The following is a 288358-nucleotide window of genomic DNA, read 5'->3' as shown; positions in this document are numbered from 1 at the left end:
TACGAGCTTGCAAAGCAAAATTTAAGAGTTTTTCCGCCTTCTAATTTATATTTCTTTCATCCGCACATGTAGTCATCACTTTATGTGCTATATTCATTGTCTTTATTATTATTATTATTTCTTTCTTTTCTCAGCCGTTATGTCTGGTCAAAAATGGAAAGTGACGCGGACCTTGATCAAACGTGACTTCCTTTTAACTGTACGGTATATGTTATATTGCATTTAGGAACTTTCGTGTAATTGAACATGTATCAATAATTACGGATTACTGTAGTTGTATATATAAGTTTGGATGTAGCTGTATTGCATTGATGTACTGGTGGATGTTGTGTGGTATGACTCCTGTAGTTGATAGTATAATTGGTATAAGGTCAACTTTATACTGATGCCACATGTCCTTGACGTCCTCAGCCAATTGGATGTATTTTTCAATTTTTTCTTCTGTTCTCTTTTGTATATTTGTTGTATTGGGTATGGATATTTCGATTAGTTGTGTTAATTTCTTCTTTTTATTGGTGAGTATGATGTCAGGTTTGTTATGTGGTGTTGTTTTATCTGTTATAATGGTTCTGTTCCAGTATAATTTGTATTCATCATTCTCCAGTACATTTTGTGGTGCATACTTGTATGTGGGAACGTGTTGTTTTATAAGTTTATGTTGTGAGGCAAGCAGTTGATGTATTATTTTTGCTACATTGTCATGTATTCTGGGGTATTCTGTATTTGCTAGTATTGTACACCCGCTTGTGATGTGATCTACTGTTTCTATTTGTTGTTTGCAAAGTCTGCATTTATCTGTTGTGGTATTGGGATCTTTAATAATATGCTTACTGTAATATCTGGTGTTTATTGTTTGATCCTGTATTGCAATCATGAATCCTTCCGTCTAACTGTATAATATATTGCCTTTTCTTAGCCATGTGTTGGATGCGTCTTGATCGATATGTGGTTGTGTTAGATGATACGGGTGCTTGCCATGTAGTGTTTTCTTACTCCAATTTACTTTCTTTGCATCTGTTGATGTTATGTGATCTAAAGGGTTGTAGAAGTGGTTATGAAATTGCATTGGCGTAGCCGATGTATTTATATGAGTGATTGCTTTGTGTATTTTGCTAGTTTCTGCTCGTTCTAGAAAGAATTTTCTTTTGTATAATGTAGGTTTTTTATGTCGATAAATCCCCTTCCTCCTTCCTTTCTGCTTAATGTGAATCTTTCTGTTGCTGAATGTATGTGATGTATTCTATATTTGTGGGATTGTGATCGTGTAAGTGTATTGAGTGCTTCTAGGCCTGTGTTACTCCATTTCACTACTCCAAATGAGTAGGTCAATATTGGTATAGCATAAGTATTTATAGCTTTTGTCTTGTTTCTTGCTGACAATTCTGTTTTCAGTATTTTTGTTAGTCTTTGTCTATATTTTTCTTTTAGTTCTTCTTTAATATTTGTATTATCTATTCCTATTTTTTGTCTGTATCCTAGATATTTATAGGCATCTGTTTTTTGCATCGCTTCTATGCAGTCGCTGTGGTTATCCAATATGTAATCTTCTTGTTTAGTGTGTTTTCCCTTGACTATGCTATTTTTCTTCTTCTTCTTCTTCTTCTTCTTATTATTATTATTATTGCACCGCACATAAAGGTGGTAGTTACTTTGTATTCGCAATGTCACGTATAACAAATTTCATACAGCTTGTTATAGATTTATAGAGGTGTCGTCTTCTTTCTCATTTTACTACTCGTGTTGAGAAAGACACTTATTATGTTCACCATTTTTGTTTTAACTATTAAACATGAATTTTACTTCATTTTAATAAGAAAACAAAAGCTTCTGCCGTCACCTCAACATTTTAAAAGTTATTACCCTGAAATTAAACAACATTTTCATGAAAAGGAAGTCTGTCACTAGATACCTATTACTCTTCTTGGACGAATGATATAATTCAGCGCGCACATGGAAGAAGCGCTCAAACAAAAAAAGTAAACAAAAATAACATATCGTGACGCTGTTATAACTGTGATAGTAGCACATTGTGAGAGTGGTTGGGCTCACAGGCTCCTGAACATAACATCAAACCTGGTAGTTAACATAGTGCAATGATAAATACCCGCTCGGTTTCCTGAGGTGCTATCATCTGAGGCGTTGGAGGTAACACTTGTAATATGACCACTCATTCTGTAGATACGAAAGAAAGCAGCGATGTGTTGGCTGACAGTAGAAGACTGTTAAGTGGACAATGTCATAGGAATACGGGCCAGAAGCAAACAGATTTGCAATCATATCGTCCTTCTGAGATGGAAACGACTCGATCATGCCCAAGAAGCGAGGCTCAAGTACATCACTCACTAGGATTAACACACTTAATGACTGGTCATGGCCCTTACGTCACTCAGTGGCATCAAATTTGGAGTAGAGGAACATCAGAAATTGCCTATGTGAAGAAGGCAAGCCAGAATACACTATCTCGGGATGTCTACTATATTCAGATGCCGTAGATGCTGGCCACCAGCAACTGAACCGGAATGGAAGACCTGATGTCAAGGAGATTCTATGCTACCAGACAACATAGGACTTTTCAGAGCCGGCCGGAGTGGCCGTGCGGTTCTAGGCACTGCAGTCTGGAGCCGAACGACCGCTACGGACGCAGGTTCGAATCCTGCCTCGGGCGTGGATGTGTGTAACGTCCTTAGGTTAGTTAGGTTTAATTAGTTCTAAGTTCTAGGCGACTGATGACCTCAGAAGATAAGTCGCATAGTGCTCAGAGCCATTTGAGCCACTTTTCAGATTTGCCAATCTTCCCAAGTATCGATATGAAGAGAGGGTCAGAGATCCTTGAGCTTCGTGCCACGGCAGCAGCTTGCTTCCGCAGAGGGCGCCGAAGCATGTTGTCACAGCGTCCGCTATTCTCAGAAGCCTTCGATACGTTCCATTGATATTAGAGTGACTCACGTAGCCTGTGTTTACGTTTTCCTATTCGCATCGCCACCTGGACAGCTGGCGAACACTTAACAGCAACTTTCGCTAAACTCCGGAATTAGCTTTTGGCTAGCAATTCACTTCCGCCGTCGTCGACCATCGGAACTGCCTGTTTGTTCCTCTAGTTTCTGCGACACCGCCAGAGCGAGTGATCATAAACTACACACATCAAAAAAATTTTGCATCACCCCGGTTCCCAGAACTCCTGAAGATAGACGTTGACTGTTGATATTGTATCAACCATGCCTAGACGCTCAGTACCGCGGTTCGATCGCGTCCGCATTGTTGCTTTGTGCCAGGAAGGGCTCTCAACAAGGGAACTGTCCAGGCGTCTCGGAGTGAACCAAAGCGATGTTGTTCGGACATGGAGGCGATACAGCTATACAGGAACTGTCAATGCCATGCCTCGCTCAGGCCGCCCAAGGGCTACTACTGCAGTGGATGACCGCTACCTGTGGATTATGGCTCGGAGAAACCCTGACAGCAATGCCACCATGTTGAATAATGCTTTTCGTGCAGCAACAGGGCGTCGTGTTAGGACTCAAATTGTGCGCAATAGACTGCATGATGCGCAACTTCACTCTCGTCGTCCATGGCGAGGTCCATCTTTGCAACCACGAGACACTGCAGCGCGGTACAGATGGGCCCAACAACATGCCGAATGGACCGCTCAGGACTAGCATCACGTTCTTTTCACTGATTAGTGTCGCATATACCATCAACCAGACAATCGTTGGAGACGTGTTTGGAGGCAACCCGACCAGGCTGAACGCCTTAGACACACTTTCCAGCGAGTGCAGCAAGGTGGAGGTTCCCCCCTGTTTTGGGGTGGCATTATGTGGGGCCGACGTACGCCGCTACTGGTAATGGAAGGCGCCGCAACGACTGTACGATACGTGAATGCCATCCCCCGACCGATTGTGCAACCACATCGGCAGTGTATTGGCGAGGCATTCGTCTTCATGCATCGTGCACATCTTGTGAATGACTTCCTTCATGATAACGACATCGCTCGACTAGAGTGGCCAGCATGATCTCCAAACACGAACCCTGGTGAACATGCATGGGATGGATTGAAAATGGTTGTTTATGGACGATGTGACCCACCAACCACTCTGAGGGATCTACGCCGAATCGCCGTTGAGGTTGGTTGGTTTGTGGGATTAAAGGGACCAGACTGCTACGGTCATCGGTCCCCGCCGTTGAGGGGTGGACAATCTGGACCAACAGTGCTTTGATGAACCTGTGAATAGTGTGCCACGACGAACTCAGTCAGGCATGCATCAAAGCAGGAGGACGTGCTACTGGGTATTAGAGATACCGATGTATACAGCAATCTGGACCACCACCTCTGAAGGTCTCACTGTATGGTGGTACAACATACAATGCGTGGTTTTCATGAGCAATAAAATGGGCAGTAATGATGTTTATGTTGATCTCTATTCCAATTTTCTGTACAGGTTCCGGAACTCGCGGAACTGAGGTGATTCTAAACTTATTTTTTTAATGTGTGTATGTTCTGTCTCGCGAGGTAGGACAGAAAAGTAGATCTCGGATAATATCCTCGACGCCACTTGAAGAAAGGTTTGGATAATTTAACAAGTTATCAGTCAACAGTCCACCCTTTGAAATGTGGGAGTTTGGGATGGAATACCGAGAAGCAACGTATGTAAGACTGTTGAGATCAACAGCTGCAACACACAGACACCCAACAGTGCGGATTTAGAGCACATAATTGCAGAATCAAAGAGGAAGTTCAACATTAGGTCCATCCGTCACCACCCAAGGAACCACAACCAGGTAGGCGAAGGCCGGCATGTGGTGGCGTCCCTCACCAGCAACTAAGATACTCTCTCCAACATGGGACTCGTCCACTGCAACTTGACAGACAGGAGAGAACGGCAGAGGCAGATACCACCACAGCGCCCTTCGTAGCACCCAAGATGTTGGCCGAGTGCAGCTACGGATTGGGAAGCGATGGAATGCCTCGTAGAATCCAGCACTCAAACACTCTTACTGTTACTGTTTATAAAATATTTCAGCTAGATGTGACGCACACTAGTGGTAGCCAATAGTAAACCATGTTTTGGTGTATTAGTAGCGATAGGGATAAAATTAGTTAGTCATGGAAGTGGGTCCACTCCTAATTAATAATAGAAATAGCAATGATTATAGCAAGTAGTATTATATCAGCTATGCTAATATACTATGTTTCATTTGTTGCCATCGTACAGAAAATAATACTAAATGTTAACAGTAGAACTGCACTTTCACAGGCAAAGTACACTCCTGGAAATTGAAATAAGAACACCGTGAATTCATTGTCCCAGGAAGGGGAAACTTTATTGACACATTCCTGGGGTCAGATACATCACATGATCACACTGACAGAACCACAGGCACATAGACACAGGCAACAGAGCATGCACAATGTCGGCACTAGTACAGTGTATATCCACCTTTCGCAGCAATGCAGGCTGGTATTCTCCCATGGAGACGATCGTAGAGATGCTGGATGTAGTCCTGTGGAACGGCTTGCCATGCCATTTCCACCTGGCGCCTCAGTTGGACCAGCGTTCGTGCTGGACGTGCAGACCGCGTGAGACGACGCTTCATCCAGTCCCAAACATGCTCAATGGGGGACAGATCCGGAGATCTTGCTGGCCAGGGTAGTTGACTTACACTTTCTAGAGCACGTTGGGTGGCACGGGATACACGCGGACGTGCATTGTCCTGTTGGAACAGCAAGTTCCCTTGCCGGTCTAGGAATGGTAGAACGATGGGTTCGATGACGGTTTGGATGTACCGTGCACTATTCAGTGTCCCCTCGACGATCACCAGTGGTGTACGGCCAGTGTAGGAGATCGCTCCCCACACCATGATGCCGGGTGTTGGCCCTGTGTGCCTCGGTCGTATGCAGTCCTGATTGTGGCGCTCATCTGCAAGGCGCCAAACACGCATACGACCATCATTGGCGCCAAGGCAGAAGCGACTCTCATCGCTGAAGACGACAGGTCTCCATTCGTCCCTCCATTCACGCCTGTCGCGACACCACTGGAGGCGGGCTGCACGATGTTGGGGCGTGAGTGGAATACGGCCTAACGGTGTGAGGGACCGTAGCCCAGCTGCATGGAGACGGTTGCGAATGGTCCTCGCCGATACCCCAGGAGCAACAGTGTCCCTAATTTGCTGGGAAGTGGCGGTGCGGTCCCCTACGGCACTGCGTAGGATCCTACGGTCTTGGCGTGCATCCGTGCGTCGCTGCGGTCCGGTCCCAGGTCGACGGGCACGTGCACCTTCCGCCGACCACTGGCGACAACATCGATGTACTGTGGAGACCTCACGCCCCACGTGTTGAGCAATTCGGCGGTACGTCCACCCGGCCTCCCGCATGCCCACTATACGCCCTCGCTCAAAGTCCGTCAACTGCACATACGGTTCACGTCCACGCTGTCGCGGCATGCTACCAGTGTTAAAGACTGCGATGGAGCTCCGTATGCCACGGCAAACTGGCTGACACTGCCGGCGGCGGTGCACAAATGCTGCGCAGCTAGCGCCATTCGACAGCCAACACCGCGGTTCCTGGTGTCTCCGCTGTGCCGTGCGTGTGATCATTGCTCGTACAGCCCTCTCGCAGTGTCCGGAGCAAGTATGGTGGGTCTGACACACCGGTGTCAATGTGTTCTTTTTTCCATTTCCAGGAGTGTATTTTAAGCATCCAAAAGGAAAGAAGGGAGTGAAAATATTCTTTATGCGTTGACAAGTTATGTGGTTGTATTTCAGTGATTACAAAATCAAGTTAAATAAACGACGAAATTGTCAGTACGAGCGCACTGCTAGTCCCTTGTCAGTAAGGTGCTGCATGCTCTTAAGCCTTGATGCGTGCACTTATTTGATTAGAAAAGGTGTCACACAGGCATTGCATCGGCTCACAACTATACCTATATAACTTCGATATCCTCGATATTGGCTCTGGAATGGAGTTGAGGTTCGAGCTGATCCAATACAAGTTGTTTTGAGCACAGCTTGAGGGACCTTTCTGGCTAAAATAGTACCTCAACATCAAGTAGGCAGTTCATTGAGACACTTGATGTGAACGTAGATGGTACCGGGATACTACCTCGTGAGAGGTAATACATGAGGAAGCAGTATGTCTGTGACGCAGTGCTAAACCGCCCGAGTTCCAAACACGGATGTGTCTTCCCAAAATACTGGGTGAATATGTCCTCTTCCCTCAGCTCCTTTACAATCGTTGTTGATGGTCGTCCCAGAAAGTGCAGAACGGAGATCCATCGCTGAAAATGATGCGACACAGCCAGTCAGCAGTCCACGCTTCTAGGTACAACACCACTCCAAAGTAAGCCGTTTTTGTTGTGGCGTTCATGGCAGCTTACTCATTAGCCAGCAATTCAAAAGCCCGAGTTGTCCTTGTCTCCTATCAGTGCTGCGCTATGTCATGGGGTTCTGTAGTTAGCCCGTTACCTTTGCCCTGATGACAGGCCTAAATCTGAAGGGATTCCAACTGCTTGGAGCACAATACGACGATCCTCCCTTGGTGTTGTCAAATTTTATCGATCTAAACCTCGGCGACGCGTGTGGTTTCCCTCGCTTTTCATTCCGTCCAACATTCGGCCACTATAGCTTATAAACGCCTCACATCCCTGTGTGTTGCACAGCTGGACCAACTGGCCACATGCAGACATGCAGTTTTGCCATTTCATACTCTGTCAAGGGCTTCTAACGTTGTTCATGTAACAGGTTACAACCTAAGAAATAAATAAATGTCCGTAAATAGCTAAAGGCAAATGCTGGAATGGTTCCTCCGGAAAAAAACAAGGCTTGTTTCCTTCCCCATTCTTCCCCAAACCGAAGTTGAGCTGCGTCTCTTGTTCCATTTCCCTCGACGGAACGTTAAACCCTTCCTTCCTGAGATTACTTGGTTACCACAAATCGCTTCATCGAGCATGGGTAAGGGACCGATTAAATTAGGTAACATTAAACTTGGGAGATTCATACCATTCGCTTACTGATGTTTGTGTTAATTACACCGACAGTTTCCTCCAATTTCTTGCAGCGCCTTCATATATTCTCTTCTGATCCCATGAATATCGTAGGAGCATTGACAACCAGTTCACGCACCTTTGAGACAGTGTTCAAAGTTTGTTATTGAACGGAAAGTTATAAATAGTATCTTGCGCAGTTCGCTATTTGAAACAACTGTTGATCGTATTATACAGTTCTCGGGTTTCCAGTTGGGTGAGTTTGACGAAATGGGGCCATTTCGAAGAACTTACCTTGCTAGAAACCAGGGAACTTCATGGTATCTCAGCACACCGGGAAAGACAAACATTAAATTATTGAACGTGTTTAATGGTTCCAGCACTTTCCGTTTTTTACAGGTGATTACTGCAGCTACGATTCTGTTGCAGACGGCACAGGTTCCAGAGCCGTATTCTTCGGCTCACAGTTGGTTCTGCGGACGTCCTTCCAATTCTGCAAGCGTCACGCACGCGTGCCGACACGGCAGAGCTGATGAACGCGAAAGGGGCGCGACAAGACTTACGATGCCCGTCTCTCAGACCCGTGTAGAGTATCCCAGTAGACAACTGTCGTGCCACTGCAGCACTTAGTTTCATTTCCCGAACGTTGCACTCATTACTTGACAGAGTTCAAAATTTTCTACCCTCAACAACAAAACTGTTCACAGTCATTGTCGTCGCTCTAGCTCGACTAACGTACGTGCCAGATTCGGACAATAATTTTTTGATATCATGGTATCCAGTTACCCTATGAAAAAAGAGTGAAAGATCTCCGCATAACCTTGGACGAGAATCTAAACTGGGAAGAACAGACTAAAGCTCTCTCTCTTTTCAACATATAATTTATAAATTTAGAAAAATGTTTCTACCTAAGACTTTAAAAAATATCGTGTCCAGTCATTAGTCCTTCCGAGTTTATTCTACTGTGACTTAATTTGAAACGGCAAAAATATCAAAAACGCTGAATGGCTCCTTCAATAGGCGAAGATTGAATTAATTCCCAGTTATTGTCCAAATGTGCAATTACTTCGTCTCAAATGGCCTCGACAATACTGGGACGCTAGATTCCAATCCCCCTTTTATGCGGAAAGTGAAGGAAATATGAGACAACAGCGACCTGTAGGAAACAAGAATTGGCGACACTCACTCCTTATACAGAATATCTTATGACCTGTGATTGATCATATCGTCACAGTTGTCATTCTTACTGTCGCTAATTGTAATCACCTGTTCGTCTATATTCTAAAGTGTTCACCAAATGTTAATTCTGCGCCAGGAGCAAACGTATCCAATTCCATGCGTTAATGACTCCAATTAACTGAGCACGTTAAGTTAGCTACCCCTTTTAGTACTCGTCCTGACTGTCACACTCATCGTTGCTGCCGTATAATGATTCTCACTGACCCTGATCTCACAACAAATACAATTGAAGTGTACGACTTTTCCGTCGTCAACGGAGTTCTACTTCTCATCACTTGCGTGCGTATTTAACCTCCCTCGGAGGGCAACAGGCTGTAATACACTAGTGAGACAACAGGCAGATAGCCAAAACAAAAAAATTCTGCATTTTAAGATGCATCACGCATCTGAATTCCATTACGGTACCATCGTTTGACTGCCCCAAAATTTACAAGTGGATGGTACTGGAATTAGTACTTCCGATATAGAGTAACATTTAAAACTCGAGTGACAGAAATGGAAAATATTAACACCTTCACCGAACGCTATCAAACTGACAGTCCAGTATTTCCATGTTTGTAGGCTATGTTACCTAACATTTCATCTTTATGCTAGATTATTTTCAGGACGAAAAATAAAATTCGTCAGACGAAGAATAGTCTAAGCATATGAAGGCTGCTGAGGGTTTCTAAAGTTACTGGAGTTCAATGTAGTCGACAAATTCTGCTAACTCGATTCGCTAGTATCAGAAGATCTTTTTCTAGACGACGAAATAAACGGCAGAACTGGCAAAGCGGCGAATACTTTCGGGAAGCTCCGCAAAAGAGTATGGAACAACAAACACCACAGAAATGCTCCTCTATCAAACATGCGTGCTGAGTACTCACCCTCTTGTATGGTGCTGAGAGTTGGGCATCATACACCAGACAAGAACGTAAGTTCAACACCTTTCATCTGCGGTTCTTACGAAACATTATAAGCATAATGTAGAGGGACAATATGGCAAATGGAATGGTCCTAAATGTTGCGAATCTACAGAGGATCACCGCCACTCTCACTCAGGGAACGTGGCCTGTGGTGGCTAGGACACTTACGTCGTATGGACCACTCCTGTCTATCCTGACGCACAGTACTTAGTGAGATAGCACATGCTAAGTGACCCCCCAGAACGCTTGCTTTAAGATTTAATAAAAATTAAAACATTAAAACTAAAGTCGCTCGCGCACGTAGTTAGTTACATGTTCCATAGATCATCTGAACGATTCTTTTGTCTAAATGATGTAGAACGAGTCAGTTTACATGATACGTAGAAGTGATTAGTGTTAACATTTATGAACACATTATCATTTTAGTCCTACTCATGCAGCTACACTTTAAAAAGTGATTTTTTTTTACTGGCTACCATAGTTTAAGTAGAAATTCGTTAATTGAATAGAAAGAGTTGTGCAGGAGAAATTTTTGTAAATTAGATTTAAAACTTGCTTTGCTACCTGTCAAACATTTTGTTTTATTGGGAAAATGACCAAAGATTTTTGTTACTGCATATTTAACTTCATTTTGAAGCACTGACAGCTATTTATAATGGGTAATACTGGTCATTTTCTCCACTAGTGTTGAGGGTATGGACATCACTGCTCTCAAATTATGTTGGATTATTTATGGCGAATTTCATTAGCGAATATATGTATTATGACGGCGCAGTTAAAATGCCTAGCTCGTTGAAGGGGTATCTGCATGACGTCTATGGGTGAACACCACATATTATCCTTACTGCTCGCTTTCGTTCTTCCTAAGTGATGAGTTACCCCAGAAAATGACTCCATAAGACATTATTGAGTGGAAATACGCAAAGCATGTCAGGAGGTTGATTTATTTGTTTCCAAGATTATCAGTTATTAGAAGAACAAAAGTAGCTGAACTTGCTTGCTTGAGGAGCTCAATAATACGCTTCTTCCAGTTCAAGTTTTCATTAATATATACAATAGGGAGCATTGTACTCTATTTACTGACTCCTGCTCATGTGCTTCGTCAATTGTTGGTATGACTGTTCGTTGTACAGAACTGAATATAGTGTGGGTTTTTTTTCAAAATTTAGGGAGAGTCCATTTTCTGAGAACCACTTTACATTCTTTGGAATATATATTTAATACTGACTGCGACAAATGGGAGGACCTCGCTGAAGGCCACAGCTAATGGAGGAAACTCATCAAGGATGGCAGCAAGTTGCACGACGGCGCCTGGCTCAATAACTCAGCTGCGAAACGAGCATGTAGACAAGCGCCTCCGTCGAACCCCTGTTTTGGTGTGGGACACACTTGCACCATCTGTGGGCGCCAAGTGGGCTGTCGCACTGGACTCCTGAGTCACCAAAGAAAACCCGTTAGGAAGTATAGGCTGTGGTGTCACCGCTAGACACCACACTTGCTAGGTGGTAGCCTTTAAATCGGCCGCGGTCCGTTAGTATACGTCGGACCCGCGTGTCGCCACTATCAGTGAATGCAGACCGAGCGCCGCCACACGGCAGGTCTAGAGAGACTTCCTAGCACTCGCCCCAGTTGTACAACCGACTTTGCTAGCGGTGGTTCACTGACAAAATACGCTCTCATTTGCCGAGACGATAATTAGCATAGCCTTCAGCTACGTCGTTTCCTACGACCTAGCAAGGCGCCATTACCAGTTACTATTGATACTGAATCATGTACAGTCAAGAGCGACGTTCACCATTTATGGATTAAAGTTAAGTATGCCACCAGCTACGTCCGTTTTTCTACATTCTAATTTCCTTGTCCTGTTCCAGACCTCACGCCAGCCTGCGTGAGCTAAAACGCGTGCCTTTCGGCTTCCTCTAGTAGCCCGGTGTTGGCTCTCCTGCCAACCCACAACATCCACCCCTGCACGTAGTTCGTTTTTCTTCGCCATGATGACATCTACCAGCAGGACGTTGTAACGTGTCATACGACTCTCAGTGTACGTATGTGGTGCAAAGAGCACCAAGATGAGTTTATCATACTCGCCTGGCCACCAAACTCCCCTGATTTAAACCCCTCGAGAGAATGTGAGACACCTCAATCGGGCTGTTCGCGCCATGGAGCCTCCTCCGAGAAACATAGTACAGCTGGACACGACGGTCGGAATTGCTCCACATCTTCCGGAAACTCAGTGACTCTCTTCCTGCACGTCTCGCAGTGGTCCGAGCAGCAAAAGGTGGTTGTTCAAGCTTCTGAGAGGTGGTCACATTACCGTGAATGGACAGTATGCTATGCAAAGATATGAAATGAACCGAATATGTGAAATCAGCAGTAAGGAAGCAGGACGTGAGTCTTAGATTCGTGGGGTGCTATCTCGGAACGTGCGATGTTTCTATAAAGGAGACTGCTTACATGAAGTACGTGTCACCAATTCTAGACCAACGGTCTTTCAGAAAGATTCATCCTATTCGGAATAACTTGATGATGCGCAGACGAATTTAAAATAAAGTCAACAATATACGTGTCGAAACTAAGAGTTTCGGTTGATGCCAGTTGCAAGTTGGTGGTACATGTAATTGCCGCTAGGAGTCTCCCTGGTGCAGCTAGACCACTCGTACCTGTTCATTCTGAAGGTCAGGTTCCTTCCGCAATCCAGAAGACATGCCGCAAAATTTCATTTTTCGACAGGACGGGCCACCATCGCACTGGCATCTGCCTGTGAGAGTTTATCTTAGAAGTGAGCTCCCTCAATTATGGGTCGGACGTAAGAGGCATACGGATCCCGTATTGAACCATTGGACTCTAAGGTCACCTCAGCTCACAGTATGCGTTCTTTTTATTTTGTGGGGGTTTGTGAGCACTCCGTCTGTGTTTTTGCACTACCAACAACTCTGGATCAAAACGACGCCGTACAACAACAGAATTGAATGCAGTAGCTCCAGACAGGCTCTCAAAACTATGGGATGAGTTGGACTATTGTCTTAAAATTTTTCGTGCGTCCGTTGGAGGGCACATTGAGCATTAATGGGAGTTAGATGAAAACTTTGACCTTATTGGGTTGGAGTAAAATATGGAAATATCGCGAAATGTGCTTGCTTGAACATAAGTGCAGATGTTAGCCGAGTCCGCAGGCGGCGCTGTTGTATATGACTACGAACGGCACCAGTGCAATGGCCTCAATACGTTGCAAGCGTTAGTCATGAGCAGAACTGTCTTCCTGCGTAGTTGTGAGTGCATTATGTCGGGGGGTAAGTGAATTTGAACATGTGCAAATTGTCGATGCACGTATGGTGAACAAAGTAGCCGGAGTGTTTGGTGTTTCGATACGCATTATTGAAGATTTACACCTCGTACAGGGAAAGCAGAAAAACATCAGCCACTAAGTCACAACGCGCACCAAAGTATGTGTTGAGCGATCGTGACAGACGGTCGTTGAAGAGGACGACAACTGAAAAAGACACTGCAGTACTGAATGTCTTACTCGTGAACCCTCACAGCACCAAAGCAGCGCGAAGGGAGCTCTAGAAGCTGGGAATTGCGGCGCAAGCTGGAACTCCAAAACCACACTTCAGTGAGGCAATTGCACGCAACAGGAAACCATGGTGCCGAAGCCATGAAACCTGGACAATGGAATTACGGAAGAAAGTCATTTGGTCAGATGAGTCTTTTTCACGCTGTTTCCATCTCCTGGCTGAGTTTACGTCTGGCATATGTCGTTCCAAGTCTACGACGGAGACTGCTTGTTACCAAGAGAGAAAGATGGCGGAGTCTGTAGAGGATTTGGGCAGCCAAATCGCGGTACTGCATGAGCCCATGGTTACTCTGCAAGGGCGCATTACTGGCAAAGATTATGTGAACATTTCGGCTGATCAGGTCTACCGCAAGGTACAATGTTTGTTTTCTCAATGGCGATGTTGCGTTCCAAAATGACAAGGTCCTTGTTCACCCAGCTCGCGTTGTCCAGGACTAGTTTCATGAGCACAGGAATGAATTGTCGCATCTCCGCAGGCCACCACAATCACCAGGGTCTCAATGTTATTGAGCCTTTGTGGTCTCCTTTGGAGAGAAGAGTGCTTGATCGGTATCCATTTCCACCATCGTTATCTGAATTTGCCACTATTTTGCAGGAAAAAACCACAAAAGATTCCCTTGAAAACCGTACAGGACCTGTATTTATCCATTGAAAGATGTTCTGAATGCCAACGATTTTCCTACACCGTGTTAGTCATAGTAATGTGTTGTGTTTTTGGTGTTCCACCCCCTGTATGTGTATGGATGTGAAACATATCCCCTATAAAACGCTATACTTCTTCTGAAAAAGAAAATAATTTACAGCCCTTTTCGTAAGTTAAAAGTTTAGACCAAGTACCTATCTTCATTCGTGTTGACGATGTATACTGCACATAACAATTAAAGGATCACTTTTTCTAACGCCATAGTTGTCTCCCATTGCGAGGCAGAAGTTAGAAATTTGGCTCAAAGGTGCCTACAACCTTCTTCTGTAAGGATGCAAAAGCATGGCGCCCTGTGATTAGATTAGATTAGTACTTGTTCCATAGATCATGAATACGACACTTCGTAATGATGTGGAACGTGTCAGGTTAATAAAAGGTGTCTATACAAGATATTACATTAGACAAAATATTACATGACACTCAATAATTTTTGATTTATTTATTTATTTATTTATTTATTTATTTATTTTATTTATTTATTTATTTATTTATTTATTTATTTTTTTTGAGGTTGGGAAATTACCCACTTACTATATCCAAAAATTCATCTAATGAGTAGAAGGAGTTGCCATTAAGAAATTCTTTTAATTTCCTTTTAAATGCTATATGGCTATATGTCAGACTTTTGATGCTATTAGGTAAGTGACCAAAGACACTTGTGGCAGCATAATTTACCCCCTTCTTAGCCAAAGTTAGATTTAACCTTGAGTAGTGAAGATCATCCTTTCTCCTAGTGTTGTAGCTATGTACACTGCTATTACTTTTGAATTCGTTCGGATTGTTATTAATAAATTTCATAAGAGAATATATATATTGTGAGGCTACAGTGAAGATTTCTACCTCTTTAAATAAGTGTCTGCAAGATGATCTTGGATGATCTCCAGCAATTATTCTGATTACACGCTTTTGTGCAATGAACACTCTTTTACTCAATGATGAATCACCCCAGAATATGATGCCATACGAAAGCAGAGAATGAAAATAGGCGTGGTAAGCTAATTTACTCAGATGTATATCGCCAAAATTTGCAATGACCCTAATAGCATAAGTAGCTGAACTCAAACGTTTCTGCAGATCCTCAGTGTGTTTGTTCCAGTTCAACCCCTCATCAATGCATACACCTAGAAATTTTGAATATTCTATCTTAGCTACCGATTTCTGATCGAAGTCTATATTTACTAATGGGGTCATTCCATTTACTGTGTGGAACTGTATATACTGTGTTTTGTCAAAGTTTAATGAGAGCCAATTTGCAGAGAACCACTTAATGATTTTCTGAAAAACATCGTTTACAATTTCACCAGTTAATTCTTGTCTGTTGGGTGTGATAGCTTTACTTGTATCATCGGCGAAAAGTACCAGCTTTGCATCTTCGTGAATATAGAATGGCAAGTCATTAATATATATTAAGAACAGCAGCGGACCCAAGACCGAACCTTGCGGCACCCCATTCTTGATTGTTCTCCAGATTGAGAAATCACCAGTTTTTTTGCATATTATGTGAACTGTTTATTTCAACTTTCTGCACTCTTCCAGTTAGGTATGATTTAAACCATTTGAGCACTGTCCCATTCATACCACAATACTTGAGAAGTATTCCATGATATACACAATCAAAAGCCTTTGATAGATCACAAAAAATCCCAACGGGGGACTTCCGGTTACTTAGAGCATTTAATATTTCATTAGTGAAAGTATATATAGCATTTTCCGTTGAAAAACCCTTCTGGAAACCAAACTGACATTTTGTTAAAACTTTATTTTTACAAAGGTGTGAAGCTACTCTACAATACATTACCTTTTCAAGAACTTTGGATAAGGCAGTCAGAAGAGAGATTGGGCGGTAGTTGTTGACATCAGACGTATCCCCTTTTTTATGCAGTGGTATAACAATGGCATACTTCAGTCTATCTAGGAAAATACCTTACTTCAGAGAGCTATTACATATGTGGCTAAGAATTTCACTTATTTCTTGGGAACAAGCTTTTATTACCCTGCTGGAAATGCCATCAATCCCAAGTGAGCTTTTATTCTTGAGAGAGTTTATTATCTTCCTAATTTCAGATGGAGAGGTGGGTGGAATTTGAGCTCCACGACGTTTCAAACAGCAAACGTGCGAAAAAAGGCCAGAGCTCAGAAGTTCATGTGACGCGTAAGGTGGGTTAATGGTGTCCCACTGGCACCAAATTTGACCACAATTCTGCCAAGTCCCACCGTGGACGTATCGTACGATGGCAAGGGCATTTCACCCCGTGTTACACACGTTTCGCCCCTCCTTTCGATGCCCCTGCGATGGAGGTCAGAACCGCGACACTCAGCGTTGAAATCACGTGGTTTTCTTACGGGTAGCCAAGGAAAACATTTTAGAAACACCACCACTCGGAACTGACATGAAAATGTCTCAAGGGGTGGCATAAATGGCGTCAACAAAACCACCCCTTTCTATGGGGCGTTGATTCCCACACATTTCGAAGCCGAAAACGACGTTTTACAGTGTAATGAGCAAACAAGAAAACATTCTTGACAACCTCTGACACTGTTTACACCCCTAGACGTTTCAGCGCGCCTCTGAGGACATTATGGGACTACATACGAATTGAACTTGACAGTATCCCTTTGGAATGCAGCTCGGGTGTGATTTTTGCTCTCCTGTACAGGTTTGAACCACTAGGGACCGTTGAAAACCATTCGACGAAATTTGAACGTGATCCAAAGCAGCAATGGGTGCTTACGCATTTTCAGCCCTCCTGTGGCGTGATCACGGGACGGACGAGGGGGGGGGGGGGGGGGGGGGAGTGGCGGGAGGTGCGGTGCGACATTGACACGGGGAACCAGGACGTGCGACAATGACACATGTGTGAATAAAATGGCGTAAAAAATAAAGGTAGCTGTACAGATGAAACCTGTGAAGTTGTCCTCGGATCCTGGAGGCAAGCAACCCATTGACGCCTCTCCGATTCCAGCACATTTTTAAAATTCTCCATAAAAGTGGGCAGGTGCTACCGAGAGTGCTGCCGAACTGGGAGATCTTAGAGGAACCCTTCGCCGTTTTATTCATGCACGTGTCAATGTCACACCATGACGTTATCACACCAAGGAGGGCTCGAAACAGGTGGGCTGAAAATCCATCGCATCACGTTCAGATCTCGTCGAATGGTTTTGAACGGACCCTAGTGGTTCTAACCTGTACACAAATGCAAAAACTGTGGTCGCGCTACACTCCAAAGAGGTACAGTCATGATCAACGGGGATGCAGCCCCACAATGTCCTTAGAGAACGGTTGAAACTTTGGGGGATGTCAACAGTGTCACACGTTGTCAAGCAAGTCGTCCCGTTGTTCACCGCACTACGTAACGTCGTTTTCGACCGCGACATGTGTGGGGATCAACGTCACAAGGAAAGGGGTGGTTGCATTGACGCACTTTTATGTCACCTCCTGAGGCCTTTTTGCGTCGATTCTAAGCGATGGTGTTTATGAAATGTTTTCCTCGACCACTCATAACAAAACCACGTGTTTTCAACGCCAGGCGTCGCAGTTCTGACCTCTATCGCAGGGGTGTCAAAAGAAGGGATGAAATGTGGGTAAGAGCGCGTGTAACTATTTTGCCATCGTGTGACACATCCACGGTGGTGCCAGGCAAAATTGTTGTGAATTTGATGCCAGTGTGACATCATTAACCCAACTATGCGTCACATGAACTTCTGAACTCTGGCCTTTTTTCGCACGTGGTGACACGTTGCTGTTTGAAGCGCCGTGAAGTTCAAGGGTAACGTCACAGGTCACCACGCTTTTCCACCATTGCAGAGGAAGGTTGTAGGCACCTTTGAGAGAAATTTCTAACTGCTGCTTCGCAAAGGGAATCTATTACGGGGTTTTGGAAAAAAATGGACCTTTAATTTTGTTGCGTAGTGTAGTATTGAGAAACCGGATGAATCGTTTTTAGCACCCTAATATTTGGGGTCCTTACCAACTAGACCTAACAGACGCTGAAGGAACGCATGTACTAGAGACGTATGTGTCACACTGACTGGAATGGTTGAGTACATGGAAAACTTCATGTGGTTTATTGTGCCAATTATGGAATACGTTTTATCCTGGTAGAGAATTTCTCTCCACACAAAACTGAACGAGCTCTTCGCACTAATTAGCACATAGGAAATTAAAATGTTGCTTCAGCTTTAGCATACTTACAATATTGGCTTGTTCATCTCTCTATACATAATCTCTTAATAATAACTTCGCAGTATTGTCTCAATCTGTCGCAATGGCCCTAATTTATCGATAACTGTGGCAGTGACCCTGCTCCTGTTTCCTCAGCGTTTCGGAGGGTACCAGTTGGCTATTCTGCCAAAAGCACCAAGTACGTCATGCACCAACGTATCCGATTAATGATCGAATCGACGGTAAGTAAATCCAATTTCTTTTAATTTATATTTTCCTTGATATCCATGAATTAGTCTAGAACAATGAGTAGATAGTTCCTTTAAATATGGTCACAACTTGATTAGCGCTTTCCACCAATCTATTTATTGGACTTTGAATCCCAAAATCAGATAAACTTTACAACTGACAAACGATGCTTACGAAGGAAAGAAAGAATAAATAAATAAATAAATAGAAGAGAAATGTCATCGCTGTCTGGAAAGACATCAAGCATGAAGGGATGCGGGTGGTCTACAGTAATGCTCACGTAGTTCACAGCTACCAGGGCGCCTTCGATTATTACCGCGGGACCTACAGAAGTCCAGTATAATACCGTCCCACCAACTTGTGTCCGAAGTGGGGTGCATGTACCGAGCAGCCGCTCGACTCGATGATGTATCCGTACACGACCATCGACCTCGTGCAAGACGAAACATGATTCATCCGACCAGGTGACATGTGTCCATTAATTCAGGGTCCAATTTCGATGATCCAGTGCCCACTGTAATCGTAACTTACGATGTAACTGGGTCAACATGGGAACACGTAGGAGTCGTCTGCTGTGAAGCCCCACGTTTAACAGTGTGCGCTGAACGGCGTGCCTCTAAACACCAGTACAGTACTCTGTCGCACATCTGCCACAGTTTGCTGCCTATTCTGTTTTACAGGTTGGTCAACCGTCTGACCTCCACATTCTGTGATGAGGCATGGACGTCCAACACCTTGTCGGCTACTCGTGGTTTCGCCGTTCTTCAACTATTTTCCCACAACAGTAGCAAGCGAGCCGCTCAACATCTTCGCCGTTTCCGAGATGCTCGCTCTTAGACGTCGGGCCATGACAAACCGTCCTTCAACAAATTCGCTTATGTCAGTGGATTTCCCCACCTGCGGCCCGTATCGGCACTAGAATGATTCCCAAACCGTCTTTCTTCCGCTTATGTACGTCCCTTACCTCAACATACGTACCTTACCTCATCATACGCCCGCAACGCCACCAGCTAGAATTTATTCTGATGGTGAGGAATCGTCATTATGTTTTGATACAGTAATGTACAACCCTGTATGGAATTATAGATAGTATAGGTAGTATCGTCCAGAGATCGCGGTGACACAGCAAAATAACCAAAGCGAATCGATACCACAGACATTACCGAGGAGTTGCTGCAATCAGCAACGACGTATTGGAGGCGCTCCACAAGACCACACCTCCCTCTTAGCTATAACAGCTCCCTCATGCTGAAGTCAATATAGTGTTGAGCATGCAAGAGCTCAACCCAGTTAGCGATCTCATAACATAGGACCAGCGAGTAGTTAATACGAGAAAGGTGTTCGCAGTTGCAAATATGGACAACCATCAACATTAACTACACCACAAGTTCATCTGAAACTTTAACTACTCATTATATACGATACTGTAGTGCCTGTGTTATTCTTCATTACAATGACATGTTCCTTCGGACATGAATGCATGCCCGAAGGAATATTACATCGTAATTTGGAATAATACAGGCACTGCGATATCGTACACTGAAGCGCCAAAGAAACTGGCATAGGCACGCGTATTCAAATACAGATATATATAAATTGTTAGATCGGTTACGTCTGGTACAATGGCAGGTTATCAAGATTCAAGTGAGTTTGAACGCGGTGTTATAGTCGGCGCACGAGCGATGGGACACAGCATCTCCGAGGTTGCGCTGAAGTGTGGATTTTCCAGTACGACCATTTCGCGGGTGTACCGTGAATATAAGGAATCCGGTAAAACATCAAATCTCCGACATCGCTGCGGCCGGAAAACGATCCTGCAAGAAAGGGACCAATGATGACTGAAGAGAATCGTTCAACGTGACAGAAGTGTAACCCTTCTATGAAAATTCTGCAGATTTCAATGCTGAGCCGCCAACAAGTGTCAGCGTGGGAAGCATTCAATGAAGCTTCATCGATATGGGCTTTCGGAGCCGAAGGTCCACTCGTATACCCATGATGACTGCACGACACGAGGCTTTACACCTCGCCTGGGCCTGTCAACACCGACATTGGACTGTTGATGAGTGGAAACATGTTGCCTGGTCGGACGTGTCCCTTTGCAGATTGTATCGAGCGTGTACGAGTATGGAGACAACCTCATGAATCCATGGACCCTGTATGCCAGCAGGGGACTGTTCAAACTGGTGTGGTGCGTATGCGGTTGGAGTGATAAGGGACCCTTGATACGTCTAGATACGAATCTGACAGGTGACATGTACGTAAGCATCCTGTCTGATGACCTGCATCCATTCATGTCCATTGTGTATTCCGACGGACTTGGGCAATTCCAGCAGGACAATGCGACACAATACACGTCCAGAACTGCTACAGAGCAGCTCCAGCAACATTCTTCCGAGTTTAAACACTTTGGCTGCCCACCAAACTCCCCAGACATGAACATATTGAGCATATCTGGGATGCCTTGCAACATGCTGTTCAGGAGAGATCTCCACCCCCTCGTACTCTTGCGGATTTATGGACAGCCCTTCAGGATTCATGGTGTCAGTTCCCTCCATCACCACTTATTAGTCTAGTCCATGCCACGTTGTGTTGCGGCACTTCTGCGTGCTCGCGGGGGCCCTACATGATATTAGGTAGGCGCACCAGTTTCTTTGGCTCTTCAGTGTATATAACGAGTAGTTAAAGTTTCAGATGAACTTGTAGTGTCGTTAATGTTGAACATTGTACCTCAAGATAACAGTTAGTTAAACAGTGTATAAGTCATGCTTTACTAGTCCATGACAGTTATAAATTACCCAGTACTTCTGTGGCAAAGAAGTGTGTCAAAGTAAATCTTTTATTCATTTATGTAATAAAGTGAACTAACATTTAAATATTTCACGTGCTTAGTTTGATGAGGCTTCTCAACAAGCAGTCAAGAAACCCACAGTTGTGGCCGGAGGAAAATAGTTGTATGCAAGGAGCTTTTCGCGGAGGCAGTCGGTATCGTTTTTTTTTTTTCTTTTTTTTTTTTGATCGGTCATCAAATAAAACTGTTCAACAATATCAAACAATACGAACGATATCCTGCGTGAGTGTAGCGTGGTGTGTTTCTCACACACAGCACTATACAAGTGCGAGAAGTAAAACAAATAAACAAAACACTGACTTGGTGCTTCATTGAGGTGTGGTACAGGAATTCGTGTACGAATCACAAGCACAATAAATCAGGTACAACCGTAACCGTCCTTAAACGACATTGAAGAAGAAGGAAGGCTGATGACCTCTCAGTCGATAAACCATTTGTACAGTACATGCATTCGTCTGGAGCATCAATCATAATCCCAGAAAGATGGACAGGAGTTTGGGAAACTGAAAGATTTATAGAAGCTAATTAGCGAAGCTGTTTGTTTAGGTTCTCATTCCTACAAAATAAACGGTTGTTATGACTCTTATGAGTTCTACTGAGACCTCCAAGTACACAATTGAGAAGAAGGATAGATTGCAGAAGAAGTTCAAGTTTACGAAAGGTAAGGCTGGCAACGTTAGATGCTATTTTAGAAAGTAGCAACTGTAACTGCAATTTAAGTTGTTTTCTTTTGCAAACTTGTGTTGAACAATTATGATGTACAAAGAAAAGGGGACGAAGAACGTGTTATATATACAACTCATACAAAAGTTGATTATCATGCCACGAATGCCTCTAATTTATTTCTTTTAACGTGAATTTTATTTCTGGCAACGCCTTGTACACATAAAAAATGTAAAGCTACACCATTATTCGGATTCGTGTCAACAGATTGGAGATCTGAGGAAAGCAAGGATACACATCCCCTTTAATAAAACACTTCTAGTATAGCTCTAGGGCATTCAAACAAATCTTCGCGCCAATAATTGATTACATTTAATGGATTACATTTAAATGTGGACACGTATTAGGTAAACTACTTGATCGTGTGTGGTGGAGGAAAGAAAGTATAGTAATACCACATTTCACTTCCCAGTCCCTTGCCGTTGGTACGCCGTTGGTACACCTCCATATAACCCCAAATGTTTCTAGTTTTCGGGTTATGATCACTACAAGATATACACGGTCGACAGCGTAATATCTCTTCTTGGAACTTACACCATCAGAATTGCACGGAAAGCTTTTCTCCGAAGCTCAACATCTTTTCTGTAATATCGCCTACTGGAGAATTTTGGAATTTCTCTGCGTCGCTCTGTCTCTAACTGAATAAGACAATGACGATTCGTACAGCTCTTCCTCCAGTCTTCTCGCTCTGTTCTGTCAACACAACATCCTATGGTACCTCAAATAGGTGAACAATATATAAGAATTTATGGGACAAGAGTTTTGCAAAACATCTCATAGAAAGATGAACCACATTTCGAAGGACTCTTGAAAATAATCTCAGTCTAACATTTGTCTTTCCCAAAAATACGTTTTTATTATTATTCTATCCTAAATCGTCCAGTATTACTCTGCAGATGACGACACGGAGAATTCAGTTCGTGTCAGCCATTGAGTTGTCGAAGCTGTCGCTTTCCTGTCACTAAGTTGTACCAACAGAGAGGAACTTTTTTTAAAAAATAAGCAATGGAAATGATTAACCTGCATGTATTTGTTTCTTTTTTATTCTCTTCATTTCGTTATCATTTTCGAACTACACACTTGGCTAACATATACAGAGTGTATAGAAGAAACACCAACAACACAGAGTGTGTTGTACATGGCGGCCAAATTGTCATTCTTAAAGAGGGAACACGTGTCTGATAGTTCATAGTGTGGACTCTGTGGGGCATCGATGTCCGGGAACGATTGCATCAAAGTTTCTTCAGGCTGTATTTGGTATCTTAATCAGTTATGCAACCCATTAGCCATAAGTGTAAGGTGGATGCACGGACTGCGCCTAATAGATTTCTGTGCATACGCTACATCTTTACATAGCCCTTTGTTCTCTTCATGATGGATAGGTGTATTGTGTACCAGTGCAGTAACGTTCTTCACAGCTGTATGACATAACAAGAAACGGAACAACTGACATGCTTCTTGCATATAGCAAAGTTAATGGCAACGGTAGAGCTACTGCATGATTGTATGAGGAAAGATTTCCAGATAGGTACACACCACATCATTTGACGTCCGGAGCAACTGACCAGGCAGTTACAAGTAGGTATAGTATTTATCGCTTACGGTTTCCAAAATTGTGCCGCGTATATACACCAAACTGCGTTTCTATGTTTGTTATACAGGGTGTAAATTTTAAGTTGACAAACCAGAATAACTCGAAAAATAAGCTTCACACGAAAAAATGTGTAGAATCCAAAGTTGATTATTTTCGAGGGGGACATCTGCTGGTGCTAAAATTAGCCCGCCACTCCAGCACCCTGGGGGTGGGGCGGGAGGCAACTTAAAAATTTCAAATGGGAACCCACATTTTTTTATTTCAGAAGCAGATTCTACATAAAAACTACGTACATTTTGTCTTAAACATTTGTTTTGATTCTTGGTAGTTGGCGCTGTAATTCAAGAAAATTCATGTCCTCATTTTTGCGTGGAAAATGGTTACGGATAAATAAAAAATACTTATTAGGAGTTAATAACAGATGCCGGATGTCCACACTCGGTTAGAGGTGACTTTGAGGACGACGTTTTGAGCCACTTTGAAGAGGAACAATCAAGCAGCATTTGCCAAGCGGTGCAAGGGTTGGGTACATGTTATGCTAGCGTCTGGGGTGTTTTTCGTAAACAATAGCTACATCCATACCATCTGCAGAAAGTCCAGGCTATAGTAATGAAGGAATATCCACGACGAATCCAATTTTCGGAACAACATTTACGTCGCTGCACACTCCACCTGACGTTTCTGCTACGTACCAATTACTGCACGTTCACTCGAGACGACATTGTTAACTCGCATAACGTTCATAAATGTTCAGAAGAAGGCGACGAGTGCGAGTAATTAAAAGTAACCAGCACAGGTGCAGTATGAAACAATGGGCATGGATAATTTGTGATCACATCAGGGGGTCGTGTTTAATGCCAACGTACTAACAGAATCGATCTATCTCATTTTGCATACGACTACTGGCTCGTCAGGTAAAGTGGTTGCAATACTGTGATGACAGTTTGTTCCCCACATCCAAATCAATGGATTGATAGGGGGGGGGGGGGCTGTCTATGGCTACCACGTTCGCCAGATCTTACACTCGACTATTTTCTGTGTTACTGTAAAGACTTTGGTTGCGTTACTCTTGTCATCAGAGAAAGACCTTATCGCACGAATTCCTGTTGCGACTGAAATATTGTGCACACACCCACAGTTATTTCGTCATGAGTGCCAGAATCTACATCATCGATGTACATTCTACAATCAAGTTCGAAGACAAAATTTTGAACTCCCTATATAACTTACTCCAGGGTCTGAATCCCTTACTAGGTTCATTACAAATTGTAGAACGCACATCCATCACCATATACGTATCATTCACAAAACATGATATCTTACAGTGCACAAACAATTAATTTCCGAACATGGGTACCTCACTAAAAAAAAAAGGATCAGTTTAGCGTTCCGCGCAACATGCTAAGCGGTTCGTGCGCCCACTTTACACTGATAGCTAAAGGGTTGCATAATTAACTACGATACGAAACACAATGGAAAGAAACTTTAACGCTACCATAGAGCCCAAAGTCTGCATTCCTGCACAATGGTAACCTACTGAAAAATGATAAGTTTATAGTCCCACACAACATACTATGCGTCGTTGTTATCTTTTTGTATACACTCTACGAATGCAATTAAACTATCTCATTTCAACGTTCGTAACTACTCGTACTACACTTCCTAACAAAAGAAGAGAAGCACCAGAAGACATGGTCAGATGTCAATGTAACTTTGTAAACATATACACCATCGGTGGGTATGTAAATGATCAGAGTTGCAATTCTCTATGACAGTTAGAACGGCCAACAGAGAGCGTTACTGCTGTAAGTGTTTAGTGTTGTTACCAGGCACGACCAGCCTCAGATGTTGAGTGTTCACTGTGATCGACACGGAGATGCCGGGTACTCGTGTGAGACAGTATTATCATCATCTTAAAGAGTTGGACAGTGACGTCATTGTGGTCTACGTTAGGCCATCTGGTCGAATCGTGTAATGTCCAGATCTGGGGGCATTCGGACGTGTCTGTGGCGCGATTTTGGACAGCATGGGAACGTGAGGGCAGGCATACTCGTCATCAAGTTTCCGGTTAACCAGTTCTGACTACCACAAGAGAGGGTCACCATATTATGCACTAAGCACATCCTAATCCCTTCACATCTGCGCCTGCCGTCTAAGAACAAGTATTGGACTCCACGCATCATCCCGCACCATTGATCGGGGACTAACAGCAGCTGGACTATGAGATTATCCTACAATCTGTAGGCTGCCGTTAACACCACAACACAAATGGCTGCATTTGGAGGGGTGCCGTCAACAGGATAGACGGACTGTGGATGAATGGTGTCGCACTGTGTTCAGCAATGCATCGCGGATCTGCACTACACACGATGACCATCAGAGAGTATGGCGGCAACCAGGGAAGACGTCCCATTCTTGTAATGTTTTGAAGAGGCACAGCAGTGTTGCTCCTGCCATCATGGTGTGGGGAGCGCAAATGGGTACGACTTTACATCATTGCTGCTAGTGGCTGAGGGAAATATGATGGTACAATGGTACGTCACAGGTGTTTCGTATCCGCTTGTGTCACCTCTCATACGACAGTACCGTTGCCATTTTTTCAACAGAAGACTGTTTGTTTACACATGGCATGTGTCTCTCTGAACAGCCTGCGTGATATTGAGATACTACCGAACTCAACAAGATCCCCGAATATGTCCCCGATAGTGCACGTGTGGGACCAGCTCGGATGTCAACTCTGTCTCACTGGCAGTATTCAAGATATCAAAGGTCAGTTACAGACGTTGTGGGCCAGCTTGCCTCAGGAAAGAATACAATGGCTTTATGGCGCTGTGGTTAGCACACTGGACTCAGCAAATGCTGAGATGGTTTCTTTGAAGGGCACGGCCAACTTCCTTCCCTAATCCGAAGGGACCGATGACCCCTCTGTTTGGTTCCTTCCCCCAAATCAACCAACCAACCAACAACGGCTTTATGACAACCTTTCCGACCGAAAGGCCGTAGGAGGTTGACCTATTGATCAGCGGGCTCATGCTGTCAAGTTCCTTATAAATTTGATTCGACTTTGTAATCACTGAAATAACATTATATAACCTCTCAACCCGTGAAGTCTCATTTCGTTTCCTCATCCCCCTCTGTGTTCTTCCCTTTTTCTGTCAAGGAGTGTATAATGCAATTTGTCAGTCATAAATAACATTTTCTATTAGTTATAATCACTTGAGGTACACAGCAGATAAGAAATTTCGAGGATGATCACATTCTTGGGTGTGTTCAGGAAGGCCAAGAAAATAGTTGACCTGCCGTACCAATAGATGAAATACAATATGCAATTCTGGGCTGGCATCAAGGTCGACCCATAGTCCCATATTGGTTTACACAGTCACGGACTAACAGAAGAGTTCAAAGTACAATGATTGTGAAATACAGCTATGTGTATAGCACACAAGCATGTCAGGGACCATAGACAGTAAAAAATACCACAAATCATAACTTAGGCTACCTAACATCGTATCATATATACACAGTCTATGCAGATCAGTTACTTATATTATTAACATAATTCCATTACTGTTTCATACGTCATATGTAATTTTGGAAACAGCAATTTTAAAACTAATACTTTCTATTTTCTGACCTAAAATAATGTTTATCCCTGATTACATGTTTTTCAGAATGTAATTCCTCGTCTTGATTGTGTGTTGGGGTTTGAAAAAATAATGTGAGCGCCCTGGCGTAAACAACTCTTTTTCTGGAACTAGTTTGGTTCAAATGGCTCTGAGCACTATGGGACTTAACATCTGAGTTCATCAGTCCCCTACAACTTAGAACTACTTAAACCTAACTAACCTAAGGACATCACACACATCCGTGCCCGAGGCAGGATTCGAACCTGCGACCGTAGCAGTCGCGCGATTCCGGACTGAAGCGCCTAGAACCGCTTGGCCACCGCGGCCAGCGGAACTAGTTTCTTAACCTGTATATAGTGCACTGAAATTGTGTTGTCTTTTCCCAAGTATTATAATATCTCTCAAAGTGTTCGGAGTCTTCAATCCTTCTGTAATTGTGAAGGTGTTGGGTTGACCTACTGTCGTATCGAACTCAGGATTCAAATGAGGGCAAATCCCCTGTAATCGCATAGATGGTGCACCTGTGTCTACAGCTACAGGAGTCATGTAGACCGTATGTAAAATTCACAGAATTTTTGTATTCACTTCAATACAACAATGAAAGAGATAGTAAGATGTTAATGAAAACTGATCCATTCTTAGCGTTTATAGGTAATTACTTTAATTACTGTCAGATTCTGTGACAGATGCAGATGGATGAGATTCACTAGCCTCCACGTTCTCCATAACAGCGGTATTCTCTTATTTCAAAAAATGGTTCAAATGGCTCTGGGCACTATGGGACTTAACTGCTGTGGTCATCAGTCCCCTAGAACTTAGAACTACTTAAACCTAACTAACCTAAGGACATCACACACATCCATGCCCGAGGCAGTATTCGAACCTGAGACCGTAGCGGTCACGCGGCTCCAGACTGTAGCGCCTAGGACCGCACGGCCATTCCGGCCGGCTTATCATACTTCTCTGGGGCCCTCCTGACGATACTCTTGCCTGTGATTATTACTCTCTGTCGAGGGCAAAGTATTAGGTTCTTTTACCTAAGAAGTCTTCGAGCCTCTCGCATATCTAGGAACCTATTCCGTATGCTCGTTCCTTTGTTAACAGTCCGCAGTGGGGCTTTGTGTCAAATGATTTTCGGGAATCCAGGAATATGGAATCTGCTTGTTGCTCTTCATCTATATCTCGTGGGATATCATGTAAGAAAAGGGCAAGCTGAGTTTCACACTAGCGATACTTACTAAAACCATGCTGATTGGTAGGCAGACGATTTTCAATCTCAAGGAAATTTATTATATGTTTCCAGAATGACGACCACTGATTCTCGTGGTGGAGTTTTTCCACAACAGTTAAAAGTCAAGACTTTTACAGCAAATGTCTCCGCCCAGTCATCCATTGTTGGGAAAAGTGTATTGCATTGAACGGTGAACGTGTAGGGAAGGTCTAACACCGTTACCTTGTCTCATGGCCGCAGCTTTCTTTTCTATTTTTGTTTAGATGGGGTGATTAAAACATTATGACTATTTCTCGTATCATTCTTCCTGCGGATCATATGCGAGTGGAATGGAAAGAAACCATAACATATGGTAAAATGGGAGGTACTCTCTACCATACCCTTCACAGTGGATTGCAGAGCTCAGATGTACACTATCTTATCAGAAGTATTCAAACATCCTTCTGTAATGCGGAACTGTCCACGACATGTCACGAAAGGTGGACCCGCCAGTTGAAAAGCAGGCAGAGCGTATTCTCTAGTCAGCAGAGAGGCAATAACAGCAGAATGGCACTGTCAGGGAAGCTCATGACTTCGAACGTTGGATGGTCATCGGATGTCATCTCATATACTGGTGGACAGGGACCGACAAGCAGTACGGTGGGCGGTTGTAAAAAATCGCCTGAAATCAGCGGAAACAATCACTTGTGAGTTCCAAAGTGCTGCCAGTAATGACTGTCCGTAGCGAGTTCAAAAGAATTGAATACAATGTTCAAGCAGTTTCTCATAAGCCGCACATTTCTGTAGTAAATATAAGCGACGCTTGAGGTTGCATAGAGAATGAGACCAGTAGATGACTGAGAACGAGTGATTTGGGGTGATGATTCACGCTGTAGCCAGTGGCGACCCGATGAAAGTGTTTGGGTGTGGCGAATGCCTGGAGAACGTCACCTGCCAACATGTATAGCGCCAACAGTGAAGTACAGAGGAGGTGGTGTTACGGTATGGATAAGTATTTCGTGGCTACGTTGTGGTCCCCTTATTGCGACTAAGAAAACGCTAATTTCGGAAGAATATGAACACGTTTTGCAGCATTGTGTACTGCGTTCAATAGAGCAACAGTTCGAAGAAGACTGTATCGGCTTCAGAATGCACCCTATTACAAAGCAGGATCTACATCTACATCTACATACATACTCCGCAATCCACCATACGGTGCGTGGCGGAGGGTACCTCGTACCACAACTAGCATCTTCTCTCCCTGTTCCACTTCCAAACAGAACGAGGGAAAAATGACTGCCTATATGCCTCTGTACGAGCCCTAATCTCTCTTATCTTATCTTTGCGGTCTTTCTGCGAAATGTAAGTTGGCGGCAGTAAAATTGTACTGCAGTCAGCCTCAAATGCTGGTTCTCAAAATTTCCTCAGTAGCGATTCACGAAAAGAGCGCCTCCTTCCTCTAGAGACTCCCACCCGAGTTCCTGAAGCATTTCCGTAACACTCGCTTGATGATGAAACCTACCAGTAACAAATCTAGCAGCCCGCCTCTGAATTGCTTCTATGTCCTCCCTCAATCCGACCTGATAGGGATTCCAAACGCTCGAGCAGTACTCAAGAATAGGTCGTATTAGTGTTTTATAAGCGGTCTCCTTTACAGATGAACCACATCTTCCCAAAATTCTACCAATGGACCGAAGACGACTATCCGCCCTCCCCACAACTGCCATTACATGTTTGTGCCACTTCATATCGCTCTGCAATGTTACGCCCAAATATTTAATCGACGTGACTGTGTCGAGCACTACACTACTAATGGAGTATTCAAACATTACAGGATTCTTTTTCCTATTCATTTGCATTAATTTACGTTTATCTATATTTAGAGTTAGCTGTGATTCTTTACACCAATCACAAACCCGGTACAGTCACTCAACGACGACACCTTCCCGTACACCACAGCATCATCAGCAAACAGCCGCACGTTGCTATCCACCCTTTCCTAAAGATCATTTATGTAGATAGAAAACAACAGTGGACCTACCACACTTCCCTGGGGCACTCCAGATGATACCCTCACCTCCGATGAACACTCACCATCGAGGACAACGTACTGGATTCTATTACTTAAGAAGTCTTTGAGCCACTCACATACTTGGGAACCAATCCCATATGCTCGTACCTTAGGAGTCTGCAGTGGGGCACCGAGTCAAACGCTTTCCGGAAGTCAAGGAATACGGCATCCGTCTGTTACCCTTCATCCATGGTTCGCAAGATATCATGTGAAAAAAGGGCGAGTTGCGTTTCGCAGGAGCGATGCTTTCTAAAGCTGTGCTGATGCATGGACAACAACTTCTCTGTCTCAAGGAAATTCATTATATTCGAACTGAGAATATGTTCGAGAATCCTGCAACAAACCGATGTTAATGATATTGGTCTGTAATTTTGAGGATCCGTCCTTCTACCCTTATTATATACAGGCGTCACCTGCGCTTTTTTCCAGTCGCCCTGGACTTCACGTTGGGCAAGAGATTCTGTGGGGCAGTGGTCGGTGAACAATAACATTCCTGCAATGGACTGGCGTCCCCGGAGTCCCGAACACCTTTGAGATGAGCTAGAACGTAGACTCCGCTCCAGACCCCACCGTCGAACGTCGCTACCTTCTTTGCTTTCCACTCTTGAGCGCGAATAGGCTGCCGTACTTTTAGACATTCACACACTTTATTGACACTGTCCCCAACAGATTCTAAGTCTATGCTAAGATGGTACCTGTTCTTTCGGACATGTCCGAAAGAACAGATACCATCGGTGACCATGCTGCTCGTTAGAATAAAATTACAATGAAATGAACACCCTTAGCTGCTTACAGGCGTTGACACACGTCAACGGGGAGAGATGAAAGTGTGTGCCCCGACCGGGACTCGAACACGGGATCTTCTGCTCACATGGTAGACGCTCTATCCATCTGAGCCACCGGGTACACAGAGGATGGCGCGACTACAGGGATGGTATCTATTCTTTCGGACATCTTGGTATATATATAGTTAAGGCTCACCGACCACTTGACCATCTTCTTCTTCTGTGCGAATGCACAAACAGTGCCCGAACTCTTACGGGAATCGGCAACGCGCCGCGAGTAAAGAGTATAATGGGCGACGGCACTACGAATGTAGTCCGGGACAATACGTTGAAAATGTGGGTTTCGCGGGAGGCGTACCAGAGATAAATCCCTGCAGTCGCGCTATCATCTGCGTCCTCGGTGGCTCAGATGGATAGAGCGTCTGCCAAGTAAGCAGGAGATCCCGGGTTCGAGTCCCGGTCGGGGCACACATTTTCACCTGTCCCCGTTGACGTATGTCAACGTCTGTAAGCAGCTAAGGGTGTTCATTTCATTGTAATTAGATTCTAAGTCGTCATAAAGGAGAAGGGTGGACACATCTCATAATAATGTTCACTAACAGGTTCCGAATACATTTGGTCAGATAGTGGTGCCGTCGGTAATAACACAGTTTCCCGTGATGAGCGCGTATCGAAGATACGGGAAATGCAAGGGCGTTCACGTTTTCGCGGCCTTCCTGAGCTCGGCTGCGGCGGAACCCGTCGCCGTCAGTGGTTCAGCAGCGCGCCCGGCCCTGACGACGGTGACGTAGACGGGCGAGGGCGCGCGTCCCGCTGGCGGGAGCCATCTGACAGGGGGATGCTACCTGGGCCTCCCCCAGCGTCGGCACCGCCACCGCCACGCCGAAGGTTACTCGGATAAAAACGCGCCGGCCGGAACGGAAGATTGGTGTGAAAGTGTCGCGCGTCAGAGTAGGTCACGCGCCGGGGTATAAAGCGGGCTGCGCGCCGCCGCAGCCTTTAGTAAGCCAGTGTGCCGCCAGCCCTCAGCATCAGCATGCTCCGCCTGTGCGTCTTAGTGCTCGCCGCCGCCGCCGCGGGTACGTACCAGTGCTTCCTGCGGATCGTCTCTGTCGCTCTCGTGTTCCGGCCTGCCTACACTACCAATCACCCTACCAGACACAGCTAGACACAGCGACAAGTTCTCGGACGTTTTATAAACCTTTAAGCTATTAGCTTCGATGTTGTATTTCAAAATTTCGTTAGAATTTCGGGTGTTGTCGCTACATTCTTTGTCTAGCAAGAAAATACTAATTTCGTTTGATCTACGTCCTATGGACGAAAATCTATCAAGTTCTATTCAAATTCGCCAGTCTGTTATGGAAAAAATGGAAAAAATGTCGGCTGTACAATTTTTGTGGCCTTCCACAGATCTCTGGATGGTAATATGGGCCAATGTAGATCTGTTTATCTACTCCTCTTCCCGTACCTCCCAGATATCGTGGCTCGCCTACTCTAGTACAAAGTACAACAGGTGTCAGAGTTGTCTTCCATCTGTCGAAAGTAGCTTCTAACTAGTATCTAATGTATCTTACTAAAATTTAAAGGGCTGCCTTGGAAATGTTTTGAGACCATGGGAGCCCGGATACTGAAAGTAAAACCGATAAAAGTCATTTCTGAGGGACAGAAAGTAGCTTTTCAAAAAATGCACACAGTAACTATTGATTTAAATTTTATGTTTACTCCAAAGTGTTTACTCTCTATGCCTTTAATTCCTAAGATACCTGTGATTCTTAGTCCTCTCGTTCTAATACGTGATTTTGAACATAACTGATATGCTCTGTGCTTCAAGATGTTAGTAGATTATCTCCATTTAATTTACGCAATGATGCAGCATTGTAAGATCGAGTAAACGTCATTTGCAGAGAATATCTGCAGTCTGCAGCGATCTTGCTAGCCTCAACAGCTTAATTACCATCTCCCCTCGACGAGTGTCCAAAACCGTTCCAGCCCAACAACTGAAGTGGAACACTGTGTCTACTTTCACCCAGAGATAAAAATGAACGTTTTGTGCAAGCGTGACAGAGAAATAGGCGTGGAAGTGTTTGAAAAAGTATCGCTGGAACGGTCCGCCGGAATGTAGATCACTGGCAGCACACTTTATTGTCCGGGGAAAGTGTGAGACGAAAGCGGCGTGTTTTGCAACACACCCAGGCTTCCGTCGACTCCTGATGAGAGAAAGAGAGCCTTCGGTGCAACTTAAATAAGACAAACGACAGCTTCCGCGTCAGATCATTTCAACCCAGTAGGCTAACGCCTTTCCTTTGGCTACTGCTAAGCGAATTTTTTTAGATCAGTTACGTTAAGCTCTAAATGAGAAGTCGAATCGTGGCAGTTACGTACTACGTTTATGTCCACCCAGTAATCGTCGCCGGAAGCCTTTCTCTCTACTGTGTTCTTACTACAACACTAAGCAAGCCCGACTTCTAGAAAACTACGCAGTTCTTGCTTTGACTGAAGAAAAGAGGGCGTTGTCTGCAAAGGGTTCGCAGTTTGCTTGGGTGTAATAAGTGAGTTGAAGTCTTCTTACTGCTTGCTTGTGGATAAGTTGGAACAGAATCAGTAAGAGGCGGGTCCAGAAAAGTGTTTTCTAAAACAATTACGGCTAGAATTGTAAGTTTATTTTTATTTCTGTTGGACTGTACACTAACTCCATGATATTTTTCTCACGACGCAAAATAAGTTCTAGATTACTGTATAAGACTAGAATGTGATCGCTTTTTTCGTTGTCCAGGTGAGTATTTGGCCATGTCTCAACTGGATGCAGGTGTTAGAACTGAATACTGGAGCAGGTGACACAACATATGCACACACTGAGCGTTTCTACACAGAAATTTTGGCTTAGGGCCGCTAAGGATAGTTCACTTTCTTTCTTAGAAATGAAGGGAAAGAGTCTGTTGTAGATACAGTCTCCAGTGACACGCAACGGAAAAATTAACTTGCTTGCCTTAGCAAACAGACTAAGCTCAAAATAGGGCATCATTGTAGACCGTCTTTATTGAATAGTTATTGGTGCTGCCCCATTATGGTTATCTATTTGCAATTATGAGATAGATATATACTAACAGTCGTGGCTTCACATCTGCTTAGCTGCATTATTGCCGTACGTTATAACAAATAGCAACCTTCAAGTTTAAGCTTAGAGAGCATGCGAATCTGATTTTGTAGCGCTGGTTTGACAGGGAGTGGCTAATCCTGTTGTCTTGATTTGAAACCCAAGCGAAGGCGTGCCGTTCCTCATCTGTCCCTTCACTGCCCCACACGCTGGAACAACTCTCGCTGTTAAATTTCTCCCACATGCGGGTCACAGAAATTCAGGTCGTGTTTCTCTTCCAGCTCCGCTGTTAGTGCGTATCTAGGTAGCACAACACCCTAGCAGCTGTCTGTCTGATGTGCAAAGAACTTCATTCATTTAATTTTTTTGTTATGTATAAGCAAGTGTGCCTTCGGCAACAGGTTTGACAATTGCCACACCATGTAGTACCAATTCGGAGCACCATGTCGTTTTAACACCTTTCTGAACCGAAAATTCAGCAGCTGTAGCCTTTAAAAACCTGATTGCTGTACCTGAAGGACTTAAGCGTATGATACTCGAACGCTTCAAGAACTACGCTACAGAAACGACTAATTTTCGCAATCGCTCCGGTTCAGACAAATATGAGCGACGATTTATCCCAGTTCATTCTCCGCAGATCCGCAGAAGCTGCCTGCAGTGGTGCAGCAGGCCTGGTACGTGACTCTCTCGAATTCTTTCCGATGACAGAAGAGCTCGTTTTGTCGGCACTTTGTGCTTGTCACTTGACAGGCGGGCACGAGCCGTGGCAGCTTGTTGCATCAGAGGGAGTGACTGGATGACCTTTACAAACGGTCCATGTAACGATTCGGTGAAAGTATTGCCCTGCCCAACACGGAAGAAAGTCGAACACCGGTTTCACTTCGTGATGAAATTTCGTGTGTTGTTGGAACTACTCGAAGCTGTGCCCCGGCTGCGGAGCGAGGGCGATCGAGTCAGCCAGTCTTACTGCAATATAGGCGTTAGTATCTGACCTAAGCGTTGGGGCTATGTGACAGAGAACACAGTTTATCTCCTGTTATCTTTAGTCTTCAGATTGTCATCTACAGCCTTTTCATTTTTACATTTTATTTATGGGAAATATTTCTTCTTAGCGAATACTATTATTTCAGACTGACTGTCTGGAGTTTACAGCATACTTTCGACGATTTAGAAAGCACCACCTTTTTCGCGCATGAGCAGAGACTGTGTGAGAAATTGTTACGCTCGCTCCGACAAGAGCCTATACGTATTTCTGAGGAAGAACTGCTTGTAGGAGAGGATATGCACAGACACGGATGCAAATTGCCGCTTAGTGTAGCACGAGGCGTCCACCATACCATCCGCGTACCTACCGCGTTTCTTTCTACATCTATACTCTGCCTATCATCGTGAAGTGTGTCGCAGAGGGTGCTTTATTGTACCATATATTAGAGCCTCGTCCGTTCCAGTCGCTGAAGAATGATTGCTCGTACGCCAAATCGTAAGCTGTTACTTGCCTTATTTTATCTGTGCGTTATCTACGCTACAGGTAAGTAGGAGGCTAAAGGATGTTCGTAGTTCCAGCCCTGATAGACGGTTCTTGAAGTTTCCTGAGATGGTTCTCGCGAGATGCACGGCGCCCGTTATCGAGTTTCGTTAGTTAACATTTTCTGACATTTCTGTTACACACTCTATACGATCGTTGTCACCCTCAAGTCTTACCTGATACAGCTCCCATATTTTGAGGTGTAATAGACGGACTGCAGATCGCAGCCAACCATTTGTTTTACCCACATCTGAGCGTATATAGTCGATCCATTTCATACCCTTACACCATGTTCAGACATTTACGTTCCATTAAACAGCGAATCTGATATTTTTGGAGTGCCGCTTCAAAGATATAACTAACTACCATCTGCTCAAAACAAAATCGTAAGCATTGCATTTGTTACCCAATACAATGACATAATAAGGTACCGACAAGTTTGTACGTATTCGTTGTGAGTACGCTGTCTTGCGACACGTGTGCCGTGCCAACAATGCTCGTGCGTAGTAGCTTATGAAACGTTTAGGGCGTGTAAATGACAGTAGAAGTGGAGAATAAACATGGCGGGGAATGCGGAAAGTGAAAGCCTGCAGCTTTCTCGACAGGGTGTGGTCCCAGAGCAGCTTTCGTTCGTGCATTCAGCCCTTACACCAGCACCGATCTGCACCCGCTCTGACGGCATGAATGTCGACACAGCCCTGCCCTAGTCCCATCCATATACATCGCCCGCTCACTTATGAACGCTGCATACACTTCGGGCTTCAAACCAGATACTTACGGAGTGTTCACCAGCATCTGTAGGCCTACCACTATTACACAACACGCGGATGCAGTCACAATGGACTGGATCGCAGCTAAAGGACTTGTAAACTGAGTGACAAATTATCAGACTACTCAAGAAATCGGCGTGACCACCGAATAATTTTCGCGCTTAATACAGTATTTACCTACAGTTCAATCTGAGAGTCGAGCTATAATGTTGAAGATTCTACTACTTGCTGTTAAGATTCGAACCAAATGGTGCAGGAGAGACGCTTCGCTCTTCGCTTCGCCATAGCAACTGTTTACCAGTGTAGTGAAAGAATGAAACAGTCACACAAAAATTTGTTTTAAGATCAACCAAATCGCTATGCCAAACCGTGAAAAAAGTTGTAAGGAAAATACCGTAAGACAATGATGTCCTTCTCTCAAAAAAGCATAGCAGACATTAGCTATGATTCGAGGGAGCACTGGTAAGTTTTGCGACGTGATTCAAGTAAATCTATCGCTGTATCCTTCGCTTTACTCGAACTAAAGCCTCTGCCCTTGTTAATACATTTATCCGCAACTGTAATCTCGATTGCCTCCCATATTACACTGTCCCAAAAGTTCGGTGCCTGCACCAAGATACTACCATCGTCGCATTTCGTTTTAGCTCTCAGTCTTCGGCGATATCGGACTTAGTTGGCTGCTTGGGAGGAAAGTAATACTTGTGTTCTTCACGTCGTTGTTTAACAATTCTTATGATCTGTCCAACGTATTCCATGCTACATGCGCACAATTTGCAGCTTACATTTTTCTTACGTATAACGTATTTACTGTTTGGCGTGGCCTTTTGGTTGGTCTTCAGTTTCTGTATGATTTTTTTTTTTTTAATTCTTTGAGATCGTGTTGTCTAATGCCCGGTTCGGCAGATGAGGTACGGTATTGTATTTGCTATGTCGACTGACATGGACAGAAAAACGTTTGGATCGTTTTCGGGGAAAACTGCAAAGCATTAGTTCCTGAGCTGCGAGGTTCTTTTAGTAGATGGAAGGAACGGAGCGCAGATACGTGGCGGTTTGGGGCGTGGCTGCCTTATGGACTGCGGCAGCCACGTAGGCACATCGCGGAGGAGGAGCGCCGTTGGCCGCGTGTTCTTGACCAATGGCGTGAGCTGCCTGCACAAGGCCACGCATTCCAAACCGGGTTGCGAACGGCTGTCGCCGCCATCCCAGAGCTCAGCTCGCGCCGTGGATCTCTGGTCGTGTGCTGCTCTGCTCTGAAACCGGTCTGGCCCAGTTAAGACGAGAAAGACATGGAATAACTGGACTGTCTCTCTTTTGGTAACCTCATCACGACCTTCCCCAGCCGGTAGCTCTGCCGAGAGGAAAAGTAGATACTCCCATTACCTCTGAACTGGTCAACCTGGTCTCTCCAAAGACCTGATCTTTTCTCCTGCGGAATGAAATAATTGCGCACGGTATCCACTGTGTAAGAATTCATGAAATGCTCTGAGAAAATGGGGCAAAGGGATGCTTTACTATTCACGATCCTGTTGGAGGTGCTATGCCGTTGTCTTCCTCCAGCCTTTGAACTGACTTAGCCAGCCAGTTACAGGAGAACCTATAGTTTAACATGAGTAGTGAACCATGGTGCACTGAGCCAGAGTGTGAATTCATATTGTCCCAGCTTGACTGAGCCTTCCTGATAATCATTTCACGACCATTGCCAACACGTAATTCTTTTAAAAGGATTAGCAGATACACCTGTTTCCTCCGAACAGGACAATCTGAGCTCGATTAATTTATTTTTAGACATGTGGGCGTTAGAAGAGAGAGACTTACTCCGTATCTTTCCGTGTACAGTATCCTATACATATCTGTAAGCATTCATGTAATGGTCTGCCGAAGTGAAATCCTCATTCATATTGTGATAGGACACATCCTGAGGCTTCAAAGAATAATGGATTTGGAACTGGAGGGAAGTGTAAGGAGTAAAAATAGTGTGACCATGGCTTGAATACAATAAACAGGTTCAGATGGACTTAGGTTGCAGGAGTTATGCAGACCAGCGTCTTAAGACTGAGGCTACAACAGCATCATCGTAGCTGGGCTGAGCCTTTACTGCCAATCTTTTCGTGATCTTCCCCAGCCACCAACAGCATCGAGAGGAAAGACAAATATATCCGTTAGCTCTGAACGGGTCAATCTGAGCTCCATTGATTTCCTTCCACAGATGTGCGCAGAGGCAGGTGCTTCTCACCTGTAGAAAGAAATTTAATGAGAAGATAGAGACAGAGTGTGTCTCATTCGAAGAATAATATCCTACAAAACTGGGAGGATTCAGGTAAAGACTTGAGAAGAGGCAAAAGCGTGAAATTTGTATTCACTTCGTCGTCATGATAGTCTAGACCCTATTGTCCAGTTTCTGGTGGGAGAAGGTAGAAAGGCAGATTTGAGTCCAGCGTCCTGTCGACGCCAACATCAGGGGCTGAGCGCGAGAACGGATAAGCCAGGGATGGAAAACCTAGCCGGCCGCGGTGGCCGTGCGGTTCTGGCGCTGCAGCCCGGAACCGCGGGACTGCTACGGTCGCAGGTTCGAATCCTGCCTCGGGCATGGGTGTGTGTGATGTCCTTAAATTAGTTAGGTTTAAGTGGTTCTAAGGGACTTATGACCTAAGATGTTGAGTCCCATAGTGCTCAGAGCCATTTGAACCATTTTGAACCATTTGGAAAACCAAATCGGCCGTTTCCTTGCAAAAGGAAGCATTCCGCCAATCGCCTTGCTCGATTCAGGGAAACCACAGAAAACCTGCACCGCGATGGCCGAACAGGAATTTGATACCCGCTCTTTCCGAGTGACCAGGCAAGGTGATGCAGCGGTAACGCACAGGACTCGTATGCGGGAGGGCCGCGGCTCAAATCGCCTTCCTGCTGACCAGAGTTAGGTTTTCCGTGATTTCTCTCAGTCGCTTAAGACAAATGCTGGGATGGTTCCTTTGAAAGCACAACGCCAATATCCTTCCCTATCCTTTCTCTTTCCGGGCTTGCGCTCTGCTCTGTCTCCAATAACCTCGACATCGACGAGACGTTAAACCCCTGTCTCCCCTCCTTTCTCCTTCCGAATGAGACTCCAGTGCCTTAACCACTACGTCAACTCGCTTAGTACACGCTAAAGAGTTATACACGCCTCTAAATTTTATTCTCAAATTAGGAACGTCTCGCGAAAGATGTAGCTGTATTAATCACCACTCTACTAGGTCTGAAATAATTTACGCAACTGATAAGTAACTGTTGGATGCTGGTGCAAAAATTTCTTTTTATTCTGCTAATGGGCGAGCACATGTTACTTGCAGCCCCACGTTTTCACAATGACTAGCTGCTGCTTTTTAAAAATTTAACTCAAGAAGAAAATTATAGATCTCAGATACTAGCTAGCTGCTGTGCCTTTTTGCTTTTTGTTGGGTTCTCAATTTCGTTTCCCTCGGATTTGACGTTCCATCATCGACATCGTAGTTCACTCAAGACGGGTGTTGTCTCAGGTGTATAAGTTTGGGAACATTGTCACACAGCACCTTGTCTCAGTAACAGCCCCAGTATTCCTTGAAATGTTGTAGGGGAAGAATACAGATTTTTAAATCTGTTTTTGCCCAGTACGACTCCAGTTTCTCCAATAGAGTGTCATGTCACCAAACCTCTGTATTTATTCGAAGTTTCCAGTATCTAAAACTGAGCTAACAAGCAGGAGAAATACATGTTGTGGATCGTGTTGTTGGAACACTGCTATCCTCAACCTGAAGGTGGATTTGAATACCAAATTGCTTTACTAGCCATGGTCCTAGTGGAGATATTATGCCTTCCTATGGGCTAGAACCGGTTCATACAGCTAGCTGTAATGGAGTCTACAGCATAATGTGGAATATAAACCACGACATGTTATCTGACATAGATTTAACGCTTTTGGAAGCCAGCGTATTAATTATCGAAAAATATTCTACGTCTAACTGAGAGTCGAACCCTGGACGTTTGCTTGTATAGCCTGAAACTTAGTCGCTATGCCAGTTAGTATCAGAGTTTAGAAGGCGAATAAGCACCGGCTTCCTCGTGATTTTTTTTAGATCTGTACCATAGCGCCGAGGAAAAGGGTGTGGAAGGCTACGAATGTGAGTGAAACCGGAAACAGTCGGCGGCCTTGGCTAGGCCGAAGGTCAACCCCTTCACGAGACGCACTCCCTCGTTCTCGCTCGCCGGCAGCCGCCGGCTCCACACAGACTGCCTCCGTGGTCAAGTGACCAGCGTTCTTGGCTACTAACATAGAGGTCGTCGGTTCGATTCCTGGTATCCATCTAAGGTTTTTCGCTATGGGAAAGATCTCGAATCAGGGTGTACTCGTCCTCATCAGGCCAAATGATAAGATGCTTGATAAAACAAACTGTAAAAGTGACAGCTGAAAAAGCGTCAAATACAAAAGTTTGCCCCCAGCTGTTAATCGCATAACTTCCATGCAACTACTTTCCTGCTTCGCTTCCGAGAGCATGGAAACGCAATAAATAAAATTATTTTATTTTGTTGCATACACAGAACTGATATATCGCTAAACTCTTACAGAAGTGAATCATCGATAAAACTTCTCACTCGCTGTTTCACACTTCCTGTTTTGGGGCTTTCACTCGACAACGAAAGAAGATAAATATTTAACGCCCAGCCGAGGACGTGGCCATCATAGGTGGAACACAAGCTCGGTTTGGGAAAGGATGACGAGGGAAAATCGGCCGCACCGTTTCCAAAGGAATCGTCCCGTAAGCGAATTAGGGGAACCGTGGAAACCTAAATAAGAATAGCCCGATGGAGATTTGAACCTCCATCCTCCAGAATGCGGGTCCAGTCTCTCACCACTAGCCAACCAAAGGAGATGTGCATTTAAGATGCGCAGAAAAAAATTAAACAGTTTACGAAAGTTCATTCGCACGTAGGAGAAGACTATAGCGTTTCCACGACCCTGCGATAACGCTAGAACTTATTTTATTTTTTTTTTATTTTTTATTTTTTTTACCACCGCATTCAGAAATAAAGATCTTCCTTCCCTTCGACCGCCACAACGCTCGTGTTCTACACCACGGATTTGCTTCGCTAAATTTTCGTGGAAAAAACGTAGGATAACATTTCAGGAAGAAATCAGTGATCGGGTAACGTCACGAAGGATTCACAGTCATAGATTAGTAGCAACCGAGTTTCATTAAGAGTATTCTCTGATCAAATTAACCTTCAAAACACGAATACCTTCTTTACACTATAAAATGTAGTAAAGCGTCACAAAAGTTCTGCAAGGTCTGCAGAAGAGCTTCTGCCAAGTTTGGACGGTAGGAAAAGAGCTACTGGCGGAATTAAGGCTGTGAGGAAGGGTCGTTCGTCGTGCTTGGGTAGTTCAGATGGTAGAGCACTTATCCGCGAAAGCAAAGGTCCCGAGTTCGAGTCTTCGTCCGTCATACAAATTTGATCTGCCAGGAAATCCGTATCACAAAAGTTAATTACATCAACAAAGTTATGTGACCAACAGTTAGTGGTATAAGTAACTGGCTTAGGGCGATTAGCTTACAATGAAATTTGAGGAACATCACTGACTAGAAACGTGGTAAAACGCTAGATACTTCAGCTCCGCTTATAATGTGCTGCAACATCTCTGAGCATCTGTGTTGTTCGGGTCCGAGAATATGTATCGTCTGCCTGCAAGTGGCATTTTAATTTATTCGCTTTTACTTCTCAGTTTACACGGTTCCTAGTCTTCAAACTGAGAGATTATTTCCACTATACTCGAAATTCATATTCAGAGTCTGTGAAGCAAACTGTACCTTTCGATCATTCCATTCGGAAAAAGTATAATTTTCAGTGAAAGAATGATGTCAAAAGCTCATTAACACGAATTTCGTTCCGACACATCCGTATCGGTGGCTGAGAAGGACATGCTTTGTATATGCAAAACATTTTCAAAAAAGCATAGAAAATGTGAAATTAAAACTAGCTGTATTGCAATCGTCTCTTACAAATATACCAAATTGTAACGCACAGTAACAAATCTTGAAACTTTTGATACTGAAAAAGCTTTAGATTCCGCTGACGAAGTTCCTGAAACGCGTAGATTAAACATCTACACTCGTGGTGTTCTGCGTAATTTGCCGAAGCAGTCTACGACTGTAACGCTGGTGTGACGTGGCTAAAACACCCTTCAATGCTCCTAATGATGTTGGAGCTAGAATTGTGGAACTTCATTGCACATGACCATCAGCTGTTTATTTTTATGCTCAGTGCTAACGGTTTCGATCATTAGAGAATTATCAAGTCGAAGCAAAGCCTAACCAGATTGTCACAACAACATTTGGAGTGAACAACTTCGATGTAGGTAGAATATCATTGCGACACAGGTATGTAGGAGATAGGATTCTTGGCATGAAATGCTTGTGACTGTTAGTTTGAACACTGTTGGATCGGGACTTCCTTACGCTCCTAAAGCAGACACCAACATTGTCGCGGTTGTTCCGATCGCACCTAGAAAAGTTTAAGCAGTTTCAAGTAAGCCCTATCTTGAACAGTATGCGATAGAAATGTTCCATTTTTGCGCCTAAACAAACCTTTCGACCCTATGAGCCACAAGTACCACAACTGCACCCGATCAGCCTTTCACCATCACTCTCAAGGCTCCTTTCAACAGCAACTCAACTCAGGAAAGGATTTTCCTGAAAATTATGGAAGCTACAGCGCCATACTTTTCACTCTTAAATTAGGTGTTAAATTCAGATAGTTGGCGCTTCCAAGTTTAAAAATAAAATACCTCATGTAATCCGTGTAACAGAAAGAAATTAGTACCAAAACACTATCTTCAGTCATTTTCAATCGACAGCGAAATGTAATCATGGAACGAGCGTCACACCTCAGTACTTCCGACAGTTCAAATCCTCGCCTGAAATCCAGATTTATTTTTTGTGTGGATTCGTTAAATATCGTGAGGCAAATGCGGCATGATTCCTTGGTCGATTTCTTCATTTCGAGCTTGTGCTTTGTCAGTAACGGCGCCGTCGTCGACGGGGCGTTAAACCCTATTGCTACCTCCTTCATACTTTCAATGCACAAAACCTCGTCTAATACCTCGTCGACTACCACCAGGTTACGAAGCACCTAGTTTTGAAGTATTCCTAGTCATCCACATAGAGAAATGTGCAACAGAGGCCCATTCTTCGTATAACAGAAAGCTTAATCTTTACAAATACCCTTTCTTGACTGCGATTGCAGTCTGTAACAGCATTCTTCTTATGATTACAGTTACCGCCCAGGAGAGCTTCAAGTGTCCGGACGACTACGGATTCTACCCACACAGTCGGTCGTGCGACAAATACTGGAAATGTGACAACGGCGTCGCGGAGCTGAAGACGTGCGGCAACGGACTGGCTTTCGACGCTACCGACTCGAAGTTCCTTACCGAGAACTGCGACTATATCCACAACGTCGAGTGTAACGAGCGCACGCAACTCGGTGAGTAATGCAGTGACACTTCTTACATTGTTTAGAACTATTAGAGGAATAAAAAGTAGTTTTGTCGCTTGAGACAATCGCAAAAGTAAGACAGTTCAACACAAAAAACGACCATGATAACGTTTCTTAATTCTTCTCGTTCTCCTATCGAATCTTCTAGATTGTCAGGCTACGTCATACTAGCAAATTCCTAGATTTTCGCCGTATTTAAGCACCAAAATTGTCACTTAAGTAACGTGACTCGATGTGACGAAACTGAAACGTTTGAATACCGCAATTAATATTATACGTTGAATAACAATTATATCCATTATAGACTAAGGTGCGAGGACCGCGACTGTTGACTAAAATGAAAGAAGTATAATTCTGCGACAGTCACAAAGCTGATTGACGCAGGACTATATATTATATTTTCCCTATATGTTGAACTTAAATTCTCCTGGATGATAGGACCACCTCATATTCCTCTTCAACTTCTTCTCCAAACTCGGCGTTTCAACCCCTCTCCAGGGATCTTCGTCAATAATCTTCAGACGTCCGCAGGTGGTTGATCACTCGGTTCAGTGTTCAGTCATCTGGGGATACCAGAAGACTTTCGACGAAAATTACAGCTGAACGACGAATCTCAAGAAGTTGAAGATGAATATGACGCGACCCAGTCACTGAGAAGACATTACTTTCAGTGACAACGGCCAAGAAAACTTGCTGAATTTTGTTATACTATGCGTATCAGGCTCTAAGTTTTTAAGTTTATCTGGAGCACCTTTTGTATCGATGTTCTTAGAACCACCAATCAGCGCACCTCACTGCCCGCGCCTGTACGGAATCTTCCCCGACGAGGCCAAATGCGACGTCTTCTGGAACTGCTGGAACGGAGAAGCAAGCCGCTACCAGTGCTCACCGGGACTCGCATACGACCGTGATGCGCGTGTCTGCATGTGGGCCGACCAAGTGCCAGAATGCAAGATCGAAGGTCAGTGCTACCGTGCAATTCTAACATAACCTCACAACAAACTCACTGCGAACGCCGCTCAGCTATAATGGTCCACACAATGAAGCACTCTCACTTTGTAACAGATGTTCGCAGAGGATCGAGGTAACACGTTTTCAAGGACTTATTTATAATATTGCCTCCCCATATTGTTATCACTTTGTCATACTGGCTTCGAGTGAGCTCTTAACCACGGCATTACCAAATGTCGTGCTACCTCACACTTTGCAGACACCGGATACAAACAGGAACGAAAGGAAATCTGTTGGACTCTTTACGTATCTCAAATGTTTTTTCCTTGTTATAACTTCATTTGAACACTGAATCTCCCCTCTCTGCTTTAAGTACTGAATAGTTAAATACATCGTAGTAGCTAACAGTCGTGCTCCACCTCAACACATTTCACTCGTATGTGTTAAATGCAACAATTTTTCAAACGGGAAGAGTACGGGAAGATTCTTTATCGGTGACTTGTCCTTTCTTTTCGGTAAACTGGGACAGACTCTGTGAAACTCACTACTATACACATACAACAGAGCATAATACTGATCATCTGTTTCATTTCATGAACGAAAATTCCTCCTACAATCCCATTAGACACATCTATGTGCATTGCCAGCCTGGCGTACGAGTTAATGTATTCTGGTGGATGTTAATAAAATGTCAGCATATTCTGCAACATAATGTTACCACTGCACAGGTGCCACGTATTGAGGAGTACACTGAGAATGACTTCTGGAGGTCGGTGATCTCCGGCAACCGTGCATAAAAAATGGTTGTTGGGGAGAAGGGAGAGGAGAGAATTGGAGTTTAGAGCCTATCGAAGCCAGTAAACATGATTTTAAAGTTCCACGACAACTTACGTCCCACACAGTTTAACTCATCTTGAAAGGAGGAAAGCCATGTACCCACCTACTTGGCAACGTTTAAATTCTGTCGCGAGGGCGGCGGTTGAAAACCCCGTCTAGCCATCCAGATTCAAATTCTTCGTGATTTCCCTACATCGCTTATAGGGCGAATGCCAGTACGGCTCCTTTGGAAGGACATGACCGATTTCGTTTCCCATCCTTCCCAAACCCGAGACCGGGCTCCATCTCTAATGACCTCTCCGTCGACGGTACGTTAAATCCTCAGAGTTTGTTGATATCATTTTTCGTGCACAGACTGTAGAATAACAACATCCATCAGCTCCACCTCAGATGATAATATCAAAATATTGTCTTTTTATTCTTGAAAACCGAGCGAGGTGGCGCAGTGGCTAGCACACTGGACTCGCATTCGGGAGGACGGCGGTTTAATCCCGCGTCCGGCCATCCTGATTTAGATTTTCCATGATTTCCCTAAATCGGTCCAGGCAAATGCCGGGATGGTTCCTCTGAAAGGGCACGGCCGACTTCCTTCCCCGTCCGTCCCTAATCCGAGAGACCGATGACCTCGCTGTCTGGTCTCCTTCCCCAAAACAACCCAACCCAACCCTATTCTTGGAAAGCCAAGTTCGATTACGTGACCTGAAATTCTTGATCTCTGTGTTTGTTCAGAGTGGCAATAAGTTAAAATATGTATGGTGTGTCTTGACCGACTGTCACTTGATCCAGTGTCAACGACACAGAAGCAAGGAGTATGTCGATGAAGTCCAGGAAGCATATGACGCGCTACGCGTTGCCTGTTGCAGGGAGGGTAAGAAACTGAGATGTGTGTGTTGCAGAAGTGGCAAACGGATTCAACTGCCCGGCGCCAGGAGAACTTGCGAACGCGGGATCTTTCTCGAGGCACGCTCATCCCGAAGACTGCCGAAAATACTACGTCTGCTTGGAGGGCGTGGCCCGTGAGTACGGATGTCCCATCGGCACTGTCTTCAAGATCGGAGACTCCGACGGCTCGGGCAACTGTGAGGACCCTGAAGATGTTCCCGGATGGTGAGTAACCTAAAAAGGTTTAGTAAAAGATAAATATATCTCTGCCAGATTTCGACATGTTGTTACAACTTACCAAGGATAAGAGCACAGGCGAATGCAAAGTGATAACGAAACGCGTCATTTAGCTGAAGTATTTCTGCACATAGTACTTGCAGAATGACACTTCTCTCTGCACGGAACGCCATATTTTTATACTTCGTATTTGAAAGGAGTCATTTCGGTAAAAAAAAAGCCGAATTATTACTAAGTTCAAATATTTAAGCTGGACCGAAACACTTATTTTAAACAGAAAGAGAGACGAAAGAGGAAACGAAGAGTAATCAGGAATATTTTAGGCCGTAACTACAGTGAATAAGGAGCAAACCGACTAAGCAGAGATAAGGAAATTAAAAGTATACCAATATGTTTTCGCATATAAAAATTCAGGTTAAAATGCTATGTGCGTATTAAGAAAATGACACCAACCAGATTAACTAGACAGTTTTTAGACTTCTACAAAACTCGCAGTAAATTTAAAATTGATCGCAGTAGTGAAAGAACTTTCACAGGACTTCAGTGTGGATGCTACATTATGTGAATCAAAAGATTATCCATGTTGAAGGTGTCTAGCATCAGCCGTAAGATTCTCTGGAGTAAGCACTTAGGCCATACATTGCGAAGTTCATTTGCCTAGTGTTTCAGAATGGTGTCTGGTACGAAAAATAAATACTACAAAAGCATTTGATAGCTACGAGAGCAGGTGAAACTTTCATATGCATCATTAAAGAAAATGGGGTACATTTAACATGACCGTACAAAGTCAGCCACGTTATAGAAAAATAGAAAGAAAATTATAGTGCACGCAGAGGACAGTGTATATAGTGGGACAAAGGATTCAATTATTGAAGAAATCATTAACAATTTGGCACATGGAAATTGTAAACTGAAAGTGTCAAAACTTGTGACTCCTTTGGAGAGAAAAAAAATCTATAAGCAGCAAAGATAACTGCCTCTGTCTTTAAATTTAAGAAATTATTATTAATAATGTTGACTAATAAGATTCCGGTAACTTGTACAGCAAAGAAATGCAAACTTATAGATCAAGTGAAACAGACAAATGGTAAAAAGAGCGCCGAACTTCTCGTGAAGTTTTTCTTTTTTCTGACTATGCATCACTCTGCAAAACTGTTATTTCCACGGTAATAGTAGCTAAATTAATGACTTGTTGCTTGACTTATCGTAACCATATCCACAGAAATTACTGTTGTATACTAACGGAAATTCTTCCTGAAACTTGTTTCACCCTCATAGCCAGTAGCAGCACGCAATTCTGTTGACAACTTTCAAGCAACTGCGCTGAGGTAGAATAAATTCAGTAGGGCATCCTCCAAAGAGATTTTTTTCTTCAACAAATATAACCTCTTTTTAAGAAAAAACACCATTTCGCCCTGATTACTATAATTTTCAAGCGTGTCTGACACCTTAAAATAATGTATTTTTAGAGCTATTAGAAGTTAACAGTTTAATTATTTGTGTCAAGGATACCGTTATTAGAGCAACTAGGAACTTGATAAACTAGCCTCAAGAAACAACATTTTTTCTATGCCGCGCATTATGGCATATACTTTGGACACCGAAGAAGTTTTTGTATTTTACGATACAAGTAGTAGAAGACAGGTATCATCAACGGTTTCGGATACAAACAGAAAAAATTAACAAAAATGCCTTTTTATTGGTCTCAGGGCCCATTAAAACTTTATTTAACTAATGAGATAACTTTTATGAGAATGTTATTGTTGATCATATTCGTTACAAAAAAGTAGGTCCTATTTCATCTATTAATTTTATTAGCAAAAAACTTTTATTGTTCCACAACTCTAGTATTAAGATTCCAATCTTAAAAAGTGGAAAGAAAATTCATTTTACTGCAATCTGCTGAGTTGAATTTTTAACTCTTATATTTTTATACTATTTTGTGTTAAAATGTTACTATAATGCAACCTGTCCATCTCTGTTTGTATTTTGTATAGTTGTGTCTTCAATCTATTTTTAAATTACACTTTAAGGTAACTTTCGCACTTTCTAAAACTGATCACACTTCTTCGTTAACTTTCAGAAGTAAAACCTACCAAGTAACATGGTACTTTTATATCCTGCTAATATTTCACTACAAAAAGGGCAAAAACTATTAAACACATTCATTAAAAACATGAGATGAACAATGTATAAAGTAGCATGCTGTCTTTTCTTTGCACATCTATGAATTCACAGCTCTTGAAGCAAATACTAGCATTAAAATGTGTGATTTATTAATAATTCTCTCACTCGAACTAAATTTGTAAATGTGTGTTCCTACTAACAAATACGCTAGCGTGCGGCTCACAATTTGTGGTGAAATACAATTCGTTCGTAGTACATAACGGAAACTTCTAAGACGGAATTGGTTCGCTGCATTTTCTGACGAATTCAGATAAGAGTAAAAGATGTTCCAATTTGTTGACTCAGAGACGCAATCGATGCCTTATTATAAAGAGAACCGGTAGTGTGAGAGTGCCAGTATTGTTTAGTGCTATATTGTAATAAAGACTTAAGAGTTACTTTCTCCCACAAAATTTTCACAGATGACGCTGTTATCAATGAGAAGGCGTTATACTCTAAAAAAGCTGTAGTAAAGTCTGATCAGAGTTCGGAAACGTATCAGCCTGGTGGAAAGATTTGCAAATCACTCTTAGTATAGAGAAATGTGAAGTTGTGAATTTCACGAAACGTATTTATGAGTTAACCTTAGAGTATACGATCGAGGAATCATAACTGTAGTTAGTCATGTCTGAAAATATATAGGAAGTAAGGATGATTAGGATTTAACGCGAGATTTTATTTGACACGGAACACAAGCTCAGACTGGGGAGGAAATCGCTAGTACACTAGCCAAAGAAATAATCCCGGCGATATACCTGGAAGTAACTATGTGGGAATACGAAACACAGCTTGCATGGTAGTAGCAAATTTCAGTTTTCATGAAAGATATTGCTAGTATAATTCTTCTGCGACCTATAGTGGAATAATCTGCAAGTGTGAGGTATGCCAAAGAAGGGTAACGCGAAGAGCCACAGGCTTAATTGACTCTCGCTCGGACACTTAAGGAAAATATCTAACGAAAACTAGTGTATAAAATTGTAAGAACCTGTATGTAAATCGGAATTTACGAATATTCTGCAGTCCCATAGATATATCACCTGTACAGAAATTAGATTAGTGGTAACTCTCACACCTATCACCCTTCCCACATTCCGTCTGCGATTAGAACGGATTATAATGCCACGATAAAAAAAAATTCCCTCTGCTATGCACTTTCCAGCGATTTGCGCCGCCTGCATCAGTGAAAAATTCCCTTCGGAAAATATCCGAACATTAGCTGTGATGTATGTTACACTTCAGGTTACGATGATAAACGCAGCGTCAGCTCTCGCGATTGAAAGGTATCTGAGTAAAGCCTTCCTCACATGGGACGTGGATGCAAATGATATTTTCATCGCAGTCGGTGAACACTCAGAAACTTATCACACTGGATGTGTTCGCCAGTTGTGGTCCGCGACGTAGCACTCTCCAGCAGTTACGGCTACATCTTATGTACCAAGACACACATCTCTTGCTTCCGAAAATGGACACGCCTCAAGTAATTGCGTTAACTTTATTACCGGAGAATATCTCGAAGAATACTACGGAGGCATCAGTAGATTTAAAAGCGCTCACCAGGTTCAAACGGACTCTTGACTTAGCGCCTATACGTCGCTGCTGTAATTTTTAGATCTGACGATAAATGTAAACCTGAAAACGACAGTCAATTTTAATAAAGTAGCATGCGACGAAGAGATTGACTTCCGTAATATTCCATTTCCTCCTTGACAAAACATCATTGATCGCATATTGGGAAAGCAAACCACGTTTAGAACATTCGAGGCAAGTTAAAATAATACATCCAACCAGGAACTGAACGTAGTGAATGATTTGAAAAAATCGGCCAACCAGTTGCAGGTATAAAGGTTTAATACCAACACTTGGCCATGGTTTCAATATTTGTAAAATTGTCTTCTTTAGAAGTACATGGACACGTAGAATTACATATTGGCGACGATAAATTTCAGATCAAAGCAGCTCATGCGAAGTAACATAGTACGTGTGACCACCAGTAAAACCAAATAAAATACATTAAAAAACATTCCCATTGGAGCTGGGCCAATCGTAAAAGTCTTCACATTAAAATATACGTGGAATTAAAGGCAGTGCAACAACCCGTATGTGGCTGTTGTCATGCGATGGTTACACATACCATGTAACTTGACGTTTCTTTTCTCTGAAATGTGTCGTCGCCAATATGTGATTTTACGCGTCCATGTACTTCGAAATGGTTCAAATGGTCTGAGCACTATGGGACTCAACATCTGAGGTCAGAAGTCCCCTAGAACTTAGAACTACTTAAACCTAACCAACCTAAGGGTATCACACACATCCAAACCCGAGGCAGGATTCGAACCTGCGACCGTAGTAGTCGCGCGGTTCCGGACTGAAGAGCCTAGAACCGCTCGGCCACCGCGGCCGGCATGTACTTCTGAAGAAGACAGTTTTACAGTCGTTGAAACCATGGTCAAGGGCTCTTAATAAACCCTTATACCTGCAACTGATTGGCTGATTTTCTCAGATCATTCATTCTCATTCGCTGTTGCTGAACAGCAGCTATATTCAAAATTTTAAAATGAAACATAGGTTCTGAAATGGAGAAACCGACACACTGACAGCTATGCTGCGTGTGAACGGGACACAGTGTCATCAAAATTCGTTTTTCTAAGTTGATAGTCTCCACATGTTCCAAGTTCGTCTCTACATCAGCTGCGGAGACGAACACAGAAATTGCTCGAGCAAGACACCTTGAGATTTTTTTTGTTCCCGACCTTTAGCTATAACGAATCTTGCCAGAAATGACGCGTTTTTATACATCTGCGATGTGCCGATGCTTTCAAGTAGAACATTTTCATAGTTTGCAAGATTTTATACAAAAACCGCAAAATAGGCCACTTTAACTTTGATGAGCTGCATTCGTGTTGGGTAGAGACCGATCCAGAAGTTTATTGGTTGATATTTCGACAAAATCCGATGGGACTTACTGTGTTGTTCACGCACGTGAATGCTACACAGCGTGAAATGTCACCGGGGCCCACGAGAAACACAGGCCCCGCAACGAACTCGTGACATCACACTAGTCGACTCGTCCGCTACACATCGCGAACACTGGCCTCGTGCAGGGACTAGGGAAATCAGTATGTGATTGAAGAGGTGAATGTCCTAACTTTGTCGTTGTGTTATCGAGGGCTCGCGTGCCTTTAAACGCGCAGTCAACTCGTCTGAAATAGTTTTTTGCTCCCCGCCGGAGACGGCTGCTGGCACTCGTAAGACCTGCATTGTCACGTGCTATGACGTACGCGCCACGGCCTTTTTCACGGGCCTCGAATTCGATGTTATGACGTCATAAAACTCGTGCTCCTCCGACTTGACAGAAAATCCTAGGAAATTCTGGTCTTACGTTAAATCAGTAAGTGGCTCGAAACAGCATATCCAGACACTCCGGGATGATGATGGCATTGAAACGGAGAATGACACGCGTAAAGCTGAAATACTAAACACCTTTTTCCAAAGCTGTTTCACAGAGAAAGACTGCACTGCAGTTCCTTCTCTAAATCCTCGCACAAAAGAAAAAATGGCTGACATCGAAATAAGTGTCCAAGGAATAGAAAAGCAACTGGAATCACTCAACAGAGGAAAGTCCACTGGACATGATGGGATACCAATTCGATTTTACACAGAGTACGCGAAAGAACTTCCTTCCTTCTAACAGCCGTGTACCGCAAGTCTCTAGAGGAACGGAAGGTTCCAAATGACTGGAAAAGAGCACAGGTAGTCCCAGTCTTCAAGAAGGGTCGTCGAGCAGATGCGCAAAACTATAGGCCTATATCTCTGACATCTATCTGTTGTAGAATTTTATAACATGTTTTCTGCTCGCGTATCATGTCATTTCTGGAATCCCTACTCTGTAGGAACCAACATGGATTCCGGAAACAGCGATCGTGTGAGACCCAACTCGCTTTATTTGTTCATGAGACCCAGAAAATATTAGATACAGGCTCCCAGATAGATGCCATTTTCCTTGACTTCCGGAAGGCATTCGATACAGTTCCGCACTGTCGCCTAATAAACAAAGTAAGAGCCTACGGAATATCAGACGAGCTGCGTGGCTGGATTGAAGAGTTTTTAGCAAACAGAACACAGCATGTTGTTCTCAAAGGAGAGACGTCTATAGACGTTAAAGTAACCTCTGGCGTGCCACAGAGGAGTGTTATGGGACCATTGCTTTTCACAATATATGTAAATGACCTAGTAGATAGTGTCGGAAGTTCCATGCGGCTTTTCGCGGATGATGCTGTAGTATACAGAGAAGTTGCAGCATTAGAAAATTGTAGCGAAATGCAGGAAGATCTGCAGCGGATAGGCACTTGGTGCAGGGAGTGGCAACTGAACCTTAACATAGACAAATGTAATGTACTGCGAATACATAGAAAGAAGGATCCTTATTGTATGATTATATGATAGCGGAACAAACTCTGGTTGCAGTTACTTCTGTAAAATATCTGGGAGTATGCGTGCGGAACGATTTGAAGTGGAATGATCATATAAAATTAATTGTTGGTAAGGCGGGTACCAGGTTGAGATTCATTGAGAGAGTCCTTAGAAAATGTAGTCCATCAACAAAGGAGATGGCTTACAAAATACTCGTTCGACCTATACTTGAGTATTGCTCATCAGTGTGGGATCCGTACCAGATCGGGTTGAGGGAGGAGATAGAGAAGATCCAAAGAAGAGCGGCGCGTTTCATCACAGGGGTATTTGGTAAGCGTGATAGTGTTACGGAGATGTATAGCAAACTCAAGTGGCAGACTGCAAGACAGGCGCTCTGCATCGCGGTGTAGCTTGCTCGCCAGGTTTCGAGAGGGTGCGATTCTGGATGAGGTATCGAATATATTGCTTCCCCCTACTTATACCTATCGAGGAGATCACGAATGTAAAATTAGAGAGATTCGAGCGCGCACGGAGTCTTTCCGGCAGTCGTTCTTTCCGTGAACCATACGCGACTGGAATAGAAAAGGGAGGTAATGACAGTGGCACGTAAAATGACCTCCGCCACACACCGTTGGGTGGCTTGCGGAGTATAAATGTAGATGTAGATGTAGTCCACGTTAGCTTCCACATCCCGTGTGATGACGGCCAAAGGTAATCGAGAGATTGAAAACAACAGTCGCGAGTGTGAGCATAAATTGTGAGCCGCGCGGTAGGAGAGCACGTGCATGCATGCGCTTTGAGCCGACTGTACGGCGTCCCACAGCGAGGACTACTACGGAGACCTGGACCTGAAGAGCATCCGCAAGAGCGAGCTGCTGGCGGGCCTGAACAACGGCAGCGGCGGCAGCAGCGGCGGCTCGTCCAGCCGCGCGGGAGGCCAGCCCAAGGCGGGCAAGCCGAGGCCGCCCGCGCCGGGCGTCGCCGGCCGGCCCTCCGACGCCGCCTAAGCGCGCCGCTCCCTGTCCTCACTCGTACCCCAGCCCCACACCCGGCGCCTGCCCCGCAGCCGCCGTCGCCACTCCGACTCTGGTACGCCACACTCCACAGCGGTCTCTCTGTTCTCTGCGCTTCGAAACTGTTTCACAGGCGGAAGCTCGTAGAGCCTTCACTGTCCCTGCAACTACACTTTTGAAAAAGACTACACCCGACATCCAAAACCGCGTACCCCCCTATTTGTAACCGACGAACAGTTTCGCAGATGTCCTCTCTCTCCCCTTATAAACTCGTAAATTTGTCCATCTCCTTTTGATGCCATATTTCTTACAACATTCACTTACCCACAAATAAGACTCCGATAAAATTTCAGCGCCTGGAAAATGGGTACGTAGCATTAAACTGACTTCTTAATTCGGCATCCGCCTTCTCGGGTGACGGAAATGTTCGGCACCAACTCCTAAGAACAAAAAGACTCCCGCTAACACGAAATTATCCTTTGCTACTGAACTTCTCTGATGGATGAAAACTACTCTGGCATTTACTCTTTTACACTCTTCTGGGCACTGTCCATTTACTGTTTCATTCTTCCGGCCACTGTCCTAACTTGTATACTTCTTAAAATTATTATTAAAAACCTGGTTTGTGAACGAATTCATTTTGGAAAAAAAAAGAAAAATAGGATCTGCGAGCAGTGTCTCGAAATCGCTCGAGTAATATTACCTTTATTTTACATAAAATGTGCAGTGAAGATTACTACGGTGACTTAGACCTGAAGGCACTCAAGAACCTGGGACTTAAAAAGTGAACGTAAGAGCACGTCCGGAGCTACACGTGTCGGAGGACCTTCCCGCCACTTTCCTGTGGAGCGTACGTTGGAAAGAATGGCGACTACCCGTGCGTGTCGTCGCCTGCCCGAAGTTGAAACGGCCGTCGAGAATTTCTTCTTCTTAATGGTGAGGACTGAGAACGGGAGAGACCGAAATCCACAGAAAAGTTTGGTGAAATTAGTGCACAAGTTTATTGTCAATGTAACTGATTTTGTAATTTAGTTTACAATATTATGCAAAGTTCTACGTACAATTACTAAAGTCCTATACGTAAACTGAATATACGAATGTGAGTGTGCTTGCTGACTTTCGATGTATATTGTACCCTCCAAAAGAACAAACTGAGATTTCAAAGAATGTTATCATTCAGCGTCTGCTCAAATACAAATTCCCATTTATTTGAGGTTGTTGTTACACATTATTTAACATTAAATCAAGTGTACTGTCCACAAACAGAAGTGTATGTATGTCACTTTTGCGTTTTTGTAAATAAAACATCATTCTACACAAAGCTTGGTGTTTCAATGTAGTAAAAATCACCTGACATTATCCCACAATGCTTAGTTTTATGAACGAACTTCTTGCTTTACTACCAGTGTAAATAAAATGTGTGAAATATACTCCCTACTTTGTTTACATTTTTACTGTCTTTGAACTGAATTTCAAGTTACTTTATTCATACAGCACAAGGAATGGCGCTCGGAATACATCAGATGATGTAAACCCTATTACGGAATATAAATCACTATATGAGAATGGATCACTTAACGGAAAAACACGGGGCAGCACTCCGAAAGAGAAATTTGCCTGTAAGTCTAATGAAATTTCGGGAATACATTTGTCGAGGTACCGTATTTAATGATTAACATTGCAAGATCGCTGGCTAATGTAAGCGTGAGATAAGCCATTGCAAATGTGAAATGCTGGTACACTAATAACCAGCGTCACCGCCAGAATCTTGAATGCAAACGTGCAGGCATGTGTTGCACAGGTGCCGGATTTCAGTTTGTGGGATGGATTTCAATGCCCGTTGCATTTGTTCGGTTAATAAAGGGACGGTTTAATGCTAGTTGTGAATGATGCTGCCGTTGTCGTCTGCTGATGTACCATGTGTTCGACTGGAGACAGATCTGGTGATCGAGCAGGCCAAGGCAACATGTCGACACTGTAGAGATCCAGTTGGAAAACATCCCCTGGTCCAGTGGGTGTAGCACGCAGATAGCTTGGTTGCAGGATCTCAACTCGCCTCCTCCTAACCAGCACATAGCCATCATTGGCGCCAAGGCAGGACCAGCGTTTATCAGGAAACACGGCAGACCTGCATCCCGCCGTCCAATAAGCTCTCGCTTGACACCACTGAAGCCACAAAAGGCGGTGGTTTGGAGTCAGTGGAATACACGCTACAGGGCGTCTGGCTATTGCCGCTGCAGATGCTGTACGATGCGCCTCAGACGTATGTGGAAAACGATGGCCTTCCCGTGACCACCACTGCCTGCAGTCATGTACAGTGGCTACATTCCTGCCAAGTCTTCCTGCAATATCGTAGAAGGTGCATCCAGCTTCTCATAGCCCTATTACACGACCACCTTCAAACTTGAAGTGTTGATAATGGAGTCTTTGTAGCCTTAAAGGCGTTCTTGACCGACATCAACTCACCTCGTCCAATCTCAAAGGTAACTGACGCACATGACCATTACAGCATGCATTTAAAGCAAACCTGATTTGCATCCTCATAGTGGAGTTACTAGCGCCACTCTTATGTGACTGGTGTGAAATTTGAACAGGCGTCATATTTCAGATGCACAAACACAACTACAACTTTCATTTACAACGCACAATTACTTCTTGGTGTTGCAATTTTTTTCCGTCAGGTGAGTGACGATTCATCTCCTCACACAGTGAAATCAGAATAAATATTGTTTTTAAAGTCAGAACTTCACAACTACCTGCGCTTCAGCATGGAGAAAGGTTTGTGAACTACTGGCTGTGAAATTTACAAGAAAACTTACCTTTTGTATTTAGTTGACCGTATACTTTGTACACCATCAACCCAATCAAATGCAGCTAATTACAGAAATCAAGGAACTAAGTAAATCTTCTAGATAGTAAACTGCTAATGTCTCAGCTAGTGAATATCATCAAGCACATAGTCTCAAAACAGTATGTTCTCAGAAGATACATCACAGTGTGATTCTGCATGAATCCATTCAATGTTGTGTGTAAAAATATGTCTGTAATTTTGAATTTATAGTTATTTTTCACATACAGTACAAATGGGCCCTCCAAACCAAATGTTTTTACTCTGCTGTCTTACTTACAATCTTATATTTTAAAATTACCTTCATATTTTATATTCAAAGAGATATTTCCCATCAACACCTCCTTGAAACACATCCAAGATCTGAGTGCACCTAAATACTCTGGTGTCTTTGTCACTTTAAAGGCATTCTCGACTAGCATCAACCCGCCACATCCAGTCTCAAAGGTAACTAACACTCATTGTATCGTTCTGACATAGATTTCTTCTGGCTTCTCACTGAAACGCTATCTTTCTGAAAATTATACCCACATCTCTGCACAAGTATTTCCATTAGCAACCTAATGAGACCCAACCAGGACACTTGACAGTTATCAGTTGCCTATGTCTCCTTTCCTTGTATAGATAAAAGCTCACCTGTTTTTGATGATGTTCCAGTAGAGTACTAAAGATTTGTTCCCATATATGAGTAATAAGCCCGGTCTTATCCGAAATATGTAATGTGTCACTAACTCCAGGCATTTTTCCAAGAGACTGAAATATGCCATTGTTAAATCTCTCTTTAAGAAAGAGGATAAGAGAGATTTCAATAACTAGAGACCTGTTTCACTGGTGACATCATTTTCCAAAATTTTTGAGAAGGTGACATATTCTAGAATAATATCTCACTTAGCAACAATAATATCCTTAGCAAATCACAGTTTGGGTTTCAGAAGGGTTGCTCTGCTGAGAATACCATTTATATGTTCACTCACCATATTTTACAAGCAATGAAAAATAAAATAGTAATGGTTGGTGTTTTCTGCAACCTAAGGTATTTGACTGTGTGAATCACAGTATTGTCGTAGATAAATTAAAGTTTTATGGGATTGATTGTATAGCCAATGTTATATCTAATGAAAAGAATATAGAGAGTTGCACTTAGTAATTCAATCAATATAGTCTGGGGACAATCCTGACTGGGGAGAAATCATATTAGGGTCCCCTAAGGCTCAATCGTAGTTTTACTATTGTTCCTTGTATATGTAAACAATCTTCCATCTAACATACTACAAGCAGAATTAGTTCTTTTTGTAGATGACACTAGCATTGTAGCCAGTCCAAGCATACATGCATAAAAAGAAGATATGGTAAACAATGTTGTTAAAAGTATGATTGACTGATTTTCTGCGAATGGTCTCACACTCAGTTTTAAAAAAGGCACAACGTATTCAGTTCTGCACATGTAGGGGTGCTACACCAAAGGTATGTGTAACAAATGGTGAGGAAATAATAAATAGGGTAGTAACTTCAAAATTATTAAGAGTCCATATTCATGAGAATTTAAATTTGAAAAAGCAAATTTTGGAACTCCTAAAACAAATTAGTTCAGCTACATTTGCACTTTTAATAATTTCAAATCTTGGAGGGAAACAAATCAGTAAGTTGACATATTTTGCATATTTTAATTCAATAATGTCAAGGGGAATAATGTTCTGGGGTAACTCACCTTAATGAAAGAAAGTCTTCATTGTGAAAAAATATGCTGTAAGAATAATATGAGGTATTCACCAACAGTTATCTTGTAGACCTCTGTTTAAGGAGGTGGGCATTCTGAATAATGCTTCACAGTATATTTATTCCCCTCATGAGGTTTGTAGTAAATAATCCACTACAATTCAAAAGGAACAGTGATGTACACAATTACAACAGCAGCAAAAAAAATGATGTTCATTACTTCATATTACAGTTGTCTTTGGTACAAAAAGGAGTACACAATGCTGCAACAAAAAATGTTTGATCACTTACCCAGTAATATAAAATATCTGACAGACAGCAAAGTAAAATTTGAAAACAAACTGAAATAGTTTCACCTTGACAACTTCTTCTATTCTGTATAAGAATTTCTACTACTGTGTGTGTAAAAGGTGATGGGTAGAAATTACTAACTCACATCTATACGTCTTTTTTTCTTTTTGTAGAAAGTGAAATAAAGAAATAAAAAATAAAATAAAAAACTTAGAAATGTTCAGAATGAAACCATATGTAAAAATTAATTTGCAATGTGAATGTAAAATGATTTGGTCCACATCATTATGATCTATTGTGCAAAATGATCCATAGAAAATGTAGCTAACTAACTAACTCCCTTTCCTACCCTAATACACAAATCCTCAAATTGGTCATATGTACATCAATAGCTACAGTGTTGGCTCTGTGCAGACTTTCATACTGATATGACCATCACTGCAATAAACAGTCATTAGCCACACAATTGCTCCCCATAGCCAAATATGCTGTCCCACATTTCCCACACATGGCTTTGTGGCACTTTATACAGGTGTTGCTGCTCTTGTTGCCTTTGCTGAGGTACTTCTTTCGTTTTCTATTTGATTTTGGTCCTATTTCTTCTTTTTTTGTCTGTCCATCCTGCTCTTTCATTTCCTTGAGTTCATTCATCAGCTGAAGTATGAACTCCATCATTTAAATTTTCTTTTCCATTGCTGTTTCATGGATGACCCATGCACTTATTGCTGCCATGTTCAAGATGTTGTAGAAGACATCATCAGCCTCCTCCTACACGAAACCTTTGTAGTATATTTACATGTCCGTTTCATCAACCACATCCACCCTATACTTTGTTGCACTGTAGAATGTTCTGGTTTGAGGTTTCTTCTTTCTTTCTTTGTTTATTACTACTTCATTGTTACAGTTTACAGAGAAAAATGACGTTTTTATTCTAATTTTCTTGCTATACAGACATAGTACAAATGTGTTTCACTAGTTTCACAGAGGATAGTGGTGGAGTGTATTTCAGCATTTGGTTTCTTTACCTCATAAGGGATTTCATGATGAATCTTGTTCATTGTACCAACTAATGCAATCATACAGTAATTAATGCTTTTCTTTGGCTTCTTGTCATGAAGTTCAGACATGAAGAAGTTTATATCGCATTTCTTCCTTGATTCAAGAGCGACTCCACGAAATGCAGAATGACCTACTCTCTAAGTGGTTGCTCCTCTCTATGTGTATCTTCTTTTCTCAGGTGTGGGAAAACATTGCATATATACTTTGTCATTACATCAGCAGAAATCGAGAATTTGACAGCACTTTTGCTCGGTAGTAGTGTCTCGTCTGTGGTTACATTTTTTTCCACAATGGTAAGAACAAGTACTATTTTGCATGAACTTCTCCCAAATTTCATATATAAGAGCAAATTTGCTGACTGGTAAACATACAGCTGGGGCTTGATTTTTCATAAAAACAAAGAAATCTGAGATGCTCCTGAAATCTGTCCCCAGGCACAATGTCCTTGACAAAAGTCAGCCCCCAAGAATGCAATCAAAGATCGTCTGCATACATACCTCCTGTACAAATGACACCACAGACATATATGACAGTATCAATTTTTCCAGTTCCTCAAGTGATACAGTCGAATAATTGTTTTTTTAGTACTTTTCGAGCATTTGATTCCGTGTATTTTTTCATGAGACGTAGCTTTGCTTCATCAAAAATGAGAGGGAAAGTAGTGATGAGAGAATTGTCTACTTGTTGGCAGGCATAAGTAATAGGACCTCCTCTCTTCTTTAGAACATTCAGTCGACTTTCTTCCAGAAGGTGAAAAAATTGGCAATCTCCCACTTAGTTCCATCCATTGCAACTACCTGTGCAGAGGCATTCAACTGGGCCTGTTGTAATGGATGAGGTGAAGATTGATGAAGATCAGCATCTGAATCCTCCTCCAATAACCCTTCCTCATTCAGAATGTCTTCATCCTCATCTTCATCAATGAAGCCAATTTTTGATTAAAAGTCAGGCATAGCATTTCTCCATCAGAATGTCTACACTTACATGACATCTTTGAAAATGTCTTTCATGGACAAAGAATGTTACCTGAATGACACAGTATAAACTGTGGCAGATTGCAATAATGAACAGCAACACCTCTGCATTGTTGCTGATTTTTGCCTCTCCACTGTTAGATTATTTACATATAATCAGAAGAGAAATGACAGAAGTGTCAAATTGACCCCTTCAACCGTTCTAGGTATATTAAATGAAATGTCCAAGAAAATATGAATATTTTGCCAATTCTAATACATCATAAAGAGCAAAAAAACATTAGTGAAAAAACAGTTTGATTTCATGAGCAAACTGAAAAAACTGGGTACAACATTGACGAAAAAAGTGTGACAGGTGTCATTTTCACTGCTTCTGCCATCTACTTTTGATGACAACCACCCCTCACATCACAACCTGCTTAGAATTGCACAGGTAAAGCAACTGCTATAGTGAAGTGCAGTATGTATAAGATTTACACCACTATTCATTGTTTTCTCAGTATTACATTTTATTGTTATTAATAATACTTTCAATTAGTACCTAAACTGAGCTGTTCTGTCATTAAGTATCATCAAACAGTTTGAGTAGCTGGATACTTGATTGTCAGTTTAAGTGTATTGTACAACAGATGAAAATAGCATTCATGAATGAAAACAAAGAGAATTTTAACTATGAGCATTATTCACAAAATGTAATTCCATGTAGCAAATGGGAAATGTAATCATCATCTGTTATTATTCAAAGATTTCCTTTTTATATCACATAACAGGAAGAGAATCCCATGCATCATCTGGCACCATCTTTGATTGGATCATCATTCACACCTCGTAGACAATATGAAAAGAAACTGGCATAGCTTAACCCAGACCATAACATTGTAGGGCCTAATCCTTCACTGCCAGTTTCAGGCTGTCATCCTGGTGACACTCTGTTTAGGCTGTAACATGTTGCTGTTGTAAGAGTAGCAGCATGTCTGTCATAATTTTCTTCCATCTTTTTGGACAAGCATTGCTCCACTTTCACCAGTAACAAAATCTTCCATGGCTTTTTTATATTTCATCTGCCAGGCTATGAAGTACTACCCAGTTAACCTGTCTCTGACCATATCGGTGAGTTTTCCAGTTGTTAATATTTGTCCACTCATTGAGATCAGCTGTGCACTCTTTACATGATTTTTTTGACCAGAGTTATCCTTCAGGAGCATCACATTTATGATGTCATATGGCTTCTCCTTAATTTATGCTGATATACTGGATTGGGCTGTAGCCACTTAAAAAAGGAAGATTTGGCTACAAACATTTCCCTGGTTCTACAAGCTGTATGGAAGGCATCTCACTGTACATACCATAGACAATCGCACCGATAAGCTGAGATATCCCCAAAAGCCATTCAAAAACATGAGAAAAATGTGTGCACGAATGTGTGTTATGACTACATTGTGACATCTGGCACAGTGATATAGATACAAGCTACACTAGGAAACGGGTAATGGACCTCGAGTGGTACTTCCTCAGATAAATTTAATTTTCTGTAGTGACTGGGCAATCATTAAGTATGTTAGGAGCCGAAGTCTCAAAATACTCATGCTGTTTTACCAATTTTCATCATTTAAAATATTTGATACCTAGAAGATACACTTATGTAAAGAAAAAACAGATCACCTTGAAAGGCTAGAGACACGACCTTCATATTCACAGGACATGTACATTAGTATGTTCTGCAGAAATGCTTAGCATTTGAACCATTTTGGCCTGCGGGTTCAAGGTCAACATTGATATCGTGGCACATCATCACCTACTGGTAAAATGTGACGGTGCCTCTCATTGTTGCTATAAACCAAAGATAATCGATCAGTGTGACTTGAGCAAATGTACAGGATGCCTCATAGATGTATGTACAAACCATACAGTCATATCTGTGAGCTTCACAGAGGGCACTTTATTGGCATGAGAGAATGTGTTGCATCCATCCAGGGAACTAACGCTCATGTGGGATGAAGTGTTTCGGCAGTGTGATGAGTGTGTGCAGAACAGTTCATGGAAGTCCGTAGAACACGATGAGATGGGTTAGGTCACAACATCAAGACCACACCCTGAGGAGACTGACACCTCATCTGAATCGCGTTGCAGGACAGATCTGTGTCCTCCTTTGCTCTGGAGCAACAATGGAACAGTGTAACACATTATACACTATTACTAGTGTCAGTCCATCTCCCTTCATTATGGAATGGGTTTCGTGTGCATCATCCACTTCTCTGCCTTCCTTTGTCAAATGTCCAAAACATGTTAGATGGCAATCATGTATAAAACAACATTACTGGGGATGGGAATGGCATCAGGTAGTGTTTTGGATGAATCGAGGTTCTGTTTGTTTGAAAATGATGGTTGCACTTAGGTTTGCTGCAGACAGGGGAGAAGCATCAGAGTGACTGCATTTGTACAAGACATACAGCACCATCTCAAGGCCTTATGGTGTGGGGTGCTGTTGGGTACAACCACAAATCACAGTTGGTGTGTGTCCACAGCACTGTGACCAATGTGACCTACATGAATGACATTCTGCAATCTGTAGCCATACCCTCTATACACATCACCCCAGACCCCATTTTTCAGCAAGACTATGCATGAGCACATGTTGCTGCACAAACACATACCCTCTCGGTGTCAAAGACGGTCAGCCTTCTGCCATGGCCTACAGATCACCAGACTTGTTGCCAACTGAAAGTGTGTGGGATATGGTGAAACAACAGAACAGGTGCAGCACTGTAACCCAATGCTAACCACCAAAAATGAACTTTCGAACCAGGTGAACACAGCATGGATGGCTATATCACAGGACACCGACACCATTCACGCCTTATACGTGTAGATACATCACGCATGGAACAAGTTATCAGGGCCCACAACAGACCCTGTGCCTATAGGCAGCAGGACACATGCTGATCTGAGATGACTGAAATGCTAATCATTTCTGCATAACATACTAATGTACGTGTCCTGTGAATATGAACGTCCTGTCTCCAGTCGTTCAAGGTATTCTGCTTATTTCTGAACATGAGTCTAAAATAGTGCAAAAAGGTAAGTAGCCAAGACATGAGGGAGGGATTTCAAGTAATATTAACATGAAGTTGTTAACCTACCACAAAGCTCGGCTTTCCAGATTTGTTTGCTGTCTCAAAATTTGGCACACACGGGTAGCCAGACAAAATTATGAAATAATTGCCAAACCACCTCTCTTATTGCAGAAAACATAAATGCTTGATATCAGTCAACTGCTAAAAGCATAAGGCCACTTCTGTGCTACTAACACTGAGTGAGCACTCTCCAACCAGTCCACAGACGATCTACAGTTGTTACACAATGACTGGCCACTGAGAATCTAGATTTAGAGTCTGCTATAGCAGTACAGAAGAAAGAAGTCCAGATACTATTCCATTTCATTTTATGCAGCAGCTGGCTCACAGTTTCAGTTCGAAGTGGAAGTCCAAAGTGAAGGTCTGATGATGAGTGCAGTGTAGTAGGCGATCAGAAAGCAGTTTAGTTACAAAAGCAACAGGCGGCTGTCGTACTCTGTAGCAACCTCCTTTACTGTGTCCTGAGTAAGTGAGTTGGGGCAGACCACGTCAATGTGCACAGGCTTACTGGCACTAATAAACAATGAGGCAGGCTCCAGACACAGCAGTCATCTGCTGAATTGTTTGAGTCAGATACCATAAATTAAACCAATCACATTCTCACTTGGTGGAACTATGCTATAAATGACTGAAACTTCTAGAACGAGAACGATATCCATGTAAAGTAATGTCAGTGCAAAGAAAAATGACATCTTCATAGTTAGCCTGGAAAATACCAAACCTTTTTAATCTTTCCTCTGATCTTGCACCCAACAGTGATGTAATCAGCACTCTCAAAAAAATTGTTAGTAAGGAATGTTGTTGAGATGCAAAAAACTAAGAGTGTAAAATACAAACTCAGTTACCACCACACTTAGTCTCTTTAATCTTCATTCATTTTCATTCACACAAACACAGGTAATATAAAACTAAAATTATAGTCTCTATTCTAAACTCTGCTCAAATACTATGCAAATTATGAGTGAAGATTAAAATATACATTCAACAAAGTTTGGATAGCTGATTACTAAACAGAAAAATTGGATGAGCTATCCACCCTGATAACATATTAGCATATAAAATCTGAGCGGATTAGCTCTCATGGTAATATGCTGCTAGTATATTTAAAAGTAGGAGGCTTCAGTATTGGGTTCTACCTGTTTGTGTACGACTTGACCCATTCCACAACCTTGATGGATCTCCCTCATGATAGGATTTATGGAAGACGACGTGTGAATGAATGAATGCATTAAATTCTCCTCCCTAATAATTTAAGAAGCACATCAGACATTTTGTAGTACCCTGAAGGTCATATCACATTTCTCCTTCCGTTTTCTAAAATAGAAAGCAAATCATATGGTACGCTGCGGCGACAAGTATCACCACGCATTGGTGTGTACTCTCACGTGAGAAGGAATCTGTTAGAACCATGTGTACTCCTGAGGTATGTTTCAGTACTTTATTCTGCTTTAGTGACTGGAATGTTGGGTACTTGGCTTCACTGCCAGAGGTTTGTTGTCCGTCATTTCTAGCCACTATTCTTTTCAATGATGTATGGCTCCATGTTCCACCAGCAAAATCAATCCTTCGTTGTCATGTCTAACCATTCATTGTATCAATTTCCAACACATGGTATCCAGCAGATAATCACCTCCTTCCCTACATGATGCAGGAATATGAGGGTGTCTTACATGGACTGTTCTGGTTTTACAATTGGTTTCATGAACTGGGTAACATGAAATGAATTCCATGCCACCTCAGCAGATCAGGAATTTTGTAGCTTTAATACTCACATGTGTCGGGCCCTGAAGGTCACATGTGGCTCTGCAGCCTACTCCCTGAACTTGTACGAGGTGCTTGAGCACACACACATGGCAAACCATAGAAGCCCATGAATTTCCTCCTGTTTAAGAGAGCTTCTGTTCCCCCCTTCCCCCCACAGCTTCAATTCAGTCATGAGATAGAAACCACAGCGTAAATCAAAAATGTTTTATTTGCAACATTTAGCTACACCTTAAAGCAACTTCTCTGGATGGACACCTGGACACCACTCCAACTTAGGACACGTGTTCTGTGGTACCAGCTTTCCAATACCCTTGTCAGAGAAGGCAGCCACCTGTGCTTTCGGCCAGTTCCCTACAATGGTCTGCAGCTCATTATCTGTAGCAAAATGCTGTCCTCATAGCCATCAGTTAAAGTGGGCAAAGAGGTGAAATATGGATAGCTATCAATCAGATAAGGAAATGCATTTCATGATCTATGAAACTCTGTTACTGGTTGGGCAGCTCTCTAGCATCAAATGCTGCTGGAACACTATAGTTGCACCCACAGCTGAGCACTGTCATGAAGAAGGAAACTCACAACAGTTACATTATGTGGGCTGCATGAAATCAGGTGGAACCCCTCAGCAGGCTCTTCACACTTGGTGGGAGACACTTGTGTTCTAAGCATCTGTATGTGTTCACTATGTGCTCAGAATTGCAAAATGTGATGTGACATGATCGACAGACATACTAGCGAGATTGCACAACATATCTGCACTAAGCGTCATTCAGATTTTCACTGTGAGTTTAATTTTGTGACCAATCGGAGCTAAAAAAAAGTGCACATAGAACTAATAGTGAAGACAGACATACATTTTAAAAATAAAAGTAGGAGTACAGTCTCTGTTGTCCTTCATTACATTTAGTATTGAACTTCTTTACATCCAGTACTACTTTGGGCCTGATGACTGCCCAGTGTGTTTGTTGTCTTCCAGCTTGGGTAATGACTGACATTTGGCACGCATTCACAGCTTTGAGTATATTCCCCACAATTTTATCATTTATAGGAAATAATAAAATACACTTTCCATAAGTGGTTGTTCAACTACATGAAATATTGGTGGCTATCAATCAGATAAGGAAATGTATTTCATGATCTATGAAAATCTGTTACTGGTTGGGCAGCTCTCTAGCATCAACACAAGGGCTTACTATGAACCCTAACCCTACAGTCACCTTTGGCAGATGAGGCACCTCATGGCAGACAGTATCTACGATCCTTAAATCTAAATATATTTAGGATCAGTGCACCTAGAACTCGTAATTGAGCACAAATCACACAAAAACATTGTAAAACTAGCACAACACACACTGTTGTCTCCACAAGAACTATGTGTATGGCAACTAAGATGGAAAGCACTTTGAAGCACATAGATGTGTTGTAATCATGAAAATTTGTTGTCAAAAATGAGTGCAGTTTCCCCCATCAAAAACCTGGCATCAGTTCACTGCAACCAATCCTCCACCCCCTTTAACAACACTTGCAACTGACATGTGGCTGACAAATGATTGGAGGTGGTGCAAAATATAGAAAAGATATGCATGAATAAGATGCACTTCATCAATCTCCACATCGTGGACATTAGGCTATGAGTTTGCAGAAGTATGAACATATTTAAGGACAGCAGTTCCTTGTAAGAGGTATGTTCCGCAGAAGAATGTTGTTAGATTAATACTGATGTTCAAAACACTTTCTTTCAATTGAAATAAAAATTTTTAAAAGGAGAAATGTTTTCATGCACATATTGTAAGAAATATTTGCTAATTTACATTTTTTGTTATATTAGCAGTTTATGTTGAAAGACAAATGTCTTAATGATGAAATCACTCGAGGAAGCTAGAAACATTTCCATTTTACCACTTCACTTAAAGAACAGTCATTGAATGCTTGACAGAAATGCATAAATATAAATATTTCATGTTTAATATACAGAAATATAGTTGTAAGGTCCAGTATCAGTGAGAAAAAGACAGAAATGAGATGATAACTAAGGAAAGAAGAAATAAATTTTTCATCACAAGACAAAGAAAGTCAGTCTCTCTAACATTTGAGCAGAGTCTGCTTAATATAAAATTTATAGAAAAGCTTTATACTTCTCCATTTTAAATTTATTTATTTATTTTATTTACAGATAAAGTTCCATAGGACCAAATTGAGGAGCAAATCTCTGAGGTCATGGAAAATGTCAGTACATGAAATTACAACATAAAAGTAATAACAGATAAAAATAAATGATTATGAATGCAAAAAAGTCACTCCATAAATTTAAGTAAACACAATCAACAATACAATAAGAATCAGCTTAATTTTTCAAGGAGCTCCTTGACAAAATAGGAAGAGTGACCCATGTGGAAACTCTTCAACTTCGATTTGAAAGCGTGTGGATTACTCCTAAGATTTTTGAATTCAAGTGGTAGCTTACTGAAAATGGATGCAGCAGTATACTGCACACCTTTTAGCACAAGAGTTAAGGAAGTCCAATCCAAATGCAGGTTTGATTTCTGCCAAGTATTAGCCAAGTGAAAGCTGCTTATTCTTGGGAATAAGCTAATATTTTTGCTAACAAGAAATGACAGTAAGATATATTGAGAGGCCAATGTCAAAATATCCAGACTCATAAACAGAGGTCAACAAGAGGTTCGTGAACTTACACCACTTACTGCCGAACCGCCCGTTTCTGAGCCAAAAATATCCTTTTAGAATGGGAAGAGTTACCTCAAAATATAATACCATATGACATAAGCGAATGAAAATAAGCAAGGTAGACTAATTTTAGTGTCGAACGATCACTCACTTCTGATACCGTTCGAATAGTAAAAATGGCAGTATTAAGTCTTTGAACAAGATCCTGAACGTGGCCTTTCCATGGCAGCTATCTATCTATCTGAACACCTAGGAATTTGAACTGTTCAGTTACACTGATCATATGCCCATTCTGTGAAATTAAAACGTCAGGTTTTGTTGAATTGTGTGTTAGAAACTGTAAAAACTGAGTCTTATTGTGATTTAGAGTTAGTTTATTTTCTACAAGCCATGAACTTAGGTCATGTACTGTGGTATTTGAAACGAAGCCAATGTTGCACACATCCTTTACTAGCAAGGTAGTGTCATCAGCAAACAGAAATATTTTAGAGTTACCCGTAATACTAGAGGGCATATCATTTATATAAATAAGGAACAGGAGTGGCTCCAACACTGATCCCTGGGGCACCCCCAACTTGACAGTACCCAACTCAGACTCCACATCACAGCCGTTATCAACATTGTGAGTAATGACCTTGTGATGCCTGTTGCTTAAAGTAACAGGTGTATTCCATAATGGTCCAACTTCTGGAGCAATGTTTTGTGATGAACACACTCAAATGCCTTAGTTAAATCAAAAAATATGCCAAGCATTCAAAACCTTTTGTTTAGGCCATCCAGTACCTCACAGGGAAAAGAGAATATACCATTTTTAGTTGTTAAACAACTTATAAAGCCAAACTGTACATTTGATAGCAAACTGTGTGATATGAAATGATCAATTATCCTTGCACATAGCCTTTCCGATAACATTTGCAAACACTGATGGCATAGAAATAGGCCTAAAATTAACTACATTATCTCTTCCCCTTTTTATAAAGCAGCTTTACTACTGAATACATTTATTACTCAGGAAACAGACCACTCCTAAAGGAAAAATTACAAATATGGCTAAATACTGGGCTAACATGTGCAGCACAGTACTTTAATATTCTGCTAGACACTCAATGATAACCATGAGAGTCCTTAGTCTTCAGTGATTTAATTATTGACTCAGGCTCCCCTTTGTCTGTATCACAGAGGCGTATTTCAGATACCAATCTCGGAAAGGGATATGCCAATAGTGTTACATAATTCCCTGTAAAAACTAAATTTCTATTTAATTCATCAGCAATGCTCAGAAAATGATTGTTAAATACTGTACGTATATCTGATTTATCAGTAACAGAAATATTTTTAGAATGAACTGACTTTATATCGTCGACCTTGTGCTGCTGACCAGACACTTCCTTCACAGCTGACCATATGGTTTCAATTTTATCCTGTGAATTAGCTATTCTACTTGCATATCACATACTCTTTGCCTTCCTAATAACACTTTTAAGCACCTTACAATACTGTTTGTAATGGGCTACTTCAGCTTGATTGTGACTACTTCTAATCTTCTGATATAATTCCCACTTTGTTCTACAAGATATCCTTACCCCGCTAGTCAGCCACTCGGGCTGCCTATTACTGCTAGTACCCCGTTTAGAAAGTACTAATGGAAAGCAAGTCTCCAAGAGCATGAGAAATGTGTTAAGGAAAGCATTACATTTGTCATCTATGTTATCGGCACTATAAACATCCTGCCACTCTTGTTCCTTGATGAGGTTTAAAAAGCTCTCTATTGCTGTGGGATTAACTCTCTACATAGTTTGTAATTATATGTGACATTTGTTTGAATACAAATGCCTTTTAGTGTTAAAATTTGTGCATCATGGTCTGAAAGGCCATTCACCCTTTTACTAACAGAATGTCTATCTAGTAGTGAAGAATGAATAAAATATTGTCCATGGTTGTTGCTATTGCTCCCCTGCACCCTGGTTGGGAAAAACACAATCTGTATCAGATCATATGAATTTAGGACATCTACCAAGATATTTTTTCTTGTACAATCGTATATAAAATTAATATTGAAGTTACCACATATAACTAGTTTCTGGTACTTCCTACATAGTAAATCAAGAACCCCGTCTAGCTTGAGCTAAAATGCTCTGAAGTCAGAGTTAGGGGACCTATAAACAACAACAATTAGAAGTTTAGTGAAACTAAACTCAACTGCCCCTGCACAACATTCACATATCTGTTCAGTGCAGTGTCGTGATACATCTATGGACTCAAATGGAATACTGTTTTTTTACGTGCATAGCCACTCCCCCACCCCACAAGGAACTCCTTGAGAAACAGTCAGCTAATCTATATCCTGGTAAAGGAAGCCTCTGAATTGTCAAATTATTTAAGTGGTGCTCTGATATACCAATAATGTCAGAGTCAACATCTATAAGCACTTCACTAACTTTATCTCTAATACCTCTTATATTTTGATGTAATATGCTAATTCCTTCTCTACTTGGAAACATGATGTCCTCTGAAGATGATTCCTTAGTTACAAGGGATTTCCTTTAAGCAGGTATACCTATCAGCTGACTTCAATCTAAAAGAGATGCAGCTCTAACACTAACTACTACAGCCTCCCCTTCCCATACCTATTGATGTGCAGGCCATTCCTAGTGAAACCCGATCTACTGATAGACCCAACTGGCACCACTGAGATGTGACCCATGCCCTCTGCCATCAGCACCCTCCCCAGCCCCATGTTAATGCACCTAAGATCATGACACAGAAACAGTTGCGCAAAATGCACATTATTGCCACCAGTTTGAGTAGCTTTCTTTACCAGGTCAACACGTACATCATATTTCCCGTCCCTATCAAGACTATTCCCTGCTCCATCCACTATCACTACCTGATCCTCCTCTGTAAAATTCCTACATAGCTCCCTTATTATGCTGTCAGTCACTTGAGCCAACCCTGCACTAGGCTTCACAATGCTGGTGACGTGGTACTCCCTCTCCAACACTTCCTGCAACTGCTGGCCCACACCTCTACCGTTAGAACTACCTAGCAGCAGAACCTCTTCCTTTCTGCTAGACTTTGCAACGAACCTAGGCCTCCTAATTGCTGAGGACTGCTGCACATTCCTTAGATCTACAGCTACACGAGGCTCCTCTCCACTCAACTCTGACAGTGGGTCAAATCTATTGCATATACGCAAAGTAAAACGGTCTGAATATCTCCTCATCCTAGCTGCCTTCTTGCCAACTGCCAGTTTCCATTCCCCAACACCCATCACCCTCCTCTCCCTATCTAGTTCCTCCTTGGCACATTGTAATTGCACATGAAGGGCACAGATCTGAGGTTCCTGCTTCTCTATCAACTTATTTCTACTACAGATTCTGCATTCCCAGGAGAGGATCTTACTAAAATGACCACTGGCTTCCCCACTGCATTCCCCTCAACAAAAATACTTTGAACAAATCCCACCTGTAACCCACTACTCTCAAACCTACGACAGAGCCCACACTTCTCACTCACAGTAAAATTTTACAGTTACTGAGAAAAACTATATGTCTATGTTACAAAAGTTCAGTTACACCAGTAGAACTATTCATAGAACTAACAATAATGGTCTCAAAATTCTCTGCCTACTAAGAAAGAAACTACTTGTATTAATACTACAACATGACAGCTAATACCAATACCAACAAAACTTCAGAAAATTATTAGCTAAAACCAAAAAATTGATTGCTTCAAATTCCAGTTACTAACTATGTCCCTCCCACATTCCATTCTGGATCTGACATTGCTTATCAGTATGTTTATTCCCTTTCTTATTTGTTTTCTACTGTTGTATTACACAACTAGTACTTTCTATTAATTTACCAATGGTAATGGTGGTCAAGATCCATGACTGTAGATTCCATTATTTGAAGAAATACAGCAGTCGATCAAAAGTCACATTACTTTGTGTCCAGCACTGTTCCCATATCTCCACCAATATCTCAATCTTCTCACTATGATCCTAGAATATAGTTATGACTCAAACCTTAAGATGGTCTTCATGTATGTTCTATTAAATGTGTTTTCTTTACTATTTAATTTCATACACTTTTTTTTTTACAAAATCTAGGAAGCATATTTGCAAACCCTAAGTAACAGCATTATTTTCATTTACATATTGCAAAGCATTAAAAAGAAAAAAAAAATGTTTGGTCTTTTAGTAATTTTATTTGAATACAGAAAGAAAGTAAGTGATTTCTTCTGAGACAATTATTACAGTGTTTTCTTGTTAAGACAAACAGCATAAGATAACCTACTATAATCAGAAAATCTACACAAATGACAATATAAAATATGACAAAAATTTCCTAATATGCCATATTGGCTGCTTTTATTATTTCAGTTCTTCATTTGCTCACTTTTATCAGGTGAGTAAATTCACTGTATACTATCCTTGGCAGATTGTCTTATCAGTCTAAATAAGCTCACAAGCAGACAAATTGTAACACACTAAAACTTTACAGTAACTTTTCAACAATACCTTACATAAAAAACCACAACAATAACTTTTCAACAATACCTTACATAAAAAATCACGAGCCTTGAGGATACGCAGTTACAATCACAACAGTTGGATGAAGAATTCCATATGAATTCTTTGGTGATGACATTTACATTTAACGAATAACAACATTTTCCTCCCAGCCTGGAATCCACATAATATATTCCTAGAAATTACTGAGGTTAGATCTGTTATTTTCAACAATAAGGCAAAGACAAGAGCAGTATCAGCTAAAAGCAAACTGCTGCCATTATGAATTCATACAAGACCTTAAATGTGGAGTACACAAGTGGTCCCACTTATAAATAATGAGAGAACAACAGACACATTCAACTGCTGAAATTCCTGCCAGCAGAGAAAACAGCAGATATAAAACATAAGAAATTATTAATTTAGTTCATTGTTCCATTTAACTATTAATGATTAAAGCCTATTTTATTTAGACAAATGCTCTTTCACTGAACACCATTCATCACAAAGGATTCAACCCTAAAACTAAACAGTATGGATCTGCAGACACATAAATTGTGCTGATGTAAAGGTAAAAGGCAGTGAAAACACATCAAGTGTCATATTTTTGACTCCATCATTTGTCCAGCTATTTCAGCTATATAATTCTCAAATAACAAAGATGTCATTACATGTAACATGTATGACATTAAACCATACAGGCAGTACGAATTCATATAACTGTGCAATTTAATCAATCTGGGACCCTGTACAACCAGCAGCAGCATGGACATGTGTACACAGCAACAGATAAGACAACAGGGATTATAAGTTCCCTGAAAATAATGCTATAATCAGAAATTGTTGGTGTCAGACTTGAAAGACATTTTTTCTGAGATTAAAGATACAGACAGATATGAGGCACCCTTATGTCCTATAGCTCTATACACACTTTTATTATAAGAAGTTATAAGAAGATATATTTAATTTTATTAAAGTTTGCTGCTAAAGGAGAACTGTACAAAGTGCTTAGTGCATACCCAAATGGCCATTTTATCGAACCTATAGCAGCAAGACATATTTACCAGTTGCAAACGCCTTGTAGTATGTCCATAAAAATAATGTGATTCATCAAGGCAAAGATTGAGAGTTTGCTTCTTACTAATTATGTTAAAATAAAAATGGCTGATTTTGGCTGTTCTGTACATGGACCAAGCAATCAGTGGAAGACAATGTCTGGCATCTTGGACTATCTTCCTCCAGAGATGGCAGAAGGAAAGCTTGATGATCATGGTGTCTCCAATCTCTCAGCAATTTACAGCGCTACAAATTTGTTAACATTCTGTTCTTTAGGAAACAAGCACCTGTAATACTGGACAAGCTTAACAAATTAAAGTGCAGTTTATACATCTAACATGAACTAAACAGAGACAACATTAGGTATCTACATTATCTGATCTTTAAAAATTGTTTACACTTGTGTCACAGAAATTTTACTATAAAACAGTTGCTGGTAAACTTTAACTTTGTTATTAAAAGCCTGTACAATCATCTAGCATTTTGTCTAGTGTTGCATCAGAACAGGTGTTAATACTTAGCATATCCAAAAAAAGTATAATATTTAAATTTACTTACAGAAGTCTGATATTTTCACTTCAAAATAGTAACCAAAGTACTGAATAAATGGAAACAAGGGCTCCTATTTCCTTTTATACAATATTTTGACACTGTCTTACTTCATAAATACAAAATTACATTCCTACTTCATATACATACCAGAACTGTTTTTGAGTAAAACTGGAAAACACCCTTTCTCACTACTGTGAATTTTAGTTTTGAATATTGCTCAGACAATCCTAAGTGGGTGACAAACTGTAATGAAGCTGATGCCTCCCAAATTCTACATGTGTATCATATTACATAAAATTACATAAATTTATCTATCATTCAAACTTTGATAAAGTAAAGCTGTTCATAAAAGAAAAAAAATTCATTCACATTGGTAGAAGTCTCGCATCTTATGAAAAGTTGACAAACTGTCAGCAGAAGTTATATGAGTACATCATCAAAAATTATTGCAAGAGATCAACGTCTTGGTTGCCATGTGTAAACTGGAAACTATTTTTCACTAAACTGCCAAGAAAAATACTCTGCATAGTCAGTACAGTCAATACTCTGAAACATTTTTTTTTAACACACATTAAACTCTTTCCATTGCTGCATGCTTCATTCATTATTGTTCCTCTAAAAAACAGACTTTTTTCAGTCATCTATTACTTTGACCTGCAGAGTTCTGCCTTTCTTTGCATTATAGCAAAGTATTACAATCTTCTGTATTCCTGGTGTTTGTGCAGTGTCCCTGGACCAAGTACAACCATTCTGATACTCAACACCCCATTCCAAAATTGTGAGCTCTATTTCTTTGAACACAATATCTTTAGGAAAATGAAACATGATCCCAACAAGGTAACCCACACATACATCAGTCAATTCCTCATTTCTATATTGCCTTTCATCCATCTATAAATTTTGCAAATTCAATATCAACAGACACCTTTCTTTCAATTGGTTCCTTTCTTCTTCATTTCTCCTCGCTGGAATTACAGATCTGAAAAAATGAAGACAATAATCATTTCTGCTGGAATAAAAGTAAAAACTAAATAAGAAAGGCATATTATCTTCTTCCAATAAATAATCTGAAACACAAATACACAACAGAAAACAAACCAACAGCACATCACTGTCAAATAAATGAGAAACACACACACACACACACACAAATTTATGTCATTTCTTTGTAGTCCAAGCCATCACTTTTTAATATTCATATTGAGAATCATATCATTAGACACCTGCCACATTTGTTTTAACAATTGCTAAAAATGGCCATTATACCACAGTATTTTCAGTATTTACTGAAAAGTTCTCTAGAAACCAACGAAAATTACAACCATGGTTGCTTAACTATTCACCACCTGTAAAAAAGTCCTCCTCAGTGAAGTCTAACCAAACCTCCCCAATTTTCCACACCAACAGCTCTTTTCTGTGAAAAGAGCACCCACAATTCCATTGTTACCTACCATAATAAACTACAAGATAGATTTGACAGTTTTTATACACTGTAATAAAAACTGGTAATAACTGAAGTACATTGTAAACAAATCAAAGATCTTAGCTAAGGAACTCGGAGCTGAAATTTTTAGGTCAACCAAGTCATCTGATGAACTAATGAAATGAAAACATATTTTTCAATTTCAGAAGTATGGGGCAATACTGCCAAGGAATAAGAAAAATGCGTGCAATATCACTGAGGGTCGTGGTCACAAAGTTAAGTGGAGAAACATTTCAAGTGCTGGACTTTTATTTGGGAATAAACACGCTAAAATATGTGCCCTGCCATCTTGATTTGGGTTTTCCACTGTTTCTCTGAATCATTTAATGTAGATATCAAAAAGGACTGAGTTTGTGTAGCATCTCTACAAAATCTCAAAAAGACATCATATCCTTCCACTTTTCCATCATTTTTAAAGATAATGGGACTGGATTGCAAAAATTAAGGAATTATGCTCTCAAAAATGATGTATTTTAACTGACACTAATGTCTTTCACTGTCCAAAAAAATTTTGCCTTATGAACAGAGATACCCTTCAATGCTTGTTTCAGCCAGCCAGAGTGGCCATGCGGTTCTAGGCGCTACAGTCTGGAGCCAAGCGACCGCTACAGTCGCACGTTCGAATCCTGCCTCAGGCATGGATGTGTGTGATGTCCTTAGGTTAGTTAGGTTTAATTAGTTCTAAGTTCTAGGCAACTGATGACCTCAGAAGTTAAGTCGCATAGTGCTCAGAGCCATTTGAACCATTTTTGAATGCTTGTTTCTATGCAGATTTAATACTTCTCTCGTTACATATAAATGCCAGCAAAGAATAACAATTTACCGTCTTTGCAATAACTCCCATAGGTTCTGGATACTGGTGTGTAAGCAGTGCCAGCAAGGCTGTGAAGGAACACAGGCCAGCCGTAAACAGAATGAAGAAAGGGAGCTCCTTCTTTGGATACATGCTGACATCACTGAAGGCTGCAGCTTAAACAGAAATATTTTACATGTATGATACAACTTTAACATTCAGAGAACAAGTTCTTTGACATAAAAAGTCACAAACAAAAAGGTAGATTATATGTAAATGTAATGTAAATGTAAAAACTTATATGTACCAGAAAGCAGAAGCACAGAATTTGAAAATGTGATAGAAGAAAAGAGTGAAGTGTGCTGAAAAGTGACAAGATAGTGACCTTGTGATTTAGTTACCGAATACCCATACAGGAACACATACTGAAGGGACGGCAGAAATGTGACGCAGGGAGGCAGAAAGAGAAGATAAGAACAGGATATAGTTGAATAAATACTATTGGTATTTCACAGGTAATTACATGCCACTTTGTAAACCAAAGTTCGTCATCCATTTAACATCAACAAGTACGCAGAAAGTGTTGGTCTGCTGTCTCAGGCAAAATAACTGACGCACTACTTTTAAAACAACATACATACAATAAACCTTGATTAAAAATACAATGGAACACATTACCATCGCTTTACAGCATTTCAAAATGTACGGTTTTTATTCATATGTTATGTTTTAAACTGTTAACAGAGTTCAGAATTGTTGATTGTTATGCAAATCTTGCACCTGTAGTCCTCTGTACATTGTTGTGCAGCACAATATTATTATACAAGGGCTACCCAGAAAAATGATTATGTTTTGATATTAAAATGAAATACAAAAAATTATGTTTTATTCATTTCAAAGTGACACTTAAATACTACTTTTCAATATAGTCTCCACCATACAAATGTAGGCACTTATCATAGTGGCAAACAATCTTTGAAATACCATTGTCATGACATTTGGCTGCCTGAGACCTCAGAGTCATGCCCTACAGCAGTTCCACATCATCGTCAAAGCACTGCTATGATTTGATGCAACACACTTCATGAAATTTGTGGAAAACTAAATGAGAGCTACAGCATCATGAATCAGTGGTTTTCTTCAATCTTCTCACTATCTTTTGCAGCCAGTTCATCAGTCACAACACTTGATCACCCACTTTGCTCTTCATCGTGAACATTACTTCAGCCACTTTTAAATCTAATGCACCACTGGTGCACCCAGTCTTCAGTGATTACGTTGTTTCCATATGCTTTGCATAGAAGCCTATAATTTTTATCACTTTATGGTTTTTTGCCAACAAAAACCTTATTACTGACTGCACTTTACAACTCATGGGATTTTCAATTGCAGCATGGATTTGAAACTTTTACTGTGGAATAACAGGAAATGACACAAACCTCACCATGGTGCAGCTACATGTCGACTGAATGGACAAATGTGCAGACAACAATATGGCCATACTACCCTGCCCATTGTTGCTGCAGGCGAAAATGTAATCCACATTTTGGATAGCCCTCATATTACTAGAAGACAACAGTGACTAACTGTCAGAAATTATCATCGGCTAAATTCAAAATATTGTAATGAGGAATGTTCCAACATCATATTTTAGTGGTGATGAGTTCTCTCTTGGCAACTGCAAAAGAACCTACAAACTCAATAACACAATAAAAAAGTAATTACAGACTAGAACAATAGTAGAAGCTCTCCTGTTCTGTACCATAACCATATACACTCCACATATCCAAATTTTCAGCTTGCTTATAAGACTTTTGAGGGGGTGTTGACTGAATGTTGATATACTGTGTATCTTTATCACTCACTGGAGGTATTTCACAGACTCTTTTTAAAGCACTGTTCATTGTTCTAACTTGGAACACAAGAAACATATGGCTGTAAAATAGATACAGTGTAATGGGTCATGGAGTGATATCAACAACAATACAATGAAAGTAGTGGGCACATCTCTAACACTTTTAACAGCTGAGAGCTTGAAGACCTTATACAGATGCTCTCCATGTCAGATGTCACTGATTTAGTGCTGCGCAAGCGGACCTGGTGATGGTGGTCAGTGACAGGGCTGCCCCTTGTGGCCACCTCGTGTAGTTGCTGGCACACCGTTTGAGTATCGGTGTGCACCACGCTTGCCATAGTGGGCCGACATGTCTGCTGTGAGCAGTAGGTGTAGTAACCAACGGGTTACTACAAAGCTACTTCCTTGTGGGGAAGGGTAGTGTGGGGGGTGGGGGGTGGAGGGTGGGGGGGGGGTGGAGGGTGGGTGGTGGAGGGTGGGGGGAGGGAAGGAGGAAGACCAGGCATTGCTGTTCATGATGCTGTGACTGAAGAGACATTCATGGTATCTATGGTGGTGCCTAGGCTGGCAGCTGAAGGTGTAAGAAGTTTCAATCTGCCCAGACCGAAAGTGAGGGAGATGAGGTCACCCCCAGCCGCCCGTGGACCTCGGTATATCCACAGGTCAGGACCAGCAACAGTCAGTTGGGAGTCATCTGGAATTCAGAATCCACAACAGTGGCAGACTGCAGAGCAGAGACTCTGGCAACTAAGACACTGTATCTGTCCCCACTGATGGCAGCGCCTGCTCAGCACAGTTGGAGTTGCCGGCACCGGGCACATGAAGCAAAGCCATCTTTGATGCTGACATAACCCCAACCACCAGGGTAGATAGGCACAAACAGGCCTGCTCGACACCCAAGCGAGTAGAGCTGACATAGAATGAGGCATTGGGCTCATGGATTGAGGCAGCAGCATGTGCCTTGGTACGCAAATTCATGCAAATTGTTCTGGTGGCATACTGCGAGTTGACCTTCGGTGTGAATCAAGAAGACACGAAATCGCGCTGGCTGTTGATGATGATGACTCGAATGAAGTGAGTGCACCAGCCAAATGCTCTGGCCAACACTGGTGTACCAATCGCAAACATTACAGTACTGATGCTGCTGGGGGACTCCCGTCCAGCAGCAAGAGGTGAGCACCCGTGGGCACTGACAGCTTACAGAAACTCTGATAGAATCTTGGCCCCAACTGACATCGTTCTGTAAGAGCTTAAAAAATGTGAGCACTTCCTTGGCTGGCAAATCTTATACACACTTGTGCATCTGTGTCTTAAATGTTAGGACAAGACATTCCAGTTCGCCATTCGACTGGTTGGAAAGGAGGCACCATGATGTGACGAATGCCATTGTGTGTACGAAAGTCCTTGAAAGATAGTGTCATGAACTGAGGACCACTGACCAAAACCAGGCTGCAATGCAGGCCTTCTATGGATAATAGCTCTGACAGGGCCTTGATAGTCATGTCTGCTGTCACAGACGTAGAGTGAACGAGATGAGAAAAAGCATCAATTGTCAATAACTAGAAACTGTCTAGAAAAGGACCAGCAAAATCATAGTGGACACTCTCTCCCAATGCTGCATAGGGGTCAGACTTGGAAAAAAGAAGTAGTGTATGGCACACCACCTGCTGATCTGAACACTTGCAGAGGCTGCAACAAGGTGTTGCACTTCCCCACAGATACCCAGCCAAATCACATGTCAGCACACCACCAGTTTTGTGCAAGAGAACTCCCAGTCACCCTGATAGAACAAGCAGAGAACCTCACGTAGCAGAGCGGCTGGCACCACGACGTGGAGAGTAAACTCTTCTGTCAACAAGAGAATAACACTATCCAGGAAGGAGAGGCAAATGCGCAACACACAAAGATTTCAAAGTGGGTCCGATGCTAAGTCCTGAGGACAGTTGAGCCACCCATGTTATATCATGTGTACAACCTTCTGGAGTACCGGATCCACCACCACTACATAAGCAATACGGGAACTGGTGATGGGGAAGCCATCCACCGTGTGCCTTATTTCTGAGTCCAATTGCAAACAAAGCTATTCCTCCTGATCAAAAGAGTGGTCAGTCCATGGGGAGCTGTGATAGAGCATCTGTGTTCACATGCTGCAATATGGGATGAAAATGGATCTCATAGTTGTACCGGGACAAGAACACAGAACGACGCTTAAGACAATGAGCGGATTTGTCTGATAAGAAAACCGACACACTAAACAGGGAAACCAAGGGCTTATGGTGCGTAATTAAATAAAATTTTGCTCCATACAAGAACACATGATTTTTTTTAATGCACAGACAATAGCAAGAACTTCTTTTTACACCTGAGAATAGTGCTGCTGAGCTGAGTGTTTCCAACATGAAAGTAATAGGCTGTCTGGAGCCATCTGAATGGCGATGGGCCAGGACCACCCCCACCCTGCACTGAGATGTGTCTGTATCTAGGCCCAGATTCTTGCTGGGTTGAAATGTTGCAAGATATGGTACAAAGTAAAGACACTATCCTTAAGCTGCACAAAACTACACTGACAGGCCCCAGAATAAACATAAGGAGCACTTTTCTGAAGCAAGAGATGCAAAGGAGTGGGCGACAGTAGCTGCTCTGGGAATAAACTTGTGATACTATGCCACTTTGCGAAGAAGTTTTCACAGATTAGATATCTGTAATGGCAGCAACATGTTATTCCAAGGAGTGCACACCCTGCTATGAATGAATTTTCATGTCCCAAATAAACAACTGAAGGCTGTAAAACATGAGATTTACTGAGCTTACATTTGAGACCCGCAGTTTGTAGAGCAGCAAATCTGTTGTAGCACCTGTCATGACAGTCTCATGAAGATAGTTAATGCAATGAAGGACACCCATCAAAACTTGTTCTAAAAAACACTGAAAGATGGCAGGCACACTAACGACCCCAAACATTAGTCATTAATACTGATAGAAAATGAATGGCATATTAATGAAATCTGAATGTAGGCTGTGGCCAAATCAATTTTCGGAAAGAACTGACCCTCAGCGAACTCTGTGAGCAGCTCATCTCAGAGAGGCAGGAGATAAGTGTCGATGACTGACTGTGCATTAAGATTGACACCGAAGTTGCCAGTGCTGTAGCCACCAGAAAGATCGCGGGAGGCGCACATTGGCACGGCGCGTCACGGACGGTAGTTGCTGCAAGTAGAGTCCCGTCCACCAGAGGGCACGCGAGAATTCGGACGCGACCTCTGCCGGCATAACAACAACAACAACTCCGGCAGCATGGGCCGGGCCCAGTCAGTTCACATCGGGCAGGTCTAGCAGACAGTTCCCGGTCTACACTAGGTGAAGTGCGACGGAAACGTGGATCGTGTTACTACACAATTGGCGACGAGTAGGGTCGTTCTTTCGCGTGAGGCGTCGTCGTTCCAGTTTCGCAGCTTCTCCACGGCATGGAGGATTTGGTGCGGGTTTTGGTTGCGCAGCAGACGGAGCTCATGGCCACCATGAAACAAGTGCTTCCGGCGTTGCTCTCCACGCCGTCTGCTCCGGCGCAGTTCCCTCCTCCCTTTCCCCTGTATGACGAGACGGCAGAGGATTGGGACGCATATGAACATCGCCTTCGGCAGCATTTCCAGGCGTCTCATGTTGCCGATATGGAGGTATGTCGTGCTCTCTTCTTGTCTTGGATATCTCCCTCGCTGTATCACGTTTTGCGGCAGCTAGCGCCGTTGCAGGAACCCTCGTCCTTGTCTTTTGACGCATTGTGTTCCTTGCTGTCTTCATATTATTGCCGCCGCACGCATGTTGTGGCGGCTAGGGTCGAGTTCTATCAATGCAAGAAACAGCCCCATCAGTCTTACCGGGCGTGGGCAGCTACCCTGCACGGTCTTAGTCGCAAGTGTCATTTTGTCACGGAGCAGTCGCGAGAGTCGTATGCCCACGTTATGGTACGCGACGTCATTGTTCGTTCGGCCCCTGATAGGGAGGTCCGGCACTGGGCCCTGCAGTTAGAAGACCCTTCCCTCGAGGAAGTCCAGTCCATTGCTCAATCGTATGAAGTCTCTCACGCAGCAGGTCAACTGCTGGAAGCGTGGTGCGACGTCGCGTAGGTTCAGGGCGGCGCGGCCACGTCCACTGTGTCCGGGGTCGACGACGTGCGGGCGGTACAGTCAGGCCGTTACGTCCGCTCCAGCACGGTGCGTAAACAAAATTCCGGCCACCGGCCCCTGTTGCCATCCTGTGCGTCGTGCTATATACATCATGATCGGTCAGAGTGCCCCCAGCGTTGGGCCGTTTGTCGCAAATGTAATAAAAAAGGTCACATTGCTAAAGTTTGCCGCTCAGCCTCAAAAGAATCGAAGGAAGCAGGCACAGCGGACATGGACGTTGACATTCAGGAAGTCTCATCGGGCCAGGCTCCCGACGCATCGGCACGCAAACTCTTTATCGAGGTGTCGGTTCGGTCGCGCCGGTTACAACTGCAAGTAGATACAGGCGCGGCAGTTTCGTTGTTGAATGCACAAACTTATTCCGACCTTGGATCGCCCCCGTTGGCGCCAGTTTACCGGTGTCTACGCGGTTATGGTAAACAGTTCATTCCCCTGTTGGGTCAATTCACTACCGACGTGACTTACAAATCAGTCACTCGGCCTATTACTTTTATTGTTGTCAGTGATGAGAGCTCCGCTAACCTTTTTGGCCTGGATGCCTTTCAAGCTTTCGGTTTTTCTATCGCTGACACCATACAGTTGGTCTCCGAAGACGTTCCCTATCAATCATTGGAATCTTTGATCTCAGACTTTCCAGATATTTTTGAGGAGGGCCTGGGGCGTGTTTCAGATTTTGAAGCTCACTTAACGTTGAAGGCGTCGGCTCGCCCGCGTTTCTACGCGCGAGGTAGATCCCCTTGGCTCTCCGCCCTCAAGTAAAGGAAGAGCTAGACCGGCTGACAGCCCTAGGGGTCGTTCTTCCCATTTCTTCCAGTGAGTGGGCTTCGCCCCTCGTTATTGTAAGGAAGCCCTCGGGAAAATTATGTCTTTGTGGCGATTTCAAGGCCACCATTAATTCATAATTGGTGGTGGACACCTATCCTTTGCCTCGTGCTGATGAATTGTTCTCCGCTGTGGTGGGAGGCCAATACTTTTCGAAAATCGATCTGTCGGAGGCTTATCAGCAGATACCACTTGATGAGGACTCCAAACGGCTGGCGGTCGTCAACACTCCGTTTGGCCTTTACCAATACCAGCGGTTGGCCTTTGGAATATCCAGTGCCCCGGCGATATTCCAGCGTTATCTTGAGCATGTCACGTCGACAATCCCTCATTGTATTAATTACCTGGATAACATAATTGTCACAGGCCGCAGCACGAAGGAACACTTGCACAACCTTCGCACCCTCTTTCTCAAATTCAGGTCTGTGGGCTTGCGTTGCAACCTGTATAAGTCAACCTTCTTCCAACCGTCCATTGAGTATGTGGGCTACACCTTATCTCGGCACGGCATCCAGCCACTAGGAAGTTTGGTCCAAGGTATCGTCAACCTTCCTCGGCCCGCTTCGCTGAAAGAGTTACAAGCTTTTTTAGGCAAGATTGCCTATTACCACCGGTTCATTCCCAGGGCTTCCACTATAGCCCACCCCTTGTACTGCCTTCTGCACAAGGGTGTTCCTTTTGACTGGTCGCCTGCATGCGAGCGAGCGTTCACCTCGTTGAAGGGCCTCCTCACGTCAGCCCCTTGTTTGGCTACTTTTGATCCCCATAAGCCGTTGGTCCTGGCTACAGACGCTTCGCACTATGGGGTGGGGGCGGTCCTGGCCCATCGCAACGCAGATGGTTACGAGCAACCACTGGCGTTTGCGTCTAAAACGCTTAGTCCCGCGTAGGCCCATTACTCCCAGGTGGAAAAGGAGGCTTTGGCCATTGTTTATGCTGTTACCAAGTTTCAACCTTTCTTGTATGGCACGAAGTTTCAGTTAATCACTGACCATAAGCCGTTAATATCGTTATTTGGCCCCGCCTCTCAGATTCCGGATAGGGCGGCCCACAGACTACAGCGCTGGGCCTTGTTCATCTCTAAATACCATTATGACATTCATTTTCGCCCTACAGGACAGCATGCCAACGCCAACGCTCTTTCCCGTCTTCCAGTGGGCCCGGATCCTACGTTCGATCGACAGGAGATTATGTGTTTTCATTTGGATGTGGCGTCCCGCCAAGCGGTTGATGGCTTCCCGATCACTAGTTCTCGAGTCGCCAGGGAAACGGCGGCTGACCCGGTTCTCCGGCAAGTAGTTCGCCTCATTCAGCAGGGGTGGTCTTCCCGCCCTCCGGGCCGGGCCTCGGCCCCTCTTCGTAATTACTTTCTTCTCCGAGACCACCTCTCGGTCTTGGAAGGAGTTCTTCTTCTGGCTACCGATGATACAGCTCCTCGCGTGGTTGTTCCTGCAGGTTTACGAAGGGAGGTCCTCACGTTATTACATGCGGGGCACTGGTTTTTTTTTTTTTATTTTATTTTTTTTAGGGCGCACAACTTCAATGGTCATTAGCGCCCAGACTACGTTAAGAATGCACCACGAGGAGGCACAAGTTTAAAACAACAACTAAAAGGGAAAACACGATAAAAGACAGACTGACAGGCATAGGATTAAAAGAACAGCATAATCAAATGTCCTTAGAGAGGTTTGTCAAATTGATAAAACTAAGAACGCGAGCAGCTGCTCGTGGGTCATCCGCTAAAATGGCATCTAGCATACATGGCAGGCCAAGATCAAAACGCAGTGTGTTACAATCCGGACAGGACGTTAAAATGTGGCGGACCGTCAGCAACTGCCCACATGGGCAGAACGGCGCCGGCGCAGCCATCAGCAGATGGCGATGGCTGAACCGGCAGTGGCCAATGCGTAACCGGGCCAAAACGACCTCCTCCCGCCGAGAAGGGTGGGAGGAGGACGTCCAAGCCGCGGGAAGAGGTTACAAGGCCCGAAGCTTGTTGTCCGTAAGTGCAGCCCAATCGGCATGCCACAGCGATAAAATGCGCCGACAAATTACCCTGCTACAATCCGACGAAGGGACACAACCAGAAGCTGCCCGAGGCTGGAGGACCGCAGCCTTGGCCGCGGCATCTGCAGCTTCGTTCCCAGGGATACCGACATGGCCAGGAACCCACATAAAGCTAACCGGAGAACCGACGTCCACCAGCTGCTGAAGAGAGCGTTGGATCCGGTGCACGAAAGGGTGAACCGGATACGGATCACTGAGGCTCTGGATGGCACTCAGGGAATCGGAGCAGATGACATAAGCAGAATGTCGGTGGCGGCAGATGTAAAGAACAGCCTGGTAGAGGGCAAAGAGCTCAGCTGTGAAGACCGAACAATGGCAATGGAGCCGGTATTTGAAACTTTGTGCCCCGACAATAAAGTAACACCCGACCCCGTCATTGGTCTTTGAGCCATCTGTATAAATGAAGGTCATATTAATGAACTTCGAACGAAGTTCGATAAAACGGGAGTGGTAGACCGAACCGGGGGTAACCTCTTTTGGGAGCGAGCTGAGGTCAAGGTGAACGCGAACCTGAGCCTGGAGCCAAGGTGGCGTGTGGCTCTCGCCCACTCGAAAGGTTGCAGGGAGTGAAAAATTAAGGTGTTGAAGGAGGCGACGAAAGCGAACTCCAGGGGGTAGCAGGGCAGAGACATACAACCCGTATTGACGGTCGAGAGAGTCGTCAAAAAAGGAATGATAAGACGGGTGGTCGGGCATTGACAGTAGCCGACAGGCATACCGACAAAGCAGTATATCGCGCCGGTAGGTGAGTGGCAATTCGCCAGCGTCAGCATGAAGACTCTCTACGGGACTAGTATAAAACGCTCCGATCGCAAGTCGTAAACCCCGATGTTGTATGGAGTTGAGGCGGCGTAAGATGGATGGCCGTGCAGAGGAGTATACGAAGCTCCCATAATCCAGCTTGGAGTGGACGATCGACCGATATAGACGAAGTAGGACGGTTCGATCCGCTCCCCACGACATACCACTGAGAACACGGAGGACATTCAAAGAACGGGTACAACGGGCAGCCAAATATGACACATGTGGAGACCAGCTAAGTTTCCTGTCAAATGTAAGACCTAAAAATTTTGTTGTCTCCACGAATGGGAGAGCAACGGGACCGAGTCGTAAGGACGGTGGGAGAAACTGTTTGTAGTGCCAGAAGTTAATACAGACCGTCTTCTTGGCAGAAAAACGGAAGCCATTGGCGACACTCCAGGAGTAAAGACGGTCAAGAGAACGCTGAAGACAGCGCTCCAGGACACGTGTACGCTGTGCGCTGCAATAGATGGTAAAATCGTCCACGAAAAGGGAGCCTGATACATCAGCTGGGAGGCAATCCATTATTGGATTGATCGCTATGGCGAAGAGAGTGACGCTCAAAACTGAGCCCTGTGGTACCCCATTCTCCTGGTGAAAGGTGTCTGACAGGACAGAACCCACACGTACCCTGAACTGTCGATCCATTAAAAAGGAACGAATAAAAAGAGGGAGGCGATCGCGAAGACCCCATGTATGCATGGTGCGAAGAATGCCCGCCCCCCAACAGGTGTCGTAAGCCTTCTCCAAATCAAAGAACACAGTCGCGGTCGGGCGCTTCCGCAAGAAGTTATTCATAATGAAGGTCGACAAGGTAAGCAGATGGTCAACAGCAGAGCGGCGCCTACGAAATCCACATTGTACATTGGTAAGTAGGCGTCGAGACTCGAGCAGCCAAACCAAACGAGAGTTAACCATTCGCTCCATCACTTTACAGACACAGCTGGTAAGCGAGATGGGTCGATAACTGGAAGGCAAGTGCTTGTCCTTCCCCGGTTTAGGAATCGGGACAACAATAGACTCGCGCCAGCATGCGGGAACATGTCCCTCAGTCCAGATGCGATTGTAAGTACGAAGAAGAAAACCTTTACCCGCAGGAGAAAGGTTCTTCAGCATCTGAATATGAATAGAATCAGGCCCTGGAGCGGAGGACCGTGACCGGGCAAGTGCGTTTTCGAGTTCCCGCATGGTGAATGGGGCATTATAACTTTCACGATTCGAGGAGCGGAAGTTAGGTGGCCTAGCCTCCTCTGCCTGTTTGCGGGGGAGGAAGGCAGGGTGGTAATGAGCGGAGCTCGAAACCTCTGCGAAAAAGCGGCCGAAGGCATTGGAGACATCCTCCGGGGCCACAAGGACGTCATTCGCGACCATCAAGCCAGAAACTGGTGAGTAGACCTTAGTGCCAGATAGCTGGCGCAGGCTACCCCAGACAACAGAAGAAGGAGTAAAACTGTTGAAGGGGCTTGTGAAAGCAGCCCAGCTGGCTTTCTTGCTTTCTTTAATAATACGACGACAATGTGCACGTAATCGTTTATAAGTGATACAATTCGCCACTGTAGGGTGGCGTTTAAAGGTGCGTAAAGCACGTCAACGAGCACGTAAAGCGTCTCTACATGCTGCGGTCCACCAGGGGACCGGTACGCGATGTGGAGAAGAAGTAGGGTGAGGGATGGAATATTCAGCAGCAGTGAGAATGACTTCCGTGAGGTGTGCGACCTGACGATCGCAGCTTGTGAAGGTTTGATCCTGGAAGGTCGCCCTGGAAGAGAAGAGCCCCCCGTCTGCTTTGGAGATGTTCCAACCGGATGAGCACGGGGAGGGGGTATGCTGCAGGAGATGGATAACACACAGGAAGTGGTCGCTCGAATATGTATCAGAAAGTGCATACCACTCAAACTGGCATGCAAGTTGGGTAGTACATATAGAGAGGTCTAAATGGGAATAGGTGTGAGATGTGTCCAAAAGAAAAGTAGGGGCGCCAGTATTGAGGCAGACAAGATTGAGCTGGTTGAAAAGGTCTGCTAACAGGGAGCCCCTCGGGCAGGATGCCGGAGAGCCCCAAAGGGGATGGTGGGCATTGAAGTCTCCAGTTAACAAAAATGGGGCAGGTAGCTGAGCAATAAGCTGCATCATGTCTGCCCTGGTAACGGCAGATGACGATGGAGTGTAGACGGTACAAATGGAAAATGTAAAAGTGGGGAGAGTAATGCGGATGGCAACTGCCTGCAGGCCGGTGTGCAATGTGATGGGATCGTAGTAAATATCATCCCGGACCAGCAACATAACCCCTCCATGAGCCGGAATACCTACCACAGGGGGTAGGTCAAAACGCACAGAGGTGTAGTGTGCCAAGGCAATTTGATCGCATGGGCGTAGCTTCGTTTCCTGGAGGGCTACGACGAGCGGACGGTGCAAGCGGAGCAGCAACTTCAAGTCCTCTCGGTTGGAGCGAATGCTGCGAATATTCCAGTGAATAAGTGCCATCGTAAGAAGAAAAGCAAGATGAAAGAAGGGGTCACCTCGAAGGCCGCTGAGGGCCTGGCTTCGAGCGAGCACTGCCGCCGCTATCAGTAGGCGGACAGTCATCGTCCATTGGGTCTATAGGTTCATCGGCCATCTTGGTAAGATGGCCAGGAGGGGGAGCTTCCTCCGCCGGTGAACGGCCAGATGTTCGGCTACCAGCGGTGCGGCCAGGCGAAACGGATGACGGCCTGGGGCGGCAACCGCTGGGTGGCGCAGGAGAAGAAATGCGCCGTGGCAGAGAAGGAGAACTGTGCTTCCTATGAGCCTTCTTGGAAGGTCGTTTGGTGGAAGTACCGGTCGAAGGCTGGGAGGTCGAGGTACGTAGGAAGTCTGCACGGGACGGTTCCTTCTTGAAGGCCCGTGCATCTGACTTCTGGGTCTTCGTCTTAGCAGAAGCTGATGAAGGGGCTGGTGTCTGTGGGGTGATGGGAGGAAGAGGAGACATCGACCGCGCGATCTTAGCACTGGCCGAACGGACGACCGTGGTGCTGAAGGTCAGATCGCATGTCTGGGTTGCCACCTCCCTGGTAGTCCGAGGAGAGGCGAGGACAGTACTGTATTTCCCCGCTGGGAGCAGCGTGGGCTTCCTACTAGCCAATAGCTTGCGAGCAGCCGAGGTGGACACTTTCTCTTTGACCCGAATTTCTTGGATACAGCGTTCTTCCTTATAGACAGGACAGTCGCGGGAGGATGCGGCATGGTCACCCTGACAGTTCACACAACGAGGAGACGGAGGTGGACAGTCACCCTCATGGGCATCCCTGCCACAAGTGACACATTTAGCCGCATTGGAACAAGACTGTCGAGTGTGATTGAAACGCTGACACTGGGAGCAGCGCGTAGGTGTCGGGACATAGGGGCGAACAGAAATAACCTCGTAGCCCGCCTTGATGCGCGATGGCAGCTTAACACTATCAAAGGTCAAGAAAAGTATCCGGGTCGGTACAAGGTCATTGTTGACCTTTTTCATGACCCTATGGACAGCCGTCACGCCCTGCTCAGCGAGGAAAGATTGAATCTCCTCGTCAGTCAATCCGTCGAGGGATCTAGTATAGACCACACCACGAGACGAATTCAAAGTTCGGTGAGCCTCCACCCGGACAGGGAACGTGTACAGGAGTGTGGCCCGAAGCAGTTCTTGTGCCCGAAAGGCGCTCTCAGTTTCTAGTAATAAGGTACCGTTACACAACCTGGTACAAGATTTGACAGATCCGGCTATGGCATCTACGCCCTTCTGGATAACGAAAGGGTTGACAGAGGAAAAATCCTTTCCGTCCTCAGATCGAGAAACGACGAGGAACTGTGGGGCAGGCGGTAGTACTTTTGTCACTGGTGGCTGGTCAAGTTTCCGTTTTTGGGCGGAAGTCAAGAGAGATGGAGTGAAATCCATTGCGGAGGAATCCCCCATGATTGCCAGCATCTCCGATGGCGCGCTCCTTCCTTGTGGGGACCCTCTCAGAGGGCACTCCCGCCTTACGTGAATGTTTACACCTCAGGTCACACCTCCCGAGAAACAGACGGAGGGACCAATCAGCATGGTCAGAAGGTATCAGCTCAGGCAATCACCCCTCCCTGGGCCTGGCCTTTACCAGGGGGTACGTGCGTGCCTTACATGTCTACCCAGGGCGGGGAATTACGCATTACCCCGTCACCGGCTACACGTGCGAACGCGTGGGTCGGCCTTCAGGCGCGCACAGGGAGGAAGGAAGAAGAGGAAAAAGAAGAGAGAGAGGACAGACTGTCTCAAACGCCGAGGCGGAGACCAGAGAAGGCAAGGAGAAGAAGGCAAGGAAAAGAAGGCAATGAGAAGGCAAGGAGAAGAAGGCAAGGAGAAGGCAAGGAGAAGAAGGCAAGGAGAAGGCAAGGAGAAGAAGGCAAGGGAAAGAGTAAGGAAGACAGTGAGGTGGAGAAGAGCAAAGAAAGGAACCAACCAAAGGAAGGAAGAAACGAGAAGTGAAAAAGCAAAATGACCGCAAATAGAGGTCGTGGAACCGTCCGTCTCCGGACGCAGGCGCTAACTACCCCCTTGAGGGGGAGGGACTCCTTTTAGTCGCCTCTTACAACAGGCAGGAATACCTCGGGCCTATTCTAATCCCCGGACCCGCAGGGGAGGAGGAGGGGGGGGGGCACTGGGGTGTTTCCCGTACTAAAACCTTGGCTCGCAGACATGTGTACTGGCCCGGTATTGACAGAGAAATTGAGCACTTGGTGGCCGCCTGTTCCCAGCGTGCGAGCCAACAAGCATCTCCCAGGGCAGCGTTCTCTTCATGGCCGCCGGCAACCCAAGCATGGGAACGTGTTCACATCGATTTTGCGGGCCCGTTTCTCAATGGCTATTGGCTCATTGTCATTGATGCTTATTCCCGATTCCCATATGTGGTTCGCTGCTCCTCAACCACTTCAGAAGTTGCAATCCAGGCACTAGCAAAAATCTTTTCTGTGGAAAGTCTGCCAATCACCCTGGTCTTGGACAAAGGACCGCAGTTTATTTCGCAGACCTTCCAGGATTTTTGTAGGCGCTTCGGTATTCGGCACGTTTGCTCTCCCCCCTTCCATCCACAATTGAATGGGGAAGCCGAGCGCATGGTGCGCACATTTAAGACGCAGATGAAAAAGTATGTGCACGCATTTCCTGCGGAGGAAGCATTGACGTTTTTCTTGACGGCATACCGGACCACACCAATGGGAGAACGCAGCCCCGCAGAGCTCCTCCATGGGCGTCAACCTCGGACTCTGCTGCACCTCCTCCAGCCGGGTCCTCGCCAGTCTTCACAAAACGGAGTGCCTGGCTTTCCACTGGGTACGTCAGTCTGGGCCCATGGGTTTGGTCGCAATCCACGTTGGATACCGGCGGTGGTCCTGCGCCGACATGGCCGCCGGCTCTATACCTTGCAGGTGGGGGACCGGGTGGTACGTTGTCACCAAAATCAGCTACGTCCACGTTCGGGCACCCACCCTCCAACCTCTCGGACATCGGCTTCCCCATTGCCGGCACCTGTGTTGGTTTCACAGGGGACATTACCTCCTCTCCCCGCTGTGACTCTGCCGCACTGCGATGGTTCTCAGCCTTGGCAGCCTCCAGTAGCTCCAGCACTGGCATCACCATCGTTCGAGAGGCCACAGCGAGAGCCGGCCCCCCTAGCAGGCCCGGTTTCTCAGGAGGCTGGTTCACCTGGGGTCGTCCCTTCCCCTTCGTCCCCGCCACTGGGTCCTGACCCTCCCGAGGTGGAAGAGGATCCGGCGTTCGACAGCTTGTCACCCTTTCTGTCCCGGGCTCCGGTTGTGGGACAACGGGGGCCTCTTCGTGTGGGTCACTTCCAGCCGTATTCGAAGGTTCCGGCTCGAGGGTTGGCAGATCCCCTCGACTCCGGCCATCCAATGGATGTGGAGGTCATCGCTCCGGCCCGACGCTCCACCTTCCGACACAGTGGATCACAGTGGCTGCACCCCCCGAAGGAGGAGGAGTGCTGTAGCCACCAGAAAGATCGCAAGAGGCGCACATTGGCACGGCGCGTCACGGACGGTAGTTGCTGCAAGCAGAGTCCCGTCCACCAGAGGGCACGCGAGAATTCGGACGCGACCTCTGCCGGCATAACAACAACAACAACTCTGGCAGCACGGGCCGGGCCCAGTCAGTTCACATCGGGCAGGTCTAGCAGACAGTTCCCGGTCTACACTAGGTGAAGTGCAACGGAAACGTGGATCGTGTTACTACAGCCAGGAAGCTGTAACTGAGCAGATAGCTTCTTTACAGTCACTAAGGATATAGCCCATTCATTTGAGAAAACTTGTTTAATCACTCCCAATGAAGTTAAGTGACAAATTAAGCGATCCAGCTACATCTTAACCTGGTCATGTAAACCTACTGGCACCAGCCACACTCTAAATAAGTGAGGGCAGGCAGAGAGTTTGAGTGTGATGTGTGCCATGTAATTGTCTGCATACCCTAACACAGGGGCAAACAGAGATAAAAGTTCAGAACCCAAGGAATTCAATTTGTGATAAGGTACTTGGTCGGACCTGAGAAGCATCCAAAACAGAAAATTCAGAAGTAACAAAGGAATCTAACCCAAACAAATTTTCAGGACTTGACTCATTAACCACAAGATATGTAATGGTACAGGCAATTGACTTGTAAAATTTGTCAGCCATGAATCGGTCGAGAGTAGGAATCTGCAGTCTGTTGTAGCTTACCAACTGATGCTCGACGTGTGCCAATGGTGAAGACCCTAGCCTGTCACACATTTGTGAGTTGAGTACGGACATGGCGGCTCTTCTGCTGACTTGTAGGATCAATAGCTTTACATTTACGGCAAGAGGTCCACCACTTATGGCAGGTCTACTTGTGCTGTATGAAAAAAGAGGGGCATGCAAGAAGTGGCATTCACTGTTCCTGCTGCCAATGACATGTTTCTCTGCATCAGCCCAGTTGGATTGTTGATAAAGTTATTACCTCCTCTTCCCCCTGTGTACTGCATTATAACCACCGGGGCTGCATGCTCTCAACAACAGCAACACAACTCCAAGCCTCCAATTGGTGGCCCACAATGTGAGAGATCTCTAACAACTGTGCAATATTCAAAACCTCTTCTAAAGTAGCATTCTCAAACTGAAGCACATGTTGCCGCACCTCCTTAACTGGGGCTGAACAAATGATTGTGTGTCTGACCACGATGTCTGCATAAGACTAGCTGTGACGAACTCACACTTATTATTGTGAGGCCATGAAGCTCAGTCATGCAAGCTCAATATGACTGCTGCAGCTGTTTGTGACAGAACTGGTAGAATTCAACATGTGCAGCGACCACATGTGTACGCTTGTGGTGACAGAATGGCAGCAAAGGACACCCATCATCAAAAGAAAGCGACGCTGATTCTTGCTAATCAGAAACTGATGCAGTGAGTGATACATAGGAGGAGTATCCAACATAAGAAAACAGCCTTACAGACCTCTGTGTTGACCACCCAGAATGCCACGAAATGTTGGAGAAGCCATTTCTCATTAGCACCCCAGTCTTCTGCGGATTCATCATAGGTGGAGAATGGCAGTGGGTGAACAACCAGCAGCTAAATCCGGGTCAACATAGCCAATAACTGTTCCAACACCATATGCACCTGTTGTTGTAGGAGTGATCAGACTAAAGCTTCCCTGGAGAGTGGAACAGCAGGAAAACCACAGAATCTGAAACATACGAAAATTGGACCCTCATCATTGCCACTTGCGTTCTAACTAGGAACACATGTCCGTACAGGAGATACAATTTTTTGAGCCACTGCATGACATCAACAAGAATACAATTAAAGTAGTTCACATGTCTCAAAGACATTTAACAACAGAGAGCCTGGAGGCCTGTGCATGCCTATCCATATCAGGTGTTGCTGGTGTAGTACTGCGCATGCATAGCCAATCTGCCGATGGTGGATGGTGACCGGACTGCACCTGGAGGCCATCTCAGATAGTTGCGTGCGAGTGCGTCATTTGACTGTCGGTCATACTACACTTGCCATAGTGGCACGACTTATGCCCACTGTGGGCAGTAGGTGTAGTCAGTGGCGGGTTACTATATTCATCTAATAACAATAATGAGCATCACAAGTTGGTGGTGGCACCGAGTACTGTTCTATTGACCTCAAGAAGAGCATTCTTATGTTTATCTCTGTAGTAGACGTACAGGGAAAGGTAACTTCAGAGAACTTTAATGGCAAGTATTTAGACATTGTAAGCTAAAATGCTGTTGGCACAATGTATACCATATTTATTCGAATCTAAGCCGCACTCGAGTCTAAGCCGCACCTGAAAAATGATACTTGAAATCAAGGAAAAAAAATTTCCCGAATCTAAGCCGCACCTGAAATTTGAGACTCGAAATTCAAGGGGAGAGAAAAGTTTTAGGCTGCACTTCCAAATCAAAACAAAGTTGGTCCATTGTAATATGAGGCACATTTAGGTCAAATGAATGACGATACAGCTACAGTAGTTTGGTTCGAGTCGTAAGCTTAGCAGTTAAGCTTTACCAGGTAGCCACTGCTATGCGTCAGGTGCTCCGTCCGTATTTATACGGGTACCCTTCCTTTTTCACGTGCTTCGTCTGGTTTGAATTGATTGCTTATTTTTCTTTGATCTGATAAGTGCCATTCTCCATGTTATAGGTGTTAATGTCACTCTATGCTGAAAATGCATTACTGTACTGTGTCATGCATTGTTTGTCGCATTCTGATAATGAGTGTTTACGACCTGTCACCGCTCGCGGCATGGCTTGCTTTTGTGCGCGCTACCGCCAGTTACAATAAAAAAAAGAGAGGAATTGTCTCATTAGCAAAACAATGGCAAGAGACTGCTATTTGTTGTTACTTACACTACTGCTTTCTTTGATAATGAACAACAAGAACCAAATAATAGACTGCGTATGATAGAAAATGTTCTGAACGAGAATTTAGCGAAAATTTTTCTCCGTTTGAAAACCTTTGCAGATGCCTCTTTAGTACATTACATTCTGCACAGAAATTAGAGTCATCTTAGATTAAAAAATCTGATACAGAGGTTTTGGTGCCAGTATTTATCTTTGTGCCTGCAAACCAGCTTAGATTCGAGTAAATATGGTAAATAGCTTATATTAAGCTCTCAACTATTTCCATCACTTGTTATGATGTTTTGAAGGACTACTATCTCAAATATTAGTGAAATTTCTGCAACTCTTCCTCTTGAAACTAAGACAAAAAATACTACTAACACAATACAGCAGTGTACAGATGTTAGAGAGTTACACATTAGCCAAGCCTCTTCTATAAGCCTTTGTGATCAAGCCAACAGCTTCAGTTGATAGACATATTCATTATTAGAAGCCTCTTTGCAATTTGAACAAGTTGGAATACATACAGTGTTTATCAAGTTACACGTAAAGCCTTAGCAACATTATGATGGATGACATGTATGACAAAATGAAAAATCAGGAGTTTTTCTTACACAATCTCTGATCCAGTGGGCACAACTTAAAATCTTAGAAACAAGAGCTCGCTAACTGGGTAATGAAAGTACTACAAAATGATATCTGAGCCAGTTAAGGCAAACAATTGTGACTACAGATTATTATGTTATGTTTGTAAAAATAAACCATCACACATGATAAAGAGAAGGATGGAAGAATAGGGTTCAATGACCCCTCGACACTGAGTTCATTTGAGATGGAACACAAGCTCTGACTTTTTCACAGACAGGAAATAGAAGGAATCATCCAGAGGGAGCTTTTCAGATTATTTTTAATTTTAGTTTTGCTATCTCTCAGGTATTTAATACCATTGGTTAAGTGATTACAGATTTTGATAGCAGCATTATTTATCACTCTTATGAGCAAAAGTCAGTTGCCATGAAGAGTAATGAAGCTAATTTGTTCTAGTATTATAATTATACATGTCATTGTTCATTCTGAACTCTCAACAGGTTATTTGCAATAAATTTCATGACAGAAGAGATTGCTGTAGTTAAAATATTTAATGCCTTAAACAGGCATACACAAGGTGAATGATGGCAAGGACCATATATCATTCATGTGGCAAGCTTTTGAGCAATAAAGACTATGTTTCTCCAAAAATCGTTGATTATCTTCCAGATGTAGTTCAAAGTAGGTTGAAGCAGAATATTAGTTTAAAGAAAAAAGACAGAATAGGAAAAGAAGAATTCTGCTTATAGGCAGCAGTCATGGGAGGGTGTGGGCTAGCAGCTTCGGGAGAAATTAGGTGCAGGGTAACAGGTCAGAAGTTTCGTGAAACTAAGTGATAGCCTTAGACAGGTGACAGAAAACTTAGGTCAGCAATGCAGGGATTTTGAGAAGGAAGATCAGGTAATTATAGTTGAAGGAGCAGGAAACAGCCTGGCTATGAATCCAAGATAAAAGTATTAGGAGTGACCTGGATAAAATAGGAGCAGAAACTGAACACACATATGTGGGGTTTGTGGAGGTCTTTCAGTGCCATGATCAGCCCTGGGTAAACACTGCTGTAAGGCATGTTAACACCGAGCTGAACAGGATGCTCCAGACACCGGCAAAATCTCACACAAGTGTTGTTCCAGTAAATGCTATTGGTAGGTAGGGATCCACTACACATGGCCTGCACCCGAATAGGATGGGGAAAAATAAGTTAGCTTCTCTATTAGCAGAAACTGTAAGGAGGTCCACAGTCACACAAGGGGTGACCCCTGTGGTTAATGGGTCCAGGCAGACAGGCTTTTTAGGTTAAAGCCAAAGTCCAGACAGATGACAATCAAGATAAATAGAATAAAAGAAACTTCATGTACAGTAAACAGGGGTAAAGCTAAGGGCAGTATCAACTTACTTAAACAAAATATCAGGGGAATAAACAATAAAGTAGATGAGCTATTAGTGTGTTTAGATGATACGAATGAGATTGATATACTCTGTCTGAACACCATGTAACTGTAGGTATGGATAGTGTCAGTATAAGTGGGTATAATTTAGCATCTTACACTTGTAGATCTAGGATGGATAAAGGAGGAGTTGCCATTTTCATAAAACAAGGGTATAAATGCAAAACTGTAGAAGTAAGCAAATTTTGTCTTGATCAGCACTTTGAGGTACGTGCATGTGAACTTCAGTTAGATAATGTAGTACTGATATTAGAAACAGTGTACAGGTCCCCAGTATCCTTGCTTACAGCATTTTCAAAAATCTTCAAGAAAGTAATGTACTCAAGAGTGGTTAGCCATCTCAACAGTAATGGGATACTTAGTAAATCACAGTTTGGATTTAAAAACTGCTGTTCCACTGAGACAGCAACATACAATTTCACTGTACACATAATCGAGTCTTAAATAGTAAAATGTCACCAATAGGAATCTTCTGTGACTTGTCCAAAGCATTTGATTGTGTGAACCATGACATTATGTTACAGAAATTACAATTCTATGGTATAAATGGAATAGCATATGAATGGTTAAGTCATACCTACAGAACAGGAAGCAAAAAGTTTCCTTATATGGGTCAAATGATTTAAATAAGTTTGCCGCTTCATCTAACTGGGGTGAAATTACATTAGGTGTTCCACAGGGTTCAATCGTGAGTCCCCTTCTGTTCTTGATATGTGTGAACGATCTCCCTTCCTATCTGAAACAGGAAGCTGAACTTACACTGTTTGCTGATTATACAAGCATCATTATTAACCCAGTAAAAAAAAAACTCCGATTGAAAATGATACAAATAAGGTCTTTGGAAAAGTCATTAACTGGTTTTCTGCAAATGGGCTTGCTCTAAACTTTGAAAAAACACAGTACATCCAATTTTCTGCTGCAAAAAGCACAGTTCCTTCAATAAATATAACACATCAACAGAAGTCAGTAGACAGGGTAGAGCATACTAAGTTTTTGGGTGTACATACATAATTGGAAAATTAATATTTTGGATCTTCTAAAGCGACTAGGTTCAGCAAGTTTTGCAATCAGAATAATTGCCAATTTTGAGGATACAGAAAGTAGTAAGCTAACATACATTGCATACTTTCACTCTCTGATTTCATATGGAATACAATTTTGGGGTAACTCAATATTTAAACATAAAGTATTCACTGGTCAAAAAGAAAGTGGTTAGTATAATGTGTGGGGTTCATAGTCACATGTCTTGTAGGCATATTTTTAAAAGATTGGGAATTCTTACAACAGCCTCACAGTACATTTACTCACTAATGAATTTGTTCTCAACAACATGGACCAGTTTAAAAACAACAGTGACATTCATGATTATAATACCAGAAAAAGAAAGACTTACACTATCATTTACTCAACCTATCTTTGGCACAGAAAGGAGTAAAATATGCTACTATAAAATTTTTTGACAAATTACCAAATGAAATAAAATGTCTGACAGACAGCAGTAATAGCTTCAAAAATAAACTGAAATCTTATCTCCTTGACAACTACTTCCATACCAGAGATGAATTCTTGAATAAGAATAAATAAATCTATAAATATAGCATATGCATTTTGTGCCATTTAAGGAAATGGGGTAAATATCTTGTCTTGTTTTATATGTGTATTTCTTGTGCACTTCACACGTTCCACATCATAACGGCTAGCGTACCGTGCGACTGATCAATGTAACACACAACCAACTGACTAACGACCTAACTCATGCAGCCAGTAAGACTTCACGGAGGACCAGCAGTGCTTTGCAGTACAATTTGACATATATGTACTGCAAAACATTGGCTAATCTGTGAACACTGTGTGTGTGTGTGTGTGTGTGTGTGTGTGTGTGTGTGTGTGTTTGTTTAAACAGTTGATAAGATGACTTAATTGGCACTTACAAAAAATAAGCCAATTACCCTTGTCCTCCACTGAAAGCTTTTGGTGCATTTCTGAGTCTCTTAAAATGTGATGCACCATACTGTGTAAGACTTCAAATTGTCTGAGAATCATTTTCTACTGGTGTGTGGATCTGCATGTACCACATACAGTGCAATGGCACTGTTTTAATTTTTTGCACATGTTTGTTTCATTGGAATTTCGCTGGATGAGCATCATTAGTCTCGAGCTTCTTGTATTACAGCTCACACAAGAATGCCTCCCTTCTCATTCCGTGCATCTTATATGGGACACTGAGTTGCCTCACTGGCAATTTCATTACACATGCCTAAACAAATAAAATGATATTACAGAATTCTGTCAGAAATATTTATGCAAGTAGTAACATTTAACAGCAGGTTAGCACAGTACAGTGTTGACTCACACATATTCAAAAGCAAGTCTATTACCCCTGAAGATAAGTGCAGTAGAACCTTGACAAAAAATTATATTTCTAATTAAAAAAATAGGAAAACCAAAAATTGTAGATATGAAAATGTATTTTAAAAGTGTAAAATGGTTTTTGTTTCTTTTTCTTAAACCTTGACTTTGCAGCTGCATCATGCCACTTCTTCCCGACAATATGTGCGTAGGTGTAGAAGTTGGCTGTTCCAAATATTTGACAGCAGTCTCAATACGCATCCTTTGCTTTAGAGTGACTGATCTTTTTGTCTTCCTCCTTTTCTTCATCATCTGACTCCTCTTGGTCAGCACTATACTGTTGCAAAATTATTCACTGGTAGAGCAGCAATGTTACCTTCTGCTAGCCATTCCTCTACATCAACAGACTGGATATCTTTTTGAAGTGTTTGCAAATCCGTTGCTAAATCTGCATTGTCTGACTCATTAGGTTTTGGAAGTTCATACACTTGGTTCAGGCTAGGATAAACCTTTTTCCGTGATTTCTGTAGAGTGATTTTCCTAAGTTCTTCCAAACTTGAGAAACTGTGTAAATTACATCTTTTGTGTTGAGACTTTTCATCAAAATAATCACAACACTCTTCTATTTTCTCTAACAAAGCACTCACAGATTTACTCTTGTAACATCATTTTAATTAAAGCCCTGGTCCATCAGTTGGATTATTGAAGTCACTAGGAGTCGGGGGGGCTTATAATCTGAGGATTCAGTTAATCAAAGGTTGGATAATTGAGGTTCTACTGTACAAGGTCTACAATAAACATCATTAAGATGCTCCTGTTCAAAATGATCCTTGCCGACATGAGAGAGAGTGCTTCTCCTCCAACTGTGCATTTCTGTGAACGACAGAAGGCTCACTAAAGTTTATCAGCAGGTGTCAGGCCACTTATCACATAAGACAAGGGAAATGGTGAGCTGTAGTTAACAACATACACATTGGAGGAGGAGGGGGAGGGGGAGGGGGATGCCAATTTTAATATTCTTGATGACAAAAGACTGGTAGGCAGTCCACAACAACGTCTACTTTCAAAACTTTGCTTTTTTAATAACAATGTTAGGACGTCTCATATGCTGGACACAGATGATATAATAGAAGATAATGCAGAAAATTATGGCTTTGAAAATGAACCAGAGCTGGAAAGTTAGTCACAGCATGTCTCTTCAAAACATCAAGTAATATACATGATTCGTCTGATTTGCAGATACGTCTTCGCAGCACACAAACTGTCCGACGATGTTAACTGAATGCTTAACCATAACAGAATACCAATGCAGACAAAAGCAACAGACATTTCATTGATTTTTTAAAAAATTGTGTAGTTGCTGTGATTATATTGCATGAAACATTGAATTTCAGTTATAATAATGCATATACTACTACTTATAATATCTGAAGTTCCTTTATGTAGGCCCATATTTACATTAATTCTTCATTAGAAATTGTACCTATCTTTTCAGCCAACAGGAAGATCGGTAGTTAGATTGGGTGTGTTTGATGGGCAATAAATTACATACCCCACAATGGAACAATTTGATAATGATTACAAGCTCAAATAATTTACCTACCAACACTGAACGAACTCTGTGGTCTTCTGAAGCAAGCCTGTTTTCTTCATAATGAGGTTCTTGACCTGCAAAAACTATGCAAGCACTTAGTAAGAGATCATGGAAGAGACTACATGGACTACTCACAGTAGACACTGAAGTGTTTCATTTACACCAGGAGTCTTTAGCAATTAGGCTTCTGCACCTGAACGCCTTGAGGAGCACTCTGGTGATGACGGATTTTCAAAAAGTGGTGGAAGAGCTGTGACTAGGATTTATTTGGCTGTAACAGCCACAAGCTACGTATGGTCAGATTCCTCAGTTCACAAACAAACTGAAGTAATTCTCGGACACATCAGTCCAAAGTCAGTGATCATAATACCGAGCAAATCATACATTGCCACAAAAATTATTCAACTCCACTCACAGGGCATGGTGACAGTCAATATTCAGTGAGTAAACAAAAAACTGACAGTATTTACACCCGTATTACCACGACATCCAGATACGTGCAGGAAAGATTAGAGACATGGTCATTTATTCCAGAGTGCCAAACCTGATAATAATGGCTGATATTGCACATACTCAATCCTTTGCCACAATTCACGCACAGACAACAGGGGAGTGACTTATACAAACCAAGGTAAACCCATATATGGCAGGTGATGGATGCAGTAACATCAGCATCCCTTTTGCCAAAGATAGACATTTACAAAACTATGCAACTGGATTATTTGACATCCAGGGACCATAATGCTATTTTTATAGAAACATCCAGAAAAAGAAAGAACTCCACATATGAGGAACTTCCCACAGAAGTTCAATCTAAAACAAGCTGACTCAGAAGGAATAAGGCAAACTGTAGCTGCCTTTCCCACTCAGCAGTGGTAGGATGCATAGACTACCAAGAGATTAATGTACCAAAGAAGAAGGACAAGCATTCTAAGATGCTTCTATCAAAAAACAGTGTCTGCTGAGGGATATAATATTCAGTTGTAGTCTTATATGACAAGAAAGTAGCCTTTACAGCTTGGCAAATCTTAAGCCAAGGAAGGCCCCAGGTAATGATACTCAACCCAGTCTTCTGTGATATATCACAAGTTACCAACTTTTTTACAGAACCATCAACATTATCAAAGATTCTGAAGAGCTACAGATTATTGGAAAAAGAGTAGTCATCCAAGTATGGAGCTCATGTGAATTGTAAGTCTTACAGGCCTATTGGCCTCATCAACATGTTATATTCTGTGGGACCAATTGCAGGGATATATGGACTCTGCTTAGTCATTTGGCCTGCAAATATGCAGCTGCAATACTGATTAACACTGCAGGCACCTTTGACAACCTATTATGATCTAGAATGTTTCTACTCTTAAAATACCTCGGGATTTCCAGCACAGTCTACCTTAGCATCAGAGATCACTGTCAGGAGAGATTAGTACAATATAATGCATGAAATCATACTGTAATCAAACATATTTCCAAGGGATACCCATGAAATTTGGTTCCAAGCCTTGTTTTTTGGGACACGTGCATCAAAACACTACTCATGATCATGGAAAGGACTGAACTCACCAAATAGAACACTTTCTGGTAATGGTTTCAGTTGACCACAATGCAGCTATGGAGGTGAGGGCAACTACTGTTTTTAATCAAATGAAGGAATGGTACAGAGTGAACACTAGTTACTTCTGCAGATCTAAATATACGGGTGGTGGCGTTTGTATAAACAGTTACTCTCCTAAAGAATGTAAACAGTGAAGCTGCTACATTCCCCATAGCTAGAGAAAAAGACTTTGAAGTTACTAGTATAGTGACAGAGGATTTTAGAGTGTTTTGTGTGTACAGATTACCATGTGGCAATATTAGCATCTTCCTGAAAAAAAATTGCTAGCTTATTGAGAATGAATATGAAGAGAAACCTTATTATATGTGGAGACTTCAACATTGACATGGGAAAAGACACAAAAATAAGACAGGATTTTGAATAATTGTTAATACAGGATAACATGAAAGTAACAATAACTGCACCAACAAGAGTGACTTCACAAAGTGAGACAGTTATTGACAAGATAATTACTAAATTATCAAACTCTGAGTCACATGTAGTTCAGACAGAAATATCTGATCATCATGGACAACTGATCAGCTTTTGCAGAAGTAATGACATAGTATCAGAACCAAACTGAACAACCAAAGAAATTAGGATCATCGGTGAACAAAATATCAACATCTTTAGAACAATGTTAAGTAAGGAAACCTGCAATGAAACCCTACAGGCCCAGAGTGTAAATGAAAAATATGATGCATTTATTTCAACAATTAAATACCATTTTAATGTAGTATTTCCCAAAGTAAAGAGACAAGAAAGGCTGCAAGATCAAACACAGTGGATTACCAGTGAAATACTAGAACAGTGAAGGAAGCTGCAGGATCCGAAACGGATGAGCAAAGCTGAAAACTATAAAATGTTAAAAAAAGAAGTTTAGAAAAACAACAAGAGAAGCAAAAGCAAGAGCAATTGACACCACCATAACGAACTCAAAAAACAAGTCAAAGGCAGCTTGGAATGCAATTAATGCTGAAAGAAAGGAAAAAGATGGGTTAAACAAAGAAGAAGTTATTAGGTCAATTAAAATAGACAACACAGTGGTCACAGATGGTATGGAAATAGCAAACATACTGAATAATAACTATATCAGTGTAGCAGAAAACTTAAACTTGGAAAGAAATAGTCAAAAACAGAAGAGTATTAAGGTACCAAAAAGTTCATGCAGTACTATGCTCTTAAGACCAGTCACGGAAGATGAACTACGGAAAACTATACAGAAACTGAAGTCCAAGAAATCAGCTGGTGATGATGAAATATTAAATCATGTAATAAAGCTGGTAAGTGAGCAGATAATAACATCACTGCCGAACATAGCAAACTGTTCTATCAGGGATGGAATTTTTCCAGAAAAACAGAGAATAACGAAGGTGGTGGCAGCGTCAAGAAAGGGGATAAGGATGAACCCAACAACTACAGACCAGTTTCACTTATATCAGGTTTCTCGAGAATCCTAGAAATGCTTATGTATACCAGATTAGTTGATTGACAAACATAACATTCTCATACCCGCAAAACATGGTTTCAGAAAGGCTACATCTACAGAATCAGCAACTGCCAGTCTATGGGAACGAAGTTTTTCGCGGCGGCACTTATGTATAAAACATTCTCGGTATTCTTGCCGCGTCAGTTCCAGATAAAATCTCGAACTTTCGACGATTACCTCCATCGTCATCGTCATCGTCAGGAGCTGACTGTCTCCACTGCTGCTATGGTAGCCTCTATATAGCCCGAAGACGGCTTATGATTGGTCGGCGATTACATGCTGCTGTCTCAGACGGTGTTACTGTGTGCGCTGGTGGCGCCACCGCTTCCGTTTGAATGTAAACCTTGGAAGGAACGTCTCTGCTGCTTCTCTGCATCAAGCGCTCGTTTCCACGCACAGCTCAGATGGTATCCGCTATCGAGGTTAAAGTTCTTTCGGCTCATTCTTATTTCAACAGCCTTCTTAATAACAGAATCCCAGTACGTGGAGGCATGGGACAGAATTTTAGTTTCATCGAACAATATTTTATGTTTGTTCGTGAGGCTGTGCTCCGCAATTGCCGATTTCTTCAGTTCCCTATTTTTAATATGGCGTTGGTGTTCTGCACAGCGGTCGGAAACAGTACGAATCGTCTGACCTATATAATTGCTTCCACACTCACAGGGTATATTATAAACTCCAGGGACCCTCAGGCCGAGATTGTCCTTAACAGGGCGCATCATCTCCTTAATTTTCTTAGGAGGACGAAAAATAGGTCTTATACCACGTCTACGCAGGACTGTTCCTATTTTTCTGGAAATCGTGCCACAAAAAGGAAGAACCGCAATCGGTGTTTCATCCTGTGAAGTTGCAGCATTTTCACGTTTCCGTCTTTTGGAGAACGCTGCCTTTATATTGCGTGCACCATAGCCATTCTTTCAGAACACATTCTTCAGGTGGTTAATCTCGGACCTTAAGTGGTCCTCGTCAGAAAGTTTTGGCTCTATATACCAACGTGTTGAAAACGGCTCTCTTCTGAGCAGGATGATGGAGACACTGTGCATTCAGGTATAAATCGGTATGCATAGGCTTACGGTATACAGAGTGTTGTACTAAAACATCTAAGAAAGGCAATCTCCCTTCCTTCTCCATCTCGACAGTGAACTGGATGTTCGAATCGATGCTGTTCATGTGTTCCATGAATTGTTCTAGAACTTCCGCACCGTGTGGCCAGGTCATAAATGTATCGTCAACGTAACGATAAAATAAGGATGGACAGAGGGGAGCCGAATTTAATGCACGTTCTTCAAAATTCTCCATAAAAAAGTTAGCCAGTGATGGAGACAATGGAAAGCCCATCGCCATACCATCTGTCGTTTCATAAAATTTATTTCCATACAAGAAGTAGGTGGTCGTTATCACATGCCGGAACAACTTTATAGTTTCAGGAGGAAAAAGATCCACCAGCATTTTCAAAGTGTCCTCCACAGGAACTTTTGTGAACAGCGATACCACATCCAAGATGACTAAGATGTCATTTGGACAGGCGGACGGGCGTCTTGGCCACTCTGTATACCGTAAGCCGATGCATACCGATTTATACCTGAATGCACAGTGTCTCCATCATCCTGCTCAGAAGAGAGCCGTTTTCAACATGTTGGTATATAGAGCCAAAACTGTTTCTGACGAGGACCACTTAAGGTCCGAGATTAATCACATGAAGAACGTGTTCCGAAAGAATGGCTATAGTGCACGCGATATAAAGGCAGCGTTCTCCAAAAGAAGGAAACGTGAAAATACTGCAACCTCAAAGGATGAAACACCGATTGCGGTTCTTCCTTTTTGTGGCGCGATTTCCAGCAAAATAGGAACAGTCCTGCATAGACATGGTATAAGACCTATTTTTCGTCCTCCAAAGAAAATTAAGGAGATGATGCGACCTGTTAAGGACAATCTCAGCCTGAGGGTCGCTGGAGTTTATAATATACCCTGTGAGTGTGGAAGCAATTATATAGGTCAGACGATTCGTACCATTTCTGACCACTGTGCAGAACACCAACGCCATATTAAAAATAGGGAACTGCAGAAATCGGCAATTGCGGAGCACAGCCTCACGAACAAACATAAAATATTGTTCGATAAAACTAAAATTCTGTCCCATGCCTCCACGTACTGGGATTCTGTTATTAAGAAGGCTGTTGAAATAAGAATGAGCCGAAAGAACTTTAACCGCAATAGCAGATACCATCTGAGTTGTGCGTGGAAACAAGCGCTTGATGCAGAGAAGCAGCAGAGACGTTCCTTCCAAGGTTTACATTCAAACGGAAGCGGTGGCACCACCGGCGCACACAGTGACACCGTCTGAGACAGCAGCACGTAATCGCCGACCAATCAGTGGCCGTCTTCGGGCTATATAGAGGCTACCATAGCAGCAGTGGAGACAGTCAGCTCCTGACGATGATGATGGAGGTAATCGTCGAAAGCTCAAGATTATATCTAGAACTGACGCAGCAAGAATACCGAGAATGTTTTATACAATTGCCAGTCAAACAGAATACATTTTACAGTCCTTAGATGAAAAAAAGGTTGTCTCTGCAATGTTTCTGGATCTTTCAAAAGCATTTGACACCACTGAGCATGAAATTCTGAAACAAAAATTAGGCAACTATGGCATTCGAGGGCAACCAGGTGAATGGATAAAATCATACTTGTGTAACTGCAAGCAGTATGTATCATTAGGAAACTCGTACCAATCAGAAACCAAACTCATCAAATATGGAGTGCCGCAGGGTTCAGTAATGGGGCCATTGTTATTTAATGTGTTTGTTAATGATATAGGTGTTGAGGAGGAAGAAAAGAAAATACTGTATGCTGATGACATGACAATACTAAATAGTGACCAAAATATGGAACAGCTTGAAAGAAGAGCATACATATCTGCAAATATCACAGCTCAATGGCTGTTGGAAAATGAACTAGTTATAAATATAAAAAAAAAGACTATCGTATTTACTCGAATCTAAGCCGCACTTTTTTTCCAGTTTTTGTAATCCAAAAAACCGCTTGCGGCTTAGAATTGAGTGCAAAGTAAGCGGAAGTTCTGAAAAATGTTGGCAGGTGCCGCCACAACTAACTTCTGCCGTCGAATATATGTAGCGCTACACAGGTATGCTTTGCAGGCACACAGATAAATACTGGCACCAAAACCTCTGCGCCAGTAAATAAATTTAAAAAACGGTGGAATAGGAGCTTTTTTCTCCGCCCCGAGTTTCGACCACTGCATTTTCATACATTATCCAATGAAGTAAATACAAATTCCGTATTGTTCACCTTCAAATGTAGCAGCATTTCAATGGACTACGAAAATCCGACTGGTGAGACTGTTTGGGATGTTTGTCAATATGGCCAACTCTACGTTCTGAATTTTTTCCTACCTGTGAGAAGAGATGGTTGCTAATAGGAACTTTTATGAATTGTGAATCACATGTAGTATTCTCTTCACCATAAGAATAATATGCATATGAACATTTTGCCATGTACTGCTACGTGATTGCTGCTATTTCATTTAAATCCTGTCTGCCTAATAAACCACGAAACTAGAGCGAGACAACAGTAAACGCAGAAGAATATATATATCATGTCATGTTTATATTCGTATTATTCTTATGACTAATAGTGATACAGTCAGAAATGAAGTACGGCAATTGAATAGATTTTTAAATCTAAGATGACTCTAATTTCTGTGCAGAATGTAATGTACTAAAGAGGCGTCTGCAAAGATTTTCAAACGGAGAAAAATTTTTGCCAAAATCTCGTTCAGAACATCTGTCATACGCAGTCTATTATTTGGTTCTTGTTGATCATTATCAAAGAAAGCAGTAGTGTAAGTAACAACAAATAGCAGTCTCTTGCCATTGTTTCGCTAATGAGACAATTCCTCTCTTTTTTTTTTTTTATTCTAACTGGCAGTAGCGCGCACAAAAACAAAGCCATGCCACGAGCGGTAACAGGTCATAAACACTCATTATCAGAATGCGACAAACAATGCATGACACAGTACAGTAACGCATTTTCAGCTTAGAGTGACGTAAACACCTATAACAAAGAGACCGGTACTTATCAGATCAAAGAAAAATAAGCAATCAATTCAAACCAGACAAAGTACGTGAAAAAGGAAGGGTACCCTTATAAATACGGATGGAGCGCCTGACACATAGCAATGCCTACCTGGTAAAGCTTAACTGCTAAGCTTACGACTTGAACCAAACTACTGTAGCTGTATCGTCATTCATTTGACCTAAATTGTGTCTCACATTACAATGGACCAACTTTGTTTCGATTTGGAGGTGCTGCCTAAAACTTTTCTCTCCCCTTGATTTTCGAGTCTCAAATTTCAGGTGCGGCTTAGATTCGGGAATTTTTTTTTTTCCTTGATTTCGAGTCTCATTTCTCAGGTGCGGCTTACATTTGAGTAAATACGGTGTGTACGCAGTGTTTAAAAAGAAGGAGAAGGCTGTAGACATGGATTTAGAGGTTTATGGAACAAGGATGAAAGAAGTAGAATCTGCCAGATTCTTAGGTGTTCTTGGGGATAATGAACTGAAATGGAAAAACATATTAATAATGTCTGTAAGTAACTGAGCTCTGTCATATTCTTAATGATGCAGCTATCACAGTACTACGACAAGAACCTTCTGTGTACAGTGTATCATGGACTTTTTGAAGCATACTTACAGTATGGAGTGACTGTGTGGGGAAACTCAAACAAACAAGAGAGAAAATGAGTGTTCACATTACAAAAAAAAAAAAAAAGCAATTAGGACCAGGTTAAGAAGAAATACCTCTGAAACGTGCAGAAACTGTTTCAAGAAGTTAGGTATCTTAGCTTTTTCATCGTTGTATATATTCAAAACAATAATGTACATAAAAAAAGGTAGTGAGGACTGGATTAAAAATGCTGATGCACACACCCACAATACAAGAAGGAAGAATGACGTATGGAGCATACCCCACCGACTGGCAATACTAGAAAAAGGACCCCAGTACTCTGGTATCAGACTACTAAGAAGTCTGCCTAAAAACCTGCAAGATAGTGTACTTGACAATGACTTTCCAAAGAAACGTAAAGACTATCTCATTGAAAAAAAGTTTTACAGTGTTGCAGAATACTTATGCCAATAAATTTGTATATATTGTTATTCATTGTCAATGATGTAAAAATGTAAGCTAAAGGGGTAGAAAAATAAGTGATAATGAATGATACTACTTTGACATGTCTATATTACACATACATTTACTATACACAATGTAATCTTACAGGATCAAATAAAATTCAATTCATATTGTAAATGCTGTTGAAAGATCAGCATTCCACTAACAGAAACCCAATTACAAGGTTACCAGACAATTCCCCATCTAGGTACGTTGTGTGCAGATATACAGGAGTGTATCAAAATAAAAAATTAATCTCCCAACAACATATCACTAACACAGCCTCAAAAACATCTAAACTGATGCTCAAAAGCAACAAAAACAAGAACGACCACCTAAAGACTGCCACGGTTGATGATTAAGACCTACCACAGGGTTATAATTTGGCCACCACCATCTTTGCAGATGTTATGTACTATATAGGAATATTTTGTGGAGGCCACAAAGGGATGTGCTAACACAGCTTACTAGTGCATTTGGAACCATGTCAGTAGAGTCCCTGTTTGTGATTCTAGGCATATTTCCAATAGATATTACTGTCACCAGGAACCTTGGCACTATGTACTGATTCAAGAAGTTCAAGCTGGACAAGGTACATCTGTTAGCAAAAAACAGAATTTGCAATAAAATTCCAGCTAAGGTGCCAGCAGGTTAATATCTGGCAGAAAGATTGGGACTGCTCTGATAAGGATCGACAGAACTACAAAGTCTTTAAAATATCAAGGAATGACTAAAGTTACACCTGCTGACTGCTTACCCTCAGCATCTATCCAAAATTCAACACCAGCAGCGAAGAATATGTCAATGTAGAATGATTTGTTATCCTGAAAAATGTACACAAACCAAAGACAGTATATCAATTGTGTTTGCCTTAGAAAGCTTTGAGGAATTCCACCAATTTTGTGGAATATACTGGTGGCAGTAGATGATGTTTGTACCAACAGATGTGGTCACTGATGCTTACCCTAGTAGACCTCTGCTGGCATGTCACCAGATTTGAAGTTTTCTTCAGGATAGCCATATAACAGTAAGCTGGAGGCAGGAATTTATGGGCTAGCTTTTCTTCCCTATTCATGGGCAACTTCATTCTGTGTAATCACATTTGCTTTTTAGTTGCTATATTCTGATTATATTTTGTCATTCTTTCAACAATGGAAAGTCCAGGATGGAATAACATCAATATGAAAACATGTATTGCTACTCACCATATAGAGGAGGCATTGAGTTGCAGATAGGCACAATGAAAAAAAGACTGCTATATATTGAAGCTTTTGGACAAAAGAGTCTTCCTCCGTAAATAGCAAAACACACACACACACACACACACACACACACACACACACACACACACAGCCGCTGTCTCTGGGCATGTGTGTGCAAGTTGTACTTGTGTGAATGTCTGTGTGTGTTTTCTATTTCAGAAGCATTTTTCTGTCCAAAATCTTAAATGTTTGGGAGTTTATGTCATTCTTTATTATCTCAGGTTTTTTAGAATACTGTTGTCTGCAAAGACAGAAATGAAAAGTTACTTTTACGATTTAATTTTTTTCAAACACATTGTGCACAGTAAACTAATTTCAGACAACAGGGAAGCAAGTTTAATACACACAGCAATAAATAAATGTCCCTGTTAACAGATATCACGAAACAGAATACACTAATTTGGGGCCATTCTATCAAAATAGGAACACAAAATCCCACTTTTCAAAAAGTCTGTACTAAAAAACATACAACATTTTTGCTGACTCTGGGTGCTGGATGGCACACAAAATGAACAGTATTCCTACTGGTTGACACCATTTACACATTGAAACACCAGAGAAAACGTGCCTGATGGCTTAAGAAATACACTCAGCATAAATGCACAGAATGCAATAGAGTCCTGACTGTACATTAGCGGTAATACAGTAATTCTTCACAAAGAAATCCGCCCAGAAAATCTGATGCCCGTACATATACAGATGGTGTCTCTCCTAAGAGTTGTCAAGTGGATTTTCTCTCATGTTTCAGCAGATATTTGCAGTTTTGTTTTTGCACTGTGTAACTGGAGTCAGCCCAGACAAATAGTGCTCATCACAGCTTTCATGCAAGACACAATGTTGCAAAAAATGTTTCCCATCACAAACAAAATGATCTTTAAAGTGGTACTTTGCATGCCATTCGATAGAGTAGTCACAAAACTGAATCAGGTAAACCACTGATGATAAAACAAGATGCTCATAAACACAAATCCGGTGGTGTTTTAGATGTTCATGTTATACAGAAGACTTGAAAAATATGTAAAAAATCCAGAGCACCAATCAATAGTTTTCACCATGAACTTACCAGGCAGTAACTCCCTATCTGCACACTCTGTACATGTTTCGTAAGTAAGAAACAAATGACCTCTTTCAAGGGGAAATGGAAGCATACGGAAAGCGCCTTCCCAAGTACAACGAAGAAGATTCAATGCTCCTTCCACTTGCTTCCAGTGATGTATATGGAAAAACGCATAAGCTATTGCTTCTGAATCTCCTCTTTTGAGAATATGCTCTGGTGGTAAAATCAATGGTTTCATTTCAAGTAAATACTGCAAAGAAATAAAATATCATATAATTACTTAAAGCATCAGAAATTTTTTGTATGCACCAAGACTACAAAAGCAAAATAATACATATAGTTCATTAAATATTCCAACACACAAATGTTTTTGCTATTTATTTTTCATTTTCTATTTTGCTATAATATTTTACTAATGAATCCCACTGAGAACCTACCTCAGTTTACACTTTCCATGGCACAGTACATATCCACTGAGACCTCATCACAATGGGTGTACAGAATGAACAATTTATTCAATGCAATGTCTATTCATATTGGCACACTACCGATTAGATAGTAAAAGATTTGTGGGCAACACAGACATTCTTTGTGAATACCAAAACCAGGATTCTGATTAGACTAGTTCACAACACAAGTACATTTTATTTTGACATCATTCTCCAGTGACTAATACACATTAGACTCTCATTTAGCCAGCTATTCTTGCTTTTATGGGTGCCATATTAGTGGAAGTGCCATTTTACTGGGACTATACTTTATTAAATCCAATAAGACATTCATTTTCACAGAAAGCTTAGGCCTTGCATATATTAATATACGGTAGTATCACTCACTATGAAACATGCCATGAATTTTTAGTTGTTGGAATGATGATACATGACAACAGCATGCTTTATCATGCAACCGCTTTCAAACCATCACATCAGTACTGCATGTATCTAGTTGTTGCATACTGTACTCCAGAAAGAGGCCAACGGCCTTGCCGCAGTAGAAACATCGGTTCCCATCAGATCACCAAAGTTAAGCATTGTCAGGCTGGGCTAGCACTTGGATGGGTGACCATCCGGTCTGCCGAGCACTGTTGGCAAGTGGGGTGCACTCAGCCCTTGTGGGGCAAACTGAGGAGCTACTTGATTGAGAAGTAGTGGCTCTGGTCTTGGAAACTGACCTACGGCCGGGAGAGCGGTGTGCTGACCACATGCCACTCCATATCCGTATCCAGTGACACCTGTGGGCTGAGGATGACATGGTGGCCAGTTGGTACTGCTGGGTCCGCCAGTGCCTGTGGACGGAGTTTATGTTTTACATACTCCAGAAAGACATTTGCAGCTTCAGCACCAGCAGTGAGAGAAATCTTCATGCTCTTTCTTCCCATGTCTGCCTCTTCAACACTCTCATCATTATTTTTCTGCACGTTTTCGACTACTACTTCATCTGTTGAAGTTTGGTCTCACCGTTCTCCTGATTCAGTCACTCAGCACCAATCATCCTCATAAAGTTCTCCCCCTCCTGAAATCTTTTGGAACATGTCAAGATACAAAATGTCAGAAACTGATGATTCTGGCTCATTATTGTTGCTCAGTAGTGGCTCCACTGCATCAATGGATGGCCACACGTTTTTCTCCAACTCTTAATTATGCTAGCATTCTCCATGTTATGCCATTCAGCTATTCAGAAAACAACATCATGCATGTTGATTGCTTTTCACACCTTCATCGTAGCCTCAATAGAGTCATTTTCATATTTGTGCAGCAAGCAGGCACGACACACATGTCAATAATGACATTTAATTGATTCCAAAAATTCCCTGGTCCATTGGCTGAATCAGTGATGTCACACTGGGCTTTAGATTCACATCAAAAGGATTACTGGGAGCATTGTCAATTATAAGGACAGATTTCAGTGGAAGCTTTTTCTTCTTCAGCTCTTTTCTCGTAGTTGGCACAAATGTTTCATGGAAACACTGAGAGACTATTTATCTGTGCATCCACACTTTCTTCTGAGCACAATACAGTAGTGCACTGGTACTGTATTTCTGTCACCGAGTTGAAAACAACGTGGATGTTGGGATTTTCCCAGTGGATGATGGGATTTTTCCAATCACCATGAGCAAGACTTTATGACTTCCATTTGCGTTATACTCCATCATTAACGTTACACCCTGTTTCTGTTCTTTGTATCCACAAGCTTCCTTCTCATTCTTGGCAGCTAATATTTTTCAGTGGAAGCATCCTGAAAAAAGGCCAGTTTCATCAGCATTGTGCAAGGAAACAGTAGTTAAGCTTCTTACTGTATTATCTTCAATATCTCTTTTACAAACTCTTCAGCATCTTTTTTTCATTAGATGAGCAACTTTCCCCAATGATTGTCATCTGTCTCACATCTTGTAATTTTTTCTAGTTTCATACCCAACCCTCACTTGCTACAAACAAGTTACAGTCACCACGTTGTTATATGCAACTGTTTTTTTCCCCTTTATTATTAGGCTACTGACTGGGATTTCCTTATTGCGAAGTTCTAAGAAACATTTAGAAACAGCTATGCCAAGTTCTTCTTTTGTATAACCTTCCGTTTTTCCCAACTCACTCTCCATTCTGGTTGGGTTCTGTCAAATATCATCCTCTTTCTTTTTGATGTCGTAAATAGTTGCTCATGCAACACACTACTTAGCAGCAATGGCTTTCCTCAATGTATATAAAATTTTCAATTTCTGCTCGACATCTAGAATAAACGTGTCTCTTTTCAGAAGTCACAAAACTAAGCTGTAAAGAGAACCACAATTTCAAATACGTATAGCTTTGTTTAACACTGTAATTAACTAATAACACTATTGTGCATGGTAACCAATTGCTGAGCACGTCATTTCTGCTTGAGCACTAAAGGAGGCCAGATATGTGCCATATTACTGAGATGAAACTTCCTGGCAGATTAAAACTGTGTGCTGGACCGAGACTCGAACTCAGGACCTTTGCCTTTCGTGGGCAAGTGCTCTAGCAACTGAGCTACCCAAGCGCAACTCACGCCCCGTCCTCACAGCTTTACTTCCGCCAGTATCTCGTCTCCTACCTTCCAAACTTTACAGAAGCTCTCCTGCGAACCTTGCAGAACTAGCACTCCTGAAAGAAAGGAAGGTAGGAGACGAGATACTGGCAGAAGCAAAGCTGTGAGGACGGGGCGTGAGTCGTCCTTGGGTAGCTCAGTAGGTAGAGCACTTGCCCGCGAAAGGCAAACGTCCCGAGTTCGAGTTTCGGTCCAGCACAGTTTTAATCTGCCAGGAAGTTTCATATCAGCATACACTCCGCTGCAGAGTGAAAATCTCATTCATATTACTGAGAACTGGGGCTTCAGAGGGTTGCATTAGTGAGAGTTTAGTATACAGGTTGCACACTTTATCCTAGCACCTCTGCAATCGGTGGAAGTCAGCTGATGTTGTGCCACTTCAGTATGTTTATGCCTGCAGCCAACATTAGCTACACATAACAGTATTGTGTACAATAACAATAAGTAGCCATTGTGAATATAGTGTTGACTCATGTGCAGTGTTGTGGATAGTGATTATATTATTTACAAGACAGAATAAAGAGGCAGTAACTGATCCCTCTAGTGATTCACCATCAACTTTCATGTCACTTCTGTGCTGCATTAACCTATTACACATTTGTTTCTTTTATGAACTGTAAGCTGGTCACTCTGGGAGGAGGAGGCAGGGCTTGCCTCAGAGCCAATATGCTGCCAGCGAATTGCAGGCTGCTGCTGCCAGTGGCCTCCGCTCAGGGACCGGGTAAAAGCATGCGATCAGTACTACCGGGTGATCAAAAAGTCAGTATAAATTTGAAAACTGAATAAATCACAGAAATAATGTAGATAGAGAGGTACAAATTGACACACATGCTTGGAATGACATGGGGTTTTATAAGAACCAAAAAAAAATACAAAAGTTCAAAAAATGTCCAACAGATGGCGCTTCATCTGATCAGAATAGCAATAATTAGCATAACAAAGTAAGACAAAGCAAAGATGATTTTCTTTACAGGAAATGCTCAATATGTCCACCATCATTCCTCAACAATAGCTGTAGTCAAGGAATAATGTTGTGAACAGCACTGTAAAGCATGTCCGGAGTTATGGTGAGGCATTGGCGTCGGATGTTGTCTTTCAGCATCCCTAGAGATGTCGGTTGATCACGATACACTTGCGACTTCAGGTAACCCCAAAGCCAATAATCGCACGGACTGAGGTCTGGGGACCTGGGAGGCCAAGCATGACGAAAGTGGCAACTGAGCACATGATCATCACCAAACGAAGCACGCAAGTGACCTTTCACGCGTCTAACAATATAGGGTGGAGCGCCTTCCTGCATAAACATCATACATTCCAGCAGGTGTTTATCAGCCAGGCCGGGGATGATGCGATTCTGTAACACTATTGTCATGCGCAGCCACTGACCTTTTGCTGTCCAGCGCCATCTGTCTGACATTTTGTGAACTTAGTTTCTTTTCTTTTTTTTTTTTTTTTTGTTCTAATAAATCCCCATGTCATTCCATGCATGTGTCAATTTTTACCTCTCTATCTACATTATTCCGTGATTTATTAAGTTTTCAAATTTATACTGACTTTTTGATCACCCAGTATATTATGCTGATATAATACCTTTTTTCTAAACAATTCTTCAATACTAGAATGTAAAAACACAGTAAGACACTGTTATAAACCTCCAATAGAACAAGAGCCCATGATTTTGTCCTTAGTAGTGAAACCTCATTTTAACTGCCTATCCCCACATACTGCTGATTTCTCTGCATACACATGCCATTTATAAGATATTCTGCAAAATAACATCCTTCCACTAGAAAACTACATGGTTTATGAGACTGAACACTACACAAAACACATTTCTCATTTTTTATGGCCCATTTTCTTGTTCAAAAAAGATTATTCATTGCAATATCACTATTGTGGCTTATGGGCAGCTCACAGGCCATGACAGTTAAGTTTACACATATTATTGGAAACTGTCGTGCTAGGGAAAATTCTTTACTGAAATTGTACAATTCTTTGTTGGTGTCATGAAAGAAAAAACTCTTCATTTAGCAGAATACTCTCTTCATTGCTCAACAATCTTTTTCTCTGACACAAAGTCTACCTCCGTAGCTGAGTGGTCAGCATATCTGACTCCCACGCAGCAGGCTATGGTTCAATTCCCAATCGGGTCGGAGATTTTCTCTACTCAGGGACTGGATGTTGTGTTGTCTTCTTTATCATTTCATCGCCATTGATATGCAAGTCACCCAATGTGGCATCAACTGACAAAACTTGTAACTCAGTGGGCAAATTTCTGCAGGTGAGTACTTCCACCGATAAATGCCATACAATCAGTTTTTGGCACAAAAATATTAAAACGAAATGATCATCTCCCAATGAAATTTTAAAAACATTGACTTTAGTATGTTTTGAAGATCTGAAATTTATTACATCAGTGATAGCAAATCACTTGGACATTATATGTCTCCATGAATTCTGCAGAATGTGTCACTCTGATCTCTTACACTACCTTTTTGCAGCTGTAGAGTCTATTTATGTTACATTACTATGTCTATAATATCACTGTTGAGCCTAGTCCAGCTACTTTACTCACATAGCACATATGTATTAAGGAGTAGCACTTACTTTTGGAACATGAGGGTTGAATTCGACTGCCCTATGAATAGCTTCAACAGCTGTCATTTCTGCTGTTGTAAGACCCCGTTTGCTTGCAACATCAGGTGAAAATCTGAAAGGAAAATTGTGCACAAATAAAATCTTTGCAAATGGTAGAATGGTATCATTTAATTTATGTTGTAGTCATATTTTCTTATTCATATTTTCAGACAGAATAAAGAGTGTATTTGCAGAAAGTGAGCAAGAAAAACAGTTATTCCACTAGCACAGGTGTCACATACACCATCAGTTCCACTAATGAGAGAAATAGTTAAGAATAGCATCAATGGCAGAAAAAACATCACAATACCATTTTCTGATGGAGTACTGTAAGGACTGAAAGAAATACACAGTACCAATTATAAATAGATTTTTAGTTTCTGACAGTTGAAAACTATGCCGTGTCAATCCTATTTTATATTTTCAATGATTTACAAAAAAAATTTAGCTACCAGAGTAGATATAAGGGTCATTGAAAAGGTGATTAATTATAAACTGATACTGAACATGATAAAACTTCCACCTTTCATCAGTGTCAACCTTGATTTATAACACCAATAACAAGGAAACAAAAACAATATATTATTACGTACAGAAACAAATTGTTCCTTAATCCTTTGACTGCCGCAGACATGTAACTGTTGTGTCATTATTGGTAATTAAGCTACCAGCTAACAAACGAGTGGACCAAATCTACTCATCATCACTGATTTTGTCCAAATTTATGGTATATGCAGGGCTTGGTCCAAAACAAAAATCACTGAAGTGGGAGCTCCAGGTGGCCTTTACAGGCAGTGGTTGGCACAGTGGAAGGAGCACAGAACGGTAATCCAAGGGTTGTGGGTTCAAGTCCGTAACCAAAAACTTTTTAATTATTTTTATCTTCAATTTTTACATTATTCACACTGCAAATAGAACAAAATATGCCCAATACATTACATTCATTAGTATTTTCATTAAAGGCACGAAGAGGAAAGGCAAGGGAAAATTTGGGATTGCAAATAAACATTAAGAAGGAACTGGAAGGTATAAACAAGAACTTCATACATAAAGTTACATATTTATTACTACTTCACAGTTGGTTGGGTGATATTCATTATAAAAACAGTGGAAGCAGTAATTTTATCAGTATATTACATAAATGCTCAATTTTCATAATTATGACATTATTTTAGTATCTATAGAAAAACAAACTTGGTTTACATTCATAAAAGGTTCTCTCTGATCCCACAGTTTGGCACAAAACCACACATAATACATCATTTCACCAAATATTGGTGAGGATAGTTGTAGATGTACAATACACTGTACTTTGATCTAGTGATCTTTGGATGTGATTTCTTTTCCTTTCTCAATAACATAATAGTAGTATTGAATACTTTTGACCAAATTATTTACCTGGCAATAAAAATAAGACATTGCAGGGTTGCACTAGTGGAGAGCATAAGGAGGAGAGGGGGAGGGGGGGGGGGGACTTTAACACTGCACGACAGTAATCCTCCTACATCTTGAAAAATCTTGTCATATAATTTTTTTTTTCCCCCCCACAACTCAGTTATCATAAGAAATTTGTTCTCCTACATTACGGCTTCATTGCATCAGATAAAATTTTTTTGTGTGAGGTTGTTACCACGTTTCCCAGATTTTGATTATATTTAGTGTCAGTAATATGAAAACTCAAAATAGAAAATGTTTCTGAATAGGGTTTCAATCGCCTGACTCTCAAATTACCATTCTGTAATATTTCCACTATGCCAACCGCTGCCTGGAAACTACACTAGCAAAATGGCTCATGTCTCACTCAACCTAAGTCAAAAATGCTATTTTTTTCTGAACTTGGCTATCTGGAGCTCCTACTTCTGTCACATTCTTGTCTGGTCAACCCCTGCATATGCCATAAATTTGGACAAAATTGGTCACAACAAATAGGCATCATCCCATCATAAGTACGTTTTGCTAGGGCTGCTGCCCAGGACTGAGCCAGCCATGCAGCCTGCCTCACCCAGTGTTGTTCTACAGCCCACAATGGTGACCCTGTCAGTAATTCAGACAGTTAAAGTTTTTGACTATGACTACAAAAATTTGCAAGAGTTGTTAAAATTGTTTTCTTTACTAAGAATTACACCTCTCCATACATCGCCAGTAACTCTGAAACAAAGCAAGAATTGTTTAACTCAATTTTCTTCCAACCATTTAATGAAAGCTGTTTGGTAATATCATGTCAATCTCCTCCTTAGACAACAGCAAACTGAGATCTTAATCACAAGCAGATTGTCTACCTGTAATAAGCACAATGTGTAAATAGTGTTGGTAAGACATGCATGTCGTCATCTAGTGTAGTAGGCCATCAAAGAATTGCCTTAATTTAGAATCATTTCATGTGAATCAGAAATGGTTACATGTCTGCCAGAGAGCTTTCACTGGCTTGTAACTTACGAAATAAACACTGTAGAATTTGAAATGTTCAACCATTATTGTCCATCAGTGCCACCACAGCAGCTCTGCAATTGACTTTAAAGGAAAGTCTGTGTGCTGGAAAACTCTCTGGAAGGTTATCATTACTTATAATCACACAAACCCCATAAAATTTCCCTAGACAACCTTCAAAACAAAATAATCAAGGTATCCACATACATTCTGCTAGTGTCCAAATAATAGCTGCGCACTCGAATGAGGTGATTATGTAGAATTTTGTTTCATAGACACAATTTATGCTGTGTTTCTACTTTTTCTCCTTCCTGTACCAATCACACGTTGTAGCCTCAGAAATCTGTGAAGTTTGTATGTTTGTTAACACAGTAATTCATCTGGAGAGAAGTTTCAAAGTCAATAATGCCTTATACACTTTCTGTATATCATTTGGCTTTTTGTTTTTCTGTTTGTTTTACATTTAGTTTTGTAGGAGTCTTAATGTAACGTCATTTTTCCTGTTGCAGCTACTGACTACATTTTTTTTTAAAAAAAAAAAGCTTCAAAAGATGGCACAATACACAGTGGTACAGTGCATGTTCAGCATTTGTGCTTTGTTTCACAGTACACTATCCGTTTCAAGAAAGCTGCACATTTACAGATTGGAATACTTTTTTTTTTTAGTGTTCATTCTCAATAATGTTTGTATTTGTCAAATGAATCCCAGCATATAACAAAGGATTCTTCTCACCAAAGATCTGCCAGATTCCCTTTATTCTGTGACATAAGCTTCAACAAGTTCTGCTACTGGAGACAGATGAAGCTCTGCTATTGTCCTTTTATGACTCTGTGAAGTATGCACAGGTTCAGTATGTGGAAAAACAAATTTTTGTCCCACTTGAAAGTCTTCTGCAGTTGATTGAGCTGAACTCATTAGCATGTCAGTGTGGTCGGTTGCTCATATACACTGAGTTGTAAACTGCAACACATTATAGTTTCCTGATTATTTCACCCGTCTTTCTGTCAGTCTCTCCCATCTCAAACATTTCTGTGGTATTAAAGTTGATCAACAGCCACACTTCCCTTTTATTGCACCACTTTATGGCAAGTATTATAATACAGGATGCAAACTGAATCTTTTCTCCTTTAGTCTGTCCAGTAGTTTTGGCATGTCAAGCCAGTTCCTACACAAAGGTGTCAAGCCAGTTCCTACATAAAGGACCACACGTGACTGTTCCATTGTTATGAAGATACAGGAACAGGTCTGGCCCTGAATACCAGTCATCAACATTAATGGTATGTCTGTTCCATGTAGAGCTTGATGAGCATTAACACTGTCACCACCTTTTTCAAAATTGTGTAAGCCAGTTTCCATTCATGCACCAGTACACATAATAAGATCTAGGACATATACAGTCTGACAGTCGCATAGCACGAAGTTTTTATTCCATACCTACTTCTTTCGGATGGAATATACTGTTAAAAAAATAATAATTGTGTCAGTCAGAGATGTTATTAATGTGAAGCATTATAAAAATTAATAGAAAATGATCTCCAAACCAGGTGCAGATCCACCTGCAAGCCCCCTATTTAAAAAAAGAAAGAAAAACCTCACCTTACAGTCACACAGACATTTAACTAAAATCAATATGTTTTAATAAAAATAAAATATATAAAATGTTTTAACGCAGTGAAGGAAGACATAGCCTCAAACCCTGTTTCTTTCCATATTGACAATTAAAAATGCACTGATTCTGGCATATCTGGATTTATGTACAAATAGCCTATGGGTTTCATCATACCTTTTGCCATGAAATCAGATAAAAACGACAGAATGCTGGAATCCTGCACTAATCTACATTTGTGCTCTGAAACTGAACTGTCAACACATCTACAATGTGATGAAAATCACTCTTATTCCAGTCATACATGCTGCTAAAATGTGCTCTTCTACAAAACATTTAGTGCTCTTTCATAGGCATTTTAGATTCTGAAGAATTTTCATCTCTTGCAGAAACAAATGGCTGTCTTGTATGAGCTGATGTACAAGGCTCAAGATAGCAACTTCAAGATTCTGTCAAAGAGGGGTCATTGTCATAGAAATCAAAGAGTTCATTCTCACTATCACTTCTAGTGAGAATCTCATACATTTCTTCCTCTGTGCAACAAGGATGCTGTGCCATTTTATTCACAAAACGGAATCTTATTCAACAGCTAATGACTAATAATGAAGATAATCACAGCAACACCAAACTACATCAGCACATTCAAACAGGGGCCCCAACTTGGCAGGCGGAACACTGAAAAGCTACAAAGCACTGAAAGTGGGAACACAACTCTGTACATTAACATGTACACAGCACAAAGAAGTGCACAGAGGTTGACAAGGCAATGTGTGTAAACGCCTCTAGAGCACCAGTGGAGAGGAGCAGTGAAAATGCATTAACATGTCTAGAGTCATTAGGGACAGGTGTAGTGGTGCACATTAACATGCCTAGAGCAGTGAAAATGGTTAATTACACATTACCACACCCATATCAAAACAATAACAAGATTGTTGCCAATTGCATGTATTAATAGCAAGTAACTAAGTTATCAGTGAAGGTAGTTAGGTGAAGCCTGCCACTCCCTTAATTAACTGTGCTACATCAACAGTGACCATACATGGTGGACAATGGCTGTCTGCTGCCATCCCCACCTTGCACCTAACCAGTGCTACTAATATACTGATCAGTGACAGAGTTAACGAACTACAGCTCACTCATTTTCATTCTAATGACTCAGCAAATATCGACAGTCCGTGTGCAACATACCAAATTTGGACACCCTCCAGAGTTCTGCAATTGTTGACAAATAATCGCCACTGTACATGACCACCTTCCACAGTAGAGAACCGATATTTACAAGTCATTGCAGACAAATCCATCCTACAAGTGACCTTCCTGTGTCAGACACTTGTTTTTTCACAGCCTATGCTCAAACTTTACGTTCCGCACGATACTGTACATCACCCAGGTGAGGTCACAATTGTTACGGCCATGCTCCAACCCACGTCATGTTATCACAATGATGTCACACCAACAACAGCTGAGCCGCGCTCTGGGCCACGCCTGCCAAGTGACATCATTCGACAAGCTGGCGCACCATGTCTACGTGCAACCACGCACTGTTTCCACACCTCGTGACCACAGCATATCAGTATGGCGAGCCTGCCGGCAACTACGACCTACGCACCATGGGAACACATGGAGAACCTACAACAGCCACTGCATTGGATGACCGACACTGATGCACTGCCCACCATGATAGCCACCAACCAGGACCCGTCCACTGCACCGCGTTCCTCAGTACCCAAGTATGATGCTATCCTCCACAACACCGAAGCACCAGTTGCAACATCCGCGCCACGTCCCATGACAATCACTCACAAGACGTGCATTACTGACATGACTACCAAGCCACGATGCCAACTGCCACCTCTATCAGAGCCACCAGATGGTGTTCATGATCCCGCACCATGTACTTCGCATGATAACAACAACTTCATAGGACTCGGCCGCTCACCACCAGGCAGATTACCACCGGCCACAGACCAAGTTACATCTGCCATCGCTGCAAGTTGATTCTCTGCATGTATGGTTTGCACTCTGAGTGCACGGTACGGTCACAGATGACGACGACATGTTTTTGGTGCTTTTGAACCACCGCCATACCTACACTGATCTTATCAGTGACCTCCTATTGCACGCACCAAACACTGACAGATACAAGACAGTGAAGATGCTCATACTGCAGTGCCTGTCTCGTTCACCTGAACAACAACTCCACTGAGATGTCGCTGAGCCATGATACCCTGTCAGTGTTCTGGTATAGGTTACGCCTCTGAATCGACACAAATCTCTTACCAGATCGTGCTCTCTGGTCACTATGGCTTCTCAAGCTGCCTGACAACGTACAGACGGCCATGCTAATGCACAGGGATAAACCGCTGGAAACCCAATTACACCTTGCCAATGGGATGTTTGCCCCCGCATAACATCATGCCCTGATAAACTCTCTGGCACTGAAGTCCACACTGCAGTTACCCAAACTAGCACAGTGGCCTGACAAAGATACATCAAGCCGCTCCCCTGCTTCAAGCTGCCTTGCTATGAAACATGACAACACTAATCATATTCCGTGTCTACATTCTAACGGTGCATGGCTCTTTGTCTACGACAACCATCTTAGAACATACTTCCTAGTCGACATGGCTGCCAACGACAGCTAGCTGCTACCTCAACTGGCACCTGGAAAACGTACACCATCCGCTATATAACTAAGCACCATGTACGATTCAGTGATTCCCATGATATGCATGGCCTCTATCACAGTTCAACTGGACAACCACACCCCTCACCCATGTACGTTTTTCATGGCCGACACGATACAGCCAGTGTTGGGTACAAATTTTTTGAGGAATTATAATCTTCTGCCAGACCTGTGTAGAACCTTACTGCTACATCGTGACAGCCACAAGACGATCAGTGGAGTAAACAGCAACCACCTACTGATGGACGAGACTCTGCCGTCTGCTCCTCCTACCTCTGAAACAGTACTGGACCTCACGCTAAAGTGCCATGTATTGTTTGAGCAGCTTAAAACCGCAAACTACTGCATACACCTACCTCCGCCACATCAATGCCAGCTCATAGCAGCTAACAAACAGCCATGCAACCACTGCTCTGAGCTCACTGCACAACTGCACAACACCAGCAACAACAAGAGCCGCCTGCCCGAGACGCCGCCAGGTGTGGGCCTCACGATTACTATGAGATCCATTCTTATAAAGATAAAGCTTGGCCCTTGTGTGGGAACTATACAATGGTGAGTCACCTAACATTACCACTGCAAACATCTCCCAAACCACAACAAACACTGAATAAGCAATTCCACAGACCGAAGGTGAGGAGAGGGGCTGATGGGATTGGTTAATACAAACCATTGAGAAATATACGGAAGTATGTTTTTCAACACATACTTATGTTTTTTAAATGGAAACCTGTTTTTATTTTTAGCACAACTAAAAATAAAAACAAATACTTAATCAATGCTGTTTGTTACATTGTAAGATGTTAAGTACATTCGGAGTAATTTGTAATGTAAGGTTGACGCTTGAAACCTTGGACGTTCAGTTGTGTGATGTAACAAGGTCTGTAGGGGTATGCTTATGAAGACTAGAATGTTTACGAGTTTGACTGTCTCAGTGTCTGCATGTAGCACTTGCTGAATTAGTCCTTGTACTCAGAATAACTGTAGTACACTGTGTTACTGGACATCTGTGATAGTGTACTGTACACAAGTAAGAACAGAAGAACACATAGTAGGAATGGGCGAAGGTCGCAATTACAACAGTGTGAACGGTGTTGTAAGAACTGTGAAAATGGTTTATTCTAACTCTGAAAAAGCAGAGGTGATATTCACCTATGGCGAGTGTACACAAAATGCAGCTGCAGCCTGCAGATTGTATGCAGAAAGGTAACCAGACAGAGATCATCCAATGTGCTGCACATTTGGAAACATCTACAAACAATTGTATGCAAAAAGTATGGTCGTAACACGCAAACAGGTTGTGCTAAAAACAACAACAGGTTTCCATTTTAAAAAAAATTAAGTATGTGTTGAAAACCATACTTACGTGCATTTCTCAATGGTTTGTATTAACCAATTCCACCAGCACTCTCCTCACTTTTGATCAGTGGCATTGGTTATTCAGTGTTTGTTGTGGTTTGGGAGGTGTTTCCAGTGGTAATGTTAGGTGACTCACCCTGTAGACATTTGAACATGACACCATCATTGATAGTTATCTCATGCCCAATATTCAGGACTTCTCCCAGGAACTGGCTGCTGCAACAAATCTTTAGTGTGATCGACTGCAAAAGAGCTTATTTGTAGATCCCAATGGCCACGAAGGACATCACAAAGATGGAAATAATTACACCATTTGGCCTATTGAATTCCTCTTTATGCCCTTCGAACTAAAGAACGCAGCCCAGATTTGGCAACAGTTCATTGACGGCTTGCTTTTTACCTTGCTTTTCTGCTACTGTTACTTGGACAATGTAATTATTTTCTCACAAACAGCTCAAGATCATGAGAAACATCTCCACGTGGTATTCAACAAACTAGCAGAGCATGATGCTGTGATCAATGAGGACAAAGACCAACTCCACCGAAAATGTGTTACATTTGTAGGCCACCTCATTAACGCTTTGGGCATCCGCCCACCCCGTAAGAGAGAGACCAAATCCATAACCTGTCACTCTCATCGCCGGATGCCCATATGGTTATAAAGGCCAATGCCAGTGACAGGGCTGCTACAACAAGAAGTACCCAGTGGATCCCAACTCTTATGGCTTTTCTTGCAGAAACTTACCGGCTTCCAGAAAACATAATCAACCTTCGACTGTGAGCTTCTGGCAATATACAAGGCAGTTTGGTACTTCCAAGATGATATCAAGGGCTGGCCGCTTACTATCTACAGAAATCACTGTCCTCTGTCTGACACTATTAAAAACCCACTAACCAATACCTCCTCTTGATGATTCCGCCACAACATTAAATGGGACTGCGCTGCGTGGACGAGAGTCTGCATCCAATGCCAACAGAAAGAAGACAGGACGTCACGCCCAACTGTCCTTCGGGAAATTCCCCATCCCGAAGGGCTGTTTCCAACATGTCCACATCGACATGGCGGGGCCACTCCTAGATTCAAATGGATATAAGTACATCTTGTCAGCCATAGACAGAACAACTCAACGGGTGAAGGCCACACCTCTGACTGATATCTTGGCAGACACCATCGCCCGAGTTTTCCTCATACTATGGATTGCACGCTTCGGCTGCCCAGAGTCCCTGACAACTGACCAGGGCTGGCAGTTCAAATCAGCCCTGTTCTCTGAGGTCTGCCGCCTCTGTGGGTGCCGCTGGTTCAAACGACAGCCTCAATCCAACAGACTTGTGGAACGGTGGCACCGCACCCTCAAGACAGCATTCGTATCAAATGACCAGGAGTGCACAGAGGGCCTCCCCTGGGTGCTGCTGGGCATACAAGCTGCCTACAAAGAAGATATGGATGCCTCACTGGCAGAGGTTCTCTACGGGGAACCGATCACCCTCCCAGCAGAGGTCGTATCACAAACCACTGACCCTGTGGACATCAACCTGCCAGATCTAGTAAAATGTGTCTGGGACCACATCTGCCACATCCGCATCCCACCACCATCCTACCATGCCAAACCAACCATCTTTGTCCCCAAGGACCTCCACTCGTGTCGACACGTCATGCTCAGGTCTGATGCCATCAAACCCACCCTCCACCCTGAGTACAATGGCCTATACAAGGCGTTCAAACTAGAGTCAAACACTTTTGATACCTTGAAAGCTGGAAAAATGACAACAATGTCACTGAACCACCAAAAAAACCAGAGTGGACTTTAGTGGGCACACCTGGTGTTTACCGTATTTACTCGAATCTAAGCCGCACTTGAATCCAAGCCACACCTGAAAAATGAGACTCGAAATCAAGGAAAAAAAAATTTTCCCGAATCTAAGCCGCACCTGAAATTTGAGACTTGAAATTCAAGGGGAGAGAAAAGATTTAGGCCGCACCTCCCAATCAAAACAAAGTTGGTCCATTGTAATATGAGAAACTATTTAGGTCGAATGAATGATGATACAGCTACAGTAGTTTGGTTGGAGTCGTAAGATTAGCACTTAAGCTTTACCATGTAGCCATTGCTATGCGTCAGGCGCTCCGTCCGTATTTATACAGGTACCCTTCCTTTTTCACGTGCTTGGTTTGGTTTGAATTGATTGCTTATTTTTCTTGGATCTGATAAGTGCCGTTCTCTTTGTTATAAGTGTTTATATCACTCTAAGCTGAAAATTCATTACTGTAATGTGTCATGCATTTTTTGTTGCATTCTGATAATGAGTGTTTACGACCTGTCGCTGCTCACAGCATGGCTTGTTTTTGTTCGCACTACCGCTGCTTACAATAAAAAAAAAAAAAAAGAGAGGAATCGTCTCATTAGCGAAACAATGGCAAGAGACTGCTATTTGTTGTTACTTACACTGATGCTTTCTTTCATAACGATCAACAAGAACCAAATAATAGACTGTGTATGATAGAAGATGTTCTGAACAAGAGTTTAGCGAAAATTTTTCTCTGTTTGAAAATCTTTGCAGACGCCTCTTTAGTATGTTACATTCTGCACAGAAATTAGAGTAATCTTAGATTTAAAAATCTAGTCAATTGCCGTGCTTCATTTCTGACTGTATCACTATTAGGAATAAGAATAATATGAATATAAACATGACATAATATGTATATTCTTCCGCGTTTGCTGTTGTCTCACTCTAGTTCCGTAGTTTATTAGGCAGACAGGATTTAAATGAGATAGCAACAAACACGAAAGAATACATGGCAAAATGTTTATATTCGTATTATTCTTATGGTGAAGAGAATACTGCATGTGATTCACAATTCATAAAAGTTCCCATTAGCAACCATCTCGTCTCACAGGCAGGAAAAAATTCAGAACGTAGAGTTGGCCATTTTGACAAACATCACAGTCTTGCCAGCCGGATTTTCGTAGTACATTGAAATGCTGCCACTTTCGAAGATGAACAATACGGAATTTGTATTTACATCATTGGATAATGTATGAAAATGCAGTGGTTGAAACTAGGGGCGGAGAAAAAAATCTCGTCTTACACTTTTTTTTTAAAATTTATTTACTGACGCAGAGGTTTTGGCGCCAGTATTTATCTTTGTGCCTGCAAAGCATGCCTGTGTAGAGCTACATATATTCGACAGCAGAAGTTAGTTGTGGCGGCACCTACCGACATTTTCAGAACTTCCGCTTACTTTGCACTCGATTCCAAGCCGCAGGCGGTTTTTTGGATTACAAAATCCGGAAAAAAAGTGTGGCTTACATTCGAGTAAATACGGTACCCTCCACAAGCCCCACCTCCAGGTCCTTCCAGCCAATTTACAATCGGCCTAGACCTGCAAGATTACCTCCCAGAAGACACTTCTGTAACACTGCAGGACTCACTAATCATGGTTATGGCCAAATTTGACAAGAGAGAGTCTGGCTACAGCATGGTCTCCAGGTCATTAGAGCACTCCATGCCCCTTCTGCCTATGAGTGACACAGCAGGTCTGACATCCACTCTTTCTTTGGATGACTACGTGCTTGTGTCGGCCACAGATCACTTCATAAAGACGTCTAACACCTGGACACCGCCACCCCCCCCCCCCCCTCCCGGCGGACCAACAACCTTGCTAACACCAGACGATGCACCACCAGCCATCAACACCTCAACGGACACTACCACCGCTCCATCAGCACCGCTGCTGACATCGCAGGTTGGCCACCCTTTACGGCCGCCTAGGCATCTGGAAGACTACGATACGTCGGCGCTTGCCATTGCCAGCATGACAACGCATCATGATGTACACCAGTCACCGTGCTCTGCACTTGGGGGAAGGGGGGGGGGCTCTGTGGGGGTTGTAGAAGCACTGGCTCTACCCCACAATAATAGTGCTGCCCTACTGCAGCAAGAATAACTGTATCTTTGCCAGTTCAGTTCTCTGTAGCATGTACTCTATGCTACATGCTGCGGGAATAAAAGTATTCCTAGTAAGCAACGAGAGTGCGAGTGATTATTCATCGTCATAATTACCATGCCCACTCCCCTCTACTTACAGAACTATGAGGAAAGTGATAACACTAAGACTACAAAACACGGTAGCTATATCTGCTCTTATGTACAGCAGTGAAAACTAGATCCTAAGAAAAGCAGGTGAACAAAGAATTGAAGCCTGTACAATGAGATTTCTGGACCAACGCTATGAGATAGTGTGTGGAGTGGAGGTATAAGACAACAACTAGATGTAAAAACTAGATGTAAAAAAAGTGGCAGAACAGTTTAGACGCACCCCAACAAAATAGACACTTGAACACCTACCATGGCAAGCATTACGTTTCAACCAAACTGGAAAGAAGAAGAAGAAGAAGAAGAAGAAGAAGATGCCAAGTCTTATTGCACCTGTTTGATTCAACAAATAATATGTGAAGCATACATATACAATTAAACATCCTCGAGGAGCGTAATCGGTATTTACGCAATTGAAATGGGAATTAAATCTGGCACATTAAATCTGGTGTTATTGTTGAAGCATTTCCTCAATGGTAACAATTTTCAGGAAGATGCTTGCTTCTCTCATTAGTTACATGATCTACCCATTTAATGTAACAGAATGTCAAATCAGACACCTTTCAGCTGCCTAATTTCCAAACTGTTATTTTATTGGGCTACCAGTTTTGGTGATATGTTACGCAATCTTCACAGCCCCTGACTGATGTGTAAGAAGATTTCAACCTCGGTACTGGAATGGTCAGATGATGATTGAAGTGATCACTGTATCAAAAATCTACAGATATCAGTCTTGCAATTCTGGCCCCTATTTTGACTGGAACTAAGGTTAGAATCTTCCTAAAAATTGGTCAGGGTGCCTGAAGATGGCATAATATACCACCGAAACTGACAGCCCAATAAAATAACAGTTTGGAAATTAGTCAGCCGAATGGTGTTTGATTTGACATTTTGCACTGAACAACTGAGGTCCCATAACCATATCTGAGAAGATGGACATACAGACCCAATTAATGTTTGTCCATAGGCCATGGCCAGGGCCATTGTCACTGAAGTTAAAATCTTCCGTGTTGTTAAGCAGCATCATACTGCTTATAAACGGTCAAATTTCGACCCTTCTGCTGGGATGTTCTTCAGGTGTTCACTGTAGACTGAGGGCTCAGTCTACAGTGGACAGCAAGAGATCCTGAAGACATCCTATCACAAGGTTGAACCATTGATCATTTATAAGAAATACGATATATCCTAACAATCCAGAAGATTTTACCTCAAGTACTCATCTAATCTTCAGCATTCTTCTGTACCACCACTCTTCAAAAGCTTCTTACTAACACTTAAATCTAGAGGACAATACAGCTGCCCCTACCACTGTCATATTACATAACCCACAATGTTGCACCAGGCCTTCGATGAAGTGGCGCAGACTCTTTGGCATGATGTCACATGTGGTGGACTGCTGCTGAAGTTGCTCGTCAACATTTTATAAAGTTTTAGTCTTCAGTTACTTATTTTAAAGTTTATTTGTGTTAATACTTGCTGTAAAAGTAACTTATTAGTGGATTTTGATCAATCTCAGTCATTCTTCCTGTTTTATTGACTCAAGTGGTCTGTTATTAGTGAGTGTGCTTACGTTATTCGTCCAAGCCTCACGCCTTAGTAGTGTGTGTGTGTGTGTGTGTGCATTTCGCGGTGTGCAGTTGCAGCTGCAGTGGTTATAAAGCTAAGTACCGACAAAGTTGTTTGTGCGCTGTTATACAGTTACTAAATGTAATAGTTTTCAATGGTGTTTCGTTTTGTTTGTGGTAAAATAACACTTTAATAAACTTTTGGAAATGTTCGCTCACTGTGTTTTTTAGAGTTTTCTGTGCGTTGAGATCATTTAGTAAATTTCACACTTTAGTTTTCAGCTGACATTTCTTATTGTTTCTAGTGAAATATTTCAGTAAAATTTTAATTTACTGTTTTAACTTCATTGAGCGTTCCAGTGTCCGCTTGAATTTTTGGTTTAACTAATCCATTTTGTGAAGTTTTCTTGGTACTGGTATTAGTTGTCGTTTAGTAGTATTAATAAAAGTAGTTTCTTTCTTAGTAAAGGGAGAATTTCAAAACAGCTACTGTTAGTTCTATAAATAGTTCTACTGGTGTAACTGAACTTAGGTAACATAGACATATAGTTTTTTCACCATGAGTGAGAAGTGTGGGCTCTGTTGTAGGTTTGTGAGTAGCTGGTTACAGTGTGGGATTTGTTCAAAGTATTTTCATTGGGGGGAATGCAGTGAGGAAGCTAGTGGGCATTCTAGCGATATACTCTCCTAGAAATGCAGAATCTGTTGTGAAAATAAGTTGATAGAGGAGCAGGAACATAAAATCTGTGCCCTTCAGGTGCACAATACGCAAAGCAGGAAAGAGGTAGGTTGAGGGTGAAGGGTGCTGGAGAATAGGAACTGGCAGTTGGCAAAAAGGCAGCAAGGAGGAGGAGGTATTCAGACAGTTGTACTTTGCGTATATGCGATAGATTTGACCAACTGTCAGAGCTGAGTGGATAGGGGCCTCTGGTAGCAGTAGGTGTACAAAACATGCAGCAGTCCTCAGCAGTTAGGAGGCCTAAGTCACTTGCAAAGTCTAACAGAAAGAAGAAGGTTCTGCTGCTACGTAGTTCGCATAGAGACGTGTGGGCCAGCAGTTGCAGGAAGCGTTGGGGAGTCAGTACCAGGTCACCCGCATTGTGAAACCTAGTGCAGTGTTGGCTCTGGTGACTGACAGCACAGGGGAGTTATGTAGGAATTTTACAAAGGAGGATCAGGTAGTGATGGTGGGTGAAGTATGTCTTGATACGGACGGGGAATATGATGTACGTGGTGACTTGGTAAAGATAGCTACTCAAACTGGTGGCACTAATGTGAATTTCATGCAACTGTCTCAGAATCATGATCGGCCTCATCTTAATGTGGATGTTACGTGTGTTAACACGGGGCTGGAGAGGACATGGGTCACATTGCACTGGTGACAGTTGAGTCTATCAGTAGACCAGGTTTCACTAGGCGTGGCCTGCACATCAATAGGTATGGGAAGAGGAGGCCGGCAAAGGTTATAGGTGACGGTGTAGTGGGTGGTGGTGGGATCACTTATGGAAAAATTCCTGTAGTAGTTAGTGTTAGAGCTGCATCTCTTTTAGATTGAAGTCAGCTGATAGGTATACCTGCTTAAAGGAAGTCCCTCGTAACTAAGGAATCACCTTCAGAGGACATCATGTTTCCAAGTACAGAAGGAATTAGCATATTTCATCAAAATATACGAGGTATTAGAGATAAAGTTGGTGAACTGCTTCTAGATGTTGACTCTGACATTATTGGTATATCAGAGCACCACTTAGATAATTTGACAATTCAGAGACTTCCTTTATCAGGATACATTTTAGCTGGCTGCTTTCAAGAACTTCCTTGTGGGGTGGGGGAGTGGCTATGTATGTAAAAAACAGTATTCCATTTGAGTCCACAGACGTATCACGACACTGCACTGAACAGATATTTGAATGTTGTGCAGGGGCAGTTGAATTTAGTGAAACTAAACTTCTAATTGTTGTTGTTTATAGGTCCCCTAACTCTGACTTCAGAGCATTTTAGCTCAAGCTAGACGGGGTTCTTGATTTACTATGTAAGAAGTACCAGAAATTAGTTATATGTGGTGACTTCAATATTAATTTTGTATACAATTGTACAAGAAAAAACATCTTGGTAGATGTCCTAAATTCATATGATCTGATGCAGATTGTGTTTTTCCCAACCAGGGTGCAGGGGAACAATAGCAACAACCATGGACAATATTTTATTCATTCTTCATTACTAGATAGACATTCTGTTAGTAAAAGGGTGAATGGCCTTTCAGACCATGATGCACAAATTTTAACACTAAAAGGCATTTGTATTCAAACAAATGTCACACATAATTACAAACTATGTAGAGAGTTAATCCCACAGCAATAGAGAGCTTTTTAAACCTCATCAAGGAACAAGAGTGGCAGGATGTTTATAGTGCCGATAACATAGATGACAAATGTAATGCTTTCCTTAACACATTTCTCATGCTCTTGGAGACTTGCTTTCCATTTGAATGTTCTAAATGGGGTACTAGCAGTAAAAGGCAGCCTGGGTGGCTGACCAGTGGGATAAGGCTATCATACAGAACAAAGCGGGAATTATATGAAAATGTTAGAAGTAGTCACAATCAAGCTACAGTAGCCCATTACAAACAGCGCTGTAAGGTGCTTAAAGGTGTTATTACGAAGGCAAAGAGTATGTGGTATGCAAATAGAATAGTTACATCACGGGATAAAATTAAAACCATATGGTCAGCTGTGAAGGAAGTGTCTGGTCACCAGCACAAGGTCGACGATATGAAGTCAGTTAATAGTAAAAATATTTCTGTTATTGATAAATCAGATATATGTACAGTATTTAACAATCATTTTCTGAGCACTGTTGATAAATTAAATAGAAATTTAGTTTTTACAGGGAATTATATAACACTATTGGCATATCCCTTTCCGAGATTGGTATCTGAAATACGCCTCTGTGACAAGGGGGAGCTTGAGTCAATAACTAAATCACTGAAACCTAAGGACTCTCATGGATATGATGTATTAAAGTACTGTGCTGCACATGTTATCCCTGTATTTAGCCATATTTGTGATTTTTCCTTTAGGAATGGTCAGTTTTCTGAACAATTAAAGTACTCAGTAATAAAGCAGCTTTATAAAAAGGGAGAAGGGGATAATATATACAACTTTAGGCCTATTTCTATGCCATCAGTGTTTGCTAAAGTTACTGAAAAGGCTGTGTATGTAAGTATAATTGATGATTTTATATCACACATTTGCTATCAAACATACAGTTCGGCTTCAGAAGTCATTTAACAACTGAAAATGCTGTGGTGTCACCGCCAGACACCACACTTGCTACGTGGTAGCCTTTTAAATCGGCCGCGGTCCGCTAGTATACGACGGACCCGCGTGTCACCACTGTGAGTAATTGCAGACCGAGCGCCGCCACACGGCAGGTCTAGAGAGACTTACTAGCACTCGCCCCAGTTGTACAGCCGACTTTGCTAGGAAAGGTTCACTGAGAATTACGCTCTCATTTGCCGAGACGATAGTTAGCATAGCCTTCAGCTAAGTCAATTGCTACGACCTAGCAAGGCGCCATTTATCCTTTGCTATGTATCTAATGAAGCATGTACAGTAACAAGACCAATGTTCACCAATTGTGGATTAAAGTTAAGTATTCCAGCAGCTACATACTTTTCTTTATAGCATTCATTACGTATCCTGTTTCAGACCTCACGCCAGCCTGCGCGAGTTTAAGCGCGTGCCTTTCGGTTACCCGTCACTGTGGATTGGCTGTCTTGCCAGTCCACAACATTTTTGGCGACTTGGATACAAACGGTCTCCTTTATATATAACTAATTTACTTGTGACATGGCTTCGCCACAATCTCCAGATGTACTGTCCGAATTTTATCGCTTGCAGAATCAGCAGACGCAGGCGTTATTGGATGCCCTAGGACAGCTTGTCCAGGGTCAACATGCGATGCAACACAATGCGGCAGCCGCCGCTCCACCACTACCGCAGCCACAACATGCAGTTGCACCACCTTTTCGTAAATTCGATGGGGCGATGGAAACCTGGACGGAGTGGTCACGCCAATTTGGATTTCATCTCGCCGCCTACAGAATTCAAGGTAACGAGCGGCAGCCTCATTTATTGGCGTGTGTAGGGGTGCAAACGTACCATGTGATAGTGAAATTATTTCCCCGACACGACGTAGCAACTCTGTCCTACGACGAAATTCTGTCTGCTTTAGATGCCTATTTCAAAGAATCAGTCAATGTAGTTGCAAAAAGGTATACTTTCTTTCGTACGAAACGTACGGCCGGTCAAACTAATCGGGAGTGGGTTGCAACTTTGCAAGGCCTTACAAGGGATTGTGCTTTTGAGTGTGAATGTGGACTCCCTTATTCAGATACTATGGTACGTGATGCAATTGCACAGAACGTTTCTGATGTTCGTATACGGGAGCAAATTTTGAAACTAGTCAATCCCTCCCTTCAACAAGTGATAGACATATTGGATAGGCAAGACACACTTGACTTTGCTCAGGAATCATTTGAAACTTCGCCAGCTGTGTGTCACATTAACCGGCCCGCCGGGCGAGCTGCACGGAACTGTAAGCAGCCCTCGCGCACGTCCGCGCAGCCACGTGTCCCGCGCAAGCACGCAAATGCAGTAAAATCATGCCCGCGGTGTGCTACTAGACATTCGCGTGAGAATTGCCCGTCACGCAAAGCTACTACTGTTTTGCGTATTGTTGCTACGCAATGGCCCTTGTCAAAGTCACGGATCGAGGATCCGTTGGTTCGCAGATTTTTTGCTCACAAGGAGAGACTTTTTGTTCGACGAGGTGTTTTGCTGTTGCGTTCTGATAATGATCAGTCCAGGGTCGTGGTCCTACTTTCGTTACAGTCCTCTGTCTTACGGCTTCTCCACCAAGGACATTGGGGTATAGTGCGAACGAAACAACTTGCTCGTCAGCACTGTACTTGGTTCGGAATCGATGCTGCGATTACGAATATGTGCTCTTCTTGCATGGCGTGTGCCGAACAACAATCCGCCCTACCGCGGAAATTCTTTGCATGGCCGAAATCCACTTCCCCTTGGCAACAATTACACATCGATTTTGCTGGTCCGTTCTGGAATGCTCGATGGTTGGTTGTAGTAGATTCCTTCAGTAATTTTCCTTTTGTTGTCCGGATGTCTTCCACGACGTCATCTGCCACCATCCAAGCATTATCCGCTATCTTTTGTATTGAAGGTCTTCCACAGACTATTGTTTCCGACAATGGCCCACAATTCACGTCCGCAGAATTTCAGTCATTTTGCAAGGCCAATGGTATTCAACATCTGACATCCGCGCCGTTTTCGCCTCAGTCAAACGGTGCCGCTGAACGATTGGTCTGGACTTTCAAGTCCCAGATGTTGAAGCTGAAAGAGTCTCATTCTCGGGAGGACGCGTTATTGCTCTTCTTGTCTTCGTATCACTCTCAGCCCAGAGATGGTCGCTCGCCGGCTGAGTTGCTCCACGGTCGTCCTCATCGAACCTTGATGTCTTTGCTGCATCTGCCACATCAGGTTCCTGTGCAGCGGCAGCCACCTGCTTTTGCTCCAGGCGACGTTGTATACTATCGCAACTATCGAGGTTCACGGCGTTGGCTCGCAGGGCGCATTCTTCGCTGCCTCGGCTGCGCTATGTATCTGGTTTTGGGGGCCACTGGTGAGGTGCGTCGGCATCTTAATCAGCTGCGCCTCTGTCGTCGCATGGGTTCTGCCGCTCCCCGTCTGCTTTCAGCAACGGTGCCGTCCGGTCAGCGCCCTGGGGACCCATCTACTGGCTCGCCTCATCCCTGGGTGTTCCCGACGCTGCCTTCCATTTTGCCCCATCGTGATGCGCCGCCGCCGGCGCCGCCCACAGATGACGCGTCGCTGCTGCCGCCGGGCGCCTCCCTGGGTCACGCGCCGCCGATCGCTTCCCGCGACCCGCTGTCCTCCGACTTGGAACTCTTGCCCGTTCCGGACCAGTTGTCGTCTTCGCCCGTCGGGTGCCCCGACGCAATGGAGGTCGACCCGTCGGCCCCTCCGGACTATCTTAGGGCGCATACACCGCATGTTGGCATGCACCCTGGACTAGGTTTTCAGGTGTTTCCTAGCTCCCCTCGGACCAACTGGCAGGGTGCGGGTGGCACAGCCTCGCCTGTTGTTAGGCTCCCCACCTCGTCGCATACGTCAACATGGGGTCCTCCCCACGGCGGGCGGAAGCCTTATAATACAACCGTTCGCCGATTTGCGGGGGAGGAATGTGGTGTCACCGCCAGACACCACACTTGCTAGGTGGTAGCCTTTTAAATCGGCCGTGGTCCGCTAGTATACGACGGACCCGCGTGTCACCACTGTCAAAAACTGCAGACCGAGCGCTGCCACATGGCAGGTCTAGAGAGACTTACTAGCACTCGCCCCAGTTGTACAGCCGACTTTGCTAGGAAAGGTTCACTGAGAATTACGCTCTCATTTGCCGACACGATAGTTAGCATAGCCTTCAGCTAAGTCAACTGCTACGACCTAGCAAGGCGCCATTTATCCTTTGCTATGTATCTAATGAAGCATGTACAGTAACAAGACCAATGTTCACCAATTGTGGATTAAGGTTAAGTATTCCAGCAGCTACGCACTTTTCTTTATAGCATTCATTACGTATCCTGTTTCAGACCTCACGCCAGCCTGCGTGAGTTTAAGCACGTGCCTTTCGGTTACCCGTCACTGTGGATTGGCTGTCTTGCCAGTCCACAACAAATGCTATATTCCTTTTTCCTCTGGATGGGTTAAACAGAAGGTTTCGAACACTAGGCATATGTTTTGATTTAACTTAGGCATTTGATTGTGTTGATTACAAAATATTGCTCCAGAAGTTGGACTATTACAGAATACGGGAAGTAGCTCACAATTGGTTCACCTCTTAACTTAGCAACAGACAGCAAAAGGTCATTACTCATAGTGCTGAGAATGGCTGTGATGTAGAGTCTGAGTGGGGTACACTCAAATGGGAGAGGGGGAGGGGGGGGGGGCTGCCCCAGGGATCAGTGTTGGGACCACTCCTGTTCCTTATCTATATAAATGATATTAAATGATATGCCCTCTAGTACTACAGGTAATTCTAAAATACTTCTGTTTGTTGATGACACTAGCTTGTAGTAAAGGATATTGTGTGGAACACTGGCTTGGTTTCAAATAGCACAGTTCATGACGTAAGTTCATGGCTTGTAAAAAATAAACTAATGCTAAATCACAATAAGTCTCAGTTTTTACAGTTTTTAACACATGATTCAACAAAACCTGACCTTTTAATTTCACAGAATGGGCATATGCTTAGTGAAACTGAACAGTTCATATTTCTGGGTGTTCAGATCGATAGTAAACTGTTGTGGAAAGCCCACATTCAGGATCTTCTTCAAAGACTTAACGTAGCCATTTTCACTATTTAAAAGGTGCTTGTCAATCCCTGTTCATGAGTCTGGGTATTCTAACATTGGCCTCTTTACTGTCCCTTCTTGTTAATATTAGCTTATTCCCAAAAATAAGCAGTTTTTACTGGGTTAATACTCAGCAGAAATCAAATCTGCATTTGGATTGGACATCCTTAACTCTTGTGCAGTAAGGTGTGCAGTATACTGATGCATTCAGTTTCAATAAGCTACCACAAGAATTTCAAAATCTTGGCAGTAACCCACGCGATACAAATTGATACTGAAGAGTTTCCTCATGGGTCACTTCTATTTTGTCGAGGAGTACCTTGAAAAATTAATCTGATTCTTGTGTTGTATTGTTGATTATGTTTCCTTAAATATATGGCTTGACTTTTTTTGGGTTCATAAACATTTTATTTTTATCTGTTATTACTTTTACATTGTAATTTCATGCACTGACACATTCAATGTCCTTGGAGATTTGCTCCTCAATATGGGCCTACAGAACTTGAAGTGTAAATAAATAAATAAACCATGTGCAAGATTTTCATATTCTCTCACTCTCTATGCTCAAATTATTCGTCTTACAGGAAAAAAGAACAGTGTCTTTTTGTAGGAAATTTTATGCAGTTAAATTTTGTACTGGAATATGTTTTTGCTGGAGGCCACAGTTTTCGAGTTATTCAGGGAAAAACATACAAAGGTGACTGTCAGACACACCTCCGCACAACACTTAACCCTCATCATTCAGGATTTCTAGTAAGTTGTCTACCACTGTACAAAAATTTCCAACTACATGAACTATTCCCTATATTCAACTTGTTTTGGTCCCTATTGATGGGCCTATTACAACACCAGCATAGTTGGCTATTTAGTTAACATCAGCAATTTAAACGTGTCACAAGTGTAATGAAAGAAAAATTACTTTTGTTGATGTTACACTAATTATGTTTACAATTTGATCCGAACTTAACCCTTATAACAACAGTAGTTTCATAGTCAGAAGGCCTGACAAATGCAACGATGTAACCATTTATTTTATGCTGTTAATATTCACAAAATTATTACGTAAAATTTACACAAACTTCAAATTTTACAATTTGTAAGGACTCAACCAAGTCGGTGGCATAATGAGGATGGTCAATGATGACCAACAAGAAGTTGAATGTTGGAATAATTCGTGCAGTCACAAATATGTATGTGCCAAGCAAGATCGTAAGAGATGGAAAAGAGCCACCGTGGTACAACAACCGAGTTAGAAAACTGCTGCGGAAGCAAAGGGAACTTCACAGCTAACATAAACATAGCCATAGCCAAAGCCTTGCAGACAAACAAAAATTACACGAAGCGAAATGTAGTGTGAGGAGGGCTATGCGAGAGGTGTTCAATGAATTCGAAAGTAAAGTTCTATGTACTGACTTGGCAGAAAATCCTAAGACATTTTGGTATTATGTCAAAGCAGTAGGTGGATCAAAACAAAATGTCCAGACACTCTGTGACCAAAATGGTACTGAAACAGAGGATGACAGACTAAAGGCCGAAATACTAAATGTCTTTTTCCAAGGCTGTTTCACAGAGGAACACTGCACTGTAGTTCCTTCTCTAGATTGTCGCACAGATGACAAAATGGTAGATATCGAAATAGATGACAGAGGGATAGAGAAACAATTAAAATCGCTCAAAAGAGGAAAGGCCACTGGACTTGATGGGATACCAGTTCGATTTTACACAGAGTACGTGAAGGAACTTGCCCCCCTTCTTGCAGCGGTGTACCGTAGGTCTCTAGAAGAGCATAGCGTTCCAAAGGATTGGAAAAGGGCACACGTCATCCCCGTTTTCAAGAAGGGACGTTGAACAGATGTGCAGAACTATAGACCTATATCTCTAATGTCGATCAGTTGTAGAATTTTGGAACACGTATTATGTTCGAGTATAATGACTTTTCTGGAGATTAGAAATCTACTCTTTAGGAATCAGCATGGGTTTTGAAAAAGACGGTCGTGTGAAACCCGGCTCGCGCTATTCGTCCACGAGACTCAGAGGGCCATAGACACGGGTTCACAGGTAGATGCCGTGTTTCTTGACTTCCGCAAGGCGTTCGATACAGTTCCCCACAGTCATTTAATGAACAAAGTAAGAGCATATGGACTATCTGACCAATTGTGTGATTGGATTGAAGAGCTCCTAGATAACAGAACGCAGCATGTCATTCTCAATGGAGAGAAATCTTCCGAAGTAAGAGTGATTTCAAGTGTGCCACAGGGGAGTGTCATAGGAAAGTTGCTATTCACAATATACATAAATGACCTTGTGGATGACATCGGGAGTTCACTGAGGCTTTTTGCAGATGATGCTGTGGTGTATCAAGAGGTTGTAACAATGGAAAATTGTACTGAAATGCAGGAGAATCTGCAGCGAACTGACACATGGTGCAGGGAATGGCAATTGAATCTCAATGTAGACAAATGTAATGTGCTGAGAATACATAGAAAGATAGATCCCTTATCATTTAGCTACAAAATAGCAGGTCAGCAACTGGAAGCAGTTAATTCCATAAATTATCTAGAAGTACGCATTAGGAGTGATTTAAAATGGAATGACCATATAAAATTAATCGTCGGTAAAGCAGATGCCAGACTGAGATTCATTGGAAGAATCCTAAGGAAATGCAATCCGGAAACAAAGGAAGTAGGTTACAGTACGCTTGTTCGCCCACTGCTTGAATACTGCTCAGCAGTGTGGGATCCGTACCAGATAGGGTTGATAGAAGAGATAGAGAAGATCCAACGGAGAGCAGCGCGCTTCGTTACAGGATCATTTAGTAATAGTGAAAGCGTTATGGAGATGACAGATAAACTCCAGTGGAAGACTCTGCAGGAGAGACGCTCAGTAGCTCGGTACAGGATTTTGTTGAAGTTTCGAGAATATACCTTCACCAATGAGTCAAGTAGTATATTGCTCCCTCCTACGTATATCTCGCGAAGAGACCATGAGGATAAAATCAGAGAGATTAGAGCCCACACAGAAGGATACCGACAATCCTTCTTTCCACAAACAATACAAGACTGGAATAGAAGGGAGAACCAATAGAGGTACTCAAGGTACCCTCTGCCACACACCGTCAGGTGGCTTGCGGAGTATGGATGTAGATGTAGATGTAGATATTTGTACAGTGGCAGGAGGGAGTGCCATGACTAACATACTAGAAATCCTGACTAGTGGGGGCTGAGTGTGGGAGTGGGGCATGTTTGAAGGTCACTTTTGTGGTTTTCCATGAATAACTCAAAAACTTCACCCTCTAGCAAAACTGTATCCCAACAAGTTGTTAATAGGCTTTCACTCTCTGTATTTTGCCCTTGCTACCTTGAGAGTTTCACAGAGTCTTCCACAAATAGTGTCAAGAGCTTCCTCTAGGTCTACAAATGTAGGTTTGCTTTTCCTTAACCAATCTAAAAGAAGTCAAAGGGTCAGTATTGCCTTATGGGCTCCACATTTCAGTGGAATCCAAACTGACCTTCCCTGAGGTTGGTTTCTACCAGTTTTTCCATTCTTCTGTAAACAATTCACATTAATATTTTGCAACCATGATCTATTGAACTGACAGTTCAGTAATATTCAAACTTGTCAGAACCTGTTTTCTTTAGAATTAGAATTATTCCAGTCGTCTTGAAGTACGAGGGTATTTTGGCTATCTCAAACACCTTGCACACCACGTGGAATAGTTTTGTCATGGCTGGCTCTCCCAATGATGTCAGCAGTCCTGACAGAATGTCATCTACTCCAGGTGTCTTATTTCAACAGGTCTTTCAGCATAATGTCAAACTCTTCTTGCAGTATCATATCTCATCTTCATCTATTTCTTCTTCCCTTTCTATAATATTGCCTTCAACTTCATTTCCCTTATATACCCTCTACATACTCCTTCCACCTTTCAGTTTTCCCTTCTTGGCTTAGTACTAGTTTTTCATCTGAGCCGTTGATACTCATACAGCTGCTTCTCTTTTCTCCAAAGGCCTTTTTAATTTTCCTGTAGGTGGTATCTCTCTCTACCCTAGTGATATATGCTTCTATTTCCTTACAATTATGCTCTAGCCATTCCTGCTTAGCACTTTTGCACTTCTTGGCTGTCTCATTTTTAGATGTTTGTATTCCCTTTTGCCTGCTTCATTTGCTGCATTTTTATATTTTCATCTTTCATCAGTCAAATTCAGTATCTCCTGTGATATCCAAGAAAGGATTTTTACTAGGCCTTGTCTTTTTACCTACTTGATCCTCTGCTGCCTTTACTATTTCATGTCTCAAAAACTACCCATTTGTCTTCTATTGTAGTTCTGTTCCCTATTATAGTCAATTGTTGCCTAATGCTCCCTCTGAAACTGTCAACAACCTCTGGTTCTTTCAACTTATTAAGGTCTCAGCTCCTTATTTCTACTTTTTTGCAATTTCTTCAGTTTTAATTTACAGTTCATAACCAATGAATTATGGTCAGAGTCCACATCTGCCCCTGAAAATGTTAAAATCTAATCCAAAACTTCTGTCTTACCATTATATAATCAATCTGAAAACTTCTGATGTCTTCAGGTCTCTTCTATGTATGCAACCTCCTGTCATTATTTATAAACCAAGTGTTTGTGATGATTAAATTAGGCTCTGCACAAAATTTTACCAAGCACCTTCCTCTTCCATTCTTTTCCCCCAATCCATATTCATCTACTATTTTTCCTTCTCTCCCTTTTTCTACTATTGAATTCGAGTCCGGCATTATAATTAAATTTTCATCTTCTTTAAGTGTCTGAATAATTTCTTTTATCTCATCATATATTTCTTCAATCTCTTCATCATCTGTGGAGCTAGCTCTCATATAAAGTTGTACTACTCTGGTGGGTGTTGGCTTTGTGTCTATCTTGGCAAAGCCAATGCAGTCACTATGCCGTTCATAGTAGCTTACTGTATTCCTATTTTCTTATTTATTAGGAGACCTAGTCCTGCATTACCCTTATTTTATTTTGTATTATAACCCTGTACTCACTTGGCCACAAGCTCTGTACCTACTGCCACTGGAATTTGCTAATTCCCACTATATCTAACTTCAACCTATCCATTTCCCTTTTCAAATTTTCTAATCTGCCTGCTCAATTAAGGGATCTTGCATTCCATGCCATGGCCCACAGAATGCCCGTTTTGTTTCTCTTGATGATGACATTCTCCGGAGTAGTCCCTCCCCAGATATCCAAATGCGGGACCGTTTTACCTCCAGAATATTTTACGCACGAGGATGAAATCATCAGTCAAATTTTCATTTTCAGTAGTGGTGTGACAGTTTTTTATGTACTTTTTAAACTAACTTGCTGTCACTGATTTGAGAGCAATCCAATATTTGAAAGTCAATAATCTTCGAAATATCATTATTGGAAGGTACTACAAAGTAGATTAGCAAGATGAAGGTACAGTTCAGCATATTCTTATCCCATGTATCAACTCTTCGTGTCAGTAAATTCCATGCACGCACCTAGCCTACTGGCTGTAGTTTACATGGCCAGCTGGTACAGAAATGAATCATTTTATTTAAATCATTCCAGCACAGTAATTATTCACAACATTTGACAAAATTTTACTACTAGGCCATTATTACATTTAAAATGGTACACTTTGCAGCAACCTTCAACAGAAAGTCCTGCACCACAGTCTCTTCCAGCGATTTTCCAGCAATACTGTTACAATACAAAGCTTGAAATTTATATTGACATCATCCTTTGCCTTTTCAATTGCTTGAGAAACAATGAAAGCATTGTGTACTGTAACATTTAGTGCCCTTCTAGACATATTCACGCACTGCTTTACGCTTTCTTTTTTTCTTTCTGTAAAGACAGTTTGTAGTTCCCAATTCCTTCCAATTCCCTAACTTTCCAACAAAGAGCTTCACAGTGCATCAATAAAGATATCATTACATCTAGATGACAAAGTAGTGTTGCCCATCACAACAGATGGCAGAGCAACATAGTTTTACTTGTGAGACTGCAACTGATGAGTACATGATCAGATAACCACCACTAACAGTAACTGTAGATTAATAGGATAAGTAAGAAGACAATCAGTTGCAATCCCATTGGTTTTTTATCATTCTTGCATAACTAGATTTCAGCTACAAATAGCCATCTTCAGTGCATTCCAGTGAGTTATCCTCCAACAAACTTGCAGCAGTACACATCACCATATGACTTTACTGGTGTATAAGCAGAAGGAAACTAACAGTTTACTTTTGCCTATACACTACTAAAGTTTGTAGCTGAAAACCAGTGGGATTGTGACCAATTGCTATGTTCCCATCACTCCTTAACTAACAGCGTACGAGTATATATTCGGGTTCACAGCTTGAGAGTTTAGTAAAATAGTAATAATCATACTGATAAATTTAACTCTAATGGACACTACAGAAAAGGATAAGGTTGTCCTAACAAACTATAAACTGGCTTTCCTATCCAATTACAAAGGGACAATTTAGTGCAGATTCTGAATCACAAGGTAACCTGGCATTTTTCACATTAACAAAACATTGGGAGGAATAAAATCAGTAACAGAAACGAAAAATCTTAAGAATGACTAGTGATGGAACCCTGGACCTTCATATTTGTTGTTTGGGATGTACCCAATGAACCAATACAAAACTGAGTGACTGAGCGACTCTAGCCTTGGTACAATTCATAAGGTACCACAATGGAATGTTTTACATTCCATCATCTTATTTTAACAAACTATGCCAAAACAATGCATTTTTGAAGGATCCCTCTATGCAGCAATGGCTATAAACAGTATTTTTTCATTGCATGCACATTTTAATACAAAATTATCAAACAAAAATGTTAACTTCAGGATTACGAAATCAAATATGGTGCACATGCCGAATGCTCTCCATCAGCCAATCATAGTACATTATGTTAGGACAAACTCTGCTCACAGCTGGTAAAATTGTTGATTATTAACACATGACCAGTTTCACAGCTTTAGGCCGCATCATCAGGCGAACCTACAGGTAAAAAGCAAAGTACAGTGTCAGCACTTTTTGTGGATATTAAAATTAGTAAAGGAATGTCTAAAATATTCTCACAATGCTAAAAGATCATAGGCATGCCCATCATTCCTAGTTAAAATGTACTATTCAGAGATTATCATCAATACTAAAGTTAGCGAAAGACAAATAAGAAGTTCCCCAGTCTTTAATATTTGCCTGCCTCAAAAAAGAAAAAAGAAAATCTCAGTGGAGGGCAGGGCATAAGTGACCTGCACGAATGACAAAGAGAGACTAGCTGGCTGGCAGAATGGAAGCTATTCATGTGGACAGTGTGGTGTTGTATACTTACGACTAGGAGTGCTGGGTCACTACCTTTACAAGCTTGCTTCCGTTCCACCAGCCAGCTTTGTCATTCATGGAGGCCGCTATTGCCTTGCCTGCACTGAGCTGCCTTGCTGGCATATTGGTAAGACACTGCCACCTGACTCTTTCCACATTGTAATTTTTGTGTGCCATGACTAATCATGACAGCAGTGACAATTCTTTGTCACCAATCTGGCCTCTTTTTTTTTAAAAAAAAAAATATTGTCTGCTCACTATAAAATATTTTCTTTTTTCTTTTTAGATGCAGGCAAATTTTAAAGAATGGGGCACTACTACTTTATCTTTCGCTCACCATAGTACTGACGATACTCTCTGAATAGTACATTTTGACTAGCGGCAATGGGTATGTCTATGATCTTTTAGTACTGTGAGTATATTTTAGGCATTCTTTTACTAATTTTAATATCCACAAAAAGTGGTGACACTGTACTTTGCTTTTTACCACATAGGTTCACCTGATGATAAGGCTTAAAGCTGCAAAACCAGTCATGTGTTAATAAACAACAATTTTACCAGCTGTTATCAGAGTTCTTCATAATATCATACCTTTCAACAGCTGTGGCTGCCCGGTGTATAAAATATTTTGGGAATCACAGTACAGCATGTCTGTGGTCACATGTGATTAGTAAGAAAAGTAATGAGTAACAAATACTTCATAATGGGTAGATGGCTTGCCTGTGCCAAATACATACCATTTAGTTACTTTGACAAGCCTAATCAATACAGTATCCCCAGCTATTAAACTGTCATTTAAAAAGTGCATACAGCAATTATAATCATTACAATTAATAATATTATTGATTTTATCATTATTTTTTCAGTAAAGCACAGACACAAGCATTCTTCACTGGAAAAAGAATGGGAGTATGATTTGGGGATCAAGGTTTTAATGATCCATATTAAACACTAAGGAATATTTTCTAGAAAGAATTTAGCAGACCTATTAATATTTTATAGAATGTGCAGTGTGGGGAAGAGAATACAGTGTTATGTTTCTATTTTCACTTTGCTGATAACCTCACCATTGAGTGCTCATAAAAAACAAATAAATAAATAAAAATTAAACACACACACACACACACACACACACACACACACACACACTACACTTACTTGTCGGCCACTACTCTTGCTTTTAGAAGAGCTGCTGTATAGCATATTGTAGCAGATTTGGGTAATGTAACATCATCATATTTTGCTAAGACAGCCTGTGCATCAGCATAGGCCTGCATTTCTAATAAGGCTTCAATGAGATTCTCATGAACATTGAGAACATTCATAATTGGTGGAACCTCTTTTGATAGCTGAAAAAAAAAAGGAAGAGTCATGTCATAGTAGTTAGTAACATGTATACAATATATGATAATTACATCTCATTAACAACAATACTGAATTATGTCCAAGTTACCATATCTCAATAGTGTTCTTCAGAAAGAATGTTGTCTTCCCTTCAGGGACCCTCATTTCAATTCCTGAAGCATTTCCATTACACTTATATGTTATTCAAACCTACCAGTAACAAATCTAGCAGCCCATCTATGAACTGCTTCAATGTCTTCCATTAATCCAACCTGATGCGGATCCCAAACACTCATTCAGTACTCAAGATTGGTCATAATAGCGACCTATGTGGGGTCCCTTTTACACATGAATCACACTTTCCTAAAATTCTCCCAGTAAACCGAAGTCAACCATTCGCGTTTCCAACCACAATCCTCACATGATCATTCCATTTCATACTGATATGCATTGTTATGCCCAGATACTTAAATGACATGACTATGTCAAGGTGGAGACTACTAATGCTGTATCCAAACATTAGAGGTTTGTTTTTCCTACTCATCCATATTAACTTACATTTTTCAATATTCCGAGCCAGCTGCCATACATCAAATCAACTAGAAATTTTGTCCAAGACATCTTGTATCATTCTACAGTCACTCATCTTCGATACCTGCCTGTACACCATAGCATCAGGAAACAACCACAAATCTGGAAGGGGAGCAGGGGAGGGGAAAGTGGCGTCTGTTAGTGATAACTCTTCGTAGTTTCTTTGTGAACAGCAAAATAATTTTGAAATTTCACAACAAATGATTATGCTGCCACCAATCCGTATCTATTACATGTTTAGCATTACTTCAAACTGATAATGAATTGATATGCCTCTCTGAGAGATGAGGCAGGGTATGATGCGAGTCCGGTTTATGAACATTTTTTTCTAGCACCCCTCCCCTTCTCCACCTCCCTCCAAACTGGTTATGCTCATGTTCTATAAACAACCAGGTTTTGTTAGTTTCACCATGTGCTGATCCCGCAACTGCTCTGTAAAAGCTAGCAGAGTTGTCATTCTTTTTTTCCTGAAAGCCATTCTTTTTACTGTGCCTGTCTATGTCTCAAGGCTTCTGCTATTCAGTGAGTGGTCTCCTTTACTCCTAACTTATTTACATTCTGTCAGAACTTTGCTTACTGTAATAAAGTTGTCATTTTTAAAATTGAAATATTTGTATAAATTTTGTATATATGTCAGACTCAAACGGGCTCAGATATTTTTGAAATTAAAACTACAGAAGTTTCTGGCCTGATTGAAAAACCTTATATTAGGAAGGACTCCACATAGTCCAACTGCTCTTTAATATCTTCAAGGGACAGACTTTGCCTCAGAAGCTGAGAAGTGAAAATGGTACAGTTCTGATAAATTCATTTAATTTAATTTTAAAATTTTATTTTTTAACAATTCATAGAACATAACTGTACAAACATAAACACTGGCATTAATAAACTTTATTTGTGAAAGCTAAAGTGAAATTATGAACACTTTCCTTCCAAAAAACATGAAATATTAAGTTGAGAAACAAATTCCAGTGAATCAGGACTTCTTATTTTAATTTGAAAATATAATTATAAAAGTTATCATGTAGGCAAAGAAGTCGAGTTTTTGAGAACAGTTTAAAAGTGAACGAGAACGAGAGTATTCAATTAACAAAAGGAATTACAACCTAGTACTGAATGTAGAACAGTGGTGGGACAAGTAATGACTGGCCACTCAAAAATGAATGACACTGAGACAGGAATAAGGAAAACTGGGACTGGCACAAGAAACTAGTGACCACCGGAAAAAGAACAAAAAGACAGGGGCTGTGTAACTTAATGACCTGTTTGATTCCTCTCTTAAATCTCATCAAATTTCTTCTTTTGCTTTATATCTTCTTGATGAGTATTAGGAAATTTGAAGCATTATATAAGGGATGATCAAAAAATTTTCATTTGAGGGTGTTGCTGCAGCATATGTGCAATGCAATGTAGCACAACTCCAATGTGGGTAGACAAGCACCGACATGTAGGCAAGGGATTAGTGTATGGCATTTGTGTCTTTCTGATATGTAAATGGGGAAACATCAACAGTATGACATTAGTATCAAATGCGTCCAAACAGGATCAACATGCTGTTATTCTTTTCTTGGCTGCTGAAGGACATACACTGGTAGACATATATCTGAGAATGAAGAATGTGTATGGCACAACATGTCTGTTGAAAACCAAAATTGTGGAATGGTGTGACAAGGGGTATGGCTGCTTCATAACTATGCATGTCCCCATATTGTAAATGTCATAATGCAGAAGCTATGCCAACTCAAGTGGGAGACACTTGAGCACCCACCCTATAGTCCTGATATCTCCTGAAGTGATTATCATGTCTTTGGTCCCTTAGAAAAGGCCTTGAATAGACAAAAATCCCTGTCGGATGAGCATGTGCATCAGGCAGCTATGGACTACTTACACACAGTAGGACACAGTGTTTTACCAAATAGGCATCTTCAACCTGGTGCGTCGGTGGCATGATTGCCTCAATGCTCACAGTGATTTTGCCTGATTGGCATACCGATTCTGAACTGTACAGCCTTTGAATGGAAACTTCTTTTTATCACACCTTATAAAATGATTGCATACAAGCCAGATGATACTACCCTTTGCTTTTTTTCATATTTATTGTTCATAAGCATTTTAGATAATCACAGGGAATAAAGGCTAGGAAAGAGAAGAGAAGCACTTTAGATGATCAAATTGCTTGTCATTAATAATTTCAGTGTAACATCACAGGTCACTAAGCTGTAGAGGCTGTTATTAGCCTAGCAAATGTTAACAAGTAGCATCTTGTTTAAACAGACTTACTTATAAGTTAACATGTTGACTAACTACCGCAGTCTGCATGTGGCTTTGTGTGTGATGCCTATACAAAGATGAGTGTAGTACATAAACTACAAAATGGTAACATAAAAGACTGTTACGTTTAGATATTAACATAAAAGACAGAAAAAGAAAAACATAAACAAATAAATTAGGTAGTGATGTTATCTTGATTAACTATAAGCTGTATAAATAGAACTGACACAATATAGGTACTATTTTATGACATGGAAGTTTCTCTGGACACTGGGACTTTCAAAGCCCACCACGAATTTTCTGTGAAATTAGATATTCTAATTGGCATAATTTGCTAAGTAACATGTTATTTCATGAAAATCACACATTTTTGGAATCTAAAGAATAAGAGCTACTACACTAATGGTAGAATTTTGACAGGATTGCAGTTTAAGATTGAGAGCTTCTGGAACTGATAATTTTGAATAGTTATCATTTTTTTAAATACACAGTTTTTGAAGGAAGTAAAATGTTGGTTGAAAAGTGGAGAAAGAAGGCTTTATAAGGTATATAAATTGAAGAACAAATATCTTTCAGTGGGTTTGAATTTTGAAGTGAACATAGATCATAGGTGTTGTAAATTTAGAAAATTTCTTCAAATAAAATGATTCTACATGAACTATTTCTATTACTGTCATAAACAATTGGTAAATTATACTGTAAAAAATGTGGTTTAACAAAACATAACTTGAACAGGACTTTTGTTATTTTATTTAATAATAAAGGAGATCGGAAAACCAACATGGATTCCGCAAACAGAGATCATGTGAAACTCAGCTCGCCCTATTTGCCCAAGAAATTCACAGTGCCGTAGACACTGGCGAGCAGATTGATGCCGTATTCCTGGACTTCAGGAAGGCATTTGATACGGTTCCGCACTTACGTTTAGTGAAAAAAATACGAGCTTACGGAATATCGGACCAGGTTTGTGATTGGATTCAGGATTTCCTAGAAGAAAGAAAACAACATGTCATTCTTAACGGTTCAAAATCTGCAGATGTAGAGGTAATTTCGGGAGTACCGCAGGGAAGCGTGATAGGACCTTTATTGTTTACAATATACATAAATGACTTAGTTGACAATATCGGTAGCTCCGTGAGGCTATTTGCAGATGACACGGTTGTCTACAAGAAAGTAGCAACATCAGAAGACTCGTACGTACTCCAGGAGGACCTGCAGAGGATTAATGTATGGTGCGACAGCTGGCAGCTTTCCCTAAACGTAGATAAATGTAATATAATGCGCATACATAGGGGCAGAAATCCATTCCAGTACGATTATGCCATAGGTGGTAAATCATTGGAAGCGGTAACGACCGTAAAATACTTAGGAGTTACTATCCGGAGCGATCTGAAGTGGAATGATCACATAAAACAAATAGTGGGAAAAGCAGGCGCCAGGTTGAGATTCATAGGAAGAATTCTAAGAAAATGTGACTCATCGACGAAAGAAGTAGCTTACAAAATGCTTGTTCGTCCGATTCTTGAGTATTGCTCATCAGTATGGGACCCTTACCAGGTTGGATTAATAGAAGAGATAGACATGATCCAGCGAAAAGCAGCGCGATTCGTCATGGGGACATTTAGTCAGCGCGAGAGCGTTACGGAGATGCTGAACAAGCTCCAGTGGCGGACACTTCAAGAAAGGCGTTACGCAATACGGAGAGGTTTATTATCGAAATTACGAGAGAGCACATTCCGGGAAGAGATGGGCAACATATTACTACCGCCCACATATATCTCGCGTAATGATCACAACGAAAAGATCCGAGAAATTAGAGCAAATACGGAGACTTACAAGCAGTCGTTCTTCCCACGCACAATTCGTGAATGGAACAGGGAAGGGGGGATCAGATAGTGGTACAATAAGTACCCTCCGCCACACACCGTAAGGTGGCTCGCGGAGTATAGATGTAGATGTAGATGTAGAAAAAAAAATAATATTGGCATCAGGCATGGTACAAGATAATCCCATTTCACTCTTTTATAGTGAGAACAAGATTGATCTGAAGGAACAATGAAGAACCATTCCTCAGAAGGCATTCCTTGGTCCTTGCATTCAGTACTAAAGTAATATCCCACACACACACTACACAGTCTAATGGATCCCTATCATGCTTTTATTATTTAATTAGACGAACTGTACATACGTGCAGAATGGCCACCATAAAATGGCAAATTGCAACAATTAAATAATTACTTCCTTAAGAGATTTACACATTAACACAAATGATTCTCAATGATGTTCCACATGCAAGCAATGCCTGAAAGAGACCAGTCAAGTTAACTGCTCCAATGGGAACAATGTTTTAACTTGATACAAATGTAAATGGAAACACAGAGGAATGTGGCACATTGAGGCATCACCACAAGTTTCCACTGAAAATAAGAAGTAAATTAGTAACTGAACAATTTTAAGCAAGCAAAAAGAAACAGCCATACACAATATCAATAAGAGAGAAAATTATGATGGGAATATTTAATAGCAAATGTTTGGATAAGAAGAAAAAGGAAAATAATAGCACAGTAAAATACCCACAAGGAACCATACACAATGAAAAAAGCTTAATGAAAGAGAGAATTGAATGAATTACCAAAAGGGAATTACACAATAGGCTTACATAACAGGTAAACAGAATTCGATATGTAGTTATGTAGTAAAAGGAGAGTAGCAAATAGTACATGTTGCAGCACACAGAGAGAGAGTGAAGAAGTTTCACATACAAAAACAAATGACAAAAAAAAAGGCAGTGTTTGCAAAGAAAAAAAATAATTCTTTAAGCTGTTAATATCCAGCAGTAATTAATTTATGCAGAGGCATGAACAATACTGTGAGTAAGATGCAGAAAGTAAAATACTCTACAGCAACAGAAGGGAAAAAGAAGAAAAACCACTAGAAAAGAACAATTACTAAATGCAAGTCACACAAGTGAAAGCATGATAAATGTGTCTAAAAATAATTGTGCAAAACCTACTTATACACTGTGTGGGCGGCGGGTGGAAATTTGTTTGTTGTTATATATATATAAAATGTTTTGTAATGTAAAAAAGATGCATTTCCCTGCCTATTAACCATATGTGGGGCGGCAGGTGGAATTAATTGTTATTTAAATGTTCCTATTATTTATGCTGTTGTTTTGCCATTCTCAACACTGGCTCTCTAACTACAATATTGGCAACCAGAAAGTGATTAGCAAAACGTGAAGCCTGTAATTAGAATTCCTAGTGCCCACTTCATCTGAGAAACACACTTATAGCTACAACTTATAGCTCTGAGAAATTAGTAGATTGTCTGGGATTCATAATCAAAAACGATTTTGATTAAAAATAGTTCAGTATATTCTGAAAGTCACAGATGAAAAAAAAGAAGAATCCACACAATCTGACTAACAGAGCAGTTCAGAGTCTAATGCGCTGATGCAACTATAACTGTCCAAATTAAATGTTTAAATGAATACTCGCCATAATTTGATGATAATGTTCATCAAACGCCACGCTAAATAATGGTAGAATGTCTGTCCCGCGGCGGCACGTAAAAATACGACATACGCAAACTGAAGATAGATAATTAAAGTCATCCCAGAATTAACACTTCACTCGAAAATGATTTCATGGTTACGCGTATCCCGAGTAACTTAATACGGCATCCGAGGCTGTTTATAGCAATGATACCGACGCGACGCTACTCCCAACACAGGTGGTGTGCTATTCAGCGTCTGGAGAGAACTGGGGCCTTGCTTCCTTGCACAGCGTTCTTATATATAAAGCCGCGGTGCGGACGGCTAAGGAACGCCTGATCAAAATTGCTCCCCCGACTAGCCGCTGGGTTAGTAATGCACCACTTTAAGTCATTGAATAAATTATAGCTCCTTCTGCTGATGGCCGATGAAGCTCTCAATTTAAATGTACATTCAACACACAGGTAAGTAATCATAATAAAAGTTTGACATGGCTAAGTTAAATATTTTGGGCGAGAGAATTAATTTAATTACACTGCACGCAGTAGACGAGCTCTGAACTTGCCCTTTGGAGATACGCTATCGCTATTGTTTTATAGTCATTCAATTGAAACTTCTCACATCTTCATGATTATAGCGGATCTCCATTCTACTTAAATTTAAACATCCTAGCCTTATTTATTAGCCTACTTAATCTATCTTGCTTCCTTAATTTTTAAGACAAAAACCAGAAAATCATGAATTTCAACTAAAATCTTAATTTGTGAGATCCAGAAGACTGTTTCTATTAAATAATTATGAAAAAGGAATCTAAATATAAACTTTTAAGTCTCTAGCTCCTTTCTGTTGCGCCAGTGATTTTTACAGAAAAACGTCCAAATTTCGAAAATGGTTAAAGTTATCGAACTGATATTCAACATATATTAATTTAGTATTACTCCTGACATGCTAGAAACATTTTAGGTTATTTACTTGATTTTTAAAGTATTGTGCAACATTTATGACGTCAGAGCTAGTTACAGCGGACTGGCTGCCACACAATGGAAAAACTGATGTGAATTTACTACGGCGTGAGTAGGCTGCTTCCCTACATCTGGGGCAAATACACTATGCATATGCATTAAGAAAAAACATACTTACATCTCTAAACAATTTTACTGCCTCCTTGACCCTTCCCAATTTTCTTGCACACATTGCTAGGCGCCTCTTTATATAAAGCAAAACATTTGTATCTCTACCTGTGAAATGACAAAAGACAACTATATCAATTTTTGCAGTTAATGCAAATACATAAAATGAATACATAAAATGAATACATAAAATGTCATAACCAGTGGATTTCTACCAGCTGTTTGTTGGTCAAATGCTGAAGCAATTGAGCATTCCCTGTTACTGTTACTGGAAAAGGAGGTATGCAATATTCAAAGTAGTTCACAAAAACAAGTCTTATATGACTCATGCAACTTCTTGTAGAATTATGAAACATCTATGAGTTACAGAGACCATGAGACCCCACAAAAGTCATGACAAAGCAATATGCACATATAAAGATGGCAGTAGTATCGCGTACACAAGATATGAAAAGGCAGTGTGTTGGCGGAGCTGTCTTTTGCGCTCAAGCGGTTCATGTGAAAATGTTCCCAACTTGATTATGGCCGTACAACTGAAATTAACAGACTCTGAATGCAGAATGGCAGTTGGAGATAGATGCATGGGACACTCCATTTTGGAAATCATTAGGGAATCCAATATTCTGAGATCCACAGTGTCAGGAATGTGCCGAGAATGCCAAATTTCAGGCATTATCTCTCACCACAGACAACGCAGTGGCTGACAACCTTCACAATGACCGAGAGCAGCAACACTTGTGTAGAGTTGTCAGTCCTAACAGACAAGTAACACTGCATGAAATGACCACAGAGGTCAATGTGACATGTACAATGTGCTCATTACCATGTCGGTTGGACCCTAGATGACTGGAAACCCATGGCCTGGTCAGATGACTCCCGATTTCAGTTGGTAATAGCAGATGGTAGGGTTTAAGTGGGGCGCAGACCCCACAAGCCATGGACCCACGTTCTCAACAAGGCACTGTGCAATTGGTGGTGGAATGGACCGGATCCTCTGGTCCAACTGAATGAGTGACTGGAAATGGTTATGTTCAGCTACTTGGAGACCAATAGCAGCCATTCATGGACTTCGTGTTCCCATGAAAATGCACCATGTCACCAGACCACAATTGTTCATAGTTTCTTTGATGAACATCCTGGAAATTCGACTGAATGATTTGGCCACCAGATTGTCTGACATGAATCCCATCAAACATTTATGGAACATAATCGAGAGGTCAGTTCACGCATAAAGTCCTGCACCGGCAACACTTTCACAATTATGGATGGCTATAAAGGCAGCACGGCTCAATATTTGTGCAGGAGACTTCCACCAACTTGTTGAATCCATACCACATCGAGTTGCTGTGCTATGCCTGGCAAAAGGAGATCCGACATTATATTCAGATATATGACTTTTGTCACCTCAGAGTAGACTGTTGGAATCATTAGCTTCCACAAACCAGAATTTAGGTTACCCTAAATATTCACAAAATCCACAAGGAGACAGAGAAAGTCTCTCAGATTGATGGCTTGTTTCTTACTTTCCAGCAATGATGTGCTTCAGATAAATATAAGAGGACAGTTATTATTCACAATGTATAGAAATGAGTTATAAGATAATGCTGATAGCTCTGAGAGATCTCTGGGGTGATACTGCTTATGTATATTATACTGTTATGTGTATTATGTGGTAAATGGTTATAAACTGCTGGATGAGGTGCAGATTACCAGTATTTTGTACAAGGCTGCTGACCTGTCATAAGCACATGTGAAGTGCATGATTAATCAAAAGATCCTATATCTTTAACACCACCATATGTTATTAGTATGTCACTACAGGGAAAAGTTAAGGGACTATCATCCATATTAATGTAAGATAGAATAAGCATTTGCTAGATTAATAATCACTTGAAGAAATATCATAAACATAACTCATCTGACAGATGGAAATAGTCTTTCAAATGAGGAATCAAGGCAAGATAAACAGCAACAGAGACTTACTTTCTACAGTTTCATTAAAATCTAGCTTTCTTGAGAGGGTACGAAAAAGGCAACTGTAGCAAATGTAAATAGAGGACAGTGACATAGCAGGAAATGTTAATCACTCATAGCCCTAGCAGAAAAATAATACTGTCAGTATGTAATAACAAGTCCATCTAATGCGCTACACATGACTGACATGACAAAAGCAAGCAGTGTAAAAGAAGAGCAATAATCTAACATCAGTATTTCAGTCCAACTTCTCCATTTTTTCCACTCAGTTTCCTACTTATTCATATCATGTTGTTGATGACTCACCTTCATTTTATTTATGTATACTTTGCTGGAGTTCAGTTAGCTGGAATTTTAACAGCAGATAGGCTGCAGTGTAACAACATGCCATGTGTAATATGTGAAGAGCTATACCATACTCTCACTATAGGTTCCAAAAGTGACTGTCACTGTCAAACACTGATATTAAGCTGTTAAGCACGATCATGGTATCAGTTTGTCGGCTTACAGTGGCCCCTTGAAGAGCCAGTAAGACAATGCATTGCCACACTATTCTTATACTGATTTAGATTTACCACAATGTTACAGAATCAATATGGAGTCTAGCAGAGTTCTCTGCTTAAAACACATGTGGATTCATATACAGCCACTTAACTGTTATCTCAGAGCTTTCAGATCATATCATTGGACACAATGCTCAACAGCTTGTTGTACAGTTTCGCTAGTTTGGTATTCACTATGGACTGATCTTGTACATTTATAATGACCTTACCCTTTTTTTTTTTTTTTACTATGTTGCTAGCTAGTCATATACTACATGATCTTATTGTTACCAACTTGATCTCAACCATATAAAGTGTATTGCTTCTTATATTTTATGGAGTTTATGCTACACAAAACCCCATCGTCACTGAGGGGGAAAGAGGGGGCATGGGTTGGGGAAGAGGGATGGCACACTTGACCAAGGAGATATGTTAATTCTACTGATCATCAGAGTATTAACTTTCAAGGATTAAAGCACAGCATTGAAATAACATACTTTCAGTTTCACCTCAAGATAAAAAGTTCACTTACGATGTACTGCTTCTGCAACAGAGCTCTGGTTTTGCAACTGCTGTGACTTCTTGTAATTTGCTTCAGCTATTTTTAATGCTTGTTTAAATGTTCTTTCTGCCTCACTGATTGTTGTAGCATCTTCTTCTGCCAGAAGTATAAATGCAGGTGTGCACTCATTGTTTTTCTCAAGAGCTTCATGGGCAGCTTTGATTCTAGCAATTGGATTACGTTCCCGCCACGCTGTTTGCATTACTGTCACAAAGCAATAAGTATGCCACAAAATTGACATTTTTAAACAAGCGGAAATTACATTCACAAAATCAACAGCAGCCCAAGATGAAGCACAGCAGATTATGAAAGATTCCATAATATAGATTGTGTGCTAAACATTAAACCTGAAATCATTTTCAATAACATAAAAATTAATATAAATATTTTTCTGTAATCTCATATTTAATAACATAAATATCTTGTTAAGATTGGCAGATGAAAGAAACAGCAACAGTTAAAGACCCCTCATGCACACACGCTCGTATCTCCCCCCCCCCCCCCTCCCCGCGCACACGCACACACACACACACACACACACACACACACACACACACACACACACACACACACACACAGAGAGAGAGAGAGAGAGAGAGAGAGAGAGAGAGAGACTGATATTTTACAAGGACTCTTAACAAAGTTAAAATACAAAAGGTCACACACATTTTTCATAAAAGACGGTATCTTTTATAAGATACAATTGATACAATTTCAGTTCTAATTAACATTACAAGTCCTATTTTCTGGTACAGAGAGAAAAATAATGGAAAAAAAACTGTAGGTATCCTTTCTTGTAATTGTGTCACTTAATGTAGCTCTGTGACGAATAACTGTATTGAAAGGTCACATGATTGGAGACATATTTCCCCTGGGTCACTAAAAAATGACTGTAAAGCAGTCTATGAATGTGATCGTCCATGAAGGTGTATTCAATTATCTTTTGAACAACTTGCAAGATAGAGAAATATATTACAATGATGAAGTCAGGCAGACAACATGGTCATTTGGACAAACCTATCTTGAGAAAAGGAGAGAGAAGAACATCTCCACTACTACATGGTATCGAACATGATTCTGAAAGCTAGACTATGATGTCCTCCCTTTTCAGATTCTCTCTCTCACCTTTTCGAATGCTGTCATTTTAAATTATCCATTACAACAATAATAATGTAGTGTTACATAATCTATGAGCTTAGTTATGGACTTACTTTCATACTCAGGCTTCCCACAATCACCTTCACAAGTGAAAAACGTCTGATGATCTTGGGCGGACAAATTCATATCATAATAAGTCAGAGGTTCCTTGTTAGTGGCCCAAAAATACCTCTGATACTCTGCACCACGAAAAAGGTTCATTGGATTTCTCCATACTTTGCAATCTGTAAATGAATTTTAAAATTTTTCATTAACTTGAATTGGGAAAAAAGCTTAAAATGAATGATAAAAGATGCAGTAAACCTCTTCAATAAATGAGTGTTCCACATTCAACAACTGTCATAAGGGTGACACAAAACGGAATATAAAAAGATCTGGCAAAGAACTCCTTCCATTCTGCATTAAAGCATCACCTTAAAATCCATGATATGTGTGTATGTGCAAGCATATCACACTGAAAATTAAATCCAAACAGTCTTATATAGTAATTAAAAATGCAGTGCGCTCCTTTACAATAACATAACGGAATTATCTGAGGATGAAGATGCTCTCAGTTTAGATGTGGGAGTATACAAAATACAGTATATGCATAGGTCTATCCATTACGTATTCCTGGTGACAGTATCTTACCTGGAACAGTCTGCTGATTATTGACAATGGTATTTTCATTATTTGGTATGTTTGCGATATCTCCACAACTGTCATTACCTCCAATCCATGGGCTGATGTGATTTAGTGATACCTGTTCTATAAATGATGTTCCATATTTGCGAAAGTACCACCATTCAAAAATCTGCAAGATAGATGCAAATAATATCACTTAAGTCCTCTAATGAGAAAAGATTCAAGTACCACTAAATTCTTTTAAGAAATAAGATTAATTATAGGGGTGGAAGGGGGCGGTAATAGCGGTGAGATTCTATGCACTTACTTGATACAGTCTGATTAACATTAAATATCATTTTATTTTGCTTACTGTCAGGTAGAACACATGTATAAATTATTGCTAACAATCACTGTTTATCACTTTTGGAAATGTTCAAGCACAACTGCAACTTCTGCAGCTTGTGTTTGAAAAAAAATCTTTTAAATGGCATAGAAAATTGCCAATTAAAATTTATAAACCTTGTTGCAAAACGGTACAACAAACATTTTATATCTCAGTTTACACCTCAGATACATATACAAGCAGCATATTGCCACTTCCAAGAGACTTAGGTGCAACAACAGCAAGTATTTGTGCATTTTTTTTTTTAATTGCTAATAGTAATTTAGTCCTTCACAGTATATGCTTATTGATTATCACTCATTTAAAAATTGCTTGCTAATTTCTATGGACATTAGACACATACCTTTGTGACAAAAACAACTATTTTTAGTAACACTGTGAAAGATAACTGTTTAGTTTTGATTGTTAAACACCCAAATCAAATCTGTAACTAGTTACCTATAATACATTTTGGTTCTACTTTTGCACTAAACAAATCATAAAGCATAATCTCTCTTGAAGTTAAAAATTCTAATTGAGTTTACATTTCAATTTTTGTCAATCATGTTTTCGAAACTTTGTATTGAGTGAAAACTTATCACTATTTTTTAACTTACAAATGTCATGTTTGATTATAAGTTCTTTCTTTATTTAATTATTTATTTATTTGTTGCAAGAACTACGGTCTACCATCTAGATACAATGGCAGTTCACACATTACATTAATGACACAATCAGTATCAAAGTTACAACAATAAAATTATACACAATTATGGCATTCAATCACAGCTCATATATACATTTGTTCTGCAAGTAGAATGAAATGATGCAAACAGTTCCACTAGTGGTTTGTGAAGGCTATTTCTGCTTGACCTAAAAGATCTAATCTAAACATAAAATGGAACAGATCTAACTAAGAGCCAGGAAGAGGAAAGAAAAACAAATAGAAATTTATTCAAGATATGGGTTATGTCCCCATCAGAGCAGCCAGGGGTGTGAGTTATAAATATAAAGAGAGTGTATACTCCAAGACTAGTTGCCTACAGTCTATTACTATTCCACTTCTGTTAGGTCCTGCAGCGGGGTTTATAGTGAGGAACACTGGCACAGTCAGAGCTTGAAGGCTTGCATTCAGTCACTTATTGACGAGGATGATGTAGGTATAGAAGGCAGCAAAAGGAAAACTGATGTTTTAAATTTCCTGTTAAAAAGAATCATTAATGCAGAGTATCATATAGACATACCATCATTTGACAGTCACACGAACTCCCACATGAAGGATGCAGAAACAGATATAGCTGGCACTTAGAAAATGAAAGTGATGGTGACTCCTGTATACAAGAAGGGTAAAAGAATCAACAGACAAAATTACAGACCAATATCCTTAACATCAATCTGCTGCAGAATTATTGAATATATTTTAAGTTCGAATATAATAAATTTCTTTGAGGCAGAAAAACTTCTGTCCATAGATCAGTAAAGTTTTTGAAAGCATCACTCATGCGAAACTCAGCCTGCTCTTATCTCACACAATATAGTGCAAAATATGGTTAAAGGACAATAGGCAGATTCCCTATTTCTATATTTCCAGAAAGCATTTGACAAAGAGCCCACTGCAGACTGTTAATGAAGAATGGAGCATACAAAATAGGTTCCCAGATATGTGAGTGGCTCATAGTCTTCTTAAGTAAGAGAACACCTTGTCCTTGAAGGCAAGTCTTCACCAGAGACAAGGATATCATGAGTGTCCCAGAGAGGTGTGATAGCACAACTCTTCTTCTCTACATACATAAAGTATATAAAGGATAGGGTGATCTGTCAGATCATTTATGTATATACCAATTTGGGACTATTCTGTAGCCATTGATCAACTGCAGGATGGTACAGGATGACTCACATAGAATATACATTTGGTCTGATGAGTGGCATTGTGCTATAAGTAAGTTCATGCAGATGAATAGGAGAAACAGTTCTGTGAATACAGTATTAGTGGTGCGGTGCTTGACAGTCACATCAATCAAATATCTGGGCATAACACTGCACAGCCAAGTTGGGAAGGCGAATGGTCAACTTCTGTTCATTGGGAAAATTCTAGGAAATTGTAGGTCATATACGAAAGAAGAATGTTTCGGAGCAATTCTGCATCCCATTCAACTAGGATTACGGCCAAGTTCTCATTCAAAATGGCCAAAGTTCAATTTTTATTTTATTGCATTTCTTGAAATGTTGGTATGAAAAGGTTTTTAAAACCAAGTGTTGCAAAAGTTTTGAAGCAGCATCACAGCCGCCCTGGAACGCTCCCAGCTGGAAATACCCGGCTCAGGTAGAAAACTTGTCATGCCATGACGCACATTCATAAATTGTTTTACACTGCAGTATGCATCCAAACATATTTGCCAAAAAAGTTGATGAACAATGTGTGCAGGCTGCCGAAAGCAGCATATCAAGCTCAGCAAGATGGGCTTTGCTCGTCAATAACGATGAGGGAATTGCTCTCCAGGAACAATTCAAGTTAGAGGAAGGGCTGATATATAGTCCCTGGAACTGCAGGCTAAACATAAGTAATGGAATAACTTTTTTTCTCAATTTTTGTTCAAAAGTGGTCAAAACATAATTTTTAATCTGCCATATTGGATTAGCCATTTTGAATTTTGAAAATCTAACTTCAGATTTCTGTTCACCGATATCAAAAAATACATATAATCATGTCGTTTTTATGCAGATCGAACTAATAATACAATAAAAGTTTCCCTAAAATTTAAACAGGTTTTTCTTGCAAAATGATTTTTTAAAATTGTGTGCAGCATAAAATAAAAATGGTTCAACCTATTAACTTCTACATTTGACCCCCGAAAAGTTAACACTTTTCTTGGGAGCTTATACCTATAATATTTGAAATTTATTAATATATTATTTGATACTATTTTTATACTCTTTTTGTAGAGCCATAGAGAGTGAAACAAATCCTCAAAAATTGAGCTCAAAGTCTTGACTGATGTTATCCATTTTTTATTTCAGATAATTCCCGAGGGGCTACACAGCCTGCATTCTGCATACTTCAAACTAACAGGCGGTTGATCAAACCATAATTATGGGTGCCATTTTGTTGTTTTCTTTGTGTTGAAAATCTAAAATGAAGTTCAAAGTATGATCAATCATAATTCCCAGACATATCCTTTGTATGTATTTTCATTCTCTCAAAAAATTCTTAACTTAGCCTATTTTTTACTCATTTAAATGGGAACTTGGCCTTAAAGGAAGACATCGAAGCAATTCAGAAGAGTACTGATAAGATTTTGTTAACAGTAGTTTTTATCACCATCAAGTATTACACAAATGTTCTGTGTACTCAAATAGTAATCCCTGCTGGGAAGAAGACATTCTTCCTGAAAAACACTACTGAGAAAGTTTAGGAAACTGACATTTGCAACAGACTACAGAAAGTTTCTACTGCCACTAATGTACAACTTACATAAAGAGAGGGGCATGCGCACACCTCCAGGCCCTCAGTTGCTAAATGTGTTCAAGATGTGTAAACTACTTTCACTGTGTCCTTGTTGATATCACATTGTGATCCAATAAACTGTGTCTCTTTTATGGTGTTCCTTGTTAGAACATAACTGGTGATGTCACGGGCAGAATTTTGCGTGTTTTGGATTTTGCTATTTTCCTGTTGTTTGGCTCTTCCATGGAGGCTTTACTCTGCTCACTTCTGCAAAAACAATAGGCATGTACAACCACGTTGAATGATTGTTGACTACGTTGACCCAGCCCCAGCCACTGGTTGTTCACCTGCCACCATTCCTTCCCTATGACGACTCCATGGACAAGTGGGACACTTACAAGAAGCAGCTTTGCAAGAATTTCACATTTGTATCATTTACTGCAAAAACCACTGTCATTTTATTTTGACAATACGTAAGTTTGCTGTCCTCCTGTCACCACAAGTATACCATGTGGTTGCCGCATGTGGCAAATTCTACCAATTTCACAAACAGCTGCAGCAATCTCATTGAACTTGGGCAGCTGAGCTTCATGGTCTCAGTCATAAGTGTCAGTTCATTGCGACTTCATTGTCAGGAGTCTTCTGTGGACTCAGTGGTCAGAGATGCAATCATTCATCCAACCCCAGATAAAGGAGGTGTGTCAATGCGCCCTTCAGTTTGAGGACCCTGCATTACAAGAGGTTTTGAATACAGCACAGTCTTTCAAGGTCTCTCACGCCAGGGGCCACAAATTGGAGGCTTGGAGTAACGTTGCCACTGCAGATGGCATGCAGCCCTGACACATGTAGCCTAGCATGCTCGGGGAAGAGGAGGTATCTACAGTACAAACAAGCCAACCACAAAGACACGGACGAACACATCGTCAGTAGCAGGAACCGTAAATGCCCCTTCCTTCATGCCCACTCTCATTTCATACAGGTCGAGCACACGGCCTGCCCCAAACAGTGGACCTGCTACAAAGAAAATTAGGGTCCGCACAGCAGTGGTATGCTGATCTCTATGCCTCCAGGAGTCATTGCAGGAATCAATGAACATTGATATTCATACTATTTCATCCTCATGTTTTTGTCTGCTGGCCAGAACAAACTTCTCGTAGAAGTTTTGGTGATGGATAAGCCTTTAATCCTACAAGTCGACATGGGTGACACCATGTCCCTACGCAACTTGCAGATGTATGCCAGGCTACAGTCCTCAACAGTGGCATGCTTTGAGTGGCATTTGGTAAACTTTAACAGCAGACTCCTATTCTCAGCCAATTTTTCACCAACATAGTTTACAAGCCAATTGTCTGTTTCATTATAAACTTAGTGGTTAATGAAGCAAGACTGAAATTTTGTTTGCTACTTTGATTTCTTCTTTTGCAGAAGTGGTGAATTTGATTTTGGACTGAGTGCCTTATCACAAATTGCATTCCTGGTGTGCTGAGTTTTCCATCTATTAGCCTCAGGGTTAGGTTGTGTAAACAATTTCACAGCACACATCGCCCTAAAACCATCCTCCCACCATCACTTTTTACTGGTGCAGCCAGTGCTAGTAGCTTTACACAACAAGGTTAAGATGGAGCTGGAACGTTTAACATTACTGGAAGTTATTAAACCGATTTGTTCAAGAGAATGGGCTATGCCCTTAGTGATTGTAAGGGAGTTGTGTAACAGCTTCAGCTCAACTGTGACTTCACAGTCACTGATAACGCACAGGTAGTCCTCTGCCTCACCTGGAGGAGCTGCTCACAAAGTTGGCTGGGGCTCAATTCTTTCCGAAAATCAATTCAGTCGACGCCAATCTTCAGATTCTGTTCGACATGTCATCAAAACAGTTGTTCTTGGTTAACATACCCTTTCGCCTCTATCAGTATCAATGGTTAACATTTTGGATAGCTAGTGCATCTGGCATGTTTCAACATTTTTTAGAATACATTACAACAGTTGTCCCTCCGAGTTCTTTGTTTACTGTTATACGGGTCATGATCCTCAAATGTAATCTCACTACATCTCACTTTTTCCAGCTAACCATTGTTTATTTGGGTCATGAAACTTCCTGACAGGGCATGTGCTCCATGGAAACATGTCACCACCATTAACGCTTTGCCCCATGTGTGTAATTTAGAAGTACTTCAGGCATTCCTTGGCAAAGTGGCATAATATCACAAGTTTATTCCGAGAGATGCTACAATCACTCTTGCATCTGTTGCTTTTGGGAAGCACTCCTTTTGTTTGGTCTGCAGCATGAGGATAGTCTTCACTCTGTGCTGTGTCTTGCATCATTTCAACCCAGCGAGCATCTGGTCCTGGCTACAGACATGTCCCAGTACAGGGTGGGGGCAGTCCTGGCCTGTTGCCATTCAGATAGCTCCACATAGCCTATTGCCTTTGCATCAGAAACACTCAAAGTGCCTCAGAAACATTATTCCCATGGGTTATACGACGATGCCTTAAAAAAATTCATATGTTCCCGTATGGTGCAAAATTTCATTTAATTACTGATCATAAGCCCTTGGTTTCTCTGTGTAGCTCATCAGCATCCTTATTGGGCAAATCTGCTCATCATCATCATCATCATCATCAGTGTTGCACTCTGTTCTTGTCCCAGTAAAATCATGAAATTTTTTTTCATCCCACATTGTGACATGAACGCAGATGCTGTGTCCCGGGTCTCTCCACGGGTCCTGACCCCTCACTTGATGAGGAGAAACAGCTTTGTTTCCAACTGCATACAGAGAGGGGGCACAAAATGCATGGCTTCCCCATCCCCAGTTCCCATATTGCTTTTGCTGTGATGGAGGATGTGGTGCTCCTGCTGGTCATAGGCACAGTCCAACATAGGTGGCCTGACTGAGCACCAGGATAGTCACTGGATCCCTTAAGAATTTTCATGCATTGCACCATAATTTCTCTGTTTAGGATGGCGTTATTCTGCTGTCAACAGAAGGTTTACTCATACAATGAAGGCTTTCACGGCCGGTGTTGTCTTCAGTTGAAACTTCCGGGCTGAGAGGCCGTGGTCAATGTATAAAATTTACACCTATTGTTTCGTCTCCATCTGTGGGAGACATCTTCTGAGGTCGTCTGGCTACTGCCATTGAGGCTCCAGGTAGTCTCGCGTTTATAGAGTGCATAGAGGGCACCACCATTCGTCAACTGGTAAAACATCTTCTCTTCCTTTGGATGATAAAAAACAACTCAGCAAACTGGAAGCTTATCCACCCAGACTATATGGACTCCCAAAGGTACATAAACCACAGGTCCCGTTGAGACCGATTGAGTGCCACAGGATCGCCAACACAAGAGGTGGCCAGATATCTCGCCTGCAACCATACATTGGCAGAACGGACAGTTACATTAAAAACTCGGCGCATTTTATTGAAAAACTGAGGGAGATTAACATCAGCCCAAGTGATATTCTTGTGAGCTTCGATGTAGTGACATTATTGACCATGGTTCCTGTAAACAAAGCTATTTCATATATAGTAGATATTTTTCTGACTGACATAGTGGCTTTATTTCAACACTGCCTGACGACAACTTATTTCCCGTATAACAACGAGCTTTACGAACACATTGACGGGGTGGCGATGGGAAGCCCTCTCTGCCCAGCTGTTGCCAATTTATTTATGGAGATCTTCGAACAGTGAGCGCTGCAGACTGCCAGTAAAAAGCCAGCTAAATGGTACTGCTATGTTGATGACACATTTGTAGTGTGGACTCATGGTGAAGAAGAGCTGGATGTCTTCTTGGTGCACCTGAACAGTATTAACCCGAAGATACAGTTTCCGATGGAGAAAGAGAGCAACAGTCAACTCAATTTCTTGGATGTGTCGGTAATTAAATGGATGGATGGGACGCTGGGTCACAAGGCATATAGAAAGAACACTCACATGGACCGATACCTCCACAAAGAATCAAACCATCATCCTAGGCAAAAAAGAGGTGTCATGAAAACCATGGTAGACAGAGCCAACAAAATCTGTGAGCCGGCTTACTTACAAGATGAACTAAATCACTTACGGTCAACCCTCATGAAAAACAGAATACCAGCAAGGAAATTGATCAAGCCCTCCATCAAAGAAGAAGAAAAGCCAGAAATCCAGAGCAACAACGGTCACCTAGTGGAAAAGTTTTCCTACCATTCATTACTAAAGTCACGGACCATATCGGGAAAGTTTCGACCAAGTATGGGATCGAAAAAAATCATCAGACCCACCAAGAAGATTAAGGAATACTTAAAAAGATGCCCGACACCCCCTAGCAACACCTCGGGTATACAAAATTCCATGCAGTTGTGGACAAGTATATATTGGAACAACGAAAAGAAGTGTAAACACCTGCTTAGCTGAACATAAAAGAAACTGTTGCATAGGACACATCGAAAAATCGGCCATAGCTGAGCATGTTTTTCGAGATGGGAATCATGAAATTAAATTTAACGAGACAAGCGTTCTAGCATGAACATCCCATTATCATGCGCGCATGTATAGAGAAGCAATAGAGATTCACAAACACCATAACAATTTTAATAGAAAAGAGGAAATTTTAAAGTTAGACAAAATATGGATGTCGACGTTGTGCCAGCAGAATGACAATCAATTACTCTTAATCGAGAATGATGACGCCTTCCAAAGATAGGCATACCATCAGCATCACGTAATGAATGGTGGTGCCCTCTATGCACTAAATAAATCTGAAAGTACCTGGAGCCTCAGTGGCACTAGCCGGAGGACCTCAGAAGATGTATCCCACATATGGAGACGAAACATTAGGTGGAAATTTTATACATCGACCATGGCCTCTCTGCCCGGAAGTTGCAACTGAAGAAGGTTTACTCCCCGTATCACAGTTCTAGCTGTTCTGCAGTGGGAGATCCTCTGCTTATTACATCAGGGTCACTGGGGGATCTCTTGCACAGAACTTACTGTGCTGCCATGTGTTCTGGACAGGCACTGAGCAAAAGGTGAAACACCTGGCCACAACTGGCCACATGTGTTCGAGGCAGCAGGTGGCACCGCACGTTGCTTTTTCACCATGGCCGGCCCCTACACAATCTTGGGAAAGAATCCACATTGATTTCACTGGTCCTTTTGCAGACAGCTTCTGGTTAATCGAAATTGATGCTTTTTCTCATTTCCCTTATGTTGTTCATTGTACATCTGTCACATAAGACACAACTGTCAAGGCCCTTTAGGAGGTATTCTCCATAGAAGGCTTGCCTTGCACCCTGGTTTTGGACAATGGTCCTCAGTTTGAGACACAATCTTGCAAGGATTTTTGTCCACACAATGGCATTCACTATGCCATAGCACCTGCCTTCCTCTGGCAGTCATATGGCAATGCAGAATGTCATGTCCGAACATTTAGACGCAGATGCGCAACTACGTAGAAGATTTCCCAGCTATGGAGGCTCCGACCTTTTTTTTTTTTTTTAAGCACTTAGAGAATGACGTCAAGTGCGGCCAGCTGCAGACAATGCTCAACCTCTTGCTGCTGGGCAGGTACCCCAGCAGTGCTGGTTTTGTCGACATTTGCACCCAGCATACCAGTCTGGGCCAGGGTGGTCAGGGTCAGGGCTCCATCAGCACTGATGGTGGGCGTTAGATTAGATTAGATTAGTAATTGTTCCACAGATCATGAATACGACACTTCGTAATGATGTGAAACATGTCAGGTTAATAAAAGGTGTCTATACAAGATATTACATTACACAGAATATTACATGACACTTAATTTTGTGTGTGTGTGTGTGTGTGTGTGTGTGTGTGTGTGTGTGTGGCAGGGGGGGGAGGGGGGGCGGATGGGGGGAGAAATACCCACATACTATATCCAAAAATTCATCTAATGAGTAGAAGGTGTTGTCATTCAGAAATTCTTTTAATTTCCTTTTAAATGCTATATGGCTATCTGTCAGACTTTTGATGCTATTAGGTAAGTGACCAAAGACACTTGTGGCAGCATAATTTATCCCCTTCTGAGCCAAAGTTAGATTTAACCTTGAGTAGTGAAGATCATCCTTTCTCCTAGTGTTGTAGCCATGTACACTGCTATTACTTTTGAATTCATTCGGATTGTTAATAACAAATTTCATAAGTGAATATGTATATTGTGAGGCTACAGTGAAGATCCCTAGCCCTTTAAATAAGTGTCTGCAGGATGATCTTGGATGAGCTCCAGCAGTTATTCTGATTACACGATTTTGAGCAATGAACATTCTTTTACTCAATGATGAGTTACCACAGAATATGATGCCATACGAAAGCAGAGAATGAAAATAGGTGTGGTAAGCTAATTTACTGAGATGTATATCGCCAAAATTTGCAAAGACCCTAATAGTATAAGTAGCTGAACTCAAACGTTTCAGCAGATCTTCAGAGTGTTTTTTCCAGTTCAACCTCTCATCAATGCATACACCTAGAAATTTTGAATATTCTACCTTAGCTACCAATTTCTGATCGAAGTCTATATTTATTAATGGTGTCATTCCATTTACTGTGTGGAACTGAATATACTGTGTTTTGTCAAAGTTTAATGAGAGCCCATTTGCAGAGAACCACTTAATGATTTTCTGAAAAACATCGTTTACAATTTCATCAGTTAATTCTTGTCTGTTGGGTGTGATAGCTATACTTGTATCATCAGCGAAAAGTACCAGCTTTGCATCTTTGTGAACATAGAATGGCAAGTCATTAATACATATTAATAACAGCAGAAGACCCAAGACCGAACCTTGTGGCACACCCTTCTTGATTGTTCCCCAGTTTGAGAAATCATCAGTTTTTTAGCATATTATATGAGCTGTTTATTTCAACTTTCTGCACTCTTCCAGTTAGGTATGATTTAAACCATTTGAGTGCTGTCCCATTCATATCACAGTACTTGAGCTTATCTAGGAGTATTCCATGATTTACACAGTCAAAAGCCTTTGAGAGATCACAAAAAATTCCAACGAGTGACTTCCGGTTACTCAAAGCATTTAATATTTCATTAGTGAAAGTCTATATAGAATTTTCTACTGAAAAACATTTCTGGAAACCAAACTGACTTATGTTAAAACTTTATTTTTACAAAGGTGTGAAGCTACTGTAAAATACATTACTTTTTCAAGAATTTTGGGTAAGGCAGTCAGAAGAGAGATTGGGCGGTAGTTGTTGACATCAGACCTATCCCCTTTTTTATGCAGTGGTTTAACAATGGCATACTTCAAGACTGAAGTTTGCCACTCTGGGAAAATACCCTGCTTCAGAGAGCTATTACATATGTGGCTAATCTCTTGGGAACAAGCTTTTATTATCCTGCTGGAAGTGCCATCAATTCCATGTGGGTCAATTCCATGTGAGCTTTTATTCTTGAGAGAGTGTATTATCTTCCTAATTTCAGCAAGAGAGGTGGGTGGAATTTCAATTGTATCCAATTGTGTGGGTCAGGCCTCTTCCATTAACAGCCTTGCTTCTTCTAATGAACATTTAGATCCTATTTTCTCTACAACATTTAAAAAATGATTATTCAAAATGTTTTCGATCTCCGGCTTGTTCTTTGTCAAGTTTCCATTCACTTTGATGGTAATGCCATCATCCTGTACTCTTGGTTGCCCTGTCTCCCTTGTAATAATATTCCAAATTATTTTGATTTTGTTATCAGAGGTATTAATCTCAGACATGATGCACATGCTTCTGGACTTTTTAGTAACCTTTCTTAATGTAGCACAGTAGTTTTTATAATATTTGGCTGTTTCTGGGTCATTACTCTTTCTTGTTGTTAGATACAGTTCCCTTTTGTGGTTACAAGATATTTTTATTCCTTTAGTAAGCCAAGGTTTCCTGAATGGTTTCTTATAATTAGATTTAACTACTTTATTGGGGAAACAGTTTTCAAATTCTCTTACAAGTGTATCATGAAATAAGTTATATTTTAAATTAGTAATGGATTCATTGAACACCTCATCCCAGTCTAACTGCTGAAGAATTTCCCTGAAATTTCTAATTGTTGAGTCATTAATTGAACGCACAACTTTGGAGGGTAGTTTTGAATTACTGAATGGAGCTATGTCATATACTGTAACTCGCTGAGCACCGTGATCAGAAATGCCATTCTCAACAGGACAAGAATTTATGATTTTAAACTTATCTTGGTCCATAAAAGTATTATCTATCAATGTGCTGCTGTCCTTTACTACCCGAGTAGGAAAATTAATGACAAATGTCAAATTGAAAGAACCGAGCAACACTTCCAGGTCATTCTTCCTATTACACTCCTTCAGTGAATGAACAATGAAGTCCCCACAAATAATAATTTGCTTTCCCCTATCTGACAGATAGCACAACAAGGCATCCAAGTTTTCCAGGAATAAATGAAAGTTTCCTGAAGGGGACCTACATACTGTTACAATTATAAAAGAGCCCTCCTTCAGTTTAAGTTGACAGGCACATGGTTCTATATGTTGCTCTAGACAAAACTTTTTTGTATCTAAGCTTTTTACACAGTGATAACTTTTGACATACATGGCAACTCCTCCTCTCACCTTATTCTCTCTACTCATGTGTGCAGCTAGTTTATAACCACTGATATTTACCTTTTCCATATCAGACACAATCTGATGCTCAGACAGGCATAGTATATCTATTACATTATCAGATTCAATGTCATCTCAACAGGCCAGGAGCTCATCTACTTTATTCTTCAATTCCGGAATATTTTGGCCAAAAATGGTAACATTATTTCTTACTTTACTTTTGTGAGAATCTACTTTTTCTTTAATCCACCAGTATTTTTATTAAATATGGTAACATTATTATTTACTTTACTGTTGTGAGAATCTTGTGAGTTGTGGACCTCTTTAGCACCTGCCTGTCTGAACTTCTCATTGGACACTGATATTAGTCTAAAAAAGAGGTTTACCCTTCCCTTTCCTATTGGGGTGTAGGCCAAGCCTTGTGAAATTCCCCCTATCAATACCCTCAACAGGAACCAATCCGATGTCAGACAGAGTGGCCGCTCTACGTAACTGATCCAACTCCATATTTACCCTCCTGACAGAGCAGTTCAACTGGGGCTGATCATGCCGCACGAAAGCAGGCACCAGGCCAACATTGGTATGGGTTGTTGCAGAGGCTGTTTTCACCAGGTCACACTCAATACTGTAGCTAGTGGTGTAAAATGCCTGGTCATTTATAAGTTGGGGCAAATGCCCAGGGGAAATGCCAGGGCCAAAGTCCAAATGTCCAGCTATTTATGCATTTTAAAGATTAATTGACAAGCAGCAGTTATAAAAAATATTTTGTATTGGAAAAGGTGTTTCGCAACACTGCTTCTGTAGTGGAGGGGTAACCAAGCTGAAAAAGCTGCTTCAGAGTTAGGGGAGAGTTATTATGGGAAATAGATTGGACTGTAAATATAAATTTTTGCATCTTTAGTGATGTCAGTTCTTGGGGTAGTATATAATAAAATAAGAAAACAACATTCAAATTTAAAAGTAATTTCTGAACTAAAGTATAGTTTATATTAAGAAGATAGCCTGCAGGTAATATTTTTACTTATACTATACTACTGAAAAAAAATTAGAGTAAAATAAGTTTATCCATAATGATTATAATTATGGATGTGTCGTGTTCCAGTTCCACAATTCCAAGGATCGTCGACTCTCTAGGAATCGACTAGTATCAGAATCAAATGATTCCAGAATCTTGGGCATCGATTCTTTGTTATTAAATATTGTTTATGTTAATGTTCTCATTTTATCTTCACAGCAGTGCAGTCATACAAAAGTAAATAAAGAAAGGAGCAGAATAGGAAACTAGAGTTTGTCTTAACCATCACTACATCTGTCAATACAGCATATTTTCTTCCTGAAAACTGTTTAACATTTAAGAATACATTTATGATGAAACACATGTCAGCTGTTTAATACATTCAGTAATAATTTTTTTGTCAATAATCGTTCTTCAATTAATAACAGATTTAACACAGATTACAAAATGTGTTACATTACAAAGCGATGACCCAATGACAATAACCACACAGCTGTTCAATGCTGTGTGTGTGTGTGTCACATTGTAAACGATAAGGGGGTGTCAACACCATCCGCCCTTCCCTGGTACACCAAGTTGGAATGCATTTTTTTTTTCTTCAAACCCTATGTTTCTCTCTTCTGTCCTTTCATTCTTAGCATTAAAGGTAATGAATAATATATGCATGTGTAAGTGTAAACATTTACTAAGTTTTAATATTAGGAGTATCATCCCTTCCCTTATTTTAATTGATAAATTGTACATTCTAGCACCAAACATTTAAAAAAATGTGTATATATATATATATATATATATATATATATATATATATATATATATATATATATATATATATATATATAAAAAAAACAAAGATGATGTGACTTACCAAATGAAAGTGCTGGCAGGTCGACAGACACACAAACAAACACAAACATACACACAAAATTCAAGCTTTCGCAACAAACTGCTGCCTCATCGGGAAAGAAGGAAGGAGAGGGAAAGACGAAAGGATGTGGGTTTTAAGGGAGAGGGTAAGGAGTCATTCCAATCCCGGGAGTGGAAAGACTTACCTTAGGGGGAAAAAAGGACGGGTATACACTCGCGCACACACACGCGCACACACACACACACACACACACACACACACACACACATATACAGACACAAGCAGACATATTACTTTAAATATGTCTGCTTGTGTCTGTATATGTGTGGATGGATATGTGTGTGTGTGTGTGTGGGTGTATACCCGTCCTTTTTTCCCCCTAAGGTAAGTCTTTCCGCTCCTGGGATTGGAATGACTCCTGACCCTCTCCCTTAAAACCCACATCCTTTCGTCTTTCCCTCTCCTTCCTTCTTTCCCGATGAGGCAGCAGTTTGTTGCGAAAGCTTGAATTTTGTGTGTATGTTTGTGTTTGTTTGTGTGTCTGTCGACCTGCCAGCACTTTCATTTGGTAAGTCACATCATCTTTGTTTTTAGATATATTTTTCCTACATGGAATGTTTCCCTCTATTATATATATATATATATATATATATATATATATATATATATATATATATATATATAAAATGCCCAGATTTTGAGCATTTAAAAATGTGTTGGACAAATGTCCATTTATAAATGTCCTGCCCACTCGGCATTTGCCTAACCCACATCACTAACTGTGACCAGTGCCTCCCACTGGGCTGAGCAGCACCGCCATCAGTGGGGACAGAAGCCATTCTCCATCGCCAGAGCCTCTCCTCTTTGGTCCACCACTGTCACTGCCTGTGGCGGCACTTCTCATTGCAGATTCCAACATCCAAATGACTCCCCCCCTCTCCCCCCAATGCTGGTCCCTGTCCTTTTGTCACCTCATGGTTTGCGAGTAGCAGGGATGCCCTCATCCCACTTTGTTTTAACTGTATGGGCCGGTCCAGGCAGAACAGAAACTTCTCACACAGTTGACACCTGGTCATTCCCCCCACAGAGAAGCAGGAGAGTCGTAACCTTCCAGTTACTACAACTACTGCCCACAGTGGACCTAGATCAGGCCACTACAGTAATCACAGTGCATGCCGACATTCAAACGGCACAGTCGCAACTACCCAGCTCTCAACATCAGGTCCACAGTGTGCACGCAGCTCTATACACCAGGAACACCTGACATGGATAGCATCTTCATAAGGGCCTCCGTTCACTCAGTTGTCAAATGTGCTCAAGACGTGTAAACTATTGTCATTGTATTCTCGTTGATGTTCCGCCGTGACCCGCTAAATCATATCTCCATCACGGCCGTGTGTTTCCTTGTGTTCCTAGTTACAACATGGCCAATAGGGTTTTCTGGTGGAACACAACTTGCAGTTTGCTTTCCAAGTTTTGTACCATACACACAATTGCTGGAACATGAATTATATTTGCTATTCCTCTTGCACTGAAAATCATACATGTTCTCTTACTTTCTTACTATCTGTATTCTGTGCATGCAATTTGCCACTCAAGTAATAATTGGTATGTTACGCATTCGCATAGTCCCCCACAGTTACACTAGCACCTATGCAGCTTACATGGTATGCATCCCACATGTTTCTCTTGTCTACTATACTATCTCTTCTGGCAGCCTTGTCTCCACCTTTCACACAAACTGGTGTTCTTTCATAGGAACAGACTGTGTTACCTGCATCATTTCATTTGAAATGTTTTCAGATGAGGATGTAATCTCTGATGTTTGGCACCTTGAAAGCCTAAATAAACATGTCCCTTCTCAGACTGTGTCTAACACAGGGGCTTATCCAGTGACATTGTGTGTACGACCAAAACCGCCATGTACAAGTCTGAATTTAGCTTTGAAATCATTTTCAAATTCATCTTTACTGGTGACCTCATGTCTGATTCATTAACTTCCTACGAAGTCCTCCTCTGCTAAGGTGTTTGGCATCTGATAAATAATCAACAGGAATTCCCTTTATTTTTGCTCCTCATATTTAATAGTTTTTACCCAATTTGCCTTTTCCAAATTTTTTTTAGTCTTTTTGGGGTGTAGTTTCCACATGACTGCATTAACAGTTCTTTTGATGGATCTGATGTTTAAATGATCTTGTGATGGCTTTACACGTTTGTCTGATATCCTGTTTGTCTGCAGGTGTGATAAAGAGTTTTGTAACTCACCGTATTTAATCTGTTGAATCTTCACAACCATATATGTTTGTTTTGTGTTCTTGAGTTACTGCAAAAGATGCTTATGAAGTGACTGGCTGCTGCATCTCTTTCTGTAAACACCTCTAAATTCACATTTTTGCTTTTGGTGACAAAGTGTATGCAACTTCTTGTTGCACCACTTTGTTCCAATGAGAGTCAGGCATTTCCTCTTTCAAACCATTCACTGATCAAAAGAAAAGCTCAGTCTAATTTGGATATGTGTAACACTGTGGTGAAGTCATCAACACAAACCCTCATCAACGAAGTTATTCAGTTACGTCACAACACATATTGGCAAAGACATCATACAATCCATTAGAGTGTCGCTCTGGAAACTGCTTCAAGTAGGAGCACAGAGGATCAACAAGAAACAATTCAAAACCTGCTGTATGTGAAGCTACTGAACCAGAATGTATCACATGAAGGATCTGCCCTACACAGACTCAAGAATAACAAGATATTGTTGCACTAGAAGCTGAGTAGCACCATGGTGTAGTGGTTATGATACTAAACTGTTGCATGGAGGGTCATGAGTTCAAAACTCGCCTGGATTGCGCAATTTTAATTTCTATATTCAGTTAGAGTACACTCTAGAAGTATCCACAAATGTCAAGAATCATTGTACTGGAATGTTCTGTAGCTGTACATATAATGTATGTGTTCTGGCCGGAGGCAGTTCACTCCACACTCTTGTATGTGCATTATTTTGGTGGGGACACTGGGTATTGGAACTTGTGATAGCACACATTATCGACAACACAGTGGCTCCCATCAGGCCACAACAGAGTCACCGTTTACGTGGCGAGACCCGAGTTTGAGCCATATTCAACAGATTGCAATCTATCGTAGACAGAAGGAGGAGAGGACGTTACAATGACAGCAACTGTGTGCCACCACATGAGACATCCTTCCAGGTTCCCTGGTGACAATGGCCAAGATCCAAGCAAGTGGCTGAAGGTATGATAGCCAAATTTAACAAATGGGATGACGCCATGTGTTTGGTTAACATATTTTTCTACTTGGAGGGCACTGCCAAGCAATGGTATCAGAACAACGAGGAGAAGTTCACAAGCTGGGAAGTATTTCAGGTGGATCTGCACAAGTATTTCGGTGACACAACAACAACAGAAGTGCAAGGCTGCAGATAAATTAAAGTGCAGGGCACAGCGTCTAGGGAAAACTACAGCATCCTAAATTCAAAAAGTCTTGGAGCTCTGTAAAATAGTGGATCCTAGAATGAAGGAGGAAGATAAGGTTGCACATCTCATGAAGGGTGTTGCCGAGGACATGTATGAAGCCCTACTCCTGAAACAGGTTTCGACAGCAAATGACTTCATCAAATGGTGCCAGTATATCAAGACAATGCATCAAAAAAGAATTACACGCAAGAAGTTTGAATGGCTTCCAAACGTCATATCGATGTCTGTGATAAAGGAAGCAACTGATTTCTAAAGTGTTCTTCATCAGATAGTGAGAAAGGAAGTTCAGAAGGCACTTGGACTGCATGGCGAGCAAAAAACAGAGACACTTCAAGAGGTGATAAGGGAGGAAGTGGAGCAGACATTGAACCCAATTTCTTGTCTTTCATTTCCCTTTATAACAGTGAAAAAGTCAAGACCCAGGCAAAGTGGAGTACGTGTGGAGTGCACATGGGGGTTTTTTAGGTTAGAGAATCCCCTCCCTACGCCCGACAAGACGCCTCCTGAGACACAGCAAGGTAGGAGTAGGCAAAATGCAACAGGGAATAACAATATTAATGTGCTAATAGTAAACTGCAGGAGCGTCTACAGAAAGGTCCCAGAACTGCTCTCATTAATAAACGGTCACAACGCTCATATAGTACTAGGGACAGAAAGTTGGCTGAAACCAGACATAAATAGTAATGAAATCCTAAACTCAGATTGGAATGTATACCGCAGAGACAGGCTGGACAGTGGAGGGGGAGGCGTGTTTATAGCGATAAGAAGTGCAATAGTATCGAAGGAAATTGACGGAGATCCGAAATGTGAAATGATTTGGGTGAAGGTCACAGTTAAAGCAGGCTCAGACATGGCAATTGGATGTCTCTATAGGCCCCCTGGCTCAGCAGCTGTTGTGACTGAGCACCTGAAGGATAATTTGGAAAATATTTCGAGTAGATTTCCCCACCAATGTTATAGTTCTGGGTGGAGATTTTAATTTGCCGGATATAGACTGGGAGACTCAGACGTTCATAACGGGTGGCAGGGACAAAGAATCCAGTGAAATTTTTTTAAGTGCTTTATCTGAAAACTACCTTGAGCAGTTAAACAGAGAACCGACTCGTGGCGATAACATATTAGACCTTCTGGTGACAAACAGACCCGAACTATTTGAAAAAGTTAACGCAGAACAGGGAATCAGCGATCATAAAGCGGTTACGGCATCGATGATTCCAGCCGTAAATAGGAATATTAAAAAGGGTAGGAAGATTTTTCTGTTTATAAAAAGTGACAAAAAGCAGATTTCAGAGTACTTGTTGGCTCAACACAAAAGTTTTGTCACAAGTACAGATAGTGTTGAGGATCAGTGGACAAAGTTCAAAACCGTCGTACATAATGCGTTAGATGAGTATGTGCCAAGCAAGATCGTAAGAGATGGAAAAGAGCCACCGTGGTACAACAACCGAGTTAGAAAACTGCTGCGGAAGCAAAGGGAACTTCACAGCTAACATAAACATAGCCAAAGCCTTGCAGACAAACAAAAATTACGCGAAGCGAAATGTAGTGTGAGGAGGGCTATGCGAGAGGCATTCAATGAATTCGAAAGTAAAGTTCTATGTACTGACTTGGCAGAAAATCCTAAGAAATTTTGGTCTTATGTCAAAGCGGTAGGTGGATCAAAACAAAATGTCCAGACACTCTGTGACCAAAATGGTACTGAAACAGAGGATGACAGACTAAAGGCCGAAATACTAAATGTCTTTTTCCAAACTTGTTTCACAGAGGAAGATTGCACTGTAGTTCCTTCTCTAGATTGTCGCACAGATGACAAAATGGTAGATATCAAAATAGACGACAGAGGGATAGAGAAACAATTAAAATCGCTCAAAAGAGGAAAGGCCTCTGGACCTGATGGGATACCAGTTCAATTTTACACAGAGTACGTGAAGGAACTTGCCCCCCTTCTTGCAGCGGTGTACCGTAGGTCTCTAGAAGAGCATAGCGTTCCAAAGGATTGGAAAAGGGCACATGTCGTCCCCGTTTTCAAGAAGGGACGTTGAACAGATGTGCAGAACTATAGACCTATATCTCTAATGTCGATCAGTTGTAGAATTTTGGAACACGTATTATGTTCGAGTATAATGACTTTTCTGGAGATTAGAAATCTACTCTTTAGGAATCAGCATGGGTTTTGAAAAAGACGGTCGTGTGAAACCCAGCTCGCGCTATTCGTCCACGAGACTCAGAGGGCCATAGACACGGGTTCACAGGTAGATGCCGTGTTTCTTGACTTCCGCAAGGCGTTCGATTCAGTTCCCCACAGTCGTTTAATGAACAAAGTAAGAGCATATGGACTATCAGACCAATTGTGTGATTGGATTGAGGAGTTCCTAGATAACAGGACGCAGCATGTCATTCTCAATGGAGAGAAGTCTTCCGAAGTAAGAGTGATTTCAGGTGTGCCGCAGGGGAGTGTCATAGGACCGTTGCTATTCACAATATACATAAATGACCTTGTGGATGACATCGGAAGTTCACTGAGGCTTTTTGCAGATGATGCTGTGGTGTATCGAGAGGTTGTAACAATGGAAAATTGTACTGAAATGCAGGAGGATCTGCAGCGAATTGACGCATGGTGCAGGAAATGACAATTGAATCTCAATGTAGACAAGTGTAATGTGCTGCGAATACACAGAAAGATAGATCCTTTATCATTTAGCTACAAAATAGCAGGTCAGCAACTGGAAGCAGTTAATACCATAAATTATCTGGGAGTACGCATTAGGAGTGATTTAAAATGGAATGATCATATAATGTTGATCGCCGGTAAAGCAGACGCCAGACTGAGATTCATTGGAAGAATCCTAAGGAAATGCAATCCGAAAACAAAGGAAATAGGTTACAGTACGCTTGTTCGCCCACTGCTTGAATACTGCTCAGCAGTGTGGGATCCGTACCAGATAGGGTTGATTGAAGATATAGAGAAGATCCAACGGAGAGCAGCGCGCTTCGTTACAGGATCATTTAGTAATAGTGAAAGCGTTACGGAGATGATAGATAAACTCCAGTGGAAGACTCTGCAGGAGAGACGCTCAGTAGCTCGGTACGGGCTTTTGTCAAAGTTTCGAGAACATACCTTCACCGAAGAGTCAAGCAGTATATTGCTCCCTCCTACGTATATCTCGCGAAGAGACCATGAGGATAAAATCAGAGAGATTAGAGCCCACACAGAGGCATACCGACAATCCTTCTTTCCACGAACAATACGAGACTGGAATAGAAGGGAGAACCGACAGAGGTACTCAAGGTACCCTCCGCCACACACAGTCAGGTGGCTTGCGGAGTATGGATGTAGATGTAGATGTAGATGTAGATGTACAAAGTTACATTCCTACAATGCTGCATGAGGAACCTGTTTGGGCACCAAAGAAGACTGATGTCTGGAGGACCCAAGACAACCAACCAGTATGTTTCCACCGTGGACGACCGGGACATGTGGTGCGCTATTGTCGAGAAAGGCAGCAGATATTTGATGACGGCTGTGCCAGAAAACAGCAGACCGATCTTAGCCGACGTCAACTCCAGGACAACGAAGACAAACAAGATGTGGGTGCAGGACGACTCACCAATTGGGCACTACGTCTTCAAGAATATGACATTACCATAATGTACAAAAGTGGAAGAAAACACCAAAAGCCTGACTGTCTCTCAAGAAACCCTGTGCAAGACCATCAAGACTTTGATGAAGATAGCGGCTGTCTCGCTGCACTCCAGCACCTCTCTGTTGAACAGAAGGACACCAAGATATCTCAAATTATCCTTGCCTTAAATTGGTCAGAGGAAGTGAAAGGACAATTTAAGGTGGTTAATGGATTGCTTTGCAAAAAAAACTCTGATCCATTTGGAAAGAGGTGGCTACCAGTGATTTCTAAACACATGCACTTGGATGTTCTACAGAAATTCCAAGACACACCTGAGGCTGGACATTCAGGATTTATTAAGACTTATGATAGAATCCGCAAGAGATTTTTCTGGCTTGGTTTATTTAGGAGTTTCCGTCAATATGTGTTGCACTGTCGGGACCAGAGGAGAAAAGCTGTTCCTCAGAAACCACCTGGCCGACTCATACCAATTCCACCAGCTGAAACGCCTTTTCAGCATGTTGGGATTGATCTCCTCAGACGATTTCCACCATCTGCTAGTGGCAATAGATGGATTATTGTTTGCACTGATCTGCACACGCTATGCCATTACAAAAGCTGTGAAAACAGCCAAAGCATCCGAGGTAGCCAAATTCATCGTGGAAGACACTGTATTAAAATACGGTGCCCCAAGGTCGTTAATTATGGATCGAGGGAAAGTTTTTCAATTGAATCTTGTGACAGAGATAAACCGTTGGTGCAACATTAATCATCACATGACGACTGCCTACTATCCGCAAACTAACGGGCTTACTGAATGCCTTAATAAGACCTTGGCCGACTTGATATCAGTGTTCATCAAGTTGAGCAGAGCTGAGGTGCTACCTTTCATGATGTTTGCCTACAACACCGCCAAACAATACACAACAGGATTTATGCCATTTTTCCTAGTTCATAGGCATGAGGTGACTACGAGGATGGACACTGTGTTTCCGTTACATCCTGATGACGTGGACGATGACTACATTGGCCAGGTGTTAACCAGAGCTGAGGAAGCTTGGCAGTTAGCTCGACTCCGCACACTGCAGGCTCAAGAAAATGATCGCCAAAGGTATGACGCAAGCCACCGCCCTGTTGTCTACCAGCCTGGTGACCTCGTTTGGATCTTCACTCCTGTTCGGGAGGTTGGTCTCTGAGAAGCTCCACAGGCATTACTTTGGACCTTATAAGGTTGTAAAACAGGTGTCTGATGTTACACATGAAGTTGAAGATTTTGACCCCGACACAAGACGACGAAAGATCAGAGATACAGTCCACGTCCTTCGAATGAAGTCCTATAAGGATCCAGCAACCCAGGGTAAATTCGGAGCTCCAGTGACAGGCAGCAAGTGGAAAGGTGACGAAGAGCATAGCGACAAAAGAAGTTCTAAGAAGATCATCGCCAGGGCGAGAATCAGTCATCAGGAGTCAGAGTATGCAGGACCGATGACTCGTTCCCGGACTAGGACAATGAAACACTGAGATGCTGTTCTCTTAAGGAGGGAGCAATGCCGCTAGAAGCTGAGTAGCATTGTGGTGTAGTGGTTATGATACTAAACTGTTGCATGGAAGGTCACGAGTTCAAAACTCACCTTGAATGTACAATTTCAATTTCTATATTCAGTTCGAATACATTCTAGAAGTAACCACAAATGTGAAGAATTATTGTACTGGAATGTTCTGTAGCTGTATATATACTCCGCGCTCTTGTATGTGCAAGAGCTGAATAAACGTCCATTAAGTGAACTTAGTATTCATCATTCATCTAATTACACCTTCTTCTACATGGCAATATTATGATTCTACAGGCAGACAACGGAAATGCCACAACAATAATGCATGCTATAATGTATGAATCCAAAATGAATGGGTGGCTGAGTGATCCCTTACACCACCACCACCACAATCATATTTCAACTATGTTAGCCTACTGGTAATTTCCTTCCCTGCTCTACTCACAAACAGAGAAAGGGAAAACTGACTGTCTATATGCCTCCATAAGAGACTTAATTTCTCTTATCTTTGTGGTCCTTACGTGAAATGTATGTTGGAAGCAGTAGAATTGTTACGCAGTCAGCTTCAAATGCCAGTTTTCTAAATTTTCTCGCTTGTGTTCCTTGGAAAGAACGTCACCTTACCTTCAGGGATTCCCATTTCAGTTCTTGACACATCCCTGTAATACTTGTCTGTTGTTCAGATTTACTGGTAACAAATCTAGCAACCTGCCTCTGAATTACTCCATGTCTTCATTTAATTCAACATGGTGCAGATCCCAAACACTTGAGCAGACCTGGAAAACTGGTCACATTAGTGTCCTACATGCAGTCCTCTTTACTGATGAATCACACTTTCCTAAATTTCCCCCAATAAAACAAAGTTGACCATTCACCTTCCATAGTGAAATCTTTACATGTACATTCCATTTTGTACTGCATTGCAATGTTGGTTCAAATGGCTCTGAGCCCTATGGGACTTAACATCTGAGGTCATCAGTCCCCTAGAACTTAGGACTACTTAAACCTAACTAACCTAAAGACATCACACACATCCATGCCCGAGGCAGGATTCGAACCTGCGACCGTAGCGGTCGCGTGGTTCCAAACTGTAGTGCCTAGAACCGCTCAGCCACTCCGGCCAGCATTGCAATGTTATGTCTAGATAATTAATTGATGTGACTTAGTCAAGCAGCACAATACTAATGCTGTACTCGAACATTAAAGGTTTGTTTCTCCTATTCATCTGCATTAACTTACATTTTTGTACATTTACAGCTAGCTGTCATTCATCATACCAACCAGAAATTTTGTCCAATTCATCTTGTATCCTCGTAGTCACTCAACAACAACAACTTCCCTTGAAGCAAACAGATGCAGAATGCTGCTCCCTCGTCCATTGAATCATTTATGTATATAGATATTAACAGCGGTCCTATCAAACTTTCCTGGGGCACTCCTGACAATACCCTTGTTCCTCAAGAATACTCACTGTCTAGAACAATGTACTCTATTCTGTTGTTTAAGATATTTTATGCCACTCATGTTTCTGAGAAGCTATTCCATATGCTCGTACCTTCATGAACAGTCTGCTGTGGTGTGCGGTGTCAAATGCTTTACAGAAATCTATGAATATGGAATCTGCCTGTTGCTCTTCATCCATAGTTCATGAGATACCATGTGAGAAAAGGGTAAGCTCAGTTTCGCACAAGCTATGCTCTCTAAAACCGCGCTGATTCATGGACAGAAACTTTTCCACCTTAAGTAAATTTATTATATTCGAATTGCGAACATGTTCAACAATTCTGCAGCAAACTGATGTTAAGGAGACTGGTCTGTAGTTTTGTGGGTCCATTATTTTACCTTTCTTATATGCAGGAGTCATCTGCACTTTTTTCCAGTCGCTTGAGACTTTGTACTGGATGAGTGACTCGCGAAAAATGTAAGCTAAGTAAGGGGCCAATGCTGTAGAGTACTCTTCATAAAACCGAACTGGGAGTCCATCTGGACCCGGTGACTTATTTGTTTTCAATGCTTTCAGTTGTTTCTCTTTGCTATGGATGCCTATTACTATGTCCTCCATATGGGATTCTGTGCAATGATCAAATGACGCTATGTTTGTAAACTTCTCCTGCATGAATGATTTCTTAAAAATGAAATTTAAAACTTCAGCTTTTGTTTTGGTATCTTCTATTGCCTCACCAGACAGGTGACTGAATAGGGCCCTTAGCCCAATTCCACATAACCTTTCAGGACTGTTTTTATAAGCCCTTTCTTCTTTCTTAATATATGACCTATGCTGTTTCTTTTCCTCCTCTTTATGACACAAAGTAACTGACTCGGTTCTCTCCCTCTTCTCAAGAGATCTTTCCATTCATCCAACTTATTTCCTTTGATTCTGCACCTCATTTGTAACTCAAAAGTCTCCATTCATTCTGTCCATATTTCAACACTATACAGGAGAATATTCCATACAAAATGCTTTTATCACTCTTTTCCTCAGTTCTCTGTGCATACTGCTGCAGAAAATTCTCCTTCCCTTACAAAAAGTCTCTTCCACCATTGCTATTCTCATTTCAATTTCTATGCTGCACATCCAGTCACTTTCTATTCTGGTTGCAGGGTATTCAAAGCTTTGCCCATCTTCCAATGTTTCTATACAGCAGTATCTTTACTATTTCATTTCCTACTAGTAACATTACTTTCATTGTCTTTGTACTAATTTTCATTCCATAGCTCTTTTCTTTAGTTTCAATGAACTCCACTATTTCCTGAAACTCTTTTTTTCCATCCACTGCTAGAACGACCTTGTAATTTGCAAACCTTAAACACCATATTCTCTTTCCTCCCATTTTTAACCACTTGTTGTCTAGTGGGCAGTTCTCAATCATATTATGCACAGACTGAAAAAGGTAGCAGCCAGGTAACAGCCTTGTCTTAATCCTTTTTCTAATTAAGTCAAGTTGTTACTTTCTCCTCTCACTCTTCCCACTGCCTTCTGATTTAAATATAATGCCTTTATAAGCTGCCTGATTTTCTAGCACACACTGTTTTCTCTCGTTACAGTTGTAAGAGTATCCCAAGCCATATTCTGAAAGACCTTTTCCTGGCCTACAAAAAAAGATTTGTAAGTCTCTTTCCTTCTCAATAAATCTCTAATATTGAAGTGCTCCTCAGCCAGATTCTTTTCCTTTGCCTTTTCCAGTCTTCTAGATATGATCATTAACGTAAGTTAGGTTGTATGTGGGATTAGTTGTCCTGTGCACAATGAAATTTCTTTTCTTCTCTTTTTTTTGGAATCTTTACCACTGTCAAAAAGTCCTCTGTCTGTTCAGCACCACCAAAAACTTTGTAGTATAATGTCATTATCTCTCTAATTAATTTCTAATTCATGCACTCGTGTATTTCTCCTGGTATCGTACCTGTACCTACTGCTTTCACATTTTTCATTACAGCTATTGCATTCTTTACTTCTTAAATTAGAATTTGTGGTTGTTTCTCATCAACATCCACATCATTTATCGATTCCCGTAAGTTTAATAAACACAACAGAGACATATAACACAGGCTTTAGTCATCAATAATATAATCTCCTTCACTATTAATAACAGTCTGCCAATGCTCGGGTAACTTTTCAATTTCACGACTGTAGAAATCTCATGGTTTTGAGATGAAGAACTTGTCGAGCCATGTTCTAAGCACATTTTCATCCGGAAAGGAAGTTTCTTGAAGACTGTTTGATTGTGGGCAGAAAAGGTAAAAATCTGATGACACAAGATCACGTGAATAAGGTGGGTGTGAAATGACTTCCCAACCGAACTCCTATTGCTGTTTTTTGTCAGTCTAGCAGAATGTGGGAAGGTGTCATTGTGGGGTAGCATCACTTCATGCATTTTCCTGGTAATTGTTCTTGGACTGCATATGCAAGACATCTCAGTCATTGACAATAAATGTCAGCAGTGATGGTTACATCTTGGGGAAAAAATTCATAGTACAACATACCATCACTGTTTCATCGGATGCATAACATTATATTTTGTGAATGCACGCAGGTCTTTGTACGGGGAGTTGCTGCTATATGTTTGGGCTAAACCATTCCTGTATTTTCCTTACGTTAGCATGACGACACCATTTCTCATCACCAGTAATGAGGCAAGATAGGAATGATTGCCATTATTCACATGAGAGTTGATGACAAGCAAGCAGAGATGCACACATGACCACCCACTGATATTTTGTGATTTTGGCTGAGAACATGCGGTACCCATACACTCAATTTTTAAGCCTTCCACACTGCATACAAATGTCACACAATGGTGGAATGATCACAGTTCATTACATTTGCCATTTCTCGAGTACAGTGACATGGATCATTGAAGGTTAATGTGATTAAGTGATCTCCATCAAACCCTGAAAGTCTTCCTGGACATGGAGAGTCACTGTCAAAATTATCCTCCTTACAACAAGAAAACCATTCTCTTGTCATTCTCTGTCCAATGGTATTACCCTCAAACATGGTGCATATGCGCCAAGATGCAAAACAAAAATGTTACGAGCTGATGCACTGACCAAATAAATAGTCTTCCCATCTCTGGGGGACTTCCTTGCAACCTTTGTACACTATATTTTTGTCTTTGGTGAGAATTTGAAGAGTAAGAACTTCTATGTCTGATTTGGTCCCTTGCTGTATGTACCCTCTACTCTGTCACACAGCAAATCTCACTCTCCCTTCTTCTACAGTGCTTCAGCTCCATCACAGTCCTCTTGTAGCCATTTTGTCCTAGCTTCTTCAGTTTCTCTATACGGTTCATGCATCTTCATTGTTCTTATTTTTTTCCCCTTCTGTGTGACCTATGACTGACATCAATATTTCCAGTGCCACCAACTATATTTAGTGTACCAAAGGTACATACAGAGGACTGCCCTTTAAGACCTATCAGTGGAATCAACTGACCAATGTACTATTAGGCAAAATGCATAGTCCACCAGTTATGCCACCTGGTTGCCAAAAAACAGAGACAAAAAAAATAAATAAAAAAGGATTCCACACATTTTACCCAACTAATACAGAAACAACAAGTCCAAGCTACAGATATATTGGTCAGTTTGATGTAAAACTTCTGATTCTGAATATGTCTACAGCTGAGACCACCAATACCTTACAGGAGCAAGTACTGTCAGATATCTACAACAACTTGGTGCAGCTGTGCCTGTCAACAACATATTACTGTTGTCAAGGCAAATACTACTAGCAGGCAGATAAGAATGGCAATAAGTTCTTCCTTTCCTCTTCAGCTGATGTGTTCATGGAAGTCACCTAATGAATAATTAAATTTTACATCACTGGCTGCACCATGGAGTCATTAAGCCAATGTCGCAGTGCAACTGCAATAGACGAGTTCTACTGAGGGGCAAATAGGAACTTGCAAATGGTCTCTATGGCCTTCGAGATGAATCGCAACATCTATGTTGGTGAAAATCAGAAATCCATTAATCACATGTCAGAGCATTAAGGTACTGGGGTAACACAACAAATCAGCAATACCTAAACACCTCCTGGACCTATTAATTTTCAAGAACCTTGTGTGCTTGCTATGTATCCATCAATGCAGCAGCAGAAAATAACAGAGGCTACTGAGATCATTAAATGCCTCAACAGCATGAATAGGGAGGATGGATACAAGACACCCCTGAAGACCCAGGTTCAATTTGATTGGATTTATGAGTTTAAAGGACCAAAATACTAGGTCATTGGTCCCTCCATCCTGAGAGCACCTAATCAATAAAATTCCTCTAAAACGAATGAGACAGGTTGCCAAAATGATCATTTGTATGTTCATCTGCAATGAAAAAGGTACAAAAAAAAAAGGTACAGCCAAAGGCCCTCTGGAGTTTGTCAGTGGCGAGAGGTACACCTTCTGCAACCAATTGGCAGACCCTCGATCATTATAAAAGTTGGTGAGATAGTCAGATCAACAAAATGGAAAAAGGAAATAAGGTAACATCCTTAGATTAAAACACTGGGGCACGTAGAAGGACTAATGAATTAAAAGGTGGAGTTAAGCCAACACACTAGCAAGAGGAAGTCAGGCGGTCTCTGGGCTGAGACAGCAGCAACATACAACGAGCCGTCCCTCACTTGGAGCCATCAAGACCATACTTTCTGACCCCCAAAGAAGATTATACAAGCTGCACAGTCAGATTAAGTGTAAAACTGGGATTTTATCAACTAAAATTGAGGGTAATGTGTCAGTTAGCTACAGTGATCACAAATGCCCATGTCATAACATTAGAACACCAAGAAGTAAAACAAGTAAAAGCTACTGTGTGTTAAACCCAACCAATGGAATGAAACAGAGCTAAAAACATGGGCTTTCCCTTGGAGAAACATCCACAACATACACCACCGAGACAGTGGAGTTCCTGAACCGAAGATTAAATGTCATACTGCTACAATGGATGAAAAGTAAAACGAAGCCAACAGCCCACACATTTTTCCCTAAAATAGCCAATAACTCAGACGGCAAAAATACACTGAAGTGTAAGCAGTTAAAAGAGGGAATTGGGTCAGATAATGGTGAACCATCAAAGGTTGATGACAAGGAGCACAAAGTGGTACAGATCACCATGTAACAAATGGCAGTGGCTAAAATGACAGTGTCTAATATGCAACCTATCAAAAATTATCTCCTTGTGCCAAGAGGGTCTAGGGGACATCTTCCAAGCATTGGGAGAGGTTTAATTCCCCAGAGCTTGTTCCCATGAAGAGAAGACCAGTGGTGATGCCAACGTTACACCATCTGCTGGCAGACGGCAACATGGAGATCATCTGAAGGAATGGAAGAGGTGGGAAGACTGCAGCCTTGGCAGCAGCGTCAGCAATCTCATTTCCTGTTAGACCGAGATTACCAGGAACCCACATGTACATTATGATGGCTCCCTCAACAGCAAGCAAGTGGAAGCTTTCTTGGACACGTTGCACTAAAGGATGGACTGTGTACAGCACACAGAGGCTCTGAAGGCCACAGAGAGAATCTGAGCACATGAAAATCAAAGAGCCTGTGTCACCAGATGTACTTGGTAGTCCGATAGAGGACAAAGAGCTCTACTGTAAAAATACAGCACTGTTCTGGAAGCCAATACTGGAATTAGTTGGTGACAATGATGCAGGTACACCCAACGTCACAGTTAGCTTAGAGCCATCATTGTACATGAAGGTGCTATCGCAAAGTTGCATGCGAAGTTTGAGCAACTTACATCAACAGACTGAATCTGGAGTGGTGTCCTTGGGAAGCGAATGAAGTCCAAGATGGACATGGGCCACCACACGAAGCCAGGGCAGTGAAGGGTTCATACCCACTGGTAACATGGCAGGTATTGTGAAGTTAAGCTGTCGGAGCAGTAGTCAAAAGCAAACTTCGCAAGGTAACAGAGAAGAAGGGCACGCTACATACTTGTGGACAAGGGAGTCATCAAAGGAAGAGGGCATAAGATGGATGGCCAAGTATGGCACACAAACAGCATGCATATCCACCAAGGAGTACATCACGCTGGTGTGACAGGGGTAATTTGGTAGTTTCTGCATAGAAAGTCTCAACCAGGCTAGCGTAAAAGGAACCAGTGGCCAAATGTATTCCATGATGGTGGATTACATTAAAATGATCTTAAGATGCACAGACATGCAGAGGAATAAACAACACACCCGTAGTCTAGTTTTGAACAGACAAGGGCTTGGTACAAATGGAGGAGGATGGTCCAATCCACTCCCCAGGAAATACCCCTTAGGACACACAGGACACTGAGGGCCCAGGTACAGCATACAGCCAGGTAAGACGCGTGGGAGGACCAAGAAAGTTTCCCATCAAGCATGAGCCCCAGGAATTTTGTAGTTTCAGCAAATGGAAGAGCAACAGGCCCAAGATGTAAAGACATTGGAGGAAACACATTTCACCACAAGAAATTCATGCAAACAGTTTTATCAGTGGAAAATCAAAAGCCACTGCTGATGCTCCACGAATAAAGGCAATCGAGACATCGCTGAAGACGTCACTCAAGGAGACAAGCTCATGGAGAACTGCAACAGCTTGCAAAGTCATCAACAGAAAGGGAGCCGGAGATGCTGGGCAGTAGACAGCCCATAATTGGGTGAATGGCTACAGCAAAGAGAATGACACTCAGAACGGAGCCTTGAGGCATCCTTTTCTCCTGGAAAACATGGCCAAATTCACACATATCTTGAAAATTCTGTCTGTTAAAAATTCCTGAACGAAATGGCACAGGCAGTCTCAGAAGACCCACATGCATAGAGTACATAGGATATCGGTCCTCCAGCAGGTGTCTTAGGCTTTCTCCAAATCAAAAAACACAGCCACAGTCTGGCATATCCACAATAAAACCATTCATGACATGGGTTGACAAAGTGACGAGATGGTCAACTGCAGAACGGTGCAGTCAAAAACAACATTGTACAGTGGTTAGTAGATGGTGAGACTCGAGCCACCATACCAGCCAGCCATGAATCATATGTTTCATCAGCTTGCAAACACAGCTGGCAAGAGAAATGGGGCAGTAGCTAGAAGGAAGGTGTTTGTTTTTACTGAGCTCACATCATCCAACCCTGGGGTGGCAGATTGGGATGAAATGATTGTATGGTCTAGCTGCCTCATAGTAAAGTTGTAGCATTAATGATTCTGAGAGGGGAAGATATCACTCGAGCCGCCTCCACTCATTCCTGAGGAAGAATGGCAGGATGATAGAGGATGGTGCTCAAAATCTCCACAAAATAGTGGCCCAAAGTGTTGGAGATGGCATAAAGTTCCACAATGACATCTGCTGTGGTCAGGCCAACCACCAGGGAATGGACCCCAGTCCCAGACAGCCAATGGAGGTTGCCCCACAACAGAAGAGGGAGTGTAACTGTTAAAAGAACTAGTACATGTTTAGCTGTTTCGCTATCCCGAAGAATGCAACAACACTGTGCATCTAACCGTTTATAATGAATACAGTTTTCCATTGTAGGATGATGGTTAAAAACGTTGAGAGCATATCTCCATGTGTGAATCACATTTCGGTCCACACAGGGTCCAGGACACAGCACAGTAAAGAAGAAGTGGGAGTTGTGGAACATTCTGTGGCAGTAACAATTACATTCTTAAGGTACTCTACCTGGTCATCACAACTGAAGAAATGTTGTTTGTCGAAGGTCGCCAGGGAGGAGTAAAACCTCCAGTCGGCCTTAAGAAAGCTGTCAATTGGGTTTACATGCAGGTGGTGTACGAGTCAGCAAACAGATACCGTGTAGGAAATGGTCGCTCTAGTACATGTCAGAGAGACTGGACCACTCGATACAACATGCAAGTTGGGCAGTGGAGAACTAGAGGTCCAAATGGATATAGGTGTATGTGGAGTTTGCAAGGAATGTGAGCAGTGGAGAACTAGAGGTCCAAATGGATATAGGTGTATGGGGAGTCTGCAAGGAATGTGGGTGCTTTTGCAAGGAATGTGAGCAGTGGAGAACTAGAGGTCCAAATGGATATAGGTGTATGGGGAGTCTGCAAGGAATGTGGGTGCTCCAGTGTTAAGACAGAGGAGGTGGAGTTGATTGAGAAGGTCAGCCCTTAAGGGGAAACCTCTCGGACAGGTTCTCGAAGAGCCCTAAAGGGGATGGTGGGCATTAAAGTCACTGAGCAGCAAAAAGGGGGTGAGGAAGCTGACCAATAAGCTGGAGAAAGTCTGTCCTGCTGACAGCGAATGATGGAGGGATGTAGACATTACAAAGAGAAACAAGGAAGGAAAATGCAACTGCAACTGTTTGCAGCTGGGTGTTTGAAGAGATGGTTTGACTACGGACATCATCATCCCTGATGAGCAGCACGTCACCCCCACAAGATGGAATGCCATCCTCGGGGGGAAGGTGAAAGTGGACCAGAAGGAAACGCAAGAGGTCAAAGCAGTCCCAAGGATATAGTTTTGTTTCTTGGAGGCACGAAAAACCAGACACTGTGATTTCGAAAGCAGGTGTAATTCTTCTTTGTTGCATCTAATGCCATGAACACTCCATTGGAGAAGAGTCATAACAGGGAATGGGGAGGAGGAGACAAATGAAGGGTAGTCACCTCATTGGCTGCCGAGTACCACCAGTCTTTAAAGCCTCACTGCTATAGGATGTAGAGGCCAGAGGTTTCTGTCCCATGAAAAATTCTACAGAGGTGTTGGCAATCTCCCTGGGTCAGCCTCTGGATTCCATGGCAGAAAAATGGTACGCAATGTGCACCAGTGAAATGGAGGTGGCATAAAAACCGTAGGCAATATGCACCAGTGAAATAGAGGTTGGCCGGGTAGGACATCACGCAGCAACACTGGTGATGAGGATCTCTCAGTCAAGGAAGGAGAAGATCACTTGTCTTTCTTTGATTTCTTAGAGCCTTCATGGTTAGCAGATGAATACTCAGACATTTGTTGGCTGGAGGAGCATAAGAAGTCTTTGTACGAGTATTCCTTTTGTCCTTTCCGGCCTGTCGGTTGTGTAGCAAGTGATTTCACTGTGGATTTCGAGGTCTGTTGTGCAGCTGTAGGAGCAGGATATGGGGACACTCCTGTGACACTGGGCTATTTCACAACTGCAATACTAAACTGGAGGTTGCAAGTCTGCGTGGTCATATCCTTCATGGAGCAAGGTGTAGCAAGAACAGTACTGTAAGTGCCAGATGGTAAAATGCAGGGCTTTCAACTAGCCAACAACTTGCGAGTGACAGGGTATGGTATTTTTTCTTTCACCTGGATCTGCTGGACGGCCCGCTCATTGAGGTACATGGCACACTCATGGGATGAGGTGGCACCATCACCATTACAGTTGATACAGCAGGGAGAATGTGGCGAGCAATCACCCTAGTGAGCACCTACACCACAAGTGACACATCTGGCCATTTGAAAATCACAATTGGTCTCCAAAAGTAAAGTTGTATTACATAAGTGAGAGCAGGAATGCACAGGTCCTGCAATTTCATCAGCACCTCTCTAGATAATCAACAGATTAACAGTAGCAAAGGACTGACCTCTTTCGGTATGTGATACCCCGAGGAACCGTGGTGCATCTGGGAAAGTCTTTGAATATTTAACCTCATTCCATTTACATTTAACAGACATAGACTGAGATGATTATTGGCTGATTGTGAAAAAATCTCCCATTATTGCCAGCATCTCCGATGGCACGCTCCTTCCAACTAGTGGCCCCCTCAGAGAGGGGCTCACCAGCCGTAGGTGATTGTTCATAAATCACCTGCAACAAGTCAAATGCGTGGGCCAGTCTTCAGGAGTGCACAGGGAGGAAGAATAAACAAAGAGAGACCTCAAACGCTGAAGCAGAGGAACGCGAGGAGATGGAGAATTATGGAAGAAGGAAAAAGCTGACAAGGGACTGTTCCGATGCCAAGCTACCAAAGTTTCAGAATGCATTCCTGAAGATACCCAAGACATGTTCCCAACCAAGGGAGGTGAAAAAGAATGGCAGGAGAATAGACATGCAGTGTGGAGAGGGAAGAGGTGCTCAAAAGGCTGAGGCCTCATGGTAGCCACACACAAACTCACCAAAGAATGGTGACCCACCTGGGAGGTTGTAGGTTCTTGGTGAGACATTCTGCATGAAGACATCCATGCACCAGTCGAATTTTTTAAAGTGCATAGCATGCTAGTGGTAGCTACATCATACTACTCTCTACACTTTCGAAGTTAAGGCCCAGTATCTTTAATTCTAGGGTGTCCTTTTTGGTAGGCTCATTTGTCATTTCAAATGTGTGTTTGTTTCCTGGGATTCTGGCATGCCTAGATATACAGTCAGAGTGGCATTGATTTGGAGCTCAGAGAGAAGGTCATGAATGGACAATACCAGTGGGTGGCAAAGGTCGCACTTTAAGTTATGACTTGCAAACTGCTCACAGGCTCACTCCAAATTAGAAAAGACTTGTGTGAGCAGATCTGAATGTATCTTAGAGCTTATATAACGGTTACAATTTTTGCAGTGAAGACACTGCATCCTGGTGTCCTGTTGTCCACAGCCACTGGCCATCAACCCATGATCCAATGGTATACTTGTTTTCTGAACTCTGGAATTTGTTCACAACTGGATATAATACTCACCCTGAATATATGAGTCTGTTATGCTTTTTGAGCTGAAGGATGCATCTAGTTATGGGCTCGGACACTTCAAAGGTGTGTTCTTGAAAATGCTTGTGAGAAAGGGTTCAAAAGTCACTTCTAGTTCAGAGAGGATGGACTGATAACAGGACACCAGGCTTAGGGTGTTTTGTGTAGGCAGTGTCCTCTTATCTGAGTACAGAATATGGTGGCTTGAATGGTCTTTGAGGCTATGTATATGGAGATGCAGTTAAGTGATAGTTGAAGCTGTCAATTCTGTTGCAAGGGTATGCTCATCTCTGTCAGGTGGCTACCAACAACATTTATTCAAAAGGTGTTGGTTGTGAGTCAGATACACGAATTGGATCTAAAAAATGTAGCTCTGATGGGTCTGCTAATCCATAGGCCCAAGTGGGATAGTATGATTTAGTCGCAAAATAATGGAGTTATCACCACCACAAAAAGTGTTGCTCTGGCAGTGTACAGCATTTTGCCTGGAGCTTCTATTTCAACTAGTGTATATGAGGCAGCCATGTCATTTTAGCATCAATAATTAGCCCTATAAAGTCATATGTTTCTACTACCTTATGCAATTCAAAATGAAATGTCCAGGTGTGGACGAGCAGTTCAGCAACAGAAGTGCATTACATACGTTTTGGAAATAGAGAATTGTCAGCCATAGATGAAGGCTCAAGATTAGATTTCCTTGGAAGGCGAGACTATAGTGCCCGTGGCCTGACCACAGCAGATGTCATTGTGGAACTTTATGCCATCTCCAACACTTTGGGCCACTATTTTGTGGAGATTTTGAGCACCATCCTCTAGCATCCTGCCATTCTTCCTCAGGAATGAGTGGAGGCGGCTCGAGTGATATCTTCCCCTCTCAGAATCATTAATGCTACAACTTTACTATGAGGGAGCTAGACCATACAATTGTTTCATCCCAATCTGCCACCCCAGGGTTGGATGATGTGAGCTCAGTAAGAACAAATACCTTCCTTCTAGCTACTGCCCCATTTCTCTTACCAGCTGTGTTTGCAAGCTGATGAAACATATGATTCATGGCTGGCTGGTATGGTGGCTCGAGTCTCACCATCTACTAACCACTGAACAATGTTGTTTTTGACTGCACCATTCTGCAGTTGACCATCTCGTCACTTTGTCAACCCATGTCATTAAGTCCATTAATAGCTATTATACAAAGGGCTACATTCAGGACAGAACCTTGTGGGACACTGTTTTTCTGTGGGTTGGGAAGACTGTGAGAAGCTCCTACCCAAACATGGAAGGAACAATGAGATAAAAATGAAAACAGCACATCTAAAGTTCCATCCATGTAGAATAGTAAGAATATGATGCAGCCAAGTTATGTCATAGATTTTCACCTGGTCAAAAAAAAAAAAACTGTGAAATGCTGGTGGCAAACAAATGTCATTCTGATAGCCAAGTCAAAAGAATTAGGTGGTGGTTGGTAGATCAGGCATCCCATAATCCACAATGAATTTCAGATAGAAACCCCTTGGACTTGAGATTCAAAATAAGTTGTCTGTCCACCACTCACGAAGTTCCCTATTTTTCAAAAGCAGGGCCATAAATAAACTGCTTTATGAAAGAGCAAAAAAAAATTCAAGAACAACATATTGCATACCACTTTTGACTTATAAACTCTAAATTTTTCAATTGTTCTAGTCACACTAACACATTAGAAAACTTCTATGAGCTGGTTATTTAGCTATACTTAAAAAAATTGGCAATAAAAAGCATTCCAGCATGGGCAAAACAAACAAAAACTGTGAAAGGTGACAACTCTCTCACAGCTGATTAATGTGTGGCACATAGACACACAGAACAGCTCTTTTTTTTAGGAAGTGCACACAACAGAAATAGAAAGGAAGCTCAAAAGCTTGCCATGACACTGTGTTGTCAAATGCATTTCTATGCTATACAGGAGTGGCTGTCTTCCTCATTTTTATATATTGTGCAGTAATTGATTTATCTAGCAGTGACAGTATTAATAGCAAAGTTCAACACAAAAGAGAAGAATACTCATTCTAAAAGATTTTTCAAATTTTTAACACGTTCTAGGTGATCATAACTCTTTTTTGGAAGTTGATTTATCAACTTGTTTGATTAACTGTGGCTTAATGTCTGAAGACTGATCTCATGCAGCTCTCCTGTCTAATCTTTATCCTGTACAAGCCTCTTCATTCCTGCATAGCCATTACAAACTATGTCCATTTGGACTTTGTTACTGTAGACAAGCCTTAGTCTCTCTCTACAATTTTTACCCCTACACTTCGCTCCATTAACAAACTGACAGTTCCTTGACACCTTGGCATGTGTCCAATCAAACGATCTCTTCTTTTAGTTGCGTTGTGTCACAAATTTCTTTTCACCCAGTTCAATTCGGTATCTCCTCATTAGATGTTTGATCTAATCATGTAAACTTCAGCAATCTTCTGTAGCAACACATTACAAAATTTCTATTTTCTTCTTGTCTGAATTGTTTATTGTCATTACAAGATTACGATCCACATAAATACATTCATGAAAGACTTCTAACACTTACATTTATATTCAATGTTAACAGATATCTCTGCTTCAGAAATGCTTTTCTCACTATTGCCCACAGGCATTTTATATCTTCTCTACTTTGATCATCATCCATTATTCTGTTGCCCAAATAACAAAACTCACCTCATTTTTAGCTTCTCATTTCATAATCTAATTCCCCCAGCATCATATGATTTAATTGAGAAACATTCCATTACCCCCCTTTTTTTTACTTTTGTTGATATTCATCCTATAATCCTTTTTCAAGAGACTGTCTATTCTGTTCAACTGCTGTTCCAAGTTCTTTGCTATCTCTGACAGAATTACAATATCATAGGCAAACTTCAAAGTTTTTATTTCTCTTCCCTGAACTTTAATTCCCTTCCCAAATTTCTTCTTAGCTTTTTACTGCCTGCTCAATGCACTGGTTGATTAATGTTGGGGATAGGCTACAATCCTGCCTCTCCCTCCTCCCAACTACTGCTTTCATTTCATTTCAAGACCTTTGACTATTGTAACTGCAGTCAGCTTCCTGTGCAAGTTGTTTGTAACCTTCTGCTCCCTGTACTGTCTCCCTTTTACCTTTATAATTTTGAAGTGTGTCATCCAGTCAACACTGTAAACAGCTTTCTCTATATTTACAAATGCTATAAACACAAGTTTGTCTTTCTTCAGTCCATCTCCTAAGATAAGCCGTAGCGTCAGTATTGGCTCGTCCGCTCCTTGTAATGACCAAATCATGAAAGGTTGCCAGAAAAAAGAAAAATCACCCAAGTATAAATACTAGCTGCAAGCCTTTTAACCTGCACACTGTTTTTATCAGTCCATTAAGAGGTCAAACACATTGAGAAACTGCTGATTTCACAGTCACTGATCGCAAATTAGAGGTAAAAAGTGACAAAGTCACTTACCACCTATAAGTAAACCACCTCAAACGCCATATGTAGAGGCCCTCAAACACCAAGACAGAGTCTGGCAGAGCTTGAGAGTTCCAGTGAATGGAAGAGATCCAGCGACAGCCACCTTGTATGAATGAGCCTACAGCAGATGCTATGTAAGTGAGCAATCAGACTCAATTAACTTTGTGCACTGAGGAGGACATGCAAAGCTTGCCTGATGTACCTGTGGGATAGGGTTATTGGTTTCCATCGCACATTTGACTACGTATACCCATGTCTATAGGTCACCTATATTTTGATGAGTACTTGAACACAAGGGTTCGATTAGAACAAGAGTGACTGGTACCTCCATGGTTTGTGGTCTAAAGTCAGGGTGGTCATGTGTTCTGGTAACTGACTGGAGTATCTAGTAAGCCTCATCTATGTTTTTATAAGCCAATGTCTGTATTCAGGGTGTATACGTGGACAAGGAAAAAAAATTGCCGGGTTTCTCCCGGATTTCCTGGTTAAAAATACACTTTCTCCTGGGTGAAAACATACTTTTTCCCTGTTAACTGGCAGTATATTTTCTCTTGGAACTGTGTAACTTATCAGTCCTTTGAATAATTACGGTTTTATACATGGGCGTAGAATTTCCCGGCGCTTTAGAAAACTGAACATGGGGAAAAAAACACGTTTCGGAAAGATCTTTGATGTGCAGCAACATGTGCGCTGCATATTTTCGTATTACGAAAGTATTAATTCGAATTCCACCAAACACCTCATGTTACTTTCGAAGCATTGAAATCGAGATAGCGATGCGCTTTTGTAAGCCAGTCATAGGTCACGTCACATGATCTTGCCAGCCAATGACAGTAGGGTATTCAGAGCTTAGGACACGTAATGTAGTTAGCCAATAGCAACATCACTTAAGTAGTGCGAACACACAAACACAAAAAGTTAATGGTTTAAATTAATACACATAGTGTTGCTACACGAAATGCAAAGCTTTCACATATAATATTGGTCTATAAGATTAATACGCTGCAAGAGAATCTAAGCTTTCACACATAATGTTGGTCTTTTATGCGCGTATTACAATTTACGACATATCACACAAATGTGCCAGTAAAATTTTTAATAACGACATAAATGTCTGATCTTCTGGGCTCTAAATTAATCTAAATGGCTCGTCATCAAAGACTTGATTTTTAAATGAGAGTCAAACGCTCTGCGATTTAAGAAATTCATCGTACATTCTCGCACATAGTTCAACTTGTGTAAAAGGAAATTTACTTTGATGGCAACGCTTTTCAAACCACCATTCGGAATATTTTCCCGCTACCTGTTAGAAATAGGTTCGTTTCTGCAGTTGCCAGAGAGCGCCAGATGACAGGCGTCACCACGCTTCCACAGCTACGATGCCGTAGGGAGCCCATATGTTCGTACGTGTAAAACATTAAAAGATCTTACATTATGTTATAAAAGAAACAAAACATCAGAGGTTACTCCAAGAGCATTGGAATTTCGTGACCCATACTAAAATGTGCACATTTAAAGTGCACATTTGTATATCCAGATTCCCAGTGAAGTAGGCCACGACCTGATATTAAGCTTATCAATGTGGTTTTTGGGACGAAAATTTTCTTGGAATACCAATACTGTGTTATCTCATATTTGGTTGTCTATTATGGCATAATGCTATACGTTCTAGAAGCTGAAAACGAGCACTTGAAATGCAGCGAACAGTGTGTAGAATTAAACACTTCCTTTCAAATATATTGTCTGCCTCAGCGGAAAAGATTAATAAAAGGAAATTTCTTTAGCAAACCAACAAAAATAACTTCATTGTTCTGCAAGGCAATTAATGCTTGACTGCCAGGAAGGTGGAAATAAAATCAGCTACTAATAACACATTTTAGCTTTATGTGAATGTATTTTAATTCACTTGATAGCTCCCAGTCACAGAAATCTGTTTTTTTTTTTTTTCATTTCACATGAGAGCAGTAAACGAGGAGGAAATAGCAAAATCACTACATGTAAACACGGGTCACGTGGAGACTACCTACTTACCCACTACAACTCAGACTGCTCTGCGCATCAGCCCCGGGTCTACAATATTTCCGAACCGGGGCAATACCCCGTCACTCCCTCAAGCATTTGAGTTACGATGTCAAGAAAAAAAAAAAAAAATTTTCAGAAATTTGTTCGTTTTGTAGCGCACAGCTTTCTGAAGAGTCTGATGCATAAAACGTGTGTTCGAGGAAATGTAAGACATATTTTATTGTCTTAAGTAGGCCAAAGTGCAGTGCCTCACCTCTGCATAAAGCATTCTTCTACCGCACGTCACTGTATTTCGCTCTGTGGAATTGAAACGTGTATATTTTGTAATGGATGTCATCAAACTATATTCAGGACATTGGAAATTAAAATGTCCTGTGGTGCCTCTCCTGCTTATGGTCAGCCGGTTTCACATCCTGTCCCTCTCTTTTATTAAAAAACTCTTCAGAACATAAGACAAGCAAGACCATACACATTTCTTCAATCCTTAGCTCCTAGAATTTTTTTCTCTCTAATCTTGCTACAGCTGTACACGCGTGCTTTCCTTTCTGCAAAAGAATGTATTACCTCATCAAAGATCGTCAAACGATTTGCTACATGAAAAATCGAAATGTCGCAGTCTAATACTGAAAAAGCTGTTAATACAAATAGGACCCAAGACTGGTGTGGTTTCCCGACCTGATTACGTCTATTTTCTCACTGTCTGCTAGATAAAACAAACTAGGCCTTTCTAATACTGCAACAATTGTAATACACTAAATAAACGAGACTGTTTTGGCACAAACGGTATTTTTTTTGTAACGACAGTACATAATTCACAAAGTACCAATATCAAATGCCTATTAGGCCTACTACAAGCAAAAAGCTTTACTTTAGGGAATAGTTTCACTTCATTCAGACGCTCCAGTTTCTCAAGCATGAGATCAAAAAGTAGTAGTATGAAATTTTTATACAAACTTGGAATCGTCATACCGTTCCGTAATTTGTGTGATGTCCCCGTTTCTTCTCCTTCCTCGTTCTAACAAATAGTCTTGTTATCACTAATTCTGTAACTATTCCTGACAGTGTCAAAGCATATTCACAGGTTAACTTCACTAACTCTGCCAGAATTGCCGGTTTAGTTATCCCGCAATTATTCTCCGGTTAGGCGTTGTTACATGTTTGTACAACGCATTTTCTGCACTTCTTCCAGAATAGAACTTAAGGCGGCTGCTAGCTGGGGACTGTACAACTGGCCCTTACTAGTCTAGCGATCTGGCCAAAAATTTTCCGTCAAAATTTCATTTTCTTCGATACACCGAGAATGTAATGTGTAATCTTTCTTACCTGTTATTCGTTTACTTCCAATCCTGTAATTATAACAACGCTCATCATTCGCAAACCCAATCAACCACACAATCAGACAGTGGTTGGCATTCATCCATTCGGCTTTACTCCGGTCAGCTCGTATAGCCGATTTTGTCTGTACTAAAGTTTGTTTCTACACGTGACGAGGATTCCCCTCACAGAGAAATCATGTACACTATGCACACGTTCACAAATCAACTTACGATTCATTCCGAAATCAAAATAGAATGTGTGCAAAAATGTTCAAAAACCGACAGGGATGCATTTCAAAGTCATATGAATAATCAATAGACTAACGTGCGATGAATGCTAGTTGCTTTGTGAAACAAGGTTTTTTTCCCCTCAAGAATATGAATTTGCCCCCCCCCCCACCCTCCTCTAGATCTGGACCTGCTGTGCATGCATTAATCTGACAGCTTGGGCGCTCCAGTAAAATTTTTCCCGGTAGCATCTAGCTGCTTGCTGCGACTGCTTACACAGCCAACAGCGGGAGAAGTTACTATTCAACTGCACATGCGCTTGAGCCCGCTCGTTTCTGCTAAAATGAATCTAATGTAAACAGTTGTGACGTCACGCTCATAGGAGGCAATTTGTTGGTGGTGGTTGTTGGGATGTTTAAGGGGGACTAAACAGCTAAGGTCATCAGTCCCCCATTCCAAAAACAGGCGAGACAAAAATTTGTGGAGCAGGTAAGACCCCAAGGGGAAGGAGACTCCCCCCCCCACGCACTACACGAACACAAATGCGGCAACGAACACTACAGACAAGAAGAGTACAGATGAACACCAGACAGAAAGAAACAGAAGAAAAGAAGATGGCCGGAGACTGGTTGACTGACCACGAGAACAAAAAAAAGGGAAAGAGTCAACCAGCCAACTACACACTAAAATCTGCAACCAAATATGAGAGACTCGAGGACAAGAGACACAGAAGGGGAAAGGTGCAGGACCTCCCTAAAGGGAACCATAAAAAGGACTACCATGGATAAAATTTAAAATGTCGTCAGCCATGGAGGCATCGTCGCATAAAACCAAAGGCAAAGTGCCCGGGCGATTAAAAGACTGCCGGAGGGTGCACAGTTGGGGACACTCCAACAGAATGTGGGCGACCGTCAGCCGGGACCCACACCGACACAGGGGGGGATCTTCCTGATGCAAAAGATGGCCGTGCGTCAGGTAGGTACGGCCGATGCGGAGCCGACACAGGACGACAGAGTCCCTGCGAGAAGCCCGCAGGGAGGACCGCCACACATCGGTCGTCTCCTTAACAGCCCGCAGTTTATTCGGAGATGTCATGCCATGCCACTCAGCAGTCCACATCCCAAACACCCTACGGCGCAACACTAACTGCTGATCACGAGCCGGGAAGCCGATCTCCAAAGCTGGGGCGTCGATCGCCCCTTTGGCCAGCCTGTCAACACATTCGTTCCCCGGGATACCAACGTGACCTGGCGTCCAAACAAAGACCACCGAACGACCAGAACGGGTATTGGCAGAAACAGACTCCTGAATAGAGGACACCAGAGGAGAAGAGGTATAGCAGCGGTCAATGGCCTGGAGGCTGCTCAGGGAGTCACTGCAGATGACGATGGACGTACCTGAGCAGGAACGCATATGCTCAAGAGCATGCAATATGGCCACCAGCTCTGCAGTAAAAATACTGCAGCCAGCCGGCAAGGAGCGCTGTTCAACATGGGCAGCGTGAGCAAAAGCGTAGGCAGTGGGACCATCAACCAGGGAACCATCAGTGTAGACAGTCTCACAGCCCAAAAATGAGGCGAGGAGCGCAAGAAAATGGCGACGGAGGGCCACAGGCAGAACCGAGTCCTTGGGTCCCTGTGCCAAGTCCAGACGGACGGACAGCCGGGGCAAACACCAGGGAGGCGTAGGTGCACGGACTCGGAAGGGAGGCAGAAAAGGGAATGACCCCAGTTCCGACAGCAGGGACTGGACGCGGACAGCTATGGAAAGCCCAGACCTAGGTCACCGTTCGGGCAGATGGAGGACCATGGCAGGGAAAAGCAGGCAACTATTGGGATGGCCCGGCGAGCAATGCATGTGGACAGCATAGTCGGCGAGCAGTCGATGGCGGCGAATCCGCAGCGGGGGAACCCCGGCCTCCAGCAGTAGACTATCCACGGGGCTCGTACAAAAAGCGCCAGTTGCAAGCCGAACCCCACAGTGGTGTATGGGGTCTAACAACGTCAACACTGAGGGTGATGCAGACCCATAGGCCAGGCTCCCATAATCAAGCCTGGACTGCACAAGGGCTCTGTACAATCGCAACAGCGTGCAGCGATCCGCACCCCAAGATGTGTGGCTCAGGTAGCGGAGGGCGTTGAGGTGCCGCCAGCACTTTTGCTTCAGCTGAGTAATATGAGGAACCCATGTGAGCCGGGCATCAAAGACGAGTCCTAAGAAGCGGCAAGTGTCCACCACATCAAGCAGGTGGCCGTCGAGGTAAAGTTCAGGATGAGGGCGGACCGTCCGACACCTGCAGAAGTGCATAACTCGAGTCTTGGCTGCAGAGAACTGAAAACCATGAGTCAGAGCCCATGATGCTGCCTTGCGAACGGCTACTTGCAGCCTGCATTCGGCGACTCGGCGTAGTCGTGGAGCTAAAGGAAATGCAGAAGTCGTTGGCATACAAAGAAGGAGACACCGACGACCCCACGGCTGCAGCCAGACCATTAATGGCCACTAGAAATAAGGAGACGCTCAACACCGAGCCCTGCGGGACCCCATTTTCCTGTGTATAAGATGAACTAGAGGCGGCACCGACTTGCAGCCGGAAAGAGCGACGCAATAGAAAGGTTTGAAGAAAAGCTGGGAGCCGACCACGAAGACCCCACGCATGCAACGTAGCAAGGATGTGATGCCTCCATGTGGTGTCATACGCCTTCCGCAGATCAAAAAATACAGCAATGAGATGCTGAGGTCGGGCAAAGGCCGTACGGATAGCAGATTCCAGCCGCACCAAATTGTCCGCAGCAGACTGGCCCCGACGAAAGCCACCCTGGGATGGAGCGAGGAGACCGCGCGACTCAAGGACCCAACACAAACGCCGCCCCACAATACGTTCGAGCAATTTGCACAAAACGTTGGTGAGGGTAATGGGACGATAGCTGTCCACCACCAGTGGGTCCGCACCGGGCTTCAAGATGGGGACAATAAGACACTCTCGCCATTGCGACGGGAACACGCCCTCGCTCCAAATGCCGTTAAAGATGGTGAGGATGCGTCTCTGGCAGTCCCTGGAGAGATGCTTCAGCATATGCGCGTGGATGCAGTCTGGTCCTGGTGCTGTATCAGGGCGATCGGTGAGGGCAGCGAGGAATTCCCTCTCACTGAAAGTATTTTTCAGAACGACGCGTGTGGAATGATAACGGCGTCTGCTCGGCTCGCTCCTTTAGAGAGCGAAAGGCGGGGGGATAAGTTGCAGTCGCAGAGCTCTTAGCAAAGTGCGCAGCAAGGCGTTCAGCAATGGCGGCAGCGTCCGTGCAGACAGCGCCGTCCAAGGAGATCCCAGGGACACCCATAGGGGTCTGGTATCCATAAATCCGCCGGATCCGGGACCACACGAGCGAGGGGGAGACACGGGAGCCCAAGGATGAGACATACCTCTCCCAGCACTCCTGCTTACGCCGTGCAATAAGACGACGGGCCAAGGCACGGAGCCTCTTAAAGGCGATGAGGGTCTCTAGAGACGGGTGCTGCCTATGACGCTGGAGAGCCCGCCTACGGTCGCGAATAGCCTCAGCAATCTCCGGCATCCACCAGGGTACAGCCTTCCTCCGAGGGAGTCCAGAAGAGTGGGGGATGGCAGCCTCGGCCGCCGAAATGATTGACGTGGTTAAGACACGGACCACCTCGTCAATGTCACCCTGTGGTGGAGACTCAATGGTTGCAGCGGAAGTAAAAGCCAGCCAGTCAGCCCTGTGGAGAGCCCAGCGGGGCAGGCGCCCAGAAGAATGACACTGGGGCAGTGACAAATAGATGGGAAAATGGTCACTACCACACAGGTCAGGATGCACCCTCCAGTGGAGGGATGGGACAAGTCCGGGGCTGCAAAGAGAGAGATCGATGGCCGAGAACGAGCCATGGGCCACACTGAAATGCGTGGGAGCACTGGTGTTCAAGAGGCTAAGGTCAAGCTGAGCCAACAAATGCTCCACGGCATGACCGCGGTCATTGGAGGCAGTCCCACCCCATAGAGGGCTGTGGGCACTGAAATCGCCCAGTAACAAGAAAGGTGGCGGCAATTGGGCTATCAGTGCAGCCAGGACATGCAGCGCGACATCACCATCCAGTGGAAGGTAAAGACTGCAGATGGTAATAGCCTGCGGCGTCCACACCCTAACAGCGACAGCCTCTAAAGCCGTTTGTAGAGGGACAGACTCGCTGTGAAGAGAGTTAAGGACATATATGCAGACGCCACCAGATACACTTTCATAAGCTGCTCGGTTCTTATAATAACCCCGATAGCCACGGAGGGCGGGGGTTCGCATTGCTGGAAACCAAGTTTCCTGCAGAGCAATGCAGAGGAAAGGATGAAGGCTGATAAGTTGGCGGAGCTCAGCTAGATGGTGGAAGAAACCGCTGCAGTTCCACTGGAGGATGGTGTTGTCCATGGCTGGGAAAGGCGTGACGGGACTGGGAAGGCAGATTACGCCACTGGGTCACCTGCTGCCTCCGTTTGAGCACCTGCGCCAGTGCTTTCCATGGCGTCGGAGGGACCGGCGAGATCGAGGTCCTCAGCGGACACCAGAATCTCCACCTCATCCTCAGACGCAGAGCTTGTAGGAAGCGATGGGATGGGTGCCACCGCAATGTCGTTAGCCTTGGGGACTTTCTTCTTCTTCTGCTTCTCTCGCTGTGCCTTCGGTGGTTCAGGCTGGGAGGACGTCACTGGGTCAGTCTCAGGGACAGACGACAACCGTGTGTCCCTACGACCAGGGGCCGGCGGTTGTTTGAGCCACTTGCGGCTGTCGGCTTTGGTACCGGTTGGAACTTGCGAAGGGAGGTCCCCAAGGGACCCCTTCCTGGCGAGAGGAGCCGAAGAAGTCTTACGCTTCTCCGGCTGGGAAGGGGGAACTGACTGATGTCCCCGATGGTTGGGGGGGCGTTGCTCCCGAAGTAGATGGAGCAGGAGCAACAGGGAGTGGAGTGCCCCCCACCAGCAAGGGGGCAGGTGTGGTTCTCTAGCTCTGAGAGCTAACGGTGTGTGGCGCAGCTATAGGAACTGTAACAGGAGCGACAGTGGCGGCATAAGTGGACGTCATTCGTACTGGATGAAGTGGTTCAAACTTACGCTTAGCCTCAGTATAGGTCAGCCTATCCAGGGTTTTGTATTCCATTATTTTCCGCTCCTTCTGGAGAATCTTACAGTCCGGCGAGCAAGGGGGATGGTGCTCCCCACAGTTGACACAGATGGGAGGCGGGGCACATGGAGTATCAGGATGGGACGGTCGACCACAATCACGACAAATGAGGCTGGAAGCACAGCGAGAAGACATATGGCCGAACTTCCAACACTTGAAGCACCACATCGGGGGAGGGATATAGGGCTTGACATCACAACGGTATACCATCACCTTGACCTTCTCAGGTAACGTGTCACCCTCGAAGGCCAAGATGTAGTTTCAGCTCTCTGAGACTGCAGGCGTGTGTGCAAGTTGCATTTGTGTGACTGTGTATGTGTGTCTACTGTTGACCAAGGCTTAATGGCCAAAAGCTATGAGTGTGTGAATCTTTTTATTGTGCCTATTGCGACTCAGCATCTCCGCTATATGGTAAGTAGCAACTTTCCTTCTCTCGTATTGTATACAATGTATTCTATTTCAGGTTAAAATGTATAAAAAAGAAATTAATGTGTTACAATCAGTGTCAGGGTGTATACGTGGACAAGGAAAAAAAATTCCCGGATTTCCCAGTTAAAAATACACTTTCTCCCGGGTGACAGTATTTTTTCCCTTATCAATTCTTTGAATGGTTATGGTTTTATACGCGGACGTACAATTTCCTGGCACTTTAGAAAATGAAACTCAGGGAAAAAGACACGTTTTGGAAACATCTGTGATGTGCAGCAACATGTACGCTGGGTATTTTCGTATTACGAAAGTATACACTGGAATTCCACCAAACACTGCACGTTACTTCCCGAATCATTGAAATCGAGATTTTGATGCGCTTTTGCAGGCCATTCGTAGCTCATGCCACGTGATCTCGCCAGCCGATGACAGCGGATATTCAGAGCATAGGACACATGATGTAGTCAGCCAACAGCAACATCACTGTTAAGTAGCACGAACACACAAACAGGGAAAGTTAATAGTTTAAATTAATATACATAGTGTTGCTACAAGAAAAGCAAAGTTTTCACATAAAATATTGTTCTCAACCTGCAAGAGAAGCTAAGCTTTCGCATATACTGTTGACCTTTTTTGCGCGTGTTACACTTTAAGATATATCCCACAAATGCGCCAGTAAAATTTTTAATAATGACATAAATGTCTGATCTTCAGGGTTCGAAATTCTTCTACATGGCGCGTCATCAAAGAGTTGATTTTTGAATGAGAGTCAAAGGCTCTGTGATTTAATAAATTCATGGTACATTCTTGCACATAGTTCAACTTACATAAAAGGATATTTACTTTGAAAGTAACGCTTTTCAAATCACTATTCCCAATATTTTCCCGCAACCTGTTAGAAATAGGTTCATTTCAACAGTTGCCAGAAAGCGCAGATAACAGGCGACATCGCACTTGGGTAGCTATCATGACGTAGGAAGCCCGTATGTACGTATGTTTAAAACATTGGAAGATCACACATTATGTCATAAAAGAAACAAGACATCAGAGGATACGGCAAGAGCATCGGAATTTCGTGAACAATATTAAAATTTGCACACTTAAGGTGCATACTTAAAGTGCACATTCGTATGTCCGGATTCCCAATTAAGTGGACCTCGACCTGATATTAAGCTTTTCAGTGTGGTTTTCAGGATGTAAATTTTCTTGGAGCACCAGAACTGTATTATATCATGTTTGGTTCTTTATTATGACATAATGCCATACGTGCTAGAAAATGTAAACGTGCACTTGAAATGCAGCGAACAGTTGAAACTAGCCAGTACTGTGGAATTAAACATTTCATTTCAAATACATTGACTGCCTCTGCGGAAAAGGTTGACAGAAGTTAAATTTCTTTAGCTAACACACAAAAATTACTTCATTGTTTCACAAGACGATTAATGCTTGACTGTCAGAAAGGTGGAAATAAAATAAAATCTGAAACTAATGACATATTTTAGCCTTCCTTTAATTATGTGAATGTGTTTTAATTCACTTGATAGCTACCGGCCACAGATATCCGTTTTGTTTTCATTTGACGTGAGAGTAAACGAAGGGGAAACAGCAAAATCACTAAATGTAAACAAGGGTCACGTGTAGACTACCCACTATAACTCAGACTGCTCTGCGCATCAGCCCCGGATCTACGACATTTGCGAACCGAGTCAATACTAAAAAAAAATCGAATTTTTAAAATACGTTAATCTTGTAGCGCACATCTTTCTGAAAAGTCTGAAAGATAAAACATATGGCCGGCCGGAGCGGCCAAGTGGTTCTAGGCGCTACAGTCTGGAGCCATGCGACCGCTACGGACGCAGGTTCGAATCCTGCCTCGGGCATGGATGTGTGTGGTGTCCTTAGGTTAGTTAGGTTTAAGTAGTTCTAAGTTCTAGGGGACTGATGACCTCAGAAGATAAGTCCCATAGTGCTCAGAGCCATTTTTTCAAAATTTCATTTTCTTGGATACACCGAGAAGATAATACATAATCTTTCTCACCTGTTATTCCTGTTAGTCATTTATTTCCATTCTGGTAGTCTGAATCTATTTCGCTAGTAATTATAACAATGCTGATCATTCACAAAGGTAATCAACCACATAATCAGACAGCGACTGGCATTCATTCGTCCGGCTTTACTCCCTCAGCTCGTACTGCCCTGCCCCCTTTTGTCTGCGGAAAGTTTATTTCTAGATGCGACGAGGATTCTCCTGACAGAGACATCACGTACACTATATATGCATTCAAAAGTCAACTTATGATTCATTCAGAAATCAACTTAAAATGTGTTCAAAAACCAGCAGGGAAGCGTTTCCAAATAATATGAATAATCGATAGACAAACGTGCACTGGATGCTAGGCGCTTTGTTAAACAAGTTTTTTTTCCTCAAGAATACGAATTTGGCGTCCTCTTTTCCCAGTAGCATCTAGCTGCTTGCACAGCCAACAGCCACATTCCTGTAGCCAGAAGCCGGAAAATCTACTACTCAAATGTGAGCATGAGCCCGTCCGTAACTGCTAAAACAAATCGAATATAAACAGTTGCGACTTCACGCTCATTGGAGGCAATTTGCACTGCACTGCACTGCATAGTCTTCCTAAAACCTTTGACACATTCTCAATTGGCAGACGCTTGCATGAGCACTGTGTGTCGTTGTTGTATATGGCGCATTTCCTTTGCAATTTAAGTTATTTTCGTTTTTTCTCTCGTTTATGTTTTATTGTTGAAGTATTATTCCGCAGTAGCGGGATACAGTAATATCCTTTGTTAGAGTATCGGTTCTTACCAGTCAAAATTCCAAAAATTTAACTGAAAACTCGAACAATGAAAAATTCCCAGAATTGTAAAAATATCCCAGGTTTTTCCCGGTTTTCTCCCGGATGAAAAAATTCCCGGGTTTTTCCCCGATCTCCCGGTTGTCCCGGGTAGTATACACCCTGAGTGTGTACTAACAGTTAAAATAACTCCTCTCTTAGAAATATTTGGAATCAAAAATTTTTTGGTATGCTTAAAATTAATATTATTAATTATAGAATCTAACGTGAATTATTAAATTTATTTCTGGATCGGTTTATAAAATGATGCCATGTCTTGGTGATGGTTATTCTTTTATCATGAAAGTTTGGAAACTCTTTTGCTTTGTAAACTCTTTGGAATAACGTGAGTACTGCAGAATGTAAGTAGTAGTGGGCATGCCTCTGATGGAAAAACACTTAACTTGCCAACAACAATGTAATTTTTGGTGTGAGAAAAATGGAGATTCTGAAGTCAGTGTGGTATAGAAAAACTGGATAAAATAAAAAGATATTCACAGCAACAGGCAAATCTTCATCAGTTATTTCGTCTTCTGTGTAGTCAGTGTGGTATAGAAAAATTGGATAAAATATAAAAATATTCACAGTAACAGGCAAATCTTCATCAGTTATTTTATCTTCAGAAATCCTCAATGTTAAATCAAAATTTCAAGTGCAAGAATGTACCCCTAGTCTTGGAGCCTACAACAACGAGATAATCAAGATAAGTAAAAAGTTCTTCTTTTGTACATCTTAACGCCTCTTGAAGTTTTCTACACTTTTTGCAGAGACATAGAACTGTAATGGTGATTAGTATAACATCTGAGTCATTCTGTACTGTCTACAACCACAGAGAACTAAAACACAGCTTGACGCCATCACAGTTTCACTCCTGTATGCAGCCATTCATGTACCAACAATCAGATGACCAAAACTCTCCCGCCACCTCTGATCTGAGAGTGAGCTGCTACAGTATATCGCGACCCACTTTGGGTTACAATATATAAAACTGTGTCAGGTTCGGGGGTCCAGCCTTCGATTCCCGGCTGAGTAGCTTTATTAAGAACTAAGGTGCCTTGGAGCACGGAAGATACGATTTTCTCTTCAGAGAACTAGCAAGCCTTATCTCAGGACGAACAAGCTTGAGCTTTTAAAGTAGCTCAAGTACAGTGCCCAGGCAAAACATTCCTTTGTAGTGCACAGCAGTGGCAAGGTAAGAAGAAGAAGAAGAAGAAGAAGAAGAAGAAGAAGATGATGATGATGATGATGAAAAGAAGTCACCATCCTGTGATGAAGAATTACAAGACTGCTGCAAGCAGCCTGCATCAGTAAACTAATCAGGATACCTTTACAGCAGTTACGACAACCGAGGTCGGGACCACCGACACTCGAATCAGCGGCACTTGTGCGCTGACCGCACCAGATTCAAACCTCACCCCTGCACGAGATGTCAACACAGCACTGCCACCTGATCAAGAAACATTGAGTGAATCACAAAACAGTGTGGAAACACAGTCTACAGCTGGGAGAAATATTGAAAAACATCTAATATGAATGTGGGAGGTAGTGAGGCTTTGCTCGGGACGTAGTCTTGTCTGACACATTTAAGTTAATTCTGAGGGCTTTTAATAAAAATAAAGGTGAACTTAGAGAATTCATACACAACTGTCACCTATCATTCAAACTAACACCACAGCTTAGTCACAGTGTGCTATTAAAATTTGTTACAACTAGGATTGTGGTGCAGCTACTACTTGCATGCGGTTTGACATCAACTTGGGCATATGTGAAAGGGATTTTATTGTAGAACTATGAGTCAAAACAAACTTTGGATTACCACGATTGTTTACTATTCTCTAGTAGACAGAGAAGGGCTGAAAGTGTGGCTGAAACATACCAACACCGATTTTGAGAAGCCATATAGGGAGTGATGAGGGGGTCATACCTTCCAGATAGCCATATTCTAATTGGGAAGCTGGCGCGAACAGTGTTCATACAGGGATTCAAGGATGAGAGGAGTAAAAAGAGTCATGATAGCACAAGGAGAAGATTTAACATTAGCACAAGCAATGGATCTAGCATCAGCAGTAGTAGTGCCCATCACCTCTTGTAAAGAAAAGTTTGGTGAATCTAGTATCATGAGAGATTTCTGTTTTATGTGTAAGAGAGGCGGCCACCATGTGAGGAACTGCACTATGGAAAAACTTGTCATGAAATTAGATGCCACGCACCTGAGTTGCGGTGGAGCAGAAAAATGGGCACACCATCCTCCATCACTGCCAAGAAAGATAGAGGAAATACTATGTAGAGGTCGTCGCAGGAAAATGGGAAACAAGCAAGCAACAGTGTACCATCGATGCTATCTTCAAGGCATACAGGACCATGTGATCAGGTGAGACCAAAAACCGGGAAACAAAAGAATGGTATAAATAGGCAGTTGAACAGCGCTGCAAAATTGTACTCAGTAGACAGCAAGGGCAGGAATGATTTTATAAATATAAGATGCACACAGGGAAGCCTGGGAACAACAAGTTTCATTGTAGATAGTGCCACTCAGGTGAGCATAACAAAAGAACCGGCATTGAAGAGTATGGTGGGCAGTAGCATAGATGAAAGAATAAAACTTAAAGGGACCACTAAAGAAGTAACAGAACCAAGATGTTAACACTGATAGTTGACAATGTGTGTGGAACACAAGTTTCAGATGTTCCACATGAAGGAATTTTAGGCATAGACATCTGCAAGTGTTTAAGAGAAATAAATCTTGAGTACTGGGAGAGAACCACATTGAGAGAAATGAGTTGCGAGGGCAAATGCAAAGCCAGAGGTGTCAGTAGGAACACAGGTAGGATTGGACTCAGAGCTGAGAGAGAAGAGAGACCTTCAAAGTGAGGAACCAGAAGAGATAAAAAGTGATACAATGGCACATCTATGGGAAACAAGGAACAAAGGTGAGCAACAGGTGGAAAGGAAAGTGTGTCTGTGTGAAGTTATACAAATAGGCCCACAACAAGAAAAGATTTTAAGAATTAAAGTGCAGAACACAGATCTGACCAAAGAAATAGTAGAGAAGCAGCAGTTGCAAATGGGAATGTATTTTCCTGCAGCCTTGGTGATCGAGCAGAGAGGCACGTGTGTCACAAGTATTTTGACTACCACAGAAGAAGAAGAAGAAGAAGAAGAAGTTATATTAAAATGTTCCAAATCGACAACAGAAGCCTTGCTTGGCATGGGAGAAGATGAGGAATGCTGCATACATAGTATACATTCAGTGGACCGAGAGACAAGGTCACGAATTAGCAGATTAATGGATATGGCTTGAGTGGATCACTTAAACAAAGAAGAAAGGACTTCAGTTATTGAATTGTATATTGGATATCATGAAGTATTTCATCTGCCTGCAGACAGATTAACGTACACAGAGATGGTGAAGCATAAAATTAAGTTGAAACTAGAAGCGCAACAAAAAGTAATAAATATCCGATCATATCAACTACCAGAGGCAAAAAAGGAAGGTCTCCAGAATGAAATAAATGCAATGTTAAGGGAGGATATCATTATGCCAAGCACAGGTGGGTGTAATTTTCCATTATTGATGATTCTGAAACACGTGAATGCTTCAGGGAAACGAAACTGGAGAATAGTTGCAAACTATCGGAGATTAAATGACATTTGCATTAATACTGTATTTCTACTACCCAGTATTGATGAAATTTTACACTGCTTAGGAAAAGCGGATGATAGGGAGAAAACAGCATTATCTACCCCATAAGGACATTACAAATACAAATGATTACTGATGGGAATAATAGATAGTGGAGCTACTTTTCAGAGACTGATGAACACAGTATTAAATGGACTTCAGGGACACGTGATGTTTGTATATTTAGATGATGTGGTCATATTCAGAGCTATGTTACAAGAGTATGGTGCGAGACTAAGGGAAGCATTCGAGAGGTTCCAATTTCACAATTTGAAATTGCAAGTTGACAAGTGTGAACTATTATGGAAACAAGTAACTTACCTACAGCATGTAATTATGACAGATGGATTAAAACCTAACATGATAAGACTGTATCCAAGACCCAGTACCACGAAGCAATTAAAGAGCTTTCTAGGGACCATATCATTTTATCAAAGACTTCAGACAGACAGTGAAACTGTTATACGAATTACTGTAGAAAGAAGCAACATATGAGTGGTTGACTCAGCTGGAAGCAGCTTTCCAAGCAATGAAAGCAAAAATAGTTCACCCCTGATCTCACAGTATACTGATTTTATGAAGCAGTTCATAACTGCAACGGACACTAGCAAGCAGTTGATTGGTGCCTAACTGAGCCAAGGAGAATTAGGACAGGGCTTACCCATTGCCTTTGGATCCAGAACATTGAACCACACCAAGAGAGGACATAATATGATTGAGCGAGAGCTCTTAACCATAGTGTGGGGCAGTGAAGCACTACTGGCCTTATGTGTATGGAAGAAGACTCATTGTATGTACTGATCACAAACCTTTAAAATGGTTGGCGCATGTGAGTGATCCATCATTAAGATGAATGAAATCTGGATTAAATTGGCAGAATATGATTTTGAGATAATATACAAAACAGGGATCGTAAAACGCAATAATAAATGGATTGTCATAGATACCAAAAGAGCCAACTGCAGTCATTAGGGATGTGGAAGAGATCAGCAAGAAAGAACAAGATGACCAGCAACCCGTGGTTAGTAAAGAGGAGAAGTGAACTATTCTGAAGAAATTTCATGATTTACTAGTAGTTGGACACCAAGATATCAGCCACATATATGACCATACTAAAAAGTATAGGCCATGGAAAGGTCTGAAGAAAGACATACAAGAGCTAATTGTGATATCAGCATGGTTGAACCACTTCAGATAACAGATAAAGGGAACAGATAAATCACAATGTACAGGATGCCCTCACAAAATTCACTACAGCAGAGCCTATAGTGCAACAGGATGCTGACACAACAGCGCAGATCTTGTTTCTCATTTACTGAGGGTCAAGAAGATTCAATCTTGTGCACACCTTCCCCAAATGAATAGAGCATTCAAAAGGATGAATTGCATGCTAACAGAATATCTACTCCATTATGTGGAGATGACATAGGAAAACTGGGACGAATGGCTGCATTTTGCCACTTTTGTATACAGCAGCACACTGCATTCATCAACAGGGTTCACCTTATTTGAGTTATTTTTTTGAGAGAATATGCAACATAACCAGGATCCTACAGTGGGATCTGGCCAAAGTACAATACAACCATGATGATTAGGTAATGGAACTAAAGGAAGGGATGTGCCAAATGCATCAAGTGGCAAGAAAATTTAATAAGGAATGTAAAGAGAAGAATAAAGACTATTATGATTGTACTCAAAACCCCAAGGAATTCAAGAAAGAAGACAAGTTATTATTACACAACAAGTGTGAGGAGAGAGCAAAGCAGTTAACAAGCCCACAGAGGGGATCTTTCCATATTGTAAGGACTCACAGAATAAATGTAGTATTCCAATGAACAAATAAGTAGTTCATAACACTACACACAAACAGATTAAGGCAGATAATGACTTTAGACATGTGGGGCTGTGATAAAGTTGAGTTTATACAAAGAGGGTCTTGCTTGTATAAATTCTAAAGGCATAGGTGAGGGGGACAATGTCATCAGTCCAGGCTGACACCAGTCTCTTTGCCACTACAGCCTAGCCCTGGCTGCAGTAGCAAACAGGAAGAAAGGACAAAGATGGAATACATCAGTGAGAAGTGTAAAAGTTAGAAACTCAGACACCTCAGATGCATCATCCAGTGCACAAAGTGGAAAGAGGAGAAGTATTATGACCATGTGTATGTGGATTGTGATCTAACTCATGGGAAAATCTCACGAGATGTGCACCCCCTAAGTGAAATTGTTCCTAATCCCAGCACTTCATCACCAGACGTACAAGATCACAGAGGAAGATGGGAGAAGACGTGATTACTTCTTGTACGTATTTATGGGGGTATTAGATGTATCAATGGAAAAATCTATGTATGTATATTTATATGTAAAAAGAAAAGAGAAACCCATGCCTTTATGTATGTATATGTATGCACCAATGTAAATTGTATAAGAAAAATTGTAAAATTAGTGTCTAAGATTTGAGGGCGAATCTTCCCCCAGTAACAGAGGTGTAATGACCGAATCATGGAACACCGCCAGAAAAAAAGAAAAATTATCCAAATATGAATATTAGCCATAAACCTTGTATTGTAGCTACAGGCACACAGCGTAAGCCACTTTTGTCAATCCATTAAGAGAATATATGTATTAAGAAATCGCTGATTTCACACTCTCTGATTGCAAATTAGAGGTAAAAAGTGATGCGGTTACATATTGTCTATAAGCAAAGAGCCTCAAATGCTCTATACAGAGGTCCTCAAATGCCAAGCAAGACAGAATTTGGCAGAGTTTGAGAGTTCCGGTGAACAGAAGAGATCCAGCGACAGCTGCCTCATATGAACGAGCCTACAGCAGGTGCTATTTAAACGAGCAATCAGACTCAATTAACTTCGTGCACTACGAAGGACTTGCAAAGCTTGCCTGTATGTACCTCTGGGCTAGGGTTATTGGTTTCCAACATACATATGCCTACATGTACCTATGTCTGTATGTCAATTACATTGTGAGAAGTACTTGAACATAAGTGTTCAATTATAACTAAAGTGATAGGTGGGATTGGCCAGTTTTTCTGGCAATTGATAGGAGAATCTAGCAAGCCTCATCTATGTTTTTGTAAGCCAGCATATGTGTTCTTCTGCATGTGCATTGCTAACATGTGAAGAAGCAATAAAAAGCAGACCAGTAAGCCAATGCAGAGACTCATTTCACTATCGCCACCATATCTCCTTCCTTAGTCTAAAACATCCAAGACATTCTATACTGTCTCCAACCAAAGACATCTGAAAAATTCCAGCTTCACCACACTGTTGTTTCACTCTTGAATGTAGCTGCTCATGTACCAACAAACAGATGACCAAAAATCCTGCGTCACCTCTGATCTGAGAGTGAGCTCATAAAATAAGTATGTTGTGTCCTGCATAGGGGTTACAACAGCCTGTATTCGTCCGGAACTCAAACTAACCTCCCACGAGGTCTTGACTCATTAAACTTAGGCTTCTGTAATACCCACACATTTCAGCACTTGCTTCCTTTAGAAATGCAACTATTTTCATTCCTCCTGAATTCTGAGGATATTTCACCTGTCTCATGTGTCTTGCATACAAGGTGGAATAGCTCTGTCATGTTATGATCTCTATAGGATCTCCATAACTCAGAGGGAATGTTGTCGACACCCGGTGCCTTGTTTTGACACAGGACTTCCAGTGCTGTCAAATTATTCTTACAGTATATCTCCAACACATCTTTACGTACTTCCTCTTCCTTTTCTATAATATTACCTTCATTTCCCTTCTTTTCTTACTACTGGTTTGCCATCTGAGCTATTGATATTAATATAGCTGCTCCTTTTTTCTCCAACGATTTCTTCAGTTTTCTATAGGCAGCATCTATTTTTCATATAGTCATGTGTGCTTCCACAGCTTGACATTTCTCTTCTAGCCATTCCTATTTTAGCAATTTTTACTTTCCATCAATTTTATTTTTTAGACACCTATATTTCCTTTTGTCTACTTCATTTGGCACATTTTTATATTTTCTCTCCTCATCAGTTAAGTTCAATATTTCATGTGTTACCAAAGGATTTCTATTGGACCTAGTATTTTTATCTTTTCAATCTTCTTCTGCCTTCACTTTATAAACTGCAGACCTAGTAAGTGCATAAAAACTTGCACTACTGTGCTGGTTGTTGGCTTTGTGTCTGTATCAGCTATGATATTGTGTTCGCTGCATTGTCCATAAGAGCCTACCCACATCCTTCTTATTCAATTATCAGACCTACTAATGCATTAGCCCATATGACTGCTTTCATAATCTTGTACTCACAAGACCAGAAGTTATATCCTTCCCGCTGCCACACTTCACTAATTCCCATTATATCTAACTCCAACTAATACATTTTTCTTTTTAGGTTCCCCGGCCTATGTACACAATTAAGGGAGGTTATATTCCAATGGATATTGTGCAAGCTTAACATGAAGACACTCTTCCATCCTGCATGTAAAATTAGGAACATCCAGAGCTCCATAAAAGATATCTTAGGACTAAGGACAAATGGCATGCACAGCATCATGTGTGTTTCTGCCAATACATCAGACACATCATCAGCCAGACACAACACTGCATATCACAGAGCTGCATGGGACAGGTGAGGAATGTCCTACTCAGGTACACAGAGAAGTCAGTGGTAGCAGAGCACAGCATCATTGAGGGATATATGTCAATTCTGAAGACACAAAGATGCCATGTCATAGAAATATGACAACAAGAAAATCAACATACACAATCTGTAATGTGTAAATAACAGTCCTACAAGATTCAGACATCTCATCTGAGGATAAGTAAGAAACTTGTCAAAACATTACTCTGAAATCACTTTACTACGTGGCTCATTTCCCAAGAAGAGCTTATCAGTGTAATTCACAAAGAAACCTTGCATTTGAATATATCACTGGTACTGTTTTGGAACTGTACCATAGGGATCTGTAAGCTCCTAAAGCCAGGTGTATTTCTACTGTATTTATAAGTAACTGGTGACTTTTAGTCAAATATTCAAGACAGTCCGTAGCCCTCAATAATAGCTGATGGATAAGTCTGGGAATATACTTATACAACTGCACCTTAGTAGCCTACAGAGAACTATCATCACTGAGTTATAAGGTTAATGACTGAATAAATGAGAGAAAATAATTAAATACTTTTCATCACAAACATTCACTTACATTCTTTCCAAATTGCAAATTCTGACTGGTCTGTACACATTTTACATTTGTCATCAGATTAATGTACGGTACATAGTGAATAAAATATCCATCCCTCTCCCCTTTGTTCAAAAGCAAGTGACTCCAGCTTTGACTTGACCAGTGATGCAAGTGACTAAAAATTTTCTAGGTGGCAGCACGGTCCATTCACCGTGACTAAGATATGAAAAGCAGAAATTTAAGTCCGCTCAAAGTAATGCCTTTTGATTCATATTATGTTTCAACATGGTACTTCTTGTCTGTCTGGAGTGTCACACACCTTACTAGCACTGACAGGACTGCTTACAAGAGTTGACATGTGTAAATGGAAGACTTTAATATAATCAAGCCTGATAATAAAAAACTGGCCATGCTCTGCAATAGAAATTTTTGTAAGCATTAGCCTGGTTTGTAAGTATTAGCCTGGAACGATTACTGTAATAAGTTGAGAAAGTAAATGACAATGACAATACCATAGCTTTAATTACTGTCCTCATAACACATATCGTATAACAACACTATAGCACCACTGTTATACCTTCCCTTCATATAATGTGATCCAATAGTTCTTCAGATGTCACAAATTATTACAAACAAAATGAACAAAAGTTTTATTTAAATGGAAGTTTCTTACAACTGTCACCATAGTACAGTAACACAGTGATAATCCAGCAATCGATATGACAGACCCAATAGTGGTGGACACATCAAAAATTTATCCTATTTTTAACTCAGCATGTTGGCTTTGGCTGTATTACTGGACGCCTCCAAGAAACATGGGAATTGACAATGACAAATTTAGCTACTGAAGAAGAGATGACAGGCGATGTGATATACGAAAGTGCTTTCAACCCACAAGACACACCAGAAACAAAGTGACAGGAAGGAAAATCTAAAACTCTCATATCTTGAGCTCAAGCTTCAGCCGCCTTAAAAATTTCTGTGAAATTCACTGGAAGTAGCCAACAATACAATGTGTCTGAATTTATGATTTAACAGAGACTTACAGTATTTGACTTTTAATTCAATTTTGTTTTTACAAGAAAGTAATAATCCTACATACTTTTAATTTTTTACAACCTAATCTCTCCTGATATGTTTAATGAATAACAGTTACTTGTTTTTATAACAACGAAGCAATCAATTTTTGACAATATAATGTAACTGCATAGATAAAAAATCTACTCACCAAGCGGTGGCATAACACACACATGTACTTAGATCTCCCTTCCCTTTCAACACATCTGCCTGAAGAAGGAGCCACTGACTGCGAAAGCTTGCCTAACTGTCGTCTTCTATTACGTGCGTGTTCTGCCGCCACTTGGCGAGTACATTTTTATCTATCCAATTACATTACTGTTACTTGTTTTTGTATGATAACAACATTTTTTTTAAAAAATGATCTTCAGAGTCCAGCATATTCATAATTCAGCACTGACAGGTTCCAGAGCATGTCGAATTATCTACTTGTACTGTATTTAAGGAACGACAAGATTTTCTACCTGGACTGTTACCTGATTTATTTACGTCACAATCGAGATTTTGGCATGTGTGCCACTGGCAAGTGATAACTCAACATGAGGTATGTTAATACATATTCTTTACTGTTATAGACATCATTCTAATATAAATCATATATTCACATATTTAACTTTGTCTCTATAATTGCACAAACTGTCATACATTGTACCTGGTGCACGGACTGTGGTAAAAAGGGGAAGTTTCAACACTGAGTTTGATAGAAATTATTATACAAACTGTTACGACCTCCATTTATACTGACTATGGGAAATCTGTTTGTTCTCACACAGGTGAAGTGAAATATGTGAACATGGTTGGACACAACAGCAATGTCCACTAAACATTAAACAATATGTATGGACAGTCTTCTTGTTGAGTGATCACTTGAAATTGGCAAACATGCCAAAATTTATATTGGAAGATTCATTAACAGTAAAGGTGGAAAATCATGTTGTTTTTGAAATACTGTGGAACTGTGAGTGCAAGTAAACAGAAAATAATAGTAGCTATGTAAGAGTGACACAAAAATTTAAAACCTAAACATCAGCTCACCAGAATCAGTCCAGATATTAGTGATGATGTTCCAGTCAAGGCTACATAGAACTTTGGTGTCAAAGTACTCAGGAACATTGTCACCTGCGAACAGGACAGACAATACAATTATTGCAACAATAAAAAGTACATCTACATCAATATAGCCTATTTCAACCGTATTCCAGTTATTAGACAATTCATACAAACTTCATCTACTACACTGATGACTTTATATTCACTTTTAGGGATATATTTATTCAGACCAATACTCAGTTAGCCACAACACTAACTAGTAAAATGAGAGAACTGTCAAGAATAGTTAGTACTTCAACTATGTCAACAATTTTCATGCATTATCAAACACTTCGCTTTATGGTTTCATGGTGAGCAAAACCTTTGGTCCATTGTCAGTAATACTAAATTGAACGGAAATTACAGCTCTTGTAATAATGGAACTAAAAAAGCTTAGTACTTTATTAATTTTGACTGGAAGTTGGTTCTTAATTACTGTAGTTCTATATCATTATTATTTTTTTTATTAATAAGCATTCCCGTTAATTTTGCTAATAAAACTAAAAGCAATCTCTCTCACTCACTCACACACACACACACACACACACACACACACACACACACAGTCTGTCTGTCCACATTTTTTTTATTAATTTTTTCTGAATACCTTATACTTCCCAAACAAATTTAGTCATATGTTGAACTCCCTCTGCTTACAAAGTATACTCTGTGATTTGATGGAGAAACAACAGCAAAGTTAGAAAGGCAACTTAGGAATATCAGCTCTATTATTACGAAAATGTGTGTCCAACTTACTTCGGAAGACACTGGAGATATCACAGTAAAGGAGAATATGGTTGCAGCACTTGCAGACTGAACAAAAAAGTGCAAAATACTAAATGTATAAGGTAGAAGACCTTTTCAATCCTATTTACCATATATTCATGTAAATAAACTGGTAGGATAATCCACCCGGCTTTTCTGCTGGATTCTAAAATCCACACAATTCAATATTTTGGCAATCCATCTGTCTGACATTTCCAGGAAAACGCTACTGCTGAGTCCCCAATGAAAATCTGCTGTGTCCCATTTTCATTGGGGACGCAGGAGCAGCAGCATTCTCCTGAAGAGATGGATGGATGACTCAAATGTCAAATAATGTTGACTTTAGGATATAGAACCAAGCTACAAGGAGATTATCAAGAATTATTACACTAGGAAAGCCCAAGAAGTCACAAACTGGTAAGATGCTCTCCAAGGCTGGGCTGTCAGTCTTATGATCCCTAACTTCTTTTTTTGTATGTATAGCCACAAACAAATGTATGAACTTATCTCTCAAAAGTTTGGGTCTCAAAAGATTTTTGAGGATGATGACATATTTTGCCACAGATTTCTTTATATGTATCATTGGGCTCTGTGATCATCTTTCTTATTGTCCTAATTCCACATGCACTGGCACACTGTGTTTCCCACTCTCCTGTTGTTTTACATAGAGAAAGGTATCCATAATGTCTTGCATCATTTTCTCAGCTAGATAAATCTGCGTGGTAGTCTGTTCTGCACTCTGGAAATCAGAGCAGAGGTGGCACTAATTTCAATGATCAGTCTTCAACTGCATTGTGATTAAAAGTGAAAAGTGGTGATTGTTACCCACTTCTACAGATTCTGAAGAGTTAACTGCCAAAGTTCTGTAGTTCCCATGCTGGAAGATGCGAAAATAAAAGTTCTCCAAAATTAGAGAACAATGGGAATAAGTCTCTATTGTGTATATTATGGTATTTACTGCATCAGAATTACGCCTGAAATAATTTTCTGAGCTACATCATTCCACAGAATGAATGTGTCTGGAATGGGACTGCCAACTTTGTCACAGAAAAAACTATGTTACAAAATATTTTAGAAATTCTGGCAACAGTCTACAAAGCTGACTTGTGATGTTGTCTCTGGATATCATATTGTCATTTACCATCACAAACTTTCTGTGTTGAACAAGGCCCTTGTGATGTGATATTTCCATTGGACAGACTCTTCTGTTTTGTTATCAAGAGATGGAATGGTACCTTCCAAACTCAGACTGGAAACAGATGAGGGCTGACCTTGTTCCAGTCTTTCCTGCACACTTGATAACAGTAACACAGTAATCACCTACTTGAGCATACAAATCTTTCTTGCCTTTATGAGGTAGATCATAATTTCATTAATAACACTGCAGATGATGACTTTGAACCTTACATTCAGATGATGTAACATGATATACAGAGTAAGGAAAAAAAAAGGTTTGCTGAGCTTCTTGCAGAAAATTTGCATGGGGGGGGGGGGGGGGGGGGGGGCATCAGCACACAAATCAACATCCCCGTGGTTGCAGGCATCAGAGAGATACCTTTCTTAGGTTAGAATCAGTGTTCAGGCACCCTGTTGAATCAGTGTTCAGGCACCCTGTTATGAAAGGTGTTAAAATAACAGAAGAGCCCCAGAAAATTCTTGAGAATGCGCAGAGAAGTAAGGTTAGCTTATTTCATCATAATATTAGAAGATTGAGTAATAAAGTAGAAGAGCTTCTTGTCTGTTTGTGTACTTTAGATGCTCTGAAAATGTAAACATCCTGTGTCTATATTAGCACCACAGGATTAGAATAGTTAATTATATTAAGACAGAACCCAAGTTCAAAAACATTGAGGCAAGTTGATTTTGTAGTAATCAACACACAGAAGTGTGTGCTTGTGAAGTAATACTGAAAAACAGTTCACTTTTAATTGTAATGGTACATAGATCACCACTAGGAAATTTTGAACTGTTTATGAGGAATTTGGATTCCTTACTATTTTATCTGTCAGAGAGCAGTAAATAGTTAATAGTCTGTGGTGATTTCAACATAGATTTTCTAAAGGATTCCAATATGAAAAATGATCTGGAAACCTTATTTGATCCTGCAATTTGATTTCGGTAATTAACTTTCCAGGACGGGTGAATAAAGGCACTGGGATCCCAACGGATAATGTTTATTTAATGAAGCTCAAGGTAAGAAAATAACTGTATTCCCACGAACAAATGCTCTTTGATCACGACACACAGTTAGTCAGGATAAATAAGATACTGCCTTACAGTATCGATACCCATAGTGGACATCAGTTAGAATAATTCATGACTCCAGAAAAAATGTTTTTAAGTGCAGTTTACAAGAGATGAGGGATAAAATTTATAATGAACCATATGCTGACAAAACTTAATCTGTTCTGTGATAAATGCATATCATTATTTGAAAATAGCTTTCCATACAAGCTATAAGAAAGGATATTAAACAGCCATGTGAAAAATGAGAGACCACTAGAGGGATTAAAGTAGTTTGTGAAAGGAAAAAGGAAATTTGTGTGTTGCCAAGAACAAACAGAGATCCTGCAGTAGTTACACACTAGAAACACTACTCAAATTTACAAAGAAAAGGTATTAAAAATCAAGGAACATGAACATTAGTTCAGAAGTCAGTAATTCCGACAATGTACTTAAGGCTACAATGAACATAGTGAAATGGGAGAAGGGACAACCAGCTACAGAACAGGATAACATCTCTGTTGAATTGAATGGAATGGCTATAAATGATGAGTGACAGGTAACAAATATAATCATTTCTTAAATACAGTAGAAAATATGAGAACAAACAGTTCAAGAGAAACACCACAGCAGTATGTTGAAGAAGCAAGTCTAATCAAATTCTATCATATAAATGTATCACCAACTTCTTCCGAAACGAAGAAAATTATATGTTCTCTCAAAAATAAAAGCTCATCTGGATCTGACAGTCTTTCCCACAGAATACGAAAAATTTGTTCCCATATCATACATGCATTCTTATCTGAAATATGTAATTCATCAGTTATCCAAGGCATTTTTCCAGAGCAATTGGAATATGTCGTTGCTAAACCCCTCTATAAGGCAGGTGATAAGAGGGATGTCAATAACTACAAAACTGTTTCACTACTGACATTTTCCACAATTTCTGTGATGGTAGTGTGTTATAGAATTAGATCTCACCTGAGAAACAATAATATCCTCTGCAGACCACAGTTTGGATTTCAGAAGAGTTGCTTTACTGAAAATGGCATTTACTTGTTCACTCACCAAATTTTACAAGCATTAAATAACAAAATGTTGCAGTTGGCAGTTTCTGCGGCCTATCTAATGCATTTGACTGAGTGAATCACAATATTCTCCTAGATAATTTGAGGTTTTATGGAACTGATGGTGTAGCCAACCAATGGATAATGTCATATCTACCCAAAAGAATGCAGAAAACTGTACTTCGTAAGTAGACCAACGTAGTCTGGGGACATATCACATCTGGGGTCTGCTACTGTTCCTCCTTTTACATGTGAACAATCTTCTGTCTAATAAACAACAAGCAGAATTAGTTCTTTTTGCAGAAGACACTAGTATTGTAATGAATCCAAGCATATATACACTTACAGAAGGACTGTAAACAATGTTCTTAACAGTACCACTGGTTTTCTGTGAATGGTCCCCCACCCACCAATTTTATAAAGACACAACATATTCATGGAGGCGTTTTCCAGCTTTTCTGCTACATGAAAGGCAGTTTGTTTTCTGGCATACGTGTTTCACTTCTTTTATTTATGAATATCTCCAACGATCCGTAATACTTGTTTTAATAAATGGTAATGTAGGAGTTACAAATATGTTACTATGTTAGGTTTTTAACATTTTTCTCTTGTTTTTCAGATTAGAAACAAGTTTTGTGAGGTTGAATTATTGTTTGGTGGTACTTAAAATTTACAATGTTGCTAGTCCATGTGTGTAGTCCTGGAGATGTATTCATTCAGTCTCCGTGCACCAGCTGCCCAATTTCCAGCATTTGTGTTGTAATAAATGTAAGTGAAACAACACCAGAAATTGGAAATATATACAAATAAACATGTATTACAGGCCATTGAATATGCTTCATAAATAAAAGAAGCGAAACACATATGGAAAAAACATCTTTCATTCAGTTGCAAAGACAGAACGTATCTCCATGAATTTTGAACTAACTAAGGAACGTCATAAAAAAAATGGTGACAACATATTCAGTTTTGCCTGTCTAGAGATACTACACAAATGATAGGTGTCACACATGGAGAAGAGAAATTATAAGTAGGATAGAAACTTTGAAACTCTTACGTGTTCATATTCTTGAGAATTTAATCTGGGAAAAGTACATTCTCGAGATCCTAAAACAAGCTAGTTCAGCCACATGTGCACTTAGAAACATTGGAAATCTTATTTTCATTCAGTGGTTCCATCTGGAATAATGTTCTGGGGCAACTCACCTTTAAGAAAAAAAGTCTTCATTGCTCAAAAATAAGCTTTAAGAATAATATGTGGTGCTCAACAATGGCCATTATGTAGATATCTGTTTAAGGAGTCAGGCATTTTGACTACTGCTTCTCAGTATATTTACTCCCTCATGAAGTTTGTTGTAAGTAATCCAGTATAATTCAAAAGTAATAATGATGCTCATAATTACAATACCAGAAGAAAAAAATCACATTCATTATTTCACATTAAGGTTGTCTTTAGCACAAAAATGGTTTCACAATGCTGCAACCACAATCTTTGACCACTTACCCAGTGATACAAAATGTCTCACAAGACAACAAAGTACACTTGGAAAATAATGTGTAAAAATTTCTCTTTGACAACTCCTTTCATACTGTAGAAGTATTATTGAAAGGTGGTGAGTAGGAATCACTAACTCACATCTGTATATCTTTTTTTTTAAATAAAAATTAAAAACAAAAGAAAAAATTGAAATGTTCAGCATGTAGCCTTACTTACAAATTAATTTGTGATGTGAAAGTAAACAGACTCATAATGAGTTATTGTGTAAATCACCCGTAGAACACGAAACTAACTAACTTATCATGCAGCGTTTCTTTGTGTACAGCAAGTGAATATGTTGCATACAGCAGTGTCAAGAATGTAAACTATTAAAACCTTAAATACACAGTATTAATGTTCCACAATGATATTTATTTAATAGTTCATTACAAACTGGCATTTGGGTTCTTACACCATCATTAGAAGCCAAAACTCAGTTCACAATGAACTATTAAATACATATTATTGTGGAACATTAATACTGCATATTGAAGTATTTAATATGTCTATGTTCTTACAAGAACTAATGGAATTACACAGTTTTAAACATGGCCCTTTCTCAGCAATGGTATATAATTTTCAAACAGGAACTATGGAGTCAACCAACTGCAAATAACTGTTTGGTACATTGACCTAGGTTTAGACACCTACCAAGGGTGTCTTCATCAGAATGAAGTTTCATTCTACTGAGGACACCCTTAATAGGTGTCGAAACATAGGTCAGTGTACCACACAGTTATTTGCATCCGGTTGGCTGTATAATTCCTATTTTTTGAGAACTGATGGAATATTCCATAAATAATGTAAACTATTTGTTATCACATATTTCCTAAGGAGTAACAATTGCGATTAGGCTTTCTAACACCAATGATTACAAAAAACATTATTTAATTTAATAAGTAATCCTTTAACTTTGTAATATTTCTTTACCGCCGTATAGTCTTTGGGATTCATTGGAAATTTAATAACCTTTTATATCATCCCGCAGAATTCTGGCACATCTACTATTGACTTTATACCGGTGTACGAAGGTGTTTTTTCAGACTGTCAAGTATTGTAGAGTATGTTTCTTAATTGGTTCTTCTTCTGTGTGTTGTGGGAGAACATACTTGTTTTGTTGTTCACTATTGGCTAACTTTTGTGATTAATATTACTGTTTTATATATGCCCTGAAATATCAAATTTAAGATGTCTAGGTTTTGAAGCAATATCTGCGTCTCACATATGGTCTTGTTCTTGGAATTATCCTTTTTTATCATCAATGTGAACATTCTGTTTTGTTTTCTGTGTAAGTTTCCCCACAATGAACTCCATATTGCAGGTAAGCTTCAAACAGTTCAAAGTATACTATCCACAGATGCTTTTTGTAAGCAACAGCCAAGTTCTTTTACAGAATGTGTTAACATAATGTTTTCATTTGATCTCATGATGTATGATAAGTATTTTTTTGGACATATTCTATATTCTTGAGGATCTTCTCACTAAGGCTCTATGTAAAAAAAGGATATCTAATCTAATGTAAATAATTTATAGTAGTGGGTACTACTTACCAAATAGTGAAAGCATTGGGTTGTCAGCAGGCAAAAAAAAGAAGAAAAATAATGAGAACTTGCTAAGGAGTGGCCGAGGAGGAGTGGCTGGTTGCTCGAAGGGACGCAATGTGTGCAGGATAGGAATGCAAGAGGGAGAGGCAGAGAGTGCATGGGATAGGAACGCGACACGCAGACAGTGGTGCCAGTGAGTTCATGCAGCACACAATGACAATGATGTGACATGGTTGGCAGGGCATATCATGGGTAGACTGTTGGGCAGAGGGTTCTGGTGCAGTTGGTTAGCAGATACTGAGGCCAAGTGGATTTTGGGAACAAAGGAAATGTTGCACATGCTGTAAGAATAATATTTGCACATGCGTAATTCAGAAAAGCTGCTGCTGGAGTGAAGGATCCAGATAGCATGAACTGTGAAGCAGCCACTGAACTCTAGCATGTTGTAATTAGCAGCACATTCTGCCACTAGGTGGTCAACTTTGTTCTTGGCCACAGTTTGGCGGTGGTCAATCATTATGGTGGATAGCTGGTTATAACCCCATAAAATGCTGTGCAGAAATTGCAGCAGAGTTGGTACATGAAATGGCTACTATTGTAGGTAGCACTGCCTCTGACTGGCTGGGATAGGATATGACTGTAACAGTCCTGAAGTAGGATGTGCTGGGTGGGTGAATCTGACAGGTCTTGCACCTGAGTCTTCCACAGGTATAGGACCTCTGTGGCAAGAGGTGGGAGTGGCATAGGAATGGACCAGGATTTTGTGTAAGCTGCCACTTTAGGAGGGGGTGGGAAGGATCGGGGGTGGGCTGTTCCAGGCATGACGATATTCGAAGCCCTGATGAAGGACGTGGCTCAGTTGCTCCAGTCTCGGATGATGATAAATGGGGTGGGGAGGAGGGGTTGGGAGGGATGCTCCTATGCAGCTGGTTCTTGGAGGTGGTGGGTGGATTAGGGCTGTGTAAGAATACGGTGGTGGAAATCTGTTTTAGACTACATTTTGTGGGGTAGCATCTGTCTGTGAAGGATTTTGTGAGACCTTCAGCATACTGAGTGAGAGAATACAGTATCCAGAGGGGGCCAGGATAAATGGGAGCAATTTTTTGGTGTGAAGGGAGTGACAGCTGTCAAAATGCAAGTACTGTTGGTGGTTAGTGGGCTCTTGATATGGATAGACGTTTGGATGTAGCCATCAGAGAGCCAGATGTCAATGTCCAAGAACCTGGAACACAGGGCTGCGGAGGACAAGGTGAAATGGATGGGAGGGAGGGGAGGGGAGAGTGTTGATGGGGTGGGGGGTGGGGGAGTGAATGGTGGGAGGGGGAGGGAGAGGGGGAGGGGAGTGTCTGGTGAGAGTATGCGGGCATTCGTGTGCACTTATTTGTGTATTTATTTATTCTCTACCTCATCAAAGGATTTTTCTGAAAGCTAGAAAATTTTCATTCTTTTCTGTGTGCCTGCTGACTCAACACTATGTGGAATGTGGTCTCCTTTACTCCTAATTTATTTACACTCTACTGAAACTTCTCTTGCCTGATCTGATCTAATCTAAATAATACCCAAAACTCTAGTAGACGCTACCTTCTCCAGCCTTTTCTCAACCACTTTTATACCCATTTGCTCAGACTTTTCTTTGTTCCTGAACACTGTGTGTGCAGTCTTTTTCAGGTCTATAGCCAGTTTATTTTTCATGAGTCATTATGGTGTGACATTTGCAGAAATATATGCTCCTCTCTCAAGCTGTTCCACATTATTTTTGTCTTCACTCAGTGTCGTCCTATCATTTAGATACAATATTCTCTCTCTCTCTCTCTCTCTCTCTCTCTCTCTCTCTCTCTCTCTCTCTCTCTCTCTCTTTCCTTCTTTCTTTTCCATGTTTAGATCATTTTTAAACATATTAAACAGCAATAGTCACATTGCGGAACTCTGAGGAGCTATGTACTTGATGGCCTTGGTTTCAACTGACACATACTGTTTCCTGTTACTCAGATACAATTAGTACCCACTTTCCTGCTTGCCAGGTAATGCCACAGTTTTTCTCACTATTGCATGAGCATTTCATGGTCAGTTGCAGGCAACTGACTATTCTGTAGATTTATCCTCTCTGAAACCACACTCTGAAGGCACAAGAATGTTGTACTTGTCCAGATACACCAGAATTTTTGAGAAGCTCGATATCAGCAAAACTGGTCTTTAGTTATGGGGATTGTGCTTGTCCCTTTTCCTGCACTCTGTCACCACCCTGTTTAACTTTAGTTTTTCTGTTCTCAGCAGTTTGCTATGTCCAGCAACAGTGTGATTATTTGTTCACTCACTAGATGTCCTAAGTGCATCAATACAACACTAGCTGATTTCGTGGTCTTCAGTTATTGTATATTTTATCTGAGTTTCTCTTTCATAATGCTTTCTAGACCATCATGCTGTATGATGTTAATACCTTAGGGCTTAGATGTATAGCATTATTTATTTATTTGACTGTTTCTTTCCTCTGCAGAGTTCTCTATCATGTTTATTTACTAGTCACTCAGTATGTTTGTTACTTTCCTGATATTAGTAACCACTGCATTACCCATCTTCAGTGTCCTAATATTTGTTGCTTTTTCTGAGTCATTTTTGTTTCAGTGCTAACTGTATTCTGCACTGCACTCAATTTTTTATTTTTTTATGGTAGTGATAACAGCTTTGGTCTCTTATTATTTTCCTGTATTTCTTTCATAATACTTTGCAGCGTTCAGCATCACCCAACCATCTCAGTTCTTGTAGATATATATATATATATATATATATATCTTGTGACTCTTGAAGTTTTCCCGGCGTATCGAATATTCCACAAGATTTCGGGATTGCAGCCGGATCTCATCGACTTCTTTCCACGGTATTTCGGCTGACAACCTTACAGCCATCTTCAGGCACACTGTGTGTCAAACACTCGCCTGAAGATGGCTGTAAGGTTGTCAGCCGAAATATCGTGGAAAGAAGTTGATGAGATCCGGCTGCAATCCCGAAATCTTGTGGAATATCTTAATCTTAATAATGCATTTTTTTCATTCACATCCTGTGCCTGTAGATAGTTTCAGTACAAGGGTCTCTACTTAATACTCTTTTAAAGATGGTCATGGTTTAATCATTGGTGTTCCTGAGTGTTTGTTACAGTTCTGATACATCATTACCCATGTAAAAAAGATCCAGCTGTCCATGATTAGATATTTGAGTCTGAACTGTGAATAGCTTATAGTAACATCTACTAATACTGGTGGTGGTGAGGTCAATGACTCTTTTAGAAGTCACTATTGTAAATAAAGATACTGCCACCTCCATATTATGCTGTGCTGAATCAATAATTCTTCAAAATTTTGATCTCAGGCCTTTATCAAACAGTTTGAAGGGAGCTTCCTTGTTTTTATGTATACAGAAATTCCACCATCTTCATGTCTGGATCAACAGAAGAAAGTAGAGAAGCTTTATCCTTAGCCACTGATATGATGAATTCTTATTACCTAATGAAGGTGCAGTTGATATGGACAATAATAATAATACAGTTACAAGACTAATTTTAAATTGTTAAAAATAGGCAAGAGACAGAGAATCTGGAGGCTATGGCCTGTTAGGAAGTAAGAATTCATGAAAGCCATAGAAAACCCAAACACTATGGACAGACCACGGAACAACCCTGAGGTTTTTCACAGTTTCCAATTCTTGTAACAGCCTGTTGAAAATTTATGTTGCAAAGTAACCCACATTTTTTTTTAACAATGTAGAAGTAAATGTTTTCAAATAAAGATCCGTCTCTCTGATTTGCATTCACTAAATTCATGTCATCACTCCCTCTCACTGTGCTTGATGAAACCACAATAGATTCTGTATGAGAGTAGATGTAAAATGTGGTCTTAGTGAATGAATCCCCAGTATATTAAAAATAGGTTTGTGAATTAATACTGCATATAGCATGGATGGTAAACTTTTGGGTATGTCACCTCAAACAGGACTATGTTTGATAATCTGAATACAAAATGTTTCATAGCAATTATCTGTGGACCAGAAACAATTTCCTGCAAATATATGCACTAATATTTCACATGTCTCAGACACATGGTGTTACGCAGCTTCAAAATATTGAAAATATGTCATGCCGTTATGTGTGTATATGCACGCTGCAGTGAGCTGTCCAATAAAGTGTACTACTAATTTTTTTGTCGGCCTAGAACCACACATGTACCAGAAAGCAGAATGTATATGGCAAGTCAAATTAAGAAACCTGAAAAGACATCATTCACATTAGCTCATAGCTATAAACTATAGGTAAATACACTGTGAAAGGTATTTTGTCTTCCATAATGCAGATGCCCCCGAAGATGGGTACGAGTCTAATACTAGTCTGGCAATGAAATAAAAAATAAAAAGTACGATCTACTGAGGGAGGGCAAAGGTGATAGAACCTTGTGATGGCGTACTGATGACTGAATATCTCAATGATAGTGAAGGCAGTGAGAAAGAAGGGATCTCAATATGGCAGAACTGGTGTAAGAGACATCTCATTCTACAAAATCCACTTTGCTTCTGACAAAGGACAAGCAGCAATGTGTTTGGCATCTGTTTACCAGAGGTGCAGGCAGAACTTAGAATTCTGAAACTAACCCCTCCAGCCTTAACCACTGAGTTTTCATTACAAACTTCAACCTGTAATCTACAGAACAACAGTAGAGCATTTTAGTCATTACAAAATTACCCCAGGATGCTACAAATTCACCATCACCGGCGCAACTGGAATGTGGGAAGACAAGACTGAACACTATATACCACAGCCATCTTCAATATCTCATAATATCAATCTTCAGCTACAGTTGAGTTGCCAACACCTTGTGAGAATGATAGTTTTAAGAGAGGAAATTTTTTATTATATCCTTGTGGTTACAGATGACCGAACACTGCTTGTTTTTACTTTGTTTGTTGTTTCTTCAGTGGTGTCTGTGACTTTTTCATGGAAGTTCTGTTTCACTTGAGCTTGTACACAAGTAGTAGTTGAAGAAGAATTTGTGTTATTGAATTCACTTTGGAAGAGAACTTCTTGACAATAGATGAGAAAGACAATGAGAGGGTGGATTGCCACTGTGCTTTATGCAGTTTACTTGCCTCTGCATATAGTATTCAGTTCATAATTTTGATGTTTTTAATCTCCCACTCCCACACATAAAGAGGAAGCTGTCTTCTACAAGTTAAACAGTTAGTAACACATTGGCAAGTTACATCCCCTTCCAGGTTCACATGCAGACACTGCATTTCCCACCACACGTCTTGCCATTTTGTGCCACACTGCTATGGCTGAAGACCTGGCATTAATGACAGCCATAACAAATAATGAATGCAGGAATGTACTTTCAGTCAAAGAAATCTTGCCACTGTCTATTCCAACAGCACTGGTGAACAGAATCTGAATATGATTGAGGAGGCAGGTTTGGCGATGAACACGATAAGCAGTATCTCAGACAATTCCAAATGTATTCAAGGAGATGTATCTATCCACTTTCATTAGTTCACCTGTTTCATTGACCCCCCATGTCACTGCTTGGTGCTAAGTATTCTGTTTCAATAAGACACACTTTGATAACATAAAATGTTACGGAAGATTGGAGCCTCTTATTTATGTATTTCTTTAAGTACAGATGATGAATGTTTCAGTTTCATCCTCAGACAAGTTATAGGTGAAGCAGGTGTTAACACAGATCACATTCAAGTAGGAATGCAATATAGCCTACACTGTGTTCTTTGAAATACTAGTCTACTACAGCGCGTCAAATGTTATGTTTGCATAGAAAGGCAGTACACCTCACACAATAAATATCAATTGTCAATTAGTGCTTTTATTGTGCCACAAGACAAACTGCCACAATATTACTTACACCACAACAAAATTTTCTGTGCATTTTGTGGTCAATATGAATCATCTTAGTGATTTGTTTATAATGCAAGCATTTCATTTGAACAATTCAGTTTTATATTCCTTTCCATTCATGTATTTCAGAAATAGTGACAGAGTGGTAAATGCTGGTTTCAGTGTAAAATGTTCGACAACTTACTGATGAATTTCTTAAATCAGCCAGGCACTGTTAAACTTGTACCGTGACTGTCATTGTTCTACAGTTTATTAATAAAATTACTGACTGTCTTCATTTCAGCTTTTTATTTTTAACTATACATATGTCCACACGATAGCCTGGTGAAGCAATTGTACCTCTTAAATTAATCTGATTCACTGTAAGGCCATCATGAATTTTTCAGTATTGCTCCAGCTCTATCAATCACGACAATGAATTTAATCACCAGAATCTGTTATAATAATGGTGTTCCGCTTCAATTAAATACTCAAACCTGAAAATAAAACTTTTACTGTGAAACACATATAGGTTAATAAAAAAAATTGAAATATGAATCACTCGTGGAAGTATGTGTGTTTGCTTTCAATATTTTTCACTGTCTCTGATTGCCAACTGAAGGTATATGAATTTGTTAAACCTTTTTCCAATATAGATAGTAAACAAAAAACAACTGCACATAGTTTGAAGTATATAGTAAACGAGTGAATTTACAATGTAAGAAGACTTTTTGGCAAGGTGCGACACTAGGTATGGCCTATCTGGTTGAATGTAATGGGTTACTAGTTTTACAAAACCAGCAAGGGACAGAGCTGACCTTTTAAGAGGACAATGTGAAAAATTCTCTATTTTGTTGGGATATATTGTTCCATACCATAAGTCAAATTTCAATTTTATATATGGAATAATTTTGTTTACACTGACTAAGTAGTACCATTGTTCAAATGGATAAACTGGAATTCTAGACAACCACAAAAGTCTGTTTCAAACAAGTTCACACCAATTTATCTAAAACTGCTTAAGACTAGAACGGCACGAAGGTGCCATTTGACCCCAAATGAAATATGCATAAAAAATCCACATGATTAGATCATCCATCTACCCAGAGATGTGACCTATTTCTAAAGTCTAATATTTCTTAACTTACTACACTTGTTTGTTCCAAAACATTGAAATTAATCTTTGAGTACTGATACTTTCCACACGTTTTCTGCAGATGGCTTTTTTTTTTTCTTCTTCATCTTTCAGATTGGTCATCTTTCCTTTGCGCAAACAATTTGACAACTCTTTCACTTTTTTTTATTTGTCTGATGCTACAACCTCTTCTACTTTTGATTAGCTTCCTTGTTCGTGTCTTGCTATTTATTGTTTCCCTGTTTGTAAGTTCATTTATCAATTGAAGAATGAACACCTTCTCTTCAAATTACATTTTGTTATTCGACTGCAGATGATCCACCCATTTATTGCTGTGATATCTAGGATATTGTAAAAGTCATGCACAATCTTCACTTGTAACCAACCTTAGTTGGATACTTAGAGATCATTTGATCAATGAAGTCCACACCAGACTCTGTAGTGTTACAAAATGTAGGCTGATGGGATGTGAAGAAGCTGTCTGTTGTTAGTCTTTCCCTGATTTAGAAATGGTTCCATAAGGCACGGAACAGCATACTCTCCCAATGGCTGGTTGTCTGGCTGGACTTCTTCTTTAAGAACTGGATTCTGTGACATTCTGCAGCATTAATTAATCAAAATGAAGCTGGAAGGTACTAATGACAGTTATCCACTTGGTGACAGGCATACGCAGTGGATCAATTCTCCTTCAGGACATTCACAGGAGCCCTTCTTCCAGGTGATGCCACGTTATGACCTTCCATTCCATTCCATCAAAAGCTGCATTTCTTCACTGTTGCAACAGTTGACTCCTGAGACTGGTGTGGAAAGAAAAGAGATGGGGCATCATCTTCTATAGTAACACCTCTTCATCGTCACTTGTCTCTGGCAGTAAATCACTACCTGAATCAGAGAAGCCACTTTCTGAGTCAATACCTGAGTTCTACAGAATATATATCTCACCTCTTCCTTACCAAGACCCAACTGACGAAACATAATTGAAAACACCTGCTACGGCAAAAAACCACCACCACCACCACCACCACCACGACCTCCCACTGATAATGTGAGTAACAACAGAAACACACAAAACATGACTGAAATTTTACATTATTATGTCCAGTGTGCAAACATTCATGATAAAATGTACATCATCATTTGAGACAATGAGTATTGACCATAACAAGATGCAACACAATTACTTTTGTAAGTATGAGAACATCAATAGTCTAAAAAGGAGTTACGTCCTAGGGTCAACTGACTCCTCGTGCTGTTCAGGGCACACTTCTTGAAATTTCCATGAAATAGTGAATATTCAGCAAACTGCTATATACTACTGTCAAAAGTAGAAGAAATGAGCAAAAGTCAAGACTTTTGGTGGAGAGATGTTAAAAATTGAGTTCATTGCAATGGAAACAAAAGTTGAAAAGTGTCTTTTGACCTCTTTCACTGTTCTAGGGTCAAAAGAAGTCTACCACTCTATTTTTCACAGTAAAGAAATAAGCAGCTGAATTACCGATAATGATCACTGTTGATGACATCTCGTAACTGCAGCCGTAGATGAAAACTGCAATAAAATATTCTATTGCACGGCTTGTGATCAAGGTGTACAAAATAGCTGAATAGCTGACACCACAGTCAGTACATAATATTTTTTATGAAAAATTAACTATAAGACAAGATGGGAGCTGTTGCCGACTATAAATGCACGCGCGCACACTCACTCTCTCTCTCTCTCTCTCTCTCTCTCTCTCTCTCTCTCACACACACACACACACACACACACACACACACAAAGCAACATTTGAACTGTGATTCTTAAGTTTCTCTTGCCATATTAGTTGACTGACTAGTCCATGGATGTACTGCCAGTTCACAGTGTCCAGAAGGCAGGGCAGACAGGGTGCCTACACCCATGCTTCCGGAATTGAGGTACTCCGTTGAGTGGTGCCAGCCACAGCCACCAATGTAACTGTCTCTTCAGCCACTAATGTGCACCTTCGGGTGTGGGCCATACATGGGGGCCGCAGGAGAAGAGGATGTAAGTCAGCCATGCACCCCCAGGTGGTCCATTCAACAGTGCACCTGACAATGGCAACATGTTTGGTTGCAAAAATATTGTGCCTGCTGGGCACAATTAACTGGCAGAACACCGGTGGACTGTTCAATGTTTGAACTGTTATAAAAAGACAGAGAGAGAGAGAGAGAGAGAGAGAGAGAGAGAGAGAGAGAGAGAGAGAGAGAGTCCATCTTATATTGTGTACAGATTTTTTTTCGTACTATAACACGGGTCCACAACTAAACTCCAGAAATGGAACAGCAAAATGCCAGTGGGTAAATGCCAGTAGTCTTTCACCAAAAACAACATGAAGTTTGAATTTGTGTGCAGGAAAGTCACAGTCTGAGTTTTCTGGAATGCAAATGGTAGTCTTCCTACAGAGAGTAGAACAACAATTGGCAAATACTACACATATCTACTAGAGCAACTGGTTGAAAAATTTGGTCTACTCTAACTTCTACCTATTCCATCATTCAAAGAAATTTGTAGATTGAAATAGTTTCAAGTACAATAAAGAGATTATGGTAGTTAAATTTGGCCGTTCTTCAGACCTGTAGAATACTTCTTCAGGAAGGGTAAAAGACCGGCATAATCAACACATCTAAAATGAAACTACATGAAAAAATAAAAAAGTATGATGCAAAATTAGAGTACAGTATCACCTAAGTGGTAAGAGCATTAAAGATGGAACACAAGCTCACACTCGATAAAGACAAGGAAGGAAATTCGGGGTATCCATTTCGATTTAGAGAAGTCAAGGAAAACCTTAAAATTGACTGCTGAGTGGAGCTTTTAAGCCCACTTCTCCAAAATTTGACTGTAGTAGTATCTTAACTGCAACACCACCTCACTCGATAGCAAGTTTAAAAACGCTTGCCTTACAAACCAGTATTCTGCAAAATAAAGTTGGAATCAAAATTATTACCTTGTAGTACAATGGTGTAATCTACAGCCATGCTCTACCAACCACTGTGAAGTACGTGGCAGACGGTATTTCCCTTTATACCACATATTAAGTGTTTCTTTGAGTTCCATTTAGGTATCGAGCATGGGAAGAATGGCCATTTAAATGGCTCTGTGTGCACTGTAATTAATATGGTCTTTCATCAATATGACTACTCAAACTCGAAAAAAAAACATGTATATTCCCTGGGAATTCCTGGCAGGGGGAGCAATTTTGGCATACCACAATAATGACTCTTATTCCCATTCAGCTGAGAAATATTGACCATGAGCAGTAGTTTGACTGCAGTTTTTAAACTTTGATAGTTTAAATAACTCGTATAATTAGCATGTTTTGAAATATCAAGTATTTTAAAATTTGTGATGTGTAACACTCAATAAAATTAAATTCCAATGCTAGGTTAAAAACACAGAATTTCCTGAGATTTTGTGAAATTCATGACATTCCCTGAAATTTCCAATTTTTCCAGATAAAATGTGATTCCCTGAGAAATCCAGGTATTCCAGAAGAATCACCACCCTGTTCATGGCTCCTATTGGAGTGATCTGTAAAAGTCTACAGTATATTCTTGGATTCCTCCCTTATACTGGTTCTTGGAACTTTGTAAGCTTTTGTACAGTCAAAAACCATGCCAGGTCCCCAAAATCACTGTCAAAGCATTTCAATATGTTTAATAAACAAAAACATGATTTAAATACATCCTTGAATTTTAAAAGTTTTATTAATTAACTCTTATTAGTTAAGCAAAGTAATTGATACAATGTAAATTGAAAACCACCCCCCCCCCCCCTCCCCCTGTGTTCTATTCTTCGACACTAACATTATCCTGCTCATTGCATTCTTATTCCCCTTGCTTACTAAGTGTTTCTTTGAAAGTAGTGAATAAAGGTGAGAGAGACTGCAAGAAAATGACACATGGCTGGCTGGTGTATCACATCAAGGGTCCATCTGGTACACAGATGGATTGAGCACAGATCTCTTGCATATCCTTCAAATTAGTGCTCTACACACAAAATTACATGAGAAGGTCTAAGGTTAATGATCAACACCTACACTCTACAACTGATGAGCAATATCTATACAAAATCATTTTTCTAAAGAAATTTTATAGTCCATCCTTTCTGCACATCTCTTTGACTTTCCAATAGTTTGTTGTTGTGTTCTGTTTTAAGACTACTGCAGGGGCACAAAATAAAAAAACACTTATCAGAACAGAACTATACAACAGTTTATTCACAATAAAATAATTTATCAGCAGCACATTTTCTGCTAACAGCAAGTTACACTATTATAAAAACAGTACAGTGCAAAATATAAGGTTTTTTTCCATCAGCAATAATTGTGCTATAGTAATATTTGTCTAATAAACAGAATAACGCACCAGAAATGAAAACAATGATAGAAGTTATAGGTTTACTGGACTTGCAACTCATTCGTGTTAATACTGTAAGGTACACGTTAGGCCAAGGATCATTTCTGAACAGTTCTGCAGTTTCTGGGAAAGGAGGGAAATGGGGGATGTTGAGAGCAACTCAATCAAGATTCATTGGTGGCATGGATGGTAACAATGAAATGGAAAACTCAGACAGTATATTTATAGTGCATAGTGGGAAAGGAAACCAACTGATGCAAATAAAAACTGGATGACTAAGGCAAAACAGCAGCTCCAATTTCGAAGGCTATTGTTAACATTAAGGTGCTTGATGTGTCAATCAGTTATCCCTCAAATACAATCACATGCCAAATTAGACAGAGAATGTCTCCATTGTGGCGTTGAATACAAGGAAAGAGTTGAGAAGAGATCATGAGTGGAGGTTTCTGGAGACAAACTGGAAGAAAACATTGTAACTGGAACAACAGGGTGCTAGGAATTATTGAATATCACAATACTGACATTCTGCTTTGACCACTGGCCTCACCACCGACAGTTGTTTTTTAATTAATGAATACTGTGGTGACTGATTGATTTGTAGCATAGCCCAACATTAGGTTATGCTGAAAGGTGATAGTTTCATTGCGAGTTAGTGATGCCTATGAATAAGTCACATTAACAAGTCACTTTCATTAAGTTTGTAGTACTATAGACAGGTCTGGAGAATAGCACAAGATCTATGTTAAGTTAGAAAGTCATATCTTGGTGGAAAGTTGGCAAATCCAATGTACATTTCATGACAATATTTAGAAACCAACCCTGGCTTAACAGTACTAAGTATCTACAAGCATACGACTTGTCTGACATAGTGGTAATTTTGTTTATGGGCAACTGCATTGTGTTATAACTAAAATTCAGAGGACACCATTAAGTAACTGATAATTTGAGTAGTGCACATCAGGAAAGCTATCAAGAGGCACAAATGTTATCTGTTCCATATTTAATTGGCATCTCACAGCCACAATGGAAGCTGCAAGCTACCACGCCACCTGGTGCAGCTCACTGCACTACCAATTCACCATGAGCTATGGCCACTTGACAGCTGCTTGCCTGCTGTGCCAGTAATGCATAGTCCACTCAACTGCAATTGAATTCAGTGCAAGCTGTGGCCACTAGCTGGCCACCTAACTCCAGCATCAGTCCGGCACAAGCTAAATTCTCTCTCTGATATTTTTCCATACTTCCCTTCATGCCACTTAAACATTAATTCCATATCAAAAAATCTGTTTTTAATCAGCTTGATATCTGATATGTCCTGCATCACAAGTCATTTACAAAGTTAGGAGCACATCGTGACAGCCTAGCACTGCCCACAAATCTTCCTCATGAATCAGTCTGTTTCTTAGTGAACATCGTATCAAACTCCCTGGAGTAGTTACTAAACTTATCCTTCCCATACAGACAGAAAAATGTGGCAGATACGTAAAGAAGCTACAAGAAGATAGACAGATGTGTTAATAACAAGAACATCCTCGTCTTAAATCCCCATAAACTCACAGAGGCCCCAATATTTTGTTAATTTCACACGATCGTATATCATCACAGCCATCATACTGGCTGACAGTGTTAATTCTCAAAGGTGATGGGTTGTATCACATTCTTCAATATTTCCTGTTATTACAGTATTAAGTTCAGATCAGTTTTGATTGACATAGCAGGTTTTTAACAATTTAAAATGAAAATTTATGGGCTTGTTTCCTCACTGTTAACAATACATTTTTCAAACAAACACTCGTATGGACTATGAATCTGTTACAGTATGGTTGATGCATATGTGTATGCAATTCAGATTTGTCATTAGGGTGCATGACAAACTGGTCATTAAAGGCAATGTTTTTTCACTGAGAGAAGAGTATTGTTATGATAAGGAAGACATCTTTGATGAAACAGTAAAAGACACAATATAAAGAAACCCCATGCTCTATTAAAATTTAAATCAAAAGTAAATATTTAAAAAAGATGTGGCTTTTTGATTAGTAACTAAAAGAGAATGAAGCACCAATTCTATTACACATTAAAATACGACACATACCAAAAGTAGCAGAAAGATAAGGTTTAATATATTAGTGACAAGATCAGGTAGTCAAACAACACGAACAGCATTAAAAATTTCAAACTCAGCAGATTGTTACCTAGAATCCAAACAAACTGCAGCTAGTTTGTCAGAATGAAGAGTGGTGTCCAATAAAATATGGCATATTAAAAAGTGGTCTGCCAAAAACACCAGTAATTTGTGGGTCCTCCCCATGATAAGTACATAAGTCTTGTGCTATTATCTTGTTCTTAATCTTGATAATACAACTTCTTTCCCTCAGAGTTACTTCAACATCATCTTCCACAGGCCTGTAATGTACTTTGGCTGGTGTAGCTGCTTATAGCATCTCCAGCCACTCAATCTCCGATCGAGACATGACCACTCCTATGGGGGCAGAAAGCATGCAGTAGTATGGCAGTGCATCACAACAGTGAGTAACTCCATATTGTCTCCTACTGTCCTGTCCACTGGTTTTTTTCCCTTGGAGTCCCTCTTGCCCTGGTCCTGAGCAGAATAGTCTTTACCTCCCTTATTGTTATAACAAGGTAAGTTTAATTTGCATGATCAGTGCCATTTAGTTCCCTGTCGAATATGTGGGAGAACACAAAGAATCTGGACAGGTGAGGAAATTCTTGATTTGGCTATATTCCAGAAATTTTATTGCCTTCAGATCACACAGGGCTCGGCATCAAATACTGTGAACTGACTGCCTCTCACAACTTGGAACCATCTGCATAAAGGACTTTAAAATTGTGGTTTTTCTCTACAAATTGATAAAATACTTCTGTAAAAACATAATATGGAGTACAAGATTTCTTAGTTACAATGGTGGATATTTATTCCAGTCTATGGTGAAAACAATTATGTCCATCACATCTAGATTCGTAAGATCCCGCAACGTCTCTCAAAGGATTCACAGCTTAGGTCCATTCATTCAAAAGGTGTTCAAGTAATGAGATGAAAGGCTGTTGACTACTGCGACAACTTGAACAATCTTTTAAGTATTTTACACAATAAGTAATTTTCACTCAATGGAAAGTAGTGACTCACAGTACAGTGCATCTGCTGAGGGTGGTGTCTGTTCTAAAGCCACCTAATGCCCACAAGCTGAACACTAATTTATAGGTTTTAAGATAGCTGGTGGCTAAAAAGAATCATTTACCTGTCACAGTCTATAATACTTCTTAATGGAACAGCTGCTGTCTGTCAGCACTGAGTAACATACAGAACATTATGTCATAGACAACAACAAATCTCAAATGTCAGTGCTGACAATTAATTCATACCAACTGATATGGTTTGTAAGACTCCTAATCAAAGCTTGTTCTTAGGGTGCATAATGAAAAGTATATCATTGGCAGATATAACAAGTGGGGTATAAATCTTGTACTTTGTGCTTTTATTGCACGTATAATTATTAAGTTGCAGGAGTGGAGAGAGATTTGCTGGAAAATGCATGTACTTGAATTTCAAAGTTACATTTGTTTCTCTGGCTAAAATGATCAGTTCGTACAGTGACTTTATGCCCGGAACTGCAGTTCATAAACTGGGTGGCTGTCCATGAATAGGTATTGCACTTTCTATGCAGAGGATTAATCCATAAAAAATGTATGTTCAGGCTGTGTATCTTCCTCATTGTCGAAGGAGAGTGCTGTTTCAAGTAGCGAAGTGGAGTATACATTCGTGTTTATACAACTTCCTGTGTGTTAACCCAATAGTTTTGAAAGCCTACTCAAAAATTTTGCAAGAGCCACTTTTGAGGAATTAGAAATATGCTATGACTCCTTGCTTACTGCTCCCAAAGGGGTTGGCAAAGACAAGATTAGCCTAATTACAGAGTAAACAAAAACATTTGAGTAGTCATTCTTCCATATGATATGGTACAATTGCAGAACACACTTGTTATATTCTACAGTTGTTTGCAAATTATATATGTATTATACATATTACAGAAACAGTCATCATGATTCACTGAACTGGAAAGAATGTTTGGGTGGAGCGAGATTTGTAAACTGACTTGTTAAGTGACAATGATGATCTCACCTTATACGGCAAAACTCTTCTATGTGGACTAATAGGGTATGTACGTTTGTAAGAGCTAAGTGAATCATCCTGCACACTCTTATCGCTTGTATCAAGTGTCAATAAGTAAAAACCACTGCTGGTGCTGCATCATCACAAAACTGCACATTACACATTTCAGGACTGTGCCATGGATGGGAGAGAACAACAAATAAGTACCAATAAAATCAAAACAGTTGTGTTATAAAATGTGTGACCAAGGTGACTGTAGACAGTAACAAAAGTCACATAGTCCACCATGTATTGTGAAACTGAATAATAGCAGTAGAGGATATATAACTAGGAAAATACAAGGGATATTCATTCTGCCTATTGATAAAAAAATTCTTAACACCAATTAAATATGGTTTCAATGATAATACTTTTTTTCAGTGCAATCATGTTACTGATTGTGTAAAATTTAATAAAATATAGTTTTACAATCAAACTAGAAGCTGTAGCACACATTTCAGGGATGCTACAGAAATCATAACTCCATAGTCTCTGACATTACCGAATTTAACAAGCACTATATTGTAATTTACAACAAAGTAACAATTACTTACTGTAAAAAATAGAAACAAAAATTCTGACAGTTGTAGAAGTGAACTATCTCGGAAGAGTGTGTAGAATATATTAGCGAGACCACGTAAGAAATACAACAGTTAGAGAATTGACCTAGACTCAAGATAGCACCACAGATAGCATATAAGAATGGCAAGTCATCTGGTACGGACATACAATGCAAATGACAGATGAAACAAGGCCAAAGATTTTGAAGCACCATCCTCAGGAAAGAAGAAGGGGAAGAGCGAAAGTTGTATGGTAGTAGGCCATGAGAAAAAGATAAATACAAGAAGACAAAGCCTGGGAAGATAGGAATCAACGGCAACATATATGTGGGAACCCCACTGGAAAAAGTGGGGGAGGCGGGAGAAGTCCCAACAGAAGATTCCTTTACAGGATATGTAACACTCCAGTTCAAGAGCTCCTGTAAAACTCTCAGAATTTTTTAGAATTGTGCTTTTGAGATACGAAAAATCTAAAGCAACTGCAACAGGGAAATTATACACAGAAATTGAAACATGAATAGCGTTTATAAGATCTGTTGCACTGAAAAGTACAAATTTTATTTTCAGAAAACATATTACTGTATGGTACTGATAAACACTAGTAACGACAAAATTTTGGGGATTGGCATTATTGGAAAAAACATTTTTTTGAAAATTATTAAAAAATTAGATAGCAACAGCGAAAGAACTTGGACAAACATTTCCAAAGTGAGGCTGCCATTCAAGGAATAAGCAGCAGCAAAATACCTTGAACAACCAGAGGTACATCATTATAATAATTTGCCAAGAGACTTTTTTTTTTTTTTTTTTACAAAACATAAAAATTAGATTTCTTACTTTGTACCGAATTTTATCATGTGTCAAGTTCCATAATATTCACGACTAAGAACCCCCAGCCTGAACTGATGCTGACTATAACAACACTGGATGACGCCAGGAATTTATGAGCCTTACAATCAGGAGCAATTCAAAAAATAAACTGCACTATTCAAGTACCTCAAAGAAATCTAAGAACAGTACAATCACGAATTGTTGCCACAGGAGGTAACACAAACCAAAGCCCCAATATGTTTCAGATATTTTCTTATACAACATCTATAAGGACCACTTCACTTAGGATATGTGGAAGAAACATTAACATGTCTGTTCTTTTGTATATATGGATTTTTGTCTTTATGACATTTCTTGCATCCATCAGGATCCTTGCCATATGGATCAATGGAACAAAAAGTATATATGCCTACTTAACTCGACACTGAAAATATTACAGAAAAGCATGTTTCGACAATTAAGAGAACACACAAGTTTAAATCGTACCCTGTAAACTTGAGTTCACATGCTGTATTAATCATATTTCTGTCTACACATAAACAGTGTAAACTACTGAAGTGCTGAGCAGTAGGCACTTAGCACTGTACAAAATGTTAGCGTTCCTTCCCATTCCAATCACATGTGGAGTGTGGGAGGAATAACTGTTTGAACATCTATGTGCATGCTACAATTAGTTTAATTTTGTTTTTGTGGTCGCTTTGTCAGCAATATGTAGAGGGCTGAAAAACATCTCTGGATACTTCACTTAACACTAGTTCTTGGAAATTTGTAAGTAGATTTTGGCAGCATGGCTGGCAGCTATCTTCATGCACTTGCCAATTCAGCATTTCCATGAGCCAAGTCAAATAAACCCATCATCATTCACGCAATCCTCCTTTACAGACATTCAATCTCCCCTGTTTGCTCCAATTTAACACTAAACTAAGAAGGTATGCAGTAGTGCTTTGTAAATAATCTACTTTGTAAACTAATTGCATTTTCCCAATATCATGCTAATGAACGAGGTAATGAACCAAAATCTGCAACCTCTGCCTCACCTAAAACTAAGTCTATGTGATTTATTTCATTTCATACCCGACCAAATTGCTACATCAGCTATTTGTATTCAATGACTGTTTCCAATGACAATTTACTGACATTGTTGTCATTTTTCAAATAGTACTTCATTACACATAATGGTATCATTTGTAAAAAGTCCTTAGTTACTATTAATATTGCTTGCAAGGTTACTGATATACAATATGAACAGCAAGGGTCCTAACACGTTTGGAGCACACCTGACATTACTTTTACCTCGGTCAATGACTCTCCATCCAACGCAACATGTGTCCTCTGTGCCAAGAAACCCTCAATCTAGTCATAAATTTTGTTTAAAACCCAATATGATCATATTTCTGGTAGTAAATGTCAGTGTAGTACTGACAAAGGCTTTTCAGAAGCCAACAAATGTTGCACCCACCTTATTAGGACTACCTTCATCCACAGATTTCAAGATGTCATTGGAGAATTCAAGTTGGGTTTCACATGAGCAATGTTTTTGGAATTCATGCTGGTTGGCAAGGTTAAGGAAACACCTTATGTTTGAGTTCAGTATATGTTCTAAGATCCCACAACAGACTAATTTCAGTCTGGATAGATTAGTTCTGTGGGTCATGTCAGATAGTCTTCTTGTATATAGGTGTGACCTGCCCTTTCACCAAGTCACGTCATGTAAAAAGATCTCAAATGCAGTTCTGCCTACTATAAATATAATATTAACTTGATCTGAGTCACAGAAACTTAATAGAAACCAATCTCGCCATGAAAACTGCAAACATATAATTTATTGTCAAGTACTTCAGAACAACATGAAGAACAGAGATGTAGAATTTACAAACCCTGGTGCTCAATCAAATTGCTCAAAGTGTAACACCTGTATCACACTTTTGTGGTTTAACCCGATTATTTTTTTGATCAACGTATCAAATGTGATGGGTGTGCCACCAAGTTAAAATGTGGTAGTGAAATTGTTCTGCTGGCTGAGACACTAAGGAACAATGCTGTATCGTATCTAATCTCTGTGTTACAAACTGTCTTTCATCAGGGTTCATTTATCGTAACGATGATACAGAAATGAATATACAATTTTTCAACCAACGAGAAATACACCACTACCAACGTACTAATTCAGTTACATTTAATTAAAATTCCGTTTCCCGCATGTAAAACGCTGAAGTTCCAAAAACAAACCACTCTATTTCAGTGTTCATTGTTAACGATTTCTGTCACGAAGCATTATACACTTACTGAAAGTTAATTCAGTACACACAATTCGCATGGCCACGTATCCAAAACAAATAGCATATCTGTCACATTCTGCGTCTGTAAACTACTGATCCCAATTCGAAGCATCAAAACCGCAGTGGTGCCACATTACGCAGTGGAGGTTATGTAGACACCATCAACTGCATAAAATCGTCGCGCATTTATGTATATACTCCTTATGATTGCAACAGCATAACACCTAAGTGGGTTGCCTTCGAGGCATTAAGGTTTTTAATTACCATTTCGCTGGCAAATCCATGTTCGTAATCATTCTTCCAGAACGTCTCTATCCACGTTGTATTAGCCATGATTAAACAAAAGAGCTATTAGTGAGAAACAGGTGAATAGTGGTAAATCAGGCATGCAACAAATTTTCCTAGAGTCAATTTGATGAATGACGACGCTGTAAAGATGTTAAATTTGGCGTAGTCAAACTTATTTTTTAATCAGCACAACGAAATTGAAATATACGGTCAAGGCTAAATAGACCATTTCACCATTTTTTTAGTTGTTGTATCGAACAGGATTTCGAAGTACATGCTGCCAGATACAAACGGCCCATTCTGTGACGAGTTGCGGGCAATTGAATTGTTACGAGATACAATGACTGTTCGTGAGCTTCTACTTGAGAAAAAAGAAAATTTTTAGTGGAACATGGATATAGTCCATCTATAGGCATAAAAGTTTTAGGAACATCTAATTTTGCGCTGTGGTGTATGTTGGTCGCCACCGGTAATTCTCTGAAAAATGAGCAACGATAATTTCATATGCTAATTACTATTGGTGTCAGCACTCCAGTTGCAAAGTTGGCTTGTCTCATACCCGATGTATAAATGACATATATAACGAAATCATATGACCAATAAATGCTTGTGATGAAAATAACGACAAACTGTTTTTGACAGCAGAGAACCTGATGTGCCTTGGGCAAAGTGTTGGCCGCCATGGTCTCTGTCTAAAGTATTGCCCATGGCCAAATGGACAACTCTCTGTCAAATGAATAGCGATTAATAGCAAAAATAGTCCACTGTTGTAACACTAGAACGGGAGGAAAATAGTTTCAAGAACGGTCGAGCTGGGTCTGTGGAAACCAATAAATAAAACACTTATAAAAGTGAAAAACAGTATATTTACATCAAATGATGATTTTTATTTTGTTCCGGTAGTACTAAATGTTATAGTGACATAATTTAACTTTTTCAATTATACAAGAATTGTAAGAAAACTGAAAAAATACTTCTTTTTAGCACTAAATATAAGTGAACTAGAAATACAAGTAAATTTGACTGAAACACGAATACAAATGAGAATAAGTTGTTGAACTAAGAACAAAAAATTTTGAATTTTCATTACATCAGTGGGAATTGTGAATATAATGAGTAGTTTGTGAGATATCGTTCTCTAAAATCATCAGTCCCCGGAAAACATTTCAGCATAACAACAACTTGAACACTTTGCAAAAGTATTTAGTTTTGCTGTCCTTGCATTTGCAGCATCTTCCCCTTTTCCCTGATTGTGGATCTTCAACTATTCTTTGTTCTTGGGTGCCAGAGAGGTTAGAGGCAAGCCTGCGAATTTCACAAGGGAGGGTTGGATGGGTTGCACGCATTGTCAAATATGATGTTACGTGAGAATTTCCAAGGGTTCTTAGGTATTCGCTTCTAACCGCAACGTGTTTTGCTTGCTTTGAATACAATGTAGCCATTCAGAGCTGCAATGTTCAACAACTAAAAAAGAGACAGAGAGGCCACAGTCTTGTCCCTCTAGCAACAGTATATTCACTACACAGCATCAACGGCACATATGTCGCCTTTTGTTTTGTTGTTGTACGTTACTATACTTGGTTTTTTCTTTTCGCCATTGCCAATGTCAATTTCATCATGATGAATTGACAAAAATAAGCAGTACTGATTTGTTTCGTTTAGGTAAATATGAAAGTAATGTGACGTCTTCCTGAACTTCGAACAAAAAGAAAACAGTGAACTGAATCATTCAAAAATATAAAATCAACTGGTCTATATGAAATCCCAGCTCGTGTCCTTAAAGAAGGTGCAAATTCCATGAAAGCTCCATTAACAAAAATAATCTATGAATCATTAAAATCTGGCTGTTATCCCGAGAGCCTAAAATAAGCAAAAGTAATACACATACTTACAAATAGTAATGCAGAAAATATAGAAATCTACAGACCAATTTCCCTACTGTCCACCATTTCCAAAATTATTGAAAAGTAATGAAAAATAGCTTAATGCAGTATCTAAATAAGTTTAACCTATTTTTACAAAGAACATGGTTTCAGATGTAAAAGAGGTACAGAATCGGCTATTGCACAGCTTACAAGGGTCATTCTTGAGGTACTAGACGAAGGTCACCATGTGAATGGAATTTTCGTGGACTTACCAAAGGCATTTATTTGATACAGTGGACCACATAATTTTATTGCATAAATTAGAGTTACTAGGAATAAGAGGTGTGGTTAAGAAGTTATCAGATTCAAAAAATATTAATATAGACGTCCCGCAACGTAGTATATTAGGTCCAACCCTTTTTCTTATTTACATTAGTGATTTTCCGCAGAGTACCTAATGTGGGGAAAAATACCATTTGCTGATGAAAGGCAACATAATGATCACAGCCAAAGCTCCAACACAGTTGACAGAAAAGGCTAATGCAGCCCTCAAAGATGTTCACAAGTGGTTGCAGAAAGATAAAGTAACTCTAAACGTAAAGAAAACTAATTCTATGTACTTCCAGTTGAATTAAGACAATGATGATATATTAACAATTAATGATTACGTAATAGAATGTGTAATGGATACCAAATTTTTGGGGTGGAAGGTAGATTGTCAGATAAAATGGATAGAACATGTAAAAGCTTTAACAAAGAGACTATCCACAGCATCTTATAATCTACGAATACTTGCACCAGTGTGCAATACTTCATGCCTCAAAATGACATATTTTGGATACTTACACTCAATCCTTAGTTATGGAATCACGTTTTGGGGAACAAGTGATGGGAATATTCAGTATGTCTTCAAGGTACAGAAAAGAGCTGTATAGATAATAATAAATAGTAGCAATAGAGCCCATTGTACTGAATTATTCAAAAAGCTAGAAATATTGACTATCACATGTGAATACATTTTCTACACTGTAATGTATGTAAGGAAAATATTCATCTGTATGGTACAAACAGCTCAATACATGGCCTTGAAACTAGATCCAGCCACTACTTATACCTAAACAGCTAAAACAAGTCCCAAACACAGTACAGGATGGTATATAATGGCCTAAAACTGTACAACAGACAGCCACAGGAAATGAAAGGTGCTAATGAATATCATATCTTTAGCCAAAAGCTAAAAACGTATTTATTAAGCGAAAGTTATTACAAGGCAAATGAATATTTAGAATAACTGCAGATAGCTATTTAGTAGACGCAAATACCACATAGGCCTATATAAAGTGACTGCATATGGCAAAATTATAAATATTGTAAGAACTGACATGTAAAATTTGTAAGAATTGAATCGTAAAAATTGTTAGAACGTATGTACATTTTAGTTTATGAGACACAACTGACGGCATCCATACAATTTGTATTGTTATACAGTTGAATAAACATATCAATCAGTCAATCAAAATCTCGCCATGATAGTCCAACTGTCGGAGATGTGGACAGAAGTAAAGTATGCAAACATAAAGTGGAAAATCTAGAAAACTGTGAAAGAAAGATAAGTGTAGCGGACTAAAATTACTTTAAGGAGCCTTCAAAATCGGAGAGTGATAGTGTTGTGAGCGATTAAAGTGAACCACATGTTAACATTAAAATCATACAAAGTGGGAAGTGAAGAAATCTGCTCAACAGAAAACTGTAGACAAAAGTAAGAAGTCACAACGATATGGTAAACCTGCAGAAATAGCTGTTCATTTGGATACTCATGGACGCAATGTTGCAGAAATCTTACGAAATGATTTCACTGTGAAAGCATATGGATATGCTAAACCTGGTGCAGCCATGCATGAAGTTACCACAGCTATCGAGCAGGACTGTTCAGACATCAAAAACCGAAGTATTGTGTTGATTAGGAGTGCAAACCATATTTACAGAAATGGACTTAACTGCAATCCGCAATCTAAGGCAATTTCTTCACTGAGCAAGCAAGAAACTCTTTATAGTACCAGTAATACCCCAGACACGATCTCATGTCTACTTCCTGTATAAATTCTGAAATTAAAAAGGCAAACGGATCTGTAAAATTCACAAGATCTGTAAAATTTAAATAAATGCCTATTTCCTTAGTGTGAACTTTCTGGAAAGGTGCAATTCTACAAAACATGGAATGCATCTGAACAGAAATGGGAAAAGAATACTCGACGAAAAAACCGCCCAAGCATTAGAAAAATACTGCTGACAAGAAAAGAAACAGTCTGTACAAACCTGTCATCCCACTGAGGTATCCAGAAAGCAGTGGTACAGAAAAAGCAATCCCAGATTAAGTGACCATAGAAACAAAAACAGAAACAGTTGCTCCAAATGAAATGATGAAGCCCATGAGAACTGCAGTAATAGAAGAAACATCTGCCTCAGTCCCAACAGAAGCAGCTAAGCTACATTCAACATCAGGAACATCAGAGCAGACACCAACAATAACTACAAAAGCTACAGTTTCAACATCTACAGCAACAACAGCAAAAGGAGAGAAGGTGTCCAGAATGGAAGAAACAGGGTCAAATACTCCGCACAGGAGAAAAACAGTGCCACCTACCTGTTTGAATGATTTTTTAATCAGAGGCAGACAGAAGGGAAAGCACACAAGATAAAGGTGATGACACCTCCTGTAACTTGACAAGAAACTACGCTATGTAACAAGTAAGTTTCAAATCTCAAAGTTATTTTCAAATTTCTCGATGCTTCATCAAAATGTGCAATCACTGACAAAAAAATATATATGAAAAGTGGTATAAAATTCGCACCTACTCATTTCCCAAAAGATACACCTAAAGGAGTTTTAGAGATATCTGGAGTTGAATTACTAGCTGAAAATGTAGCTATTATTTGCTTCCTTAGAAGTCCAACACGCAATATACCTACCCTGCTAACAACTTGGGAATCATACCTCCACATCTTAACAAAAAGGTGCAAAATTCTCATAATGTGCAGAGATTTAAATATTAAGTTTCTCGCTTCGGTCGCAGGTTCGAATCCTGCCTCGGGCATGGATGTGTGTGATGTCCTTAGGTTAGTTAGGTTTAAGTAGTTCTAAGTTCTAGGCAACTGATGACCTCGGAAGTTAAGTCCCATAGTGCTCAGAACCATTTGAACTATTAAGTTTCTGAAAAAATAAAAAAACTGATATTTTGAAGCTCCTTTTAATTTTTTTTATCTAAAAACTAAAATAGGAGCAGCAACATCAGTGTCAAATATTTACAAATATGCCATGTAAATACAATACACAAACTTTCAGTACAGGCTTTGGGGACCACAATGCTCAAATTATTTCTGTGTAAATAAAAAATCATTGTCAACATTCGAAGTAATTGGCCCACACCAGGCATACTGATACCACTTAAGGAAAAGGGATTTCTATATGAAGTATCTAAACAAACAGAAAAACCACCAGATTTTGTTCTTTATTTCAGGAGATATAAACATATCCTAAACAAACTCTACAAAATGTTTAAGAAACTGACAAATGAGAATTCTGTAAATCGTGCCCCAAACAAAATGATGGGTATAGTAAGAAAAGAAACAGGAAAACAGTGTGAAGAACACCACAATATTGATTTACTGGAAAAGTAAACCAAAATACCAGACCCAAAGAGGTTGAAAATAAATTTAACTCTTTCTTTACACAAGTAGTACAAAATCTTATCAAAATGGTTCCACCAAATGCTGGGACGGAACAAGTTTCAAACAGTAGACCATAAACAACACTTATCTGCTATATTTTTGGACCTCACCAAAGCTTTTGATGTTATTAAGCATGAACTATTACTCTCAAAATTGGAACATGTAGGTGTCAGGGGACTAGGACACAAATGGATAGAATCATACCTGAACAATAGACAACAAACAGTGGAACTTAAATATCAAGATGGAAACAACATACATATGTACCAGTCATGTAAACAACATGTTAAATACGGTTCGCCCCAAGGTTCCACTCTAGGTCCAATCTTGTTCCTGCTGTTCATAGATGAAAGAGTCAGCAACCTCTTCCCAGACATGTATGTAATTTGAAGATGACACGAACATTCTGACAGAAGGGAAGTCTGCAGATGAACTGGAGAGCCAAATAAAAGTACACACATTACACCTAACTGATTGGTTCTCCAGAACCAGTCTTATCACAAATGCAGAAAAGACAGTAAGTATGTATTTACATACAACACAAATGATACACCTCTCAAGCCCTGTCATAATGTTATCTGCCAAACAATTATGAACTATAAACAGCACTAAATTTCTTGGAACATGAATCCGTTAATGAATATAAACAATCTTAAATTATATAGAAGCTAGTGAAGCCTATTTTCTAATCTTTAAATTTGTGCCATTTGTACAAATGCAAAAGCTGTAAACTATAATCATGGAGATGCCACAAAAACTGAAAATATTACTCTGCTTTTATAATTATTTAGGATAATTGTTGTTAATCAATAAGAAAAGTATCATGATTTAATGTAAATTTGTTTCTTTTAGAAAATGCAAGCTATGATCAACACAATAATGTAAAAATCCTCTTGCTTTTTATCTAGAAAACTGATATGAGTTCTTGAGAAGAGCTTGAAGACATTAACCTGTATGTATACACTTGCTTACAGTTTTATGTATGTAAACTTATTCATGTTGTAGTAGGTGCACAATTCATAATCATCACACAAATTCACATTGTGTCATATCAACATCTCAAAAATTGACTTGTCCAAATCAATTGGTAACTATGCACAAAAATGATAAAACAGGCCACTAAATTGATCAATCAATCATTCTTGAATACTCTTTTTTACAATTTTCGGGTAGAAACTGAACTAGAATTTCAGGCTTATTTTTTTAACGTACCAACAGCAGTAATATTATTTTCTTGTAGTGCTTTTTTGATTATTAAGTAATTTTTTATCGTCATATTCCTTCCAGACACTTTCAATGAGTCTACAAGATGCAAAACTGACTTATTGCTGACTTTGTAAGGTCCTTGTTGTTGTGAACCAGCATACACTTCCAAATGCTTTATACAGTATGTTTTTAATCAAGCCAGGATGAGAACCTTTATGCGCTGTGTGGCAGGTTTATTTGGGACATACATCCTGAACCTGCTCCTGACTCTGTATGGAACAAGCCTTTCGTTCAAAGTAACGTTTTCTTTGAGAGAAAAACATGCATTGCAGTTGGAGACAAACATACAAAGACTGGATCTTATGGCAGCAAGATTATTTTGTGCTTTTCTTTCTTCCCACGTACAGTTGTCAAATGTGGTACAACGAGTCAAAAATCTGAACCTGTTCAGTGACATAATTGCTCGAAAGATTTTATTCTGGCCCCAGCAGTATTCCAAAAGTCTTCAATATTCTTTCCATCGCCATACAGCGTTCCAAACTTGTTGGCCTAGCCATATTTTGGTCTGTGGTGACATCGTACAAGTTAGGTATTGTTGTATCGCATGTGTCGTCGGCTTATATTTGGAAGCCACACTGTCAAACATTTTGCATGCCAGCCACCAGAGGTTCTTTGTTTTATATATGTGTGTTTTGTTTTTATTTTTCCAAGCTAGCAGTTTAGTTCATGTGTAATTACAACATAATGATGATGTTTTTGTGCCCTGCATGTTAAGTTATTTTCAACTGTAAGCTTGGAAAGAGTGAACAAACCAGTTATTCTTTGCCGTATCCTATGGCTGTGATGAATAAAGCTAACGTTAATATTGTTCAAAGGAGTTTTTGTGTAGTGTGGTTACCTCAACAAAGTGCACGCAGATGCTAACAGTCAAACGACAGTCTGCCCAGCTTGTGCTGACAAATTGGTATCACAGTGTGATACACCTGTGTAGTACCATTGGATTAATGAGCGGTTACAGAAGAGAATTACAAAATGACTGACACGAACCCTGCCATGTTATGACTGGCTGTAAGGCTACCACCTTTCTGGCCACACAGTCTATCTTTGTGGTTTGGACCCACGGAGGCCGGATTTTCTATGCTGCAATTTTGGCAGACACTACCAAGTTTGCACTGGTAGTAAGCCAATAAGATCACCAGTACGCCGTGGAAGTGTAAAATAATATTACCTCACCACCAGAGGCTAACTCCTACGACCGCCTTAAAGCAGAGTTGATCCAGTGAGTGTCAGCATCGCAGGAAGAGCAAATCCGTGAAGTCCTCACTCATGAAGATATTGGAGACAGAAAGCCTTGGCAACACTTGCCTTATCTAAGAAGCAAAGTAGATGTGGAAACCATTCTGGACAGCGTACTGCGCACAATAGGAAGCAGTCATTTGCCAAGACCTGTCAAAGCAACTGTAGCATCACAATCTGACACACCATTGGATGTCATAGCGGAACTGGCTGATGAAATCCAGGACATGGTGACACCGGCTCCTGTCAGCACAATTACTGTGCAGTGTGCTAACACGATGCCAACTGCTTCGCCCATAGATAAGGACGCCTTGGTGGCCAAGGTAGATCTATTGATACAGCAGACCGGCGAACTGTCTACCCAACATGACCTGAGCAACAAGAGAAGCCGGAATCGATACTGCTCGTGCAGCAGATCGTCGACGACCTCTTCTGCAGATGAACTTGAGCACCAAGGCATCTTCTGTTATCACCGGAAATTTGGGGAGCAAGTGTGCAGATTCACAACCTCTTGCAATTACCCAAATGACAACGGTGATAGGAAGTAGGCACCTCCTCCAACTGTCGATCAGTGTCTCCATGCCTGTTTGTTAGTGATCGACGATCCAACTGGAAATATTTAATAGACACTGGATCCAATTTATTCGTTTACCGACAGACTATGTTACACAGGAAGCGACGACGTACGTTATTTTGTCAGATGGCTGCAAACAACATGGTCATAACAACGTTTAGAACCCTGCACTTGGAACTAGACATGGGTTTACAACAAGCTTTCATGTGGGATTTTACCACTGCAGACGTCGCCGAACCCATCACCGGAGCGAACTTCCTCGCCCATTATAATCTACTGCCAGAAATGAAGTACTCACACCTAGCTGACAACACTGCAGCTGTTCATACTGCCGAGGTAATACAGGTGACGGACAGCGAGTACGCAGAGTTGCTGAACGGATTTCTGGCTCTGACTCGACCCCTTGGAACAACTAAGGATGTAAGGCACGAAACTGTCCAATACATAGAGATGACCGACAGTTCTCCCACGTCTTGCAGGCCACAGCATTTGGCTCCAGATCATCTTAAAATGCGGAAGCATAGACTGAATATGCTTCATGAAGGTGTAATGTGGCCTTTCAATAGCCCCTGGTCCTCACTGCTAAATCTGATCCCGAAAAAGGATGGTCATGGCGGCCTTGTGGTGACTACAGAGCCCTAAATGCCAGAACAATACCGAGCAGACACCCAGCGCCGTTGTTACGTGACTATAACAACGCGTTGAGTGGTGCAGTTAGTTTTAGTGTCCTAGACTGTGCAAAAGCATGTCTGTAGCCGAACGAGGCATTCCCAAGACAGCGATCATCACTCCCTTTGGCCTATTTGAGAGCAAAATTATGACTTTTGGAATCAGGAACGCGAGCAATTAAACAGAGAACCGACTCGTGGAGATAGCGTCTTGGACCTACTGATAACAAACAGACCCGAACTTTTCGACTCTGTATGAGCAGAACAGGGGAATCAGTGATCATAAGGCCGTTGCAGCATCCCTGAATTTGGAAGTAAATAGGAATATAAAAAAAGGGAGGATGGTTTATCTGTTTAGCAAGAGTAATAGAAGCCAGATTTCAAAAAATGGTTCAAATGGCTCTGAGCACTATGGGACTTAACTTCTGAAGTCATCAGTCCCCTAGAACTTAGAACTACTTAAACCTAACTACCCTAAGGACATCACACACATCCATGCCCGAGGCAGGATTGGAACCTGTGACTGTAGCAGTCGCGCGGTTCCGAACTGAGCTCTCCGGTATGATGATGGCATTGAAACAGAGGAAGACACGCGTTAAGCTGAAATACTAAACACCTTTTTCCAAAGCTGTTTCACAGAGGAAGACCGCACCGCAGTTCCTTCTTTAAATCCTCGCACAAACGAAAAAAATGGCTGACATCGAAATAAGAGTCCAAGGAATAGAAAAGCAAGTGGAATCACTCGACAGAGGAAAGTCCACTGGACCGACGGGATACCAATTCGATTCTACACAGAGTACGCGAAAGAACTTGCCCCCCTTCTAACAGCCGTGTAGCGCAAGTCTCTAGAGGAACGGAAGGTTCCAAATGATTGGAAAAGAGCGCAGGTAGTCCCAGTCTTCAAGAAGGGTCGTCAAGCAGATGCGCAAAACTATAGACCTATATCTCTGACATCGATCTGTTGTAGAATTTTAGAACATGTTTTTGCTTGCGTGTCATGTCATTTCTGGAAACGCAGAATCTACTCTGTAGGAATCAACATGGATTCCGGAAACAGCGATCGTGTGAGACCTAACTCGCTTTATTTGTTCATGAGACCCAGAAAATATTAGATACAGGTTCCCAGGTAGATGCCATATTCCTTGACTTCCGGAAGGCGTTCGATACAGTTCCACACTGTCGCCTGATAAACAAAGTAAGAGCCTACGGAATATCAGACCAGCTGTGTGGCTGGATTGAAGAGTTTTTAGCATACAGAACACAGCATGTTGTTCTCAAGGGGGAGACGTCTACAGACGTTAAAGTAACCTCTGGCGTGCCACAGGGGAGTGTTATGGGACCATTGCTTTTCACAATATATATAAATGACCTAGTAGATAGTGTCGGAAGTTCCATGCGGCTTTTCGCGGATGATGCTGTAGTATACAGAGAAGTTGCAGCATTAGAAAATTGTAGCGAAATGCAGGAAGATCTGCAGCGGATAGGCACTTGGTGCAGGGAGTGGCAACTGACCCTTAACATAGACAAATGTAATGTATTGCGAATACATAGAAGGATCCTTTATTGTATGATTATATGATAGCGGAACAAACACTGGTAGCAGTTACTTCTGTAAAATATCTGGGAGTATGCGTGCGGAACGATTTGATGTGGAATGATCATATAAAATTAATTGTTGGTAAGGCGGGTACCAGGTTGAAATTCATTGGGAGAGTCCTTAGAAAATGTAGTCCATCAACAAAGGAGGTTGCTTACAAAACGCTCGTTCGACCTATACTTGAGTATTGCTCATCAGTGTGGGATCCGAACCAGATCGGGTTGATGGAGGAGATAGAGAAGATCCAAAGAAGAGCGGCGCGTTTCGTCACAGGGTTATTTGGTAAGCGTGATAGCGTTACGGAGATGTTTAGCAAACTCAAGTGGCAGACTCTGCAAGAGAGGCGCTCTGCATCGCGGTGAAGCTTGCTGTCCACGTTTCGAGAGGGTGCGTTTCTGGACGAGGTATCGAACATATTGCTTCCCCCTACTTATACCTCCCGAGGAGATCACGAAAGTAAAATTAGAGGGATTCGAGCGCGCACAGAGGGTTTCCGGCAGTCGTTCTTCCCGCGAACCATACGCGACTGTAACAGGAAAGGGAGGTAATGACAGTGGCACGTTAAGTGCTCTCCGCCACACACCGTTGCGTGGCTTGCGGAATATAAATGTAGATGTAGATGTGGGCAAAACAATCAGCTGATGTTCATCTCACATTTCAGCGCGGACGTCCGGCACATCTCTGGCATCGACAGTGAGGTAGCAAATCGTTTGTCTCGTGTTGGAAGCAATACTAGTACGATTAATTACGCCAAAGTCGCTGCTGCTCAACAATCAGATCAAGAACTACAAGGACTTATCGGCAGGAGCATCGGCGTTGGATATGCAACTTATCAAAATTCCGGGGAGCGATATCAAACTGTACCACGTCGAAACCGCGGCCATTCCTACCAATTGCCTTCAGAAGGGGAATCTTCAATATGCTTGTGCCATCCCCATATTCGATTGACAACCCATCTAGTGAGCAATCTTTATGTGTGGCTGGGTATACAGAAAGACTGCCATGAATGGGTGAGGTGTTGTCTTAAGTGCCAACACAGCAAGATATATCGCCACATGCAAGCACCAATAGGAAACTTTCCGATCACAACGGACTGTTTCAGTCGCGTCCACATCAACGTCGTTGGTCCATTGCCATCATCCAGTCGCCAACGTTACATACTTACAATGATAGACCGTTACACACACTGGCTGGAAGCCACACCAGTGGACAACTTTACAGCAGACACTCTGGCTTTCACTTTCATACCGTATTGGGTGTCACGCTTTGGCTTTCCGTTATACATCATGACAGACAGAGTAGATGTGGGACCATTCTGGACAGTTTACTGTGCACAATAGGAAGCAGTCATTCGCCATCACTTGTCAAAGCAATTGTAGCATCACAATCTGACACACCATTGGATGTCATAACGGAACTGGCTGATGAAATCCAGGACATGATGACACCGGCTCCTGTCAGCACAATTACTGTGCAGTGTGCTAACACGATGCCAACTGCTTCGTCCATAGATTACGACGCCTTGGCGGCCAAGGTAGATCTATTGATACAGCATGTTGTGACTTGGCAAGACAGCCAAGTCACTATGAGAGGAAGCCGAAAGGCACGTGCTTAAGCTCACGCAGGCTGGCGTGAGGTCTGGAACAGGTAAAGTAATTGAGACTAGCAAATAAAGTACGAAGCTGCTGAAATACTTGACTTCAATCCACTAGCGGTGAACATAGCTCCCGACGGCACATGCATCACAAGATAAATAGCAAATGATAATGGCGCCCTGCCAGGTCGCAGGCAATGACGCAGCTGAAGGCCATGCCAACTATCGTCTCGGCAAATGAGAGCGTAATTTGTCAGTGAACCATCGCCAGCAAAGTCGGCTGTACAACTGGGACGAGTCCTAGGACGTCTCTCTAGACCTGCCGTGTGGCGGCGCTCGGTCTGCAATCACTGACAGTGGCGACACGCGGGTCCGACGTATACTACTGGACCGCGGCCAATTTAAAGGCTACCACCAAGCAAGTGTGGTGTCTGATGGTGACACCACACAGCAGATCGGCGAACTGTCAACTCAACATGACCTGAGCAACAAGAGAAGCCGGAATCGATACTGTTCGTGCAGCAGATCGTCGACGACCTCTTCTACAGATGAACTTGAGCACCAAGGCATTTGCTGTTATCACCGGAAATTTGGGGAGCAAGTGTGCAGATTCACAACCTCTTGCAATTACCCAAATGACAACGGCGGTAGGAAGTAGGGACCTCCTCCAACTGTCGATCAGTGTCTCCATGCCTGTTTGTTAGTGATCGATGATCCAGCTGGAAATATTTAATAGACACTGGATCCAATTTATTCGTTTACCGACAGACTATGTTACACAGGAAGCGACGACGTACGTTATTTTGTCTGATGGCTGCAAACAACATGGTCATAACAACCTTTAGAACCCTGCACTTGGAACTAGACATGGATTTACAACAAGCTTTCATGTGGCATTTTACCACTGCAGACGTCGCCGAACCCATCACCGGAGCGAACTTCCTCGCCCATTATAATCTACTGCCAGAAATGAAGTACTCACACCTACCTGACAACACTGCAGCTGTTCATACTGCCAAGGTAATACAGGTGACGGACAGCGAGTACGCAGAGTTGCTGAACGGATTTCTGGCTCTGACTCGACCCCTTGGAACAACTAAGGATGTAAGGCACGAAACTTTCCAATACATAGAGATGACCGACAGTTCTCCCACGTCTTGCAGACCACAGCGTTTGGCTCCAGATCATCTTAAAATGCGGAAGCATAAACTGAATATGATTCATGAAGGTGTAATGTGGTCTTTCAACAGCCCCTGAATGGGCGAGGTGTTGTCTTAAATGCCAATGCAGCAAGATACATCACCACATGCAAGCACCAATAGGGAACTTTCCGATCACAATGGCCTGTCTCAGTTGTGTCCACATTGCCACCATCCGATGGCCAACATTACATGTGATATGTCTGCGTAAGCAGAAGAAACTAACGATCAAAGTCCGAAAACAATTTATTGGACTGTTCAATTAACCAAAACAAATTCTCCAAGTATAACACCAACACAAAACGGTGATCCATCTTCGAATCACAACTACATACAAGAATAATATAGAAAACAACTGAAATAATTTCCTACTAGTCTCCACCAGAGACTTCTCCGATATACCAAGCCTAATCCAGAGATCAGCGAGGAGATCCAAGCCGGGCTGATGGGGCGGCAGCTATCCACGTCTGCTGGCATTCGATGAACTGCCGATGTGCGGCCGAGCGCCAGCCTTTGTAGTGCTTCGGCGGATGAGTACCTCGGAACTATTTTCCATCACGTGGTTTGACGTGTGAAAATAGTTCCAGGATCTGCAGCGACCTCTGCTTTATGTTTATGTGGGTTGGTGGTGGCCCCTGGTGGCCGCTGGTGTCTTTGCTGTGTTGTTGTTGTTGTTGTTGTTTTGGCCGTTCATCAATATTGCCTGTCGGTTGTGTAGTGCTTTGGTGGCCTGCGAAGCAGGCAACCCGCAGCTGCAGGCTGTCAGTGTGGTTGCTGATACTCTAGGTGCCATAATGTCTGGTGGAGAAGGCCACAGCAACATGCTTGCAATGATAGACTGTTACACACACTGGCTGGAAGCCACACCAGTGGGCAACGTTACAGCAGAAACTCTGGCTTCCGCTTTGATGTCATACTGGGTGTCTTGCTTTGGCTTTCCGTTACACATCATGACAGACAGAGGACGGCAGTTTTAACCCGACCCGTTCAGACAACTCGCGAAGTTCTGTAGCACAACTCAGCACGAAACGACGAGCTATGACCCAGCCAGTAATGGGATGATTGGGAGATGGCATCGCCCACTTAAGGCTGCACTAATCTGCCATCACACTGAGTGGACCAAGGCCCTCTCCATGGTACTACTTAGCCTCAGAAGCTCTTTCAAATTGGATCTAGACACTTCTTTGGTGGAACTGGTGTACAGCGAGACTTGGAGGCTTCCAGGAGAATTCATGCAAACAAACGCTCTGTCACAACCAAGGAATGATCAACCAGAATTCCTACGCCAACTATGAGGGCACTTTACCCGAATTCACCCACATCAGCCTCACATACACAGTACAGCTACCACAATTGACATTTCAATTAACGGGAAGGTGACTACTGTTCTATAGGCAGGGTTAATCCGGCTTAAATCTTCCAAGAAGCAACAATGCCAAAGCTTCCAAGACTTCAACGTCACCCAACAGCCACCACATCACCGCCTCCACAGCCACCAGCACAGATTACAACGTGTACCTCAGGATCTGGTAACCATGTCCACTTTCCAGCCTGCTATTTGGAATAATGCTATGCTTCCACCATGGGGGCTGATGTGGCAAAATCATGCAGTTACGTAATGTATCGCGCGTGTCATCAGCATGTGTGTGGAAACTGTACCATCAAGCATTTTGCACGCCAGCCACCAGAGGTGCTACAATCACGCCATCAAACAATTCGTATGCCACCCACCAGAGGCGCTGTGTTTTATACATGTGTGTTTTGTTTTTGTATCTTCCAAACTAGCAGTTTAGTTAGATAATGCTGAAGTTTTTGTTCCCTGCATGTTATTTTCAACTGTAAGCTAAGAAAGACCGAACAAGCCATGTATTCTTTGCCGTCTCCTGTCACTGCGACCAATAAATCTAATGTTAATATTGTTCAAAGGAGTTTTTGTGTAGTGTGGTTATTTCAACGAAGTGTATGCACGTTCTGACAGTCGAATGACAGTCTGTCCATCTTGTGCCATCAGGTCACTTGTATATTTGTCACTAAACCTGCCCAAAGATGTAAACAGCCATGCATGAGCAGCACCTATTAGAGAGAGGGGATCCGACAGCCGATCAGTTCCAGCCATTCCGCCAGGAATGCGGTACACAGCTCGTGTTGTCTGTAGTTCAACCATGCCTAGACAGTCAATACTGCGGTTCAATCTTGTCCATATAGTTACTTTGTGCCATGAAGGGCTCTCAACAAGGGAAGTGTCCAGGCATCTCTGAGTGAACCAAAGTGATATTGTTTGGACATGGAGGATATTCAGAGAGACAGAAACTGTCAATGACATGCCGCACTCACGCCGCCCAAGGGCTACTACTGCAGTGGATGACCGCTGCCTACGAATTATGGCTCAGAGGAACCCTGACAGCAACGCCACCACGTTGAATAATGCTTTTCGTGCAGCCACAGTTATGACTCAAACTGTATGCATTAGGCTGTATGATGTGCAACTTCACTCCTGACATCCATGGTGAGACCCATCTTTGCAACCATGACACCATGCGTTGTGGTAAAGATGGGCCCAAAACATGCCAAATGGACCAATCAGGATTGACATCATATTCTCTTCGCCAATGAGTGACGCATATGCCTTCATCCAGACAATCGTCGGAGTACGTGTTTGTAGGCAACCTGGTCAGGCTGAACGCCTTAGACACACTGTCCAGTGAGTGCAACAAGGTGGAGGTTCCCCACTGTTTTGGGGTGGCATTATGTGGGGCCGATGTATGCCACTGGTGGCCATAAAAGGCAACATAATGGCTGTACGATATCAGCACCATATTAGCAAGGCAATCATCTTCATGGATGACAATTCGCACCCCTAATGTGCACATCTTGTGAATGACTTCCTTCAGGATAATGACATCGCTCGACTAGAGTTGCCAGCATGTTCCCCAAACATGAACCCTATCAAACATGCCTGGGATAGATTGAAAAGGGCTGTTTATGGACGACATGACCCAACAACCAGTTGGATGGATCTACGTGAAATTGCCATTGAGGAGTGGGACAATTTGGACCAACAGTGCCTTGATGAACTTGTGGATAGTATGCCATGACGAATACAGGCATGCATGAATGCAAGAGGACATGCTACTGGGTATTAGAGGTACCGGCGTGTGCAGATATGTGGACCACCACTTCTGAAGGTTTCACTATATGGTGGTACAACATGCAATGTGTTTATGTCGATCTCTATTCCAATTTTCTGTACAGGTTCCAGAACTCTCGGAACTGAGATGGTGTGAAACTTTTTTTGATGTGTATAGGTATTGGTTGATTCAAGAACTAAATCAGTCAATCGACTGCTAAAAAACAACTGGCATGATTCTAACAGTGAATGTGCATCCATCACAGCTCAAATATTTCCAGGCAAATGCACGTAAGTATGTTGTGATGTCTTGTTCAAGCTCTTTTTGGGAAACAAGTCTTTCTCCATTTAGTTGCTCTGTTCCTTCCTTTATAAAAGAGCGTAGGTGACGTTCCTGAGTCAATTACAGGAGTTGTTCTTTTGGATCAACAACAGTAGGTGTGTTGGTGCCTGCAGAAGACTAAACATCTTTCTCTTCACCACCACATGTTTCACTATTACTGTCATGATCACAGTTTATTTCGAAGTCTGGGTCTTCATCAGTCGTCTACTTCACTCTCACGATATAAATTCTGTAAATTTCACTGTATGAAAGATTTTCTGTTGCCATTTCATACTGTGAGCTATTGACTATGATAATTCAGTTGTAGGACATCACAAATTGTTAGCAAAATAACTCAGTATAGGCCTACACGAAAATAAAAATGGGATCACACTGGCAGAAATTAGTAACATATGTGGTCTGGCGACATACACATGCACTTTTTGTAAGATTGCCAAACAATGACCAAATAAAGCAAAACCTCATTCATGACATGAACACTTTCTCTCAGATGTTTCAGGAAGCTAGCCAGGGCTCAAGTCAAATCAGGAGCTATAAGAATATAAATGAAGTGAAACAAAAACAAGTGGGTTTCACAGACGCAGTCTGACAATTTTAGGGTTAAATAAAGCCTGTTGTTAAATCCTACCTGCTTCGAAGAGAACTTAAGGACCTTATGAAATAATCCATGGAGCCACTCCCAAAATTAGAAGTAAGTCAGTGTCAAAGAAGGAAAGCGGAACAGGAAAAAAATGTCCTTCTTTCTCTGGGACAGTAATTAAAAAAAATATAGACAGTAACCACAACACCACAGTAACACAGTGTTGTCACTTGGCTAAACAAAGTACTGGGATTGGTATGCCTGCTATGGTTTGGGTACATGGAGGAAAGAGAGAAACTGTCACTTATTCAGTCCTTTGTAGTATATATTGTGTTTGTGTTTTGAATGTTTATGAAAATAAAATTAACAGAGAAGGTGAATTTTTGTGCCATTTTGTAGTGGCCGTAGACTTCAGGCTGAGGACTGGTTTGATGCAGCTCTCCACTCCTAGTCTAGCCCGTGCAAGCGTCTTCATTTCTGAATAAGTACTGCAACCTACATTCATTTGAACCTGCGTACTGTATTCATACCTTGTTGGTCCCCTTCTACAAAACTTCCGACCCACACCACAACTGACAGTTTATTGATGCCTCAGAATGTGTCCGATCAACTAATCCTTTCTTTTATTTAATTTGTGCAATTTTTTTTGTCTCTTCCATTCAATTCAGTACCTCCAAATTATTTATGCGATCTGCTCATCTAATCTTTGGCTTTGTTTCATAGCACCATATTTCAAAAGCTCCTATTTTCTTCTCATTTGAAATGCTTATTGTCCAAATTTCACTTCCATAAAAGGCTACACTACAGATAAAGACCTTCATAAAAGACTTTCAAACTCTTAAATTTATGTCTGGTGTTAACAAATTCTTGTTTCTCACAGATGCTTTCCTTGCTACAGTCAGTCTGGATTGTTTCTCACAGATGCTTTCCTTGCTACAGTCTGTTGATTCAAGAACTAAATCAGTCAATCGACTGCTAAAAAACAACTGCCATGATTCTAACAGTGAATGTGCATCCATCACAGCTCAAATATTTCCAGGCAAATGAATGTAAGTATGTTGTGATGTCTTGTTCAAACGCTTTTTCAGTTATTTTCTTGCTCAAATATCAAAACTCATTTACCACAGTACCTTTAATGTCTCATTTATTAATCTAATTCCATCAGAATCGCCTGATTTGATTCATCTAAATTCCATTACCCTTGTTTCACTTCTGCTGATATTCATCGTAAAACCTCATTTCAAGACACTGTCCAGTTCGTTCCCTTCCATGTCCTTCAATTCCTCTAACTGCAGTGTGTTTTCTGTGCAAACTGTATATATCCTTTCACTCCCCATATTTTATACCTGCTACCTTTAGAATTTAAAAAAATTAATTATACTAAACATCGTCAAAAGCTTTCTCTAAGTCTACAAATGCTATAAACATATATTTGCATTTCTGTAACTGATCTTCTAAGATAAGTCAGAGGGTCAACACTGCCTCACACATTCCTCCGAAACCCACATTGGTCAGCCTCTACTATGTTTTGAATTTCTTTAAATGATTCTTGTCATTATTTTACAACCATGACATATTAAACTGATACTCTGGTAAAAGTCACACCTATCAGAACATGCTTTCACTGGAATTACATTCTTCTTGAAGTGTGAGGATATTTCACCTGTCTCATATACACTGTTCAGCCACAATATTATGACCACCTACCTAACAGCCAGTATGTCCACCTTTGGCACAGATAACAGCAGTGATGCATCATAGTATGGAAGCAATGAGGTCTGGGTAGGTCGCTAGGGGTGCTGGCACTACATCTGCACACACAATTTACATAATTCCCATAAATACCAGGGCACACTACATTCTTGATAAAACTATACTTGATAAAGCATCACATTCAATCACATCCCAGGTATGTTCAGATCTGGCGAGCTGGAGGACATGGGGTGGAGGGGGCGGGAGGGGGGGGGAGTATGGCACATCAATTGAAACTCGCCACTGTGTTCCTCAAACCACTCCATCATACTCCTGGCCTTGTGACATGGCACATTATCTTGTTGTGTTGAAAAATGCCTCTGCCATCAGGAAACATGTTTGTCATGATGGGGTGTATGTGATCTACAACCAGTGTACGATATACCTTGTGTCATGGTGCCTTTCATGAGCTCCACTCAACTCATGGATGCCCACATGAATGTTCCCCAGTGTGTAATGGAGGTGCCACCAGCTTGTCTCCACCCCACAGTACAGATTTCAAGAAGCTTCTTCCTCTGGAAAACAATGGATTCATGCCCTCCCATCGACATGGTGAAGAAGGTATCATGATTCATCAGACCATGCAATGTTCTGTCACTGCACCCATGTCCAGTGCCGATGGTCATTTGCCCATTTCAGTCGTAGTTGCTGATGTCATAGTATTAACATTGGTGCACACTTGGGTCACCAGCTGCAGAGGCCCATCATTAGGAGTGTTCAGACACACTTGTACTCTACCCAGCATTAGAGTCTGATGTTAGTATTACCACAGTTTGCCAACTGTCCTGTTTTACCAGTCTGCCCAGCCTACGATGTCCGACATTTGTGATAAGCGGTGGCCACCCAATGTCACGACATCTGGATGTGGTTTCACCTTGGTTTTGCCATGTGTTGAAGACACCCACCACAGCACTCTTCAAATGTCCAAAAAGTTGTGCAGTTTTCAAAATGTTCATGTTGAGCCTTCAGACCATCACAATCTGCTCTCAGTCAAATTCAGATAGATTTCACGTCATCCACATTCTACCCACTGACAGCACACTCACTGATACTACATCCATGATGCATGTGTGTGACTAGCAGTCATTCTTTGCTAGGTGATGTTGCTATTGCATGGATGGTTTTATATCGATGGTCATAATGTTGTGGCTGATCAGTGTCTTACGTAGCAGGTAGATAAGTTTTCTCAAGACTGACTCTACCTTTCTTCCAGGAGTGCTAGTTCTGCAAAGTTCGCAGAAGAGCTTCTGTGAAGTTTGGAGGGTAGGAGATGAGGTACTGGTGGAAGTAAAGCTGTGAGGACGGGGCGTGAGTCGTGCTTGGGTAGCTCAGATGGTAGGGCAGTTGCCCACGAAAGGCAAAGGTCCCTAGTTCGAGTCTCGGTCCGGCACACAGTTTTAATCTGCCAGGAAGTTTCAACATAACACCCAGTCCTTAAGTGGAGAAAATCTTCAACCTGGCTGGTAACTGAACCCAAGCTCCAGCGTTCGGCATCAGGTACATTGAACCCGGACACATTCTTTCCTTTGAACTGACTTGCCATTAAATCCTTGATATTCATATAGTTGCTTCCTTTTCTCCACAGGTCTTTTTAATCTCCCTATAGCTGGTATCTATCTTTCACCTATTTATACATGCTTCTATGGCCTTGACTTTGTTCTTCAGGCATTCCTGCTTAGCCATTTTCTGCTTTCTACTAATCTCATTTTGTACTTGCCTGTAGTCCCTTTTGCCTGCCTCATTTGTTGCATGTTTACATTTTCTCCTTTTGTCAATTAAGTTCAGTACCTCCTCTGTTGTCCACAGATTTTTGCTAGGCCTTGTCTTTTTACATATTTAATCCTCTGCTGCCTTCACTATTTCATCTCTCAAAGCTAGCCACTGGTCTTCTACCGTATTCCCTTCCAGTTTCAGCAAAACATTGCATAATTCTCCCTCTGCAACTCTCAATAATCTCTGCTCCTTCACTACTAGGATTCAAATTAGCTACTCTAGCTGCATGTGACCACACTATGTATATTTGTAACCTTGACTACAACGGTCAGTAATACATCAAAATCAGATTGCATGTTTTTTTACTTACATTCCATCTGTGATAAACTTACAAGACTAAAGTGTGTGTCAAAATTTTACAGCTTCACTGTGTAAACGTGGGAGATATAAGTGATTTAGATGAAAAGTGCAGTTGCACTCAGGGGGGTGAGTGAGTGGTGGTGACAAGCTGGTGGGTCCAGTGGAAACACTGTTGATGCTAAAGAATGCCTTCATTTAATTCCAGTACATTACATGTCATGGTTCAGGGAGGAAAACATACCTCACTCTGTTGTCCATGGTCAGCACAGATGTATGGGTGGTGGTTTGTGCTCTGGGTGCTGCGTATGTGCTCTGTAGTGCTGACAGAAGGGTTGTGGCGGGTTGACAGCCTCAGGAGGCCCAGACCATCACATCAATGATGTTGTACCTCCCTAGGCAGCTACTGCACTTTATCAAAGTGATTAAGTGTGTGGAATAGAAACAGAGACCAGGTGAATCTCCCACATAACATAATACTGCTCCCACTGGTCTGAAGCTGTGGCATGCTGTATGCTTCGAGCAGCCATCGCCTGGATGATGGCATATCTGGACACAACCGTTGACCTGGTTTAACAATAAAAGGGATTCATCCAGCCAGGTGACATGATTCCATTGATTAGTGGTCCAATCTGGATGATCCCATGCCAACTGTAATCATAATTGGTGATGTCGTTGGGTAAACATGGAAACATGTAGGGGTCTTCTGCCGTGGAACACCATGTGCACTGAAAAGTGTGCTCCAAAACTTTTAGGCCTGCATCAGCACTGTAATCTATCACCAGACCTGCCACAGATCACCGCTATCCTGCTTTAGAGAGTGGGCAAGCCTCCTATCCCTGTGTTCTGTGATGAGGTATGGACATTCAACTTCTTGTTGTCTACTCATTATTTCAATGTTCTTCAACCACTTTCCAGGGATGCTCGTCACGGAAGCATGTGGACAGCTGACCAGTTTCACCATTTCCGAGATACTTGCTTCCAGGCTCTGGGCCACAACAATCTGGCTTTTGTCAATGTCACTTAAGTCAGTGGATTTCCGTATCTGCACTACTTGTCTCTGCTCCACTCATGTACAGGGTGGGGCTTATAAACAGCCTGGATGTGTGGATACAACTTGGCATGAATGTATGCATATACCAACGCTAACACCAACTTCCTAAAGAATGGAGCAACTGCCCATACAGCCAGCTGAACCTTGGAGTACATTTACACAGTCTTTACACCTCACAGAGTTGTTAGCAGAGACCAGTCTGATTGTGACCCTGGCTGGCCACCCAGGTCACCTGATCTGTTGGTGTGTAATTACTTCATGTGGGGAGCCCTCAAGTCTAAGGTGTATTGCAACTACCCTCATTGTCTTCAAAAACTGCAGCAGAACATTTTTGATGAAACTGCAGCAATCAATCTGGCTTCAGCAGCTTGCTGACCATGGTCCAAAAGTGCCCATAGATGAATGGTGGTCACTTTAAACATCTAATATAGTCAGGTTAGTACTATATTTCCTTTGCTCTGCTGTGTTTCTTTGTACCCTGGAACTCTGTTATCCAGGCCACTTTTATTTGCCCCACCCCGTACTTCTCTTTCTGCATCAACATGCCCTTAGTGGCATCAGGCAGCATACAACCTCACAGTGGCCAGTGGTCATCATGGTTTGGCTCATCAGTGTATAATCTATCATTTCCCCTTTCATTTATTTGGCTGAGCATTTTTGAGTCATCGTGATCTGGTTATAGGTATATGGCACTGACACTGTTTCTTGCATGAATTCTATTACTTTGTGCCTTGATCAGCCCACACCTTTTTTCTCAGCTACTTCCAGGAAGTGATAATTAAATACATTGAGTAGCTGACTGCTAAAATTTGTTATTTGACTGTTTTCTCTAATAACAAAGATGTCACATCCTTAATTTATTTCTTGGTTTCTTTTTAGCTATTGTCCAAACAGATGAAAAAATCAAAACATCTCTGATGTAATAATTCAGATAATAATCTGAAATATCAATTTCAGGCATTGTATGGAAGGTTATTTTAGAGCAGTACTTTTTGTAATATGAAATCAGTCCTACTTCTCTGTTTGTCCTAACAATTTCATATGAATTTCATTTCCTTGTGCTTGTTATTTTGATTACTTTTATATTTCAAGGCTTTTCTGTCGTATTATTGTTTTCTTGGGAGAACAGCTGTTAAAGATTCATAGAAATCCATCAACAAATACATTAAATTTAGAATTGACATTTGTTACATCATATACGTCTCCATTAAATACATACTCTATTTTCTGTCCCACCACTTCTCTGTAATCAGGTAAGTTATCAAGTGTGACAAACAAAACAATGTGGCCAGATATGCCATTCACTCCTGGATAAACATTTATATCACTGATTAAGTGTATGGGGTATAAGTAGGTACTATAATACCGAATAATACACCCATGAATAAAAACACTGATTTATTGTACTTGATGGCACAATGTATACAGCACAAAGACAGAGAAAAGTGTGCCAAGACGTGGGTCTCTGCTTGACGCTCCAAAGAACATGGCAAAGAGAAATCAAATGTTCATAGCTGGTGACGGTCGATGTTTAACTACTTCTGTGAACGTCACCACATAGTCCCCCCCTTGCCGTATGGAGTACTCAGCGGTGGGCAGGGGGTCGACAGGCAGATGCGTGATTGGTAACTCCTCGGCGTCGTCTGGAATCGGTGGTGATGGCTGTGCTCGCAGCTCGAGGGGGGGCCACTGGATGGTGTAGTTGTCGAATCTCTGAGGGTGGCAAAGGCGTCGGCCAGCCCTGGAGTGTGGGTGTGGTGAGGAGATCTGTGACACACACGGCATGCACAGGAACACGAACCTGTTAGGGCACATGAATGCTCTGATAGCATCGACGGATGTGCAGGGCGGGAGTGGGAATTGTCGCACTACTGACGTGGCTGGTGTGCAAGTAGGGGGCGATGCACTCAGTTTTACCAACAATCACCTCGGATGGTGATAGACAGGTTTGTGATGTCCTCCGGGTAAGTGTCCACCCGCAGCTCAATCATGCTGGTCTCCGGTGGAAGGCCCTGGTCAGTACTGTGTAGGGGTGCTGAGAAACATCGGAATGGGGAGCTGGGAGGGGTCAGGGGTTTGTCCTGACCCGGCGAAGGGGGTATAGCAGTGTGGGGATAATATGTGCTCGGTTGGGAGTACCTTGATGTTCCCAGCATGGGGGGAGAGGTCTGAGAGGGGGGTAAAGAGCTTGACGGAAAGCTGTTGGGGTCACTGGACTCGGCTCGGGATGAATTGGACAGTGAAGGTCAGGGCGACAAACCTCGGAAGGGTGAGCTGGGAGTGCTGCAAGTTGCAGGGGGCCTAGAAGTGGGAGCGGCTGGGGAGAAATAAGGGAGCTTAATTGTGGGCTGTAAATATGATTAGAGGAAGTTGCATCCTCAACAGGAGGGGGCGGGGACGTCGGCTCCACGTTCGCTGGTTTTACTCGGTGAAGTGATAGAGTAACTGGGTTGCCTTTGACCTCGATGTCTAATGTCTGGTCTGTGCATTTAATAGTTTTATGTGGGCCAGTATCGGGAGGCTTTAGGGGGGTCCGCACTGTGTCGTCGCGGAGCATTACATGTGAGCAGGTTTCCAATGTTCGTGGCATGTATGTGTGCGGGGAAGTGTGGCTGGTGTGGGGGGTATAGGAGTTTAGAGCAATGCAGTTTGATGCATTCAAGTGAAGTAGGTAGCTCGGAGAGGATGGGTTGAAATGAGGGATTGACCAGTTCACCAGGTAAGATGAGTGTCTGTCCGTACACGAACTCGGCAGTTGTGCCCTTCAAGTCTTCCTTGTAGGTGGCGCAGAGGCCAAGCAGTACGAATGGCAGGGCCTCTGTCTATAACGTTCCGCGGCATCGAACCACAGTCTTTAGCATCCTGTGCCATTGCTCAGCTAATCCAATGGATAGGCTGTGGTGTGCCGCAAAGAGTGCAGAGCGAGTTGAACAATGTGGACACAAACTGGCGACCTTGGTTGGTGGTGACGGTGGCAGGGGAACCAAAATGAGTGATCCACATGGAGAAGAATTCCGTGCTACAGTCTCTGCAGTAATGTTCGGCAGGGGCGCTGCTTCCACCCACCGTGTCGTCCTGTCAATTACTGAAAGGATGTACCTATAGCCCTCGGAGGGGGGAGGGAGCCCACTAAGTCTATGTAGACATGTTGAAACTGGCTTGTGGGTGTAGGGAAACTATGCAGTGGGAGTATGGTGAGGCATGATATTTTGTTCTGTTGGCATTGTGTACAGTTGCGGGCCCACTCTTGGCAGTTACACTTCATGTTGTGCCAAACAAAACATTCCGTCATGAGTCTTGTGGAAACGCGGATGCTAGGGTGCGCTAAATTGTGGAGCTTGAGAAACACATTGCACTGTAAGGCACGCGGGATGAACGGTCGTAGGGTCCCAGTGGATTTGTCGCACCAAATCTCGCCAACTACGCCTGGGTAAGTAATGTGCACTGGTTTGAGTGACGAGTTTTGGTCTGAAATCAGTGTCAAGAGTTCCTCGTCCGCTGCTTGCAAGGTAGCAAGGTTCGGTATACTGAAAAGTGACGTCTCTGCGTCCACTCACGATAGGAATTTCTTCGAGAAGAAACTCAGTGGGGAGGTAGAGTCGCTGACCGTTTGACTCAGGACGGTGCCTACCACGCTTTCGCTAGCATCTGTAGTTATGAATAGTTCTGCCTCCGGGTGAGGGAGTGCTATGGTAAATGCTGAGGCCAAACGTTTTTTTAATTTCTCGAAAGCGGAGTTCATTTCTTCTGTCCAAGGTTCGGGTCGTGTGCCTGAAGTTAACCATGCTGCGAGTGCGTCTGTAAGCGGAGCCTGGACTTCTGCCGCAGCAGGTAGGTGCTTCCTGTAATAGTTTATTATTCCTAAGAAACGGCGCAATTCCTTGTAAGTAGTTGGGCGTTGCATCTCTAACACTGGTTGCACTTTAGCGGGCAGGGGGTAATGCCCGCTGGTGACACCACGAACCCTAGGAAGTCGACGGAAGTCCGGTGTAACTGCAGCTTCTTATTGTTTGTTTCGATACCTGCTGCCTGCAAGGTATAGAGTACAGTTTGTACATAGGTCTTCTTGTCCTCTAGTGAAGGGCTGAACATGAGGATGTCATCTAAATGGGCGAAACAGAAATCGAGGTGAAGGAGAACCTCAGTTATGAATCGCTGCCAAGTCTGGGCTGCGTTACGAAGACTGATAGGCATGTAATGGTATGCAAAGAGGCCTTTCCTAACTGTTTTGATGGCACTGCCAATCTTACATCTGTTTTTGAGACCATTTGCCATTTTAGTTGAAAGTATCCCTGTGCAAGTGCGTATGTGTCTGATTGATCTGCAAGGTAATTCCCATTTTAATAATAAATCCTTTTATGTTAAAACTGTCCAAGACATCTACATCACTTTCCTTAGGTAGAATTTCCACATCTCCATAATAAGGTTGCAAACTGCTACAATATTTCTATTAATATATTTGTGTGCAAGGCCATTATTTAATTATAAAACTAAATAGCTCATGATTATGTGGCAACCTGAGTGCAAAACTCTGTAAAATTGTCTTCTTCTGTCCATATGCCAATAGTTTGTACCACACAAAAATTATATTCTGTCTTCAGCAAGCCAAAAATAATTAAATAATGCTGAAAATTTATTTTTTTGTCATCCATGTTGTTGAGAAAAAATATAAAACCAAGTCATATGTTGTGTGACTGCACTGCCATTTAAATGTGGCACGTTTCCAGTTTCCCCCTCCTTACGCTCAGACAGTGTGGCGTGTTGGTGCGGGAAGAGTGCAGTGAAGCTGAGCACTATGGCACTCGTGCCAGGGCACAGTTCGTGAGCCGAAATCTTGGCTGCACCTGCCCTGTATGTTCGAAAGATTATGTTTTTAGTCATAATGTCATTGGGCATTTTTAAACTGATTACAAATTGGAAACACAATCACCTAAAATAAATATGTATTACATGACTGACGACCTACTGTAACATGGGAAAATTTTGCCCTGGGTTGGTGCTCCAGAAAACCTAAATAACTTTGTGCTCCTAGGGTTAATGGTAACAATTACATGGTCAGACATCACCAAGGTTACTATTTCCCAGCTATGAACTTTGGCTATAAAAATCTCAACATACTGATGAGAAAAGGTTTGTTGGTACCACAGATAAACTTGTCATATCATTAAATTTATTGTTCTTTTCTTGGTGGCTATGTAATGCTACATTCCCTCTTTTCATTTCACCATTTCTATCAACTCTGTAGTGTTACACTATACTAAATGTGGGTGCACCATCCTGAGATATTAATATCGCACAAAGAAATATTAGTTACTGATGTAGTTTTCAGATAACCTAAAAGTGAAAAATTTTACACTGAATGCAAAAGCAATGAAGTGGAGATCAAATGTAAAGGCAATTAAGAGTTCTGAACAATAGAACTGAGGAGCAAAGAGGGCGCACATGGACACACAACAGGGAAAGTAAAGGTGCACTATTTCATCTATCTTTCCTAATTATCTCATCAAAGTAGTAACAGTGACAGAGGATATACACTGAAGTGCTGCAGAAACTGGTGTAGGCATGCATATTCAAATACAGAGATATGTAAACAGGCAGAATACGGCACTACGATCAACAACACATATATAAGACAACAAGTGCCTGGCGCAGTTGTTGGATCAGTTACTACAACTCAATGGCAGGTTATCAAGATTTAAGTGAGTTTGAATGTGATGTTATAGCCGGCGCACAAGTGATGGGACCAGTGACAGAGGATATACACTGAAGTGCTGCAGAAACTGGTGTAGGCATGCATATTCAAATACAGAGATATGTAAACAGGCAGAATACGGCACTACGAACAACAACACATATATAAGACAACAAGTGTCTGGCGCAGTTGTTGGATCAGTTACTACAACTCAATGGCAGGTTATCAAGATTTAAGTGAGTTTGAATGTGATGTTATAGCCAGCGCACAAGTGATGGGACACAGCGTCTCCAAGGTAGCGATGGAGTGGGGATTTTTCCATATGAACATTTCACGAGTGTGCTGTGAATATCAGGGATATAGTAAAACATCGAAATCTCTGATATTGCTGTGGCTTGAAAAAGATCCTGCAACAATGGGACCAACGATGACTGAAGAGAATTGTTCAACATGACAAAAGTGCAACCCTTCCACAAATTGCTGCAGGTTTCAATACAGGGCCATCAACAAATGTCAGCGTGCAACCCATACAACAAAACATCATCGATATGGGCTTTTGGAGCTAAAGGCCCACTCGTGTACCCTCCATGACTGCACGACACAAAGCTTTATGCCTCACCTGGGGCCTTCAACACTGACATTGGACTGTTGATGACTGGAAACATGTTGCCTGGTGATGTTCTAGACAACCAAATTACTGAAACAAACAATAAAATGACTGAAACAAACATATTTCTGAAATGGACAAACAAATTTCTGAGAACTGTGATGCAACCAAAACTGAGTTAGAAAACAGAAATTCTGAAAATTATAATGCTGTTAAACTGGAGACAGGGAATCAAATTCTGGCATTCCAGGAAGAACTACGTAATCAGATATGAGCGGATAAAAACTAATTAAGTGATAAAATTGAAACTGCAAATTATAAAATTGCAGGATTAGACAACAGTCGCAAACACAGGATATCCTTTGCTCAGATTGTCAATCAAAAAGTAGCTGATCTGGAAGTTAATTTGTGAGGTGAGATTTCAGAGATAAAGCACAATTTATGTAACAAAGTTTTATCTGTTAATAACAGTTTTGATACAAAATTTTGTAATTTCAACACAAAAGTTTTTTTGTGTTGGAAAGATGATTTTAGAAGGGGGGAAAACCAGTGAATGTAAGAATCAGTGTGTTATATTTACAGAATAATTTTCTTAAAGTTCAAAAACAGTTATAGCACATAATTTACATCAAGGTGTTGGTGCAAAACATTTTTTAACACAAGCTGTAATGTTAAGTCCAATGTGCCGGTGAAAAGTTTCACTGGATAGAAAGATCCCTAATCATTTAGCTACAATATAGCAGGTCAGCAACTGGAAGCAGTTAATTCCATAAATTATATGGGAGTAGGCATTAGGAGTGATTTAAAATGGAATGGTCATATAAAGTTGATTGTCGGTAAAGCAGATGCCAGACTGAGATTCATTGGAAGAATCCTAAGGAAATGCAATCCAAGAACAAAGGAAGTAGGTTACAGTACACTTGTTCGCACACTGCTTGAATACTGCTCACCAGTGTGGGATCCGTACCAGATAGGGTTGATAGAAGAGAGAGAGAAGATCCAACGGAGAGCAGCGCACCTCGTTACAGGATCATTTAGTAATTGCGAAAGCGTTACGGAGATGATAGATAAACTCCAGTGGAAAACTCTGCAGGAGAGATGCTCAGTAGCTCGGTATGGGCTTTTGTTGAAGTTTCGAGAACATACCTTCACCGAGGAGTCATGCAGTATATTGCTCCCTCCTACGTATATCTCACGAAGAGACCATGAGGATAAAAATCAGAGAGGTTAGAGCCCATACAGAGGCATACTGACAATCCTTCTTTCCATGAACAATACGAGACTGGAATAGAAGGGAGAACCGATAGAGGTACTCAAGGTACCCTCCGCCATACACCGTCAGGTGGCTTGCAGAGTATGGATGTACATATAGATGTAGATATGGTTGTTTGCATCCTTTTGGTTTCTTAGAATAACATAAATAAAATTTTATGCAGATCTGACTCATAATCTTAAAATTAAATTTGTAAAAAGATGTTCTGATAGGGGGGCATAATATTGGGCAAATTAGATTTGCATACAATATTTAACATACAAGATTTTTGAAAAGAGTTTCCTTAATAAATTTTGGTCAGAATCAGAACAGGCTACAATCAAAAGCAAATTTCTCAGCTGGCCAAGTTACAGAGGGGGTATGAAAGAATTTTGTAAAAATCAATCAAGTAAACTTGTTCATTTGAACCAACCTTTTGACAAACTGAAGAAATCGACTCATTAAAGAGAAGGTTAACTAAGAATGTCCAAAGGGTTTGATGCATGGGCCTGACCAATCAGCTGAACAGTTTCTCAAATATATAGACAAATTGGATACCGGTTTTGAAAGAAATAACAGATAGGGTCTTGGTCCAAATCGTTTCATACAAGAAGGTTACAATAGAAACTGAGGAAATAATTATTATCATGGGGGAAATGAAGGTAATAATCATAGAAATCAAGAAAGGGGAGCAGCAAGAGAATTTGATAAGAGAGGGAGACAATATAATAAAAAATATGAACAAAGTAATAGAAACTGCAATAATAATCAACATGCAACTCAGCATTTGGGTCACAGTACTAAAGTTAATGAGCTGGTAAAGTAATGCTCACTGCATTTGAGGTGTACAATGTGAGAGTGGAAAATAATACACTTAATTCATGTACCAGTAGTTGTGACAGATATCCAATAGAGAATGATTGTTACAACTTCAGGGTAAGTACACAAAAATACCAAAATAATAGAATTACAGTGTATCAAGAGTTTTAGAGTAATTTCTGGTCAGATTGAGGTAAAGACTAGAACACAATAGAAAAAAAATCTTAATTATGAATTGCACGAAGGTGATCAAGAAAACTTTTATGGTACTGACATGGGAGAAAATTTTAATGAGTCTGGTGGTAACAACTTAAACATTTACTATATCTTTTCCAAAAATGAAGAAATAGTGGAGCATGAGCAGAATGAGAAATACATGGTAGATGAAAAGGCAACTGGTATTTGTAATGTAAATGATGTTACTGAAGAGGGAGGAATTAAGATTAATGAAAAGAGTGTAGCGTTCTAAAGGATTGGAAAAGGGCACAGGTCATCCCCGTTTTCAAGAAGGGACGTCGAACAGATGTGCAGAACTATGTCGATCAGTTGTAGAATTTTGGAACACGTATTATGTTCGAGTATAATGACTTTTCTGGAGACTAGAAATCTACTCTTTAGGAATCAGCATGGGTTTTGAAAAAGACGGTCGTGTGAAACCCAGCTCGCGCTATTCGTCCACGAGACTCAGAGGGCCATAGACACGGGTTCACAGGTAGATGCCGTGTTTTTTGACTTCCGCAAGGCGTTCGATACAGTTCCCCACAGTCATTTAATGAACAAAGTAAGAGCATATGGACTATCAGACCAATTGTATGATTGGATTGAAGAGTTCCTAGATAACAGGACACAGCATGTCATTCTCAATGGAGAGAAGTCTTCCGAAGTAAGAGTGATTTCAGGAGTGCCGCAGAGGAGTGTCATAGGACCATTGCTGTTCACAATATACATAAATGACCTTGTGGATAACATCGGAAGTTCACTGAGGCTTTTTGCAGATGATGCTGTGGTGTATCGAGAGGTTGTAACAATGGAAAATTGTACTGAAATGCAGGAGAATCTGCAGCGAATTGACACATGGTGCAGGGAACGCATTAGGAGTGATTTAAAATGGAATGATCATATAAAGTTGACCATCGGTAAAGCAGATGCCAGACTGAAGAATCCTAAGGAAATGCAATCCGAAAACAAAGGAAATAGGTTACAGTACGCTTGTTCGCCCACTGCTTGAATTCTGCTCAGCAGTGTGTGATCCATACCAGATAGGGTTGATAGAAGAGATAGAGAAGATCCAACGGAGAGCAGCGCACCTCGTTACAGGATCATTTAGTAATTGCGAAAGCGTTACGGAGATGATAGATAAACTCCAGTGGAAGACTCTGCAGGAGAGACGCTCAGTAGCTCGGTACAGGATTTTGTTAAAGTTTCGAGAACATACCTTCACCGAAGAGTCAAGCTGTATATTGCTCCCTCCTATGTATATCTCGCGAAGAGACCATGAGGATAAAATCAGAGAGATTAGAGCCCACACAGAAGCATACCGACAATCCTTCTTTCCACTAGACTGGAATAGAAGGGAGAACCGATAGAGGTACTCAGGGTACCCTCAGGTGGCTTGCATAGTATGAAAAAAAAAAAGTAGATTATTTTGTTGGATTAAAAGATGATTTGTTAGATGAGAAGAAATATCGTTCCACATTATTCGTTAAGTTTGTTAGAGGCAAGTAAAAATGTAAATGAAGTTACAAACCAAGTTGGTTGGTTGGTCTGTGGGATTAAAGGGACCAGACTGTGACGGTCATCGGTCCCACAAACCAAGTGTCTGAATATATGTATGAATACTAATTATGCTCATAAATCAGTCACAGAAAGTGTTCAGAACAAATATGGATGTGAGTTGTCTAATCAGTCTTCAGTTCTAAATCTGGAAATTAGTGATAAAGAGTTTTCTGTACACAGTTCGCGTAAATGTTAGGGAAGAGCTACTTACTTACTCACTTTGAAAAAATTAGCAATGTTGTGCAAAAGAGTTTACCCTGACTGGTGGAAAGAAAAATGCAATGCAATTTATGAATCATATAAAAGAAAGATAGTGGTGAGTGAAGATTTAATTGAGCTTTTGGGTAACTTGTGGGATGACCATTATAATATAAGAAGCAATGTTACTTATGGTTTAAATATTAATTGGATGAAGATGGTAAGTGACTTACCTACTAGAAACAGGAACAAAAGTATCCAGAATAGCAAGGATATGGAATTGAGTGAAGTTGTAAGGGATTTTCTAGATGAAGGCATTGATACAGGGGCGGATGAGATAGGAAACCCCTATTCTTTCTTGAAAATAGGGAATTTGGAAGAAAAAACATTAGCTGACTCATATTGCAGAATTTCTGAATTGTCAGAGGCTTTAAGTAATGAAATTAGGCAATATAAGAATTATATTGAAATGCCAGTTATAATAGGATTAGACACAGCACATGGTAAGAAATCAAATTTGACTGACATTTGAAATCAAGTGTATAGAATTTGAACACAACTGTTTGATAGTTCCAGAACTACATCAAGATTTTATTTTGGGAGCAGTAAGTTACACAAAGTTAGTGCTGCTCTCGACGGAAAGAGAAAACCTTATGTGTGACAGACATAAAGGGAAACATAATCCGAGAAAAATTTATAAAGGAGGGAAAGGAAGTTGCTTGTGAAAACGTAAATAGGTTGTCATTTAAGAAGGAGGGAGATCATATAGTACAGAATAATTCAGAACAGGAAGTTGAAGCCAAGGAATTAACCCTCAAGCTGGCACACTATTTTTCATAACACCAGCAGGTACGCAGCGCACATTGTATGCATGTGAAGAATTGCTGTCTTCAAGATACCAAGGTAAATACGTATGAGCAAATTCACAGTTTAATCTTAGTTTAATTAAACAATGATAAAATAAATTTACATGATATAAGCTAAAGCACTGATTAATTAAACAATAGTGAAATGAACTTTGATTGCAACACTCTGATGCCATGGACAGGAGTTACCCTACAGTAATGACTCACTCAAAGCATTAAACAGTGCAGACGCATCAGATCCCATCCAACCATTTCCTCGATTACAAATTATATCGTTGAGAAAAGCCTCATTGTAGAACTGTGCTGCTATCTTGTAATCTGGGTCACTTTCCTGCACCGATCCTAATTTTTTCTCACATAGCTTGCTGTTCATTTTATACTATTGCTGCTCACTTGCACATATGACAACACAATTTATCACTGTGTTTAAAGCAGTAATCAAGGTATAGTTATGAGCTTACAACTGTGAAACAACAATGGAACAACGCAAAACAATTTTATTTGTGGTTGGTGCACTTTATACATAGTCACACCCACTCAAGGGTTAATGAAAACAATTGAGGGAAAGGTATCTGAAACTGAGAGGCTGCATGATGAACAAAAGAATGAGTAAAAAGGTTTGTTATGGAAAGATGGGGATGTGTTCAGTGATATACCAGGACGGATACAGAATTTTGAATGTGTATTAAAACTGAAACCTCTTGGCCCATTTTTTATAAAACTAAATAATGTACCAATTGAAAGGAGTTACAAAAGATGGAAAAGCATGGTATAACTGAGAGAAGTAACAGTGATTATTATAAACCTCTGATGGTTCTGGCAAAATGTGATGGATGTGTTAGACTTGTTTTACACTCCAGACATCTGAAAAAAGTTATACATCGAGGAAACAGCAAGCTGGAGAACATAAATGAGTTATTACAAAAGTTTCAGTATACACTCCTGGAAATTGAAATAAGAACACCGTGAATTCATTGTCCCAGGAAGGGGAAACTTTATTGACACATTCCTGGGGTCAGATACATCACATGATCACACTGACAGAACCACAGGCACATAGACACAGGCAACAGAGCATGCACAATGTCGGCACTAGTACAGTGTATATCCACCTTTCGCAGCAATGCAGGCTGCTATTCTCCCATGGAGACGATCGTAGAGATGCTGGATGTAGTCCTGTGGAACGGCTTGCCATGCCATTTCCACCTGGCGCCTCAGTTGGACCAGCGTTCGTGCTGGACGTGCAGACCGCGTGAGACGACGCTTCATCCAGTCCCAAACATGCTCAATGGGGGACAGATCCGGAGATCTTGCTGGCCAGGGTAGTTGACTTACACCTTCTAGAGCACGTTGGGTGGCACGGGATACATGCGGACGTGCATTGTCCTGTTGGAACAGCAAGTTCCCTTGCCGGTCTAGGAATGGTAGAATGATGGGTTCGATGACGGTTTGGATGTACCGTGCACTATTCAGTGTCCCCTCGACGATCACCAGTGGTGTACGGCCAGTGTAGGAGATCGCTCCCCACACCATGATGCCGGGTGTTGGCCCTGTGTGCCTCGGTCGTATGCAGTCCTGATTGTGGCGCTCACCTGCACGGCGCCAAACACGCATACGACCATCATTGGCACCAAGGCAGAAGCGACTCTCATCGCTGAAGACGACACGTCTCCATTCGTCCCTCCATTCACGCCTGTCGCGACACCACTGGAGGCAGGCTGCACGATGTTGGGGCGTGAGCGGAAGACGGCCTAACGGTGTGCGGGACCGTAGCCCAGCTTCATGGAGACGGTTGCGAATGGTCCTCGCCGATACCCCAGGAGCAACAGTGTCCCTAATTTGCTGGGAAGTGGCGGTGCGGTCCCCTACGGCACTGCGTAGGATCCTACGGTCTTGGCGTGCATCCGTGCGTCGCTGCGGTCCGGTCCCAGGTCGACGGGCACGTGCACCTTCCGCCGACCACTGGCGACAACATCGATGTACTGTGGAGACCTCACGCCCCACGTGTTGAGCAATTCGGCGGTACGTCCACCCGGCCTCCCGCATGCCCACTATACGCCCTCGCTCAAAGTCTGTCAACTGCACATACGGTTCACGTCCACGCTGTCGCGGCATGCTACCAGTGTTAAAGACTGCGATGGAGCTCCGTATGCCACAGCAAATTGGCTGACACTGACGGCGGCGGTGCACAAATGCTGCGCAGCTAGCGCCATTCGACGGCCAACACCGCAGTTCCTGGTGTGTCCGCTGTGCCGTGCATGTGATCATTGCTTGTACAGCCCTCTCACAGTGTCCGGAGCAAGTATGGTGGGTCTGACACACCGGTGTCAATGTGTTCTTTTTTCCATTTCCAGGAGTGTATTAAACTGATTACAAGCTTAGATTTGATCTCTGGATTTCATCAGGTTCCACTTGCACCAGAATCTCAGAAATATACAACATTTTTGTACAATGGTAAAGGTTACCAGCACTGTGATGTATTCTTTGGTTTAAATTACCTGAGTTCATTGGAGCTTTGAATCATGTTTTAGGTCAGGAATTGTCTTCTAAGTTAACCATATATGTTAATGACATTTTGCTTTACATTCAGAGTTGGGATGAGAAGTTCCTGTTATTAAAAGAAGTGTTTGACAAATTGCGATCAGGAGGGATGACATTAAAATAAGAAAAATATAAATTTGTAGTTAATAAACTGAAGTTTTTGGGATACTGCATTACTGAGAAAAGTACATCTACCGACAATATGCCCCTCCATATCCACATCCAGTGATGCCATTAGGCTGAGGATGATATGGCAGTCTATCGGTACTGTTGGGCCTTCTGAGGCCTGTTTGGACAGAGTTTTCTAAAGCCGTTGCTGAGTTTCCAGTACCCAACAATAAGGATCAATTGAAATCCTTTTTCGTCATGTATGGATATCATAGAAAATACATTAGTAGTCAAGGGTACAAATGCATCACATTTCTGCAACTTACTGAAAAAGAATTCTGTCTAGATATGGGACAGAGTGTGAGGAAGCTTTTCATTCTATAACAAGTGCTCAGTAACTGCAACGTTCTGTACAGACTCAACTTATCCTTAGCATTTTGTTTATCGAGTGAGGTGAGGCAGTGGTTGACACAGTGGCCTCGCATCTGTGAGGAGGATGGTTCAAGCCTGCATCTGGCCATCCAGATTTAGATTTTCCATGATTTCCCTAAATCACGCCAGGCAAATGCCGGGATGGTTTCAAAGGGTATGGTCGATTTCCTTCCCCATCCTCATCACAATCTGAGCTTCTGCTCTGTCTCTAATCACCTTGATGTTGATGTGACATTAAACACAATCTTTCTTCCTTAACATTTTGTCTATTTTATGATGATAGTGATTATGGATTTGTTCTATATAAAAATTTTGGATGGGAACATAAACACTTGATGGTTGCTTCTGCATGTACGATGCTCCAAAAACATGAAAGAATCAAAAATGTAACTAGAAAAGAACTGTTAGCTGTATAATGGACATTTACTAAATTCAGACACAGCTTGTTGTAACAGGACAAGGCATATCTGTGTAGGTCTAGTGGAATGCAATTTGATTGGGCACAGCATTTGAATTACATCCATGCGCAGCATTCAAGGGAAGGTGGCATGCATGCTGTCTCTGGCTGAGGGCATCTTCTGCTCTGCTGGAAGGTGTTACTGACATTGGCTGCATTGTCGCTACGAGGTCTGTCCATGTGGTTTCAGACAAAGTGTGTACCATGAGTGACCACCAACTCAGAAGGCTGTGGCAGACAGGCAGCCCTTGCTTTGAGGAACCTGGCCACAGGCCTTTCAAAGCCTCAGTCACCTCCTCCAAAAACTAGTCCCTCATGCCTCCAGCAGGCTCTAAGAGAAGCTGGTAAAGTCCAGGATGTAGATGCTTGATTCATGGGGACATGATACTCAGCAATGAGCATGACAGTTTGTGGTGGTTATAAACACACAATGTTACCATGACAGTATTTGTGCAAAGTGATTACATTATTTGACTTTGCTGTGTAAGAATGCAAACATAATACCTTGACTTTCAATATAGTTCAGGAAATGAATACTTATGAATGAACATTCAATATCACCAGCATACATGAGTGGTTAAGGAGCTGTACATTTTAGTTCAATTTGTACTTATTTGTAGTTTTCAATATTTTACCATGCACTGATATGGTTTGACCGTACACTTAGTCACATGTTATACACTAATTGCTATAATATTTGTGTGCATTACTAATTTTCTCATGAAATATTATACTTCTTTTTTCACTATATGGAGGCAGCTTGTCTATTTTCTTCCAAAAAAGAATTTCACAATGAAAATACTGATCACAGATATGGAATGACACATCAATCCCATTAGCTTTATTAATATTTTTATTTATGCAGTTTTCTCACTGTGTTACTTCTGTCAAGTGACAACCTTTTTGTATTTTGTACCATGGCAATGCATCTAGGCACAGCTTAGGATTTATTTACTTATGTGCATAATGGTCTGTATTCCGAACTGTATTAATGTTAAATTACTACAAAAATGAATCAAAAGATATGGGATGTCGATATTACTGCAAAATTATATATGAAAAAGCTTTGCTAAGTTATTTCATATGATCAACATACATTCTGCGAAACACTCTCTCATATCCTCATGTTTCAGTACATGGGTATGATTGGTCGTTTAACTTTTGGTATACACACCAACTTATGATATTTCATGATGACAGTTTCTTGTATATAAAATTTATCTTCACTTACATTGTTTGTCATCTGAAGATGCTATTGATTGTCTAACTTTACACATGAAAACATCTTCAATGTAATAATTGTTTACAATTGCTTTGTTGCAAATTAAGTGGTATATGTTAAGAAATTTTACCTCACATTCTTTGAGTAGTTTGTCTTCTCATTCCTACAATTCCAACTAAGCTTTGCTTTAATATATTTTGTTATGTGTTAGGGAAACCTGGTTCTGTGTACTAATGCAAGGAATATTTTGTAGGACAAACTGATGGTGCCTCAACGAAGTGAAAGACTACTATTACCATGCTTGAGCAAAAGACACTATGATGAAGAGGTAATAAACTAATGGATAACAGAGTGAAGACCATGACTGTGGGTAAAGAAGTCAGAAGAACTGATTGTAAGTCAAGACCAGAAGACAAGACTGTACGTATTGTAAACAGCTGTAATCTAAAATTTTGAAAATTTTTCCAGTTTGTCTTGCAATATTGGAAGAAAAAGGAGTTTCTGTTAGTACTGGCTTGCTGCAATCACTGTG

General features: G+C 41.3%; 2 protein-coding genes and 1 non-coding gene across 10 annotated transcripts; 2 read left to right on the top strand and 1 right to left on the bottom strand.

The window, feature by feature from the left end:
• Nucleotides 1–32056: 32056 nt before the first annotated feature.
• Nucleotides 32057–32130, top strand: Trnat-agu (transfer RNA threonine (anticodon AGU)). The gene has a single exon. It is a non-coding gene; the product is annotated as a tRNA-Thr (tRNA).
• Nucleotides 32131–32583: 453 nt separating this feature from the next.
• On the top strand, nt 32584–56374 carry LOC126470223 (protein obstructor-E). Of its 2 annotated transcripts, none has more exons than XM_050097909.1 (5): nt 32584–32741; nt 44336–44545; nt 45330–45518; nt 47242–47452; nt 55781–56374. In XM_050097909.1, the coding sequence occupies exons 1-5, from the start codon at nt 32699–32701 to the stop codon at nt 55839–55841; spliced, it is 714 nt and encodes a 237-aa protein (XP_049953866.1). In that variant the 5' UTR covers nt 32584–32698; the 3' UTR covers nt 55842–56374. The 2 variants fall into 2 exon arrangements, with proteins under 2 accessions (XP_049953866.1, XP_049953865.1); XM_050097908.1 differs by having other exon boundaries at nt 54864–56374.
• A 17323-nt stretch (nt 56375–73697) lies between these two features.
• Nucleotides 73698–249272, bottom strand: LOC126470221 (protein ST7 homolog). 7 transcript variants are annotated; one of them, XR_007586151.1, is made up of 12 exons: nt 249179–249272; nt 222509–222592; nt 161018–161180; nt 160441–160611; nt 159200–159433; nt 156162–156259; nt 148478–148668; nt 118759–118861; nt 113095–113338; nt 99131–99289; nt 95121–95352; nt 77963–78088 (listed from the first exon to the last, which is right to left on the bottom strand). XR_007586151.1 is itself a non-coding variant. In XM_050097904.1 (11 exons), exons 1-11 carry the CDS (start codon nt 249245–249247, stop codon nt 76595–76597), a joined length of 1530 nt encoding a protein of 509 aa, XP_049953861.1. In that variant the 5' UTR covers nt 249248–249272; the 3' UTR covers nt 73698–76594. The 7 variants fall into 7 exon arrangements, 3 of the variants coding, with proteins under 3 accessions (XP_049953861.1, XP_049953862.1, XP_049953863.1); XM_050097904.1 differs by lacking the exons at nt 95121–95352; nt 99131–99289 and adding an exon at nt 73698–76621 and having other exon boundaries at nt 77949–78094; XM_050097905.1 differs by lacking the exons at nt 95121–95352; nt 99131–99289; nt 249179–249272 and adding exons at nt 73698–76621; nt 248922–249117 and having other exon boundaries at nt 77949–78094.
• Nucleotides 249273–288358: the final 39086 nt, after the last annotated feature.

Source organism: Schistocerca serialis, chromosome 3 (assembly GCF_023864345.2).
Source record: "Schistocerca serialis cubense isolate TAMUIC-IGC-003099 chromosome 3, iqSchSeri2.2, whole genome shotgun sequence".
NCBI classification, from domain to species: Eukaryota; Metazoa; Arthropoda; class Insecta; order Orthoptera; family Acrididae; genus Schistocerca; species Schistocerca serialis.
This window is presented reverse-complemented; position numbering and strand designations above follow the sequence as displayed.

Coding starts and splice junctions, on each gene's coding strand:
- LOC126470223 (XM_050097908.1), top strand. CDS start 32,699: ATGCTCCGCCTGTGCGTCTTAGTGCTCGCCGCCGCCGCCGCGG. Junction 44,546..45,329: donor TAACGAGCGCACGCAACTCG/GTGAGTAATGCA, acceptor CGATGTTCTTAG/AACCACCAATCAGCGCACCT. Junction 47,453..54,863: donor CCTGAAGATGTTCCCGGATG/GTGAGTAACCTA, acceptor GGCGTCCCACAG/CGAGGACTACTACGGAGACC.
- LOC126470221 (XM_050097904.1), bottom strand. CDS start 249,247: ATGGCTAATACAACGTGGATAGAGACGTTCTGGAAGAATGATTACGAA. Junction 222,593..249,178: donor ATGGATTTGCCAGCGAAATG/GTAATTAAAAAC, acceptor TCCTGTTCGCAG/GTGACAATGTTCCTGAGTAC. Junction 78,095..113,094: donor AGATAGGGAGTTACTGCCTG/GTAAGTTCATGG, acceptor TTTCTGTTTAAG/CTGCAGCCTTCAGTGATGTC.